The sequence below is a fragment of the Marmota monax genome, unplaced genomic scaffold, assembly GCF_021218885.2.
Source record: "Marmota monax isolate L192 unplaced genomic scaffold, Marmota_monax_Labrador192_F-V1.1 WCK01_AAM20220418_F8-fsc00151, whole genome shotgun sequence".
Taxonomy (NCBI): Eukaryota; Metazoa; Chordata; class Mammalia; order Rodentia; family Sciuridae; genus Marmota; species Marmota monax.
This window is the reverse complement of record NW_026694226.1, coordinates 2,724,930-2,988,201: the sequence shown is the minus strand read 5'-3', so window position 1 is coordinate 2,988,201 and position 263,272 is coordinate 2,724,930. Positions and strand designations below refer to the sequence as shown.

At 41.7% G+C, this 263,272-nt stretch overlaps 11 protein-coding genes, 3 non-coding genes and 1 pseudogene across 40 annotated transcripts; 4 read left to right on the top strand and 11 right to left on the bottom strand.

Annotated features, from left to right (window-relative positions):
- The first annotated feature begins 6,283 nt into the window (after positions 1-6,283).
- Positions 6,284-8,320, top strand: Il23a (interleukin 23 subunit alpha). The gene is made up of 4 exons (XM_046466726.2): positions 6,284-7,036; positions 7,354-7,455; positions 7,616-7,747; positions 7,851-8,320. Exons 1-4 carry the CDS (start codon positions 6,875-6,877, stop codon positions 8,010-8,012), a joined length of 558 nt encoding a protein of 185 aa, XP_046322682.1. The 5' UTR covers positions 6,284-6,874; the 3' UTR covers positions 8,013-8,320.
- A 1,298-nt stretch (positions 8,321-9,618) lies between these two features.
- On the bottom strand, positions 9,619-25,762 carry Stat2 (signal transducer and activator of transcription 2). Of its 2 annotated transcripts, XM_046466712.2 has the most exons (25): positions 25,608-25,762; positions 23,300-23,437; positions 22,985-23,138; positions 22,570-22,662; positions 22,291-22,380; positions 22,124-22,199; positions 21,628-21,713; positions 21,333-21,484; positions 19,710-19,865; positions 19,510-19,602; positions 19,233-19,292; positions 18,835-18,849; positions 18,515-18,608; positions 18,328-18,375; positions 18,166-18,249; positions 17,904-18,002; positions 17,675-17,810; positions 17,503-17,555; positions 17,278-17,372; positions 15,848-15,984; positions 15,473-15,655; positions 15,183-15,240; positions 11,781-11,921; positions 11,587-11,693; positions 9,619-11,306 (listed from the first exon to the last, which is right to left on the bottom strand). In XM_046466712.2, exons 2-25 carry the CDS (start codon positions 23,428-23,430, stop codon positions 11,170-11,172), a joined length of 2,478 nt encoding a protein of 825 aa, XP_046322668.1. In that variant the 5' UTR covers positions 23,431-23,437; positions 25,608-25,762; the 3' UTR covers positions 9,619-11,169. The 2 variants fall into 2 exon arrangements, with proteins under 2 accessions (XP_046322668.1, XP_046322667.1); XM_046466711.2 differs by having other exon boundaries at positions 11,587-11,921.
- Positions 25,763-26,738: 976 nt separating this feature from the next.
- Positions 26,739-35,644, bottom strand: Apof (apolipoprotein F). Of its 3 annotated transcripts, XM_046466817.2 has the most exons (3): positions 35,489-35,637; positions 28,287-28,362; positions 26,739-27,843 (listed from the first exon to the last, which is right to left on the bottom strand). In XM_046466817.2, the coding sequence occupies exon 3, from the start codon at positions 27,824-27,826 to the stop codon at positions 26,903-26,905; it is 924 nt and encodes a 307-aa protein (XP_046322773.1). In that variant the 5' UTR covers positions 27,827-27,843; positions 28,287-28,362; positions 35,489-35,637; the 3' UTR covers positions 26,739-26,902. The 3 variants fall into 3 exon arrangements, with proteins under 3 accessions (XP_046322773.1, XP_046322772.1, XP_046322774.1); XM_046466816.2 differs by lacking the exon at positions 28,287-28,362 and having other exon boundaries at positions 35,489-35,644; XM_046466818.2 differs by lacking the exons at positions 26,739-27,843; positions 28,287-28,362 and adding an exon at positions 34,195-35,322 and having other exon boundaries at positions 35,489-35,644.
- Positions 35,645-41,587: 5,943 nt separating this feature from the next.
- On the bottom strand, positions 41,588-65,825 carry Timeless (timeless circadian regulator). Of its 4 annotated transcripts, XM_058586163.1 has the most exons (31): positions 65,729-65,788; positions 56,072-56,148; positions 54,468-54,629; positions 54,160-54,313; positions 53,928-54,042; positions 53,772-53,834; positions 53,418-53,519; positions 53,100-53,255; positions 52,727-52,860; positions 52,432-52,519; positions 52,000-52,176; positions 51,413-51,630; positions 50,838-50,941; positions 50,527-50,696; positions 48,693-48,827; positions 48,441-48,592; positions 47,492-47,589; positions 47,286-47,406; positions 46,974-47,175; positions 46,573-46,718; positions 45,362-45,447; positions 45,154-45,271; positions 44,984-45,066; positions 44,590-44,732; positions 44,216-44,393; positions 44,063-44,131; positions 43,827-43,945; positions 42,595-42,808; positions 42,366-42,479; positions 42,154-42,245; positions 41,588-41,727 (listed from the first exon to the last, which is right to left on the bottom strand). In XM_058586163.1, the coding sequence occupies exons 3-30, from the start codon at positions 54,562-54,564 to the stop codon at positions 42,172-42,174; spliced, it is 3,630 nt and encodes a 1,209-aa protein (XP_058442146.1). In that variant the 5' UTR covers positions 54,565-54,629; positions 56,072-56,148; positions 65,729-65,788; the 3' UTR covers positions 41,588-41,727; positions 42,154-42,171. The 4 variants fall into 4 exon arrangements, with proteins under 4 accessions (XP_058442146.1, XP_046322749.1, XP_046322748.1 ...); XM_046466793.2 differs by having other exon boundaries at positions 41,588-42,245; XM_046466792.1 differs by lacking the exon at positions 56,072-56,148 and having other exon boundaries at positions 41,588-42,245; positions 65,729-65,825.
- A 971-nt stretch (positions 65,826-66,796) lies between these two features.
- Positions 66,797-71,245, bottom strand: Mip (major intrinsic protein of lens fiber). Its single transcript, XM_046466789.2, has 4 exons — positions 70,886-71,245; positions 70,132-70,296; positions 69,463-69,543; positions 66,797-67,669 (listed from the first exon to the last, which is right to left on the bottom strand). Exons 1-4 carry the CDS (start codon positions 71,243-71,245, stop codon positions 67,484-67,486), a joined length of 792 nt encoding a protein of 263 aa, XP_046322745.1. The 3' UTR covers positions 66,797-67,483.
- An 11,894-nt stretch (positions 71,246-83,139) lies between these two features.
- Positions 83,140-85,404, top strand: Spryd4 (SPRY domain containing 4). Its single transcript, XM_046466662.1, has 2 exons — positions 83,140-83,297; positions 83,837-85,404. The coding sequence occupies exons 1-2, from the start codon at positions 83,213-83,215 to the stop codon at positions 84,373-84,375; spliced, it is 624 nt and encodes a 207-aa protein (XP_046322618.1). The 5' UTR covers positions 83,140-83,212; the 3' UTR covers positions 84,376-85,404.
- Gls2 (glutaminase 2) lies at positions 85,373-101,423 on the bottom strand. 6 transcript variants are annotated; one of them, XM_046466660.2, is made up of 19 exons: positions 101,129-101,182; positions 100,889-100,985; positions 94,549-94,648; positions 94,050-94,171; positions 93,329-93,488; positions 92,740-92,819; positions 92,490-92,653; positions 92,129-92,187; positions 90,271-90,303; positions 89,920-89,978; positions 89,376-89,442; positions 89,181-89,231; positions 88,808-88,984; positions 87,861-87,992; positions 87,396-87,488; positions 87,175-87,236; positions 86,617-86,693; positions 86,291-86,354; positions 85,373-85,997 (listed from the first exon to the last, which is right to left on the bottom strand). In XM_046466660.2, exons 3-19 carry the CDS (start codon positions 94,627-94,629, stop codon positions 85,841-85,843), a joined length of 1,638 nt encoding a protein of 545 aa, XP_046322616.1. In that variant the 5' UTR covers positions 94,630-94,648; positions 100,889-100,985; positions 101,129-101,182; the 3' UTR covers positions 85,373-85,840. The 6 variants fall into 6 exon arrangements, with proteins under 6 accessions (XP_046322616.1, XP_046322612.1, XP_046322613.1 ...); XM_046466656.2 differs by lacking the exon at positions 100,889-100,985 and having other exon boundaries at positions 101,129-101,422; XM_046466657.2 differs by lacking the exon at positions 100,889-100,985 and having other exon boundaries at positions 93,329-93,458; positions 101,129-101,421.
- A 421-nt stretch (positions 101,424-101,844) lies between these two features.
- Rbms2 (RNA binding motif single stranded interacting protein 2) lies at positions 101,845-173,961 on the top strand. Of its 10 annotated transcripts, none has more exons than XM_058586160.1 (16): positions 101,845-101,982; positions 119,080-119,146; positions 120,288-120,374; positions 146,484-146,650; positions 153,387-153,445; positions 154,323-154,414; positions 155,737-155,894; positions 161,351-161,430; positions 161,562-161,671; positions 162,002-162,048; positions 162,209-162,302; positions 165,964-166,041; positions 166,370-166,480; positions 167,194-167,274; positions 167,713-167,799; positions 169,348-173,961. In XM_058586160.1, the coding sequence occupies exons 3-15, from the start codon at positions 120,309-120,311 to the stop codon at positions 167,791-167,793; spliced, it is 1,224 nt and encodes a 407-aa protein (XP_058442143.1). In that variant the 5' UTR covers positions 101,845-101,982; positions 119,080-119,146; positions 120,288-120,308; the 3' UTR covers positions 167,794-167,799; positions 169,348-173,961. The 10 variants fall into 10 exon arrangements, with proteins under 10 accessions (XP_058442143.1, XP_046322741.1, XP_058442142.1 ...); XM_058586159.1 differs by lacking the exon at positions 101,845-101,982 and adding an exon at positions 105,568-105,686; XM_046466777.2 differs by lacking the exon at positions 101,845-101,982 and adding an exon at positions 116,488-116,547.
- LOC124108334 (GTP-binding nuclear protein Ran-like) lies at positions 133,191-141,501 on the top strand (annotated as a pseudogene).
- A 319-nt stretch (positions 173,962-174,280) lies between the features above and the next one.
- Baz2a (bromodomain adjacent to zinc finger domain 2A) lies at positions 174,281-208,443 on the bottom strand. Of its 5 annotated transcripts, none has more exons than XM_046466771.2 (30): positions 208,245-208,443; positions 203,604-203,688; positions 193,009-193,146; positions 190,873-191,463; positions 189,819-190,004; positions 188,570-188,788; positions 187,670-188,149; positions 187,467-187,527; positions 186,583-186,691; positions 186,313-186,414; positions 185,970-186,180; positions 184,525-184,625; positions 184,163-184,228; positions 183,817-184,044; positions 183,419-183,673; positions 182,592-182,806; positions 182,220-182,294; positions 181,837-182,017; positions 181,650-181,709; positions 181,307-181,451; positions 180,066-180,718; positions 179,703-179,925; positions 179,444-179,599; positions 179,190-179,341; positions 178,704-178,993; positions 178,459-178,591; positions 178,198-178,344; positions 177,388-177,614; positions 177,147-177,290; positions 174,281-177,068 (listed from the first exon to the last, which is right to left on the bottom strand). In XM_046466771.2, the coding sequence occupies exons 3-30, from the start codon at positions 193,142-193,144 to the stop codon at positions 176,903-176,905; spliced, it is 5,712 nt and encodes a 1,903-aa protein (XP_046322727.1). In that variant the 5' UTR covers positions 193,145-193,146; positions 203,604-203,688; positions 208,245-208,443; the 3' UTR covers positions 174,281-176,902. The 5 variants fall into 5 exon arrangements, with proteins under 5 accessions (XP_046322727.1, XP_046322728.1, XP_046322726.1 ...); XM_046466772.2 differs by lacking the exon at positions 208,245-208,443 and adding an exon at positions 207,044-207,101; XM_046466770.2 differs by lacking the exon at positions 203,604-203,688.
- A 2,322-nt stretch (positions 208,444-210,765) lies between these two features.
- On the bottom strand, positions 210,766-218,367 carry Atp5f1b (ATP synthase F1 subunit beta). Its single transcript, XM_046466769.2, has 10 exons — positions 218,207-218,367; positions 217,557-217,739; positions 217,145-217,319; positions 216,301-216,422; positions 215,864-216,048; positions 214,601-214,759; positions 214,375-214,497; positions 213,193-213,405; positions 212,660-212,861; positions 210,766-211,035 (listed from the first exon to the last, which is right to left on the bottom strand). Exons 1-10 carry the CDS (start codon positions 218,331-218,333, stop codon positions 210,935-210,937), a joined length of 1,590 nt encoding a protein of 529 aa, XP_046322725.1. The 5' UTR covers positions 218,334-218,367; the 3' UTR covers positions 210,766-210,934.
- LOC124108337 (small nucleolar RNA SNORD59) lies at positions 216,141-216,211 on the bottom strand. The gene has a single exon (XR_006856650.1). It is a non-coding gene; the product is annotated as a small nucleolar RNA SNORD59 (small nucleolar RNA).
- Positions 217,416-217,490, bottom strand: LOC124108338 (small nucleolar RNA SNORD59). The gene has a single exon (XR_006856651.1). It is a non-coding gene; the product is annotated as a small nucleolar RNA SNORD59 (small nucleolar RNA).
- A 10,034-nt stretch (positions 218,368-228,401) lies between the features above and the next one.
- On the bottom strand, positions 228,402-249,568 carry Ptges3 (prostaglandin E synthase 3). Of its 3 annotated transcripts, XR_009228810.1 has the most exons (9): positions 249,151-249,568; positions 235,721-235,834; positions 235,514-235,583; positions 234,340-234,438; positions 233,661-233,750; positions 230,869-230,931; positions 230,039-230,151; positions 229,845-229,869; positions 228,402-229,559 (listed from the first exon to the last, which is right to left on the bottom strand). XR_009228810.1 is itself a non-coding variant. In XM_046466695.1 (8 exons), coding segments are annotated over exons 1-8 (483 nt in total). In that variant the 5' UTR covers positions 249,153-249,568; the 3' UTR covers positions 228,402-229,539. The 3 variants fall into 3 exon arrangements, 1 of the variants encoding a protein (XP_046322651.1); XR_009228809.1 differs by having other exon boundaries at positions 229,845-230,151; XM_046466695.1 differs by lacking the exon at positions 230,039-230,151.
- A 5,784-nt stretch (positions 249,569-255,352) lies between these two features.
- LOC124108339 (small nucleolar RNA SNORA54) lies at positions 255,353-255,474 on the bottom strand. The gene has a single exon (XR_006856652.1). It is a non-coding gene; the product is annotated as a small nucleolar RNA SNORA54 (small nucleolar RNA).
- Positions 255,475-263,272: the final 7,798 nt, after the last annotated feature.

Sequence of the window (263,272 nt, the reverse complement as noted above, 5' to 3'; positions counted from 1 at the left end):
CCGAAACTTGCTGGCATTTCCTATGATTTCTAGATATGGGAGATAGAAAAAGGAAGCGGGAGCCCGACTCCTGACTCGCCCCAAGTGGCCACATTTTCTAAGATTCTAAAAGCATCCATCTGAAATTCCCGTCTGTGGTTGTCTCCCACCTCACCCAACCCCGGGCCTCCGGTAATATTCTCGGGGAACAAGAGTCGCCCCCGCATACACATGTTCCCCGCTATCAAATTTCCCTAATTCATTTGGATGTTATCCCGCAAGGAGATGAGCACAGCAATTGAGACGTTGGCCTTCCCAAAATATGGATTTACATCAGACGGTTATTCTGAGGGATTATTGGGACCCAACTGAAAGCTTGAATTATTTTGGAATGGGTCCAGGTTGTGAGGTGTCTCATAGCACATTAGCTCAGCTGTCATTAGTGGGTATTTGTGTGTGTGAGTGTGTGTGTGTTTAATTTATTAATATCTCTTGAGGCTACAAATATGATTCCTGATATAGCAACCTGGAGGTTATCCTTTGAATCCCCCTTTTTAAAAGTCCACTCTTCGCCCTGGCAGTTAAAAATCACAACCTCTGGGAGAGGAGTTCCCTGTGTGGTGTGTGTGTGTGTGTGTCTCTCTCTCTCTCTCTCTCTTTTTTTTTTTTTTTACTATTTTTTAGTTGTTGATAGACCTTTATTTACTTATTTATATATGTGGTGCTGAGAATTGAACCCAGTGCCTCACACGTGCTAGGCAAGCGCTCTACCTCTGAGCTACAACTCCAGTCCCCTGTGTGGTCTCTTTGGCTAGCAAAGCAATAATTTTCCTCCCTTTTCTCAAAACCTTGTCTTGTTATCAGATAGTCATCAAGGACAAGGACCCAGCTTCCAGTATCACTAAAACAAGGTTGTCCCTGTACCTCCCTGTCTCCAGTCTTGCCTCCTGTTATCCACCTGGTCACTGTGGAAGTGATATGCCTAATACATACTATTCCCCTTCCTGTCCAATATCCTTGAGTTACTTCCCACTGTCCTCAGGATAAAGGGCCTCCCTTCAGCACCTGTTCCTTCTCCAGATCACTGTCCTTCCTCCTTGCACTCTGCTGCTCTCACTGAAATTTCCATTCTTCTATTTTGTTGTTGTTGTTGTTTTGTTTTATATTGAACTTTCTATTCTTCTAAACCCTGTGTCTGGTTGCTCCTTCTACCTGGAGCACTCTCCCTATCTCCTTCATGTTTGGCCAGGTCTTATCTACACTTCACTGTCAGCTCAGAAGTCCAAAGTCTCAGCTAACACATCTTCCTCTAGAGCCTTATTCTGACCCCACTACCTCCATTGTCTCTGTTCTTGCTACTTTCTTCACCACATCACTTACCAGTAACCCCCAAAGTAGGCTCTATTAGAACAAAGTTTATCTCTCACTGTGCAGTGCACACTCACAGTGAGAGTTAGCACCTATTAGAATTAGAGAAGTGACTTTTTTGAAGCCTCAAAGCCCAAAAGCGATAAAGCCATGACTGAACTCTGGACCTCTCCCTCAACCATCCCAACTTGGAGAGAGTTTGCAGCTCATCTGGGTTCTACTCTAACACACCAATTATTTAGTTCCTATCATCAAGGGTCACAATTTTTATTTTATTTTTTTGTAAATATTTATTTTTTAGTGATAGGTGGACACAATATCTTTATTTTATTTTCATGTGGTGCTGAGGAACAAACCCAGTACCCCTCGCATGCTAGATGAGCACTTTACCTCTGAGCCACAACCCCAGCCCCCAGTTTTTATGTTTGAATAAGAGACATCTTTCATTCAAAGGAAGGAAGTGGTAAAGCATATACAAGGTCTTGGGTTCAATCCCCAGCACTTCCATTTCATGGAAGAACATGAGACCCTCAGGCCTTCCTGACCCTAAGGGAAATCAGGCTTTGCCTTCTTCTCAAGGGAGCACATGAGTCAGCTTGATCTTTTCCCTAGGTCCCCACCCCATCCACCCCAGCTCAATACCCTCACCACAACCAGCCTCCTGGGAAAATACAGGATACCCCAGCAAATCCCAGTCCCAACATGGTCACACATCACACACTCGAATGTCAGCCACCCCAGCACCAGCTGTCATTAGTGTTTCTATAGACCACATAGAGGGACTCCAGTGTAAGAAATTCCTCACAGAGGATATAAGCTATTTTGCCTGTTAGAGAAGGGCAGTGCTGGGGATTGAACCTAAGACCCTGTATATGCTTTACCACTGAGCACCCCCCCACACCTCCACTCCCAGACCTGAAGGGTACAGTTTTAAAACAATTCTCTGGGCTAGGGATATAGTTTAGTGGTAGAGCATTTGCTTGACATACTAAAGGCTCTGGGTTCAAACAGCAAAAGTGTGTGGGGATCTATCTAACTTATCTGACTTCACAGGTCCTTATATTTATTTGTTTATTGGTACTGGGGATTGAATTCAGGTGCACTCTACCACTAACTATTCCCCAGTTGTCGTCGTTGTCTTCTTCTTCTCTTTTTGATTTTCAAGGCAGGGTTTCACTAAATTGCTGAGGCTAACCTTGAATCTGCAATTCTCCTGCCTCAGCCTCCCCAGTCACTGGGATTACAGGTGTGCATCATGTCCCCCAACAACAGATTTTTAGATTTAAAATCTCACAAGAAGGTAGGTGCATGGGCTGGGGATGTGGCTCAAATGGTAGCGCGCTCACCTGGCAAGCGTGCGGCCTGGGTTCGATCCTCAGCACCACATACAAACAAAGATGTTGTGATCGCCGAAAACTAGAAAATGAATATTAAAGAATTTTCTCTCTCTCTCTCTCTCAAATAAATAAATAAACAAACTCTTAAAAAAAAAGAAGGTAGGTGCTGAGAGATCTAGACAGATACTTTGAAAAATCTCCATATTGAAGTCTCAAATTGAGAAAGACTTCAAGACCCATAAAAATTTCAGAACCTGAAATAAGGTACTTCACAAGTCAAGATGCATTTATTTTTTTAAAAGACTAATTTTTTAAAATAATTTTTATTTTTTAGTTATAGATGGACATAATATCTTTATTTTGTTTATTTATTTTTATGTGGTGCTGAGGATTGAATCCAATGCCTCACATGTTCGAGGCAAGTGCTCTACCCCTGAGCCACAACACCTGCTCGAGATGCATTTCTTTTTTGTTTTTGTTGTTGTTGCTGGTTAAGTGGGAATGGTCAAGTTTTACATATGTCCTCACAGTATCCAATATAGTGGAGTGATTAAGAATGCAGGATTGGGCTGGGGCTGTAGCTCAGTGGCAGAGTGCTTGCCTAGGATGCTTGAGGAGGCATTCGGTTCGATCTGCAGCACCACATAAAAATAAACAAAATAAAGGTATTCTGTCCATCTACAATGACAAAAAAATTTAAAAAAAAAAAAAGAATGCAGGATTGTTATTGTTGAGTGTGGTAGTACATGCCTGTAATCCCAGTTACTTGGGAGGCTGAAGGAGGAGGATTGCAATTTGGGAGCCAGCCGTGGCAACTTAGTGAGATCCTGTCTCAAAATAGAGGTAAAAATTTTAAAAAGGGTTGTAGATGTAGTAAAGCACTCCTGGGTTCAACCCCTGATATCCAAACCAAAAGAATGCAGGATCTACCTGGCACTGTGGTGCACACCTGTGATTCCAGGGGTTCATGAAGCTGAGGCAGGAAGATTATAAGTTTGAGATCAGCCTCAGTAACTTTGATCCTATCTCAAAATAAAAAATAAAAGAACTGGGGATGTGGTTCAGGGGTAGAGCACCCCTGGTTCATCTCTAGTACCTCAAAAAGAAAAGAAAAAGAAAAAAAATGTATAGGATCTGAAGCCACATTGTCTATACTACAGTATTACCCACTTTGCAGCTTTGTGATCTCTGGCAAATTACTTATCACTGCACCTTAGTCTCCTCATTTGTTATAGGGGAATAATAATAATACCTACTTTATAGGGTTGTTGTAAGCATTATATGGTTTAATATAAAGTGCTTAGACCAAGTACTTGGCATTAAGTGAGAGTAGCAATGTATATTAGCTGCTGTTGCTAGCCATTGTTACTAACTCCCTGGGGGAACTTCATTTGGATTTGGAGTCAGAGCATCCAACTGGAAAGGCCTGTCTAGGAGTGTCTTGTGAATATTTGCATAACGGTTGAGTCCCTACTGACGTCAGGGACTTCTTGGAGCTCCAGGTCAGATGTAGTCTTGGAAGTAGTTCCTGCTGCACAACAGTCCCACAATCGCCCCACTAACCCTGCTTCCTACCCAACTGCTGCAGCACCAGGAAGTGAAACAAAGAGGCAGAGCCTTGTACCGCCAACTGAGCCTTATCCCTTTCATTACTTGCCTTTTTGGGGGGGTGAGGGGGGGAGCTGGGGGGAGAGTTAGTGCTAGGTATCTAATCCAGGGCCTTGAACATACTTTACCACTGAATTATACCCCTAGCCCCAAAGGGTGTAGTTTTAAAGCATTTATCTGAGTTGGAAATGTAGCTTTATGGGCTCTGGATACAGCGCATCTATCTTTTTTTTTTTTTTTTTTTTTTTTAGTACCAGGGATTGAACCCAGAGGTGCTAACCGCATTCCCACCCCTTTTCTATATTTTATTTTTAGACCAGGTCTTACTAAATTGTTCAGGTCCTCGTCAAGGCTGGCATTGAACTTGCAATCCTTCTGCCTCAGCCTCCTGAGCCACTGGGATTATAGGTATGTGCCACCATGCCTGGCCTTATCTCATATCTTTTAAGGCTCCCAGAGTGAGGACCAGAAGTGGGAAGAGCATAGGACACACTACAAAGTAACATGAATTTCTTTATGCCCCTCCTTCCAATTTCCTTATTCCATTTAGCCAACCTTTGTAGGCAAAGGTAAACCATTTCTCCCCAAACTGAGATAATTCTCTGATGCTGGAAATGTTTCATCCTATAGGTGGATTTACCCACAGAATCATAATATTTGAACCAAAAGTTTCATTGGGCAGTTTTAAATAGTTCTAAGGGAAAGAAGACCTCCATTGAGGGCAAGTTTCTCAGAGGAAAAGAGTTAACTTTCTTGGGCTGGGGTTGTAGTTCAAAAGTAGAGAGCAGTCACCTAGTATGTGTGAAGCCCTGGGTTCAATCCTCAGAACCACATAATAATAAAATAAAGGTATTGTGTCTACCTACAACTAAAAAATGAATACTTTTTTTTTTTTTAAAAAGAGTTAACTTCTTGGAGAGACTTTGAGAGCCATCTGTGTGGTCACCCATGCCCTCATTCTGACGTCCAAATTGTTCTGGGACCCTCCACCAAGTTTGGGGCAGTCCCAGCTTTAGACCACCACCCTCCTCTCCCACGCCCAAGCTCACACTCAGCTGTTTCACTGGATGTTGCATCAGGGAGGGTGATGAAATCAGTGTCAGTGGATTTTACCCAGGGATGCAACAGGCTAAAGGACCAGTCAGGGGTAATGTCACTAGGCACCTTCAACTATCCAGAACTCCTGGACTTCCTTGTCATGGACTAGGGACTGGGGACAAGAATATCTACTTTGGACTTTGAGTTCTTTCTTATGTTGGTATCTCAAAAAAAAAAAAAAAAATCATCTGAGTTCCACAAAGCCCATGAAAACTTGGGCCACTAAATGAGTTGAAAAATCAGGTGCAATGGGAGTGGTGGTGCACTCCTGTGATTCTATAATCGGGAGGTTGAGGCAGGAAGATCTAAAGTTCAAAATTAGCTTAAGCAATTTAACAAGAACCTGTCTCAAAATAAAAAGGGCTAGGGATGTGGCTTAGTGATAAAGTGCCCCTGAGTTCAATTCCCAGTACCAACAAAACAAAATAAAAAAAAACAGGTGCTTCTTAGTCAACAACCTCACCTCTACAAATGCTCTCTATAGTGAGAACTGAAATGGGGAGCAATAACACCTTGTTTTATTTTTGGTACCTGGGATTGGGATTAAACCCACGGGTGCTTAACCATGGAGGCACATCCCCAGCCATTTTTTTTATATTTTATTGAGAGACAGGGTCTTGCTAAGTTGCTTAGGGCCTTGCTAAATTGCTAAGGCTGGTTTTGAACTTGCAATCCTCCTGCCTCAGCCTCCAGAGTTGTTGAGATTACAGGCATGTGCCACCATGCCAGCCATAATAATACCTTATATTACACTCATATGGCTTCCCATTTCACAAGTACCTTAATGTTCATTCTCTCCTAAGAAACTAGGACCACCCAATGGGGGTAAGGGGTAGACTTTCCAATGGAGAAAAAGAACTCCCTTATTCTTAGATAGCAGGTCATTAGGTAGGAATCAAACTTCATTCCAAGATGAGCTCACCATCCTTTTGGGAGTTGAGTGAATGTTTCTCTGTTTTTGGTTTTTCCTCAGGCAAGAGGAAGTGAGGAAATTAGGTTTGGGGTGTGGTAGGGGTATAGTTTTGAGAGGCAAAAAGATCAGAGACAGATTAAACAGGAAGGAACTTGAGACCAGATTAATTTAAATGTTCGTTACTTCCCCTACCCCTTCTAAAGCCATTTCAATTCCTGGAGAGCATTACACATGTATCTCATCCTAGGCTTCTAGCCACAGCAACCTCACTAATCATTTCCCCTGGAACTGAGGCTACATACCTGGGCTCTCCACAGAGGGGAATGATGCAGGGAGGGGAATCCCACCTGCTGTGAGTCACCTGCTAGTGTAAAGGGCGGGCCTTACAATGCAGGGACCTTAAAAAGAGGGAGAAAAACAACGGAAGCAGCTCAGAATCTCTGTGAAAAACAGAGAGAACCAGAACCAAAGCAGATCAGACAGAATTAGTCTCAGAGCAAGGGGAAGTGGGCAGAGATTCCACAAGGACTAGTGCAGGTCACAGAAACAGATTTGAGAAGTAGGCGACATAATGCTGGGGATCAGAGCTGTGATGCTGCTATTGCTGCTGCCCTGGACAGCTCAGGGCTGGGCTGTGCCTGGGAGTAGCAGCCCTTCCTGGGCTCAGTGCCAGGAGCTCTCACAGAAGCTCTGCACACTGGTCTGGAGTGCACATCCACTAGTGGGACATATGGTGAGTGTTAGCCCGTGGGACTGAAAGGAACCTCTTCAAGCCTTCCAAGGCTGCACGACTGAATGGAAGCTGTGGCCTTGGGTGGATGCTTAAGGGTTGAAGGCGATCAGGGAATGAGAAAGGAAAGGAGACTGGGGTTCCTGAGAGAATCATGGGTGTAAGGATCCAGTAGGATTTAAAAGTACTTATCTTGGGCTGGAGTTGTTGCTCATAGAGCACTTGCCTAGCATGTGTTCAGCCCTTGGTTCAATCCCCAGCACTGCAAAGAAAACAATAAGTATGTGTTGTATTCTTCCCATTCCCTTTCTCCATTCCAGGATCTACTGAGAGAAGAGGGAGAAGAAGAGACTACAAATGATGTCCCCCATATCCAATGTGGGGATGGCTGTGATCCCCAAGGACTCAGGGACAATAGTCAGGTACCACTAAGATGAGGCTAGCCCTGAAGGGAGAGGGGACTGGGCCTATAGCTGGGCACTGTGGTGAACTAGAAGTTTTCTGAGAATGGTAAAGAACTGGGTGGATCTTCAATGAATAAGAATAGTGTATCCACCTTTTATTGCTTTCTTTTCTCTCTAGTTCTGCTTGCAAAGGATCCACCAGGGTCTGATTTTTTATGAGAAGCTTCTGGGCTCAGACATTTTCACAGGGGATGATGGTCCTGTGGGCCAGCTTCATGCCTCCCTTCTGGGCCTCAGCCAACTCCTACAGGTATGAACAAGTGGTGTGGAGGATGAGGGCTAGCTGGTGTTAAGAGACAGAGGCTATGGGATAAGGATCTAGAGTCTTTTCTGACTGCACTGTGTCCTTTCAGCCTGAGGGTCACCACTTGGAGACTCCACAGACTCCCAACCCCAGTCCCAGCCAGCCGTGGCAACGTCTCCTTCTCCGCTTCAAGATCCTTCGCAGCCTCCAGGCCTTTATAGCTGTAGCTGCCCGGGTGTTTGCCCATGGAGCAGCAACCCAGAGCCCCTGAAGGCAACAGCTTAAAGATGGCACCCAGATGGACATGGCTCAGCAATGATAAGATATATCTATTGACCCACACAACTATGAGCCAACAAGTTAATTAGCCCACTAATTTTAATAGGACTTGCATGTTGAAAAACTGCTAATACTGACTTAAGATGATGACGTGTGACAAAGTTGCATATTTATTAGCTGGAAAGAGAAATTTTGGTACTATTTATCCTCATGGGAACAGTTTGGAGAGGAGGATTATTTATTATATTTATAAGTAATTATGTATTTTTTTCAATAAAGATTTATTTATGTGGCTCTCAAGTCTAATTTCTAAGTTCAACTGTGAAAGATAAATGGATGGGAAAAGTAGGGCCAAGGGATTATAACATGTACACTTTTCTACTATTCTGAAGGTCTATGGTGGAGAGTGAGATTTTCTCACAACTCCCTGGGGGATCTTTTTTTTTTTTTTTTGTACCAGGGATTGAACCCAGGGGTGCTTAACCACTGATCCACATTATACTTTTGAGACAGAGTCTTGCTAAATTGCTGAGACTGGCCTTAAGCTGACAATTCTTCAGCCTCAGATTCTCGAGTCACTAGAATTATAGGTATGTGCCACCATACCCAGCCACTGGGATATTTTCAGTATAAATCCTTGATGGCTGAGCAAACAGCCTGGGATTATAAGGAGTTGAGATTAGGAAGTGGAGGCACACCTATAGGACACTTGCTCCCTGATCCATTGCCCGCTATCTTGGCCAAGAATATAGGAGCCAAAGATAGGAGCCCCAGTCACTACAGAATCAAAAATTAGACCACAGCCAGGCATGATGGCACATGTATGTAATCCCAGTGACTCGGGAGGCAATTTAACAGCAAGGCCCTAAGCAATTTACTGAGACTGTCTCAGAAAAAAACATGGCTGGGGGCGTTGGGGTTGTGGCTCAGCAGTACAGCACACGCCTAGCTCGTGTGAGACACTGGGTTCAATCCTCAGCACCACATAAAAATAAATAAATAAAGGTATTGTGTTCAACTACAACTAATAAATATTTTTAAGAAAGGTGGGAGTGGGCTGGGAATTAGCTTAGTGTTCCCCAATACAAAAAAAAAAAAAGTAGGGCTCAGCTGTGAGCAGGGAAGGGCATTCCAAGAAGATAAAGGTAAATCTCTTAAGCCAATGGGATTCTCCCTTAAAGGACCTCTGTTAACTCCAGAAGAGAGTTAAACTATCTGAAAAAAGGAAGGGAAGGACTTAGTGATTATTTGCTTTCCTTTTCGCTGCAGTCCCAGCATCAAGAGAATGTGTGCTTCAGAGTCAGACAGACGTGGATTTATGTTTTGGCTTTGCCACCCACTAAGTATATGATAGGATGGTCATATAACACTTATATCCCACCCCCAACACATATCACTCACCCCCATCCCAAAGAATTTGCAAAGCAGGAAGGCCGGCTCCAAATGGAGGGACAAAGAAGAAATACAACAAGAAGGGCATGCAGAGGTGAACAGAGGCCACAACTTGCTGAACTCACTCTTATATATTGGATGTCCCTGATGATGTCCCCAAGGACTTTAGTCTCTGTGAGTGGAGAAGAAGTTCCGAGATAAGACACTTCAAGGTTAGCACAAAGTTTATTAGTCATTTCTGCTCAGAAGAGACCCTTTCTGAACTGAGCTGTTTGCTTGAATACCAAGCAAGAAATAGTCACCTGTGCAGGGCTCCTCTTTCATTTATACCTTAAATTACACCAGAAGCACATCTAAGAGCAACGGCAGTTGCCTCTGGGGTTCCCTGGGAATGGCTAAGGTATGAGGATGTCCAGGGTCATATGATAAACTTTCAAGGTTCTAAGTTCCAGGAACTTTGGTGTGGTTTTTGCCTAGGTCTATACCCAAGGAATAGAGACCTTCCATTCAGGCAAACACTATATTGTACAAAAGAAGGGATGGTGTCTTAATAAAAAAAAAAAAAAAATAGCTACCAAAGCATTTCTTCCTCTGTAAAAACATCAAATTTTATCCAATACTATATAAAGCAACTCATACATTCCCAGAAACCCTACCATCCCAACCTCCAGGAGTGATTGTCTCTTAAGTGGGGAAATGGAGACTAGGCAGCCTAAATTAGTGTGCAAAGCTTCTCAATCACATTAGAGTGGCAGGATCACTTTATGGGGAAGGAGAGGATGCAGGCAACTCAGCGGGCAGAGCAGGGCAGAAGACTGGTAAGAAGAGTTCTGTTTTACATCCTTACTCAGAATGCAGCTTTACATGCTGGGCTGAGACAGAAAGCTCTCAACCCCTGCAAGAAAATAAGAAATTTAGGCCAGGCACAGTGTCACATGCCTGTAAACCCAGCAACTCAGGAGGCTGAGGCAGGAGGATTACAAATTCAAAGCTAGCTTCAGCAACTTAGTGAGGCCCTAAGCAACTTAGTGAGACTCTGTCTCAAAATTTTAAAAAATTTAAAAAAGGGTGAGGGATGTGGTTCAGTGGTTAAGTGCCCCAGGTTCAATCCCTGGTAACAACAACAATAACAACAACAAAAACAAAAACAAAAACAAAAAAAAAAAAAAGAAGAAATCAGGAATCGAGAAAAGAAGGAAAAAAAAAAAAAAAAAAACCACAACTATCTTAGACAGGAATGGATAAAAGTTGGAACCAGAAGAGAGAAATAAAGGGCTAGGTGTGCAGCTCTGTGATAGAACATTTGCCTAGCATGCATGAGGCCCTGAATTCACTAATATCCAATAGAGAAATGGAATTTAATAATAAGAGAAGTGGAATTCTATAACATGTCTGTACTCTTCACAAAGGGCCAATGCTAGTGTGTGCCAGTTTAATCTTACCAACTATTATAATGTTGAAATCCTTCCATACTGGAAAGAAGCCACTTCCCTGAGCCCTCCAATACCTGCAAACTATCAGGGCCTGCTGCAGGACCCCTAAGACTCCCAGCACAGCAGATAGCCTCCAAGACCTTATTTAGAACTATGGCCAGTACCTGTTCTGATTTGTTGGTGCCCTTCCACATTCATGTTTCTTTCACCTCTCCCCTTGAACCCCAGCTTAGAATCTCTAATTTCCCATACTTGAAGAGCAGCATCATGATGTGAAGAGTAGGAGGGGCAAAAGATTTGGAAATAACAGAGAAAATGTAGCTCCTAGAAGTCAGAAGTCAAGGGTACATCCGTGTAGAAATGGCTGGGGCAGGAGATGTAAGCCTCGTCAGTGGTGTTCTGGCCAGACAACAGCGGGTCACCATTTGGCATGATTTCTTCTATTCTACAGTTTCTGAAGACTGGATAATTCAGAAAGAAAAGTCAGACCCTGACCTTAGTTGGGAGTTCCCAACCCAACAGGAAAAGTGAGGGACAATAGCAGAAAGGCTTGAGGGGAGCTTTGGAGGATGGAGGATGAGGGTAGGGGGAGGCATGTGCATTTCCTAATAAAAGGAATCAACAGGAAATGAGCCTCTCTCTCCAATGAGGAGCATGGAGCTCAGCCTTTTCTGTGATGGGTCAGAGAGGAAGGTAGGAAAGAATGTGTTTTCTCTTCCCTAGTTCCACCTCATCACTTACTTTCCATTCCCTCAGTGTTCAAGTTTTGCAGATCACAGGGTAAATCCGGCTCTGGCATTGGCTGTAATACAGGTTTCAGGTCTGGCTCTGGCACGCTGTGTGATACCCTGCAGAGTGTAGGTTCCAGCACAGGCCTCAGTGTGGGCTCCAGTCCTGGCTTCAGAGTGGTCTCCAGCACAGGGTCCAGCACTGACCTCAGATTCAGCCCTGCATCCAGCTCTAACTCCAGGCCGAGCCCCAGGTCTGGCTCTGATGGCAGCCCCAGATCCAGGTCTAACAATGGCAGTTCTGGCTCCAGTTTAAGCTCTGGTGGTTGTTGCAACTCATCCACTTGTCTAGATATACCAAGATAACAAAGGGGCAGAACTCAGTTGTTTAGATGAAGTTGGGAATAGTAGAACAAGCAAAGGCTGTGTCTTTAGTCTAAGAAGTCAGCAGAGCAAAGGGCTAGAGAGCATGGGCTTTGAATCAGGCTTGATAGAGTTTGAATCATATCATTTATTAGCTGAGTGACCTTAGGTAAGGTATGTAACGTCTCTGAGTCTCAGATTTATCAACTGTAATAGGAGAAACAATATATAATTCTTGAGAAGCGATAAAATGGATAAAATTTGGGCTTTAGAGGCAGGCACAGTGGCACACACCTGTAATCCCAGTGGCTTGAGAGACTGAGACAGGAGGATCTCAAGTTCAAAGCCAGCCTCAGCAACAACGAGGTGCTAAGCAACTCAGTAAGATCCTGTCTCTAAATAAAATACAAAATAGGGCTGGGAATGTGGCTCAGTAGTCTAGGGTCCCTGAGTTCAATCCCTGGTTACCCACCCTCACCCGCCGATTTAAAAAAAAAAAAAGAAATTGCAGAAGAATGAAACTAGAGCCCTGTCTTCCAGCCTTTAAAAAAATCAACTCAAGAGCTGGATCTGGGGCTCAGTGGTAGCGCACTTGCCAGGCATGTGTGAAGCACTGGGTTCTATTCTCAGCGCCACATATAAATAAATAAAGATCTATCAACAACTAAAATAAATATTTAAAAAATCAACTCAAAATGAACCAGAGCCCTAAATGCAAGACTTAAAATTATTAAATGACTCAAAGAAAATACAGGGGAAACACTGTAAAACATTTGTATAGGCAATGCTTTTTGGATGAGCCTCAAAAGTGCAGGCAACTAAAGCAAAAATAGACAAGTGGGATTGTATCAAACTAAGAAGCTTCTGCACAGCAAATGAAATAATCAACAGAGTTAATAGACAATCTATAGAGTAGGAGAAAATATTTGCAAACAATATCTCCAACAAGGGAAGGAATTAAAAAGACTCAACAGGGGCTGGGGTTGTGGCTCAGTGGAAGAGCGCTTGCCTAGCATGTGTAAAGCACTGGGTTCGATCCTCAGCACCGCATAACCACTAAAAATATTAAAATGATAACTAAAAAAAATCTTTAAAAAAAGACTCAATAGCATAAAAACAAATAATCCATTTTTTAAAACAGGCCAAAGATCTCAATGTACATTTCTCAAAAGATATACAAATGGCCAATAAGTATATAATAAAATGTTCAACATCATCAATCATCTGGCAAATGTAAATCAAAACCACAACTGAGGGCAGGGTTAGTGGGTCAGTGGTAGAGTGCCCACCTAGCATGCATGAGGCACTGGGTTCAATCCTCAGCACCACATAAAAAAAGTAAAGTTAAATAAAGATATTGTGTCCCAGGGCTGGGGATGTGGCTCAAGCAGTACCGCTCTCGCCTGGCATGCGCGGGGCGCTGGGTTCCATCCTCAGCACCACATAAAATAGAATAAAGATGTTGTGTCTGCCAAAAAACTGAAAAATAAATATTAAAAAAATTCTCTCTCTCTCTTCTCTCTAAAAAAAAAGATATTGTATCCCCTTACAACTAAAATATATATATTAAAAAAAACCCACACAACTGAAGTCAGGCACGGTGGCATACACCTGTATTCTCAGCTATCAGGAGGTTGAGGCAGGAGGATAGCATGTTTGAGGCCAATCTGTGCAACTCAGCAAGACCCTGCCTCAAAATAAAATATAAAAAGTGCTAGGGATGTAGCCCAGTGGTAGAGCACTTGCTTAGCATGTGAGACCCTGGGTTCAATTCCCAGTCCTGCAAACAAAACAAAACTAACAAACAAAAACCTCCCCAAACCCCACAATGGGACACTATCTCACCTTCCAGTTAGAATAATTTAATTAAAAAGACACAAAATAACAAATATATGACAAAATATATATATGACAAAAAGGAAAAGGTCTAGGGGCAGTTCCCAGGTCTTAAGGCAAAACAGGGCAAAATAACTGGTAAGGATATATCATTTATCACACTGTTTGTGGGAATATAAATTAGTATAGTTATTACTAATGGCTTCCTATCCTTGAATAGTACTGAGGTTCCTCAAAAAACTAAAAAAAGGACTCTCATATGACCAGATATCTGACTACTTGGTATACATCCAAAGGAAATAAAATCAAGTATATCAAAAAGATACCTATACTCCCATATTTACTGAGCAGTAAATAGCCAAAATATGGATTCAATGGAGGCTTCACTGACTGATAAAAAAATATATAAGTAACATAACATTTATACTATATGTAATAAGCATATAATTTATATTCACACATATACACATACATACATACATATATACAATGGATTATTATTCATTCATAAAAAGAATGAAATCCTGTCACTTTGGGCAAAATATGTACAAAATAAATATGCATATTTATATATAGAAATATATGTATAAAATATAAACATGTATAAAATACATACAAACATATGTGTCAACTAAAAATAAAAAATTAAATTATTTTTCAAAAGCAGAACTTTGGAATCCCACAGACCTGGATCATTTATCAGGCGTGTTCCCTAGGTATGTCATTTCACCAAACTAAACCTGAGTTTCCTCAGCTGAAAACAATTGTGACTACTTCACAGAACAACTGTGAAGATCGAACAAAATGAGAAAATGAACATAAAGCATTTAGTCCAATGCCTGCCCATAATAAACTCTTGTTTGTTTGTCTGGTACTGGGGATTAAACTCAAGGGCTCTTTACCGCTGAGCTACATCCCCAGACCTTTTAAGATTTTTTTAAAAAATTTTAAGACAAGGCTTCATTAAGTTGCTAAGACTGGCCTCAAACTTGTGATCTTCCTGCCTCAGCCTCCTGAGTGACCGGGATTACAGGCGTGTGCCAACATCTCTGTCTTAAACTTTTAGTGACTATGACCATTATTGTTACCTACTCTGATGGGTCCTCATAAAAATTAAATGAACAAATGTTTTTAAAAAATCTAGTACCAAGGTTGGCACCAGGTAAGTCCTCATTTATACCAGTGATTATGATTACTGTTAACAAGGAAGCTTTGTGAAGATAACCTAAGGGTGGCAGCAAGAAAATATGAGAAAGGAGAGAGTTGAGAAGAATGGGTAGCGGGGAATAAGAGGGTTGTAGAGACTGGGTCAGTAGGCAGAGAAGGCTGGAGGGACTGGAATTTGGCAGATTAAAGTCACTATATCAGCCAAGGAAATTCTGGAGGATGGGTGAAGAATTCATATCTCACCTGTTAGAGACCACAATGAGCCTACGTTTCAGGTATTTCCTCCGCTCCTGGAGATTAACTGTGGGCACATACACAGGAGGTGGAGGAGGTCAGCATATTGGACACACAGCTCACTGGTTCCCCAAGTACAGAAGATCTTAACAATTTTATCCCCCTGACTAGCATCCCCATGGATAAATCCCTTAGCTGCTGTGGATATTAGTTTTCCTGTGTTTGAAAGGAGGGAACTGGATTTATGGATGTCTGAGAATCCTTCTAATCTAGTAATAAAATATGTTAATTATTCCCACCTTTTTCCTGGTAGTAGCGCCCAAAAGCCTCATCGCGGGGGATTCGTGGATAGAGGAAGCGCAGGGGGTTCTCAGGTATGTTCTCCTCAGCAAGCAGCTGGTAATGGCGGATGATTTCAGTCAGTGGGAGTGACTGCAACACCTCCTTGGTGTAGGGCTGCACAGAGTAGATAAGCACCCTATCTGGAAAGTGAATACAGAAGAGGCTGGCTAGAGTGAAGAGGCTCACCTAGGAGATTCTCTCCCTGGCTTCCCAGCCCCAAAGCTGCTAGAGGATTCAGGACAGAGCCCAAGAAGCCAACAGCAGGCAGAAGGGCAAAAGGCAGGCTAGGCAGAAAGGAAAAGGTATGGGAATGGCAGGGCAGAGCAGCTGACCATCATCCTGGTGTTCCACCCAGGAGCAGGTAATGCCTCCTTCCGATGTTTCACTGAAACGTAGCAGAAACGTTCCAGAGACCATCCTTTTCAGCAGCCGGCGTTCCTGGCTCCGGCTCACAAAGCCCATGATGCGTCTGGAACACAGAAAATAGCTGCAAGACCCCCAGTCCCTCGTGTGTGGGAGTGAGCATTTGGTTTTGGCCTCAGCTCTCTCACTTATAAACTTTTATATCTTGACCAAGTCACTTCTCATTGGTGATAGTGCCACCTGGCCCCAGGATTTTAAGAGGTATGAGGATTTAGTGAGATCACACAGGTGAAAAGCACAATGTAAAGGCCAAGTGATGTGCAAACAGGCAGGTAGTGTGGTGGAGAGAGCCTTGGAGTCATCTAGGCCTAGGTTTGAATCCCAACTCTGTCATCTGGGTAAATTGATTAACTTTTCTAACATTGAGTTTCCTGCTGGGTATACACCTATAATCCCAGAAACTGGGAAGTTAAAGGAAAGGATCACAAGTTCAAGGCCAGCCTCAGCAAATTGTGAGACTCTTAGCAACTTAGTGAGATCCTGTCTCAAAAAAAAAAAAAAAAAAGGAGGCCAGGGATGGCAGCTCACACTTATAATCCCAGGGGCAAAGTCCTAAGCAGCTTGGTAAGACTCTGAAGACTCTGTCTCAAAATAAATAATAAATTAAATAAAGGGCTGGGGATGTGGCTCAGTGGTAAACTGCTCCTGGGCTCAATCCTCGGTACCAAAAATACAAAACAAGTTTCCTCACTTGAAATGAGGGTGGTAATACCAACTACTCAGTATGGTTTTAAGGATTAAATGAAAGAATTCATCAGAACACCCAGTAGGTTCTGGGACACAATAGATGCTTGACAAATACAACTCTGTGATTAGAAATGTCATCTGTAGGGCTGGGGATATAGCTCAGTTGATAGAGTGTTTGCTTCACATGCACAAGGCCCTGGGTTCGATCCCCAGTACCATACACACAAAAAAAGAAAAAATATGTGTTGGGGCTGGGGTTGTGGCTCAGTGGTAGAGTGCTTACCTAGCATGTGTGAGGCACTGGGTTAGATCCCCAGAACCACATAAAAATAAATAAACAAAATAAAGGTATTAAAAAAAAAGAAGAAGAAATGTGGGCTGAGGTTGTGGCTCAGTAATAGAGTGCTTACCTAACATGTGTGAGCCTCAGAATTGGGTTAGATTCCCAGCACCACATAAAAATAAACAAATAAAGTAAAGGTATTGTGTCCATCTACAACTAAAAAAAATATTAAAAAAAAAAAAAGAAAAAGGAAAAAATGTCACCTGTAGTTTTTGCTCTCTCCCTGTTTGCCACACGAGGGCGCCAAGAGTCCAGTCCTGAGCCCAGAAAGAACAGACCTGTAATGGGAAGGCTGACCAAGGTCCTTACTCATCATTCCAGAGATCCTTCAGGTAGTCATGTACCAACTCCAGAATTTTGTCCAGCCATGTCCAGAATGGTAACTTGCCAGGGGGGCTCTCTCGCTGAAGTTGAAATGGAAAGGCAGAAAGAGATATGGAGTTTTCTCCATTGTAGGGAAGGAGTGACAGGGAAGGGCCAGTATTTGGATTGAGGGCCTAGATCTAACTGCATAGGATGCGGGGAGTTAGTTACCTTACTGAAGTCAGCCCAGGACAACAATGCATCCTCTCCTCCAGAATTCTGCCCTGTGGGAAAGAACCATAAATCTCTTCAGATGACAGAGGAGCCAAGGCCAGGTCAGGGGACAGGGGGCTTGCCAGACTAAGGCTGGGGAAAGGTTGAGAGAAAAGAAAAAGAATTATACCGAATAGCTTGTTCTTCAGCATGCCCAGCTGCTGTGGATTGAGGCCTCGGCCAACATAGGAGGAGAACTGCCAACTGAGAGCAGGACCCAACAAGCTCCAGGGAGCCTGAGGGGGACTGGTGAAGAACTGCTGATTCTATAGCGATGAGAGGAAAGCAGGATGGCTCAAAAGCAGCCCCTCACCCCAAGATTCCAGCCCCACCTCCCACCTGCCGGCTCCATCTCCTACCTGGGGGTTTGGGCTGAGCAGATTGAACCAGAGAATTGAGGCCCAGGCAATTGAGAGTTGGTTCATGTTAGAAATAATCACCACAGGGAGGGTGTCTGTCTGTGGAGAAGACCCGAGTCACGCAGGAGGGATGTGATGTTTCTAGCTAAAGACATCTGGTAAGGTAAGCGGGTGAAAGCCCACCCCATGGACCTTAGTTTATCCCTTTCTTATGCCTTTTTCCAATCTGCTTCGTCTCTCTGGCTGTCCCTCAGTCACTCACTTTCAGCTGCAGCTTCAGACCCTGGTAGACGTATTTGACTGTGAAGCTAATGATGTGTAATTCCTCTGTCACAGCCAGCAGCCCCTGCAATAGCCAAAGACACAGTGATCAGAAGGCCCTTTGACAAGTTCCTTCTGCACCTCAATCCTGTCCCAACCTTACTTTATTGCCGCCCTTTCCTGAACCACTTGAACGTTGCTCCACCAGCATCTGCGAATTGAGGAAAAAGAGAGAGTGCTAGAATAGGGATCCTGAAGTCCCTGGAACCCCTGTTTTGCCTCAAGACCTGGGAACTGCCCCCAGACCTTTTTCCTTTGGACTAGAAGCTTAAGTTATTGACACTTCTTACCAAGAAGCCAAAGTCCCAAATCAAACCATCACTCTGCCCTTTCTCTGGGGTCAAAGTTTTCTGGTTTGAGGTTAGAATGTTGAACTTCCGGAAGCTGTTCCAGGAGGAAGAATACATATGAAGGAAAAGAGCAGACTTTTTTTAAAAATTCAGGAGGAAAATAAAAGTTTCACTTCATTTCAGACATACCCTTTTCCTTTTGTCCATGTACCACCCAAGTCTCCCTCCTCATTTGTGCTCCCACCAGGGCTGCCAAATGTGGTTGTGCAGGTCATGCATACAGTGCACAGATGTTTGCAGTGTCCTTGTGAGGCACTTACCCTTCAGGAGAATTGCTGAAAAGAAATTAAAAAAAAATCATTGAGAAGTAAGCGTACAGAAGATAGGAATTTGCTCTGTGGGACCAGACAGATCTGGGTACAAACATACCTCTGTAGATTACTAGCTATGTGGCCTTGCAGAACAGACATAATCTCTCTGAACCTGTTTCCTTGTTCGTATGGTACACTGATAATACCTATCTCATGGGGTTGCTATGTAAATGGGGTTGCTGCATGTAAATGCTCAACCAAAGATGAGTTATTTCTGTGAGGTTGAATGAAAGGGGGAAGAAGAGAGTCCTAAGATGTTATTGTAAAGAATGAGTACTTTCTTCACCCCACCAGCCCCCATCCTGGCCACCACTCCTTGATCCTACCCTTCACCTGTCTCAACTTACCTGTCGATGGAGACTTCCACTGTCAGTGACTCACTGCCTTCCTGGAGTCTCACCAGCAGCCTAGGGTGGGGAAGGAGATGGATGGGATAAAATGGTCAATCTCAACCTCCCGGACAGGCAGATGTTTGAAAAAAGATAAAGGAAAAGAGTAGAAGAGGTAGATGAGTCAGAGAGAAATGAAGAAGAAAAGGTCAAGAGTGAAAAGATCTGTAAAACCAGAAAATATATAGTGTTAGGGCTAGAAAAAGGAAGCAGGAGCGAGTTCTGAAATGCCAACCTTGTTCGGACAGTAAACTTGCTCCCAGTCTTGAGGATGAGGGGTCGATGGGGAGTCTGGGGCATACAGGGCTGGGTTTCCACAATAAAGGCTCTGGGGAAAGAATTGTGGAGAGAATACATGGTTCAGTATCTGTAAGAATATCTTCCCTTGTTCCTTTTCTCCTTTTCTCCCTAGAGACCCTTCCATGGACTCCAGACCTGTGGAGCAGACTCTGAAGCAACTCTGTGACCTGGGCATTCTGCACATTCACCCCCTTGATCAGGGGGTCACCGTCATAGCTAATGTGTCTCAATTCATCCAGCTGCTTCAGCAGCTGCCTCAGATGAAACAGCAGCTTTGCTCCAGCTGTGAACCTGGTGATAGAATCCAGAGAGAAGGAATCCATGAGTTTCTTGGAGCTCCCACTCAGGGTCTGGGATCTCTTTAATGCAGAGTCAGAAACTACCTGGGACCAAAAAAAAAAAAAAAAAATCCAGGAGGTATATGCCAGATTACTCAACATGATTCATAATCTAAGACATAAAAATGAAAATCATTTTCACTTAAAAAACTGATTGAAAGCCAAGTGCCATGGCACAGGCCTGTAATCCCAGCAGTTCAGGAGGCTGAAGTGGGATGATCACAAGTTTAAGCCAGTCTCAGCAACTTAGCAAGGCCATAAGAAACTTAGTGAGGCCCTAAGAAATTTAGCGAGACTATATCTCAAAATAAAATATTATAAAAAGGGTTGGGGATGTGGCTCAGTGGTTAAATGCCCCTGAGTTCAAGCCCTGATAACAAAAAATCAAACAAACAACAACAACAACAACAAAAAAAAACTAATGAAACGTCTATTAACATAATAACAATTAACCTTCATATGATGCTTGCTATGTTTGATTTATATGAAGATCTTTATACACACTAATGCATTTAATCTTTATGACCACTCCATGATACTACTATTCCATTCCATGAGGTAGGTACTATTATTATCCCCATCTTATAATGATAAAACTGAAGCACAGAAAGGTTAAGTGACTTGCTCAAGATTCTACAGCTGTAAGAGATAAAGGTTATATGTGATCCCAGGCAGTCTCACTTCTCACTGAAGAACCTATATATATATATATATTTTTTTTTTTTTTTTTTTTTTTTTTTTTTGGCCATGCTGGGGATCCAACTCAGACCTTATACATCCTAAGCAAGTTCTTTACTACTGAGTTACACCTCCAGCTCTCAATTTTTGTCTAATAAGCTCATCAGGGTAGTAAAGATAATAGGTCACTTTCCTTCCTTCCTATATTTGTTGAGTAATTAAAAAGGAAGGAGGGTTGTGGCTTAGTGGTAGAGCATTGCCTAGCACACATGAGGCACTGGGTTCAATCCTCAGCACCACATAAAAATTAAACAAACAAAATAAAGGTATCCTGTCCATTTATAACTACATATATATAGGAAGGAGAGGGCTGGGGTTGTGACTCAGTGGTAGAGTGCTTGCCTAGCATGTGTGAGTCACTAGGTTCAATTCTCAGCACTGCATATAAATAAACAAAATAAAGTTCATTGACAACTAAAAAAATATTTTTTTTAAAAAAAGGAAGGAGAAACCAGGTTGTGGATTAACCCAAGTCTGGGCTCTGGGTTCCCTGGATAGTGAGGACAAAGAATAGAGTATAGTTATAGTCTGACAAGGGAGCTGAGATCATTTTGGGGAGCAGAGACTAGTAAGAAGAATACCTTTTGCTGTATACAGGGCATTACAACTTAGAAAACAAGAAATGGCCAGGACTAGGGTTAAGGTGTATAAGATAATTAGGAGAAAATATATTTTCTCTCACCAGTTCTCCAGACGTTCCAACCCAACCTGGTCCAGCGGGGCTCCAATGCAGGCTTTTTGCTGTTGGGCTTTCCACTCATCCAACTTTGGCAGCAGTAGTTCAATTAGGGTAGTTAATCGGCCTACCACTGCTTTGGAGGTATCTAGCACCTCCTGGCAAAGAGATAATGTGAGTATGCAGCACATCTAACTTAGGATGAGGAGAAAAAAAGCCAAGGCTAAGGGTCTAGGGCTCCCCAAATCCCTTTATTTTCCCAGTTCCTTGCCACCCACTCCCTCTATCCCCTGCCTCCCACCTTTCTCCTTTTGTCCAGGTCATTGAGAGTTTCCTGAAGAAGCTGTAGCTCTTTGTTCTGATGGGGATCCGAAGAGGACGTCTTCCCTAAAGGGCCAGAGCAGAAGTCAGATCAGGAGCTCCTTCCTCTCTCTTTCCCAGCCCAGATCTCAGAGTCAGAGAGGGGAAATTCTGGAGGAAAAAGGGGAAACGGAAAAAAAAAAAAAAAAAAAAAAAGGACAGGCACAGGGGGGCCTTTGAGCAAATTCTGAAGGGACCAAAGTCCATTCAATCTGCTAATGGAGTTTTCCATGCATTTCCTCCATTCCGTCCCTGCATTTCCACCTCAACTTTCATAGCACACCCTAGCATTTATAGCTTTGCAAGGCAACAGGACTGCAGTTAGTGGAATTGGCCAAAAGTGACTTGCTCACTGGAACTTTCCAATTCTGTGCTCCATCACCCTTTCCCTCCGAGCAGCCACCAGTCTTTCTCCCATCCCTCTAAGTGCTTTCTACCTTTTTTGTAAATATTAAACCGGAAGTTGAAGATATCCTGCAGTTCTTTCAGTTGGTTGAGGGATTTCACCAGCTTCTACAGAGGAGATGGGACCTCGATGAGGCTGCTTCTGAGGAAGGAATAAGGCTAAGCCCTGCCCACCCCAACTCATGCCACAATGACCAACCTCCATCATAACCCTTAAATCCTGGATGCGAGATTCAATCTCAGGCTGCTGGCTATCCACAGATGCTTCAAGGGCTGGCTTTCCTTGCTCCTGTAATAAAGAGGCTCTGATCAAATTTTAACCCTGATTTTTATCTCTTAAATCCTTTCATCCCTAAAATAATTCCATAGGATGGGTGAGGTGGGGGGATCCTATTCTGAGACAAATCCCAGGAGTCCTTTCCATGGACCCCTTTCTACTCCACGACTTCCAAAATCATCATAAAATTGTTTTCCCCACCTGAGCCCTCTGGGCTTGATTCAGAATTCTTTTTTCTTCCAGAAGTAGATTAAAGATCATCTCAGCCAATTGGGTGGAGCCCTGTGGAAAGTCCTAGAGTAGGAAAAGAGGGAGAATTGTTCATATTCAATCATCTTCAATGACCAGCCACCCTAGATCCTCCCACTAACGTTCCTAGTATTTTTGCCTTCTTCAAAGTCCCCAGCCCTTTCTCTTTTCCACCCCAAACTCTAGCATTTTCCCAACACTATCAGCTATACTTTGCTCATCTCTCTGCTAATGATCCCCAAGGTCCAGACTCTTTCCCCAGATCTGTTCTTCTCCATTTGCATCTTCAGGTTTGTACCCCAAACCTTACTCTACACTTCACTTGGATGCCAGTTCTATCCTTTTTATTCCCAACTCATCCAGGTACCATAATGTCCCTGTAGAATTTTCGCAAGTTGTGCTGTAGCAACAAGCACTCAGGGTCCTGACTGCAGCGGCCAATCTCATAGTTCAGTTGCTCCAAGAAGTGTAAGTAGAGCAGGCTGGCCTTAGAATTATCATTGTCTAGTGCAGCTTCCTTCCTGGGGACCAGGAATGAAAAGGGTTAGAATCTCTGCAAGGTAGCTGCTGTCCTGAGGCCCTCCAATCCCTTCCAGGTTGTTTCCGGGATCCCCAGGGATCAGGAGAAAGGAATCACCTATCTTCTTCATCCACTCCACTCCCCTACTGCAGAAGCCCTCACCAGTTCTGGTCTTCAATCCAGACAGCCAAGTGCTGTCGAATGTCCACTGGCAGGAGGCTCTGTGAGTACAGCTCATGCAGCTGGTCCTGAAATGGGCTATCAAGATTCTGCAGCATCTCCCACTGCGCCATTTGGGCTCTAAGTTGAAAGGATGAAGGTTCTCAATTGAATATTTTGCTGGTCTAAATTACCCATAGTCTTGTGATTGTTTATTACTACTAGCTTAAAATGTTAAAATACATAAGTAAATTTAAAAAAAAAACACAGAAATATTAAGGCCTACATTGACCCCACTCTGAAATTGACCCCACTCTGAATCTTGTTTCCTTCCCTTCATCTCCAGAAATGATCTCTGGGGGCTGGGATTGTGGCTCAGCGGTAGAGCGCTCGCTCGCCTCACAAGTGCAAGACCTTGAGTTTGATCCTCAGCACCACATACAAAAATAAACAAGTCAAATAAAGGTGTTGTGTCCAACTACAACTAAAAAATAAACATTAAAAAAACATTTAAAAAAAAGAAATGATCTCTATTATAGTTCAGTGAATATTCTTCCAGGGAATATAATTCAATAGTTCCAATATGTGAGGTCTTTTTGTTATAATGGTAATTTTCAAACACACACATAAATACAATGACAGGATCATTCATGTATCCATCACCCAACTTTAACAAATAATAATATTTCTGCTATTTCATCTATCTTCCTAGATTAATTTATTTTAAACATATTTGTTTGTGTCTATATTCATTTAGGCTGGAGTAAATATCAGTGTTGGTCTTAAATATTTATGATCTCTGCTGGCCATGAAGCTTTTTTAGGAACTGAAACCTTCTTAGAGGTAAGGTAAGTACACCCTACAAACTGTTCACCATCTAAGAAGGAGGAGTTCCATGCTAGAAGATGTCTAAATACTGTGCAAAGGGTCATTCAATTCCTAAGATTGTGATTTCTTTTTTTTTTTTTTTTTTTTTTTTGGAGTGCTGGGGATTGAACCCAGGGCTCATAGATGCTAGGCAAGTGCTCTATCACAGCGATCTACATCTCCAACCCAGACTGTGACATTTTTAGGATCTCTTTCAATCTCTGATTCTCCATGTGGATTATCAGCTCTAAGATCCAGAAATTTCTCACAAAACTGTTTTTTGCAGGAGCTGTGATGTATACCTGTAACCCTAAAAACTCAGAAGGCTTCTGAAGCAGGAGGATTCCAAGTCAGCTTCAGCAACTTGGCAAGGCCCTAGGCAACTTAGCAAGACCCTGTCTCAAAATAAAAAAATAAAAAAGGGCTGGGAATGTGGCTCAGTGGTTAAGTACCCCTGGCTTCAATCTTTGGTACCAAAACAAAACAAAACAAAAAAACATATATAGTTTAAAAGGATCAAGCACTAAGCTAGGATGTAGCTTAGTGGTAGAGCCCTTACCAAGCATATCTGAGGCCCTAGGTCCTGGGTTCCATCCCCAGCAACAGCAAATAAAAGGAAGATGAAGAAATCCAGCATTATAAAAAGGGTTAAAATTAAAAACAGGAGTTCCTGCCCAATCCTTCGCCTCCTCTGTTCCTATTTTCAGAGGGACAGCTCATGTTAATTCATCCTAGAAGAAAAATTTTTTTCTTTGCTCTGTATAAAGTCATGTGACCTTTTTAGAACACAAATGTGCATGTTTGTTCTGTTCAGTTAGACTCAGGATGCAACAAGAATATGTTTTAATTTCCTTAACAGACATCAGATGGCAGTGGGGAGAAGCATGCCCAGTACAGCCCGCTTGGTGACAGGCAAAAGACAGTTTTGTTTTATTTGATACCACACAGGGCAACTTACACATTTTTACTTAACAAAGAGGATGATACATCATGTCTATCTTTAGACATTGCTTTTTGGTAAGGACAAAAAGTAATGCAGGACAGAGACAAAAGCTTTGATTAAGACATCGAATCCGGGCTGGGGATGTGGCTCAAGCGGTAGCTTGCTCGCCTGGCATGCGTGCGGCCTGGGTTCGATCCTCAGCACCACATACAAACAAAGATACAAACTAAAAAAAAAAAATAAATATAAAGACATCAAATCCATGTAACAAAACCAGGTTCCGGGTCTCCGAGGCTGCAGGGGAGTTCTGGGAGGGGGAGGTAGAATTGGGGAGCTAGACTGGACAGGAGGGTTAAGATCCAGGACACAGCAGAAAGCTCCTATTTACCACTAGAAGACAGAAGTTGCCTCGTCTAGCCCGTAACCCTGGGACCAGCAGCCCTTCCCAGGCAAGAATTTGCCCCTTCACTCCAATCCCCCACACTCTCTCAGGGGCGGTACCTCGTTAGGGTCCCAGTAACCGGTCCCTCCAGTGGCTGTGATCGAGACTTCCAATCCTCAAACGTAGCTGAGGTACCAAGGCTTCCTGCCCCGCCCACAACTTCGTCCCGCCCTTCGGACTCTAAGCCTAGAGGGCTTGAGTCGCAAATGAACCCATAAGCTCAGCCCTGGCACTACTGCCACTCACCAAGCCCTTCCCCGGGTTGGTGCCATCACATCTCCGCCCTCTGCAATGGGCGGGACAAACTTTGCCCAAGCCACACCTCCAGCTCCAGTGATTGGTGAGGAATCCTGCGAGGGGAGGAGTCCAATTGTTGGACTAGCCCAGCTCTGAAACAGCTGACTTTCGAGAACCCGAATCTCCCTCCACCCGGAATCGAAACTGACTTAACCGTGGAAGCGCTCGGGGCTTGAGGGGAAGAGGTGGGACTAGAACTTCGATACTTTAGGATAGAAAGGAGAGGCTTGCGGTAAGGAGAAATAGTTGTTATTATTTATTGAGGGTAGAGAGATAAACACTTTAGGTTCTTGGTATCGTTTTTAATTTCCACAACAACGCTTTCAGGTGAAAATCATTATCCCCACTTTAGAAATTTTTAAAACGAACTTCGAGAAAGAGACTACTTATTCAGTGATCAGCAGGCAATAACAAATGGAGCTTGGATTCAAGACTATCTTCTAATTCCAAACCCCAAACTTTTTTTTTTAATATTTATTTTTTAGTTGTAGTTGGACACAATATCTTTTTTTTTTAAGAGAGAGAGAGAGAGAAATTTTTTTTTAAATATTTATATCTTAGTTTTTTCCACGGACACAACATCTTTGTTTGTATGTGGTGCTGAGGATGGAACCCGGGTCCTACGCATGCCAGGCGAGCGCGCTACCGCTTGAGCCACATCCCCAGCCCAATATCTTTATTTTATTTATTTTTATGTGGTGCTGAGGATCAAACCCAGGGCCTCGCATGTGCTAGGAGAGCACTCTACCCCTAAGCCACAATCCCAGCCCTCAAACCCCAAACTTTTAAGTTCCTTGTATTTGATAGAGTTACTTCCTCCTGAATAAAAAATCAGGAGATTTGGATCCCTTGCCCCTCCTCAGGGATTTTTAAGCACACGCAGATACAGTATGTCAGAATCTTCAATTTATTCATTCTGTGGTTAACAACTTTTCTATCCTAAAACTTCCAACACCAAGATCTAAGCGCATCTCTTGAATAAGTTCCACCCCCAGTGGGGAGCTGGATTTACTACTTTCTCTTTCTTATTTTGGTACTGGGGATTGAATCCAAAGCCTCACCCATACCAGAAAAGCACTTTACCACTGTGCCACATCCCCAGCCCTGGACTTACTACTTCTGACACCAAAGGAGACATGGTAGTTGTTTCTTCCAAGTCACTCACATCTGAGGTGCTCCACAAGCCCTCCTTGCTGGTCTCTGGCTGAGGGATGTTTGTCTCTTTCTCTTCATAATAATACTGGATCAGTTGCTGTACACCAGCCTTTAATGCTGGTTTAAGTGCAGCACTGATCACTAGACCTGTGGGCCCTCCTGACAGTCCTGCCATGGTCATCAGAAGGTCATAACCCAGATCTAGGGCTCCATCTTGACCTCGTTCCTTGGCCTTGTCAGAGCAATTCTGAATGGCATAGTAGAGAGCTGTGCCCAGGTTATAGTAGGTTCCCACTCCTGGCAATAGACGGATGACATTATGCACACCTTGTTCCTGCTCATTCTCACAGTCCTTAGTGGAGAAGGAGCGCCTCACCCTCTTTTGCCCTGGCTGCTCCCTGGCTAACAGTTGCAGAACAGAGGAGAGGGCTTCCACTGACACTCTGCTGTCTGTACTTCTGCCTTTCTGGAGCCCTTGAAGATGGTGAATGAGGCCCTCTGTCGCATTCACACCACCCCAGTGGTAGAGCTGAAGCTGCAGGGCCCAGGCATCAGGTTGGCAGCCAGCTTCCTCCAAGGCGTTCCTTAGAGCCAGGCCTACTAGGAACTTGGATAGAGGGGCCATGTGGGCAAAACCAGGTAGAGACTTTGGATGTAGATTCTGGCAAGACAAGGAGCCTGAGAAGAGTGGAGGGGATCCCAAGGATGAGGAAAGGTGCATGGAGACATTTGTCTGCTTTCTATATGAAATGGCATCCACAGAATGCAGCAGGTGGTAGCAAAGAAGAAGCTCAACTGGAATCATGATGAATCTGAAGCTATACATGTCTGAAGCAGAGTACCCTGGAAAAGGGAGAAATCCAAAACATAATAAACCATTTCTCTAAGGGCTATAGTCTGAAAGGAGCCCAAGACTCAAAGGACACATGCATCATCTATCACCTACCTCCATACTTCTGTTCCTTTTTAAAAAAATGTTCTCCTGAGATACCAGGGGATTGAACTTAGTGGAGGTCTGCAACTGAGCTGCATCCCCAGTCCTTTTTATTTTGTGATACAATCTTACCAATACTGGCTTAGGAACATGCAATCCTCCTTCCTCAGTCTCAGATAGTTAGAATTACAGTCTTGTGCCACCTTGCCAGGCTAAAGCCTCTATTCTTTTCAATTCAGGGCTTAGGAAATGGAAAATGCAGCCCAGTTGCTCCCACCTGGTTTCTCCCATTTTCAGGTCACAGGGAATTCCTTTGTTTTATTTCCACCCACTTTTAGAGGCCCCAAATTACCACACAATCCAGCTATTGAGAAGTGACACTGCCTTGGAAGGTTTGGTTGCTTCTCAGTCCTGCTCTGCCCAGTTCTCTGTCCCAGGAGGAAAGGAGATATTTGTTTTACCCTGTGATCAGTAAGGGGTGTAATATCTGCAAATATTTGTCCATTTGTACTGGGTGTTCAGACCTTTCCACTTGTCACACATTCAACCTCAATTCCTAAGACCTTGTCCTTTGACATTCCCTATATGTCCTGCCAAATTGCCACTCAGTTCATGATAGAAACCAGGAAGATTCAGAATCAGGAGAGATTAGATGTTCATAAGTCTTTCATTTTATTTCTCTTTTCAGTTTTAAAATAAATCAGCAAGCTCTAGCATCTAGTTGGGGTTTTAGAAAGAATGAGGGAGCCAGGTGGGGTAGTAAGCCACTTTGATCTCAGCTCCTTGGGAGACTGAGGCAGGAGGACTCCAAGTTCAAGGCCAGATTGGGCAACCTAGCAAAACCCTGTCTCAAAATAAAAAGTAAAAAGGTCTGGGGATGTAGCTTAGTGGTAGAGTGCCCCTGGGTTCAGTCAAGAAAGGATGGAAGGAAGGAAGGAAAGGGGAGATGAATTTATTAATAAAGATTAAAATATCTCTTATTCCTTGTATGTATTAAATGCATAATATTTGATGATTGAAAGAAAGCAGAGGGGCAAAATGGGATGAGAAATAAGGGCTGAGAAGTCTGTTGTGGTAGCACACACCTGTAATCGCAGCGACTTGGGAGGCTGAGGCAGAAGGAGCATAAGTTCAAGACCAGTCTCACAACTTAATAAAATCCTGTCTCAAAAACAACTTTTTTTTTTTTTTGGAACTGGGGACTGAACTCAGGAGTATTCAACCACTGACCCACATCCCTAGCCCTATTTTGTATTTTATTTAGAGATAGGGCCTCACTGAATTGCTCAGCACCTAGCCATTGTTGAGGTTGGCTTTGAACTCACGATCCTCCTGCCTCAGCCTTCCAAGCAGCTGCAATTACAGGCATGCGCCACCATGCCCAGCTCAAAAACAACAATTTTTAAAAAAGTGTTGGTCATTGATGTAGCTCAGTGGTAAGGCACTCCTGGGTTCAATACTCAGTACTGAAAAAATAAATAAATAAAAAGATAAATAAATAAATAAGGGCTGAGACCTAGTAAGTGGGGAGGGGCAAGAATAATGCGAGTCATATGTATGTTTGCACAGGGATGAAATAAAGAAAATGCATCTGTCCTAAACAATCTCCAACACGTCTAATGACCTACTGAATCCCATGAACATAGTCGTGGGTAAAACTTCTCCACTATATGGTATAGAATATCTGAAGTAAGCTTACATGATTCCTGAATCACTTTCCTCATACAGCACTTCAGAATAGTTACGGAATATTTGGTACATTATATTATCATTGTTTATGAACATGAAAGTTTCTTTAAAATTTTTTTTAGTGGTAGATCAACACAATACCTTTATTTATGTTTTTATGTAGTGCTGAGGATGGAACTTGATGCAATCTACCACTGAGCTACACCCCCATCCCTGAAAGATTCTTAATTGATAGGGAATTCTTCAGGGTGTTTTTTTTTTTTTTTTTTTGTGTGTGTGTGTGTGTGTGTATGTGATGCTGGGGATTAAACTCAGGGCCTTATGCATGCAAGGCAAGCACTCTACTAAATAAGCTATATCCTCAGTCTGATTCTTCAGCTTTTTGTCTAACTATTCAATATGCTCCCAAGACTCACACTTGCAGTTCTAGCAAAAGCTTTGAACTGTGATGCTAACCATATGGGAGAAGGCTTCCCAGCAGATTCAATCACCATCTGAGCATACTGGTAGACGGACCAACCCAAAATATTTACCATTATCAATACTTTCCTCAGAGTGAGTAGATGAGTGCTGAGTTTATTCCAGCTTCCCTGAGGGACCACTACATCATTAAGATTAACAAATATATTAGTATTAGTTCAACTAGTTCTTAGTACTATCTGTCAATCCCTTCCTCCTCTTTATGCTTCTGACTCTCAAGGTTGAGGGTTTCAGTGAGGTCCTTTTCTCCCACCCTAATAAGCTGAAGCTGCAGATAGTGGGTCTCAGTTGGGCAATCAACCTCCTCCAGGCCACCCTTAGAGCTAAATTGGACAGGTACTCAGGCAGAGGGGCTAAGAAGGGGGCTGTGTGCAAGAGATCTGTGTGCAAGAGGTGCTGGGATCTGGGACAGGAAGCTGGCTGGAGAGCTCCTGTGTTGGGTGCTCAGTCTCTGTGAAAGATGCCTGGAGCTTCAGGACCTCATTCTGGGTACTTCTTGGAAAGCCAGCCACTGGGGACAGGAAGACACAGCAAAGGAATAGCATGGCTTAGGTCATAGTGGCTCAGTGGATCAGCCCTGTTGTAAAGAAGCAGTGCTCAGGTGGGGATGTGGGGAGAGGGCCATGTTGAAGAGATATCAAGACTGGTCAGAGCTGGGAAGTATCTTAGCTCTTACAAACTTCAGTTACCCTGGACATAAGCTTCCTCTTCACTCTTACAAGTTGTGGGAGACCCTCACTGGTTTGAGGAAGAAAAGTGCTAGAGGAAGAAGGTGGTCCAAACATTTCATTTGCTTTGATATCTTCATAATCTGAATCACTGTTGTTTTTAATTCCTTCTCCTCCCTTACTCCAGCCAGAATCATAAGGAAGCCGGAGAGCAGATGACTTCCAAAAGAGTGAAAGATACAGCATTTGCAAATATTTATGCATCTTTTCCTGGCCCAGACTTTGCTCTTCTCATCTTTGCTCCATATTGACAAACTGACCTTTCCCCTTTTGGCTTTGCTGGTCCAGGCCTGTATTTTTGTTTTTCTAAGGTTTTACATTAGACCTATAATTGAGTAGGAAAGGTCCTCTGTATCTTCTGGAGGGTCAGAAAGGTAGGACAGAATAGCTGGTGATCATTTTTTTTTTTTTTTGTACTAAGGATTGAACCCAGGGGTGCTTAATCACTGAGCCACATCCTCAGTCTTTTTCATATTTCATTTTGAGATAGAGTTTTGCTAAATTGCTGAGGACTTTGCTAAATTGCTGAGGCTGACTTTGAACTTGCAATCCTCCTGCTTCAACTTCAAAAGGGTCCTATTGGTTTAGGGTCCCCCACTTATGACCTCACTTAACTTTATGATCTGAATTCATGATCTGAATATATAGAGTTATATACAGATACATAGCTTAAAGGCTATATATCCAAATACAGTCATATTGGGTGTTAAAGCTTCAACTTACGAATTTGGGGGTGGGGAGGCAAAATTCAGTTTGAAACACTTAGAGACATTATTATGTATTACCAAGAATACAAAGTAATAATAATTATAGGGGGCTGGGGTTGTGGCTCAGCGGTAGATCGGTGGAGCCACCGCTCCAGATGTGAGGGAAAAGGCACCAACCAACTCTTGGGCTGGGGTTGTGGCTCAGCGGTAGAGAGGTGTTGGGTTTGATCCTCAGCACCACATAAAAATAAATAAATAAAATAAAGGTATCTTGTCCAACTACAACTAAATAGATAGATAGATAGATATTTAAATAATAAACTTTAAAAGGAAAATAAAAATAAATAAAATCAAAGTCCTCAGTCACATTAGTAATATTTAAAGGGTTCAGAAGATATGTGTTCAGAAGATACTGAACAGTGCCGACACAGAATATTTCCATTGCATTCTAAAATTCTGTTGGGGGCTGGGGATGTGGCTCAAGCGGTAGCGCGCTCGCCTGGCATGCGTGCAGCCCGAGTTCGATCCCCGGCACCACATACAAATAAAGATGTTGTGTCCGCCGAAAACTAAAAAAAAATTATTAAAAAAAAATAAAAAATAAAATTCTGTTGGACAGTAGAGGTCTGATAATCATATAGTCCCTAAGATTGTAACTGATCCTATTATGATATACCCCCAGATTCCTCCTCTTTTCTTCAATCAGAAGATCACTGTCATTCTGGAATTTCCACAAGGACTGTTATGATTTGTCACCTCTGATTTTCATATTTATGCATTATCGTATCTCAAAAGACTTGCAGGACTGTGTGGCTTTCTCCACATCTCTCCCTTTTAGCATCTAGGGCATCTGATTTTTGTTTGGTAAATTTAAACTTGTTGTAGTGCCCAGAGCCTAGCAGAATAAGGTAAGCATATATGTGATTTAAGGAGTCACACAATTTTATCAAATTTTTTTTTGTGTGTCTGTTATTAGGTAAAAAGAATTCCCGCCACCAGTATGGGTAATTCAGGCTGCCAAAATCATAGTTGAATATATTCTATTTTGTATTATATCTGGAGAAGGGAATTGATGATTCTTTTTGTAGTGCTGTGGGATTATTATTATTTGGGGGGTTACTAGAGATTGAACCTAGAGGCACTTAACTGATGAGACATATCCCCAGTCCTTTTTTATTTTTTATTTTGAAACAGGGTCTTGCTAAGTTGCTTAGGTCCTTGCTAAATTGCTAAGGCCCTTTGATTTGGCAATCCTCCTGTCTCAGCCTCCAAAACCATTGGGATTACAGGCATATGTAATCCTCCCCCTACATTTTTTAAAAAAGAAATAAGTTCTCCCTGAGTTACTCAGACTGGTTTTAAATTCCTGGGCTCACTTGATCCTCTTGTCTCAGCCTCCTAAATAGCTGGGACTATAGGCATGCACCACTGTATCTGGATATTGGTAATAATTGTTAATTATTCAGTTTTTTAAGAATTGCCTGTTTTATAGCTATTAAACTAGCTGGTTCATTGATTATAACACCACACCTACAGCTTGTCAAAAATTATTACATGTCCCTTCTGTGCCTAGTCTTTTTGTATAAAGCATAGGACTCTCAGGAACAATAATTAAGTCATGGATTTATGCTTTTGTCCTAGTGGTGACTTGTATTTGGTTGAAGAAAATTGTAAGAGCCTTAGATGAAGCTATCGGGTCCAGAAGTTGGGCTGGTAGTCAACCTGCTCCAGGATCAGTGGCAAGTCTATCAGGATCCCTGATAGAAGGATTAAGTGACTGAAGCTTTGAAGCTAGATAAGGCCTTTGAGAACAGGATCCAGCATAATCAAGCAGCCTCCCTGCCACCGCTCCAGATGTGAGGGAAAAGGCACCAACCAACTCTTGGGCTGAAATGACAGATCACCAGATCACCACATGAAATGACACCTACAGAGTATAGGAGGAGACAGGAGCAGGACATGTTTGGTCTTAAATGATGTCTCGCTGGATCAGACTATGCTAGAATGGGAATTATTTTCCTGCTGTGCTCTGAAAAGAATCCAGGGCTCCGTTAAAGGACATCTCACCCTTTGACCCTCAGCTCCTATTCCTTTTTATTTTTTTAAGATGATTTTTATTTTTTTTAATATTTATCTTTTAGTTTTCGGTGGACACAACATCTTTTTTTTTTAAATTTTTATGTGGTGCTGAGGATTGAACCCAGCGTCCTGGGCATGCCAGGTGAGCACGCTACCACTTGAGCCACATCCCCAGCCCTTCAGCTCCTATTCCTTTTTAAGTTGGGTCAAAGAAATGACAATAGGACTTAGTTGTTCTCCTTGGTCTCTGCATTCCAGATCACCAAAGATTTCCTCTGTTTCACTTCCACATAATTATGGGGTCCCAAATTACCATATGTTCCAGTTAGAAGTGAGAAAGCTTTTGGAGTTGCTGATACTGCCCAGTTCCCTGTCCCATGAAGAGGGAAGAGAGGTGCTTTCGGTGATGAAAGATCAGTAAGGGACACAATCTCTACAAATATTTGCCCATTTGAACTGACTGCTCAAGCATTCAGCCTCAAAGGACACTGGCATTTCCTACATGACCTTGCCATATTCCATCTCCAGGTCACAAAAGGAATCATAGTGGCCTAGTCAAGAAAGATCCCAAAACTGATTCTGATATGGCAGCAGCTTTTTATTTGTCTTTTCAGTTTAAAAAATTAACATAAGCAAGCCACAGCATTCAGTTCAGGAATTAGAAAGAACAAGGCAGATCAATGGAAGAAATTACAATAGTCACAGTATTTGACAACTGAAAGAGAAATTGAAAGAAGAAATGAGCTAGTACCTACTGAGAAGTAAAGCTGCTCATGGTCACAAGTGTTTCAGCGCTTGGATCAAAAGAAGACATACATAAGCTGTCCCCAACATTTCGAACTACCTACTGTGCACAATCCTTTTATGCAGGTCTATGAGAGACATTAGAAAAAGTAAATGTGATGACTTGAAGGGCTTCCCTACCCAGAGTGAGCCTGAAAAAAATTCTGGAGCAAGCCTAAAATAATACGTTTCAGAAGGATTGTCATTTGAACAAAAAAGTATATCTCATCTTCTATAGGAAGTATGACATCCTTAATGTCTGGGCTTTTTATCAGCCTTTTGCCTATTTCCTCTAAATACTCCCAGGACTCATCCGTGCACTTCTCGGTAACAGTGATGGCAGCAGACTTGAACTCTCTTACCAACTCAGTGGAAGGGAGTTTCTCAGCAAATTTAATCATCAGTGCTGCTGTCTCATACATCACCCACCCATGGCCAGAGGCACATACCTCAGGCAGGGTAACTGAGCGTTGGACCCTCCTCAGCTCCCCTGACACTCCCCCCAAATCCCTCAGAATGGCCTCATTATTGCCAGTTCTTTCTTCCTGAGTATGCTTTTGGCTCACATGGATGAGGGTTTCAGTGAGGTCCTTTCCTCCCACCCTAATAAGCTGAAGCTGCAGATAGTGAGCCTCAGCTGGGCAGCCAACGTCCTCCAGGACCACGCTCAGAGCTAAATTAGACAGGTGCTCAGGCAGAGGGGCTAAGGACGGGACTGTGTGCAAGAGATCCTGGCAGGTGCTGGGATCTGGGACAGGAAGCTGGCTAGAGAGCTCTTGTGTTGGGTGCTCAGTCTCTGTGAAAGATGGCTGGAGCTTCAGGGCCTCATTCTGGGTTCTTCTTGGAAAGCCAGCCACTGAGGACAGGAAGACACAGCAAAGGAATAGCATGGTTTGGGTCATAGTGGCTCAGTGGATCAGCCCTGTTGGAAAGATGCAGTGCTCAGGTAGGGATGTGGAGAGAGGCCCAGGAGGAAGAGATATCAAGACTTAGACAACAAGCTAAGGAAGTGTCTTAGCCTTACAAATTTCAGTTACCCTAGATATAGCTTCACCTCCCACTTCTACAAGTTATAGGAGACCCTTTACCTGTTCTGGAAAGAAATAGCCAGAGAAATGAGTTGGTCCAAACACGTCCGGCACCTTAGGGTTTCTCTAGTCTGAACAGTTCTTTGTAGACTTTACCCTCTTTTCCCCTAACCAAATAATGGACGCCTTCTGAAAACAGTGAACATTCACAAACATTTACCACCTTTTCCTGGGCCAGACTTTGTCCTTCTCACCTTTGCTCCAGTCCTGACAAACAGGTCTTCTTCCTTTGTGGTTCCTGCTTTTCCAGGCCTATATCAATGTCATCTAATGTAACATACCCTAGACCTAAACTTGGACCACTTCAAAGCAGGTGGGGAGGGAAAAAGTAGGGATTTATGTGATATCTGTGTAGGAAATCCTAAGTCATATTCTATTATCTTTTTTTTTTCTTTTTTTGGTATTCGGGATTAAACTCAGTGGTGCTTAACCACTGAGAAACATTTCCAGCCCTTTTTATATTTTATTAAGAGACAAGATCTTGCTGAGTTGCTTAGGACCTCACTAAATTGCTGAGGCTGGCTTTGAATTCACAATCTTCCTGCCTCAGTGTCCCTAGCCACTGGGATTACAGGTATATTGGGATCTTTATTATTTTTTTCTGATGCTGGGGATTGAAGCGAGGGGTGCTTTACTGCTCAGATATACTCCGGCCCTTGTTTATTTTGTGAGATGGGTCTCACAAGTTGCTTAGGCTGGCCTTGAACTTGTGATCCTCCTGCCTCAGTTTCCCAAGGAACTGGGATCAGAGGGATGTGCCACTGTGTCTGAGTTATGGCTTTATTCACCTGTGTACACCTCGTTTTTGGGTAATCACTGTGGCTTACTATATAGGAGGAACTAAATACAAATACAGGGTTTGGGTTGTGGATAAGTAGTACAGCACTTGCCTAGCATGTGTGAGGCACTGGGTGCCATTCTCAGCACCACATAAAAAATAATAAATAAAATAAAGATATTGTGTCCAACTACAAATATCCAAAAACTACAAATACAATTGGTAACCAATTTTTTTTTTTAAATTGAAAGTGTTTATTAGCTATTGCCTCTAATAGATTTATTACATTAAAGGAAAAAAACAGCAGAGTGTAGTGGCACATGCCTGTATTCCTAGCAGCTTGGGAGTTTGAGGCAGGAGGATTGAGAGTTCAAAGGCAGCCTGAGCAACTCAGTGAGACCCTGTCTCTAAATAAAACACAAAAAAGGACTGAGGATTTCACTCAGTGTTTAAGTGCGCCCCCTAGCAAAAAAGGGGAAAGAAACGTATTTTGTAATGTGCTAATAAGAAAAATATTCAGGAAACTGAGCAATGTTGAACAGAATTTTCAGTATTTTGGACATAAATAAAATTTATAACTTTATACAGACTCTGGACTATTTACTGAAAATACTTCAACAATGGGGCTTCACATTGAACAAGAAATATGAACACATAAACAAGTATAAAACAATATATTTCAAGACAATTAGATCCTTCAGAACAGAAACTCTATTCTCCATAAGTATCCCTTTCCATTCATGGAGGAAGAGTTAGACCAGTAGAAAGAATATAAGATGGGATCCCAACACATAAAAATACAAGAACCATGTAACTAGGAACAGTATTCAGGAATGCTCATTAAATTTTGAAAACAAGCAAAACATAAGAAGGTAAAGCAAATGCATTTGTTACTCCTACCAAAAAATAATCTTTTTCATTTTGTTATTGTTATTTTATAAAAATGCACGTTATTTGCATTTTATATAAAATTGGCAAACATAGAAAAGCACAAAATAAAAATTACTTTTTGGGGCTAGGATTGTGGCTCAGGGGTACAGCGCTCGCCTCACTCGTCTGAGGCCCTGGGTTCGATCCTTAGCACCACATAAAAATAAATAAATAAAATAAGGGCACTGTGTCCAAATATAACTTAAAAAAATTACTTGCCATACTACAAACAAAAATGCCACTTATTTGAAAAAAGGAAAACAAAATCATACAATCAGAGAAGACCTAGGAAGGACACTCCCCAACCTCAGGTTCTGCTGATGCCAATTCACCAACCACTTCAAACTGTTTTTTAAAATTTTAAATGTCTACGCTATTGCCTATCTCATAGTGCTTCTGTATTGTTTATCAGGTCAATAGTGATTAATAAACAAAGATGACAAGCATGGCTAGGACTGTAATTGAAAATTTTCTGTTTCTCAAGAAAAAAAAATGTCGGGCTGGGGATGTGGCTCAAGCGGTAGCGCGCTCGCCTGGCATGTGTGCGGCCCGGGTTCGATCCTCAGCACCACATACAAACAAAGATGTTGTATCCGCCAAGAACTAAAAAATAAAAAAAAAATATTAAAAAAAAAAAAAAAAAAAAAAAAAAAAAAAAAAAAAAAAAAAAAAAAAAAATGTTTTGTCTTCTTTTTTGTGGCACTGGGGATTGAACATAGGGCCTCATGCATGCTAGGTAAATGCTCTACCCCTGAGGTGCCTCCCCAGCCCTTTTTAAATTTTTGAGACAGGGGTAACCAATTTATGATGGTTAAGTTTACGATTTTTTAAAATCTTTATTTATTTATTTAATGTGGTGCTGAGGATCAAACCCAGGGCCTCATGTGTGCTGGGTGAGCACTTTACTGCTGAGCCACAACCCCAGCCTGTAACGTATCCTCTTAACATGTTGGCAACAGCAAATCCCAGTCAGTCAAGTAATCACAAGTGTAAAAAAATAACTAATGGTCTAGTGTTCTATATTGTCAGTGTTTTTGGGTTATTGTTCTGCTTCCAGATCCCATCCTGCACAAAATATTAACATGTGCGTACATGAGATATTCAACACTTTATAAACAGGGTTTTTGTTGTAAGTATTCTGAGCATATTTAAAGTAGGATAGGTGTTTTTTTATTTTTATTTTTTTTTAATTTTTTTTAACATTTATTAATTTATTTTTTTAGTTTCGGCGGACACAACATCTTTGTTTGTATGTGGTGCTGAGAATCGAACCCGGGCCACACGCATGCTAGGCGAGCATGCTACCGCTTGAGCCATATCCCCAGCCCTGGGATAGGTGTTTTAATAAAGATATGGAGTTTTTCTTTCTGCATTTCTTCTTCTTCTTTTTTTTTAGTGCTGGAGATTGAAATCAGGGTCTTGCAAATGCTAGGCAAAAGCTCTACCACTGAGCTGTACCCTAGCCCCCAAAAGATTGTCAGATTGGGTTAGAGAAAACCCAACTATATTCTTCCTATAAGAAATCTATTTTTTGCAGGAGTGGGAATTGACCTAGGGCTCTGGCAACTAAGCTACATCCATGGCCCTAGAAATCCATTTTAATCCATGGTGGCATATGCCTGTAATCCCAGCAACTTAGAAGTCTGAGACAGGAAGATCACAAATTTAAAGCAATTTAGTAAGATCCTGTCTCAAAAAAATAAAAATTATAAAAAGGGCTGGAGGTGTAGCTGTCATAGAGCTTCCCTGATTTAAATCACCAGTACTGACCTCCCCAACAAACAAGAAACCTAGTTTGAAAGGATGGAAAAAGCTGGGCACAGTAGCACACGCCAGTAATTCCAGTGATTTGGGAGGCTACAGCAAGAGAATCACAAGTATGAAGCCATCCTCAGCAACTTAGTGAGACCCTGTCTGAAAATAGAAAATGGCTGGGGATGTAATCCAGTGGTGAAGTGCCCCTGGGTTAAATTCGCAGTACCATTAAAAAAAAAAAAAAAAAAAAAGGGTTGAAAAAGTTTTGTCGTAATAGCATTAATCAAGAAAAAGCTGCAATGAGGGTTGGGATATAGCTCAGTGCTACAGCACTTGACTAGCATGGGTGACACCCTGGGTTCAATCTCCAGTTAAAACACACACACACACACATAATGTATGTGTGTGTGGAGGGAGGCGGGGGAGGGGGGCAGAATGGAGGAACTTTGATTGGGCAAAGGGGAGGGAGGGATAGGGAGGGGACATGGGGGCAGGAAAGATGGTGGAATGAGATGGACATCATTATTCTAGGTACATGTATGACTGCACATATGGTGCCATGCTACATTATGCACAACCAGAGAAATGAAGTTGTGCTGCAATTGTGTACAATGAATCAAAATGCATTCTGTCATATATACCTAATTAAATAATTAAAAATGTTTTAAAAAACCATACATATTTTCAGTGGCTATATTTAAATCAGTAGACTTCAGAGCAAAATATATTATTGTGAAAAATAACATCATTTGACACTAAGGAAGGGGTTAAAATAATATGAAATATTATTTGGTTTCCTCCCCTCTTTTTTTGGTACTGGGGATTGAACCGGGGGAATTCTACTACTGAGCTGCATCCCCAGCCTTTTTTTTTTTTCCATTTTGTGATAGGGTCTCACAAAATTGTCAAGGCTGGCCTCAAACCTGCAATCCTCCTGCCTTGTCTCCCATGTCATTGAGATTACAGGTGTGCTACACCGTGCCCAGCTGTTTTCATCCAATTTACTGATATGTACCTCTGAAAATCCTAGGTATTTCTGGAGTGATGAATGCTAATGAAGGGGCTGGTTGCCAACCCTATGAACAAAAATTTGGAAATTTCAGTCCCACCTCTACCCTTGACTTTTCAGGAGGGGAGAGAAGCTGAAAATCTAGTTGATAAAATTAATGGCCAATGATTTTAGTCAGTCATGCTTACATAATAAAGCTTCCATAAATACCTAAAAGGATCAAGTTCTGAGGGCAAAACAACAAAGGGGCAGCACAGCCAAATCATGATGGGACAGTAGAACAGCTTTGCTGGAGAAAAGCAGCAGCACTCACGCTGGGAAGTGAGGAAAGTTCACAATGAAGAGACACAAAGAGTGGTCAGAGGGGCTGGGGATGTGGCTCAAGCGGTAGCGCGCTCGCCTGGCATGCGTGCGGCCCGGGTTCGATCCTCAGCACCACATACAAAGATGTTGTGTCCGCCGAGAACTAAAACAAAAATAAATAAATATTAAAAAAAAAAAAAAAAAAAAGAGTGGTCAGAGCCAGCATGCATCTCAGCCCTTAGAAACTTCAGTTACTCTGGACATAGTTTCATCCCCAGCTTTAGAGGATGTAGGAGTCCCTCATTTGTTTAGGGGAAATAAAAAACAAAAACAAAACACAAGTTCAAGAAATGATAGTTCAAACATATCCTTTGCTAGTCATGGTGGTGCACACCTGTATTCCCAGTAACTTGGGAGGCTGAGACAGGATAGCTAGTTCAAGGTTAGCTTTAGCAAACCCTGTTTCAAAGTAAAAAATAAAAAGGATCAGGTGTAGTGGCTCTTGCCTGTAATCCCAGTGACTTAGAAGGCTGAGGCAGAAGGATCACAAGTTCAAGGCCAGCCTCAAGCAACTTAGCAAGGCCCCAAAGAAACTGAGCAAGACTCCATCTCAAAATAAAAAAATAGAAAGGGTTGGGGATGTGATTCAGTGGTTAAGCATCCCTGGGTTCAATTTCTGGTATCATAAATAAAAATAAAAAATAAAAAGGGCTGGAAATGTATCTCAGTGGCAAATCATCCCTGGGCTCAATCCCTAACACTACAAGAAACAAACAAAAACGTTAAAAGATATATCCTTTACCTTGAACACTCTGTGATCTGAATGGACATTTTCTGAATCTCACCTTCCCCCTAGCTCAGTTGGAAACAGACCATTTCTAAGACTAGTTAAGGACATGACATTGGCTCATCCATCTTTTTCTTGCTTAGTCACTGTCCTCTCCACTGCTTCATGCTGAAGAATTGGCTTTTTCTGTGTGGCTCTTGCTTATTTCTACTGCACACATTGTCACCCTAAAATCTACCCTAAATGAAGAATTTTTTTTTTTTTTAAGACAGGGGTCAAAATTGCCTTGGTTGGCCTCAAACTCCTGGATTAAATCAATCCTCCTGTCTCAGCCTCCAGAACAGATAGGAATATAGGCACATGCTACTGAATCCAGAAGGATCATGAGGTGCAAACATTCTCTGTGTCTTATATAGAGGAAGAGGGGAAGAAGGAGAAAGGGAAGGCAGATGGTGTCTTAATTCTACCATTTTAAAGTTCTTCCAAAAACACAGAAAGTGGATGGCTGGGAAACTCAGACAGATTGACAAGTCAGACTAAGATCAACAATTTTTAATTCTACATGTTTAATTTAATACCAAACATAAATCAAGTATATTCATTATCTTCAAAGCACTGCATCCAATTCTACCTCAATGGCAGGAATTAGGCTCAATCTGGTGTTCAGGGAATAATCTCTGGAAAGAAAATGAGAACAAGGGAATCCAATGCCTTCTAAAAAGGATGTGAAACCCCCAGACACTGTCCTAAAGCTTCCTATCTGGAAGTTGTGGTCCACTTCCAGCGGAAAAGGAACAGACCAACGAGAGGGTCCAAGGTGCCTTCTATAATTCACTTACTCCTCCGATTTGCTAAGGGGCTCTAGTCACCAAAGGATATGGTTCCCAGAACAGTAAGTCTTCAGAGAGCTGTTGGGCTACACTGAATAAAGCTGACAGAAGCAAGGACTGACTACAGAATGGTCCATCCAACATTGCTGCCTAAAAATGCCTGGGCCCTAAATCTGTGGAAGGGTCCGTGACCCTGCTGCGTCCATAAGAGGAGATTCTGGGACCTCCAAATTATGACTTGAATTCACCATATAAAACCAAATCTATCTCTACCCCTAGGCTTCTGGCTCTTCAGTCACTCTCATCTTCATCTTCAATCAGAAACCGTTTCTTCTTTTGGAGTATTGGCGCTCCCATCTCTGGTGCTATGGGAATGACAGGGAGGAGGGAGGACATATGTTAAAGGATCAGGCAGGTGTTACAGTTTGTCTTCAGGCTGAAGTTAGGTATTTGAAGAAAAAGCAGGTCCCAGTCAGACTCCCTACCTTTGCTTCTACCCTCGTCTTCCTCCTGTTCCTCATCACTGTCCAGCAGGTGTCGCTTCTTGGTTGCTATCTTTAGCTGCTCTTTCCCACCAGGAGTTCCTTCCTCTGAAGTTACTGTAAGAGGCACAAAATTAGGGAACTGGACCTGTTCAAAATATCTTATCAGCCTTCTAGCCCAACATGGCTGGCATGAAGTAAGTGCTTAGTAGAAGAGCTGTTGTACTACTACCCTCTGAGGGCGCAAGGTCTACTTTCTTTTTGCGGGCCAACAAGAGGGCTCTCAGGGCTTCTGCTTGGTGCTCCTCACTGGAGCCTTGCTCTCCAAGGTCTCTTGGTTCTAGTTCTGGCTGCAGCTTCTCCTCCTTCTCTGGTTGACCCAAAGCAGATGCCGCTCTCCGGAGCTGAGTAGGGCTCAGTTTGGCTGGGATTCGCCAGAAAGTTTCCTACAGGGCACCAGAGGTCAAACATGACTGCAAAGTAAAAGGACTAGACTCCATTCAACAGATTATTGTTATTCATTGAATAAATATGACAGTACATTGGTAAAGATTCAGAAAAGTTGTGAACTCTACTTATCATATATATATATAGTGTCTAGCATAGTGCCTGCTATATTATGACATTCCCAGTAAATACAGTTGTTAACTGAATTAATGAATGGCTCCTGATGACTGAAAGGTGAACCAGGTATGGTCCTTGCTCTCAAGGAACTCACAACCTAATGGGAGAAAGAATGAATGTGCTATAATACCATTGGATTGGGCTCTATGAGGGAATGAACAAATTTCAGTGGCCAAAGTGATTATTTTTGCTTCAGGGATTGAAAGGATTGAATGACTTCACATTGTAGTCATCCTGGATTACTTTCCATCCTTAAATGGTAGGTTTTTCTATACTAAGGACTGATAAGGACTGCTTTTCTGAGGAAGTGAAAATTGAGCTTTTTCCTGGGGGTGGGGGTGATACTAAGGATTGAACCCAAGTGTACTTTACTACTGAGTTATACCCCTAGTCTTTATCATTTTTTATTTTTTAGATAGGGTCTTGCTAAGTTGCAGAGCCTAGCCTTCAACTCATGATCCTCTTGCCTCAGCTCCTGCTTTGAGCTGACTCTTGAAGAAAGGGTTGAGATTCAACAGGAAGATGGGTTGTGTGTGTATGTGTGCACGTGTGTATATATCTTTGTGTGTGGTTGGACTTTCAACAGAGGGACTGGCATTGTCAACTGTTTAGAGAAGTATAGAAAAACCTACCATGTAAGGATGAAAAGTAATCCAGGATGACTACAATGTGAAGTAACTGTGTGGGTGGAATGGTCACGGGGGCCTGCAAAGGTTGGTGTGCCATTTGGAAGTTGTGGATCAACAGAAATAGCTGCTACAGGAATCTTGTTCCGAAATGACAAGGGCAATGAGAAACACAGAGAGGATAACTGGCTGACACTGTGACTGGTGTACTTGCCTGACCAGAGACAGGTGGCCGGATCCCTAGCTTGTACAGTAACTGCTGAAACTGTTCATTTTCCATTGCTTCCTCATTTTCTTCTGTCAGTGGTACCAGTGGAGCTGCCTGGGAGCAGCCTAGAACAGAGCCAATAGTCACATGGTAAAGATGCTAGGAAAAAACTGCCTCCATCCCACATGCAGGTCCAGTGGCTTCCAGTGCTCTAGTCCTAAAATCGTCATCTGTTCACTCACCATCTTCTTCCCGATCATCTGCTGCTCGAATCAGGCAGTTGTGGAGCCATAGGAGGGGAGCAGAAAAGCCTAAGAGCGAAAGGGAAACATATTTGGTCCCTACCCCCATCCCAACCCTCCATTTGAGACATTTCTCCCAACTAAGCTCCTTACCTTCTTGATGTAGGCCTTGACCAAGGTTTTCAGTTGAAAGAAATGAGCCACCTTGGTCTTGTTCTGCATCCAAGCTTTCCTCTTTCTCTTCATCCTCCTCATTCTCTTCCTCTGGCAAGGGTTCCTCATCTTGAAGATCTTCCTGACAAAAATCTTGCAGGGACCCCTCATCTTTGGGCTGAAATTCATCAAGGGGATAGGAGATTGTGAAAAAAGAAACACCACATTTCAGTGGCATTTTCTGGTTCCTGACCACCCTGTTGGAAGGACCTAGTCAAAATAGCTTGAGGCTGGAAGAATCTTGGTGGGTAACTTCCAGGGAGCACTTCAAAGGGAGTGGGCTTGGGATGGGAGAGCCAGGGTAAGACTGTTACCATGTTGGAGGGCACCAATTTCTTCCTCCGTTTCTTGTACAACTCCCGCCTCTCAGCTACCAGCCCCAGAGCCAGAAGTTTATCCACTATTCGAGCCCGTGAGCGTTTGGCTGTTATATTCTTCATGATATGACCAAGGACATCTACAGAGAGGGAATGTGTGAATACTCTAGAACAAATGGGGGAAAGGATTAGTTAAGGATATCTGAGGTCTTAGTAAAGGAAATCAGAGGTCTCTAGAAAGAGACTAAATCAATTCACCTTAAAATGACACTTAGAGGAAGTCAACATAAGGAATCTGATAAACTTCCCTTGGGATTAGGAGGCAGGGAATAAATAAGTGGACAGATTAGTTCTCATCTCATAAGGTTCCCTGAGCATCCACCTCTCTCACCATCTGAATCCTGGAACTCCTCAAAAAGCCGTTGCAGCTCCAGCTCCTGATCTTCTGTCCACAATACAATATTGGTTCCTTTTCTGTTTAGGGAGGTTGTCATTGGAAGAGGAGGCCAGGGAATGAACTGAGGAATTTCCATCCCAGTTCCCTCCAGAGCATATGCCTACCTTTGGAAATCTTTGACACTATCAGCTAGTCCCAGCCGTACCAGGTGGTGGATGACCTGCTTTCGTGTTCTTGGAACAGTATTCAGGTGTGCCAAGATGGCTTCTACCACATCCTGACCTGAAGTGAAGAAGGTATGAGGCAGTAAAGAGGGTTCCTCATGCTCAGACTTCTATCCTCATAAACACTTCAGATCTTAAGGCCTCATACCTTCCACATCCTTATGGGCAAGGTATAATTCTCGAAGCTGAGCTTCTTCCTCAGGACTCCACACAGGGCCTCTGCGACTGGAAGACCTGAATGGGGAAAGAGGAGAGAGAGCGAAATAGATCGTTGGCCCCCAAAAAGGAGACCAAAGATCCTCCCTATCAGTTCTGAAAGGGTGAGGCAGGTAGCATGAAGTGTTCCACCTAGCAGAGGACTAATATGTGCTTCCTTCTCCTCATTTTCCTTCCACTTAAGAATCCAAAGAGGCTAGGTACAGTGGTGCATGCCTGTAATTCCAACTACTCAGGAGGCTGAGGCAGGATAAAAATTTTAAGGCCAATCTTGGCCACTTAGCAAGACCCTGTCTCAAAATTTTAAAAAAGGTCAAGGTATCAAAGATCAGTGGTAAAGTACCCTTGGCTTCAATCCCCAAGTACCAAAAACAACAATAACAACAGCTGTGTGTGGTGGCATATGTCTATGATCTCAGTGACTTGGGAGGCTGAGGCAGGAGGTTTGCAAGTTTGAGGCCAGCCTCAGCAACTTAGCAAGACCCATCTCAAAGTGAAATAATTAAAAGGGATAGAGATATAGTTCAGTGGTCAAGCACCCCTGGGTTCAATCTCCAGTGCTAATACAACAACAAAAAACAAAAGTCAAACTCAGATTTTCCCTTGGAATCTGACATTACAAGTACTAATAGTAGTATGGGAAAATGAGCAGCGTGAAAGCAGAGGGGTAATATACTAAAGAAAAGGGAACAAACATTTATGTGAATTCTTATCTCAGCACTTTTCTTTCTTTTTTGGCAGTATAGGGGACTGAACTCAGAACTTCACGTATGAGAGGCAAGTGCCCTACCACTGAGCTATGTCTATAGCCTTTCCCAGCACATTTTGGGAGAGGGCTCCTGGTGGGCCACCTTACTTCCTTCAGCAACCACCTTTATAAAGTCTGATGATGGAGCAGAAAACTAGAGCAGACAGAAGTCAGGCTCCAGCCCCTGGTCCTAGGTAAAGCATTTCATCTTCTGATCTTTACCTCTGGAAGGTAAAGAAACAGACCAAATGGCCTGCAAGTTCTTTTTTTTTTTTTTTAATTAATTAATTAATTAATTAATTTTTTAATTATTTGCCTGCAAGTTCTTCCAGCTCTGAACTTCTGTGATTCTGCACCCTCCCCTACTGCCCATCCTTCCCAATCCCTAAGCTCACCTGTCATCCAGGGAACCATAGCCCTCAGTCATCTCTCGAACCACAGCTGTGTTCTTCCAGAACAGAAGCTCCACAAAGGCTTTCTGGTTGACTGCAGCCAGTGCAAAGAACTTGCCCAGAATGTACTTGGCAAAAGTTACTAGCTCCTATAGGAGAGTAAAGCTGCTATGATGCTTCAGCCCAAATGGATACATAGACCTGGCCCCCTGGGTGTTTTCTTTCCAGTTCCCAGCTGCCCCTTCTCACTCAGACTCTTCTATCCTTCCCCGTACAGCCCCCTCAATCTGCCTGCTGGCTTCTTTACTGTGTTCTCATCTCCCAGCTATTGACACCTCAGCTTCCTTATCTCCTGAAGATCATTTATATATGATCAAGAACTCCAGTTCTTGGCAGTCCCTCACTTTGTAGGCTCCAGCAGCAGGGTCACTAAGCAGACGATTAAAGAGGCAAAAGACTGAGAGCTGGAAAAGCAGGGCTTCCATCTTGAGATCATGGGCCAGCCGGTGCAGCATCTTGACCACACAGTGATTAGTGTGGGCACTATTCTGCTGGTAGCTCTGAAGCAGCATTACATAGGCTCGCACAACAGTTGAACATGCAAAGCTGCACCAAAACAATGAGGGAAAGGAAGTCAGAATTAGAAAGACACTGCTCATTCTAACAGCTGTACAATCACACCATCCTGGGACCAACTCAGCCCTCTGGGCCCAGACCGTTTCAGGTAGTCCAGGAAGTTAAACTCTTTCTCTGACACCTGGACGACTTGCAACTCCTCCTCCTCCTCCTCCTCTTCCTCCTCTTCCTCTATTCCTCTTTCCTCTGGCCCCTGCTGTCCTATATAGTGAGGATTACAGGTCTCTGTTATGCTAGTGCTGGAGCACAGGTAGAAAAAGAGGGTTGTGAAGGAATGGAGACTCACGGGGCAGTGGAGCAGAGAGGATTTGTTTCAGCAACTGCATCTCTTCCTCAGGGGAAATGTTTTGAGAGCCAAATACATCTCCTTCTGGCCACACTTCTCTGGAGCACAGACAGAAAAAGGCCTTAATTATAGGAAATCTGAGTTGTAATTAGAAGCAGAAGAATTTAGTCTTACCTTATTTATAAGCCAGAAAGATAATGCAAACTGTTACCTAAGAGTAACAGACTTTATGGAAATTTTCCTTGTAAGTTGCATTGCAAGAAAATCATGTAAGAACAAATGCAAACAATCTAAATGCTGACACTTAGTTGAGCAAATGTACATATTACACGATGGTGTTTGAAAGTCATTGACAATTACAGAAACATATCTGATGAGAATTAATGTTCAAAATATATTAAGAAGTTAAAAAGGCAGGTGTAGTAGTAGTACTTGGGAGGCTGAGGCAGGAGATTGCAAATTCAAGAATATAAATCAAAAGTAAAAAAGAAATAAAAAGGGTTGGGGATGAAGTTCAGTGGTATAGAATCCCTGAGTTCAATTCCCAGTACAGGGGGAAAAAAAAGATGTAAATCAGAACATATAATATTTCATTATTTTTGTAGAAGAAGATATATATGTATATGATATAGATAATGTCTAACATAATGAACTCCAGAAAGTTGGTCATGAAAATATTGATGGCTCCAGCACCACCAAAAAAAAAAAAAAAGTTAATGACAGTTATTTTTGGATAAAATTATCTTTATTTTTTCCCCCAATTAACTATGCTTTTTGTTATTTCTCAACAAATAATATACTCAAATAAGCCCATCAAAGTTCCCCAGTCACTGTTCAATACAGAGACACAGACAGAATTTCTCTTTTCTGAAGACCAAGAACCCTGTACTATAGTGAAGGCCTCCTCATGCCCCTAAAGTCCAGGAGGATGGGTGGGCAGGGCTCTTACCGGGCAGATCTCAATAGAGCCAGGGCCTGTGGGGCCCGACCAGAAAGGAGACAGTCTTGTATCCGCACCATGGCTTCTGCTCGCTGCTCTTCCACTGGCACTTCTGAGGCCGCATCAAAGGGAACCATGGATTCTACATTGAGTTCAGGATCCTATAGATAGATAATGTGTGGGAACAAAGGGGGAAGAAAACCCAGACTGTCTACCCAGAGCACTAGTCTTTAAAAAGATAGAGCTTCTGCAACCACCTACCTGGGTACAACACTGCAGCTGCTCAGCCAGGATCAGCCACATAGTCTCCAGCTCCTCTGGGCTATGTGGAACATTCCCAGAAGCAACAGCCTGGTCTAGAACCTTCTTTTTCTTCTTTCTCTTCTTTCGTTTGTTCTATGGGGAAAGAACTGCATGAAAATAGCAGGAGCACTAAGAAAGTCTTTTTCCCATGAATGTCTTCTCTATTACAAAACTAAGTGAATGTTCAAAGTGCCTAGTGCCTATTATGTGCTGCTCATAGGCAATGGAAGCCATAGTAAACAATACGTGTCCTCCCCCAAGGAGCTCATACTCTAGAGAAAGGCAAGTAAACAAGAAATACCTTACGGAATGGATAAGAGCTATAATGTGGATGAGCATAAAATGCCTATTTCTTGGAGTAGGAGAGTTTGCCAAAAGCAGTGATATCCTAAGGAAAAATCTAAAGGATGAATAGATTTGTTATGAGGATTAAGCAAGATACATAAAAATAAAGCCCATCATTTTTTTCTCTTAGAAAGAGAGTGAGTCAACCCCCAAATTCTGTTCCCTCAGGTCACAACTGTGAACCAGTCTTTTGTGTGAGCTCTCAGAAGTCAAATAGGATGAATGGATTGGAGGGCCCTTGAGGCTCCCACTCCATTCAAGAAACTTATAGGGCTGGGGATGTGGCTCAAGCGGTAGCGCGCTCGCCTGGCCTGCGTGCGGCCCGGGTTCGATCCTCAGCACCACGTGCAAATAAAGATGCTGTGTCCGCCGAAAACGAAAAAATAAATATTAAAAAAAATTCTTTCTCTCTCTCCCTCCCTCTCTCACTCTATCTTTAAAAAAAAAAAAAAAAAAAAAAGAAACTTATAATCAGCCGTGTGAGTTGGTGCATGCCTGTAATCCCAGTGGCTCAGGGGACTGAGGTAGGAGGATTGTGAGTTCAATGCCAGACTCAGCAATTTAGTGAGGCCCTAAGCAACTTAACAAGACCCTATCTCAAAATAAATAAAAAGGGCTGGGAATGTGGCTTAGTGGTTAAGTGTCTCTGGGTTCAATTCCTGGTACCAAACAAGAAAAAAGAAAAGAAACTTATAATCAAACACACTAAAGGTAGGAACATGAGCTCTAGAGTCTAGCCATCTACATTTGGGTATCAATAACAGTTCTTTACTCACACAATCTTGGACCACTGTGTACATGTATTCTAACGCTGTTGTGGGGATTACATGAAAACCTTAGCAGTGTTTAACATACAGTAAATGCTGGATAAATTATAGCACCATTATTACTGATAATACCACAGAGCCCTAAGTGTAAAAATACCTTTTAGCAAAGTCTCATTGGTATTGCTACCCCTTTCAAGTCCAGTTCTGATAGAATTTTAAACTGTAGCAACTAGAATTATAGGAAGGTTCTGTACAAAACATGTTGTTTTGTTTTCCAATATAGTTTTTAGTTGTAGGTGGACACAATATCTTTATTTTATTTTTATGTGGCACTGAGGATTGAACCAAGTACCTCACATGTACTAGGTGAGAGCTCTACTGCTGAGTCACAACCCCAGTCCCATAATCATTAAACTCTTATAAGTTTATGTGCCTAGCACTTAGTAGGTGTTCACAAAAAGTTTCCTGAATGAACTAAGATATTTATGGTAAACCAGGAAAAAAATCTAATGGGAAAAGGAAACCATGGTAGATTCACATGGGCAACACAAGCCTCCTGCCTTCTTATTTCAGAGTAGCTCTAACAGACCAGCTTAAGCTACATAAAATGCAAGGAGAAAGCCCCCTCTGTCCTTCACCCTCCCACACAGCTCTTTACACATCCTGCCACTGCCCAGTACCTGCACCATCAGGTTCCCACGGTTCCGACAAAACCGTTCCAACATCTTGAGGAAGAGGTGGGTGGTTTCCACCAAGTCACGAAGGAAGGAGCGGGGCTGGCATCTCTCATCAAACTTTCGAAAGAGTGCCAGGAATAGTTCTCGATACTCCATCACATAGAAAATGTTGTCTAGGAGTGGGGAAGAGAAAGGAATGGAAGGACTGGTCTGGAAACTTAGAAAAGAAAAGATGGATAAAGTTGGAACAGTGAGGAATAAGATTCTAGTCAAAGATGGGAAGGCTGGGATTAGGGATTGGGCCAGGGCCTCACTCTTGATGATGCGGCTGCTCTCTTTCACAGCCTCTTCTGGAGACATGTCCATCTCATTCACTGTGGCCAGAAGTTCCTGATAGGCTTTGAGAGCCAGGTGCATCCTATGAGTTAAAGACAAAGAAAAATGGAGGACAACTTAGGGCACTGTCTCATGAAAACATCAACCTGCCTAAAGTGCCACCCAAAACATGACCTCACTAGTGCTTGCTTCCCAGCCTGACCACCTCACCCTGTATTAGGAAAAGGTGCCATCCACAATCTAGGTGTTCACTGGGCATGGTAGCACATGCCTATGATACTATAGACTTGGGAGGCTGAGGCAGGAGGATGGCAAATTCAAAGCCAGCCTGAGGAACTTAGTGAGGCCCTATTTCTAAATAAAACAGAAAACAAAACAAAACAAAAACAAAAACAAAAGTCTGGAGATATGGCTCAGTAGTTAATTAACCCTGGTTTCAATTCTGGATACCAAAAGAAAAAATGTGTGTGTGTGTGTGTATGTGCATGTGTGTGTATTCGGACTCTCACCCAGACCTAGATGTTCACTGTGATCCCAATATTATCCCTCTCACCGTCGTGCCCAGGAGGAGGCTTCCTTGCGGTCAGTCAGCATCATCTCATAGTAGTTGGTGAGGTTCTGCTCAATGAAATGGAAGGTACGGACACTGAGGGTCTCTGAAACCAACCCTGGCTGAAAGGAGGCAGCTCGATTGAAGGCCATAAAGAAAGCCAAGGCCCACATATAGTAGGTCTCATCATGTTGCTGAGCTTTCTCTCGAAGCAGGTGATCCTAACATAAAAAAAAAAAAAAAAGATCACCATTATCCCAGGGCTTCCACCTTCTTCCTGGCCTGATGATGGGGTAGATCGTGGACACCACTATAATATTTCTCTAGGATCCACAAATTCCAATTCTCTCTTCTCCCCATGTCCTCCTCCCCTTCCTCTGGGTCAATTCTACAAGCCCTTCTTGTCATGCTAATAACCCACTCCCTCTGCATCGTCACCATCTCTCAGGTGCACACTATCTCCTTCCCACTATAAACTCCAGGGACAGCCTCCCACAGGTGCCTACCTGGGTTGCCCTTCTTACCCTCACTGGCACCATCACCTCTCTATTCCATCCCTGATGGCCTCCATATCTTTCCCAGACTCTCACCTTTACCAAACCCATAAGCCGGTTATAACAGTTCTCCAGGAACTCAGAGCAGAAGTCTCTGAGGAAGAGTCTCACATTGAGGGCAGAGCGGCGCTGAATGGACAGCTCCTGGGCAGCCCGGCGACGTCTGGGCACCCTTCGGGGCTGCTTTCCCAAATCTGAACTGTAGTTTCGAAGCTGGGGGTGTGGGGCAGGGATTAGATGTATCACAGCTCTTTCCATATCCCTGGTACTGCAATTTCCTCAGAAGAAACTCTTATTAGAAAGTTTTCTGTGAAGACTTCAGTAAAGACAATGTGGCTAATGCCAGAGGCTCTACTTCTGCTGTCACCAACTTTCTAAGGCTAAGAATGGAGATGCTTTAAATCCACAGATGGTCATTCTTAGGCCCTGCAACTCCAGTGTTCCCATTCCAAATGTGCAAATACTTACATTGTGAAGGCCTTTGTGAAAGATGAGGTCCCTCTCCCCAATGGATTTCAACCCTTGGACAATGTAGGAGCCCCCAAATCGAGAATGCCTACAGGGGAACAGCAGCAACAAGGGAGGCCAGAGAGATTTTTCAATTCTCTGGAAGCTTTGTTTCACTCTCTTTCATCAGCAGCTCAAAATGAGTTAAAGCTGTAAAATGTTATTCAGTCTCCAGTGTCTTAGATCTGGCCCCCAAGTGCTCAGCATTCCTTGCCACAGGACAGGAACACAGATAGAGCAGCTCTCAGTCACCTACCTGTTGCCTCGTTGGAGGGCTCGAGTCTTTTTCTCCGCCATCTCTCGTTGGCGCAACACCTCCAGTTCTGCCACATCTATGCTCCGCTCCTGAGCTAAGCGTCCCTGCCCTACTCCTGCCAGCTGCTCAGGGTTCTACATTTGGAAGAAGCAGGAAAAGAGTCAGAAGGACAGTCATTTCTTATCCTGAGTTCACTCCTGATAAGGATGGAAAGAATGATCAAAACAGGACTGGTGATGGGACTCTATATTGAAGACACAGCTACTCTATCCATTGCTAATTTCCCTAGATAATTCAGCCATTACTATAAAAGCAATGCTGACCATGTAGCAGAAAAGTGCCTGTGCAAAAGGACAATAGGCCTGGGTCTTACCTGATCACGAAACATAAGGGAGACAATCTCTAGTACATGCAGGCTCCACTGTTGCTCGGCAGGTGAGCTGGCCAAAAAGAGGAGAAGGTCATCCAGGCCACTAAGGTGAATAGCCCAGAGAAGCTGGTCATGGACACTGGCATCATCATCGATCCTCTGAGCAATGAGAGATGAGAGGAAGAAAGGGCATTCAGTTCCACAGCTCTTCCTGGAAGCTCTGCACCTGATTTCTTTGCCAAGGTTCTTCCCGTAGACTTGTCAGATGCAGAAAAGCCCAAAAAGGGCAGTTCAATCTAACTTAGACCACCTGACCCTCACCTTCTCTTGGTCAAAGTCAGCTGGAACATGGAGAATATTTCTGACCAGCAGTAGGATCCGCTCAATCAGCAAGTTGTCTTCCTCCTGTCGTTCCTCCCAGCCCTAGTCAGAAGGAGGAGAGTTAGAAGAAGAGACTCCATGTGGAAGGCAGGTGGTATCCACCAGGGCTGGAGGACCAAGGTACAGAAGAGAATCAGAATAAAAAAGAAAGAAAAGAAAGATTAAAACAGTCCTGAGGCAGTCAGAGACTATGGAGTAGACGATCATATCCCCAACAACTAGGATCACACCTCCAGTTTCAGCATCTTCACCTCTGATAATGGTCCCAGGGGCTCCTACAGAGCAAACACTCACCAGTTGCAGCAGCTCATACAAGGTTTCACTGAGGATTCCAAAAGTCTTCTCATTGGCGAAGGCCTGTGGAACAGTGAACAGATCTCACATAGTGTCTGTACCTTCTTCCCCTACTGCACCACAATCTGCCCCAGGGACTCTGAAGGACTATCTCACCTCTTTGTAGGCCTGTAGATAAGTGAGCACCTGTATAAAGTGGTGGCGCATGCTGGGCTCCTTAGGCACACTGCTAAAACAGAGCAAGGCTGGTTGTGTCAAGTTTACCATCAGTCTGGGGAGACAATGAAGGAAGAAGTCATTAGGCTTCCTTGCCAGGAACAAGCACCAAAACCTATCAGCTTAAATACAAATGCTGGCATGTGATTAAAAAAAAAGCTAGGGAATGAACCTGATAACAGCATCAAAGAGAGGCTTATCCTTGTGGTGCTGGGTAAGAATGGGTAAGAGGTCACTCTGCATTATCTGGAATGCTCCTAGCTGCTGCCGCACATCTCTCGTCTCATCTTCATGCCTCAAGTACCGGATCAAATCCTTCACACTCTCTTCAGAGACAGAATAAACACATACCTCAAAAACTGGACAAAGTTCCACCCAGGCCCATATGCTTTTCATACTTATAGCTTGAGAAATTCAACAGACCACCTCAATTCAAGCAATTTTTTTTAAAAAAATCTGACTCCTCAAAAAGGTACTCACCTAAACAATCTGGTTCTTTGTGATAAATGTCTCCCTCCAAGTACCCAAGGGCACTACACGTGGCTAGAAGTTCACAGTTCATCATGTACAAGTCCATACATCAGAAGACCACCAAAGGAGAAGTAAGGATAATAGAGACAGAGGAGACAAAAATGGAGAGACCTGCAGAGACAAGAAAAAAATGAATGCAGCATCCTCTCTGTGAAGAACAGAGAGGAACAGGACAGGGCAATAATGGTCAGAATATTTGAGCAAGATCCCCAAATGCCTCATTTTGGTCAGAACCAAATGTACTTCTCCCAGTCTCAGGCTTTTTTTTTTTTTTTGGTGCCAGGGATTGAACCCAGGGCCTGGCACATGCTAAGCAAATGTGGTGCCACTGAGTTACAGAGCAACCCTTCAGGGAAAGCTTTAAATTAAGGCTATTATTTGATAAAGACAAAGAGGCTGGAGCCTATGAATTAAGCACCTGCCCCATACTCTAACCTGGATCTAAAACTGTAGAAACAGTCTAAGAGTTTAAACAACTTCACAGGAAAAAATGACTAGAGAAGGACATCGGCTCTGAAATTTTTACCCTTAGAGAGCTCAAATGGTCAGACTGGACCCTCATCTTTCTTAACTCTTCTGTACATAGTCACAGCTTTGACATGTACAAGAATTAAGAAAACCCAGCTCTGACTACACAGTGAGCCTACTTGGTATATGATACATCCTAGAAGCCCTTGGCCGTCTCAGGCACTGGGAATGTGGAAATCAAAGTTCCTTCACTCTCCTCCCAAAGTTACTCACTTGGTAATCTTAGTTGAAGTCAGAGCCTAACAGAATGGGAAGGAAAAGGAGTGAATAGGAACCAGCACACTCCCTAGAATATCTCCAGAGCCTGGGACAGTGGTGCATACCTGTAACCGAAGCAATTCAGGAGGCTGAAGCAGGAGGATCAAAAGTTCAAGGCCAGCCTCAGTAACTAAGTGAGGACCTAAGCTACTTAGTGAGGACCTAAACTACTTAGTGAAATCGTCTTAAAATAAAAAATAGAAAGATCTGGGGATGCAGCTCAATGGCAAAACATCCCTGGGTTAAATCCCCAATTAAAAAAAAAAAAAAAAGAAAGAAAGAAAAAAGAAGAAAAATCACTTCCTTTTTTCTGAAGCTTATTCCTTTTTATTCAGATTTTTAAACCCTCAGATAGTTAAATAGGCACAGATCCAGAATACTTGGCACTCGGAACTGGACATTAATAAGACAGATGCACACGAACACATAATATTCTTTACCCTGCTCCTGTGGAAAATCAGGAATACTAATCAATCCAGTCCTCTAGGGCACCTTCAGCTGCACTGCTCTCTGCCCTTAATGGCAACCTCTAGAAAGACCTTTCCTGGCTCCCATACCTACCTCTAGACACCGACTTCACTTCTGTTCCTTGGCAGGAAATGGGTAGTGAATTTCCAAAGCACTAAGGTTTAATGTCTGATGTTATCTCTCTGCATTTATGTAATTGGTCTACTTCAGGTTGCCTACTATCCTTCCACCCCCACCCAGTGGTAACCTACTTTCTGACTGCTCAGTCTAGCAATATAAGAAACCATTAAAATACTCACTGAGTGACCAGGAGGACGGAAAGGAGACTTCTCTTTCCCATTTAGTCTCAGAGACTAAAAACTCTGAGGCCTGGGCCCTGAAGAAGAGGTTCAATATATAAGATCCCTGACTCTATGTGCATACCCATACATGCATGCATGCACACACACATGCACCCAGATGGAAGGGCTTCCCTGTCTGCTCTCTTCAATCCATAGCCTAGGAAGCTGACAAAGAGAGAACAGAACTGGGGGTGCAGCTCAATGGTACAGCACTTGCATAGCATGCATAAGGCCCTGGATTAGATTCCCAGCATGCGCGCGCGCGCGCACACACACACACACACACACACACAAACCCAAACAAACCAGGTGCAGTGGCACATACTTGTAAGCCCAGTAGCTTGGGAGGCTGAGACAGAGGATCACAAGTTCAAGGCCAGCAAGGCCCTAAGCAACTTAGTAAGAGCCTGTCTCAAAATAAGAACAAAAAGGTATGGAATGTAGCTCAGTGGTAAAACACCTCTGGGTTAAATCTCCAGAATCCAAAAAACCAAAACCAAAAAAAACAGACATTAGAGCTATAAAGAGGCAAGTCAACACGTTCTCCTCATGAAAGGGCATCACAAAATCTGGCTCTGAAAGGTGTGAAATGATAGTCTTCTAACAATAAAGACAAAGCCATGTCTGGGCTTTGTTTTACACAGTCCTCCCAGCTACCCTCCCGCTTTTTTTTTTTTTTTTTGCGGTGCTGGGGATTGAACCCAAAGCTTTGTGCATGCGAGGCAAGCACTCTATCAACTGAGACCTATAGCCGCAGCCCACTACCCTCCCTCTTTATCTTGGTTCCTCCACTGTAGACCAATTCTAAATAAGGATTCAATATTTGCAAAATACAGCCCCAGCAGAGCACTCAAACCTCTGCTTCCCATATATCACTTTACCTGAAAGGCAAAAACAACAGAGGTGGTAACAACCACCATTTCTGGGAGAAAAAAAAGGACATAGGGACAAAGCAATCTTGGCAGATAGAAAGCAAGAGGGTATATAAGAAAGCTAGGACTTCTGGTTCTAATCCCCTGCAGTTCTGAGTGTAATAGGCAAAGTACAAGAAATGGGTCAGAGGACCTATTGTAAAGCTCCCAAGCCAGGGGCTCCCAATTTGGGCCATTCTTTAGAACTGGGATAAAAGAGCTTTCAACAGGAGTTTTAGTCCTCTCTGGTACAAATAGTATTTAAAAAATTAGCAACTGACAGAAAACTTAGGGGTTCATACCCTTTCTTTCCTTCCTTCCTTCCTCCCTCCCTCCCTTCCTTCCTCCCTTCCTTCTCAGAAGGAAAAGTAAGTTTGTTCTCTCTTTTGTACCGGGGATTGAAGCCAAGGGTACTTTAACACTGAGCTGTATCTCCAGCCCTTTTTAATTTTTTTACTTTGAGACAGGGTCTCACTAAGTTGCTTAGGGCCTCACTAAATTGCTGAGGCTGGTCTCTAAATTGCAATCCTTGGGCCTCTGCCTCCCGAGTCACTGGAATTATGGGTGTATGTTATTGTACCCAGCATTCTCTTGCTACTCACTCAATCTGTCTGGCTTCACCTTCCTCTCCTGAATTATGAATAATCTGACTATTGACATTATACCAATATCACACATACCCAGCCAAAACAATTCTACTCAGATCCATGGCTTCATTGTCTCCTCTAGCTATCGGGAACGCCACAAACATACATGTTCCAAGACATACAATCCTGCTCAGGGCTTATTCCCTATCCTGGAGGTCTCTTCTCCTTTCTTCCTTATCTCCAAAAGTTATGAGCCTATGTGACCCTTGAGATCCAGCTCAAATGTCACTCCTCCAATGGGTGCAGTAATGCACACCTATAATTCCAGTGGTTCAGGAGGCTGAGGCAGCAGGATCTCAGGTTCAAAGCCAGCTTCAGCAACTTAGCAAGGCCCGAATAAACTCAATGAAACCCTATCTCAAAATGAAAAGGGCTGGAAATGCCAGGCGCAGTGGCACACACCTGTAATCCCAGCAGCTCAGGAGGCTGAGGCAGGAGGATCAAGAGTTCAAAGCCACCCTCAGCAAAAGTGAGGCACTAAGCAACTCAGTAAGACCCTGTCTCTAAGTAAAATACAAAATAGGGTTGGGTATATGGCTCAGTAGTCGAATGCCCCTTGGTTCAATTCCTGGTACCAAAAAAAAAAAAAAAAAAAAAAGAGTCAAACACAAAAGGTTACGTTGTTTTTTTTAAGTGCAGACTTAAATCTTTTTTTAAATTTATTTTTATTTTTTAGTTGTAGATAGACACAATATCTTTATTTTATTTTTATGTGGTGCTGAGGATCAAACCCAGGGCCTCCCACTCTACCACTGAGCCACAACCCCAGCCCCCAAAAGGTTACATTTTATATGAATCCATTTATATTAATGTCCAGAATGAGAAAAACTATAAAAATAGAAATAGATTATTGGTTGCCAGGGACAAAAGGGAATGAAGAATAACTACTAATAAGCATAGGGTTTGTTTTAGGCATGATGAAAATGTTCTGATGTTAAATAGTAAAGATTGTACAACTATGAATATATTAAAAACAAGGTTAAAACAATGAATTTTAGGGCTGTGGTTGTAGCTCAGTAGTGAGCACTTGCCTAGCATGTGTGAGGAACCGAGTTTGATTTTCAGCACCACATAAGAAACTAAATAAATAAAACAAAGGTATTCTTTCCATCTACAACTAAATAAATAAATAAATTTTATAGTATGCTAATTATATTTCAATATAGCTATTATAAACAACTCTCCACACAATTATTCTGTTTTCAGTGTTTTAATACCAAAAAGCTAAGGACAAAGTCTCAGGATAAATTCAAGCCCTTTGAATTTAACTAATTTGACTTTATGAAAAACCTCATTTATATTGTCTTTACTTTCATATTTCATCATAGATGAGATGGGAACTTTATCAAACACCTTAGACCCAATGGATCTGGATATTTAAAAAAATGTTAGTTACTTTCCCCACTCAACTAAGTATCAAGCAATTCAGATAAAGCATTATTGATCTGAAATTAATAGTTCTAGGCCTCAGAATGCAAAAAATAAAAGGAAAAACGGATAAATATTAAATACATTTACAATTCAAAGAGAAAATTAAATTACTTTTTAAAATATTTATTTTTTAGTTGTAGTTGCACACAATATGTTTATTTTATTTTTTTATGTGATGCTAAGGATAGAACCCAGGGCCTCCCACATGCCAGGCGAGTGCTCTACCACTGAGCCACAACCCCAGCCCCAAGAAAATTAACTTACTTTTTGAAAACAAAATAAAACAAAGTACTCTGTCCCAAACCAACCCTGTTCCAAGCACTCACTGAGAATTAATACGCTTGGGAAGGCAGTTAGCATTTCTGACTTAACCCAAACCTTACTTTCCTTCTCAGTAAAATGAAAAAACAATAAAAATACCCACCCTCATAAATTTTAAATATGGTCATGTAAAACAGTGCAGTTCACACTACTCCCCATCCACAACTGCTGGTAGTCTTCATCAAGACACTTTAAGAACAAATCACTCGCCCGGCGCACACCTATAATCCCAGTAAATCAGAAGACTGAGAAGGGTGGATTCTGAATTCAGCCAGCCTCAGCAATTTAGCAAGGCCCTATCTCAAAAAGTAAAAGAGCTCAGTGGTTAAACACCTCCGGCTTCAACCCCAGGTATCAAAAAAAAAAAAAAAAAAAAAAGAAAAAGAAAAGAAAAGAAAGAAAGCACTAGCATTTAGGGTTTCTAAGAACAATTTGACTGACTTAGTTTTATGTTCAAATAAATTAAATTAATAATCTAAAAAGCCTGTATTCTACATATCTTTTTTTCCATTTTATTTTTCTAGTAATTGTATTCTATAGAAGTGTTTTTATGTATTTATTGGTACTAGGGATTGAGTGCCACCGAGCCACTTCTCTAGCCCCTAAAAGAACTTTAGAGTATTGATCTGCAACAGCTTGAAGGAAAAATCTGCCTAGCGCCTTACCAAGATAGTTTTGAGAAGCAGTGATATTAACCATACTACCCAGTGATAAGTATCAAGTGAGTACCCCAGCGAGTACTGGGAATTGAACCCAGGGAGGCTTTATCACTGAGCTACATCCCCAGCCCTTTTCTTTTTTTTTTTTTTTTTAATATTTACGTTTTTCTTTTAGGTGGACACAATATCTTTATTTATTTTTATGTGGTGCTAAGGATCGAACCCAGCCTCTCACGCATGCCAGGCCAGCGCACTACCACTTAAGCCACATCCCCAGCCCCTCATTTTTTGAGACAGAATCTCACTAAGTTGCTTAAGGCCTTGATAAATTACCAAAACTGGCCTCAAACTTGCAATCCTCCTACCTTAGCCTCCCTGGCTGCTGGGATTACAGGTGTATGCCACTGCACCTGGTGTGACAACCCCAAAATATTAATTTCCTCTCCTTCTGTAAGATTCTAAATGAAGTGCCTTCTAGGCAAAAGATAATGCCATGCAGGTGGAGAGACACTGCTCAAGAAATTTATTTACAGAATGGAAAACTACACAATATAGAAGAAACAAAGTAAGAAAAAAGGTTGCTAAGGGTAGTGGCACAACCCAGCAGTCTGGCAGACTGAGGCAGGAGTATCACAAGTTCAAGGCCAGCCTTGGCAACTTAGCAAGACTTTATCTCAAAATTTAAAAATTAAAAAAAAAAAAAGGGTTAGAAGTGTAGCTCAGTGGTAAAGCATCCCTGGGTTCAATACTACTGGGGTGGGGGGAAAGTAAGAGATAAGGCAGTATAGGCTCTAAATAAGTGATACGGGGGGAAAAAAATGGAAAACTAGGACTCTTTCAAGGTAAAGTGACCACGGAGATTGTCACTGGAAGTGTGATTAAAACTGAGATTTTGAAGGTTGCAGCACAAGGATTCAGGAAGCCAAGAAGAGGAGATGGAGAACTGCCAGAGCAAAAACAAAGGAACCAGGCTAGGGCTGTGGTAGAGTGCTTGCCTGGCATGTGTGAGGCCCTGAGCTCGGGTCCTCGGCACCACATAAAAAAATATTAAACAAACAAACAACAATAACAACAACAACAATAAAACCCAAAGGAACCACTGTGGATAGATAAGTCTCAGGAAAGCATTGGAAGGGGGTTAGAATTGGCTTTTGGGAAAATCTTGCCTTGTTCATCAATTCAAAAATTTAGAATAAACAAATAAGGGAGCCACTGAAGATTTCTTTCTTTCTTTCTTTGTACTGGGCATTGAATGCAGAAGAACTTATCACTGGGCTACATCCCTGGTTCTTTTTATTTTGAGACAGGATAGAAGTTGCGAAGTGTCTCAATAAGTTGTTGAGGTTGGCCTGGACTATGCAATCTTCCTGCCTCAACCTCCTGAATTGCTGGGATTATAGGCGTGTACCACCATAACTGGCACTGCTGAAGATTTCCGAGTTGGAAAACAAAATGATTAAAACAGAGAAACATATATCCTACAATCACTGCATGTCAAACAGTTCAGCCACTCTCCTGTGTGGCCTTAATCTCTTCCTTTCACTGCACACTCTCTGCAAAAATCACAAACTCAAAGCAACAACTGTTTTCTACTACATTCTTTTGAGTCAAATCTAGACTCAGATTTGCTGGAGAAAACCACACCACCCTGTACAATACGTGACAAATGTACAGCATCCAACCTGAGCAGGACTCAGTCCGGTCACTTTCTCACTTCTTTCCCAGGGGACAGCTATTTCTAATTTTCACCATCATTCTTAAGCACTTTACCCCACTGCTCCCCATGCCTCTCAGCTGGTGTCTCTGTCCCTTTCCTCTTAGGAACAATTAAGGCCATCAGACAAGAACTCTCAACTCCCCCTACCACGCCTAAAAACATATTTCACTTACCTACCCTAACATCTTTGCTTCTAATCTAAGCCCTTCATTTGTTATCTTGATCAATTATCTCCTGTCCCTTATTTGATTCTCATTTCTCAATTATTTCCAACTTTTCCTTTATATCAGCCCCACGCCCACATATTATGAGTTGCTCAAAATTCTTCTAATTTAAGCAAGGAGGAGGGAATCCAACATAAAACATACCTTCCTTTGGCCCCCTCCCATCCTGAAGAGTTCATGCTCCATTGGCCTACATCTTCAGTCTTCTTTTTTCTCTCTACATAGCTTCCTTGGGCAAACTTATCCATGCCCCCTGCTTCAACTACTATACAAGTCAGTAGCCAGCCAATCTGTATCCCTGGCCCTTCTAAGTTCCCAAGGCACTAATCTCAAATGTTAAACGGACTCAAAAATAGCATCCTCTACTTTTATGTCTCAAGGACATCTTAAATTCAACATGTCCAAAACTAAACTCATTTTCCCCATAAGTCATCTTCACTTCTGTTTTGGATCTAGGTATCACCTGGCTTCTCCATATAAAAGGAACCTCTTTTCTCTTTTGTGCCATATACAGAATTCCATCATGGCACTTACACCTAGGTATCACCTTGGATACTTCCATCTCTCCTTAATTTCCTTAAGCTCCTCTATATACCCTGCCTTTCCACACTGCTACTAACTCAAGTCTGTATGTCTCTTGCTTAGATTACTCAACTGCTTCCTAATCTCTTTCTGTCTGATCCTTTCCCTTAAATCTAGCCACAAGATTGTTACTTGATTTGGCCATATGACCCACCCTACTTAAAACCCTTCAAATAAAAAAAAATTAAAAAATATTTTTAAAAAAACCCTTCAAATAGGGTTAGGGGTGTAGCTCAATAGTACAGCATGTATGTGGTTAGCAAGCATGAGGTCAACCCTAGCACAAAAACAAAATAAAACCTTCAGTGGATACATAAGAAACTTCAGGTAGTTGTGGTGGTGCTCGCCTGTAATTCTAGCTGTTCAAGAGGCTGAGGCAGGAGGATTTTGTGAGTCCAAGAATTTAAGGCCAGCCTGGTTAACATGGAGTGATCCCAAGAAAAGAAGAGACGATAAGTAAGTAAGTAAATAAATAAATAAGAAAAACAAAGAAAGAAAAGGATAGAAAAAAACAAAAAGGATTTAAAAAAAAAAAAAAAAACAGAAAGAAACAAAAGAGAAGAGCTGGGTAAAGTGACTATGCCAGAATTCCAGCTCCCTGGGAAGCCAAGGCAGGGCCATAAATTCAAGGACAGTCTCTGCAATTTATCAAGAACCTATCTCAAAAAAAAAAAAAAAAAAAAAAAAGACCCCACATGCCTGTAATCCCAGTGGCTCTGGAGGATGAGGCAGGAGGATCGAAAGTTCAAAGCCAGCCTCAGCAATTCAGCAAGGCCCTGGCCAACTCAGCAAGACTCTGTCTCTAAATAAAATATAAAAAAGGGCTGGGGAGCTCAGTGGCTAAGCGCCCCTGGGTTCAATCCCCAGTACCAAAAAAGAAAATTTAAAAAAGGAAAAGAAAAGGGGAAGAAACTTCATAGCAACACCTCTGGGAATAAATGGGAGATCTAGAGTTAGAAAAAAATTTCTTTCATGTTGATACTATTGGAATTGTTTACCATTAACATGCACTACTATAAAAAAACTAAAGTTTTGATGACCCTCAACACAAAGTTCTTCATGTCCACAACACAAAGTTCTTCATGATATCCCAGCAGTTATCTTTCAAGCTTCTTGCTCAAGTTATTCGTATATCCAGAACACCCTTCCATCAACCTAGAGTCTGTCAAATTCTCTCTTTTTTCTAAGACCAAGTCTGGCTAAATTGCCCAGGCTGGCCTGGAACTTGTAATCCCTCCCACTTCAGCGTGCCCAGTAGTGGAATAATCAGAGTATACTATCACACCCTCAACTTATTGAATTCTCTTTTGAAATGGCCCAAATGGCAATTCTTCCTGGCTTCTCCATATAAAAGGAACCTCTTTTCTCTTTTGTGCCATATATAGAATTCCATCATGGCACTTGCACCTCTGTTAGTCTCTCATATAATAGTTTATATTCGTTTAAAATGTCTGTGTCTGTCTCCTTCCACTAGCCTCAGATTCCCTGAGGACAGGAATTGTTTCTTATTCATCTTTGAATTTTCAGAGCCTGGTTATGAGATCAAAATTTCCAGGTGTGGCTTGGGCAAAAATATTTCGAAAATGCTCCTCAGGTGATTTTAATTTAATCTGCTGTTAACAACTGCACTAAATGTAAACTTTTGGGAGTTGTATCCAGAGGCTCTTTACCACTGGGCTACACATCCCTAGCCCTTTTTAAAAATTTTTTTATTTTAGGACAGAGCCTTGCTACATTGCCCAGGCTGGTTTTGAACTTGTGATCTTCATGCCTTAATGTAGGAATGCATCACCAAGCCCCACTAAAATGTTAACTCCTTGATCTCAGGAATCATCATGACTAGCACAATGTAGGTGCTCAATAAATGCTTTACTAAACTTAAGTAGACAAGTCTAAAGTTGAGGATGCAACTGGAGATTTGGAGGCATTAGGATATATAGGATAGTATTTGAGTGAGGAGTGAGAGGAGTAAGGAAATAAGGAACTCTGTCACTGTAATGCAGAAGACTCTCACTTCTATGTTTTTGCTACCAAAATGAATTCCTCAAGGGCAGGAATTCTGTCCTATGCATCTCTACATACTTGACGCTGAGTACACTGCATAGTACAGATGAGGGGCTCAGTAACATTTTATTGAGTTCAGAGCCACTGATAGTAAAGGGAGATACAATATTTCATGGACACAAGGGAGAAAGTGATCAGCTTGGTGTGGGAAGGCTGGATAAACTGAATTTCAGAGGGACAAGACAAGTTATGTGGCCGAAAAACAACAATAACTTCCAAGAAGAGGTCACAGGAGGATCATAGATACTAGGTATGAAAGTGTATAATGCAGATACACCCTTTCCCTGTGACTGTGAGTCAAGTGCAAGACATAAATGTCATGTTTTTAGAAAATGAGGCTGAGAAGGTTAGAAACAGATTATGAAAGGCCCCTTATGCCACCTAAGAATTTACTCCTGTGAATGGCCAAAACGGAGCCTTAAAGTTAACGTTAAACAACAAGTTTAACTTTTTTTTTTTTTAAAGGTACTGGTGTCAGTATGAAAGGCAGAATAAACAATTGGGAGAGAGAGAGAGAGACTCAAGAGATGGAGCTTAATTAGTGACAAAAGGTCTGGTTGACAAACCCGAGTAGAGGCCGTATCTTACTTAAACTTTCCACCCAGGATAAAAGGGAGAGGGAACGTAATTCATTCTTTTTAAAAAATTCGAGATTTAAATCAAGCGGCCTGTGAACTCCGACCCCTGATGACCATCAGGCCTCTCACGTTTCTTCGAGTCTGAACCGGATGTGGAGTTCCGAAGTGAAAACCCAAAAGAACCTTCTGCTCTACTTTCAGGGCTCCAAGCCCCTACTCATCACAGTCCCATCCACTGGGACCCCAAGGTGTGCAAAGCAGCGTGGGAGGGGTGCAGTGAGAGTTCAACACCGCGCCTGGAACCGCGGAGGCGAGCCCGAGAAGGCGCAGGGTAGGAATGCGCGTGCGCGGTTAGAGACGCGTCCAGCCCTCGGCCTTTAAACCCGATGGCGGGAACTGGGACTCGGCGCCTCCCAAGCCTGTCCCCGCGATTTCGAGAGGACCTCAGTCCACCCAGAACCCTTTTGCCACACACACTCACCCGCTCTCGCGGGTCCTCCGGAGCCTCTCAGACCCAGCTGCCCTCAGGCGCTGGACTACAACATTTCCCGCCACCAGGCACAGGAGACCGGTCCCCGCCTGCTTGGGGCGCGGGGCGGGGCGAGGCGGGCTGGTCCACTGACTCCGAGCGAATGGGGGAGAAGGGAATGGTTGGTGACGAAGTAAGGAAAAGGGAAGCGAATAAAAGGACTGTTTTATCCGAATATGTTCCCTACATTGACCTAAAAGTCACAACGCTATGAATAGTCTGCTGAATTATAATAATAACCAAGTTCAGATTAGAGATAAATTCACATTTTCCCCTTCGGTCAAGTGGACTATTCCAAAGTCATCAGGGTTAGTTGGAAAAGTTACATTTTATTTGGGAGGAAGTGGAGGTACCCGCCGAAATTAAAGTTGTCTGTCATACTGTAGGCATAAGTCTAACAAGTATACAAGAGGCTTATAAAAGGAAGAAATCAACAATAAATATTCATTATTCAGTTGAGGATCTCTTCCAGCCTCTGCTGATACAGTGTATTTTGCCAATGAATTGAAAGAAGATGGGGCTGAAAAGAAAGGTTATCTCCTGAAGTATTACTCATTTGAATACAAGGAATGAGTTTCTGGGTTATGAGGGAGGGTTAGCTATGAGATGAAAGGACAGATGAGAGAAAATTGAAAAGATACATACAAAAAGAAAAAAAGACTATGGAGCTAGTAGTGATAAAAGCAGAAAGATTCCATTTGGAGAGTGTTTTGATTTGTTTTGAATAAGCTAAATCTCCGAAAGTCAAAGCCTCTCTCTTCTTGTCAGACTCCTTCCCCTATGTTTCTCAAGGCAAAAAATTTCCTGTTTTGCCTTTAAGAAATAATTTTGGGGCTTAAGTTCCATCTGCCAGGGCATGTCAAATGGACTCCTTAAGCTGCCTAATTTTTCTAGATTCTAGGCTCGCCCACCTGCTATTTAGGTTGGGAGCTCCCTGGCCCAGGACCTCCAAGGAGATCCATTATGCCAGAATGAACACACAACCCAGCCAGTGGATGTAGACAGGTTTATGTGGTTTTACAGAACAGTCCAAGTCCCAGTGTTCACTTTTCTCAGAGCTACTTCCCCACCCAAGTCCCTGGGGCAGCATCCCTGAGATAAGTAAGCTACATTCTCCTATTATCTTCATTAAAACTTTTAGGTAAACTTGCATAGTGATCTGGGGCTAATACCTCCATTTCCTCTCCTACCCACCTACCTTGAGTCCTTTCTCCCAACCCTTGGAATACCCTGTCTACTTTCTCCATCTGTCTCTGGGAGGAGTAATCTCTCTGCTTACCTGTTCCCTCAGAAATCAAGAGCCATACATTTGACTGCAAGCAGGGTAAAGGCCAGAAATTAAGGTCGGTTCCCTGTACTCATCACACCAGGCTGGGGGGAAGGACATATACGTTGACACCTTTTCCCTTACCTAGCTCTCATGCCCCAAAACTCAGACACAGTCACACTCACCTACATTCATACACACAATCATGCACACACACGGCGAAGGGAAGTGGGATGGGGAGGAAGGGAAGTTTGCACCAACCAGCTCATGAATGCAACTTGAAAGATTTCACACAGCAAAAGAAAAAAAAAAAACACACATAAGTTAAAAAATAAAGAAGTACATGCCCCTCCCCACAGTTTTTTTCTTCAACTAGGGGCTGTCTCAGCCCCTCCACAGAAACCCAGAAGCTTTCTACTCCCTCACTCCATCTGGAGCTTTTACAGAGCCTGGGTCTTCAGTTCAACAGGTTCCCCTGTGCCCTCTGGTTGTCCATTGGAGTCACTGGGTCTGACACCCTTGAGGATAGACAGTCTCTCAGAAACACTCTTGAGCCGGGGGAAGAGAAGAAAGTCGTAGAGAAGGCTGCCCAGACCCCCTCCAATGATCGGGCCCACCCAGTATACCTGTAGGGAAACAAAAGGAAGTCTTAAGTTTGAGGAGGGGACTCAGCAGCAAGGATGCTCTTTTTCTAACCCTCTTAGTTAAAAAGAAGATATCTTGAACTTGTCACATGCAATTGGGCAGGTATTGTCTAAATAAAAATCAGTGTGGGTTTTTGTTGTTGTTGTTTGTTTGTCTGTATGCTTGCAGTGCTAGGGATTAGAAATCATGACTCCACTTTTTGTGACAGGCTGACTTCACACTGTACACTGAGCTATATTCCCATCCCTGATGTAAACTATAGACCCTACTCCCCACTGTCTCTATTTCAAAACGTATCATTTCTTTTTTTTTTTGATCATTTTTAAAATTATTTTTTATTTTTATTTTTTGTGGTACAGGGGATTGAACTCAGGGTGATCTACCACTGAGCTACGACCCCAGGCCTTTTTTAAAATTTTATTTTGAGACAGGGTCTTACTAAATTGCCCAGACTAACCTTACAATCCTACTGCCTTCTCCAAGTTGTGGGGATTACCAGCATGTGCCTCTGTGCCTTGCTATCCCATACCTTCTTAGCACATGTATATTTTATTTGTTATCAATTTTTACATTTCTTTCAAGAAAGTTTTGTAGATTGTAGTAAAATATACTTCATAACATAAATTTACCTTTATTACAAACTTTTAAACATGCAGTTCAGTAGTGTTAACTGTTTTCATTCCCAGAGTTGTTCAACCCATTTCCAGAATATTTCATTTTGTAAAATTGAAACTCTATAGCCATTGAACAACAACTACTATTCCCCTACCCTATACCCTGGCAAACAACTACCCTTCTACTTTCTGTTTCTATAAATTTGAGTTTCTACCTCATGTAAGTGGAACTACTTAGGACTAGTCTTTTTGTGACAGACTGACTTCACTTTCACATAATGTCCTCAAGGTTCATCCATGTTGTAGCATGTGTCAGAATTTCCTTTCTTTTTAAGGCTGAATAATGTTCCATGTATGTAAGTCCACATAGGGTTGCTTCCATCTCTTGGCTATTGTGAATAATGTTGCCATGAAATGAAAAAACAACTTTGAAGTTTTTAAAAACTATTTTCATATGTTTGGCTTGCATATGGCCAAAACAACATAAACAACCAATATTTATTAGAGACTTACTCCATTTTCAGATTCTGTGCTAATGTTTCATGCATATAACTTTCACACTTATTGATCATATAATCTCATTTTACAGTTATAGAAACTAAGGTACAGATGATTATTTGCCCAGGGTCACACACAAGACTAGTAAAGTATTAGAAATGGAAATAGGCCCACAGCCATTTGTGCTCACACACATACTGATATCTGAGAGCAGAATTTATTGTCTTCATATTTAGTTGTTTATCCTATTTTCTCTAGTTTGGGCATCTGATGGATACTAAGTAAAAAAAAAAAACAAGTCTATCCAGAGAAAGAACAATGAGCAAGAGCTTTTTTTTTTTTTTTTTGGCAAGAGCTTTTTATGAGATATGATCTCACTATTTTGTCCAGGCTGGTCTCAAACTTCTGGGCTCAGGATCCTCCTATCTCAGCCTCCTGAGTGCTGGGACTATAGGTGTATGTCACCATGTCCATTAGCCTCTCTTTCTAGCAAAATAATGCAACCTGTTCACATGTACATGCCATGCTCTCAGATAGCTCCTTAATTGAGTGTTGGTAGAGAAGCCAACACAACCAGATGGAAAGCAGAAACCAAATCTGGAATCTGCAATCCAGTCCCATCCAGGAGGGCTCTAGGATCTTGTCCTTCTCCCCTCACTCACCCAGTGGTTGGTGAAGTTCCTGGTGAGAATGGCAGGAGCAAAGGAACGGGCAGGATTCATGCCTGCACCAGTATAATACATCTGCAAAAGACACAGTTGTAACTGAGACACACCCCCTTCCACCCAGCTTTTCTCCTCATAGCCCATATTGCCCCTCAGAGCTGGTAATCTCGTGTCCAGCCAGCAGCAAGTGGGGAAGGACAAACTACATAACTCTTCAGGGGGTTCCACAGTGGGTGAGGGCACTGATACCCTATCTGGGATATACTATAGACCAATAAACAAAGCCCAAGTTGAACTATGATGCGTGCATGCATTTCTTTTTTTTTTTTTAATTTATTTATTTTTTAGTTGTAGTTGCACACAATACCTTTATTTATATGTGGTGCTGAGGATCAAACCCAGGGCCTTGCACATGCTAGGCGAGTGCTCTGCCACTGAGCTACAACCCCAGCCCATGCATGCATTTCTTACCAAGGGTCAAGAAGAACTAGGTATAGCAATCACAAGACAGAGGGATAGGGCAGGGTTAATTCCTGTGCGCCAAATGATATAGAGTAAGATGAATAACGTTCCTATTTGAGTGGGCAGGAAGAACACCTAAAAGTTGGGAAAGGTTTGGGGGCCCTGGTATCCTTGAATGAGAAGTTGTTCCCCTTTCCTGCTTACCCCAAAGAGGTGCCCCAGAGTGAGGGAGAAGCCAACGGCCAGGGCCACGGAGCCCAGGCGGCCATTTCGCCTCTCGTCGTATGTGGCAAAGATGCAGAGCACGAACTGGAGCGTCAGGAAGATCTCCACTGTGGTGGCCTGGCTCACACTCACCCCAGGGTGCAGCTGGGCAAAGGAAGAAGAAGGGAGGCAGCTCATTAGGGCTGCCACAGCATTACCTCCTCACGGCTTTCAGGTAGCGATCCCCTCTGGCATCAGTTTCCTGGAGAGGAAGGATATACAACCCCCTTCACAGCAATTGTATCTGTAAATTCTCCTGACAATACACCTTTATGGTAGAAATGATTGTACCCACTTACATGGATGAGGAAATTGAGGCCCCACAATGTAAAATAAGTTTCCTTAAGACCTTGACAGAAGATGGAAGGAAAGATGGAATTTGAACTCAGCTTGTTCTCTTTCTTTTGTTCTTTTTTCTTTTTTGTGATTATGGGGATCAAGTCCAGGGCCTCACACCTCACACATGCTAAGTAAGCATTCTACCACTAAATTGTATCCTCTGCCCTCAGGTTTTTTGATTCTCAGTCCAGGGCTCTATACCTTTCTTACCCCTCCAAGCCACCTGTTGATCTTCCCTGCCCTGAAACACACACACATACAAACGTGCACACACCTACACATTGTACCATGCAGGGAGTCAGGGAAACAGAGTCAGGACACGAGATGCCCCCAACCCTTCCCAGTCAACCATTACCGTGTTGAGTGCTAGGTTTCCTCGGACAGCAGGCGGGGTGACACTATACAGCACAGCGGCCCCAGCCACGGCTCCCAGGAGTTGGGCTGCCATATAGCAGAAGGCGCGGAGCAGGGACATCTGGGAGCCCACAAGGAAGGCAAAAGTGACTGCAGGATTGACATGGGCTCCACTAATGTGGCCCACTGCTTGCACCAGTGTAGCCAGGGCCAGACCAAAAGCCAGGGCCACCTGCAGGACATGCAGGGGTCCAGGGGTCCAACGTAGTGAGGCCCCCAGCCCAAAGAAGACGTAGAAGAGGGTAGCAAAGAACTCGGCAAATATGGCCCTCCAGAAGGAGGCAGACCGCAGTTCCCACATGGCAGGGGGGATGGGCAAAGCACCTGGGTCCTGGACACCCCCCTGATCTTGTCTGGGTGGATAGTCCCCTTTATAGAGGACTCTTAATCCCTGGGAGGGGCAGACTGAGGCAGCTGGCCCTGCCTCTTAACCCCTTCACAGCTGTAGAGGGTTGAATCCATTCCCATACATCTGATAGAGCTGCTGGATTTTTCCTTCCCTTCTCAACTGGAGATGAGCGGAGAGAACCACAGGGATGAGGCTCATGGATGGGGGACTAGAAGAGTCTGTCCTTCTATCTGCGTCAAAGTTGGGGTTCACAGACATGATTAACATCTATATTAGAACATTCCTCCAATCCCCTTGGAAGGTTTGTCAAGCTGAGTTCACTTTGTGTGGGTTATGGGGCTGTGCTCTTGGGGACCTCAGATTCCTCTTAGACTACTGGGGGTAAGGGTGGGGGTGGGGGTAAGGAGTGGGGTTCAGCAGGGAAGTTGGATAACTGAAGAGAATTCTTTAGTTCCCTGGGATTACAGGGCCTTCTCCCATTGGCTGGTTTGGGCTGGAATCTGTGGACCCTGCAGCTCTGGGACAGAATAGTTCTGCTGTGTCTGGCTTTCTCCGAGCCCAGGTTCCCTACCCCCAACCCATGCCAGCACCTTCTTTCCCAAACCCTCAGCCTGGTCTTTTAAACCATAGAGACAGATGAGGAAAGAAGCTGTCCTTTGAGCATAGGCTGGGAGTGGGGTTGGGGGGTCTAGGATGAGGAAAGGGGTTAATAGTAAAACCTCACAATCAGCTTGTACAAGGCAGAGTAGGAAGTTGTGAAAGGAAGGAACCCAAATCATGGCTATGAAACCATGTGAGGGTCTAATGTTTTCTAATATAGCCATGATCGGGATACTGGGGTCCTAAACCTTGGTCCCCTGGGAAAGATATAGGGATGAGGAAACAGAATCTGAGGAAAGAGGCTGGTCAAGGACAACATGGGGAAGGAAAGTTTGGGGAGACAAGTCAAACTGTGCTCAAACTTAGTGAGGGATTTGGGACCTAGGGGAGGGGCCGTGTAGTTGGAGAAGGTGAAATAAGATACTCCAATAGGCTCATCACCTTTACTTAGTGGTGAGTTATGCAGGTCACTAGCTTTTCCTGTGAAGTACCAGAGAACAGAACTTTGAAGGTGAGGCCTGCAAAGATGATACCAGGTGTAAGTCCCATGCAATGTACCTGTGGGGAGAGAAGAGGAACATATATCAGGACCTGTGCTTCTCTCCTCCAGTATCCAGCTTGTGGGTAGATAAGATAGTTACAGGAAAGTCCAAAGGTCCCTCTAACCATCCACTGGAAGGAAAAGTTGCCAAGATCAGAGGGCACCCAAAGACTGGCCCTCCTGATTTCATGGAAAAGGAGTCTATCAGCAGTCCTTAGAGTCTATTGCATTTTAGAAGCCCCACCAATCTTCTGACTTCAAGCCCCATATTCTTTGCTGCACCTTACCCAGTTTCCCAGTCACCACTGCTGTCTGCAGGGAGTGCACAGGGTTTGGAATGTCTCCAGAAAAGGTACCAAACAGAAAAGTGGGTAGCACATCATGGCCTTAAGAGTAGAGACTTCAGCTGGGTGCAGTGGCAAAGCCTGTAATCCTGGTGACTCAAGAGGCTGAGGCAGGAGGATTGTGAGTTCAAAGCTAGCCTCAGCAACTTAGCAAGGCCCTAAGTAACTTAAGGAGACCTGTCTCAAATAAAATAAAATAAAAGGCTGAGGATGTGGCTCAATTAAAATACAAATATATCCCTTGGTTCCAATGCCTAGTACCAAAATATAACAAGAATAGAAACTTGGGGCTGGGGTTGTGCCTCAGTGGTAGATCACTTGCACTGAGTTTGATCCTCAGCACCACATAAAAACAAATAAATAAACAAATATATTGTGTCTATCTATAACTAAAATTTTATTTAAAAGAAAAAAAGAGTAGAGACTTTGGTGACAGCTATTTTGGTGCAGATGTAGGTAAGAATCCAAAATGATGGAACCAGTTATGACTACTAGTGGGAGTGTATATTGGGGTAATCACTTTGGATAGATAGCACCACTGAATAAATTCAAGCAAACACATATTTACTGACTCAGGAATGTCACTTATATACCCAGGAGAAGATTTTCTATAAATACTCCAAAAGATACATACAAAAATGTTTACAATAGCAATATTCACAATGGCAAAAAACTAAAAGCAACCCAAATCAATGGAGAATGAAGAGATAAACAATGGTATAGTCACATGAAGGGATATTACTCATCAACATGAATGAATCACCATAGTGACACTTAATAATAGTGATGAATTTTATCAATAAAATAAATTTTAAATTTTTCAGAAAATTATACTTGCCATGATAACCTTTTTTTTTAAAATTTTGATTGTAGATGGACACAATACCTTTAATTTATTTATTTATTTTTATGTGGTGCTGAAGATCAAACTCAGTGCCTCACACTGCTAGCCAAGTGCTCTACCACTGAGCTATAACTCCAACTGCATGATAACCTTTTTTTTTTGGGGGGGGGGTTAAAAACAACTAAAATACAAATATGTTCCTCAGGATACGGATGAGATAAAACTATACAAAAATGATGTAAGTGTGAGGACAGGATTCAGGATGATGCTTACCTTGGTTTAGAGGAAAGATATGGGAACCCAGGGGTGCTTAATCATTGAGCCACATTGCCAGCCCTTTTAAAAAAGATTTTATTTAGAGGCAAGGTGTTGCTTGAGTTGCTGACCTTGAACTTATGATCCTCCTGCCTCAGCCTCCTGAGCCGCTGCGATTATAGGCATGCACTACTATGCCTGACCTAAACATTATTAAAAATAAATAAGGCTGCCAGGCACGTTAGCACACACACCTGTAATCCCAGCAATTTGGGTGGCTGAGACAGGAGGATCACAAGTTTCAGGTCCACCTCAGCAACTTCATGAGGCCTGCCTCAAAATAAAAAGGGATAGGGATGTAGCTCAGGGGTAAAGTACTGCTGAGTTCAATTCCCAGTATCACAAAAACAAAACAAAACTAAACCAAAAGAAATGGGGCTGGGGTAGCTCAGTGGTAGTGCGCCTGGCTGGCATGCACAAGGTTCAAACCTAAGTACTGCAAAAATAACTAACTATGACCCTAAAAAAATATATAGGTAAGTCGGGCCACATATGGGCTAATGAGAAGGGATATCATAAACAAAGAAATATTCTGTTTACCCAAAATTTATAAAGAAGAGCAGTGCTAACAACAATCCTTGCTTTATCACTTTCTAGTTAGGCAAGTTATCCCAACTTGATATAAACTTCAGGACAGCAGAGACCGTACCGGATCTCTTCACCACTGCAAACCTGGTGCTTGACATACTAGAAAGCAGAAAATAAAAATCTGTTGAATCAAGCTGGAGGACTCAGCACCTGGGGAGGCTGAGGCAGGAGGATCACAAGTTCAAGACCAGCCTCAGCAATTTAGTGAGACCCTGTCTCAAAATACAAAAATTAAAAGGACTGGGAATATAGTTCAGTGGTAAAGTTCTCCTGGGTTCAATCCCAGAACAAGAAAAAAAATTGTTGAATCAATTTAATGTAAACTATCAGCCTCAGTTTCCTCTGGATCAAATAAGATAAAGTAGGTAAAGAGTCTAGTATTGTCCCTGGCTAAAGTACTTAGGGAATCATTTAACAAGGGTTTAATTAATAGGAAGGGGTGATCTCACCAACCTTGTAGCCTCTTTTTTTTCACCCTTGGTACTGGGGATTGAACTGAGGGGTGCTTTATCACTGAGCCATATCCCTAAATCCTTTTTATTTTGAGACAGGGTCTCTCTAAGTTGCCAAGGCTAATCTCCAACTTGGGATCCAAATGCCTCAGCCTGTCAATTCCCAGCTTCCACAGGTTCTCATGAAAAGGAACAGGCTAAAAAAGAAAAAAAAAAAAAAAAAAAGAACAGGTTGGGTGCAGTGGGAACACACCTGTAATCCCAGTGACTGAGGAGGCTGAGGCAGAAGAATTGCAAATTCAAGGCCAACCTCAGCAATTTAGTGAAACCCTGTCTCAAAATAAAAACAAAAAATAAAAGTGGTGGGAAGGGCTGGGGATGTAACTCAGTGGTAAAGCATCCCTAGGTATGATCCCCAGTACTATAAAAAAAAAAAAAAAGAGGACAAAGGGCAGCTAGTTCCTCACCTTGTAGACACCAACTTAAATGACTAGATTTCTTTATTTGGAGCTATGAAACTTTCTACTTTATCCTTAATACATGCTGAAAAGAAGCCCATGGAGAACTAAGCCTCAGCCCACTTCCTTTCACATTCATCTCCCCATTTAGCTGAATACAAGTCTCTTTCAAACCTAACTGAAGATGAAAATCAAAAGCTTACTTGAGGGACTGGGTCTGTAGCTCAGTGGCAGAGCACTTGCCTAGCATGTGTGAGGCACTGGGATTGATCCTCAGCACCACATTTAAAAAAATAAATAAATAAAGGCATGCTGTCCGTCTACAACTATATGTAAAAAAATCAATAAATAAAAATAAAGCTTACTTGAGTTTTGCATAGATTTACATATAATTACTGGGATCATTATTTTCTATTAACATAACCTTTCTAAAAACAGCAAAACAAAACAAACAAACAAAACAGGTTGTATATCTTTTGAGAAGTAGAATCCAGCTTTGCCCAAGCCCCTGCTTGGTATGGTTGGGGTTTTTTACCAATGCCATTGCTCCTCCAGTCACAGAGAAACCCACCATCATGCTGCCTGGCCCATCTGATTCCCATCGCTGCTGGAAGCCACAGTAAACATGATGAGTATCAGCTGGAAAGTGGAGAAAAACTCAATGCTGGAGTCTGGTCTGAATGACTCTTTCTGCTCACCTGTGAGACCAGAGATGCTAGGGCTAGGGGTAAGAGGACACATAACCCTTTCACTGCCCATTGGGCACCGCAGTTCAGGGTGTTGCTATTGGGAGTACTTGGAGTAGTGGTGAGGCCTTGTGAGAGATCTTTATTTAGGTAATTGGGGGGTGTCCTCAGAGGGGATTATGTGGCCCAGTCTCTTCCACTTATTTTGCTCTACTTGCTCTTCTTGGTTTGTGAAGTGAGCAATTTTCTCTACCACATGTTTCTGTTATGATGTGCTGCCCTCTCCAGAGTCTCAAAGCAATGGGGTCGTTTGATCTTGAACTAGAACTTTTATAACCATAAGCCAAAATACATTTCTCTTTATAAGTGAATTTCCTCAGGCATTTTGTTATAGTGATGGCTAGCTAATACAACCTACCTAGGAAGCTTTGAGCAAAGGATCTGCAGTAAATTATCCAAATTCCTGAGTTGCTGAGTCTAATACATTATTTTCTATTTTCTTCATAATAAATGTATCGTGGGAAGAGGATTCATAGAACACAGATACTCCCTGTTTTGTTCATTCCTTAAAGTCCTATTAGTTGACTACCCTTATTACCTGCCCAAAGTTGCCCTACTCACCTAGTTGTTCACCTGGGTGACTAGCTGGGCAGCAGCCACCTAGAGTAGTATCAGGTAGAAGATGACCAAGGCCAGGATGGCTCCTGTGCTCCAGGTCAGGACAGAAGTCAGCTTGATGGAGAGAATCAAGCCAGTGGACACAGAGCAGTACTAGAGTCAGAATGGATTTGTCTGTTCCCCCACTGGATTCACTTAACACCTGTGCCAGGTTCACCACCACCAAACTTTCAACCAGGGTAGGTGGCATGAAGGGACTATGCCTGACACAGGGTTCCCACTGGGGTATGAGGTCCCAAAGATCACCCTCCCTACAAGTTCAGAGTGAGAATGGCCAGGTCTTTAGCCAGCACCTCTCTTCTAGTTTGCTGGCTAAGCTCTACAGGAAGAGGGAGAAAGAAAGGAGTGAAGGCAAAATCAGGCTATCTGTGCAGGCAGGCAGCATCTGCCGCACTCTTCTTCCCACTGGTCTCCTGCTGCTTTCCTCCTTTTCCTGTCTCACTCCCTGTCCCATTTTAAAAGCCCAACCAGGACAGTGCAATGGTGGAGGTGCACACCTGTAATTCCAGTGACTAGGCAGGAGGATTGTAAGTTTTAGACCAAACTCAGAACTTAGTAAGACTCTCAGCAATGTAGCAAGATCCTGTCTCAAAATTTAAAAAAATAAAGGCTGAGGGGTTGGAGATGTGGCTCAGAGATAGAATAGCATACTTGTTTAACATGCAGGAGGCCCTGGGTTCAATCTCCAGAACCGAAAGAAAAACAAACAGCATCAAGAAACAAATAACAAAAAACAAACACAACCAGGACTCAGCCTTTTGATTTTTTTTCCCCCAGAGTCTTAATTCTGCCATCTATTTGACCCTCAAGTATCTGATCTGGGAGGAAGGTAGACCTGGAGGAGAAAATAAAAGGGGGGGGGGTCAGAGAACAAGCCCTGGGAATTAGCAGTGGAGAAGGGGACACATCTTGGTTTTCAATATGAGAAAGATGAAGTCAGCAGAGAGACTTGGTAATTTTTCCTCTCTTCAGGAATCTTACTTCCCAGGTAACCATGTTTTTCCAGCTGATCCAGAGACTCTGGTGGATATCCTATTCAAGTCTGGAAACTGCTTTTCTAGGTCTTAGGTGAGTGAAATTGGGAGGTGTGGGACAGATATTTCAGATGCTTCCCTGCAAAAAGAGGCAGCAGAGAGAAAAGAGCTGTAGTCCTGTGATCAGGGAATACCTATTGCCTCCTTTCTGTAGCCTCTTCCACTACCTCCACTCCAGCCCAAATCAGGCCCTTCCAGGGAGCCTTAAACACTTGTACTTGCCTATCCTTATACCCAGGCATTCACTCTCTCCAGCCTTGGCGCTTCTCTCTCCTATCAAGCTTTCTTCCTCTTGAGACCTTTGACTGCAGGCTCAAAGAGCAAAGGACATGATCTGATGATTGCTTCTGTCAAACAGAGACACCCAGGGTCAAGGCAGAGGCCATATCTACTTAGCTGATCTTGCAGGGTTGTATGAGGATTAAATGAGATATGCCCAAGCAATCTATACGTTGATAGAAGCCTTAAATAAAGTATAGATGAATCGATTTGTGAATTAATCACATACAAACATAATTTCTCATTATCATATACTGAATATCCTCTCTAGTGATTTCATATTTGTGAATAATGATATGGTCCTCAGGGACCAGGTGACCACTCATCTCTGCTTCCACCATGTAGAATCTCTATCCCAGCCCTATATTCAGAATGCCAGGTCAGCATGTAACCCAGCTCCATTGTGTGGACATTTTCAGTAGGACAAAGGCCCCAACATAGCACAAGCCAGCCCAGCAGCCCCTTTGGCTAGCTCCTGAGCCCCCCCCCCCCTTCTCTCTCTTTCTCTGGTTATGCTTTGCTGACTGCTGACTCCTGGCAAAGTCTAGAACAATCACCAAGCTCTGAGTGCATCATCCCTCTCCCATTTAGTTAAGAGCTCTAATTAGCTCTTGAATCAGGTCAGGGTCCCCACATGTTGGAAATGGGGCAGTATGGGAAGTAGAGTAATCAAGGGGTTGTCCATTCTATTCTTCCCTCCTCCTTCCTTTCCTTTCTAGAGAGTTGGATACAGCCTCAAGCCAGGCACATCAATGCTCAGTATGGGTCAGGTCTTGCTCTAAGTACTTTATATGTGCTATATCATGTATTGGTATTCCTAGGGTTGCACTTTCTGTTTGTCTCCTACTTGTTGTAGTCTGTAACCTTCCCTTGGATGACCTCATCTACATCTGCCCCTCTCTTGAAATTTATATCCATATAACTACAGAACATTTTCGCTTGGTTGCCCCAAAACACCTCAAATTCAGCCTATCCAAAGCTTAACTAATTATTTTTTTTTCCATTTCAACATGGTTCTCCTTCTGTATTCCACATTATGTCAGAAACCTATGAATTAACTTTGACCCATTCCTGAAACTCTCACTCTCATCCAATCAGTCACTAAAGCTCTACTAATTCTTCCTCTTAGATAACTGGGCCATAGCATATCTCATCTGAAAACTCTAGTAGCCTCATACTGTTTGTCTGTTTCTACTCTTATCTACATCAATTCATTCTTCATGTTGTTGCCAGCATTTCCTTTTTATAAGGGCCTGGCATTTGTCATTTCCTTGCGTTCCCTTCACCAGCTCTTAGATGTCTGAAAGTTTAAATTCCTCATCATATCATACACAGACCTTCATAATCCAGCCTCAACTTTTCCAACTGCCTTTTCATCCCCCGACTGTGGAGACTCTGGTAATATTATGCTTCTTGTGGTTCCTCAAACACTATTCTATTCCATAACCTAGTACTATAACCTAAACTGTTCCTTCTACCTCCAGTGTTCTTCCCCTTTTGTCTGTAGTTCTATAACTTCCTAATTGGGATGGATGGAAATGTTAAGAATTAATTATTTGTTAACAAGGCAGGCAAATTATCTGAATGATGAGACTAAGTTTATTGGATAAATGGTCAGTAAAAATGAAATAATGACAGGTAAAGCAATTTCCTGAATAGGGAATAAAGTAATATGTCCTTTTTTTTTTCTTTTTTTGAGGTAGGGGTACTGAGTGCTTTATCCCTAAGCTGCATCCCAGTCCTTTAAAAAAATTTTTTAGACGTTTATGGACCTTTATTTTATTCATTTATTTATATGTGGTGCTGAGAATTGAATCCAGTGCCTCACACATACTAGGCAAGCGCTCTACCATGGAGCCACAACTCCAGCCCCTGCATTCCTTTTTATTTTTTAGTTTGAGACAGTGTCTTGCTAAATTGCTTAGAACTTGCATCCTCCTGCCTCAGCCTCTGCTGAGTTGCTGGGATTACAGGCATGAGCCACCTGGAGCTGAGTCTCAAGTGATGATGTGAGGGATGTGTAGCTATTGCTTCTGCAATAGCTCCAGGATGGCACAGAAAGAAAAACTAAAAACTACAGAAAGAATACTGTAACCTCTCTCTTGTTAGTACCCAAATGCAAAAAAAAAAAAAAAAAAAAAAAGACAAAGCAGAACTTTTCTGAAGGACATTTCTCTTCCCACCGTTTTTTTTTTCTCCTAGGCTTAAAAGACAACAAATGTAACTGGGCGTGATGGCGCATGCCTGTAATCCCAGCGGCTCAGAAGGCTGAGACAGGAGGATCGCGATTCAAAGCAAGCGGCAGAGGGCGCTATACAACTCAGTGAGACCCTGTCTTTAAATAAAATACAAAATAGGGCTGGGGGTGTGGTTCAGTGATGGAGTGCCCCTGAGTTCAATCCCTGGTACATAAATAAATAAATAAGACAACAAAGCGGGGGTGAGGGGTGGAGGGTGGTTGGGTGATGGATGTGGGGTGGAGGGAGGGATGAAGGGGAAGGGCAACAAATGAACCTCTTCTGTCATTGAAGTGGTTGAAAAGGCTGGGCCAGCCTGTCCCCTGGTGGAGATAATGTGTCACTACACTCCTCAGATATGGACACAAAACCCTCTCCCTTTATACTTAGTAGTCATTTATTCATCCATAAACAATGAGCATATATTCTGTGCCAAGGGGAATGCTGAAGCCCTAAGGCTCCGAGAACAAAAGATGTAATTTCCATTCTTAAAAATTCACAGCCTAAAAGGTATGGTCACACACACCTGTAATCCCAGCTACTTGGGAGGTGCAAGTAGGATGATTCCAAGTTCTAGGCCAGTCTGGGCAATTTAGCAAGACTCTGCTTAAAATTTTCTAAAAAATTCAAAGGAATGGGGATATAGCTTGGTGGTAGAATGCCCCTGGGATCAATTCTCAGTACTGGGGGAGTGAGGGTGGGGGAAGGCAACAGAAGAATTCATAGCCTAATGGTTGAGATAGTAGCTGCCTGTTTCTATGTTCCCTTGCAAACTGATGCAGTAGTCCAGGAAAAAATAATGTGATAGAGACTCAATGACAGTATGAGATGAGAGACACAAAGTCAAGGTCTCCCAGGTTTCCAGGCAACTGGTAATTCAGAGTCATGGCATGGAGGAGGTTGAGGTGACTGGATATCGGGTATACATGTCCAATAGGCTACTGAATGTGCAGATCTGAAACTCAGAAAATAAATATGAGGTAGATGTTTTGAGAATCTATCTCCAATACGTGACAAAAGACTACATTGGCTATACTCAACAGTATGTTTCTTGGAAAGAATATGTTAGCTGAGATTTTGAACAGGTGGAGCTTTCATTCCTTATTTCTGCCTTTCAAGCCATAGCTATGATTTTGGGAAACTCTCCCGAACAATCCCCCATATACTCATTCAGAGGTTTCTCTTTTGTTTCCTGAGCATCTTGTCATCATTTAATTATGGCACTTTCTGCATCAAATTGCAACAATCAACATTCTCATCCATCCCCAGTTAGACTGTAGGCCTTTGAAAGAAGGAACTGTGTTTTATGAAACAGAACAAACACAAAGTGGTAGAGTGCTGCCTAACATGTGCAAGACCTGGGGTTCCACCTCCAGAACTGGGGCAAAAATAAATAAATAAATAAAAAGTGAACAAATACACAAAGAAGGTAGGACAAAGCAGTTATATCATGTAAAAAGTCTTATGACCATGAAAGGGAATTTGTTGCAGGCACATCAAAGTATTTAAATAGGGGAACTGCAGGATGGGATTTGGGATTTAGAAATAGCACTCTGAATATAGTGTGGATTTTGGAATACCAGACAGAGAGAAGCTAGTAGACTAGAAGGTACATAACTACATTATAATGAGAAAACTCTAGGCCCGGCAGGGTCCCACACGTCTATTAATCCCAGTAGCTGGGGAGGCTGAGACAGGGGATTACAAATTCCAGGCCCACCTCAGCAATTTACCCAGACCCTACCTCCAAATAAAAAATAGATCAATGGAGCAGAGCTCCTTGGCGCAGGCCTGTAATACCAGCGGCTAGGGAGGCTGAGGGGGGAGGATTTGAGTTCAAAGCCAGCCTCAGCAATTTAGCAAGGCCCTACACAACTTAGTGAGACCCTGCCTTTAAATAAAATATAAAAAATAGGTTGGGGATGTGGCTCAGTGGTTAAGCACCCCCTGGGTTCAATCCCCAGTACAAAAAAAAAGGGGGGTGGGGTGGGGTGGGGAGAGAGAACTCTAATTTAAATTAAGGATACAAGTGACCTGAACTAAGATACACATGACCTGAACTAGGACTGCGTCCAGTAGAATGGTGGTTAAAACTGGGGAAGGGGAGTAGTTTGGTTAGTTTTTTAGTCTTTCAAAGATCTAAAGTTATTTTTTTGAGGGGTGGGAAGAGGGAGGTGGGATGTTCATATCAGGTTGACCAATAGAACCTTGAGAAGTAGAGGGATTGAAACACTTTAGAAAGCAGCAACACAGAACCTCAAGCAGATCAAAATGTTAAATGTAGACTGTTCATAATCACCTACCTAATACCTACTCCACCCTGAACCAATATACTTCTGGTCATGCTGGGAAAACTGAATAGTTTAAAATCTTCTCAACCTTGAAAATACAAACCCACCGTACAGTATTATGTATTTAACATTTATTTGTCAAGCTGTATTCTAAATTGTTTATTTTTCCGGTGCTGGGGATGGTGCTACTTAAGGTTTATGGGTTGCATTATTTCAGCTTTGCTAAGATTCTGGGAAGCTAAGAAGTTAAAAAAATGTGCCCAAAGTGAAACTGGGGGTTGAATAAAATTAGTTTAATTCTAAAATACATGCTTCTAAGCATCTGGCTACACCTTCTCTCCAAAGGTTTTACTCAGTTCAAACGAGCGCCGTTTTTCTCCACGAAAAAACCGATCAACTGCACCAGAACTGGAGAGAAGTCACCGAAATGGTGGTTCCGCGCAGGGCGTCTGTTCCTTTACGTCATCACGCTGCGCGGCCGCCTCGCGCATCACATGCTCTGGGAATTGGTCGGCAGATGGCGGGGTATGTAGGGTAGCAGGGATACGTGCCCTGCGTTTCTGTGGCGTAAGATGGCGCTGCACTTTGCACGTTCTTGGCGCTTGTACAGCTGGGGAGCCAAACGATGTGGGGCTGCCGCAGGGGAAGCCCGGAGAGGTAGGATTATTACTTTTTACTCACGTTTGCCTCCTAAAGTTTCTGGCTGTTATTCCCGGAAGCTGCTCAGACAACTTCAACCCTGTCTAGCCATCTCCCCTCCCCCTCTGCCTTGGTTTTTCGATTCTAACCCTCAGACCCTATCTACTGACCCAGTCCGAGTTTTTCGGCTCTCGGGACTGTCTATACTAAAATGATGACCCCCAGTCTTACCAGCTTGTTTTTCTTTTTTTTCGTGGGGCTGGGGATTAAACTCACCGGCGTCTACTGTTGGGCTATATCCCCACAACTCCTTTTATTTTATGAGACAGAGTTTCACTAAGTTGCCCAGGCTGGCTCAGAACTTGCAGACTTCCTGTCTCAGCCTTCTGATTAGCTGGTATTACAGGCGTGCTTAACTTCTCCTGGCTTCCAGCTTGCCTTTCAACTCTTCCTTGCTTCCTTGTGATCTCCTGAGTTGCCTGCTTCAGATCAGAATATAGCACCAGCCCTAAGGTTTTAACCACTGTCATCATCCAGTCTTTTTGCTCCGCCCGCAGGCATCAGTTTCAAACTGGAAGAAAACACTGCCCACAGCAGTCTGGCACTCTTCAGAGGTGACACAGGTGTCAAATATGGCTTGGTAGGATTGGAACCCACCAAGGTGGCCCTGAATGTGGAGCGCTTCCGGGAGTGGGCAGTGGTGCTGGCAGACACAGCGGTCACCAGTGGCAGACATTACTGGGAGGTGACAGTGAAGCGCTCCCAGCAATTCCGCATAGGAGTGGCAGACATGGACATGTCCCGGGATAGCTGCATCGGTATTGATGATCGTTCCTGGGTGTTCTCCTATGCTCAGCGCAAGTGGCACACCATGTTGGCCAACGAGAAAGCCCCAATTGAGGGTATTGGGCAACCCGAGAAAGTGGGGCTGCTGTTGGACTATGAGGCCAAGAAGCTGAGCCTGGTGGATGTGAACAAGGTCTCTGTGGTCCACACGCTACAGACAGATTTCCGGGGTCCGGTGGTGCCTGCTTTTGCTCTTTGGGATGGAGAGCTGCTGACCCACTCTGGGCTTGAGGTGCCAGAGGGTCTCTAGTATGTCCATTATTAGAGTCCCTAATCATACTCTTGGCCAGTTTCCAACTGAAAGTATATGAAGACCTCTATCTCCCACAATTCATTGTTGGGTCCTCTGTGCAATATCTTAGTCATTTTCTGTTTCCTACCCCATGAAAGCTAGGCATACGGTCAAGGTTTCATTCAAACTATCGTGGGTTTCCTGGGCACCACAGGTATAGTTTCCCATACTTTGTTCCTTTAGTCGCTGTGCCTCCCATACCTCAAAACTATTCAGTCTTAGGGTCTTGTCTTTTAGCTTGGTTGAATTTATTCACTATGCTACCTCTCTCTCCCTTTATCTGTATGTTATTTGTTTGTTTTGGGGTTTCTATCAAATCTCTCCAGAGTAAATCCTTTCTACCTCTGGCTGGAGGAGTGGTGCAGTCAGTGACTTGGTCCTTCCTCTGCAGCACCTACAGAGTCTGGTCTCTGGTCCCTCAGTCTTTATTGACTCAGTGGGTCAGAGTGAAAACAGAACCCCCAAGTACCTCAGCGCCAAAGACCCGCAGCTCCACACAGATGGCAGCTATCCTTACCCTGAGTCCATTTAACTTCATTTGTACACCTCCTGTACCCAGCCAATCCATCATAATCATTGTGCCAGTTATAACTGTGACAAAGGGAAAAGAACTAGGGAGAAATCTAGGGGATTAGTGTCAAAAATATTATTATTAAGAAGTTCCATCTTCATTTCTGACACAGTTAAAACTCCAGAGGAAGGAAGGCACCTAATGTTTTGCATAGTCCATTTTTGGGTCTATTGAGACTCAAACACTCATTCCCATTAGCAACATAATACACTGATCCTAAAACCGTACTTGGGGTTGAGGGTGAAGTAAGTGAATATGTACATGAAATGTGTATTGTTTGGGCTCTGTCTGACCCTGTGTTCTATCTTATTCTACCTTCTATGATGGTGATAAAGCTGGAATACCCTGAGGGAAAAAGAGAATGACTGAGTTTAACAAAAGTAATTTGTGTAATTAAAGTTTATTTGAGCACAAAATACTTTCTCTGTCTATAAAATTGCTGTAGCAGCAGCAGGTTCTGGCCAAGGGGGACTGATCTCTCCAGACTACTAAAGCTGGGTACATAGGCTCCCTCTTTCTCTCACTCTGATTTATACATGTGCATGGTAGCTAGAGTCCTTCCGTCGAAGTATGGTTTCTTCAAGAGAGGACTTGGCTGAAGACCTGTGATGGTTTTGAGTGGACCAAGCCATTAGACCATAATGCAAACTGTCCATGGATAGCTCTACAAGTGGTATCCCTTGGGGAAAGGGGTATTTTAACTCTCATAGAAAGCACTGGCCTATGTCACAAATGGCTTTCTTGGTCCCCACTGAAGAAACTCTCCATAATACTTTTTTGGTAGTTATGGATTAAGTGTGTGGCCAGCACATGCTTTTTTCTTGAGCAGGGACTGTCCATGATCTGTTATTCTCAAACCATGCTCTCTAAGTTCTCTTTGGACAGGGCCTCAGCTGCTGCTTCAGCCTGAGTCTCAGAGAGTGTGTAGGAGTCTTGGTAATCTTGAAGCAGTTTGACCACCTCCAGGTGGTTGAATTGCACAGCATCATCCAGGGGAATGTTGCCCCACCTGAGGAACAATGAGCAAGATCAGGCAAAGGAGACATGAAGAGTGATGTAGTTGTATATCTGTGCATGGTGGGTAGTGGGCAGTGTTGGAGAAGCTGTGCCACCCTCCCTTCCATGCCCCCCCGCACACTTTTTTTTTTTAATATGTATTTAGTTGGTGATGGACCTTTATTCATTTATTTATATGTGGTACTGAGAATCAAACCCAATGCCTCACACATGCTAGGCAAGTGCTCTATCACAGAGCCCCAACCCAGCCCCAACCCTCCCCCTTTTTAGCCTAATTTTTCTTACCTATCCTTAACAAAAGGGTTCACTTTGCAAGCCTCGATCAGAAATTTAACAACTTCTGTGTGTCCTAGGAATAGGGGCAGAAGGAAAATGATAGGCTACAGATCCTAAACCCATTTGTACAGACCCTTGGCAGCCAGAGACTGTTTTGAGAGGAGAAAAGGCCTCTTTCCATTTTGCTCCCTGTAAACACCCAATAATAGTTTGGCTGCCAGCTGAATTGTCAGAACTAGTTGTTGGCCCTGGAACCTTGAAGACACATAAAACAGGGTATCTTAGTAGAAAATAAGGGGCTTATGCTCTGCCACCCACTTAAATCCTTCAGATACCTTCAGCTGCAGCAACATGTAGAGCTGTGCGGGAGTCATAGTCTTTCTGTTCCATATCCATGGCTGACAAGGCAAACCTGAGGTAGTAGAAAGTGGCTAGGATTACCCAGATCAGTCTGTAATCACTAATGTCCTTTCTAATGTGGAGTCAGACTGGATGGGCTCCAGAAAAAGTGAAACAGTTAATGCTACAATCTGAAGGCTATATAATTTGTTCTAGATGAGACTATAATTCCCACTTCAGAGAAATGAGATTGTGATGCTTCCAAAAGCATTACTGCCTACTTGTAGTACATGTTTGTTGATGTTGGTAATCCACTGAGGCAAGTTAACTATGCCCTTAACACTCAAGTTAATAACACTGTCATTTATTAAGTTCTTATGTGGTAGATACTTTGTTTAAAAAACAACAACAACAACAACAAAAAACACTTAAATCTGCATCTATTCACTCTAGGCCTCAAGCTGAAGCACTTAACTGTTTTGCTATGTGGCCCCCTAATAAGATCTCTGACCAGCAGTATTTTTGCTGTGAATATCTGATTATGGTAAAATTACCTTCGAAGAGCTGAGACATCTCCACTATAGGCAGCAAACAACAGATTTACCACAGTCTTGTTCTGGAAGGCAAATCATAGCCATCTGAGATTAATTGTGGCTTTGACTCTGCCCTTGCCTAGTTCTGCCTTGTGATGGCCTCCATGGATGCTTAGGCAATGAAGCATTACATCATAGTCTGTTTTGAAATAATCTTATAAGGAACCTGGGGTTTTCCTTACCCGAACTTCTCCCCCTTCACGTCGTGGGTCTAATTTCCGAGCACAGTGCCTCAGGTTGTCATAGTTGTGGAAGTTAAAGAGAGACACCAACTTCTAGAATTGCAAGCCAAAGATATTGTTTACTTATTCCTTGCACTTGGTAGGAGCTCAAAATTGCTTTATTTACTTAAAGTAGCTACCACTAAATAAACATATTGCTTAATTCAAAAATATTAAGTGGGCTGGGGATGTGGCTCAAGCAGTAGCGCGCTCGCCTGGCATGCGTGCGGCCTGGGTTCGATCCTCAGCACCACATACAAACAAAGATGTTGTGTCCGCCAAAAACTAAAAAAAAAAAAAGTTAAAAAATTCTCTCTGTCTCTCTCCCTCTCCCTCTCTCTTAAAAAAAAAAAAAAAAATATATATATATATATATATATATATATATATATATATATATTAAGTACTACGTGCAGAATAACTCACCTGGCAAAAGTTGATGCCTCTATGACTGTTCCCCAGCTTGTCCAGTGGAGGTGACAGACACATCATTCCCATGACATTGGGTACCACCAGGAGGATGGCTCCTGACACAGCTGATTTGGCTGGCAGGCCCACCTGGGGAACAAATTTGAAGCTGAGGATGAGCTTGGGGTCCCCCAAATCTAGGAAAACAAACAAGGTAGGCTATTCTAAGTGACTGCATGGGCAAAGCCACAACCACCTCAACCTTTCAGACTTTTCTTATTCCTTGCGCTTGGTAGGAGCTCAAAATTGCTTTATTTACTTAAAGTGGCTATCATTAAGTAAACTTATTGTTTAATTAAAAAATATTAATTACTATGTACTTAATATTTATTTAATTAATTCATTGATAAAGTTAGGAAATGTTAATTGAAATATTAGCACTCTGCTAGCTAGAACTAGGGTAAAGTCACATTCTGGTGGTAGATGGTAGGCAATAAACAGGCAACAATAAATAATTACTACAAACTGAGAAGAAAAGGAAAGTGCTGTGACCAGTGGTGTAGGTGGACCCATCTGAGATAGGGAAGTTAGAAAAGCCTCCTGGCTGGGGATGTAGTTCACTGGTAGAGCTTGCTTGCATGGGGGAGGTCTTGGGTTCAGTCTCTAGCACTGAAGGAAAAAAAAAAAAAAGGGCCTCTCCTGAGAAGTGACACGGAAGCTGAGACCCAGAAGAGACAGCCATAGGAAGGGTTGCACAAGAGTGATTCAGAAGGTGCACCTTCATGTGTTTGTATTTGAGGAACTGTGTCTGACAACATCCTGTGAGGATTCTCAGCCTAACAGCCTAGCTGGAGATTTCTGAATAAGAAGCAGGAACAAAATTCCATCTCTCTATTTTCAGAGACCAGTGTCCTGTTTTGGCACAGGGCTCACCACTGATAGATGGCAGGGCCCAAAACACTCACATGGAAGGCAAACTGGCCCGAGAAGTCATACATGCCACAGGAATGCATGAGGCTGAGGGTGTTGCGCACTGCTTCAGCACTCAGAACGCTCTCGCCTGTGATGGGACAGATCCCACCATTGGCAAGGGTGGCTGCCATGACACTGCCTGATTCACAGGTGACCTCCACGGAGCACAGCTGTGGAGACAAGGGAGAAGTGAAGATGTAATGTGGATGTGAACATGGTGCTTTTGGGAGTAGAGCAGTGTTCTTAGCATCTAGATCTTTCAACAAATTGATTGATATTCCTGACAGAACCATGTGAGGAGTGCCCATGTGAGTAAGAGAAGGAAGGCAGTCTGTCCTGTTTCCTTGGCCCTCAGGGTTTGCTTACCTGAAAGTAGAGATCAAGGGCAGCCATCATGTCCACCCCCTTAGGAAAGCACTGCAAGGAAGAAGAGGGAAAACATTCTCTTCAGGCCATTGAAAGCCCCTTTCTCACTCCAGGGTCTCAGCCAAATTTCCCAACCCCTACTATCCTTCCACCAGCAGCAGAATTCCCAGAAACTCTACTGGCCTTCCCAGTTACCTTCTTTTCCTTGAGATAATAGCCGATGGCATAATTCCGATCCCCTGTTTCCTTCTCTGACTGGAATCTGAAGCAAACACCCAATTTAGTGCTTAATATTTGAGAGGTAGGTATGGGGAGAAGGGGAAAAATTGCCTTCCCTGAGAGACACAGAACTACATCAGTGCCTTTATAACTTTTCACAGTAATATTAGAGGACATATCTGAACCTAAGCAAATACTCAGCATAGCTTTGTTGTAAAAAAACAAAAAACAACCCCTAAAGCTGTCTATTCATCTAGTCTTAAGAACACTGGTGAGACTCTGGCTTTGAGGTCTTGGCAAGGCCTTAGACACAAACCATCGTGCTACCTCTCCTTACATATTAACTAGAAATTGAACAAATTATTTCACAAAGTAAACAAATGTCAATGAAGGGGCTCAGAGGAAGCTAGGAGGCCAAAGTTCCTATGGAATTCCTCCCTAAGATCCTCTCATCCCTCCCCCAATCCCATGTGTACACACACCACCCAGTGTGTTCAGATAGTTCTGAACAAGGCCTTACGTGGCATTGCTGAAACCCATGAATTCATTTCCAGCCATTTTGTTCAGATATTGCAACACCTGGAAGAAAAGAAGGGCAAGGGAGGCTCACCTGACCGAGAACTCCTACTAAACACATCCCAGGCTGAACAGCTCTTCTGAACCACTCAGCCCTTATCCCAGCTTTGCCTGAGAGGACAGGGACTTCAAGAGGATTTCCTCCCTGAAGCAGCAGATGCCCACTCCTCTGGAAATAAGCCTTCTAGTATGGGTGCACATGATACTGGGTCTAGAGCCAAGTACTTGGGGCAGCTGGAGGGGTCAGCATGACATGGTGAAAGGCAGCTAGGAGCTGAGTAGCAAGGGAACTTACAAAATCAAACTTCTCTGCTTTGTTACAGTCCATCTACAGAAAAAGAGAGAGATGTCAGTGTCTCAAGCCAAGGAGGATGACAAAGGAAAAGTTCAAGCACTTAGTAGAGTTAAACTTGCTACTGGGGATATATTTTACAATGACCTTTTTCTTTGTGTCTCAAAGACAGGGTTTCACTGTGTTACCCAAGCTGGTCTCAAACTTATAGGCTCAAATGATCCTCCTACCTTAGCTTCCCGAATAACTGAGTCTGTGGGCACATGTCACCATGCCCTGGCAAACTTCTTTCCTTTTTAAACAACTGAGACCTTTTTTGGCGTGTGTGTGTACTGATTTTTTTTTTTTGTGTGTGTGTGTGTGTGGGGAGATTGAACCCTGGGCCTTGTGCATGCAAGGCACTATCAGCTGAGCTATATCCCCAACCCCTATATATTGATCTTAAAAAACAAACAATTTAGATTTTTTTTATTAAGGCACAAAGGTACAGATAGCTTCACACCCTCAGTGAGCCTGAGTCCCCCCACTTTCATTCTCTCTCTGAACCCTTATCTCTGACTCCCTATTATTTATTTTCTTGCCTCCAGTCCTGTCTCCAAGTTCTACTCCTCTCATTCTCATCTTTTTTTTTTTTTATACCAGGGATTGAACCCAGGGGGCACTTAGCTACTGAGCCATATCCCCATCCCTTTTTGTATTTTATTTAGAGACAGGGTCACACTAACTTGCTTAGGGCCTTGTTGAATTGCTGAGGCTAGCTTTGAACTTGTAATTCTTCTGCCTCAGCCTCCTGAGCTGCTGGGGTTTCAGGTGTGTGCCACTGCACCCAGCCCTGATTCCCATCCCTTAACATACCATGCTAGAACCTTAATTTAGCTCATTCTGACTCCCATGCCAATCCCAAGACTGAACGGAGTGATAGAAATCGGATGAGTATATCTGTTGCATATATTATAATATCCAACTATATTGACAGCTGACAATGAAGCTAAAGATTTTTTTTCCCCTTTTGGTGGTGCTAGGATCAAATTCAGGGTCTTTGCAAGTGCTCTGCCATGGGGCTACATTCCTAACCCTGAAGCTAAAGATTTTAGTTGAGTCAAGACCAATATGGCCAACTTAGATGGGAATGGGATGAAGCAGGTCCCAGAGACAGGGCTGTAGATAGAACCATCACAGAATAGTGATAGAGACTTGGCTTGGTTTCCTACCCCCAGACTCACTGCTTCATGCACAGGTCAGCTAGAGTCAACACCACAGGGACTCTGACACCTGAATTGCTGGGGGAAGGGTTATTAACACCACCTTCCCCAGGAGGGACTGTGATTGGCTTCAGAATGTTTCTGCCCACGCTGCTCCCAAGTTCTTGCTTAAGCCCTGGGAGACCTACAGCTGATGGGCTTGCCTGACACCCTTGCTCAAGGCCAACTCACAGTTCTAGGTGACGTGAATAACTGCCCTGGCCTGGCCATTCACCCTTCTTTGCATGTTTCCCTCACCCAGAAGTGGCCAATCGGTGCTTAATAATGCTGTCCTCCCCCTGTCTCTGGCATTTGGCCCTTTATCCTAGGCAGGGGTCAGGATCTGCTCACTCCTCCAAGGGCCTGGAAGCTCTAGATTCTACTCATGGGTGGGGGCAGGGAATAATATAGGATGAAGGTGGAGGAGGTGATGCAGCCTCTCTTACTGGCATCCTCAGCATAACACACGGATCCCTGTTATGCTCATACAAAGCCTCCTGGGAACCCTTAAAGGAATCAGTATCCCACTGGTCTCCCTAGAGACCTTAACAGATAGGAGGGATATAGGAATAAGGGGGCTTAGAGAAGAGTACCTTTCAGAAAGTTAGTGTGTCACTGACCTTGATCAGGGAGCTGACAACAATGGCACCAGCATTGACCATGGGATTATGAGGAATTCCTGGGGAAATACAAATTGTGCAGGGTATTATCTGTCACTGAACAAAGACTCCTTTACAGCCTGCCCTCTCTGTAGGTTAAATAAGAAAGATTTCTTTGCTGGGGTAAAAGGAATATCAGTGCTAATCAGGAAAAGCAGTGTTTACAGCCGTACCACTCTGATCATGCTTGATCGTCTCTGATCTCAGAAGCTAAGCAGGGTTAGGCCTGGTTAGTAGTTGGATGGGAGGAAAGGCAAAGAAACAAATGAAAAAGGCTTGGGGGAGGGAGCATGAATTTGGTCTGAGCTCTGGGGGTGCTCACCTTCCTCATTGAGGGAGAGTTTGTTGTAGCGCAGGCCGCTGGGCTCCTTGCCCACAAACTTATGCACGTAGTCAGTGCCTAGGGTGCTTATGGAGATGGCATAGGTGAGGGGCTTCACGCAAGACTGCAGGCAGAAGGGGATCTTTGTGTGGCCCACAGAGTGCCTGGAGGCAGACAGGTGCAATGAAAGGGGTTGGCCTTTGTTCTGTACCTGTGCCCTTCCTCCCCTTCCTCTCACCTAGCATCTCACCGTTGTCCATCCACAGTACATAGGGAGACACCCCACAGGTCTGGGTTTGACTTGGCCAGGTGAGGGATGTAGGCCGCCACCTGGGCAGGAGTGGGTAGAGAAAAAGGAGAAAGATGGATGTGGAGAAGAGTATGGAGTTCAGGATCAGGAGAGTTTTTTTGATAAAAAGCTAAATTCTGACTCCAGCATGGCAAATGGATTCCCTTCTGTTTGTTGTTTCCAGAAACTCCAAGCCTTAAGTCCTAGGGGATCTTATCTATCTGTAGCCTCTGTCCTGTAGTGATGGCAATAAAGCTCATGGAAGGTTAAAAAGGAGAATTCTGGGGTCAGCTTCCTGTTTTGATTTTTAGACTCAATTACTATAAGTCTCTGACAATTCACTTGACTATGCTACTATCTCCACAGAAACCTAGGATTCCCTCACTTGCTCTAGGAACGTGTTTAGAAACACATGGAGCTATTTCCCCATTTTTAGAGGTTCTGCTTCTCATTTCGCATCCTTTGGATTCCCAACCCCGGGAAGTCTCTAAGAATTAAGGTATATCTGGCCCAGAGACCTTGCCCCTCCCTTATTCCCCCCAGCCCTCACTTTGCCTCCAGTGAGCTCTTTGGCATCCTCAAAGATGCGATCCACATGGCCCGTGAACTCCTCAAAATCAGGAATGACAAACTTCTTTCGGAATGCCTGGGTCAGGAGCACAATGTTGCTGCTCACACACCTGGATCCCAGACACGATTGCATTAGGGGGCTGCAGACATACAGCAGGGACTCACTCTGGAGCCATGGAGGTTGGGAATAAAGAAGGTTGTAAGTGGTCATGTGGTTTGAGACCAACAGCTTTGGCAAGTCACTTTATCATTTTGGTTTTGAGTTTCTTCACCCCTAAAATGAACAATAGTAATAACATGGAAAGATACCTCAAGACCTAATGTCTTGGGATATAAGAAAAAAATAATTACTAGAATAAGTATAGTATATCATTTTTATATTTTAGAAATCCTAAGTCCTATATTTATGTATATTCATATATATGTGTGACTACATAGGATATTATCTAAAAGATATCCACTAATCTGTTAACAATGTTTACTTCCAGGAAAAGGGGCTAGGACTGGGAGGAGAGGGAAATGAGAACATATATTTCTATATTGTTCAGACTTCATAATGAGTATTCATATATTACTTGTGTGATAAATAATAAAACAAAATGAAGTGTTGAATTATACAATCCCCAAGATTTCTATATGCTCTGATATCTGTGTCCACAGAACAGTTTTGAAAATAATGCCCTCATTTCTGGGGCCCTCACTTTTGGAAGAGATTTCGGTCCAAGAGGCCACCACTGCTAGACTCTTGGACCATGTGGTGCATCTGACTCATGCAGTCCCGGAGCCGGGGATCTGATGTCTGCAGTCCGGTGGCCTTCAGTGCCTTTAGGGGAAAGAAGAGGCCTGGTAAATTTAGCTCAAAGAATAGTATTTTAATCCTAATAGTCTTTCCCAATAGATACTCAGTTACCTCAATCCCAATTACTACAAAAGATAGAACAAATGGATTTGGAAACTAAAAGGGAATGAAGCAGCTTTGAAGGTTAACAAGGGATTCCTGCCCCTTTTCAGCTAGTTGTGTTTAATCTGGCCGTGGGGCAGAGATGGGATTGTCTCCTTAGCCTAGGCATCTGTTATTACCCATCTGTATTCTCTGCTCATGCAGTAACCCATTAGGTGTCCTGCATCTGTCCTACCCTCCTTTTCCCACTTTCCATAGATCTAAGGATTAGGGTTCAGAACAGGTAGAGGGCAACTTACACTAGTGAACTTGTGGATGGGGATTCGTTCCTGTCCCTCAGCAATAGTGTAGAAGAGCAGATCACCGAGGCGGGACAGCATGCCACACTCTGATGCATCACTGTTTGGGGGCAGAGATAGGAGAGGAGGGCAGGAGCCTGAGAATCACTCCTTGCTCCTCCTCCTTGAACATGGGCTGATCATTAGATGAGTGTCCTCATTCTGTGTCTCCTCCCTAAACCATCTGATCTGTCCTGAGAAGTTGTACTTCTCACTTTCTAGCTTTTGCTCATAACTAAGATCTTTATTTCTACCTGCCTACTTGACACTTCTAGACCATAGGCACTGAAAACTCAGCATGTCCAAACCTAAGTCATCTTACCTTCCCATCTCTTTTCTTCTTGTGTTTCCCATCTGGGTCAAATAAAATTACTACCACCTGGGTACTAGGCTGGAAATGCAGAACGATTTTGGTAGTTCCCATACCTTAAGTCCATGTTTGGTTGGCCACTAAAACTGGATGAATCTACCTCCATAATACCTCTCAAATCTGCCCTCTTCTTTCCCCCCAAGCAATATGGTATAGTAGAAAGGATCGAAAGTTGCTCCTTAATAGCTGTGTGATGTTGGGCAGATCACGTAATATTGTTGAACCTGCTTCCTAGTCTATAAAATAAGAGTGGTAATGTCTACTTCACATGGGTAATATGAGGCTAAATTAAGATCAAATTCCATGAAAAACTGTCTTAACACAAAGAGATGCTCAGTAAATCAGACCTCAGTAGCTCCTTGTTGTCTGTTACCTAATTGCCTCTATACACTCTTGACTCCCCAACAATCTTCTGCAATGTGCTAGCTATTTTCTTAAACTCAGAATAAATAAAAAACTTTGTGATGGCTCCCTAGTGCTTACAGAAGAAGTTATTTCTTGGTTTGGCATTCAAGGCTCCTTAGAACCTGCCAACTTGCTGGGTGCAGATAGTGTATGCCTGTAATCCCAGCCACTCAGGAGGCCGAGGCAGGAGGGCTGCAAGTTGGAAGCCAGCCTAAGCAAATTAGTGAGACATGGGGCTGGGAATGTGGCTCAGGCGGTAGCGTGCTTGCTTGGCATGCGCGGAGCGCTGGGTTCGATCCTCGGCACCACATAAAAATAAAATAAAGATGTTGTGTCCACCAAAAATAAAAAAATTCTCTCTCTCTTTTAAAAAAAAATTAGTGAGACACTGTCTTAAAATAAATAAAAAGGACTGGGGATGTAGCTCAGTGGTAAAGTACCCCTAGGTTCAATCCCCAGCACCAAAAAACCTGCCACCTTTCTTTTGCTATTCCACACCATTCTCCACACTTATTATGAGAGGTTATAGAATTATGAGAGGTTAATAGATGGATCCCCAAATGGGCCAGGACTGTGAGGTTTCCTGGACTTTACATATGCTGTGATTTCTGCATGGAATGACCTTCTTCTCCTTCAATTAGCATAGTCCTGTTCATCCTTCAAGGTCGAGTTCAAATGCCACCAACTCTGTAATATCTCCCCAACCCTCCAGATTTTACTTATGTTGTTGCTGGGGTGGCACATAAACCATTTTACTGTCAGAGGACTCTTCCCTTGTTCAACTAGGTTTTTGTCTTCCTATCTTTGAGCAAAGTGGATCTTGGATGAGAATTATCATGTTACATTGTTAGGAAGGTCCCTGTACCCCCCAAATCTCTCTCTCAATGGCTATGGCACCAAAAATTCTTTAGGCACCAAAGACTTCTTAATCTTCAAGAGTTCCTCTATTAACAGATTTAGAGGAATGATATCAGATCAAATATGACAGTTGAGATTTAGACCCTTCAAAGCCCTTTGGCCCAATAACTTGGTTTCCAGGAATATATTCACTTATCTATAAAGTTACATATTCATTGCATAATTAAAAAGATTTAAAATAACTGTGCATTCATAGGGAAATAGGTAAATTATGAGTTTATTCATATAATGGAATGTTATGCCCTGTAAATAAAATGAAATTAGGGACTGCTTTGAGTACTGATCTCTAAGATGTAATATTAACTAAAGAAGCATGTTTCAGAACAGTGTATGCAGAATGAAACTATTGATGTTTAAAAATATTCCAGTACAAAATATTTCTGGCAGGACACATAAGAAACAGGTAAAATTCATCTCTAGGAGAAGTAGTTGGGGCTGAGCAAAAAGGGTGGGAGGGATATTTTTCACTATAATATCTTCTATACTTTTGAATTTTGAACCATATAACTATATTGTCCATGAAACAAGACACTAAAAAACTAAAGATTCTCAAGAAGCTTGGCATAGAGTAGGCATGTGTGCTTTTTGGACCAGGAGGAACACCAGAAGGGGAAGGGTTCCAATTTTGGAGGAAACTGTCAAAATGCTAGTATCTGTAGGAAAGGGCGGGGCGGGGGGAGCCATATGAGGGATAATTAAAAGAGGAAAGTTTGTAGGGATGTTTGGTTATTTTGTTTTATGTTTTGCCGTATGGGAGATTGAACCCAAGGCCTCAGGCATGCTACAAAAGTGCTCTACCACTGAGCTACATTCCCAGCCTTTGTAGGAACACTTTGAAAGCAGGTCTCTGTGCCTGAATGCTGATAGATAGGAAATAATGCCACACCATTTCTGAATGTCTCGAAATTCTTTTAAAAACTGCATATTTTGGGGGGGGAAGTATTGGGGGTTGAACTCGGGGGCACTCAGCCACTAAGCCACATCCTCAGGCCTGTTTTTTTTTTAGTTGTAGATGGACACAATAGCTTCATTTTATTTGTTCATTTTTTTTTTTTTTTTTTAATGTGGTACCGGGGATTGAACCCAGTACCTCAGGCATGCTAGGCAAGCGCTCTATCACTGAGCCACATCCCCAGACCACTCAGGCCTGTTTTGTATTTTATTTAGAGACAGGGTCTCACTGAGTTGCTTAGCACCTCACTTTTGCTGAGGCTGGCTTTGAACTCGAGATCCTCCTGTCTCAGCCTCCTGAGCCGCTGGGATTACAGGCGTGTACCACCATACTACACTAAAAAATTGCATGCCTTTTGATTTAGATATAGACTGATCACCAATATAATGTTGAAGGGCAAAAAGGTATAGAATAATGTGTACAGTATAATATCATTTATTAAAAAGACAATATTAACATGTATTATATGCATTAAAATATCTCTAAAAGACTATAGAAGATATTAATGTCAACAGATGTCTCGGGAACAAAATTTCCTAGGAATTTACTCTTAGGAAATAATTGTGGGCTGGGATTGTGGCTCAGCAGTACGCCTAGCACGGGTGGGACCCGGGTTTGATTCTCAGCACCACATAAAAATAAAGGCATTGTGTTGTGTCCATCTATACCTAAAAAATAAATAAATATTATTATTTTTTATTTATTTTTAAATATGTATTTTTTAATATTTTAAAATATTATTTAAATATTTATTTTTTAATATTATTTATTTATTTTTAAATATTATTATTTTTAAAAAAGAAATAATTGTGGCTCAGTGGTAGAGTGCTTGCCTCACACGTGTGAGGCACTGAGTTCAATTCTCAGCACCACATATAAATAAATGAATAAAATAAAGGTCCATCAACACTAAAAAATATTTAAAAAAAAAAGAAATAATTGTGAGGTGCTGGGGTTGTGGCTCAGTGGTAAAGCTCTTGCCTAGCATGTGTGAGGCCCTGGGTTCGATTCTCAGCATCGCATATAAATAAATAAAATAAAGGTCCATCAACAATTAATAAAATATTTAAAAAAGAAATAATTGTGAACCAGGCATGGTGCATACACCTGTAATCCCAGTGACTTAGGAGGCTGAGGCAAGAAGATCATGAGTTCAAAGTAAACCTCAGCGACTTAGCAAGACTCTGTCTCAAAATATCTTAAAAAAAGGGCTGGGGATGTGGCTCAGTGGTAGAATGCCCCTGGGTTCAACCCCTGTACCAAAAGAAGAAAAGAAAAAAAGAAAAATATAGTGAAATTATTGTTGAAAGTACACAAAAGAGTCTATAGTAACCAAACTGAAGATTGATTAAGTAAGTTGTGGTAATGGTCCTGGGAATGTGGTTCAGTGATACAGTGCATGCCTAGAATGTTTAAGGCCTTGGATTTGATTCTTAGCAATACAAAAAAAAAAAAAAGTTGTGGCAACTCATACCATGGAATCTTTTAAAATGGTAAAATGGCAGCTATTAAAATTGATATCATATATACATATTGAAAGCCGTTCAAAAATAGAAAAGTAGGTTACCAAAGGATATGAGTATGATCTCATTTTTGTTATATATTAGATATATACGGAAATATCACAATATTTTTTTGGTGGTAGGGATTGAACCCAGGGCCTAGTCATGCTAGCAAGAGCTCTACCAACTGAGCTATATCCCCAACCACCCCTTTTTTTCTCTCTTTCTTTTTTTTTAATATTTATTTTTAGTTGTAGTTGGACACAATACCTTTATTTATAGTAAAACATTTTATTTATTTTTATGTGGTGCTGAGGATTGAACCTACGGCCTCGCATGTGCTAGGCGAGCACTCTACCACTGAGCCACAATCCCAGCCCAAATCCACTTCTCAGCTTGCTTTTCTTTCCTTTTTGGTGGTGCTGGGGATTGAACCCAGGGCCTTGTGCATGCGAGCCTTTTTTTCTTGATACTATTTTTATCTTTCTTTTCTTTTCTTTTTGAGATGGAGTCTTACTATGTTGCCCAGGCCAGCCTTGCATTTTCATTCTTTCTACCTCAGCTTACTAAGTAAGTAGCTGGGATTACAGAAGCACATCACACACTTGGCTTCTTGTTTTTCTTTTAAAAATCAGAAATACAATAAAGCTACATGTTTTTAAAAATAAACAATAACCCGAATAACAAGACTTCCTTCACCCCCCAAGTCAAAATCCTATTCTTCATGGTGCAACACTCTCAGCGGCCATCACCCTCCAGTGCTGCCAACCCTTCTGCCCAGGGAGCAGCAGTCCAAGGCCATTACCAAGAGGTTTCCTGGAGATGGAGCAGCCACAGGCAGGAGAAACTAGTCCCCTAAAAACACTCTGTTACCCTATTCACTAGATGCTGGTGTGTGTGTAGGGGAACCAGGGATGCTTCTAGCTCCCACTCTAAAGGAGAAGGATAATAGGCTTTGCTCTATCCTACCACTCTTCTCCAATAGTTATCTGGCAGGAGGGGAGGTTGGAGATTGAACAGGAAGGAGTGGTCTTATCCTTTAAATGTTCTATGTCTCTTTGAGAAAAGTAGTGGAAAAGTAGTGCATAATAATGATTATTAATAGTAAAGAATTGCCAAGCGTCATAGCACATGCCTGTAATCCCAGCGGCTGGGGAGACTGACACGGGAGAATTACAAGTTTGAAGCCAGCCTCAGCAATGGTGAGACACTAAGGAACTCAGTGAGACCCGTCTCTAGATAAAATGAATAAAAGGGCTGAGGATGTGGCTCAGTGGTCGAGTGCCTCGGAGTTCAATCCCCGGTACCCCTTCCCCCCAAAAAAAATTAAAAAAAAATAAAAAATAGTAAACAATAGTTATTGGTCTCCCAGTACCCTTCAAATACTTATTGATTTATTACCTCTCAGGACTGGAACTTCAGTGGTGGTGAGGCAGTGCTATTTTTATGGCTATTTTAACTACGTATACATATGTTTCTGAGTATCATCAGATGTCAATGATAAAACAGAGAGTCCATTTCCTGTTACAGCTATAATAGGGTAGGGGTTACTTGGACTGGGTCTAGCTCACCCTCTGAAGAGGGCAAAAATTTCTTATTCAGCATTATTTGTGTCTCAGAGAGAGGAAAAAAAGGAAAAGGTTCAGCAACCAAGTATTTCTGGGTGACCGGGAAGAGAAGTTCCACCTGGGAGTGGGAAGCAGAAGTACCCAAAGGAGAAGAATCCTTCAAATTAGGGAGCCTGAGCAGCATAAATAACAGCTCTGACTAGCTCTGATTTCTGCATCTCATGATTCCCCTCACCATTATAAATATTCTCCTCATTCAATAGTTTGGAAAGATATCCTTATTCTACAGATAGGGGACCCTGCTATGCACACACCCAATACATACGCATGTATTTGCGCACCAATAATAAGCGCCCATCACACTTTGCCTGCCGAGTACGCGCAGAAATAAGACACACCACGTAGACCCAAGTACACTTGGACCTAAAACAGGAGGCTGTTTATACCCACACATCCCCTAAAATACCTAGGAGAACCCGAGAGGAAAAGAAGGGGAGGATGGGCGGGCCTGCACACGGCCCCACACTGTGACACGTGCACCAAGCAACACTCTGCGCCCATTTTGCATTCCCATTTAAGTACGCACCTTGGACAGGCACCATCTCGAAGACCGACCTGCCCAAACGCCCTCCCGGGCGGACGGCACGTTACCGCCCGAGCTCGGCGGACCCAAATCCCCAAATCTAAAGGAAAAGGCATCGCAGGCTAGTGAGCGAGAAGAGAGGAGATGTGATGCGCTCCCTGGGGACCGGGATTCGGGCGCTAGCGAGAACAACAGTGGGAGTGGGAGCAAGCCTGTCCCCTGCCCCTGTCCCGCGAGCCTTACTGATCCTGGTGCTGTGGCTGGTGGCTGTGCGGCGTCTCCCTGCCCTGTGCCGCTGCCTCACTGAGGTGGTGTCGGACGCCCCAGCCAAGGAAGGGGCTCCGGCTCAGGTGACCCCAGCCTCCCCGCTGGCAGCGACTGCCAGCTCGGCTCAGTGCATTCTGCAGAGCTCTCATGTAGCGCATGCCCCCGGCGCGCTGCCGGCTCTGCCCGAGCGCCCAGGACGTCTGAGCGTTGGCTGGTAGGGAGGGGGTGGAGACGTTGCGAGCTAGACAAGGTGTGGGGGAGCTGAGTGAGGGAGTGCTGAGCCTGGGAGGTGAAGAGGGGCCGGGTGGGTGGGGCTGGAGCTGGAGGAGGGGCCAGTCCCTTCTTGGCTCCGGTCGGCGCCAGATTCACTTTCTTCCTAGACAGGGGATGGATGGGCTAGGAATGCCAGTGACTGGGAAGAAGTGGGGCTGGGGTCTAGGGGGTGGCGAAGAGAGGGCGGTGCCCGGGAGTCGAGATAGACCGTGCACAAGTCCAATAATTGAGGGAGAAGAAGAAGAAAGAAAGAAAAAAAAAGATGGTGGGGCTGGTGGGCGGGGAGAGGATGAGGTTACCCAATGAAAGCAAGGAGGTGGGCTGTCCGCGAGAGCCTGCAGATTCTTCTGCTCACTGGCTACTGCAGCGAGCATTGAGTGCAGGTGTAGTGGGCGGGAAAGCTAGGCAGAACGTCTGCAAAACCCTGGGACTCCACCTGATCGCGGCGGGGTTAGGAACTATGGAATTCTCTGGTAGAGACGAGAGCGGTGCCTTGAGAGAGAAGGATGAGAGTGAGCCCTATTTAGGAATGACTTAATGACCTTCGACGTTCAGAGGTCAGAACCGACCCTCAGTAATGCGCTTCACAGTGCGGCCTGCAGGCCAAAAGAGTCGTAGTCACTGACGCGCGGTGGTGGTGGTGAGTGGAGTCGGTGGCCACAAAATACCTCATCTGGAAACAGCCGCTGGGCTGGGGATGTAGCTCAGAGCGCTTGCCTAGCATGTGTGAGGTCCTGGGTTCAGTTCCCAGCAAAACACACAGGCGCGCCCCCAACACTAACTAAGGAGACAGTGGGGCGGAGGAAAAGCCTCCTTGGTGGTGGTTAGGATGCTTGGGTTATAGTTTTACCTCTCATTTATTTTAGCTTCTCATTTATTTTGTTTTCTTATCTGTAAAGTTCAGACATTGAAATAAGGAAGTGCACATGAAAATGTTTTATAAACTCTTATGCGCATCTAGAATTTTGGCTGTTTTAATCGCTTGTCCTTGTTTTCCTCATTGAGAAGAGGTGAGGTACAAAAATAATTTTGAAAACCAAGAACGCTCAGAAATTTTAGCATCTGCAACTTTCATCTTGTATCTCAACAGCGCCTAAAAACATCTATATTTTGTAGGATTTCGGTAAAGAGCTATTATGGAGTGCCAACCACTTAATTTATCTCTCCTTAACAGAGACCTGCTAAGCAGTTTTTAGTCTGATTTTGAAGATGAGGAAACTAAGATTTAGAAATTATGACTTCTTGCATAAGGTAACCCAGGGCATAAGAACCACAGAGCCAGAAATTAGAACAAAGCCTCTGGCTACAAGACTCTTTCTCCTTCATGCAGCCCTTCCCCCAAACTAACAATTTGAATTGAATTACTCTAGCAGAAATAACCCTGTCCTTAAAACAGGAATTTTCTGTATGGTATAGTACTGAAGGCCATTTCTTGAGGTACCTCTGTCTATACCATAAAATACTATTTTTTTTTTCATTTTTGGATTGAAATGACCACCAAGACGCAACCATGGGGCCAAGCGCGGTGGCACATGCCTAATACCAGCGGCTCCGAAAGCTGAGGCAGAGGATGGAGGGTTCAAAGCCAACCTCCTCAGCGTGGTGAGGCGCTAAGACCCTGTCTCTAAATAGGTCTGGGGATGTGGCTCAGTGGTCCAGTGCCCCTGAATTCAATCTCTAGTTCCAAAAAAAAAAAAAAAAAAGGTGTACGTGGGAAACTGAATATCAAAACGATGCTCTTTTGTAGAGCATGTTGTGTGGAAAGGCAGTTCTCCTTTTCCTTGGATAGGGTTGGAGGGGGTTTATTTGGTTTGAAACCAGATGGAGTGACCTCTTTTTTTTTTTTCCCCTGTTTATTTTTCCCTTTTGTAACCATTCCCTATATGCCCTATCTGTTCTCCTATCAGTAGAACTCCCTCTAATTTAGGACTCCAGCTTGCTGCCTTATGCTTGGCTTTGCGTGAGAGGCAAACTTCTGTGTCTTAATACTAAATGTAGATTCAATTTAGTATTAGTTTATATATATATATATATATATATATATATATATATATCTGGCTAATCTTATCTTTGTTTCATAGTAATATTATTTCTCTGAAGGTTTTTGATCTGTTCAAGAGAAAAATAGCATACCTTGGGGAATTTCTAAATATTACCAGAAGTTATTTGCTTCCTTTTTTCCTATCACTGCTTCTTTAAATTAACTTTAATTATAATTAGTAATGAGTTTCTCCTTCTCTACACTTATATTAATAGAAACTGATTGGGCAGTGAAAAAATATCTGGTGGTAGATTGGTGGTTCTTTGCATAGAGAACTAGCCCCTGCTTACTTTAACCTTTGAACTGATTTTGCCTCCACTACAAAATGGCTGCCTAGGCATGAAGATGGAGCATGAACTGGTGAGTTGGAAGGCCCCATAGGGTTGAGTCAAGTATAAGATACTCAAGAACAAATTTGTGCCAGGTGTGGTGGCCCATGCCTGTAATCCCAATGATTTGGGAGTTTGAGGCTGGAGGATCACAAGTTCAAGGCCAGCCTGGGTAACTGAGCAAGACTCTCAAAAAGTAAAAAGGGCTGGGTGGTAGAGCACCCCTGGGTTCAATCATCAGTACCATAAATAAATATTTTTTAAAATGAAGACATCTCAGGTGGTTAAAACTTGGCAGCATCATGTTCTTTTTTTGTTTCTAATTTGAAAAGGACACATCTAGTTTCTGTATTAAAGAATTATCCAACTCTGACCTGGGCAACTACACATGAGGGTTTTCATAGGTAAAATAAAACTTTCCTGTGTATCTCCTTTAATAGTGGACTATTTTTTTAAAGATTTTTTTTAAAGATGGACACAATATCTTTATTTATTTTGTTTATTTTTTATGTGGTGCTAAGGATCGAACCCAGTATCTCGAAAGTGGGAGGCAAGCACACTACTGCTGAGCTATAACCCCAGCCCCTGGATTCTTTTATTTATTTATTTATTTATTTTTTAGTTGTAGTTGGATACAATACCTTTATTTTATTTATTTATCTTTATGTGGTGCTGAGGATTGAACCCAGGACCTCGAAGGGAAACTGAATATCAAAACCATGCTCTACTGCTGAGCCACAATCCCAGTCCAATAGTGGATTCTTTAAGTCAGTCTTTGGCTGTGCCAGAATTTCATGGTATATGAAGGAGGATTGGTCTTAATGGTTTTGAATCCTTAAATTAAAAAAAGCTAAATTATCTGAGGTACAAAATAGGAAACTTGATGTTTGTGTTTGAAGACTTTATTTTTTATGATTTAGATGCTCTCATTTGTTCTACTCTATAGAATATAGCTGGGAAGTTAGTCCAATTGAAGGATTTCACATTTTTTTCACTATTAGTCTTTGTTAATGGTGCTATTGGGCAAACTCCTTACTGCCTTAGTTTCTCTATTTGTAAAAGATAAACTTGAATTTTACTGGGTGATTGTACATTCTGAAATAATCGGCTTCCATTAACTCAATGAGTATCTATTTGTTGGACTATAGTGTGCTAGACCATGTGCTGGAAAATCCAAAAATTTAAAAATTAGGGCTGAGGCTGTGGCTCAGCAGTAGCGCATTTGCCTGGCATATATTAAATGAAGGTCTAAAAAAAAGAAGGTCTATCAACAACTAAAAAATATTAAAAATTAATTAATTAAAAACCATTTTAATTAACCATAATTTTGGACTGGTCTTTAATTTCTGGTTTTGGGAGAAATGAGAAATGAGAAAGCTAATGTGTAAAATTTCTAATGAAAGATTCTGTGATGCAGATATTCAGAAGGAAGTATAAAGAAGAAACACCTAACTGGGCTAGGATGAAGGGCCATTGAGTTAAAAGGGGAGAGAACCAATTCTTGGGTATTCTAGACCGAGAGCTGTGCAAGAACAACCAGTGTGAAAGATACATTTGAGAGACTCTTAATTTCTTTGGAGTAAAAAGTGGATATAAGAAAGTGTGAACCACCAAAGCTGAGATGTAGGTGGGAGCTACATGTTTTAACATAATGTTAGACTCTCATGGAGAAAATGAAATTTCATATCAGTTCAAAAGTATTTGTGAATTATTCCACTGTGCTTTCTTAGTTCCTCTTTAGTTTAACAATTACAAAACCAAATTTTATAGGACTGAAATAATATCATAAAGAATTGCTGTTTGAATCTACAAGGCTGTGAGTGGCTCGTGATTTTGTGCCCAGCCAGACTGCGGCATTTGGTGGCCTGTACGGGGAACATCTGAAGAGAAGGTAAGTGAAATTGCTCGCCCCTGAAGAAGAGCGAAAGAATGGGTGACCATTTCAAAAAACAATATGTTCTTGTTTTGATTTATTTTGTTTTTATTTCAAGTTGCCTGTTCCTAGAACTTTCTCAGGCAAACTGGAGAAAATGGTTCACTCAAGGTTTGAAGTTGTTCGCCTCCGAGGAAGAGAAATTGTTAGAGAAAGGAGGCACCCCAGTAAGACCAAATTACAAAACCAAATTTTATAGGACTGAAATAATATCATAAGCACGTTTAAAAAGAAACTGTATCACATTGGTCCACTTACAATGACTATTCATGCTGTCTTTCTTTTGCCAAATAATGCCTTTTTTTTTTTTTTGGTACCTAGGATTGAACTCAGGGGTACTCACTAAGCCATATCCCAGCCCTATTTTGTGTTTTATTTAGAGACACTAAGTTGCTTAGTGCCTCACTAAGGCACTAACTCAGGGGTACTCACTAAGCCATATCCCAGCCCTATTTTGTATTTTATTTAGAGACACTGAGTTGCTTAGTGCCTCACAGTTGCTGAGGCTGGCTTTGAACTTGTGATTCTCCTGTCTCAGCCTCCAAGCCTCTGGGATTACAGGTGTGTGCCACTCTGCCAGGCCAAATAATGCCTCTTGTAATCTAGTTTTTCTGATGGCCATTAAAACCAACTATAGCAAGTCTGAATCATTAAAATATGCCAAGAAAATGTGGATTTCTATAAGTATTCCTAAAATATATATTTTTTAGTAATAGGTGGACGCAATACATTTATTTTGTTTATTTTTATGTGGAGCTAAGGATTAAACCCAGTGCCCCACACGTGCTGGGCAAATGATCCACCACTAAGCTACAACCCCAGCCCCTAAAAAATATTTAAAAAAACTCTTTGTAGGCTAAATCTAATTTGAAAGCCTTTGTTGAGATTACTTTTTTTTTTTTTTTGCTGGGGATTGAATCCAGGGCCTTGCGCATGTGAGGCAAGCACTCTACCAACTAAGCTATATACCCAGCCCTAAAAAGCCTTTGTTGAAAAGGCAAAAAGAAAACACATTTGTTGCAGTAATTCACTTGCAGGTCAGCATGGGAAAAGAAAGAAGAAGCAGAGCAAGCAAAGCAGCAGCAGAAAAAAAAGTCCTTTATTGTGTACAAGCAATCTTTTTATAGTATTGTGAACAAAGAAGGCAGCCTTCCAACATCAATAAATCAGGTCTTTCAGCTAATTAAACATAGCATATAGAAGTTTTACTTTCACTTTCTAATCAGAAGTGACCCGCTTCTCATGGCTAATCTACTTTCGGCCCGGAGTATGTTGAGCTCTGCTCTTTGTTAAGAACAGATAATAAAATTTTTCTCAGTGCCCTCCTAGCCCACTTGGCAGAACATCCCGTTTGAAGGCTAGTCCTCCCAAGGACAGCAGACACCTCGTTTTCAAGCATGTCCGTTGTTACCTTATCTAAACCTTGAAGGAGCCTCTCGTTTGCGAGCAGGCCCTCCCAAGGACAGTAGACACCTTGTTTTCAAGCATGTCCGTTGTTACCTATCTATACCTTGACAGAATATCCCTGTAGGCAGACTCCATCAAGGACAGTAATAGTAACACAGTCACATCTGATTCTCTACACACATTCAAGGGTTGATTGATAATATTTAAATACTTGTTTCTTTAGCCAGGAGGTGGGATGAGGCAGGCCTATAATACCAACTTCTCTGGAGTCTGTGGCAGGAGCATCTTAAGTCCAAGGCCAAACTGGACAATTTAGTGAGCATGTGTCTCAAAATAAAAAATAAAAAGGCTAGAGGTATAGCTTAGTGGTAGAACACCCCTGGATTTAAAGCCCTGAACCATACAATCAAACAAAAATCTTGTTTTTTTTTAATATTTATTTTTTAGTTTTCCACGGACATAACATCTTTGTTTTTGTATGTGGTGCTGAGGATCGAACCTGGGCCACACACATGCCAGGCGAGCACACTACCTCTTGAGCCACATCCCCAGCCCCCCAAATCTTGTTTTTTTAACCTAAAGAATATAGATGGGTCTGGGGTAGCTCAGTGGTAGAGCATTTGCTTAGTATGTGTGAGGCACTGGGTTTGATTTGTGAAGCACTGCATATAAATAAATGAATAAAATAAAGGTCCATCAACATCTAAAAAAATTTAGGAAGAAAAAAATAATATAAATGATGTTAGAATTCTACATTACAATATAGTGAATAAATAAAATTATTATTTAAAAGACTAGGTAGAATTTTTTTTTTTTTAGTAGTGACCACCCTTTCTTCAGACATTCTTCTCTCTTTTTTTTTTTTAAGAGAGAGAGAGAGATAATTTTTTTTAATATTTATTTTTTAGTTTTCGGCAGACACAACATCTTTGTTTGTATGTGGTGCTGAGGATCGAACCCAGGCGCATGCATGCCAGGAAAGCGCACTACCGCTTGAGCCACATCCCCAGCCCCTAGGTAGAATTTTTAACCATGGTTATCTAATTGAAATAATCCCTAGGCCATAAGTTTTAATGTTCTAATCAATAATCTAATTTGAAATATTTTAGCTGGGCAAAGTTGTAATGTGGCCTGTAATCCCAGTGGTTTGGGAGGCTGAGACAGGAGGATCGTGAATTCAAAGCCAGCCTCAGTAAAAGTGAGGCACTAGCAATGCAGTGAGACCCTGTCTCTAAATAAAATACAAAATAGGGCTGGGGATGTAGCTCAGTGGTTGAGTGCCCCTGAGTTCAATCCTGATAGCAAAAAAAAAAAAAAAAAAGTGGGGGGGTGTTGGTGCTGAGAATTGGACCCAGGTCATTAGGAATTTCTACCTCTGAAGTACACCCTCAGCCCCTACATCATCTGTTTTGACCTGTCATTTTGCAAAAGTGTGGTGTTTATAGCTCTCTGAACTTCGAGGAAATTTTCCATAAAACAGTTCTAGATCCTTAGGTAATTTATGTAGTAACTACTACTCAGAAAAGTGATTTTTCAAGGCTAAGGATATTTGCTCAGTTGTGTGTATTTCTTACTCCAATCTATTTAATCTATTTAAATTAGTTAATTTAAATAGATTAAAAAATACAGTAAAACTGGGCATGGTGGGGCACACCTGTAATCCCAGTAGCTCTGGAGGCTGAGGCAGGAGGATCTTGAATTCAAAGCCAGCTTTAGCAATTTAGTGAGGCCCTAAGCAACTCATTGAGACCCTGTCTCTAAATAAAATATTTAAAAAGGGCTGGGGATGTGGCTTGGTGGTTAAGCGCCCCTGGGTTCAATCCCTGGTACCAAAAAAAAAAAAAAAAGAAAGAAAGAAAAAGAAAAGAAAAAAGTACAGAAGGTGCTAAATGAAAAAAATTAATATTAAGTATCAAATTTCTTTTTGCAGTGGCTATTAGCAATACTGGTGGATTTTAAGTGTCTCTGAATTATCTCAGTTTTGTTTTGGGCAATTCTCATTCCTATTTATAACAGAATTAAAGGATTCAAAAATTGTTTAAAGGGGCTGGGGTTATAGCTCAGTGGTATAGCACTTGCCTAGCCTGTGTGAGGGTTTGATTTTCAGCACCACATAATAAATAAATAAATGAAGTAAAAAAAAATAAATCAGATAACCTTTAAAAATTGTTTAAGGCATTCTGTAGGATCACAATCTCTAATAAAATAACTATTCAGCATAGACACATAAGCAGGGGAAAAATATAGTCATAAAACTTATCAGTTAGCCAAAACATTACTAAGGGCTGCTTTTTTTTTTTTTTTAAGAGACAGGATCTCACTGAGTTCTTAGCAGCTTGCCATTGCTGAGTCTGGCTTTGAACTAGTGATCCTCCTATCTCAGCCCCCTGTGCTGCTAGGATTACAGGTGTGTGCCACCACGCCTTGTTTAGGGCTGTTTTCTTTTATGATTTTGTTTATTCAATTCAATACTGAAAAGTTTTGAAAGGGCATATAGTGGAGTTGCCCTCCTGCTCCTGCTTCTCATTTATCCAGTTTCCTTCCCCAGATATATAATATATATATATATAATATATATATATATATATATATATGATGCATATTTTATATTATATATTTAATATTCAATTAGATAACCATGATATATATAACTGTATATATAACCATTTTATATATATTATGTATACTTAAGTTATGTATAATATATAAGTATATATACATTTAAACTATATATATTATATATAAATATAACCATATAAAATATAAATAAAACATAGATCATTGAACTATGTTCCCAGCCCTTTTATAAAATTTTATCTTCAAGATAGAGTCTTGCTAAATTGCCCATGCTGGCCTCAAACTTGAGATGCTCTTACCTCAGCCTCCCGAGTACTGGGATTACAAGCATAACTCAGCACACCTGGCCTGGCTATTTGATAATGACTTGTAAGAACTTTTTGTATATTTTAGAAATTGGCTCTTTGTGATAGAGTTGAATATATTCCCTTTCTTCCTTCTGGTTTATCATTTGACTTTTGGTTTTCCTTTTGTGGTTTTTGCTACATAGAATTTTTTTATCTTTATATGATTGGATTTCTTAATTTGTGTTTCCTTTTTCAATGAATAACATTAAAATCTGGCATTCAGTGGAACCACCATTTGACCCAGCTATTCCCCTTCTTAGACTATACCCAAAAGACCTAAAAAGAGCATACTACAGGGACACAGCCACATCAATGTTTATAGCAGCACAATTCACAATAGCTAGAATGTGGAACCAACCTAGATGCCCTTCAATAGATGAATGGATTTTAAAAAGTGGCATTTATACACAATGGAATATTACTCAGCACTAAAAAATACAAGATCATGGCATTTGCAGGCAAATGGATGGCATTAGAGCAGATTATGCTAAATGACATTAGCCAATCCCTAAAAAACAAATGCTGAATGTCTTCTCTGATATAAAGGGGGTGACTCAAAATGGGATAGGGAGGAAGAGCATGAGAAGAAGACTACCACTAAATAGGGAAGAGAGGTGGGAGGGGAAAAGAGGGAGAAGGGGAGTTGTACGGAAAATGGAAGGAGAACCTCATTGTTATACAGAACACATATATGATGTTGTGATGAGAAAAAGAAAAAAAAAGTGTGTCACATTAGATTGGATAGAGAGAAAGGACGGAAGAGGAGGGGAGGAGTAGGGAGGATAGGAAGGACAGCAGAATAGAATAGACAATATGATTGATGTATGTACATTCCATGTATGTATTATATGTCAAAATACATTCTGCTGTCATGTATGACAAAAAATAAAAATAAATCATATGGTTAAAAAAAGAAAAAAAAATTTAAAATAAAATAAAATCTGGCATTCAGCTAAAAGCTTACATATAATCTCATGTATCTCCTGCTTCCTCATCGTTTTACATCCTTGTAATAGGTCTCAATTCCATCTACTTTTCCCATTCTAATTGCTACTGTCCTAATTAAGCTTCTTTTCCCACCTCCATTTTTTGAGACAGGGTTTTGCTATGTTGCCTGGGCTGCCATCAAACTCCTGAACTCAAGTTATCCTCCTGCCTCAACCTCCTCAGCAGCTGGGGCTACAGGCATGCATCCTTGTTTAAGGATTTATTTTTTTTGATGCTGTTATTAATAGAATTAATAGAATTTTTCATAATTTCATATTTTAAAAATATTTTTTAGTTGTAGATGGACACAATGCCTTTATTTTATTTTTTTTATTTTTATGTGATGCAGGGGATTGAACCTAGTGCCTCACACATGCTAGGCAAGCGCTCTACCACTGAGCCACAACCTCAGCCCCTCACATTGTTTATTGATAATTTTAGCAATGCAATGGATTTCTATGTATGGATTTTTGTATTCTGTGACCTCATTGAATATATTAATTCTAGTAGTGTTTTTTTTTTTTTTCCCTTTCATTGCTGAGGATTGAACCAGGGGCACTTTATCACTGAGCTTCATCCCTGTCCTTTTTTTTTTTTTTTAATTATTTTTAAAAATTTTTATTTACTTCAAAATCCTTTTTAATTTTTTATTGAGACAGAATCTTGCTAACTAGCTGAGAGTGTCCTTGAACGTGAAATTCTCCTGCCTTGGCCTCCGAAGTCACTGGGATTACAGGTGTGTGCCACCACACCTGGCTGTACCCAGGCTCTTGTGACCACTGAAGTATACCCCAGCCTGCTACTGGGTCTTTATCTAGATTTATAGCAAGGAATAAAATGGATATGTCATACTCAAACATATCATGTTTAGGTGAAAAAATACATCAAAACTTATAAAATGCTTTATAATCCACAAAGTAATTTTATAGTCATTGTCTGATTTGAATGTTCTGATAATCACTGAGAAATAAGCAGAACCAATACTACATGGATTTTGTAGAAAGAAAACTGATTGTGATTTTCTAGTTTAGCACAGCAAATGGTAAAGCTGGTTGTAAATTCCAAACTTTTGATCTGGCTACTACAAATCCTATACTTGGTTTTTCCATATTTGCCAAATATAACCTATTTTACCCAGAAGGTGGCAGTGTTCCTACCTAACCCCAGAACTGGGGATTGAATTGAGGGCCTCATGCATGCCAGGAAAGTCCCCTGCTACAAGTGTTTCTCTTAATATTCATTGAAAGTTCATTTTCCTATTTGAGGTACTTAAAAAGAGGTGAAAATTACATTATTTTGACAGAACTTTTTTTTTTCTAACACGGTACTGGGGATTGAACCTAGGGCTCTTGCACATGCTAGGCAATCACTTTACCACTGAGCTACACTCCAGCCCTTTTCATTTTATTTTGAGATAGGGTCTTGAAAAGTTGTCCAGGCTGTCCCTGAACTTGAGAACCTCCCGCTTCAGCCTTCCCAGTAGCTGGGATTGCAGATGTGTAACACCACACCGCAGCAAAACAGTTTGCCTCAGAGAACATTACTTCATCATATGTTTTGATGTTAAAGATAAAGATATTAATAAAATCGGTGCCTATATTATAGGAGTTCACAATTTGGGAGGAAGATGTGGAGGTGGGCACTGGAGATTTAGCTCAGTGGTACACCACTTGCCTAGCATGGAAGATGCCTTCGTACAATAAAATGAAGAGCTAGTGCAGTGAAGAGGCTGAGGCAGAGATCATAAGTTTATAGCCAATCTGAGCAATGTAGGGAGATCCTGTCTCAAAATAAAAAGGGCTCGGGGTATAGGTCAATAGTAGAACATCTTTGGGTTCAATCCCAGTACTGCCAAAAAAAAAAGGTAGATGAACTATCAAGCAAAGTTAAAATACTTCAAAAATTTCAAACAAAAAAAATTTTTTTTTCTTGTGGTACTAGAGATTAAACTGGGGTTGCTCTACCACTAAGCTACACCTCATCCCTTTTTATTTTGAGACAGGTTCTTGCTAAATTGCCCCAGGCTGGCCTCAAACTTGTGATCCTCCTGCTGCATCCTTTTGAATATCAGGGATTATATATGTTACAGGAATACAAATTTATAATGAACCTCTTGAGATGGTGCCTTTTTTTTCTTTTCTTTTTCTTTTTCTTGTGTTGGAATATCAGGCCTAAGGCTTAGTGCAAGCTAGGCAAGCACTCTGCCACTTAGCTACACCTCTAGACCCTTGAGGTAGTGTCTTGTGCACGTGCATGTGTGTGTACAGTGTGTGTGTGTGTGTGTGTGTGTGTGTCCCTGTAGATTGAACCCAGGAGTACTCTACCCCTAATTTGTATTTTATTTAGAGACAGGTCTTGCTATTGCTGAAGCTGGCTTTGAACTCTTGATCCTCTTGTCTCAGCCTTCCGAGATGCTGGAATTATAAGTGTGCGCCACCACACCCAGCTCTTATATTCAACTTTTACATTTAGTTTAAGATTTCAGGATAACAGTAGCACTTATCCCAGAAGGAAAACAAAATTCAAGAATATAACCTCCTAAATTTACAGTGAATCAAAACTCAGATAAAATCTTGAATACCTGGTTAGTAGCACCTTCTAGCAACCGTGGTTTTCTACAAACTCTTTTGCTGTTTATGCTAGTTTATCCCAATGTACAAATTAAGAATAGGTGGCTCAAGTGTGAAGGAAGCAGGTATCTACTGAATAAAAAGAATATCACCATATGATTGATCAATGTAGACCATTTTAAAGAACGCATAGAATCTAGTTTCTACATTAGGCTAACTTTCTGTCCCAATGATTCTACATGATTTGATTTCTGTATTCATTCCTTAAGTGTTTAGAAAAGAAAAAGTTCATTTGAAAAAGTTGTTGAGATATTCTCTGTAGTAATTTTTGGCCAGAAATATTTGTTGCTATAGGAGATGAGAGCATACTATTGGCACTGATATACAGGGTGTGAGATAAATTATTCTTTGGAGTCTTGCCTGTTTTCCAGTGAAATAAATTGAGGAGAATTGAGGCCAGGCTTTCCCAATTTCTAGTTTTAGACTGATTTTGTCATTCCAGCCTATATCAGAAGGGGTCAGAGCTAGGTTTTGCTTTGTGTTTGATACAGCTCCTTAAGTTTCCTGCCTAAGGAAGCAAAGGTGTTAAATACCCCTCCACCACCACTTTTCCTAAGGCTTAACTTCATCCCTTTAACAGGAAATAAATTCAACTTTTTGGATTATTTTCATTACATAATATTTGAGGAGCACTTCTGCACTTGGGACAGGCAGCACTCCTGCACTTGAGGCAGAAAGTTAATCAGTGGAAGGAAAGATAATGAATAAGGAGTATTTATATTGGGGTGGGGTATGAAGGGTGTGTATGTGGGGAGATATCCATGACTGTGTTATGCCTTGTTCAGATCTCTGAGCTACATTCTGAGCTTCACTAGCAAAACAGCCTGTCTTAACTTCTTTCAGCCACATGTGCCACATCAGATTGGCTCTCGTGAAATGGCTGGCTGGAGTCCAGCACATCTGCAGGTGATGCATTCTTCTGAGTTTTCCATCCTGATGTGAAGGGGCCTATAGTGGCAAAAAAAACATTTTTTAACATACAGATCAAGGATGATCCAGCCCCAGTTCCTTTACTTGGAATACAAGTTTAAAAAGGTTGCTTTTCTGAAGAAATCACAAATCAGTCTATACTGAAAAGAGACATTAAAGAGAAGCTAAAGAATAACTTTTTTAAAAAATTTATTTATTTAGTGGTGCTTTACCACTGAATTATATTCCCAGACCTCCATTTTTTTTTTTTAATTGAAACAGGGTTTTGCAAAGTTGCTGAGACTAGTCTTGAATTTGTGATCTTCCTGCTCACCCTCCAGAGTTGAGTTGTGGGATTATAGGTGTGTACCACCAAGCCCAGAAAACAACTCTTACTTTACTTTTTCTTCCCCTCTCAAAATACTTCTAGTGCTGGGACCACGAAAACTAAAAATTAAAGAGACATTGACCAAATCTAGAAAAAGGTGGGCAATATAATGGGCAAAACAGAAGGGAGTCAAAGTAAACACTGGAGGAAATAGGATTCTTCCTCCTTCCATACACTTCCTGAATCTAACCATAGAACACTGTGCCTTCCTCATCTCTTCCACACACACACACCATATCCACTTACTGGCTGGATGTGGTGTAGTATGCTTGTAATCCCCACTACCCTGGAGGCTGAGGCAGAAGGATCACAAATTCAAGGCCACCAGGGGGCAAAACCTCATCTCAAAAAATGAAAATGGCTTGAGATATAGCTCAGTAATAGAGCCTCTCTGAGTCTCAATAACGCTAGGAACAGTGGTGCTTGCCTATAATCCCAGCAATTTAGGAACCCGAGGCAGGAGGATTGCAAGGTCTTCAAGGCAGTCAAGATGACATAGTGAGACCTTGTCTCAAAATAAAAAATCAAAAGGGCCAGGGATATAGCTCGTGATAAAGCACATGGCTTGAGGCCTTGGGTTCAATCTTCAGCACTACACATTTACCCCACCCCAAATTTGAAAAAACTAAACATACCAGAATAAAGGATGCTGTTCCCACTTAGTTTTGTTAGTGCTCTTTGACATAATTTACCTTTGATATCAGTTTGTGTATATGGGTAATTTTACTTCTGTGGCTTCTATGTGAACTTATTTAAAAACTATAAAGATGTAGATTTTTATATTAGTTCATCTAAATAGTTTATTTAGTTGGATCCTTCTTTGTCTCCTTTCTATCTGGTACACCACTCTAGGGGAAAATGGAGTTAAGTTTTGTTTTTTTTCTTTAATATTTTTTATAGTTTTTTAAATAGTTCCGAACCCAGTCTCTGAGGTATGGCCATGCAAGCGCTCAACCACTGAGTTACATCCCCAGCCCCTGGGGTTAAGTTTGTTTTTTTTTTTTTTTAGTTGTAGATTGACACAATACCTTTATTTATTTTTATGTGGTGCTGAGGATTGAACTCAGTGCCTCACACATGCTAGGCAGGCATTCTACCACTGAGCTACAGCACAGCCCTTGGGGTTCAGTTTTAAGATGAATAAAATCCATATCTCTACCCCCAGAGATCTGCTTCGATTTCTTCGTTTAGTAGGACTCAAAGGAAAATGAGAGCTGGGGTATCTTGTACCTAGTGCTCTTTGATTCTGTGGTGTTTGTTTGTTTGTTTCTAAGAGCTTAAAGATGTTATGCCAATTTACAGGAGATAGGGAGTTATGAAAATAATTCTTTTTTAATATTTTTTTTTAGTTATAGTTGGCCACAATACCTTTATTTTATTTATTTATTTTTATGTGGTGCTGAGGATAGTACCCAGAGCCTCACACATGCCAGACGACTGCACTACCACTGAGCCACAACCCAGATCCACGAAAAGAATTTTTGAATAATCAGTTCATTTGCTAATGGGGGAAGAGAGAAAGGAAAAATTGGATTGAGTGGTCCCTGTGGAACTTCTGATATAGTATTTTCCAGGTATGTAGTTTAACCTGCTTTGTCCTAATATAATCTTTCTTCCCCCCAGTGCTGGAGTTGAACCCAGGGCTTTGTATATGCTAGGCAAGTACTCTGTCTCTGAGCTACATCTACATTCTCCCCTTTAAAAAAAAAATCTTGCTTTGAGATGGAATCTTGCTGAGTTACTCAGGTTGGCCTCAAATTTTATTTTATTTATTTATTTTTGGTACTGGGAATTGAACCCAGAGGTGCTTAATCACTGTGCCACATCCCCAGCCCTTTTTCATATTTTACATTATTTTTTATTTTGGGGGGGAGGGTGCTGGGGATTAGAACTTAGGGCCTTGTGCATGCAAGACAAGCACTCTATCAACTGAGCTATGTCCCAGCCCCTTGGCCTAAATTTTCAAACCACCTGCCTCAAATCTCCTGTAGCTAAGATTATAGGTGTGCACCATTGCACCTGGCTGAGACTCCATCTCTTTGAAAAAAGGTTAAAAGTAATGATTTTTAATGTTTTCATCATAAACAAATGAAAATGTTTGAGGGGTTAGGTATGTTTGACTTGATTTAAATATTACACAATATGTGCATATATCAAAACATTGCCTGCTACACATTAATAGATATAATTTTTATGTATCAGTTAAAAGCAAACTTAATTTATAAGATTTGAAATGTTTGTCAAAGAGATATTGTCATTTTCATATTCATAGCAACACTATTCATAATAGCCAAGTTATAGAATCAACCTAAATGTCTCTCAACAGATGAATAGATAAAGAAAATATGGCATATTTTCACAATGGAAGACTATTCAGCCTTTAAAAAGAAGGAAATTCTGTCATTTTGTAACTGCAGGATGGAACTGGAGAACATTATGCTAAGTAAAAGAATCCAGACACACAAAAACAAATACTACATGTTCTCATCACATGTGGAATCTAAAATAATCAAACTCACAGAAGCAGAGGGTAGAATGGCTGTTAGAAAGGCTGAGAGGTGGGGGAGTACAAAAGGGTATAAAATCTCAGGAGAAATGAGATTCTTTTTTTTTAAAGATCTAATTGCACACCTTGGTGAATTTTATTAATAGTGTATTACAGGAGCTGGGGTTGTGGCTCAGTGGTAGAGTGCTTGCCTAGCATGTGTGAGGTACCGGGTTTGATTTTCAGCACCACATATAAATAAATAATAAAGTTCCATCGACAACTGAAAAATATTTTAAGGAAAAAAAAATAGTGTATTGTACATTTCAAAATTACTAAGTAATTTCAAATGTCCTCACCACAACGAAATGATGGGTTATCTGAGGTGATGGATATATTAGCTTGATTCAGTTATCCCATATTATATTCATAAGTCATATCTCTTTGTACTCCATATAAGAGCTATAAATTGTTAATTTACAATTAAAAAAAAAACACCATGAATAGCCAATTACAGTGAGACACATCAGTAGGATGACAACTACAAAAGAGAAACACGGGGGAGCTGGGGTTGTGGCTCAGTGGCAGAGCGCTTGCCTAGCATGTGTGAGGCACTGGGTTTGATTCTCAGCACCACATACAAATAAATGAACAAAATAAAGGTCCATCAACATCTAAAAAAATAAATAAATATATAAAAGAAACACATAGCTCACTGGTAGAGTGCTTGCCTTTACTGCAGCCTGCAGGAACCCTGGGTTCAATCCCCAGCACACACACAAACAAAACAAACAAAAAAACTCAGCCTTCAAAAAGTGAATATTAGAATTTTAAAAAATTAAATTGATTGCCTTTATGGATCTGGTCCTCAAGAGTAAGTTTTCTGAACCACATTAAGCCAAAGGAGAAGGTATCTACCAAGGACTTCAATAGCAAGGATAAATTGGTATATAATTAATGAGTATCTGAGGGCAGGGAAGGTGCTTTTTTGAAAAATATGTCATTACTGAGAGATGCTGTTATTTATTTATTTGCTGTAATTGGCTCCTATTTCCAATCTCAGTTGCAATTCCCACATTGAGGCTGTTCCCACCCTTCCTGTGTCCCTTGAGCTGCGCAGGCACTTCCTGTCCTATTGGAAATGAAAGTTACAGACTGGGGGTGGATGTGTATGTGTGTATTTACTCTGCAGAATGCTAGTACTGTCTGTTCCATTATCATAGCAAAAAAAGTGACAGGAAAACCAGGCTGGAGACCAGAACTTCATTTTAGGAGCTTTATGTTTGTTGTGACAAAACAGACTGGATCAATTGATGTTTGGAGGGTACTTGTGATGTCGCAGGGTGGCCTTAAGAAGGGATTTGAACACTTTCATTCTAAGTCCTGTTCCACTTAGATGGGGAGGGTTCCTGGGTATCAATGTTAAGTTTTTGGCTTACTAGAATTTTCTTGTTAAGGCTTCTCCTACAAGGGATTTCTTTGAAACTATTAGATTTAAATCTTGTTACAACTGTGTTAGGTTCTTACTCTTAAGTTATGTTTTTCTCCCTAGGAAATTTTCTATTTTTCTTCTTTAAAACATATGTTCTTTAAATAGTTATGTATATATTTATTTTTACAGCTCCAAGAGGACTTAAGCAGCCCTCCCAACTCTACAAACTTCAGCGTGGACATAAATTCCAGTTTTGGTGAGTTGCTGTACTTATTTCAGCTTCATGGATCTTAAAAGACTTGGAAATAGTGGGATAAAGAGTCAAATAAGATATATTTCAGTCTGATAATGGCTTTTTTGGTGGGGAGGGTGCCAGGGATACTTAACTACTGAGCCACATCCCCAGACCTTTTTATCTTTTTATTTTGAAACAGGGCCTCACTAAGTTCCTTAGGGTCTTGCTTACTTGCTGAGGCTGACTTTGAACTTGTGATCTATCCTCTTGCTTCATCCTCCCAAGCTGCTGGGATTACAGGCATGCACCACCCGGCCTGATAATGCCTTCTTAAATATGAACTCCTTCCTGAGAGAATGTGAAATAGGAGTCCCAGGGTATTAGCGTAATCTGGGAGAAACAGAACTATCTAAGGATCTAAAATTCATTTTTCCCCATTTTTTATTTTCTCTGCTTTTTGGTGTGTTCCTCTGTTCTTTATTAGAGCATTAAGATCACTCTAAATATACTCTATCTCAGTATATATTCTTTTTTTGTTGGTAGGGGATTGAACCCAGGGGTACTTAATCACTGAGCCACATCCCCAGCCCTTTTTATATTTCATTTCTTTGCTAAGCTGCATAGGGACTTGCTAAATTACTAAGGCTGGCTCTGAACTATCCTCCTGCCTCAGCCTCTTGAGTTGCTGGGAATTTGTTTTCTTTATGTATTCACCAAGTCAATATCTCAGTGGTCCCTTTGGCATCAAGCTTAAAATCTTCTTATAGCTGAGATCTGAGGAAAGGGAAATTTCTGTTGTCTTTTTATAAGAATCAGAACTTGTTCACAGAGTAAAGGGGATGAATTTGAAAAGGGTTAGACCTACAGATTCTTCTTTCTAGCTTTAACTACTGAGCTTATGGAAAACAAAAAACTAATATCTTGGGCATTAGGACCCAGTGGAAGTGGCTCGTTCAGACTCTGGACTAACTTCTCTCAGTGACGTAGAAGCAGCCCTAACTCATTCTTACCCGCAGCCCCCCCATCTCTCTCTCCTGCTCCCTTTCTCCCCTTTCTCCTCCCCCTCCCTTCTCCCTCTCCCTCCCTCTTTTTTTTTTTCCTCCCTCTCTCTCTTTCTCCCTCTTTACCCCCTCCCTTTCCTTCTCACTCTTCTCTTTCTCAGTTCTCTAACATTAAAGAGAAAATGCTGCTATCAGTAACTTCCAGGCCTGGGATTTCAACTTTTGGCTATAACAAGAACAACAAAAAGGTAGGGAAAAGAGCTTTTTTGGAATTCAGTTACTTCCTTTTCTGGGGATCCGGGAGTGCCCTTGGCTTTAGCATTCTCCTTTAAGAGGGGAATGAGTTCCTCCCTCGGCTCAGTGCTCTCTTTTCCACTACTTCTTTTGGTGCCATTTCTCACCTGGTTCTGGTGTTAAGAGTTTACAGTCCCTGTTTATGAGGCCTGAGAAGGCATGGAAATTAAAAACAAATCAAGCTTGCAAGTTTGTATCCTTGAGAAATGAAGTTAGACTCCCAGATGATACACCTATCTCCATGGGGATAATATGTCATCTCAGACCGTGTCCCCTAGCCCTCTCCCAACAAACTCATTTTGACTTTTGGTCAACAATGTCTATTCTCCTCCACTCTGCCTTTTGTTTGTTTGTTTATTTATTTATTTATTTATTTATTTATTTATTATTTTATGTATGTATTTATATTGTGCTAGGGATCAAACCCAGGGTTTCCTGCATGCCAGACAAGCACTCTACCACTAAGCTACATCCCAAGCCCCCTACCTTCCTTACTATCACCAGACTGCTGAAATCACAGGTAGTACAATTTCACAGCTCATCAAGAACTGGGTATGTTCTTCTAGACCCTGAGACCCTATCCCACTCATTTTGTAAAGAAGGAATCTTGAGAGATGACATGCCTTGGGATTAAGGCATAAAGGTCTGTGATTCTTTGGATCTTGCTTATTATGATCTGATACTTGGAGCTCTGCAGATAACCAGGCTTAGCAGGGATCCTTAGAGTCTTTATGATTAACCATGGCTTCCAGAGAGATGTACTGTGGTTGGGCACATGGGCAGTCTGGAAAGACATGGACAATCTTGCCCACATTTGCCAGGGAATATCCTTGGGAGTTTCTTGGCATTTCAGGGCACAGTATTGATTAAGAGAAATTTTATGGGGCTGGGAATTTAGCTCAGTGGTAGAGTGCTTGTATAGCTTGCATGAGGCTCTGACTTTGATCTCTAGCACTGCCAAAAAATAAATAAATAAAAGAAAGAAAGAAACTTCATGCTGTAGCAGGAAGATTCTACTCACTGTCTGGGTATTGTAACTGTTCTTAATAAGACAGGGATTTTTGCTCATCTAATAGAATGTTGGAGGTTGCAAAGATCTCTGCTGCTTTCTCGTGTACCTATAGAGATCATTGCAGGTATATTTAAACCTAAGTGTCTAATCAGGGCGGTGGGTGAATTTATTTATTTATTTGTTGTTGTTGATATTGGGATTTAACCCAGGGCTTCATGCATGCTAAGTAAATGCTCTAACCACTTAACTGCTTTCCCAGCCCCTAGTGGGTGAACGTTTATAGACCCAAACTTAATGTTAAGTTATAGTTGTTAGTTTGTATAGTTTTATTCTGTTTATGTCTTTAAGAATGAAAGGTTCATACATATTTGTTGAATATGCATATCCTGATAACCTCCTATTAAATGTTATACAGTTTTATGTATTATACAGATATATTTGAGAGGGGAATATTTCATCTATCTTTATTCTCTTCAAATTGGTATAGTACTGTATTAAAGCTTCTTTCCAGATTTTTTTTTCTCTTCACATTTGGGGTTACTCAGAACCCACTAAAATAAAGTAAAATGAATCTCCAAAATTGACTGTTTTCCTATTTCAGGGTCTTATGTATTTGAAGATATCTAAAACCTCTCTCATCATCAGCTCTCCACTCCCTCAACCCCCTGGGAGAATAAGAAGTGTTTAACTAGCTTCTAAATCTAGTGCAGTATAGGGAGCAAAAGGTATGGTTGTAAATTTGAATTCAAATTTCATATCTCTTCCTGATAACCTGTAAGATATAGGAAGAAATTCAGGAAACATTGGGACCAGTGGGCAGGATAGGAATAACATTGTATAACATTAGTAACATTGTTACTAATATGTTTGTCAATCTTTGGGTTCTATGGGTCACTGTTATGTATGAGACATCTAAGGATGCTGTATATTTACATCCTTTTGTGTCTGTATATATGACTCTTGTGTGTTTTTGTTAGATTGTGAATGTTGAGTGTATTTAAACTAATGCTTTACCATGTTTCTAGTCTGCTGTTGACATATAGGCTTAATATGTTTGTTTCTCTGTTTTGGGACAAGTGTTATGGATGCATGAAAATGTATTCATGTAATTTGTGCTTTTTAAAAATAATCTAACATTAATTTTTAAAATAACTTAGATTTTTAGTGATAAATGTAAGGTATACCCTTTATTAAATTAAACATAAAGGGATTTATAAAATAGTCCTCCCTTTGTGTCCTATAGTTCTTTACTCAACCCAATTCCTCAAGGAAAGTAACTGGTAATAGTTTGGTGTATGTGTCATTTGAGACTTTTTTTTTTTTTTTTGTAGCAGGGATTGAACCCTGAGGCTCATTGTCACAGGCTACATCCCCAGCCCTTTTTTATTTTGAGACAGTGTCTCACTAAGTTGCTGAGGAGGCCTTGAACTTGTAATCCTCCTGACTCAGCCACCGGGATTACAGGCATGTGTCACTGTACTCGTATCCAGACTTTTTTAAAATGCCAAAACAGAGTTTTAATCTTGACAGTAGCTAATTTGCTGTTTCTATTAAGATAACCTGTAAGATATAGGAAGATATCAGGTGGAACCAATCTATGTAATAAAGTTGTTGGACCTGCTCCAAATGTTTAAAAAATGGAAATAGGGCTGGGGGTATGTAGCTCAGTGGTAGAGCATGTGCTTGGCATACTCAGGAAGCTCTGAGTTTAGTCCCCAGCACCCATCCCTTAAAAAAGCAATCAAATTATACATATCTGCTACTTTTTTTAAAAAAGACCAGAATTTTTACACCATAATTTGCTGTTGTCTATAGTCATCACCTGTGGTTTTTAGAATAACAGATTACCAGAGATATTACCATTTTGATTTTTAAATTTTTTTTAAGAGAGAGAGAGAGAATTTTTTTTTAATATTTATTTTTTAGTTTTCGGCAGACACAACATCTTTGTTTGTATGTGGTGCTGAGGATCGAACCTGGGCCGCACGCATGCCAGGCGAGCGGGCTACCGCTTGAGCCACATCCCCAGCCCGATATTACCATTTTGAAAAGTTGTTTTTTGTGTACCACTTGTGACTTGCTTATATTAAAGTGTATTATTTACTAGATTTTAAAAAGTAGGATTACTTAATTTTTTCCCCTTCTTTTCTGGGGATTGAATCCCAGGTGTTTTACATCCCCATCACCCCCACCCCATTTTTTTTATTTATTTATTTTTTTTTTTTGCAGTGCTGGGGATTGAACCCAGGGCCTTGTATAAGCCTTGTATAATTTTCTCTTCCCCAGTCCTCCCAAGCCCTTTTTATTTTCACTTTTTTATTTGGGGATAGGGTCCTGCCTAGGCTGGTCTTGAATTTATGATTCTTCTGCCTCGGGATTACAGGTGTGCGCCGCCACACCCAGCAGGATTATTTTATTTTGAAATATATACTTACTGGGGAAGTTTCTAAGAAGCTCATGATAATCATACTTTTCTTACTTTTTGGCTGGTGTTAAATATAAGAATGCAGTCAACAAAAGCATAATGCCTAATAAAGGCAATCTTTATTGGGATATAGTGTTAAATTCCCATTTATTTCTTTGGAATTAAAATAGTTACAGAAAGGGGAAATGTGGACTTCAAAAAGGGATTCTGGAAGATAATTTAATGTACTTTTTAAAAACATCAGTTTTAATGGCCTTCAATTAGTCTTTGTTATAGGGCTGAAGCAAAAAAAAAGTTATTTCTAGGGTCTTGCCACTGTATCTTCAGTGTTTGAGTGAGTTGTCTCAGTAGGGAGATTGGAGTATAGGTGAGGTTGAAGGAGGAAATATTTGGGACTAAAGGAATTTCATACTTGTACAGGGCCTAACCACACCTTCCCTGACATCATCTCCCTGGCATGTGTTATTATAATTTAACTCCTCATAGCATCAACAACCATTTCCTTTGGAAAAAAAGAAAAGGGACTGCATTTAATGTGGGATAATTTGCTTTCCCCATGTATTTCATACAGTTTCAATTTCTTCTTGATGTTAACACATTGAAGACCAATGTGGGGCTGGAGGCTGTGATGAAAATAGGACTGACTAGTGGGTGTTGCCAGATCTTTAGTCTTTGATAAGCTTCAGTAAACTGAGATGGTCAAGGTGTTTACTCAGAAGAGAGTGAGAAACACTGCTGGAATCATTTCTACTTATAAAGGGAGAGAGAATTTTCTGCATTTATATTTACTACATTTTTGTCTAATCAATTTGAAGAGAACTGAGAACTAAGAACTTGTAGGTCTAATATCTCTTGACTAGGACAGCTTTGTGTGTGTGTGTGTGTGTGTGTGTGAGAGAGAGAGAGACAAGGTCTTACTATGTTGCCTAGGCTGGCCTCAAACTCCTGGGCTCAAGCAGTCCTCTTGCCTGAACCTCCTGAGTAGCTGAGACTACAGGTACATGCTGCCATGCTTGGCTTAGGACAGCTATGAATTATGTTATTAGTATTAAGTTAACTCAGTTGGTTGAAGCTTAGCGGTGATATCTTAACATTGATCCCTCCATTCCATTTTTACGTACCACTCTAATTTGTACTATCAATTTTGACTATTTTTACTACTATAGTAAGCATTCCACATGATGTCCTTGTCTACTGTTTTCCTACCTTTTATGCTTTGCCCCCAAATATAAGAAATTTATATTTTTGGTTGTCCTGGAGATTGAATCCAGGAGTGATATACCACAGAGCCACATCCCTGGTTCTTTTTATTTTGAGATAGGTCTGGCTAAATTGCTGGGTTTATAGGCATGTGCCACTATGCCTAGCTGCCTCCAAGTAATTTTATACCTGCTTCCAGAACAATCTTCCAACACCCCAGCATTCTAGCACAGATTATTTCTTGTATAAAACACTTTCATAGCTATATATTACCTGCTGGAAAAAGCCTAATTCCCTAGCCTAATATCCACCTGTCTTGCCTTTCCTTATTTTCTCCACCTTACTGGACCCCCCATCCCACTGATTTCATTACATTCACTCTGCTTACCAGTTGTGTTAACTGCAGTTCTCTGGTTGTGTCCTTTGATTCTGGTTTGCATTTCTGAATCCATAGGAAATTTTTCAATAAAACAGAAAAGAATATGACAAACAGAACAAGGTAAAAATATAGATTAGAGTAAGAGATTAATTGGAATTAAAAGTTGAACAGGCAGTCCATAAAATTATATAATGGAAAATAAGGACTGAAAAATAGTCATTGATTTTGTTAGTATGAAGGTGATTGATGATTTTGACAAGCAATTTCAGAGTAGTAGGGAGCAAAAGTGAGACTGGAGTAGGTTGATGAGTGAAAGAAGGTAAGGAAATATGGATGGTTTGTATAAACTAATCTTTATATTTTAGTTGTAGGTGGACACAATGTTTTTATTTTATTTATTTTATGTGGTGCAGATGATCTAACCCAGTGCATCACATGTGAGAGGCATGCACTCCACCACTGAGCCACAACCCCAGTCTCATGTATAGATTAATCTTTTATGAACTTCAATTAAGGTGGAAAACAGAGCTGGGTGTCTCAGTACATTCCTGTAATCCCATTGACATAGGAGGTTGAGGCAGGAGGATTGTGAGTTCAAAGCCAGCTTCAGCAACTTAGTGAGGCACTAAGCAACTCAGTGAAACCCTGTCTCTAAATAAAATGTAAAATAGAGCTGGGGATGTGGCTCAGTAGTTGAATATCCCAGAGTTCAATTTCCAGTACCCCCCCACACCGAAAAAAAAAAAAAAAAAGGACTAGGAATGTGAGTGGTCAAGCGCCCCTAGGTTTAATTCCCAGTACCAACAAAATAAAAATTATGCTACTGAAAAAAGACGGTCATAAAAGGCTACATATCATGATTCTTTTAAAACTATTTCTGTCCAGAATAGACAGAAATCCATATAGAAAGAAAGTAGATTAGTGATTGCCCAGGGCTGGGGGGGGGACAAGGGGTGGAAGAAATAGGAAGTAAGTGTAATGAGTATTAGATTTCTTTTGGGGGTAATAAAAATCTTCTAAAATTGATTGTGGTTATGGTTGCACGACTCTTTGATTTACGCTTTACTGAATTTATGCTTTAAATGAGTGAATTGCATTGTATGACTTATATCTCAGTAAAGTTGTAATTTCTTTTTCTTTTTCTTTTTTTTCTTTGGTACTGGGTATTGAACCCAGGGTCACTAAACCACTTAACCACATCCCCAGCCCTTATTTATATTTTATTTAAAGACAGGGTCTCACTGAGTTGCTTAGAGTCTCCCTAAGTTGCTGAGGCTTGAACTCGAGATTCTCCTGCCTCAGCCTCTGGAGTTCCTGGAGTTTCAGGTGTGTGCCACTGTGCCTGACCTAGTAAAGTTGTAATTTAAAAAAAGTAAGGGAAGGGGCTGGGGTTGTGGCTCAGCGGTAGAGCGTTAGCCTTGCATGTGCGAGACCCTCAGTTCCATCCTCAGCACCACATACAAAAAATAAACAAGTGAAATAAAGGTGTTGTATCCAACTACAACTAAAAAATAAAAAATAAATATTAAAAAAAGTAAGGGAAGAGAAAATTATATAAAACCTCAAAGAGGATGGAGGTAGTATTCTGAGATTTATTTATTTATTTATTGATTACTGGGGATGAAATCCAGGACCTCCCAAATGCTGGGTAAGTACTTGGCCTATGAACAATATCTCTAGCCTACACCCCTCCTTTTTTGAGGGTCAGATACTGGGGATTGGACTCAGGGGCACTGAACCACATCCCCAGACCTATTTTGTATTTTATTTAGAGACAGGGTCTCTTTGAGTTGCTTAACACTTCACTTTTGCTGAGGCTGGCTTTGAACTCACGATCCTCCTTATTTAAAAAATAAGCCAGGTGCAGTGGCAAAAGTCTGTAATCCCAGCAGCTCAGCTCAGGCACTGAGGCAAGAGGATTGCAAGTTCAAAGCCAGTCTCAGCAATTCAGTGAGACCTTGTCTCAAAATTTTTAAAAAATGAAAATGGCTGGGATGTGGCTCAATGGTTAAGCATCCCTGAGTTCAATCCCTGCCACAAAAATAAAATAAAGTCTAAAAAATAAAAAAGGACTGGGGATTTAGCTCATTGGCAAAGCACTCAGGGGTTTAACCCTCAGAATGACCAAAAAATTTAAAAATTTAGCCGAACTGTCTTTCAATACCTTATTTAGCCCTTCAACTTCAGCTGAAATGTTCTAATACCTCTACTTCCCAGTCCCAAAGGGGACTTGCTTTCTCAACCCTAATATTTTGTCCTTCTTTGTGGTATTTTATAATTTTGCATCATATTGGAATCATTTAGGTATCTTTATTACTGAAAAGTAATTCTATAAAGGCACAGATAGTATTACTCAATTTATTACCCTCCAAAATACCTAAAATATTTTATATCTTAAGTCTGTTTAGTAGAGACTAAAAAAAAATACTTCCTAATAGATGTGATTAAGTTCACATAAGACAATAAGCAAAGGAAGTTAGCATTGTCTTCTATACAAATCCTAAAATAGGGATTAGATAGATCTCAATTTAAATGTGGCTTTTGCACTTTATTAGCTGTGTGATCTAGTGCCAAGTTTCTTAGGCTCTCTGACCTTGAATTTTTCATCTTAAAGTATTGATATACTTTTTTGGATTCTTCTAACAATTGATAGTACTTATTTGTTTATTCATTTTATGTAGTGCTAGGGATCTAATCCGGGGTCTCATGCATGATTGGCAATCACTGTACCACTGAGCAAAATCTCAGTCCTAGTATTGTTTATAATCACATATCTGCATGTAAATTGACTGTTATATCTCCAATCAAACAAAATAAAAATTCTAGGGGGAGATGGGGGTGCTGAGTATCAAATCCAGGGCTAGGCAAGAATTATCAAAACTTTTCTTTCTTTTTCTTTTTGGTACCTGGGATTTAATCCAGGGGTGTTTTACCACTAAGTCAATCCCCAGATTTTTTATTTTTTTGTTTGAGACAGGGTCTCACTAAATTGCTTAGGGCCTTGCTGAATTTCTGAAGCTGGTTTTGAACTTGTGATCCTCCTGCCTTAGCCTCCTGAGTCGCTGGGATTACAGGTGTGCACCATCATGCCTGGCCCAAAACTTTCTTTTTTTTTCCTTTTCTTTTTTTTTAAGAGAGAGAGAGAGAGAGAGAGAGAGAGAGAGAGAGAGAGAGAGAGGAGAGAATCTTTTCCAATATTCATCCCTTAGTTTTCGGTGGACACAACATCTTTGTTTGTACGTGGTGCTGAGGATCGAACCCGGGTCGCACACATGCCAGGCGAGCGCGCCACCGCTTGAGCCACATCCCCAGCCCCCCCCAAAACTTTCTTAATGTCACTTCTTCCAGCTGCTGTCCCATTTGTCTTCTTCCCTTTATAGTAAAATATCTTGAAATAGTTGTTTATTAAAAAATTATACATAATAAGTATATTTGCTATCTCCAATTTATTTCATTCTATTCTTTTATTATCCTTAATATGTTACATAGCAGTAAAAAAGAGTTTATACTTATAAAGCATGAGAGAAATACCTGTGAACTCACATTCCAACTGAAGTACTGGAATCATTCCCTATAAATTGTACAAACTTAGGAGTTTCTCATCCTCCCATCCCATCTCCCTCAAGCAGTAACCCCCATCCTAAATTTTGTATTTATCATTCTATTTGTATGCATGAGTAACACTGAACCCAGAGCTTCATATATGCTAGCTAAGTGCTTAACCTTTGAGCTACATCCCCTTTCTTTTTTTGTTTTTTTTCTTTAATTTTATTTTAAAACAAAATATTGCTAAATTTCCCAGGTTGGTCTTAAAAATTCTCTTTTCCTTTTTTTTTTTTTTTTTGTGTGTGTGTGTTGGGGGGTACTGGGCATTGAACTCACGGACCTTCTTGCACTGAGCCACATCTTAAGCCCTTTTTATTTTATTTTGAGTCAAGGTCTTACTAAGTTGCTGAGGTTGGCCTCCAACTTGAGATTCTCCTGCTTCAGCTTCCCAGGCCCACACTTAGAATAACTAACCCTCTTCCTTAATAATGACATTAATGTATTAATAAGAGCCTAGCCCTCTTTGACCTGAGCACCTCTGATTAGACCCCTACCTCCCAACACTGTTACACAGAGATTAAAGTGTCCTAATGGGTGTAAGGTGCTATCACATTGTAATTTTGTTTTGTGTTTTGCTAATGAATAGTGATGTTGAACATCATTTCATGTGCTCATTGTCTGTTTACATATATAATATTTGGAAAGATATGTCTATTCAAATATTTTGTCTTTTTTTTTTTTCAACCAGGGATTGATCTCAGGGGTTCTCAATCCTGAGCCACTCCCCAGCCCTATTTTGTATTTTATTTAGAGACAGGGTCTTACTGAGATGCTTAGGGCCTCGCTAAGCTGCTGAGGCTGGCTTTGAACTTGTGATCCTCCTGCTTCACCCTCATAAGCCGCTGGTATTATAGGCGTGAGCCACCATGCCCAGCTTTTATTCTGTCCAGTTTTTTGAATTGTGTTATTTTGTTGAGTTCTAGGAGTTTTCTAAATATTCTGGATACCAACCCCTTTTTCAGATACATGATTTGCAAATATTATCTCCTGTAGGTGGTCTTTTCACTCTGTTGATTGTGTCTTTCAATGCACATTTTAAAATTTTATGCAGTCCAATTTTTCTTATTTTTTCTTCCCTATGCTTTTGGTGCTATATTCAAGAAATTATTGCCACATCCAGTGTCATGAAGCTTTTTTCCCTATGTTTTCTTCTAAGAGTTTTATAATTTTGATTCCTACTTTTATGTCTTTGGTCCATTTTGAGTTAATTTTTATAATCATGTGGTAAGGTGCAACTACATTCCTTTGCCGTGGGTATCCAGTTCTCCCAATATCACATGTTGAAAGGATTGTCTTTTCCTCATTCAGTGGTTTTAGCACCCTTATCAAAAATCATTTAAGATGGGCATGTGGCTCATGCCTGTAATCCCAGCAGCTCGGAAGGCTAAGGCAGGAGGATTGCAAGTTCAAAACCAGCCTCAGCAATTTATCAAGGCCCTGAGCAACTAAGCTAGACCCTGTTTCAAAAAATAAAAAAAGAGCTGGTGATGTGGCTTAGTGGTAAAACATCCCAGGGTTTAATCCCCAGTGCCCCCCACCAAAAAAAGTCAAGTCATTTGACCAATATTTCTAGTCTCTGTGCTCTATTCCATTGATCTCTTAAGACATTTTCTGTTGTTATAATAAAATATCTGAGTCTGGGTAATTTGTAAAGAGTAGAAGTAAGTTGGCTTATAATTCTGGAGGCTGGGAACTCCAAGAGCCTGGTGCCGCCATCTGCTTAGCTTCTTCTTGGAGCTTGTAGCTGCATTATATCACAGTGGAAGACATTGCATGATAAGAGAGAGCAAGCTTGTAGCTTGGATCTCTCTTCCTCTTTGCCTGAAGTTATTAATGTTATCATAGAGACTTTACTCTCAAGACCTCATCTAATCTTCTTTATCTCCTGAAGGTCCAACTTCCAAATATCACTAAGATATGATGAAGATTAAGATCCCAATTCTTGGAACTTTGGGGGACACATTCAAATCATAACAGTCGATCTGTATGTCTGCTTTACGCTGGGACCACACTGTTGATTACTGTAGCTTTGAAATAAATTTTGAAATCAGGAAGTGTGAGACTTCTGACTTTATTCTTCCTTTTCAATATTATTTTGGCTATTTGGAGTCCCTTGAGATTCCAAATGAATTTTTAAAAAAATTTTTAATGTTTATTTTTTAGTTTTCGGCAGACACAACATCTTTGTTTGTATGTGGTGCTGAGGATAGAACCCGGGCCGCACGCATGTCAGGCAAGCGCGCTACCGCTTGAGCCACATCCCCAGCCCCCAAATGAATTTAAATTTCTTTTTTTTAGTTGTAGATGAACACAGTACCTTTATTTATTTATTTTTATGTGGTGCTAAGGATCAAACCCAGTGCCTCACATGTGCTAGGCAAACTTGCTAGCTTAGATTTCTCTTCCTCTTTGCCTGAAGTTATTAATGCTATCATAGAGACTTTACTCTCAAGACCTCATCTTCCTACTCTACCACTGAGCCACAACTGCAGCTCCGTAAATGGATTTTAAGATAGATTTTTCTTACTTCTATAAAAAAGTCATTGGATTTTGAAAGAGACTGCATTGAGTGTGTGGATCATTTTTTTTTTTTTTTAATTTAATATTTATTTATTTATTTTTAGTTTTCGGCAGACACAACATCTTTGTTTGTATGTGGCGCTGAGGATCGAACCCGGGCCGCACGAATGCCAGGCGAGCACGCTACCGCTTGAGCCACATCCCCAGCCCTGTGGATCATTTTTGATAGTATTAATATCTAACATTAATTTGCCCAATTCAAGAGCATGAAATGCCTTTCCTTATATTTACATCTTACATTGTCTTTAATTTCTTTTAGCACTGTTTTTCAGTTCTCAGAATACAAGTCTTTTACCTTCTTGGTTAGCATCATTATTATTGTTGCTGTTGTTGTTGTTGTTATTATTATTATTATTATTATTTTGGTTGTGGGTGGACATAATACCTTTATTTTATTTATTTATTTTTATGTGATACTGAGGATCGAACCCAGTGCCTTAAACCCGCCAGGTGAGCACTCTACCACTGAGCCACAACTGCAGCCCCAGCCTTATTCTTTAATTCATTTTGATGCTATTCCAGAGCCTTGGCTTTATTTTATTTAATAAGCAAGTAGCATTTTTACATGCCAGGTAATGTTGTAAGCCCTTTACAAAATTTAACTCATTAAAGTCTCCTAAAAACTATATGTGATAAGTATGATTTATCTCCATTTTGCACATGGGGATATTAAAGCCCAGGTAGGTAAGTGACTTTCTCAAGATCATGAAGCTAGTAAGTCAAGCAGCTAGTTTGTAAACACTGCTAGAGCTTGACTCCAGAGTTGAGCTCACCACATTAGGCTGCCTTTCTGTGTAGTTTCCACTCTACTCAAAATTTCTGACAAGTGTAAATTTCTCAGTGCATCTAAACACATTAGGAAATCTGTGCTTTATTTTTTTTATAAATTGGAGAAATTTGTCCTGGAGTTTCCTGGTCATGTGCTCCAATTTGGACTGGTTGCTCTTCTGCATAGTTGTCATTGAGTATCTCCTTCACTCATCCTGAAATTTTGCTATTTCTCTGGGTTGGATCTTGTTAGTCAAACCATACTCTTTTTTACTTGACTCTCTTGTTATTGTGGAGCATCGCAAAATGCAAGGTAAATAATTTTTTCTGATAACTGGAAAGTCTGAAAATCTTCATTCTACCCAACACTTAATTGAGAGTTGACTGGATATTTAATTATTGGTTGGAAATAATTTTTTCACAGAATTTTGAAAACATTGTTTCAGTGTCCTCTAGTATTGCTGTTAACCTGACTAATGCCATTTTGATTCCTGATCCTTTGTTAGAAACTTGCTCTTCCCTCTCTGTCTCATAATGTTGGAAAGTTTTTGTTGTTTGTTTTTCTTGTACTGGGGATTGAACTTGGGGGTACTTTACCACTGAGCTCTACCCTAAGTCCTTTTTATTGTTATTATTTTGAGATGGGTCTCATTAAATTGCTGATGGACTCCCTAAGTTGCTGGGGCTGGCCTAAAACCTGTGATCCTCCTGCTTCAGCCTCTTGAGTTGCTGGGATTATGGGCATGCACCACTGTGCTCAGCTATTGATTTCTTTTTTGGGGGGTGGCGGGTACTGGGGATTGAACTCAGGGGCATTTGACCATTGAGCCAAATTTCTAGCCCCATCTTATATTTTATTTAGAGATAGGATCTCACTGAATTGCTTAGCACCTCACTTTTGCTGAAGCTGGCTTTGAACTTGCAATCCTCCTGCCTCAGTGTTCCAAGCTGCTGGGGTTACAGGTGTGCGTCACTGCATCTGGCAGCTGTTGATATTTAAAAAAAAAATTTTTTTAGTTGTAGATGGACACAATACCTTGATTTTATTGATTTACTTTTATGTGGTTCTGAGGATTGAACCCAGTCCCTCACAGGTGCTAGGCAAGCGCTCTACCACTGAGCCACAACCCCAGCCCACTTGTTGATATTTTTGATATCTGTTATTATAGTTATTTTTTTCTCCAAGAGTCCTCTTTTTTCCCCTCTGAACTTTCATTTTTCATTGGATTTTGTTTTTGCTTCACAGATGAAATTATTTTTGTTTAGATTTCCTGAGACTATTTATTATTGTTGTTATTATGATGTTTCTTTCCCTGTGTTATTTCTTTTTCTTTTGCGTACCTTTTTTGGTTTTCTGTTTGTTTTGGTCTCTGACTTCAGAGGTTTTCTTGTTATGTTTCATGATTTGGGGCTGCTTGTTTAAGTAGAAAGCATTCAAAGACCAGAGGGAAGCCCCTGTGGGCAATAGGAAGATCTTACCAAGTAGTGGGCTTGTAGAGGAGTCAAGTTTATGTGCACATGGGGAACCCTGAATATGGTTATTTATAGGGCATTTCTGTTGGGTTGGTTAGTTTTCCAGAGAGAAATACTGCAGTCTTGCCAGGAATGATGGCCTGCACCTATAATGTCAGCAACTCTGGAAACTGAGGCTGGAGAATTACAAGTTTGAGGCCAGCCTCAGCTGTTTAGCAAGGCCCTAAGCAATTTAGTGAGACCCTGTCTCGAAATAAAAAACTAGAAGGACTGTTGCTCAATGGTTAAGCTGCCCTGGGTGCAATCCCCAGTACACCCCACCCCACCCTGCAAAAAGAAGAAATTCTACAGTCTCCTAGGGATTGTAGGAGGGATTGACCTAGAGAAATGTCTGGGAATGTTACTTAATCCCTAAGTCACCAGCTGTGCTTGGTGACTATGAATCCAGAGCCACTCTGGTGCAGCTTCCTGGAAAAATAAACTAGTTTCTTCTGGAGAGGATATAGAAAGGGGTAGTGGTAGCCTGACTGTATAGATAGTACCTCTGACTTTTAGCTTAATGTATGTGGTGCCTTCAATTTCTGAGCTTTTTTTTATTTTGGAAAAAGGCTCACCTTCTCTTTGTTTTGTATTAGCTTTTAGGTTTCTTTGCTCTTCTAAATCATATGTCATTTATTCATCTGATGTCTAGCTTTGAAAATGTTGGCATCTGTTATCTGTCCTCCCTGTTTTTGAAGGTTTATGTATTTTAAAAAAACTTTATAATAATTTGAATAGGATCTGGGAAGCTTTAAAGATTCCAAATTTCCAAATATTTTTTTAAAAAAATATTTATTTTTTAATTGTAGTTGGACACAATACCTTTATTTATTTATTTTTATGTGGTGCTGAGGATTGAACCCAGGGCCTCACATGTGCTAGGTGAGTGCTCTACCGCTGAGCTACAATCTCAGCCCCTCCTACACATTCTTCATCCCCCTCCAATCTGGCATTTGTCCTCACTACTCCACTAAAATAGAGTACTTCTAATTTGTTCAATCCATTTATCAGTTTTCATCTTATAAAACCTTCTGACATTGGCTAGAGTTGCCTGTGGCCTGTTTTTGAAATGGCCCCTTTTCTTGGCCCTGGTAACACTACTCCCTTGGATATTGCCCTTCAGCCCTTCTCTTCTGGTTTCCTTATCAGGTACTCTGCTTAAGCTCTGAGTATTTAGAGTTTTTTTTTAAAAAAAAATATGTATTTTTAGCTGTAGGTAGACACAACACCTTTATTTTATTTTTATGTGGTGCCTCATGCATGCTAGGCAAGCACTCTACCACTGAGCCACAACCCAGCCCGTATTTAGAGTTCTTTAGGCCTCCTCCTCCTCCTCCTTCTTCTTCTTCTTTTTTTTTTTTTTTTTTTTTGTACAGGGAATTGAACCCAGAGGTGCTTTACCACTGAGCTACATCCTCAGCTCTTTGTGTTTTTTTATTCTGAGACAGGGCTTTCCTAAATTGCTGAGGCAGGCTTTGTAGGCCTTGAATTTGTGATCCTCCTACCTCCACCTTCTGAGTCGCTGGGATTACTTTGTTTATATAATTGACTTGGTATTCAGGTCTCACTTTGGCAACCAGTCTTAGCCTCTAACCTCTGCCCCATTCTCAAACTTAGTTAAATTAATGAGTTTTGCTGGGTGTGGGGGTGCCTGCCTGTAATCCCAGCAGTTTAGGACACTGAAGCAGGAGGATTGCAAGTTCAACACCAATGTCAGCAATTTAGCAAGGCCCTAAGCAAGTCAGTGAGACCCTGTCTCAAAAAAAAAAAAAAAAAAAAAGGACTGGGGATGTAGCTCAGTGGTCAAGTGCCCCTACATTCATTCCCCGGAACCAAAAAATACGTTTTGATAGAGATGCTTCCGGAAGATACATCTGGATGGATACTCAAGGAGAATCTCAAGTTCATTTCAAATTTGTATTGGTTTGTGATGATGGTACTGAGAAAACTACATGCTACTTCATGGAATATCATTTGACTAGTGAATTTGAGAAGTATGGAGCCACCTTGGGTGTTAGGTCCATCCCATGCATTCCATACCAGGAGAGGAACTGTTTAGTTCAATGTATGGGATACATCTGTCCAGGAGAAATTGGTGGACTGAGAGATGGCTATTGTATTGAAGCCCAATGTGCCATTAAAAAAAAAAGAAAAAAAAATATATAAACACAATACCTTTATTTTATTTTTATGTGGTGCTGAGGATCGAATCCAGTGCCTCACATGTGAGAGGCAAGTGCTCTACTACTGAGCCACAGCCTTAGTCCCCATTATAATGTTTGATGTGGCCTGGGGTTGTGGCTCAGTGGTAGAGTGCTCGCCTGACATGCGTGAGGCACTGGGTTCTATCCTCAGCACCACATAAATGGAAAATAGAGATAATGTGTCCACCTAAAACTAAAAAATAAATATTTAAAAAAATGTTTGATGTAATGTGATAGAGTTGCTCACAAGAATGTACCGGACTTACATAGAAACTGAGTACATGAAAACTTCCCCATTATGTTGTGTGGCAACAAAGTAGACATAAGGACAGGAAAGTAAAGGCAAAATAAAATCTATTGTCTTCCACACAAAGAATCTTCAGGACTATAACCTTTCTGCCAAAAGTTACTAGTGCTTTGAAAATACCTCCCTCTGGCTCCCTAGAAAGCTCACTGGAGACTCTGATTTGGAGTTTGTATCCTGCTTGCTTTTGTGTCACCAGACCAGAGATTGTCAGGCTTCCAGCTTTGGCAGTAAAATATGAGCATAATTTAGAGGTTGCTCAGAAAACTGCTCTCCCAGATGCAGATGATGATTTGTGGGAAGATGAAGCTGGAGCCTGGTGTCGGAAGTCTAATTTTACAGGCAACTGTGCTGTGATGTCAGTGGAGCAGTGTGTATGCCACTTCATTATGTAACTGAACCCAACATGTACTTCCTCTTTGGAATGCTGAAGGAGATGAATGGGCTTTGGAGTGAGTATGCCAGTTCAAAAATTAATTACCTGCATTTTTTAGACTTGCATGTTAGCTGTTTAGCAGCACAGTTATTTCCTTCTTGAGTTTCAAATGTAAGACTGCTACATAAGGCAGGTGAATTGGTGTGTGCCTTTAGTGCCAGTTACATGGGAAGCTGAGGCAGGAAGATCACTTGAGCCCAAGAGTTTGAGGCCAGCCTGAGAAACAAGAGAACCTGAAAAAAAAAAAAAAAGCTATATATTCAATTGGGAAATCTTGTTTTCTATTGTCATTTGCATTCCTTTTTGTTTAGAATCAGAATACAGTTTTTAAATATTTTAAAAAGAAAAGAAAAAGTAATGAGTTTGATAAACTAGGTTATTATTCTCCCAAGGACTAATTCTGTTCATTTTGCTATCTTTTTTGTTTGTTTTTTGGTACTGGGTATTGAACCCAGGAGTGCTTTACCACTGAATACACTCCTAGTTCCCCCTACTTTTTTTTAAAGTTGTATATGGACACAATATCTTTATTTGTTCATTTATTTTTATGTGGTGCTGAGGATCAAACCCAGTGCCTCACACATGCAAGGCAAGCGCTCTACCACTGAGCTATAGCCCCAGCCCTCCTCGTCCTTTTTAATTTTTTATTTTGAGACAGGGTCTTACTAAATTGCTGAGGCTGGCTTCAAACTTGCAATCTTTTGACCTCAGCCTCCTGAGTTGCTGTAATTACAGGAGTGTGCCATCATGCTTGGCTTCAGATTGCTAATTTTTTTTTTTTTTTGAGATTTAAGATATATATGTTAGTGGGGGCCAGGGTTCTGGCTCAGTGATACAGTGCTTGCCTAGCACATGTGAGGCACTGGGTTTGATCCTTAGCACCACATAAAAATAAGTAAATAAAATAAAAATATTGTGTTCATCTACAATTTAAAAAAATATTTTAAAAAGATGTTAGGAGGCTGGAGTTGTAGCTCAGTGCTAGTGTGCTTGCCTAGCACATGTGAGGCCCTGGGTTTGATCCTCCACCACATTAAAATAAATAAATAAAATATTGTATTGTGTCCATCTATAACTAAAAAAGTATTTTTAAAAAAAGGTATGTTAAGAATTATTAGGAGATTATAGGTCTAAGAGTTAGGCTGTATAGACTCAAGTGTCTTACTATTCTATCCTAATTTAAAGAAATGTTTTATCAGACTTAGAAAATAATTTGTGTGGGGGGTGATGGTGGTTCTGGGTATTGAACCCCAGGAGTACTTTACCACCAAGCTACATCCCTAACACTTTTATTTTTTATTTTGAGACAGGGTCTTGCTAAGTTTCTTAGGGCCTCACTAAGATGCTGAGGCTGGCCTCGAATTTGTAATCCTCATGCCTCAGCCTCCTGTATCACTGGAATAACAGGCATGTGCCACCACCCCAGCCCTGTTTAATTTTTTTAAGACAGGCTTTCATCAAGTTTCTGAGGCTGGTCTTGAACTTGTGTTCCTTTTGCCTCAGCCTCCCTGGTAGCTGGGACTAACAGTCCTGTGCCACCATGCCTTTGACTTTTCTTCCCAGATCATATGTCCTCCTGAACATGTGGTCCACCAGCCAGGCTGAACAATGGAGGGTTAGGTAATATATTATAATACTCAGTGGGAAGTGTCCCAGCCATATTCTCCCAAAGCAACTGGCTATTGTGTTCATATTTCATCTATTTAATCTTTTTGGTGAGTGTATACATTTCCTAATATGTATGAGGTATTGCTATACTGACATATACCCATAATCTGGTTGCACTGTTCATTATTTCTGGAGCGTGGTTGCAAGCATGGGATTATACTGTCTAAAAACATGGTTCCTGTAAAGGCTATGCCCATGACACAGTTGCCTTAATATGTTATTTGGGGACTGCTACTCTAGGGTCTATGTAAACATTAGTTTGTTTGTTTGTTTTGTGGTGCTAGGGATCAAACCCAGGTCTTGTGCATACCAAACCCACATTCTTACCATTGACCTTTACCCTCAGCCCACCATCATTTTACGTAAAAGATTTTTCCTCTAATTTTCCATCTGATTCATAGTTCAGATGCCTTTGTTCTAAATGTTCTACTCTAAGCAGACATTACCTACAGGAACTTATAACTGTTCTCTTTCCAGAAAGGAGAGAAACAAAGGATGTAGGGTCATTTAAAGGGCTGCTGTATGTGTTTACTTAGCTGTTTGCCCTGATTTTGGTATTGCCAGTGTTTAGAATTTCTATCACTTAGTTCTGCTTAACAAAAAGCAGAGTTATACAATGGCAGGAGCATTGAACCTCACTTTCCAAATTTTAAAAGAGGAATAGCACATCTCCCATTCCACCTCATGGAATTGTTCGAAAGATAAATGAAATCACGTTTGTGATAGGGCTTAAGGCCCTATTAAAGTGTTAGAAAGAAAGATCTGGAACAGAATTCTGCATTAAGATGTGCTTTGAGGAGGTTCTTTATACAGGCATGAAGAAAGCAGAATTTCATTGAGAGGTTCTGGCACAAATTCTCTTTCATCCAAATCTGTAGGGTAGAATGGTTGTTTCATTATTCAGGGTCTGGAAAGGAAACAGCATAGCTCTCAATCCTTTCTCTCAGTCCTAAGTAATCTCTAGTTAGGGAATTACTAATCTACTCTTTGTCTCTATAGATCTGCCTGTTCTGGACATTTTGTATAAATAGAATCTTACAATTTTTTTTTGTTATTGGTTTATTCCTCTTATATATATGATTTTTTTTAAGAGAGAGAGAGAGAGAGAGAATTTTTTAATATTTATTTTTTAGTTTTCGGCGGACACAACATCTTTGTTTGTATGTGGTGCTGAGGATCGAACCCGGGCCGCACACATGCCAGGCGAGCGCGCTACTGCTTGAGCCACATCCCCAGCCCTATATATGATGTTTTTAAGCTTCATCCCTGTAGTAGCATGTATCAGTACTCTCTTCATTTTTATGGTTGAGTATTATTCCATTGTATAGATTTGCCACATTTAATTTATCCATTTATCAGTTGATGGATATTTCTAGTACCACTTTGGCTACCATGAATAATGCTGCTTTGAAATTTATGTACAGGATCAATAAGAGGCATATGTTTTCAATTATCCAAGATTATATACCTAGGAGTGGAATTCCTAAGTCCTATGGTAACTCTGTGTTTAACTTTTTTTTTTTTTTTGGTACTGGGGATTGAATTCAAGGGCCCTCTACCATTGAGCTATATCCCCAGCCCATTTTATCTTATTTTAGTTTTTGAGTCAGGGTCTTGCTAAATTGCCAAGGCTGACCTTGAATTTGTGATACTCTTGCCTCAGCCTCCCGAATCACTAGGATTGAAGGTATGCACCACTGTTCCCAGCCCTCTCTGTTTAACTTCTTGAGGAACTCCTAAACTGCTTTCAAAAGTGGCTGCAGCATTATTTTACAATCCCACAGCAGTTTATGAGTACTTCAATTTCTTCAGATTCTCACCAACACTTGTTATTATCTGTCTTTTTTATTATAACCATCCTAGGAATATGAAGTGATAATCTCTTTGGAATTTTGCTTTGCATTCCCCTGATGGCTCTCTATTAAAAGTTTACTGTGTGGACTGGGGTTGTGGCTCAGTGGTAGAGTACTTGCTTAGCATGTGTGAGACACTGGGTTCGATTCTCAGAACCGCATATAAATAAATGAATAAAATAAAGGTCCATCAACATCTAAAAAATTAGAAAAAAAAAAAAGTTTACTGTCCTATTGGAAAGGGTGGCACAGGCCTGTAATCCCTGTGTCTTGGAAGTCTGAAGCAAGAGGATTACAAATTTAAGACGAGCCTGTGCAATTTAGCAAAATTTAGTGAGAGCCCATCTCAAAATAATAATAATAATAGGCTGGGAATGTAGCTCAGTGGTGGAGCAGCCCTGGGTTCAATTCACAGTATTAAATTTGTAATCCTCTTGCCTCAGACTTCCAAAACACAGGGATTAGAGGCCTGTGCCACCCTTTCCAATATCACAGTAAACTTTTAATAGAGAGCCATCAGGGGAATGCAAAGCAAAATTCCAAAGAGATTATCACTTCAGATTCCAAGGATGGCTATAAAAAAAAAAAAAAGACAGAAAATAACAAGTATTGGTGAGGATCTGAAGAAATTGAAGTACTCATAAACTACTGGTGGGATTGTAAAATAATGCAGTCACTTTTGAAAGCAGTTTAGGAGTTCCTCAAGAAGTTAAACAGAGAGGGTTGGGCACAGTGATGCATGCTTATAATTCCTTTCAAGGTACAACCCAAACATTGTCTTTGAGAAACTTTTCTGTCAGAAATTAGTTGTTTCTTCTTCCATGCTCTTTTTAAAATATTGATTGATTGATGTGATACTAGGGCTTGAACCCAGAACTGCTCTACCACTGGGCTACATCCTCAGCCCTTTTTAAATTTTTAAATTTGAGATAGGATCTTGCTAAATTGCTCAAGCTAGCTTCAAACTTGAGATCCTCCTGCTTTAGCCTCCCAAGTTGCTGGGATTACAGGTGTGTGCCACCCACACCTGGCCTCTCTTTCAAGCTCTTATACCATTTTGCTTGGGTCCCCATTAACACATACATTTCATTCTATTAGTTTCTTTCTTTCTTCCTTGCCTTTCCTCTTCCCTCCCTCCCTCCCTCCAGCCTGCCCATCTGCCTCCCCCCCCCCCACTCTTGTTTGGTACTGAGGATTTAACCCAGTGTTGCTTTACCACTGAGATACATTCCTGGCCCTTTTTATTTTTAATTTTGAGATAGCATCTCATTAAGTTGCTTAGGGCCTTGCTAAATTGCTGAGGCTGGTCTCAAACTTGCAGTTCTCCTTTCTTAACTTCCAGAGCTGCTGGGATTACAGGTGTTCACCACCATACATGGCTGATCCTACTTGTTTTCTATATTGTAAACCCTCCTTAATGATTTGTTGGAGTGCTTTAAATTTATTATGAAATATTTCACCCATATTCTTATTCATCTGTGAGTCCTCACAACAAACAGTCCTTACATGTCATTGCAATTCAAATATTTATGGAATGACTAAAATAATGCAAAGGGTCTCATGAGCAATTAATTACTAGGGGGGTCTGTAAATCTGAGAAAGTGGACCTTCTCATATTAGGAGATATTATAACTTGGAACCCAAGCAAAGAGATTCATGTTATATGCCCTAGAGGCCACTGCTTCAGAAAAATATCTGTGGCTCACCCATATCCAGGTTGCAGCAGGAATCCTGATGTCAAGTCACTGGATGTATCTGTGAGACATTTTTAGGGACTTATTAATACACAATTAGCAAATTTTCTCTAAGTTTTTTTCACTCATTTTAACAAATACCTATGCCTACTATATGCTAGGCATTTACAGAAGCTAACTACCATATGTGGGATGGGTTTTCTCCTGCTCTGGTGGTTAATAGTAAAGTTAAAGGCCCAGGGTGGGGATGATTTTGATGACAAATAAATGGATACAGGGTTTATGAATGTTAATCCAACATAGGTCATTAAGAGATGATAATTGATCCATATTTTCCCCTTCTTCAGTAAGAATACCTCAATACCCTGGATGGTCACACATACTACCTCTTTCTCTTTTACATGTGTAGGTAAACATGATTGGTTTACATGGTCTTTCTCTTCAAATATTTTCTTTTGGGAAATCAGACAAGCTTTACTTAGGAACTTTCTTGACCTTTCCACCCCCCCCCCCCATTTAGATTCTCTTAATCATTCCTTCAAAGTGAATTTTTTCCTACCATATTTATTTGATGTCAAACCTATGCAAGCAATTCTGGAAGGTGCTTGGGAATAGTAAGAGATAATTTTTCCCCTTCTGAACTATATCCTAATTTCTATGAATTTTTCTTGCCTTGTAACAAGTTTATTATTGACCAAGTCATATTTTTAGATTGTAGTTAATACCATCATTAAAACAGAGTGTAACCATGGTAGCAAACCAATAGCAATCAATCTTGTTTTTCTTTTTTCTTTCTTTTGGTATTGGGGACTTAATACAGTGACACTTTACCACTGAGCTACATTCCCAGCCTTTTAAAAATTTTTATTATTGGGGATAGGGATGTGGCTCAAGTGGTAGAGCGCTCGCCTGGCATGAGCGGGGCGCTTGGTTCAATCCTCAGCACCACATAAAAATAAAATAAATAAAGATGTTGTCCACCGAAAACTAAAAAATAAATATTTAAAAAATTCTCTCTCTCTCTAAAAAAAAAAAAATATTATGAAACAGGGTGTCACTAAATTGCTGAGGCTGACCTTGATTTTATGATCCTCCTGCCTTAGCCTCCTGAATCACTGGGATTATAGCCATGTATAACCTGGCATCACCCTTATATTCTTGTTTGAACAGTCCTGACATCATTGACACTTCCTTTTAGAAATATTCTGTAACTTCTGTCACTGGCCATAGCTCAGAAGTAGAGTGTTTGCTAACATGGGCAAGGCCCTGGGTAAGATCACCAACAACACCACAAAAAAAAAAAAAAAAAGGTGGGGGGATATTCTATCACAGTGGGAAAGGGGATAGATAGACCTCGAATTGGGTGGGCTTCACATATGCTCATGCTTGGCACACAGTATGATGCTTCTAGAGTTGTTGTTTTAAATATTTTTTTAGATGTTGATGAACCTTTATTTTATTCATTTATATATATGCAGTGCTGAGAATCGAACCCAGTGCCTCATATATGCTAGGCAAGTGCTCTGCCACTGAGCCACTACCCCAGCCCTAGGGTTGATTTTGTTATCATTGCTGTTGTTAACATCTTCGCAGTCATGATCACCTTCAGGTCTAGAGTCCTTATTCAGAAGAAATAGCTTGGTTTTCTCAGTTAAGGATTAATAACAGCAACTCCTAAAAGATGAGGAAGAATATATCTGATTGAATGGTCTCCAGCTGTGATTTCCTTATTCTGAACTCAGGAACCATGATTAAAATTTAGGTCACAGGGCTGGGATTGTGGCTCAACAGTAGAGCATTTGCCTAGCATGTGTGAGGCCCTGGGTTCGATCCTCAGCACCATGTAAAAATAAATAAAATAAAGATATTGGGTCCTACTACAACTAAAAAATAAATATTTAAAAGAAAAATTTAGGTCACAGTCTTCTTGATTGTATTTTAAATGTGAGGCATACATACAATAGTAGTGAGTAGAAGGGGTACAGACCCACTAGATGTTGATTATTATTGCAAATCTAATAATTTAATGGAAATTTCAAAGTGATTTTTTTTTTAATTGGGAGTTGAACCCAGGGGCACTTTACTACTAAGCCACATCCCCAGCCCTTTTTGAGACAGGGTCTCACTAAGTTGCTTAGGACTTGCTAAATTGCTGAGGCTAGCCTTGAACTTGGGATCCTCCTGCCTCAGCCTGCAGAGTGTCTGGGATTACAGGCGTGTGCCATTGCACCCATTTTAAAGTGATTTTTTTTTTTTTTTTTTGGTATCAGGTATTGAACTCAGAAGCACTTAACCACTGAGCCACATCTGCAGCCCTTTTTATGTTTTATTTTGAGACAGGGTCTTACTAAGTTGCTTAGGGCCTTGCTAAATTCCTGAGACTGGCTTTGAATGCAATCCTCCTGTCTCAGCTTCCAGAGTCCCTATGATTACAGGCATGCGCCACTAACCTAGGAAAAGTGATTCCTAAAGTACTGCTATTTTTAGTACTGGGAATATGATGTTAAGACTTATTTGCTTTGTTTTGTCCTGTTATATTAAAGTTACTTAGGATTGAGGGTATAGTGCAATGGTAGAGCACTTGCCTAATATGAATGAGTCCTGGGTTTGGTCATCAGCACCTCAATAAATAAATAAACAAAGTTCTTTAAAAACATGCATGTGTTTACACACTGCTCTGTCCTTATTGACCACATTATGTGCCTATCATCATCATTACAGAAGAATAATATATACTCCTGGCATAGAGTGTAAACAGTGTAAATAGATGCACATTTGTGATTGTGCATAGTGGTAAAGATTGGAACTACCTGTTTCTACACATTTTAGCCTGAGCAAAGATTTTTACTTTGAAGGTTTTTAAGAATCAGAGGTATGAAATGTAAGAGGCACACTTCACATTAATTAAGATTCTATTGCAGGAAGATTCTCTCTCTTTGATATTTGTGTTTCTCTTTTTATTTTTCCTTTATTACCCCAATTCTTACCACTACCACCAGAAAAGGGAGGGAATCTGGAGATAAAATTAGTATTCATCTCCAGGATGCTAGCTACTCTAAGGAAGTAATACCAGATAGGTTTGTACTACAAAGTGCTTTAAGCCAAGGGAGAACTAGAGCATGAATGTAATGTAGTAAAATACACTATGTTATATGTAATTATACAAATTTAGGCAGAGTGTTAGCAATCAAAAATGTGAATGCTAAAAGCCTTATTAGAGCATAAGGGTATAAAATGTGCCATGACAGAAGGGACCCATGTTTCAGCTAGTAATGAATTTTTTTAAAAAAAAAAAAAGAGAGAGAGAATTTTTTAATATTTATTTTTCAGTTCTTGGCGGACACAACATCTTTGTTTGTATGTGGTGTTGAGGATCGAACCCGGGCTGCACGCATACCAGGCGAGCGGGCTACCGCCTGAGCCACATCCCCAGCCCTAGTATGGCATTTTGACTCCAACAAAAGTGCTTAGAGAATGAGCAGGTTCTGGTTGCCTGTCCTGATATCACTTGTGAAAAATTAGAGATGTTTCATCTCAAATCCCAAATTTCCTTGAACATAATATAATTGTCATTCATCTAAACTTTTAAAAAATTATAACTTTTGATTAAATCCCTGTTAGTGTTACAAATTTTATTTTACCGCCTTATATGATAATGAATTTCCTCTTACTCTCCAAGTTTAAAATAATTTTCAAGTTCCTGAGAGTACTTTGCCGTTCTCATTTTTTATTCTGTGAATAATATGTTTACTTATACCCTTTGTGATTCAATAGGTGTGTATTTCTTCATCTTTTTTTCGGAGGGGGTACCAGGGATTGAATCTAGGGGTGCTTAACCAGTTTTTTATTGTTATTTTTATTTTTTTGAAACAAGGTCTTGCTAAGTTACCCTAGGACCTCACTTCTTCATCTTTTTTTTTTAATGAAACCTAGACTTTATTAGTCTTGTCTCATTGCACAGTGTACCTAAGGTGTCAACATTACATTAATCATGTTCTGCAACGTCTGTATAATAAAAACATTCCACTATAACATAAACCTTTAGCAGGTTTCTTTTAGCTCATTATTATTCCTGGAAGATAGGTAGAACAAGTATATAGTTTCTTATTTTATGGCAAAGGAATTCCTGTAGTTTAATTTTTAATTTTTAGTAGTAGCTGGACACAATACCTTTATTTTATTTATTTTTACATGGTGCTGAGAATTGAACTCGGGGCTTTTCACCTGCTAGGCAAGAGCGCTCCATTGCTGAGCCACAACACCAGCCCATCCAGTAGTTTTTAATTTTTTAATTCTCCTGTTGAGTTCATTGCAATTAATGTTTAGAATCATTTTTCCCCCCATGGAGCCAGGGTCTTACTCGATCTCCAACATCTCAATGTACTATCTTTCTGACCTTCTATTCTTCATACCTCCCTACAGCCCTATGTGTCACTGGCTCATCAGATGGCACCACCTAGTCCAAGCAACAGCACCCCTAACAGCAGCAATGGGAGCAGTGGGAATGACCAGCTGAGCAAAACCAACCTGTACATCCGAGGATTGCAACCAGGCACTACTGACCAGGACCTTGTCAAGCTGTGTCAACCGTAAGTTGTGGTATAAGTGGGTAGGCTCAAGGGACAGTACAGATTTGGTGATACTGGCTTTTTGCCAGATTTTCTTATCCTAAAATGCAGTATTATGTTTCTACCCAATAGTCCCATGGTGTCTCAGCATCTCCTTTTTTTTTTTTTTTTTTTTTTTATTATGAGACAGGATCTCACTAAGTTGTTGAGGCTGGCCTCAAAATTGCAAACCTCTACCTTAGCCTCCCAAGTCTCTGGGAGTACAAGCTGCACCACGGTGCTTGGCTCAGCATCCCCTCTTAAAAAGTTCTCCCTGTTGGGCTGGGGTTGTGGCTCAGTGGTAGAGCACTTGCCTAGCATGTGAGGCACTGGGTTCAATTCTCAACACCACATATAAATAAAATAAAAGTACATTGATAACTAAAAAAATATTTTTAAAAAATTCTCCCTGTTGCTGGTTTATAAAATATTTATGTATTTCTCTAAGGGAAGCCAGGATGGGGCTGGCCTTTGAAGCCAACTTTGTTTCTGGTATCTTCTCTGGCTTAATGAAAATATTGCTGTCCTTATACCTTGGCCATAGAAATGCTCAACCTCTCTATAGATACTGATTAACAGGTGACAAGAGCTGGCAGCAAGGATAGAAGAAAGTGGGACTAGCTAATTTTATATACACGTTGGAGAGTTTCAGCTTCTAGGATGTTCCTAGTGAATCAGAGCCACTTTCATATTAATGAATAAAGAAGAAGGTGGAGAAAGAGGCTGTCACTCTCATCTAACCTATGAAGAACCTTCGAATCATAGGTCAACTACCTTGGAATTGCCCAATAAGGAATGCTGAAAAAACAGAAGAGTGCGGAGATACCCAGCTCAGTTTCATTTGGCAGGAAAGCATGCATTTCAGATACTATGTCTGAAGGAGTGATTAGAGGAAGAAGTCTGGGAGTGGGATGGGGAGAGCGAAAGAACGGAATTTGGGTCAATGAACGTTGGGAAGAGGTAGAAATATGAACTATGTACATTTACTATCTTTTATAACTCCTTATTGAAATACAATAAGCATAAAGAAAAGAAAAGTAAACAAATCAAACCTATAGGTAGTGAGGTGACTTTTTGCAAAGGGAACATAAACTTGGAGCAGTCTAGAAACAGATCAAAAAACAGAACAGTACCAACTCTTTAGAACTTCACCTTCCATGATATTCCTGCAAAGTGTCACTGTTGGCTTCTGCTTTGCTGGTTTGTTTGTTGTTGTTGTTTGTTTGGTTTTGGTGCTGGGAATTAAACCCAGGATCTTTCACATGCTGGGCACGCTCTCTACCATCAGTTACACCCCCAGCCATTTTTTCTTTTTATTTCCTTAAATTTTGAAAAAGGTCCTTGCTTAACTGCACGGGCTAGTCCTCAAACCTGTGATCCTCTTGCCTCAGCCTCCCAAGTAGCTGGGATTACAGTCATGCAACACTATGCAAGGTCAAAACTTAATTTTTATTGCTTATATATTTCCATCATAGGACTATAACAGTTAGTTACTTGTTCTGGACATTTGAATTGTTTCCAGTTTGTAACTATTGTCAATATAGTATGCTATGAATTTATACACATCTTTTGGTGCATGTGAATAATGCATTCATGCTGGGAGTATACACTAGGAGTAAAATTGCTGGGTTGCTGGGTGCAGTGGTGCACATCTATAATCCTAATGGCTCAGGAGGCTGAGGCAGGAGGATCACGGTGTTCACAAAGCCAGCAGCAAGACTATCTCAAAATACAAAATAGGGGTGGGGATGTGGCTCAGTGGTTAAGTGGCCTTGAGTTCAATTAACCCCTGGTACCCACCCCCCCAAAATTGCTGGGTTACAGGACATGCATCTATGCAGATTTTATAGATAACTATTAAATAATTTTCTGAAGTAATTTAACTAATCCTTGCAGTGTGTGTAAATTCCATCTGCTCCAAATCCTGGAGAGGAGTGGTAGAATATCTTGCTGTCCAAGATGTAGCAGTATGAGACATTCGAGATGCTTTATAAATCCCTTTTTCTCCTGAAGTTGTGAGTTGGTCCAGGCAGATCATGTGGATTTTTACTAGCACCAGGCCACACAAATTCTATCTCTAAAGGCTAGGTAGGGGTGTGTGTGTGTGTGTGTGTGTGTGTTTGTGTGTGTGTATTCCTTCCCTTATATCAGTTTACCTTGCTAGAAAAGTTTGTAAGTGGGATGTAGAGAACATAGTCTAGGATTAGTGCATTCTGTGGGGAGGTGGGAATGGGCAGAACTGTTGGTTATGAGTATTATATCAATCTAGGTCCTTGATTTCTCCATTCTTTATTTCTTGTACTAAATATAATGCTAACAAAAATCCTATTACAGTACAAGACAGAGAAGAAACTCAATTTTATTTCTTTATACTTTTAGAATTTGATCTGAACAATGTCTGAAGGGATGAAAAGTCAGGGTCAGCATGTAGGATAGAAGGAAGGAGCCCAGAAGAAGGAGAAGGCTGAGAAGGGCAGGTGGTGGTATTCTGGTGGGTGGGTGAGCAAAAAATCCAACCTTTTTAGGAAGGGTGTTTCTCATGCACAGAAGGACTTCCTGCCTTTGTCCCAGTGGTCTCTTCCTGGGTTGTCGAGGAAGTAAATGTTGCTGGATCCTAAACTCTGGTGGGCCGGAAAGAGAGGCGTGGTCTAGGACTGGAGCTTCTGGTTCTCTTGGAGGGGCTCCTTCTGAGGAGGAAGCAGCAGTGACCCAGCTGTTGCCAGCTGCAGTGGAAATTCTGAGCTCAGAGTCTCAGGCTGTTAGACCGCAGCAAACTCCACCCTGGGGCCTTGATAGGGATAGCAGCGTGTGTGTCCTCTGGCCTGCAGTCAGACTTGTCATGGGTCTTTCCTCTTACTTGAATTTGGGAAAGAATCCAAGAATGTAGCTCTGAAGGGCTAGGATGGCCACATCCATCCCCACCCCTCCTTTTATGTGCTCTTTTCCCAGTCTCCAGGGCCCTGCTTGGCTTATTCTGTCTGATACTTTGGGTCACAGAAACTCCACTAAAAAAGTCAATGAGAGGTCTCCAAGGAGTGAAAACAGATGGATCAATCAGATATGTTCTTTAGAGATAAGAGGAGAGATGGACAATAATGGTTGTTTGGGTATTGGTCTCAAATTCAGTCCCTGCCAACTCTTGTATTTCTAACTTTGTTAGTGGCTTTTATTCTGAATCTTTAATATTTTCACCTTCTTTTTAAAAATATCTTTTTAGTTATAGATGGACACACAATATCTTTGTTTATTTATTTTTTATGTGGTGCTGAGGCTTGAACCCAGTGCCTCACACCTGCAAGGCAAGCGCTCTGCCACCAAGGCACATCTCCAGCCCCTAATATTTTCACCTTCTTGGAGTACAATGTGGAGGCTTTTTTCTAGTGGAACACCTCTTGTACAATTTCTGATCTGTGTTCCTCTTACTACTTAAGTTTTTTTTTTTTTTCTAAAACTTCATGTGACTCTGCTGCAAAGGAAGATTTTTCAAAAAGTTGAAAAACATGACTCTTATACACATATAGAATGAAGATATGTCAAAGATTTATTTAACCCATTAGTGAGGGAACCAGCAAGATGGAAAAATGGGTTCAAAGAACATTTGAGCCAGGTACAGTGGTGCCTGCCTGTAATATCAGCTACTCAGGAGGCCAAGACAGGGGGATCCCAAGTTTGAAGCTAGCCTTGGGCAACTTAGTAAGACCCTTTGTCAAAATAAAAATTAAAATAGGTTGGGGATACAGCTCACTGGTAGAGCACCCCTTGGTTCAATCCCCAGTATGGCAAAGCATACAATCAAGAAAGAAAAAGAGCATTTGAAGAACTATTTATTAAAGGAAGAATGGGGGCTGGGATTGTGGCTCAGCGGTAGAGCGCTTGCCTAGCATGTGCGAGGCCCTGGGTTCGATCCTCAGCACCACATAAATAAACAAAATAAAGGTATTGTGTACAAAGAAATAAATATTTAAAAAAAGAAAGAATGTTGTAATAAAATTGGTAGGTTAGATTAAAAAATGTTTGGGCCAGGATTGTGGCTCAGCAGTAGAGCGCTCACCTAGCATGTGGGAGGCCCTGGGTTCAATCCTCAGCACCACATAAAAATAAATAAATAAAGATATTGTTTAAAAAAAAAAAATCCCAGGAACCTTTGGGATTATCTTTTCTCTCTCTCTTTCTGTCTTTTCATGCCGGGGAATTGAATCTGGGGCCTTGCACATGCTAGACAAATACTTTACCACTAAGCTACACCTCCTGCCCAAATTATCTTTTCTACTGAAGATAAATAATTTGCATTTGTAGTAGACAAAAATCTATAAGTGAATGTGTGAGTGAATGTGTGTCTTTACTAGGTCTGGGCCCTGATCAGAGTAAATATTAATTTAAACAAAGAAATATTCCCCTAGATAATGAAATATTCTTTGAATGGACCATTTGGACAATGTTCTCAAATGACATTAAAAGAATATGCAGTGGTGGCGAATGCCTGTAATCTCAGTGACTCCGGAGGCTGAGGCAGGAGGATCACAAGTTCAAAGCCAGCCCTCAGCAACTCAACTCAGTAAGACCCTGTCTCTCAATAAAATATAAAATAAGGCTGGGGATGTGGTTCAGTGGGTGAGTACCCCTGAGTTCAATCCCTAGTAACCCCCCCCAAAGGATATGTAGTCCTCCTTTTGCCTTATCTCCAAGTTTTAAATGACTTTTTAAAAAATATATATTTATTTTTTAGTTATAGGTGGACACAATATCTTTATCATTTTTTTTTAACGTGGTGCTGAGGGAATGAACCCAGTGCCTCGCATATGCTAGGCAAGTGCTCTATCTCTGAGCCACAACCCCAACTCCCAGATGACTTTTTTTGTATGTGTATGTTTGTGGTTGTGATACTGGGGATTGAACCCAGGGACTCCTTACCATGAACTACATTCTCAGCCCTTCTTGTTCTAATTTTGAATAAGGTCTTGTGAAGGTACCAGGCTGGCCTCAAACCTGTGATCCTCCTGCCTCAGCCTCCCAAGTCACTGAGATTACAGCCGTTTCCCATTATGGCCATCTTCACACGACTTTCTTTAATATTTATTTTTTTAGTTTTAGGTGGACACAGTATCTTTATTTTACATTTATGTGGTGCTGAGAATCGAACCCAGAGCCTTACGCATGTAGGCGAGTACACTACCACTTGAACCACATCCCCAGCCCACACGATTTTCTTTCTTTTTTCTTTTTTTAAAGAGAGAGAGAGAATTTTAATATTTATTTATTTATTTATTTTAGTTTTCGGCGGACACAACATCTTTTGTTTTTGTATGTGGTTCTGAGGATTGAACCCGGGTGCACGCATGCCAGGCGAGCGTGCTACCGCTTGAACCACATCCCCAGCCCCAACACGACTTTCTTAATACTGCTGTTACACTGGTCTTGTTCCTATTCCCTTCACTAGTATGCATAATTTTTTTCTCTTTCCCTGTTTTTTTATTGGTGCATCATAATTGTACGTATTGATGGGTACACTGAAATGTTGACAATGAAAAAAGAAAGTCTTAGAATGTGGTAAGGCAGGGGAGAGAGAGAGCCATTTGTTATAGGTTAAACTTGATGTCTCTTGAATATTACAACAATAATAATAGCACTTAAGATTTTTCAAGTGCTTTCCATGTGGTAAACATTAGTGCTTTATATTCATTAATTCATTTTATATTCCCAACAATCCTATTTCCCTTTATAGATGATGAAGCCGAGCCATTTCAGAAAAGTTTAATGACTTGTCCAAGACCAAACCTAGCTAGAAAGTGGCAGAACCAGGATTTGAACCAAAGCAGTTTGACTTAGGTTGGCCTTCATTAGGGGTCAGTAAAGGGATGAAAATGGATGTCAGAGAAAAGAAATGTCTATAGTTTGTCCAAAAGGAGACAAATAATGTGAAGGATTATTTTCAGTACTCAAGGAATAACAGCCAGAGCTCTGCACTTACTCTGCCTTGTGGGTATTGCCAAGCATCTTTCCCAAAAGACAGTCATCTCTATCCAACTAGTGTTTGAGTTTTAGTTGAGGAAAAAGAGAGAAATGTATTGGTATTATAAGGACTATAGTCAGTTCATTTCTTTGTAGGCTTCTTTGAAGTGATAGGTTTCTATTAAGGTGACATTTCTATTTTTTTTTTTTGGTACCGGGGATTGGTCAGGGGCTTTCGACCGCTGAGCCACATGCCCAGCCCTATTTTGTATTTTATTTAAAGACAGGGTCTCACTGAGTTGCTAATTGCCTCGCTTTTTGCTGAGGTTGGCTGTGAACTTGCAATCCTCCTGCCTCAGCCCCCTGAGTTGCTGGGATTACAGGTGTGCACCACACCAAATGATGGCTCTTTATCATTTTTATTAAGATAAATAGGAAAAGTAGTCCTACTGGGAGCACATGAAGGGCATGGATTAATCTAGTTGTCTTAATCTCTGTCCTATTGTTAGTCCCTGTCCCCAGATTATCACTTTTCTTTTATTTTTTTAGGGGGGACTAGGAATTGAACCCAGAGGTGCTTAGCCATTGGGCCACATCCCCAGCCCTTTTTATTTTTTTATTTTGAGACAGGGTCTCAGTAAGTTGCTCAGGGGCTCACTAAATTGCTGAGGCTGGCTTTGAACTTGTTATCCTCCTGCCTTTCTAGTTGGTAGGATTACTGGATATGCCACTGTGCTCAGCTGTCACTTTGCATTTTTCTTTCCCTTAGATACGGCAAGATTGTCTCCACGAAGGCCATACTGGACAAGACCACAAACAAATGCAAAGGTAAGAGAATACTTGTCCTTGGGGATGGAGAATAGCAGTGAGTGAAGCCATCTTTGCCTCTGAGAGAGAGAGAGGCAAGGGATGGTCTTTGTTGCTGAGAGAGCCTGAGTACCCAGTGCCCAGGAAAAGTCTCTGAGGTTTTCAGGCTCAAAAGACAAGTGGATATTTAGATTAATTGGTGCCAGATGACTAGAGCTGTTTGAGAAGCCAAAGTCAGATTGCTGCACAGAGTTCCTTGAGTCACTTGGGTCCACTTTGACCTCATGTTTCCCTGGATGAGGTGCTAAAGGTTGGCAGGAAATTTTTTTTTACTTTGTAAAGCAATGTATATGCCTTTTGATTGTGGTGGAAGGATGATTCAGTAGATGTTATTTTCCAAGAATGAGTAGTTTTATTTGGGGTTTTTAGCAGTTCTGAGTGGAGCTGGAGAATGGAAGGAGGAAAAAGGGCTGTGGGTTGGGGGGGGTGGGCTTCTTCCAGCAGGTGGCTGGGTGGCCATTTGTCCAGGAGAGGCTATATTCCCCACATGCCTAGCATTTCTGGGGTGTATCTAGGAAAGAAGGCAGGGTTTTCTTTTAGAAGTGTGGAGGAGGGCTGTGGGTTATTAGAAGGCCTAGATCCTAAAATCTCAGATTTTTTAAAGGGGAGGGCAAGGGTACCACAAAGACCTCATTTCCTTTGGCATCCTTAACCACAAAGTAGACCCAACCTCAGAGCATGAGAAGCACATGGATAGCCACCTGAAACCTGTTAATTTGTCTTTCTCCCTGCCACTTCCCTTACATGGATCATAACTCTTCTCTGTCTCCTGAAAAGCCTGAGCATCCTACCTCCCTTACACCTCCCACCTCCCCGTGATGCTGTTTCCCTGTTCCAGGCTATGGCTTTGTGGATTTTGACAGTCCTTTAGCAGCACAGAAGGCTGTAACAGCTCTGAAAGCCAGTGGTATACAGGCACAAATGGCAAAGGTAAGGCTGCCACTCCAGTCTATTCCTTCAAGGGGTGTAGTTACCACTAAAGTTCCAGTTCTAAGGCTTCCAGAGTGAAAGCCTTGAAATGCCCCATGAAATTCATAGGCAAGCACTGTCTGTCCCTGGGTCTAGTCAGTCTGGATATGGGTCCATTGAGCATTCCTGGGTATTGGAGCAAGATTGTATTCAGTCTGCGGCAGATAGCTCTGTCCACTCTGTTCCTCTCGCCAAGTTATTATAAGCCTGCAGGAGGGTCAGGAGGCCTCTTGCAATCCTGCTGCCTATCTCCACCCTGGCCCCACTTCCCTACCAGAGGGATTGTGGTCATTTTGCAACATTCTCTGAAGAAGTCTGTTGTGCAATTCAGAGGTTCTGAACAATGCTCTCCCCCTCCCAACACTATTCCTAGTAGGGGCAGGGAGTGGAGTGGGGAGCCAGAGGGAAGCCACAGCAAGGAAGGAAACTGTTTCTCCTGCTCAGATCTGTCTGGAACTGTTTTTGGTCTAGATTACTAGAAAACTAGAAGCTTGTCTTGTATCTTCTCTTTGGTGGGGTTGTCCTCTTGCCTTTCTGAAGCCATCATGAACACTATGTCTAGAATTAATGAGGCAGGACTGCCAGATGCTTCTCTCTGTAATAAAGAAAAAGGAAACCCTGAAGGCAAAGGCCAAAGAGGGGTTAAGGTTGCTGGTGATCACTGCCCAGGGCAGAGTGACTGCTTAAGTTCTTAAAAACAGCCATCAGAAGATACTGCCATTGCTTGCCTTCTGGGGGACCCTCTGGGTCTTCCTTCTGATATAAAGGGCTCTGACTGCAGCTCCAGCCTGTAGGAGCCTTCAGAAGTTTTCAGGATTTGTGGTGACCACTGAGCTACACATCTGGTCCTTTCTCTGTCCCCTTCTCCCCTCTTCCTGCTTTTCTTTCAGTCAGGGGGTGAACAAGCATTCCTACTCCAAGATTGTACTGTGACCGGAAGAGGGGGAGGGGGGCTACTCAAAACAATCCATCCTTGGTGAGAGCAGTCCAAGAAAATCCAGCCTCTGGGGCAGGCTGCTGGGGAGAGGGGGTGCTACTCAGCCTACTTCTTAAAGAGACAGCCAGGTACTATCCATGACTTGTATAGTACTAGAAATGGTAAATCTGTTTTTTGGGTTTTTTTTGTCTTATTGGACTGTGTAACAGATAGTTAAGATTCTCTTTGTTTATGTGGAACCCTTTCTACTATCTCTTTTCTGAAATGTCATTTTATAGATGATAGCTGAAAGTAGGAGGGGAATAAAGGATGTGAGCTTTATTTTCTCTCTTTTTTGTTTCCATAGCAACAGGAGCAAGACCCCACAAACTTATACATCTCAAACCTTCCACTGTCAATGGATGAGCAAGAACTGGAGGGGATGCTGAAGCCCTTTGGACAGGTTATCTCCACCCGAATTCTTCGAGACACCAGTGGAATCAGCAGAGGGGTTGGCTTTGCAAGGTGAGAGATGTGAAAGTGGAAAATGATGAGGTTAATAAAGTGTCACTTGGGAAGGCACCAACATCCCCACACACACACACACACCAAGGGACCAAACTATTGGTCAAAAATACTTGACTGTAGGAGCTGAGGTTGTGGCCCAATGGCAGAGCTATCCCCTAGCACGTGCGAGGCCCTGGCTTCAATTCTCAGCACCACATAAAAATAAATAAATAAATAAAAGGTATTGTGTCCAACTACAACTAAAAAATAAGTATTAAAAAAATACTTGACTGTGTGGCTCAAGCGGTAGGGTGCTCGCCTGGCATGTGTGCCACCCGGGTTCTATCCTCAGCACCACATACAAACAAAGATGTTGTGTCCGCCCATAACTAAAAAATAAATATTAAAAAATTCTCTCTCTCTCTCTCTCATTCTCTCTTGAAAAAAAAAAAGAAAAAAAAATACTTGACTGTAAATCAGAAGTTTATTTATTTATTTGGGTCAGGGGATTGAACCCAGAAGTGATTTACCATTGAGCTACATCCCTAGCTCTTTTTTTTTTTTTTTTTTTTTTTTTAATTTCAAGGCAGGGTCTTACTAAGTTGCTCATGACCTAACTAATTGCTGAGACTGGTCTTGAACCTGTGATCCTTCTGTCTCAGGCTCCTGAGTTGTTGGGATTATGGGCATGTACCACCACACCCAGCACTGGAGATTAATTTACATTAGTGATTTTCTTAAGCTGTTCCTTAGAGCTGCAGAACTCTCCAGGGTGCCCACTTCTGAACTCAGGTGTCATTGTTTTGAGATTTCAGTCTCTCCCAGCCTATTTAAGAAACTGTTCTGCTTTTATTTATTCTAAGATTGTGTTTGATTAGAGATTCTCTTGCCTTTTTTATTTGAAAGTTACTAGACTAAGTAATCTTTTTTATATAACACACTTTTTTATATAACAATGTCTTGCCTGACCTATGAACACTCCCTTGGTTGAACACTCCCTGATTATTGCAGATTTGGGGACTAATGAATAGGTCCTCTTCCCTACCAGGCTCAATCTGGGCAGCTCCACCTGCTGGCAATCCCAGGTAAAACCACAGTGGTTTCTAGGCTTGTCATCACTTTTTTTTTTTTCCAGCTCCCATATTTTCTTCTTTGTGGGGTGGGGGGCGGATTGAGTTCAGGGGCACTCTACTACAAAACTACATACCCAGCCTTTTAAACATTTTTTAAAATTTTGAAGACAGGGTAATGCTAAATTTCCCAGGCTGGCCTTGAACTTGCTATTGAGTTGCTTGGTGTTATAGGCATGAGCCACTGCGCCTGGCAGGAAAATACTTTTATTTCACTCATATTTACTCTACTTACTCTAGTGATATGTGCCTGTTAGACACTGTACAAATTCTCAAACCGTGGAACCAGAATGGATAACCTCACCCTCATTTCCTGTCGCACACTGGCTTTCTTATGGTACTTGCTTTTGTCATAGCGACTATTGAAAACAATTTTGCAAAATATAATTGTAGGGGAAAGTAATGTCAAAACAGTGGCCTACTTTAAGTTAGTATTTTACACAACATCCAACAGATGTTTCTCTATTTTTCTTCAAGTGTGCCTTTTTTAGTTTCTCACAGTGGCCCAGGATGCATGAAAGTACAATCTGGGAATTGTGGCTTTGAAGACTATAAAAACTATGAAGCTGGGTTCAGTGGCTCATGCCTATAATCCCAGTGGCTAATGAGGCTGAGGCAAGAGGATTGCAAGTTCAAAGCCAGCCTTAGTAACTTAGAGAGGCCCTAAGCAACTTAGTGAGACCCTGTCTCTAAATGAAATATAAAAAAGGACTGAGGATATGGCTCAATGGTTAAGTTCCCCTGGGTTCAATCCCTGGTATCACAAAAACAAAACAAAACAAAAAACAATGAAAAAAAAAAAGAAACAATTATGAATTTTCTTCTGTTTTTATGTTAACATCTATAATTTTTCTTCATACATTTAGATTCTTGCTAAGTGTAATTTCTGAATATCGACATTTTAAGTAAAACTCTTACACGATTTTTAAATGTATCCAAATGAGATCTAAATATAGTAATTTGTTACATAAAATTGTCCCTTTAAAAATGTATGTGCCAGGGGCTGGAGTGGTGGCTCAGTGGTAGAGCGCTTGCCTAACATGTGTGAAGCACTGAGTTCAATTCTCAGCACTACATATAAATAAATAAATAAACATCTATTGCCAACTAAAAAATATTAAAAAAGAAAAATGTATGTGCCAGCTGTATACAGTGGGGCACACATATAATCCCAGTGGCTCTAGAGGCTGAGGCAGGAGGGTTTCAAATTCAAAGCCAGCTTCAGAAATTTAGCAAGACCTTAAGCAACTTAGTGAGACCCTGTCTCAAAATGAAAATAAATAAAAGGGCTGGAGATATGTCTCCATAGTAAAGTGTCCTGGGTTCAATCCCCAGTATCAAAAATCAAACAAACAAACAATACTGTATGGACCAGGGCTAAGGATGTGGCTCAGTGGTAGAGTGCTTGCCTAGGATGCATGAGGCCCTGGTTTTGATCCCCAGCACTGCAAACAGCAACAAAAAATATACGGGCCATTTCTTTCTTAATAGTCATACACCTCATATTGTTCTTATAACATTCCTTTTATCTTCTTGATCTTGTGTTTGCATGTCATTTTCCTAGAGACTTATATTTGAGTCTTTCTGTGGATCATCCTTGTTTCCTTTCAACAAAATGTGTGTGTGTGTGTGTGTGTGTGTGTATAAATTAAAACTTTTTTTCCTTGTGGCCATTAGGCTGTGTGTATATTAACCCATGAGAGAATTATCTTTACAATTATTAGTCAACAGGCACACCATACATCATAAATATATTAAAATGTTCATACAAAATTATTTTATATAAAATAAACTTTGTTGAAAATTAATCTCCTATGACATGGATGAGTTTTATTTTCTTTAGATTTTTCTTATTAGGTCATGTAGCCAGCAATGAATATTGTTTGTTGCTATAACAAGTGAGGGCTTAACACCAGTTTTGTTCCTCTTTTTTGTTTTTATGCTGAGAAACCTTGTTCATATAAATGAGTAGACGAGAATGGAAGGGGCTTTGTTACAGTGAGAATTCTTTGGATTACTTCTGAATTATATGCCAAGAACCAAAGTGATCTGTCATCACAATTGATTTTTTTGTGCATTGACAAGTTTCTAAAGTCTTCCAACTTTTTGAAAGCAAATAATTTCCATCTGACTTATAAAAAGGATTTGAAATTTAGTCATTAATATCTGCTGTTGAGTTTTAGGCTGGATAAGAAGTAAATTAAGACAGTGGTTATGAGAAGGGACTTTAGCCTTGACCATTAGCAGTCATGAGTCCTCCTTCAGGCAGATCCCTGGAGGAAAGAGTTTTGAGGAAGTTGAGGTTCTAAACACTCTGCCTACTCATGCTTTGGAAGGACTGTAAGTAGAAGTTACTGAACTGAAGATCACTGCTCTAGAATATCTAACTGATTTTCTCTAAAAATGGTTTTCCCTGAAAGGTTCCACCTGAGGCCTTTTATTTGTATTTTTGGTGTTGAAGATTTAATCCAGGGGTATTTTACCACTGAACTATATCCCCAGCCCTTTTTAAATTTTGCCTCTCTAATTTTCTGAGGCTGGCCTTGAGAGGCTGGCCCTCAGATTACAAGCATGTGCCACCACACCTGGCTCCTGGCCCTTTTTACTTATTATTATTATTCCTTTTTTTTCTTTACTGGGGATTGAACCCAGGGGCACTTTACCACTAAGCTAAATCCCCAGCCCTTTTTATGTTTTTATTTTGATTCACGGTCTCACTAAGTTGCTTAGGGCCTTGCGAAATTGCTGAGGCTGGCCTCAAAATTGCAATCCTCCTTCCTTAGCTTCCTAAGTCATTGAGATGATAGGTGTGTGCCTTCGAGCCTGGTTTATTTGAGGCTTTCTTAAAGTTGCTTCCTGTAGAGGAATTATTAATGTTTTTAGTGGTTATTGTAATAGAAAGTATACTGACTTAATTTAAATGTGGTAGTAGATGAAGAAACAACATATAGGCCCTTATAATTTTTAGAACACACCTATATACTATATATTATCTCAATCAATCTATACATCACTGATTGAGTTTGATTGTCTCTAAAGCACAAATAAGGAATGGGTCCAGAGGGTTTTTTGGAATGTTCTAACAGAGTTCAGGGTGGTAAACTGGTGCTGATATCTAGATGTTCTGATCCCTTACTCAGTCCTCGTTGCCCAGAAAGAAACTTCAGCCTAGTAGTTCCCAGTATTCCTCTTCCTATTACTATGGACCATGAGCCCTTTATTAACAGATTCCTAAAATCTTAATAATGTCATCAGTAGCTAAGTGGGCCTCAATAGTTATAACCAGAAGCAAAAAATAAATATTGCAAAATCTTAGCTTGTACAGTTTCCTTAGTATAAAGAACAATGTTCATTAGGATTTTTTATTTGGGGAGGTACCAGGGATTGAACTCAGGGGCACTCAACCACTGAGCCACATCCCCAGCCCAATTTTGTGTTTTATTAGAGACAGGGTCTCCCTGAATTGCTTAGCGCCTCGCCTTTGCTAAGGCTGGCTTTGAACTTGCGATCCTCCTGCCTCAGCCTCCTGAGCCACAGGGATTACAGGCATGTGCCATTGTGCCCGGCTTCCATTAGGATTTTATGATAAAAAATAATAAAGTCTACCCAGATGTGATGGCACATGCCTTGGTGGTAATCCCAAACCCTGTGACAAAATAAAAAAACACTGTGGATATGTCTCAGAGGTAGAGTGCTCCTGAATCTCAAGGAAAAAAAAAAAAAGTTATGAACAGTGGTGCATGCCTCAGGTAGGAAGATCACAAGTTTGAGACCAGCCTGGGCAACTTAGCAAGACCCTGTCTCAAAAAGGACTGGGGCTGTAGCTCAGTAGTAAAGCACCCCTGTTTTAATCTCCAATACTGAAAAAAGGGGGGGTTGGAGATAAAGCTTAGTGATGGTAGAGCCCTGAGTTCAATCCCCAGTACTGCTAAAAATTAAAAATAGTAATTTAACAGCTACTATTTCTTATATTCTTATTTCGGTGCCAGACACAATGATAGGCTCATTTATCAGTGTCCTTTTTTTTTTTTTTAGCAGTGCTTGGGATCAAACCCAGGGCCTTGTTCATGCTAGGCAAGCACTCTATCACTGACTGAACCTCATTCCAATCCCAGTCAGAGTCTTTTTTGGATTATTAATAGCTTGAAGACCTCCATTATTTTAGGATTCCTTGCAGGAGATGGTTGAGGGGATCTTCTTTAGATGTTGCATAAGCTGCAGAAACTCTTATGTTTTTATAGTCATAACTTTTGAACTTTTGGGAAACTTAGGGCATTCTCTTTGAATGTGTAGAGAGCACAGATCTTGGAGAAGCTAGAGCCTAACCCCTCTTGTGCTTCTTAGGATGGAGTCCACAGAGAAGTGTGAAGCTATCATCACCCACTTTAATGGAAAATATATTAAGACTCCCCCTGGAGTACCAGGTGAGGCATCTGGGAATCAGGCTGAGAGCCACATGTTGTTCCTTCCAGTTAAGATTCTGGAGGAGTTTTGCATGAGTATGTCTGCTCATTGAGGTGAGACTCAGCTGCCTGTCTACTTTCTGTTTTGCCAGCCCCGTCTGATCCCTTGCTTTGTAAATTTGCTGATGGTGGGCCAAAGAAACGACAAAACCAAGGAAAATTTGTGCAAAATGGACGGGCCTGGCCAAGGAGTGGAGACATGGTAAGAGGTCCCTGAAAACAGGTTTATTAAGGACATTAAAGTGGAATGGAAATTACTATAGTTTAATTTCTGTGAGCTTAGGTGGCCAGCTTGAGAGCTCTAGGGTGTAAATGAGAAATGCTGATGGCTTAACAAAATCTCGAGTGTGGGTCTTGAGTGAGTGGGGTTCTGCAGCCTTTACAGTTGGAACAACTCAGCAGTTGTAGTGGGACTTGTCCAGAATTTAATTAGTTGAACTTTTTAAAAAACATCCCCAGCCTTGGCATTCTGGTTTTGTTCCTGTTCTTACCCAAAGGTTCACAGTATGAATTCTGTGTTCTTTCCTTATAGGGTGGAATGGCCTTGACTTTTGACCCCACCACAGCTCTTCAGAATGGGTAAGTGTCTTTTACATAATCGAGTCACCTGAAAATGACCATGGCCTGTGGATATTTCATCTTGATTTTCAAATAGCAATTAGTGGAAAGTGGCTATGCTTTCATCAGAGGACCTTGGGGTTTCCTGTGACTTTTTACTGAGTAAGGTTCCTTCCTACAGGTTTTACCCAGCCCCTTATAACATCACCCCCAACAGGATGCTGGCTCAGTCTGCACTCTCCCCATATCTTTCATCTCCTGTGTCCTCTTATCAGGTACGTTCACACCCAAAAAAAGGGAGTGGTGATTTTCCCTACCATGTGTTTTAGGTGAAGGAATGTAAGGTGAGAAATGAGAAACAACTTGGTTTTTGTTTTTTTCTTTCTATAAACTACATAAAAATAATGTTACATAAAAGTATAAACTGATGTGTGTGTGTGTGCGTGTGTGTAAACAGCATTTATGTCTGTCTGTGTGAACACATGATTTAGAGGCATCCTCTTTCTCTTTTCACCACCGCCACAAGTAAACCCTTATTGATTTCCTTTTGTATAGCATTTCCCATATTTTTCTTCATGCAAACATACACATATGTGTAGGGTTTGGGGAGTTGTGTATTTTATTAAAAATCAGACCATATTAAATATATTTTTATTTTATATTCATCTCACCTAATATGTTAGGCAAATGATTCTCAAAGTGTGGTCCCTGTCCCTGCACTTTTGGCATTACCTGGGAACTTATAAGAAATATGAATTTTTAGACTCTACTCCAGATCTACAGAATTAGAAACTCTGAGAATAAGGCCCAACAAAAATCTGGATTTTAACAAGCCTTCCAGATGATTCTACTGTAGTTGACGTTGAGATCCTTTGCTCTAATTATTTCTTTTTAAATGATTGCCTTATATTTCATCCCAGAATTCTTCTACTCTGCCCCAGTGAAGGATATTAACTTACATTCAGTTTTGCTGCTACAAATAATGCTTTGGAAGCAGTCTTGTACCTGTATTCTTATGGGTGCATTCATTCCTGGGAGCTAGAGTCCCAGGAAAGCACTTGCTAGGTTGAACAGTATATGGATTTTCAGATTTATCCAAGTTGCCAGATTGCTTTCTACAAAAGCTGTGTCAATTCAGGTTTCCATCAGCAATGTTTCCATCACCATTTTTCTCTAACCATAGCTGTCTGCTTTGGAAAAGTGTTTCTTGTCTTGATGAGTGCAGAATACATTGTTACTTTAATTTTCATTTCTTTGACTGCAAGTGAATTTTTTGCTTGTCATATTTTGATTTGCCCTTCCCTGATTGCTGTTCTTCTGATTTGCCCATTTTTCTATTTAGTTATTTGTCTTTTCCCCATCAATTTATACAAACTCTTGATTTAAGTATTCTCAGAATGTTACCTTAGTTAAAAATATTTTTTTCCGAGCTTATTCTTTCTCTGTTGATTTTGTGGCCCTGGGACTTTAACTGTGTTCTCTGGGTCATTTAGAGAACTCTCTAAAACCTAGGCACCATACTCAGAGTTTTCTGTTCTGTCAATCTAGTAGGGAAGGAAAGAACATGCATTTCTAACAAGTCCCCAGGTGATTCTCCTGCTGCTTCTACTGTTGGATGGTTCATGGACCATACTGTGGGAATCATTAGTTTTTGTCATATGAAAGTTTTAAGTTTGCCTATTATTAAACATCTCTGGCCGGGCATGGTGGTACACACATGGTAATCCCAGCGACTCAGAAGGCTGAGGCAGGAGGAGCACAAGTTCAAGACCACCTCAGCAATGTAGGCCCTAAGAAACTTGGGGCTGGGGATGTGGCTCAAGCGGTAGCGCGCTCACCTGGCATGCGTGCGCCCCGGGTTCGATCCTCAGCACCACATACAAAACAAAGATGTTGTGTCTGCCGAGAACTAAAATAAATAAATAAATAAATATTTAAAAAAAAAAAAAGAAACTTAGCAAGACCCTGTCTCAAAATTAAAAAAGGTTAGGGATTGGGCTCAGTGATTAAGCACCCCTGGGTTCAATTCCCTGAACCAAAAACCAAACAAACAAACAAAACCCTCTGTGTTATTATTATTATCGTTATTTTGGCACTGTAGATTGAACCCAGGACACTTTACCACTGAGCTACATCCCCAGCCCTTTTTATTTTAAGGCAGAGTCTTCCTAAGATGCTTAGGGCCTCACTAAGTTGCTGAGGCTGGACTTAAGCTTGTAATCCTCCTGCCTCAGCCTTCTAAATTGCTGGGATTACAGGCATGTGCCATTATGCCTGCTCTCTCTCTTTTATATCTTTTAAATTTTGTGTCTTAATTTAAAAAGTATTAGCTGGGTGCAGTGGCATGCTTTTATAGTACACTATATTGTATGTGTGATCTCTAAGATTTTATTTTATTGTTTTACACTTAAATGTGTAATCATGGGGCTGGGGTTGTGGCTCAGTGGTAGAGCACTTGCCCAGCAGGAGTTAGGCACTGGGTTCAATTCTTGGCACTACATAAAAATAAAAATAAATAAAATAAAGGTATTGTGTCCATCTACATCTAACAAAAAGAAATATTTTTTTAAAAAGTTTAATAATCAGGAACTTATTTTTGTGTATGGTACAAGATAGGAGTCCTTTTATATTTTCCTCCAGAATTTTAATTTAGTCCCAGCACCAAATTATTAAATAATGCATCCTTTTCCTGTTGAATTAAAATGCCCTGGCAACCTATAATATTCATTCTTTTTGTGTATGTGTATGTGGTACTGGGGTTGAATCCAGGAGTGCTCTACCACTGAGCTACATCCCCAGTCCTTTTTATTTTATTTTATTTTATTTTAATTTTTTTTTGAGACAAGGTTTTACTAAATTGCCAAGACTGGCCGTGAACTTGAGCTCCTCCTGCTTCAACCTCTCTAGTCACTGAGATCATAGGCATGCACCATGGCACCTGGCTATAAAACATTTTCTGTGTCTGTAGATTTGCCTGTGCTGAACACTTCATACAAATGAAGTCATATGTTGTCTTTGGTGTTTCTTTCACTTAGCATGTTTTCACGTTTCATCCATGTTTTATCAATATCTCATTAATTTTTTGGCTGAAAAATATTTCATTGCATGGATATACCACATCTTGTTTATCCATTTATCATTTATCAGTTGATGGCCATTTGAAGTATTTCTAGCTAGTATGAATAATATTGCTATGAACATTCTTAGATAGATTTTTTAGGGGATACATATGTTTTCATTTCACTTGGGCATGAACCTGGGAGTAGAATTGCTGAGCTACATAGTATCCCTATGTTTAACTTTTTTAGGAACTGCTGAAGTATTTTCCTAAGTGATTGCATCATTTTATATTTCAACATCCATGTAAAACACTTATCTTTTTAATTAGAGCCATTCTCCTGGGTTTGTGTGGTGGTACACCATTGTGTTTTTTATTTGCTTTTGCACCTCTTTCATGTGCTTACTATCATTTGTGCACCTTCTATTGCATATGTTTTTCCAAATCCTTTGCCATTTTTGTTGTTTTGTTTTTTGGTACCAGGAATTGAACTCAGGGGCACTTGACCACTGAGCCACATCCCCAGCCCTATTTTTGTATTTTATTTAGAGACAGGATCTCACTGAGTTGCTTTAGCGCCTCACCCTTGCTGAGGCTGGCTTTGAACTCTCCATCCTCCTATCTCAACTTCCTGAGCCGCTGGGATTACAGGTGTGCACCACCACATCAAGCTCTTTTGCCAGTTTTTAATCAGGCTATTTATTGAATAGTTATGAGTTAATATTTTTAAAATAACTTTTAGTAATGTTTCTATGCTCTGAGGGGGACATTTTTGGGGAACTTTGCTAAACATTATCAGATCATTGATAATTATTATCAGATCATTGAACAATAGTTTCTAGGCAGTTAACATTTCTGTTTGTTTTTGCTTACATCAGAGAGTGACTCAGACATCTCCTCTACAATTACCTAACCCATCTTGGATGCACCACCAGTCATACCTCATGCAGCCTTCAGTGAGTGTTCAGAAGTGGGCAGAAGCAAAAGAGGCAATTTGATGTAAAGAAAAACAAAGGGCTTTGATGACAGGAGATGTGGGTGTGAGTTCTGGCTCAGTACCTTGTGCAGCCCTTAAATTCTCTGAGTGTTGTTCTTAGATAAGTGTCCCTCCAGACTGATGGGCAGAGTGCCTTTTCCTGTTATATGGCTTGGTTGCCGCTCACTATGGCTTTTAATTCCCAGTATTTAAAAATATCTGTCTTCAGCAGTCCCTTCATTATTACTGCCTTGGGTAACCTCACAGGATACTGCCAACTAACTCTTTTCCTTTGTTATTGCCTCCAGGGTTCAGTTCTGACACCAGGGATGGACCACCCCATTTCTCTTCAGCCTGCCTCCATGATGGGGCCTCTTACCCAGCAACTGGGCCACCTCTCGCTCAGCACCACAGGCACGGTAAAGCCGGGTATTTCCGCTTATTAACTCCTGCAAGGAGTACCTGTGCAGTATTCTTCAGCATAGATACTTATGAATGATAGAGTCACTTCAGTGTCATTGAGGATGCACTCAGAATTGGAAATAAACTACAAAAATAATGATCCATAAGCCAGGAATGCAGTCATTTTTCTCCCCAGACTACCCCTTTTAACTGCTTCCTCGTTACAAAACTAAAATGTTTCTATGTGTGTGTTAATTTAAGAGTTAAGACACATTTCCTAGAAATCCTTATCAAAATAGTAACAGAAAGAGCAGATGAAGCACCTCGGGTTTTCTGGGACTTGATCATTCTGTTGTGCACAGCAGGGCTAAAGGGCAGGGAATGCAGTGTGCTGGGGAAATAGCCGCAGGCAGTCAGGACAGAGGAGAGGAAGAAAGAAGGTCAAATTGGAAGAAGTGTGTCTAAGCCACTACCAGAGTGCCTTCAAGAAGCCAGTGCCCAGACCAACTGAATTGACTCTTTGGAGATAGAACACAGGCCTCAATATCTTAAAAAATCCCCCGGGTGCTTTATCTTTCATTTTAAAAATATGCAGTGCTGAGGACTGAACCCAGGGCCTCACATGTGCCAGGCAAGCGCTCTACCACTGAGCCACAACTCCAGCCCTGTCCCCAGGTGCTTTAAATGAACCAAGAGTCATTGCTCTACCTGGTTGATGTTTTTCTTCTAGTATATGCCAACGGCTGCAGCTATGCAAGGAGCTTACATCTCACAGTACACCCCTGTGCCTTCTTCCAATGTTTCAGTTGAGGTAAGAGTTACTTTTTTGGAGTGAAGATAGGACAATGACAGAGGCAGATCTTCCCCTGTCAATTGTTCCTTTTACAATGATGCTGTTTCTGGTTCACAAGTAACTGGTAGCTATATGAAGAGTGCAAGAAGAAAAGACTTAGTGTGTGTTCATGAGTGAGGCCCTGGAGCCAGCTGGTAGTTAATACCAGGATGCTCCCTTGAATTGACTAGTGTGCCTTGGGAGGAAGGCAGGCTGTTTTGAACATAGAAGAACTTCTGAAGTTTTTTCCAAAGTGCCTGTGGTGTTTTACATTCCTTCCAGTGCTGAGGTGCTGTGTGTTGTGAGTGGGTGGGCTGGAGAGGCCTCTCAGCTTTGGGTGGGTTTTATCTAGGCTGCTTTGGAGGGAGCTGAGGAAAAGAACACATAAGATGACTCTCCTTCCTGGATATGGTACAGGAGAACAGCAGCCAACAGAATCAAGTGGCAGTGGATACGCCCTCAGACCATGGGGTCTATTCTTTCCAGTTCAGCAAGTAACACTGGGTAAGAACCACATGTTGGGGAAGTGGGGTGTCCTAAACTAAGAGAGAGCAGCTCAGCCCTGCCTAAAGTGAGACAGGTTCTTGTGCTTGTCTTGCTCCCTCCCTACCCTCTCCCTTGGGATTTCCCTCCCCATCTTAAATAGAAAAGAGTTCTTGGACATGCTCCCAGACTCCAGAGGGTTAGCCAGGTTATGCACCATCTGTAGCTTTGTTAAGGACTAACACTTGGCCATTGTTTTTATAGACCTGGGCCTGAGAAAAGAAATCTCTATGCTCCTGCCCTGTCCTCTTTCTCCATTGCTGATGGAACATAGGGAAATCAGCACATCTTGTGTGTGCTACATTCAAGGAGAAACACACACACACACACACACACACAGAGAGACACGCACATTTTTTTCTTTTGCAAAGAAAATTTTTTCTTTGTTTTTAATTGTAATGTACTTTTCTCCTCCCTCAAAGAGACATGTGGCTGGAGCTTTTGAAAAAAGTTTGTTGTCGTTTTGGTTTGGTTTTTTGATATTGGGAATTGAACTGAGGGGTGTTTAACCATTAAAACACATTCCCAACCCTTTTGTATTTTCCTTTTTTTTTTTTTGCTTTGTTTTTTTTTTTGAGTTGGGGTCTCACTGTGTCACCCAGGCTGGCCTCTAATTTTTTTTTTTTCCAGAGCCAGGGACTAAACTCAGGGCCTTGCAAGCGCTCAAGCTCTCTGTCACTGAGCTAACTCCCCAACCTTCTTCTTTCTTTTTTTCTTTTTTGAGACAGGGTATCCCTGTCTCAAAATTCTGAGACTTAGGGCTTTAGGCTTATTGCTAAGGCTGGCTTTGAACTTGGATCTTTCTGCCTCATCCTCTGGAGTTGCTGGGATGCTTTACCATGTACAGAATGTTTTGTTATTCTTAAAAAAAAAAAAAAAAAAAAAAAAACAAGCTGGGCACAGGACACATGCCTGTAATCCCATCCCAGCTACTTGGAAGACTGAGGGAGGAGAATTATAAGTTTGAAGCCAGCCTGAAGAACTTAGCAAGACCCTATCTCAAAATTAAAAATAAAAGGGCTGGGGATTGCAGCCCAGTGGTAGAAGAGTCTCAAGGGAGGTGCTTTTACCCCCAGAGACCATTGCAGTTATCTGATGACATTTTGATCCCTGGGTTCAATCCCCAGTACACAAAAACAAAACAAATAAAATTACCATGAAGATGCAGTGCTAGGGGCTGGGGCTGGGGCTGGGGCTCAGCTGTAGAGTGCTCACCTAGCATGCCTGAGGCACTGGGTTCCATCCTTAGCACCACATACAAATAAAGAAATAAAAACATTGTGTCCATCTACAACTAAAAAAAAAAATACAGTGCTAGAACATTGATAGAGGAAATCCTAGTTGCTGGTTCCTTTATGATCTTTTTTTGATATATGTCTATATGTTTAAGAAAATATATAGACATTAAAAATTTGGTTCTTGTAAAGCTATCAGTTCACATACCCCTCTTCACATGTTTTTTGCTTTCTTTTACTCATTCAGATTGTTCTTTTTCTCTTTTCCATACAGCTAACCCTGCCTACTTTGTCTTTTTATATTTTTAAATTTTATAAATATCCTTTTTAAATGAAATTTTATATGGAATTTTGGAGGCTGAGCAAGGAATAGACGTGGCTTTCCTCCTGGCCCTACCACATCCTGGGAGAAGAGACGAGACTTTGCCTTCAGGAAGCAGAAATGTGACCTAAATTCATTTGAGAGATGAACCACAGCTTTGGGATTTACTCGTGAAACAAATTTGGTTGAAGACTAGGTCTCACAATCTCCGGAAGGATGGACTGACTGACTTCTGACTAGCTCTTCTCACTGCAGAGTCTGTTACCCTCTGAGGAAGGTGTCTTTTCCGGTGGCTCCAGATTTTTCAGAATGCCTGCCATCCTGCCTCCTGGTAGATCTTTTCTGCCCAGGTTGCGTGGCCTCTCTTTCTGCTGCACATTGCTGTGCTCCAGGCCTTTGTAGCTGTGACCTTGCTGCAGAGCAGTGTGTCTCAAGGGAGGTGCTTTTACCCCCAGAGACCATTGCAGTTATCTGATGACATTTTTGATTGCTATGCCTGGGAGTGGGAGTGTGTGTATGCTATTTGCATCTAGTTGCTAGAGACCAAGGATGCCACTAAACATCCTACAATGTAAAGGAGAGCCCCACTATGCCCAGCAAAGAATTATCTAATTTCAAAATATCAATAGGGCCAAGACTGAGAAACCTGGATGTTGACAGTGTTCCCTGACTTCTCGGCTGAGGTAAATTCCCACCCAGCCCTGGACACACAGTGCCCTTTAACACTCATGCAACTGGTTTGGATGGATGGAATTGGTATCCTTGAATTCTCCCTGGACTCCAACCTTTGACACTTCTGCATGTAACAAGAGCTGTCCTTGTAAAGCTCATGGCTCTTGTGCACATACTAAATACACACACACACACACACACTTTGAGGGAGGAAGGTACGGATTGTTCTGTGGATGCTATGCAGGGATGGGAAAGGAGTTTTCTGTAACCATAGAGTGCTCTGCCCTTCCCTGCTGTGTTTAGACCCCTTCCTTAGGGAGTCAGAATATTGGGAATAATTTTCCTTCTTGTTGAAGGACCACAAAGAGCTAGGGTAGAAAAATGAAGTACATCCCATCTCATGATTTATAAGGTCAGATCTTTATAAATAAAGACTAGCTCTGTCAGATGCAGTGGCACAGGCCTGTTATCCCAGTGACTAGAGAGGTGGTAGCTTAGCAAGATCTTGTCTCAAAGTGAAAAATAAAAAGGACCAAAGATGTATGTAATTCAGTGGTAAAGCAACTCCAGGTTTAATCCCTGGTACCACAAAAAACAAACAAACAAAAACAACTTATTTTTCTCACATCAAGATAAACAGGAAAAAGCCTTTGCCCATCTTCTGGAAAATAAGATCCTACTTCTGACTTCTTCCAGTCACTCTCTCATGTATCAAAAGGAGAACTCTATTCCCCTTTACTCAGAGCCCAGGAGGCATCTGCACCAGACAAAGCAAATAATGGAGATGGATAAATAAGTGTTCATGGGCTGGTGTGGAGAAAAAAAGAGGATAAAAGCTGGAAGAGAAACTGAGGTGTCAGTGGCTGCACATAGAGCTAGGCCCAGCTTTTCCTCCTTTCCCTCTCACCCCATAATTGAGGTCTTCCCTGCCATCAGTCTTTGTACATCCTGGGGATAAAGGAGTTGGGGGCAGTGGGTAGGAATACAAAGTGTAAAGAACAAAATTGCCTCTGTTTTCTCATTGGTGCTTTCAGCCCCAGAAAAGTCTTATCCAGCACAAAAGCTCCAAGTCCATTAACCCTCCAGGAGGGTTTGGCTTAGCAGACGGTGCTTGCTTTGTCTCTAACCTTCAGTAAAGTGAAATATTCCAGAGCTGCTATCTCATCAGTGACCTTTCAGAAAAAGAGAAAACAGCCGGGTGTGGTGGTGCACACCTGTAATCCCAGCATCTTGGGAAGCTGAGGCAGGATGATTCCAAGTTGAAAGCCAGCCTCAGAAATTTTTCCAGGCCCCAAGCAACTTAGTGAGACCCTGTCTCAAAACATAAAAAGGGGTGGGGATATGGCTCAGTGATTAAGCACTGGGTTCAATACCTGGTACTGGGAGAAAAAATCCAGAATTCTGTTTATTTAACTGATGGTAGATTGGGGAAGTTTTGCTGTAGGTTTAATATTTGGGGCTGCCTTTCCTGCATAGGAACTGGTGTGGCTGTCTGTGCTGACCTATCTCCCCAAATCCCTGATTCTGTCTCCTTTCTCTGTATTATCTAAATTTTTTAAATGGCTATGATTTTTACTTTGTTTTAAAATATTGAAGTTACCTTTTTTGGTTCTCCTCATATGAACCTACCATTGAGAGAGCGCTTCTGGTTTGGACAGGTTTGAGGACAGGAAGTAATTGAGAGCCTGCAGTTATTTTTGTAGTGGTTAATGGCACTGAGGAATTTCTTTTTGGTGCTTTTGATTTATACTCCTACTTTCCCCACTAGTTGTTAGTTCATTTCTAACAGTGGGTAGTAATTGGAGAAAGGATAGAATAGGAATTATTTCTCCCATGAATTGGTGAAGATTGGTCAGAGTGGGCAGCAGGTAGAGGAGCCAGTCTTGGACTGCGCTCTTTAGTGTTTTCTGAATCCTGTCTTCCTGGAAGCCACATCTTATACTCTCTGTACTTTCATCTCACCCCCACTCATTACAGATGCTCATAACATTCTTAAAATATTTTAGTACTTTGTGCTTTTCTGTTTTCAGTCAAATAGAACTTACGAGTTTCTTCCTCAGATGGTGTAATCCTTTACTAGGCTCTAGGCCTGCCTATCCCATTTCATGTCAGTGTTACTATTGCTCTTTTCAGGCTCTGAGTAGATATCCTGACCCTAGACTATTTGGACTCTTTGGAGGAGGGTGCAGGTAGAGGTTAGGAAGGTGTGGGAATGATGATGGATAGGTTTGTTATTTTTAGTGTTTTCAACCAAAGCAGAGGTTAAAGCCTGGTGGCTCTGAAGAGGTCATAGCCCTTGTTAGTAACAGAGGTATTATTTGCACTAAGGATGAGGACAAGACCTGCTGCACAGGCCATTCCTAGTTGAGCCACTTCAGCCCCATTCCATTCCTCTTCCTTTTCTAATTTGCTTAACAATGAGCTCATTCATCCCCCCTAATGCCTCCAGTGTCACCAGGCTCTCCTTGCTACTCCAATATGTCAACCCACTGGGGCTGCAATCTACCTATGGGATTTTACTTTGCCATAAAGATGCTGTGAGTGATCTCAGTGGAATGTTGCAGGGATCCCTGACATTGACAATTATTGGTCTTCTGGAAAAGGAACTATTGCTGCTTAGGCACATGCCCCACCTTCTGGGAAGTAGCAGCATTGCACACATTGAGGGGCTACTTTGCCTTCTTAGCCAAAAAGTTGGGGGTATGATCAGGTCCCAACCTGCCCCTATCCTCTGCTAGACGTGGATCTGTGGACTTCAAAGAGGGTGGGGGTTATAAAAGCCAGCCTATAGATCCTAGATCTTGTGCCTTGTTATACCAGTTCTTCCTGATTTCCTTTTAAACCAACCACTCCATTTCCATGTGACCCATTTTTTAGGGCTTCCCAAGCATTAGCAGATTCCTGAAGTTTGCTCAGCTTTTACCCTTTCCTTCCATTGGACAGTCTTCCTATGTGGCTAAAACCAGCCTATAGTGCTGTCTCCCCTGATCTTTGCTGAACCTCCCTATAGGTGTTCCCCATGTTTGAAACGAGACAACTAGGTGCTCTCAACACTCCAGTTACCACTGCTTTCTCCCTGGCCTGTCCACTTGTTTTGAATAAGCATTCATTATCCAAGTAGATCCCCAAACTTCCTTGTCCTTGTTACTCATCTACCTCATAATCTCTCAATTAAACAAGGGCACAAGCACCTGACTTACATCTTTTCCTGTTGTTCTCTTCATGAGGGTTAGAAAACTGGGGACTAGAAAGGACTCATGAACAAATCCAGTCTTTGGTTTTTCTACTTCTGGAATGTCTTCTCTGGGGGTTTTAGCTCACTAACTTTTTAGGTAGGTCTCAATGTGGCACCACCTAAGGTAACAACAGATTGTTGGGAGTTACCCCAGGACCACCATTAGAACAGAGCTTAGAACTATAAAATTAATCATTGGATGCCTCATAGCAGAGAAGGTAACCAAACACCAAAGAGTTTTATAGGACTGGAAATAGATGTTCCTTTTCCACCTTAACAGTTATCTTTCTTAGAGGGTTCAGGAGAAAAAAATGCCCAAACTAAAGGGTTACCTAGTTAAGACTTTTACAGCCCGAGTAAATAAAAGTTCCTACCCCATCACTGGTGTCCCAATTTCCCCAACACATACCCTTTTTGGATGGATGAATACTTACTACACGCACTTATCACCTTGAAATAAGTTTAATTTATACTTAAAAACACATTTTGTACTACAATTTTTCCTTTATCCAGAGACTTCTAGTTTTATATTCTTCCCATGTTGTGCCAATGCCACCCTTTTAGCTTATTCTTTTCTGACCCCTGGTCTTCCCATGTTGCTTCCTTACAGTTTGGTAGAGATTCATTTTGTCAACATTTTTAATAAAACACAAAAAGTCTGTTTTGGTCTTATCCATGGGTGGGAGGGTATGCTGCTACAGGAAATAAGTGGCAGCTTAGGAAGGTAAGGCATGCATCTTAAAGTGGGAACAGGGCATGTGGAAACTCATTTACCCCAGTGCCTCAGTTAAGACTTTGAGGCAGGTCTACTGAAGCAGAAGGTATGAAACAGGATTCCTGTTGCTTAGGGGTTAGTGATAAACCTGCATCTTATATACCAAACCAGTCATGCCCATCCTAATACACATTCTATCCCCAATATATGTGTGAGAACATGATGAAGTGCCCAGACTAAAGGGAAGAGAAATACACAGAGCCTTTTGAATCTATCAAATGTGGTTTTTATTCAACTGACAAGCACTTTTCTACAGCTGCACTTGTGGAACATCACATGGCAAAAACAGATTTTTTCTCTAGACTTTTTTTTTTTTTCCTTTTTAAACCTTATTAAAAATGAGATTGGTCCTAAAAATATAGAAAGAAATAAATTTAAATTCACAAAAAACTGTACATTATCAAAAAGTCACTAAAACACCACATTTGGTTATATAAAAAGTCAGTCCCTTTTGTTGTAAAAGGAACATGGAAACTTGGTGTAGATGGTGTGGTTTCTTGCTGTTACCAGACTGATAGGGGAGGGGAAACAAAGGGGCAGGGGGGTGGGTTGTCTTTTTATTTTAATCTGCCTTCCCTACCAAATACTCTTGACCATAGAGAAAATCCACCTAGCTCAAGGGGCAGTGAAGATGAGGAAAGAAAAGTAAGAAATGGCCCCTTTGATCACCCCTATCCCCATCCCTCCTTCAGCCCCTACTTTTCAAACTACTCTCGGACCCACCCCATCTTAAGAGTGCCTGGTCCCTAGGAAAAGAGATGGAACTGGGAGAGGAACACAAGCAAGAACAAATGAGACTTCACTCCCCCTATCCACCTCACCTCCAACGAAATTAATCTAGTACATTTTATGCCAGGGGAAAACTGCCATGGGAAAAAAGAGGAGCCCCCAACTATAACAGTTCCAAATGTCTAACACAAAGTTTGTTACAGCGCAGTTATTTAGATAAAATATAAATATTTATGCATAATATAAAGTCAATTCAAATATTCTTCAATCCACCTCTTATTTAAAAGCAAAAAAAAAAAAATCTCAAATAAAATTAAGTTTTGAGGTTTATCTGACAGAAAAGGCGACTTTAGAAATAGGCTATGGGGGAGAAGGGATGTTAAAGGAATAAGAAAGGGGCTGCCCTAGGACCTACACTGCCCCCCACCCCCATCAGTGGCTCTTCAGTGCTGCCAGAAGTACAAGGAATGCTCCACCTCACCTGGCACCTTCTACCCAATGGAACATTTCTTGGATGCCTCAGCTCTCTGCTTAGGCCAGCCAGCAGCCACCTCCCCAGTGCAAGTACCCGTAATCTCTGATGGGAGGGGCTCTGCTGAGCAGGAAAGCAGGGGGCCAGAGGCCCATGGCTATAGCTTGGAGTTAGCAGCTTTCCGCTCACATGTTGGGGGCTTAACTTAGGCATAGTCACATGAAGGGCAGTGGTGGACCCAGAACCCCTCCTGTGCTCCAGGGTCTCTGCTGCTGGGGAAGGAGTCCTGGGGGATGAAGTAGATGAAGGAAAGCACAACTAAACCCACAGATGCTCATGGGATTAGAAAAGATCCAGTTCTACCACCCTTCCTGTAAAAGCTTAAGACCTGAAGCTACTGAGAGGAGAGGGAGTTCCTGCCGAAAGATTGCACAGTTTGAAAAGGCTGGAACAGAAATGACCATGAGAGAGAGAGGGAGATACAGCCATGTCCCCAGAGAAATTGTTCCTGTGGTTACCCAAGGACAAAAAGGTGATGGTATGAAACAATGGGCAAGGTGGGAATAGAAACAGATACTTGGGGAAATTGGATCCCATCAGACAAAACAGGGTCACAATCATAGCTCACATGTAAGCGTTCACTCTCTCACGCACACATTCACACAAAACACCTCTCTCCCCCTCTCTCTGAGGCCAGCCAATTGCTACCTGGCCTCCATCTTGGAGGTGCACCCAAACTCAGCAGTAGTTGTCCCTGAGGAGTTCCCAAGAGGGAGGTTTGGGAAGCAGATGGGGAAGTTGGCTGGAAGGCCCACGGTGCCTACCTGCCCTCTCCCCAGCCACTGAGTTTCAGAAAAGGCTGGAAACTCGGCATATGAGGAGCATCCAACATTTTAGAAGGGATAGCTATTGGCAGGAAGATGAGGACAGAGAAAGACAGGGACCTCTGAACTTTTTTTTTCCTTTGAGGGGGGGAAAAAAGATTTGGGACAAAAGGAGGGAGGAACCCGTACACGATAGTTTTACATTATTGGATGAGAAAAATCTGGAAAAATGTGAGGGGAAAGAAAAAGTTGAGAGAAAGCGAGAAGCAGGGAAGGGACTGAACATGGAAGCAGCATGTTCAGGGCCCGGTGTCCGGCTCGACACACTTGGGAGTTAAGTCCACTTTACTGGCCGTCACTGCGGGTCCGCACACAGTACAGAGTGTTTCTCAGTTTCACACATTCACTAGAACTATTGCTATTGTTAAATAACCCCAGAATGCTGGGGCATGTACAGGGAAGGAGAGGAAGCTCGGAGAAGGAAGTAAGGACTTCTTTCCTTCTCCCCATATTTAATTAGGAAATAAAACAGAAAGGAAAATTATTTTCTTCTTTCTTTTTTGGCTTTCAGTCCAGAAGAACCTCATCTCTGCACCTGTTATTAGAGGAGCAAGAGGAGGAAGGGAGAAAAGGACTAGGGATATGAGGATGTGGTTTGCTGCCAAGGGCAGGGTCAAAAATCAGGGTTATATCTGACTTGAGTCTGGACCCAGGGCAGCATCAGCAGGTGAGAATGGCAGGTTTTTTTTGTTTGGAAAGTGGGGGGAAATGCCACAAGGTGACTCCCAACCTCCCTTGCCTCACAGATTGGCCTGTTTGCCCTGATAAAATTCTTCCCAGCGGCTCTCGAAGAAGCGGCGCATGATGTGCCCAGCCTTGCCCACTTCAGAGTCATCCTCATTGAAGGTTTGGCAGTTGTCAAAGACCAAGAGGGCATCAGCTGCAAACTCCTCTGAGCTGGTATACCTGGCAGGGACAGAGGTGTAAGCTGAGTAAGAGTTGCAGAGTAAGGAAAAGCTAGGGGAGCTGCCAATATCTACTTACCCTCCTCTGAGCAGGCGCTCCCGCATGGTAGAAAAATCCATTGGGTTCTTGATGATGCGTCGGTACCCACTCACCAAACGTGGGTTCACAGGCTCCAGGAAAGGCCAGGCTGCATCATGGGACTCCATCTCCATCAGGATAATCCTATCAGTTCAGGGACAGTGATGGTTCTATATCCAGAAGTGGACATACACTGACCCCTTCCAGCCCTCTCCTCTGGCCCAGATATCCCTCAACTCACTCGCAAAATGTGAGATCACTGTGATGGTTCCTCATCGAGAGTCTCCGCCGCTTAGAGGGAGACAGCCCTTCTTCTGAGTACCGAGGCATTGCTGGGCTTTCTCGGCCCCTTGACAATACCCGGCGTCGGCGGCTATCACCTTCTGGGAAGTTAAGTGAATAACTACTTTTCCGCTTCTGACCTCGTTTTGGGAAACCAGGCTTCTGAGTGAATTCTTCCTCTACTTGCTGAGGACAGGAAAAGGTGAGATGATCAATGGATAGGGGTACACTCCACTTGTCCTCCATTTCATTAAGATCCCTACCTAAATGTGACTGAAGCTTCAAAATACATAAGCCAGGATACAAATTTACTCACATAACCCAGTAAGCAGGGGTGAAAGTTATAATTACTCCTATTTTATAGAGTAAGAGTCAATAGAATTTAATAAGGATTAGAACCCAGGTCTCCTAACACCCTGTCAGAGAGCTCATTTCAAGGAAAGCCTCAGGGCAAATAAGGGACATATGCAGAACTGGTAGTAAATGAGATAAATAAGAAAATCTCAGCTGGGCATGGTGGTGCACACCTGTAATCTCTGGCTCAGGAGGCTGTAAGGCAGGAGGATTGCGAGTTCAAAGCCAGCCTCAGCAATTTAGCAAGGCCCTAGCAACTCACTGAGACCCTGTCTCTAAATAAAATATAAAACAGGGTTTGGGATGTGGCTCATTGGTTGAGTGCCCCTGAGTTCAATCCCTGCCCTCCCGCCCCCAAAAGAAAATCTCCAATTTATGATGGATGGGAGTGGGAATCAGAGAGCATAAGCCTCACCTGGGCCAGACAGACAGCACAGAACCAGTCTCCTTCTGGGACAGCCTCCATCTTGGGCCGATGGCAGTAAATGTGGCAGCCACGGTCACACCCATCACAAAGCAGAAGAAACTCATCGTTGTCACCCTTCCGACAGACTAGACAGGTCTGGACCAAGGTAGTGAGGAGAGAGTGTGAGCCCTCAAGCCTCTGCATACCAGTAACCCCACCCACTCTGGGCAGCTGTTTCCTCAGCCTTTCCAGACTTTTCTAGTCTCTTACCACTTTGTTGACAGACTTCTCCCAGGCAATGGACCTTTCCAGCTGGCCCACACACAAGCACACCTGTGCTGCACTCCGGCATCGCTCAAGTGTCTGGCGCCAGACACGAACTCGAGGAGTGATTTCATAAGATCTGAAGGGAGAAAGTGATGCTCTCTGAAGGAAAAGTAGGATCCACTAAAGACGGAGGTACTTATATCCCTTTTATCCCCCAAACCAAGAAAAGTGGAGTGGGAATTACTCACATCTCTGTAGTGGTGCCTTCAGGAGCACCATTGGGTGTGCTGAGCAAGGCCTTCTCTAGAACCACTTCATGAGCTGGCCAGAGAGGCTCCCGCAGGTACCGCCGCTCCACATTCTGTTCCAGGGCAGCCAGTCGCATAACAGCCAGGTCCAGAGGGTTGGTACTCTTACGTTGAGGTGCCAGTCCTTCCCTGCCCCGACCTCTCCAGGTAATATCTTCCTGGGAGTCAGGGAGATGCTCACAGTAGGCCAAGTCTTCCCGAGTAGAGTCTGGGCTAGGACATGTCCAACCCTTCAGTAGGAAAGAGGAATAAAATTCATAATGAAGGAAGAAATTTAGGCATAGAAAGCAAAAACAAAAAACATGACCCACTTAAGCTCATGGTAGGTCATTTGTGAAGTGGGACCAGAGGGTTCTTCCTAACAGGGCACAAGGGATTGATGTCCTCCCTTAAACAACTCCCAAGCCAGTACCAATCCCAGTATACCCGAATCTGCAGATCGGACAGGATAACCCGCTGTTCCAGTTCCTCTACCCACTGAAGCACAGCTAGGTCTGTTTCATATGTCTTCTCTTTGGAGGACCAGCTCATAATCCCTTCTTGAAAGGCAGGTAGCTGAGTAGGCTCAAAGATGGGATCTAAGGAGGGAGAGGCAGAGGCCCAGGCCCATCAAGCTGTTAACCACAGCAGCGCTCAACATTTACCATTTACACTGAGTTCGGGTCAAGGTGCCTACTCACCAGTTGAGGGCCGTAAGCAAACTTCCTGCAAGAAGTCCCTGTGCTTGTTAAGGTGTTTGTGAAGTGCCTTTTCCCGGATGCCTCGGGGGTGCAGGGCCTTGAGCATGGCATCCAATGTCTCAGGATTTTGGATCCACCACCAGCCTGAGCACATCTCTGTGAGCAGAGGAGATTTACTGACAAGGATAGGACGTGAGGGAGCCCACTATGAATCACACTGGTCACCACTCTTACCCCAATTCCACCTAATATCACTCACCAGGAGGGACAGGCTGGGCTGTCAACTGGGTTAGGTAACGCTGTTCGATCTGTTTGAAAAATTTGCTGGGAGGTCTCCCTCTCCGTTTTGGCTGTCCCAGCCCCATGGGACTCTGTGGCGTTTCTCCAGGGTCTCCTGTTCGTCTCTTAGGGGCCACCCCAGGCAAGGGGGTGGAAGAGAATTGCACTGGTGAAGAAGGATTGGTAGCACTGGGTCTATTCATCTGTGAATAAGTTGAGACATAAGGCAATGAGAATATTCTCACATTTACAGATTCCCTCAATTTCAGACAACAGCCCCTCAGCCAGGCAATGAAGCCTATGGCAAGATGAAGCCAAGTATATACTAATTCTGGCTACTTACTGGCTTGGAAGAGGCAGGCAACTGAGGGGAAGGAGCAGGCTGGTCCTCAGAAACTGCAGGGGGTGGTGTAGGGGCAGCATTACAGGGCATCTGGGCTGAGAAGTTAAACCAGGGTGCTTGAGGGTCAGGGCCGGATTCAGCCTCATCAGGCTCTGGCTCCTCCAGGGGTTGAGGTGGGGCTGGGTCTAGTTTTCCTGGGCTGCTGTCAGGTGTAAGGACTGAGCTGCTCAACAGGGAACAGTGGCTCTGAGTCTGGCTCAGCCAAGACAGGAAGGCTGACTGACTGAGGTCATGCTGGCTCTGACCCAGAGACAAATGGGAGCCTTCCGGCTCCAGGAACCCATTATGGGGCTGAGGATGAGACTGAAGCTGGGGTTGGGCAGGAGACTGAAGCTGAGGATGGGGCTGAGCCTCTGGATGAAGCTGGGCCTGGGGCTGTTCTAAATCCTGTTCCTTGACAGGGGATTTAAGTTGCCTAGGTTGCATTGACCCAGGCTTAGTTTTTCGAGGTCGGCCTCGGGCCCGGGCAGGAGAACTGGCGGAGCTGTTAGAACCAGCTAACTCCCTCTTCACAAAGAAGAGAGCAGGGTGGGGTGCTGGATGGGCTGCCACCTTTAAGGAGTCAGTTTCCTGCTTCATCGTATCTTCAGGAACTGTGAAGAGAAGTAAAGAGCATAAGATATAACATTGATAACATAATGGGAAAGAAGCAGGCTTCTATATCCTATCAGCATAGGATACACACTTTTTTCCCATATTGTACTAGTCCTAGTGCCCCTTTTTTGAGATTTCACTGGCAGCAGCTTACATGCCAATGAACATAGTATCTGGGGAAGACTGTATGATCTAAGTGATCATTAACAGCATAATCATAAACTTAAATTTATTAAGAACCAACTATATGTTAAGCATTTATTTTTTTGTGCTGGGGACTGAGCTATCCCTAGACCTGTTAAGCACCTTTCCAATTAGAAACATTAACTCATTTAAATCCTTTCATTGCTTTGTGAAAAAACACATACTATTATTATCTCCAGTTTACAGATGAAGGAACTGAAGCACACAGCTGATAAGTGGCCAAGCAGGTAGGTAGGTAGTCTTACTTCAGGGCCTCTGCTCTTAACCACTACGCTATATTGACTTTCATAAAATGAAAGCAGTCCCAGACCACAAGGTAGAAAAAAAGGAACAATTTAACTTTTGTTAGGATTCAGAACTCAGGCTTCCATAGACACTCCTACCTAAGTTCCCCTCTGTTCCTTCCACGAAGATACCGGCCAAATATGGCAACACCCAATAGCGGCGTCTGTAGCGATCTTGACCCAAGGAGACTGCTCGAAGCATCTGGGATGAGTGAAGCAGCTTTTTGCGAAAGAAGAGCTGACGCTGGGTAGACAGCAGAAAATGAGGATGAATAAAAAACACATTTCCAGAGCAACAGTGGCGAATTCATTTGGTATATGGGAGAATGGCAATGGCTCTCTGTTTTCCTATAGAATTGACACCATCTGGGCCCAGCTCAGAAGATGACCAATTCTTGCCAAGCCCATGCCTCCAATTCTTGGGAGGTTAGAAGCACAGTACCTTACTGAGTTTTTCTATCTGACGCTCTAACTCTGGGATGCTAGATGCTATAGCATCAACCTGGAAGGAAATAAGTGGATATTGAGAAAAAGGAAATTAATCAGTATCAAGAAAGAAAACATCTACTTTCTATCCTCTACTTTCCTTGTCCTCTCTCTTTTTTTAAAATCATTTTCTTATCCAGTACCTCTCCATCTCTTCGGCCTCTTCGGCCATGAATAGCTGCTATAGTCTCCTCCTCTTCCTCTTCTTCCATGCCACTGGTTTCCTCCATGATTCGAGAACTACGCCGCCGTCCCAGGCCTTCCTCTGGCCCTTCCATTTCTACTTCAGGTCGCCCAGTTCGCTTGGCCAGAGCAGTTTTCAGTCTTGAAACAGATGGAGAAAATGTGTGAAATTGTGACGAAGAACAATGCCACAAAAGGAACACCCAGAATCTAAATCATCCTGAGACTTGGTTAAGATCCCAAGTCCAGGGAAGGGGCTAATGTCACCATATTCTAGGCAAAAGTCCTGGCTATCCATGACCCTTTCCCACTCTCTCTGAGCTCTACCATGTCTTATCCCTACCTCCGAAGTCGGCCTTCAACAATCCATTTGTTTTTCCTGTAGCTGGACATGCTCTCCAGAGTCTTGTCAATCTCACTGCAGGGAAATAGGGAATGTAATTTTGAGGTAGAAATGGCAGCACAGAAAAAGAGAAGGCAGACTTAAGGATAAAGGGGCTGCAAGGAGTTTCAGCCTAGAACCTAGAATGGATGAATGGCAAAGGAAGGCTTAAATTTTCCTAGGGAGGGCACTAAGATTCAGTTCAAAGTCAAAACATCTTCAGAGCTTGGCAGGGAATAGACATCACCCCAGAAACTTCTACATGACTAAACTCCTCCCCCATCCCACTCTATACAAGGTATAGGATAACCACCCCCACCGCCAGCCCCTCACTTGATGATGAGGGTGGAGCCATTGAGCTCATGCACGAGGAAGGCCAGGACAGCAGCCTTCTGTTGGGGTGGCTGGGCCTGAAACGGCTGGGTGCGCAGGCTGTCACAGAGGGCTGGCTCTACTCCATATGCCATGAGGAAGCAACGCAGAATCTCAGACACATTGTCTCTTGTCAGTGGGATCTCAGATACCTTCTCCCCCAAGATCTTTAGGGACTGTTTGGAGGAGAACATAATGGGAATGAGGAAGAAAAGGGTAACAACTCAAACTGGGTGTACCTAGAATTTGGGGTTAAGATTAAACAAGAAAGCTGGGCATGGTGATGCACATCTATAATCCCAGCAGCTTGGGAGAATGAGGCCTGAGGATCACAGTTCAAAGCCAGCCATAGTAATTTAGCAGGACCTGAAGCAATTTAGCAAGACCCTGTCTCAAAAAAATTAAAAAATTAAAGGGCTGGGGATGTGGCTCAGTGGTTAAGTGCCCCAGGTTCAGTTCTTAGCAACAAAAATACACAATAAATGAGTTGGACAAGAGGAAAAGAATGTAAGTTGAGAGACCACAAAAGAAAAGTACAAAATTCAAAAACAAAACAACAACATACAAAAGAAAGGGAATAAAATAAAGAAAATGAACAAAGTAAAGCCAGAAGCATCAGGAAAGGAAAAAAAACAAAAAAAAAAAGGGAAAACAGAAAGAGGAAGAAGCTACATCCTCTTCACTTCCCATCACTTTAGGGAGGGGCTTATAAGCATTCTGAAAGAGAAAGCAAAACTGACACAAAGCCTATCTCAAGCCCTCCCAGCATGCTTAGGAAAGAAGCTCACCTGACAGTAGGAGGGCAAGCCAGGATCATAAAGTGCAGCCTTTAGGAGCCGCACCAGCAGGTCTTGCACCTTGTCCAAGCTGTCACCTTGACACAGGAGTCCCTCTTGCAGGACTCCAAGGCTAGGCACATCTTTGGTAGGGTCAAAGCCCAGCACCTTGCCGAAGCTGTGCAGGAACTCCACGATGGTCAAGCAGTCTGAGAAGGCCCTACTGGGCAGTGTCAAGCCAGGAATGCGTGTGAAGTCAGGCAGGGGCTGGAGGGGTAAAAGTGGTAGGGCGTCCTGTTAGACTAATCAGAAGGCAACAATATGGAAGCCCATGAGGTCCTTTCTTTTAGAGAAATGTCCTCACAACTGGCCCCTCCATGACCCAGGAACTGTTACTATCCCCTCACTACCTGGTGGTCAGCCAGACACATATCCTCTGTGGGCTTCTTCATTTCCTCCAAGATCTTCTGCTGCCTCTGCCGTTCCTCTAGACGCCTTTGTGTGGCCAGGGTCTTATCTGCTTTACAGGCTGGCTTGGCTTTGGCTACCTCCTCCTTTATTTTTACCTTCTCTTTTTTTTCCCTCTTCATTTTTTCCTTCATTTTTTCTTGCTTTGTCTTTATCTTTTCCTTCTCAGCCTACCCACCCAAGGGAGAGAAGAACCAACAGTGCCGTAAAAATACCAGTCACCACCCTTCTCTGATGCCATTCTGGTGGCTTCAAAATTAGACTTGGTGATTGTGTACATGCACTTACCTTGAATTTCTTCTTAGCATCCTTCTGCTTTAAGCTCTTGGTATCTTGTTTCCGTTTGTTTCTGGCCTGTAAACCATAAGGGAAGTCATTTCTCCTCAAACTCTGAAAGCATCTCTGCTTGGGCTAGGATTCAAAAACAGATAAGGGTGCTGGGGAGGAGAGATGAGAGATGGGATGATGAGGGTTTGGCAATGGATCAACCCTGGAGATGCCCACATATTCTTGAATAAGCCGAATTCCCTAAATCAAGCCAAGGAAACTCAGGGTAACAAATGTGTTTTGCTACATAGGGGGTGACAGATGTGGAAAGGGAAAAAAAAGATGAAGGGGGTTAAGAAAAGTTAGCAACTAATGCCCCTCACCTGCCCTTGTACAGGAGTCTGACATTCTCCCCGTTGTACCTTCTGCCTCATCTTCTTTTTGCTTTTATTCATCTTTACTTTATCCTCCTCATTCAGTGTTTCTATGAAGGTAAAGAGAAAAATGAAATGAGTGAGGTGAAGAGACAGGTCCCTAGTATCCAGTGCGGCACATAATTGTTTGTCACAAACAATTCTACTGAAGAATCTTTTTTTTTTTTTTAAGGTATACATAATAATAAATATGGGGGGAGACACCTGCCATGGTGATGGCACAAAGAACTCAAATGGCATCCCCTGTGTAGAAAGAGCAGCCCCTGGCTCCAATTAGACTGTTGTGGCAACAGTCCAGTTAAGGGAGAAGAGGCCACCATAGCAGCATAGCCTTGCAACCTATCTCTCTCAGGCTACCCGACAAGGGCAGAGACACACAGACTGATTTTAGTGCAGAGAGAGCTAGAGAAAGAAAGAAAACAAAATGCCAAACTACCAGGAAAAGGTCATGGCAATTGGCAGCATTGATTAACCAAGAGTATACCAGAAAAAAAGGGCAGATAAGGGACTCTTCAATAGTCAGATCAGCACTGACACAGATATTGCTTATGTCCAGCAACCATGGGTTGCTCTGTTAAAAAAACAAAACTGAATTTATTCTTTTTTGGAAGACGGAATACTTAAGTATAATTCTGCAAACAGTGTATTTCATAATAGATATTTCTGACATAATAGTACCTATCCTTTTGTTTCTTATGTAGAAACAATCATTCATCTACATGGCAACCTTCTGAGTTAAAAGAGGTATTACAGGCGGATAACTACTTAAGGTGTCTATTTGTTTTTGTTTTTTTGCAGTGCTGGTGATTGAACCTGGGGCCTTATGCATGCCAGGCAAGTGCTCATCTACTGAGCCACATCCCTAGCCCAAGACTTCTATTTAAATATGAGAAGATGGCAGAACTCTGAATAGGAATTAAAAAACTATTTTTTCCACCTTCTTCACACTATACCAGCGTAAATGCAATATTTACTGAAAAAATTAGATATTTCCCTACTTGTTTATCTCACTAAAATAGTATCAATTATCTTTAGAATTCAGATGTAAATCCTGAACCTCCATGACAGTGGAAACAAGCAAGGTAAGAGGTGTATAACCAACATAAGAAAGGAGCTGAAAGATGGGTAAAAAACAAAGTCCTCTCCTCTAGCTTACAGAGCTACATCTGGCTAGAGCCCAAAGCTTCAGTGATTAGAATTCAAGGAAGAAGTGGCTGAAATAGATGTATCCCAAGTGCTGGGACCCTATAGCTGTCTTCTAAGGAGAAGCTGAGTCAGATTTATTCTATCCAAAAGTCAGTCATGCACCTGGGGAAACTCAGATATTAGCAATTCAACAACATTCGTATACCTCAGGGAGGGAAAAGATACCAAGGTAAGACATACCACCATACCTTGGGCCTCTGGTTTCTTTAGGAAGCGGTTGTCTGTCTTATTCAATAGCTCTGGAATTTTGACCTTGGGAGGCCGACCTCGGCCCCGTTTCACCTTGGGGACTTCCTTAGTTTTGGCTTTCTCATTGTTCCGAGGTCGACCCCTTTTGCCAGTAATTGCCTGAATCCTGGATGGAATCTCCTCTGCTGAGAGTTTTACCCACTGCAATCCCTAAGGTAGCAAGGAAGACTATGTCACAATGGGAGAGAAAGGCCCCCAGAACCTCCAAACGCCATAAGAGGAAGCCGTAGATTGTCTACTCTTTCTCAAGGACAAAACCATATTTAACCCTTGGGCCAGCACCTCTGGTGTATCTCTCTCTTCAAAGAAATCTCCAACAGGCATCCGGGGACTGAAGCTGAAGTGCTCCCGGCGGACACTGTGTACCACGTTGCGGCTCAGGTACTAAGAGGAGGAAGTAAAGCAACAGTAATTAGATTATAGCCCTACCCATGTCTTTGGCCAGCAAAGGCACAAGCAGAATAGGCCCCAAAGCAGACAATGCTCTTCTTCTGTCACAGGGCCCAAAGAAATGAGCCTCTACTTTAGAAACACTCACAAAAGCTACATTACCTTGATTACTTCCGGAAATTGTTTCATTCTCTTCCCACAGGGGCCATAATACCAGGTTTCCCCCTGCCATCGATGGCTGCCTTTCTTGATGCGCACCTCTCTCCTCCACCTGCCAGAGAAGCACATGGGCCCTGCCACCAGGTCACACCCCTACCCACTCCCATGCCACCCAGAGTCAAGCCCACTGAGCAGATGGCCCACCCGCATCTGTCTCATTAGTACTGCATGCAGATGCAAAAGCAGCATGAGACACAAGCTTAACTAGAAGACAGGCTTGAGTTCCAGGAAATACCTTAGAGCATTCAGGAAGAAAGCAATACACTAAATTGTACAAGCCCAGAAAGACCTCTATCCCTCATTTTTACAAAGTCAGTGAGATGAGCAGCCAGAAAACCCTCCCTGAAGCAATTCAGGGCAATTACTGAGTTTCCAGTAAAAGAGGACAAAGACCTAAGGAAATAAAGGCAGACTACAGAGGGTGGGGAGGCAAGCAGAAGAGTAAACTTGCAGCAGACTCCATGAAATGACTCAGTAGGCCAAGTTTTAGTTAGAACTCTCTGTTCTAAGCAAGAGTATTGTTAAGACCAAACCTTATCTTTCTCTCAAACTTTTAAGCAGTACTTATACTTAGTGACCACAAGTAGCCTTACAGGGGTTGGGTGGGGGGAGGGAGATCCAGCAAGACAGTTATTTCCACAAGGCCCTTGGTGTCAGCAGCCTTGCTCATTTGGAGATAACAATATGATAAGAGAAAAAGGTCCAATAATCCACTCCTGTCTAACTCATTCCTCCCCCACTTCAGATGAAGAGAGGAACTCCCCTCTTCCTAGAGTCATGCATTCAACTTGTCAAGGTCAATGCACATAGCAATCTAGAGCATTTACCCATGCTGGAGGGGAAGACGAACTTCTTCTGGGGTGGCAATACGTCTCCTGAGAATATCACCTTTGGAAGAAGATAGGAGATACCCGAGTTAAAGAGTTTAAGCAAAATACTGAAAACAGGCTAGAAGGGAAAGGCTGAATACATCATAGGACATAAACTTTTCTAGAAAAAGCCAGAGGTACAACAGAATCTGGACGCTCACCACTTCCAGAAGTAGTGACTCCCCCAGTAATCTCTTCCAGGTCAGCAGAAGCCTCAGGGAAGCTGCTGACATCCTTATTTGCTGGGGAAGCTGTTGGGAAGGCAGCTGCTGGGGACGTTACAGGGGAAGCTTTGGGGGAGGTCACTGAAGTTGTCAAAGAGACTTCTGAAGAGACTGCTGGGAGGGCTACTGAAGAAGTTGAAGAGACTGTTGGGAAGACTACTGGGGAGACAAGTGGAGAGGCTGGAGAAACTGCTGGAGAGACTTCTGGAGAGATATCTGGGGAGGCTGCTGGAGAAACTGCCAGGGAGATTGCTGGGGAAGCTGTTGGCAAGGCTGCTGGTGAGGCTCCTGGATGCAGCTGAATAGTGGATGACTGGTCAGGGGCTGGCTGGGAAAGGGGTGGTGGGAAGTCTGAAGCCTGAGTCTCCATTTCTTCCTGTTCAGCATCACTGCCATTATTCAGGTCAAAGCTGTTATCTAGAAACCAAAGGAAAATGGCACCAAAGCCAAAGAGGGTTACTTCAAGGGCTCTTCCCTAGGGTTGGGAAAAGAAAGTAGCTTTGGTTTTCCTCCCCAACCATTCATGAGGATTAAAGGCAAAACTGCTGCCCCTGCTGTCATTGTATGAAAAGATATCTTTTACACCTGGAGCCAGGAAGGCCTATCTAGTCTCCTTTCCCTGCAAACTCCAAGTCAAAAGTTCCTCTGAACAGAAGACACAGGTCAGAGTGTCCTGTGTCCTTTTTTAGTCCCACCACACACTATCCCATAACCTCCTCAATTCCCTACAAATTTGTTCTTACAGAATTCCTACTCCTAAGGTTCTAATTATAGAACCTATTCCCTCACTTTTTTGCAGGCCAAGAACTTTTATTTGTCCTATCTCTCCTCACTTACCTTGCAGGACAGATTCCCCTAAAACAGGTGGAGAGTTGGGGCTGGCAAAGATTGAAGTTGATGTTTGACTATCATCTGCCAGAAGACTGAAGGCAGTAGCATTGTTGAGGGAAGGGCAATCAAGGGCAGAGATCACAGGGCTATCCTCAAGAGGTAGCTTGTCTTCTGCACCCATCAGCTCTGTGTCATCTATACCATAAAGTCCTCCACTCACTGGCTCTATTTATAGGGTAAAAAAAAAAAATCAGAAAGCAGGATACTGAGGAAAAATCTGCAATCAAGATTTCATTGAGAAATACTGGCCTGAAAATATCCAATTCTAGTTTACAGTGTGAAGATTTTTTAAAAATATTTTTTTTAGATGTAGTTGACATAATACTTTCTATCTATCTATCTGTCAGATAGACAGATATCTATCTATCTGGCTGAGGATCAAGCCCAGGACCTCACATGTGCTAGGCGAGCACTCTACTGCTGAGTCACAACCCGATCCAAGATTTTTTTAAAAATATTTTTTAGTTGTAGTTGGACACAATATCTTTATTTTATTTATTTATTTTTATGTGGTACTAAGGATTGAACCCAGGGCTTCACACACACGGGGCAACGCTCTACCACTGAGCCCCGACCCCAGCTCCAGTGTGAAGATTTTAACATTAAGTCGGGGGATATTTATGGCACTCTGAAAGAGTAGTCATGAAACTATAGAGAACACAGTTTGAAGGTAAAAAATTAAGGAAGAGGTATTGATCATGTATCCACTCACAAATCCTTGCAAAATTTTAGCATTTACCATAAATTATACTACAATGGGGGTAAAAAGTTATTGTTCATTGGCAAATGTTTTCTTTCTTTTCTTTTTTTTTTTGTGGTGCTGTGCATTGAACCCAGGGCCTTTGCATGTGAGATAAGCACTCTACCAACTGAGCTATATATCCCCAGCCCAGCAAATGTTTTCTTTATAGTTATAACCAATAGCCCAAATAGCCCAAGTGTGTGGTAGTTAAGTTCCTATAATTATTAGAGCCCAGGGCTCTTGGCCAAATGGAACACTGGGAAAAAAAACATGGGAAATGAACCAAATCAGTTCAGAGTGCAATTGGTTGAGCTAGGTCAGTGTAACTGTGGTTTGCCAAAGGATTATCCAGGGGCACCACCAAACCAGATTCTCCAACACTTTCCCTGGTTTTCTATCTCTTCTAGGTAGTAGAAGCTGGCTATCCTCTGCTTAGGTGAATGCCAAGCCTACCTGATGCCAGAGAGTCAAAGGGCTCAAGAGAATCTTCACTGAGGATTGGAGTGTCTTCCAGTTGATCAGGAAGATGTGAAGGATCATCTAAACAGCTCACTGTGGGGTCAGGGACCAGGACTGAGACCTCTTGGTGTAATGACTCCACAGAAGAAACAGAGCCATTATAGCCACACATCTTTAGTTCTAGGGAATATCAGGAAAGTGCAAAAGTCAAAATCAATGCCTTCTACTGGTTCATTAAGCTACAGCAGGTAATTAGTTTTTGATAAAAGGATAGTCAATTCATTCAACATTTATTGCTGCTAGGGTGCCAGTTCTATGTTGGGAACCTATCTTATTAAGACACTCTAAATAAGCAGAGATGTGCTGGTAAAAATCAATCCTATGGCGAGCAAAGAGAGGGGAAAGGAGAGTGGGGTCTGAGATAAAAACCCCACCATGTTCTTCAATGTCTTCCCTGATGAGTGGGAACACAGAAATATTCTATGATTGTATAAGGTGGTCACCCTTGAACTGAGAATCAAAAGCAAGCTAAGCTTTTATCTATTTTGAGGGAAACAATGAAAGAGGTTGTCACATGTACCAATGCTAACAACAAAAAGGAAACTGGGTAAACAAGCAATGGTATGTTCTGCCTGCTTACTTCTCTCCTTCACATGCCAATCACTACCAGTTCTCAACTCACTTTAGCAGCCAGCCTCAACTTGCCATAGTTGAAACAGCTTCAATGCCCACTGCTAATGCCCTAACCCTTCAGTGTTTTTCGGAAGAAGCCCTTCTTGATGCAGTGTCTGTTGGGGCTGTTTCAGGCTCGCCCACCTGCCCTCTCCAGGCCAGCAGCTCTGCATGAGCTTGAAATAATTTGCACTCCCACTCGCGAGCTGGTGCTGCAGCCACAAAAACACCAGCCACTTGGCTCTGCTAATCACCAACATGCAAATCAGCCTCCACTGCAGAGAGCTGGAAAGACAAGTTTTCCTCACCTCAAAAGCCACTGTCCCCCACAGCCCCATTTTCCTTCTCCCCACCCAGTTCATGGACCCAGTTATACCTGGCTGTTCCTCTTCCAGCTCCAGGCTGCCTACCAAGCCAGTGCCATTCTCTGCCACAACTGTCAGCTCCTTTTCTGCTGCCTCATCAGGATGGATCCCACTGCCTACCTCCTGGGAGGGCGCAAAGGTCTGGATGCTAGATCCCAACATAGGAGAAGTCTGTGGGGAGGTGAAAAAACCTGGGGGTCCATTGGGCATCACCTCAAAATTCTGGTCAGGAAAGGAATCATACAGTTCCTGTGAGTCGAAGTTTAGCCCCATGGGACTCTGGGTACCGTTGGCCCAGAACTCTTGGCTCCCAGCCCGAAGGTTAGTGTTGTGACTTGGGGATGAAGGTTGTCGGCTGCCCCCAAGGATGCCGTTGAGTGGGTACTGTCCCCCCGAGAACTGGGAGAGAAGGGGTGGGTCCTTGAGGTTGCTGCCAGGATTGGCAGATGGGTACTGTGAGTAGTTCCAGAGACAGTCGTAGGCCACGTTGGGGTGATGGAGGTGTGAGGTGCTGGAGGAGTGGGGAGCAGAGTTCAAAATCCCTGAAGTAGTAGTGTGAGATACAGTAGATAAGCCATTAACATTCACATCCCCATTCAAACCTGGCAGAGAAGGAGAGAAAAGGGTTAGTTATGGATATATATGTAAGTAATTCTACCAAAGAACCCCAAAGTAACAGCACTGACTAGAAAAAGGGAAGGTGAAATGGTGGGGGAGTCCCCCTGTTATATTTAGCTTTTGAGCCTCTGGGGAACACCAAACCCAGATGCTCCTGGAAGTAAGCTTAATAACTGCCGCTGAGGCTGCTGAGTAGGGGGCTGGGGAGCTCTCCAGGTCTACCATGAGAGCCACCAGCAAAGAGCTGGCTGTTGCTGCTGCTATAGACTTTATTAAATGAAGCTGTTCGCAGACTCCCTATAGTGACTTGCATTCTTTCCCACTCTTATTCTCTAGGGGAATTCTTCCCTTGAAGGGGCATGAATAAATTCTCCAATCCCCCACTCCCATCTTTCCCTAGTGCCTATTTGGCCCCACAGTGGCACCAGAAGGGACAGCCTCCATCTCACTGGCACATGCAGATCCAGCACTTTGTGCTGGGCTAAGAATAGAATGTGCAGTCACCACAGCTACAAGATTCCAGCTCAGAAGGTTGGGCTGGGTTTTGCCCTTCCCCATAAGCCCAGAAAGGTAGTATGCAGTGGGTAAAATTCTTTGCATGATCAATGCTGCAGAATTCAGCTCAACATCAATGACAATCTCTGGGATGATGAAGGACAATGAAATAAAAGGAACCAAGACACCTAGGAAGCTGGGGTGGGGGAACCCCTATGAAATAAAGGAACATCTTTCTATAAGCAAGCCTCTTGTAGAGGATAGGAGGGCAAGTGGCAAGTATAATCCTATTATAGGAAGGAGAGAAGCATGTGGGCTTCTCTCTGCTTCTAAGCATAAAGGACTTGAAATCCAAGCAAAATTTTAAGAGGTACTTGGTACAGACATGATACAGAGTAACTGATAAGCCAAATCTAGAGAAGATCAATCCTGGCAGCAACATTTTCATCTGGAATTATAAATTTCTCTCTGGAAAAACTAGGTAAGCACTAAACCTTCCCTTATCCCTATTTTCTATCCAAGGAAAGGAGACGACACAGGCAAATTTACATCCGCCCTCTTCTCTGCTGCACAAAAAGGCAAACATCCACAAACCCTTCACTCATCTTCCCCACCACTAGTCCTAGCCCACAGTTTCTCCAACCTCTAAAGGCAGTGTTTCAGAGGGCCGGTCCTTTATTTCTCTCTGATGGGTCCAACCTGGTCATCAGCAGCAGTAGCCACCTCACTATTCTCTGGCAGTAGCCAGGGAACAGGGCTGACAGAAGAGCAGGACAAGGTGAAAAAGCTCGTGTTTTCCTAATCTCCAAACTCATCAAGACTAAAAAGTGTTGCTTCCATAAACCCCTAGAATTTAGTCTTAGAAGTCTATTTCTCTCTAGTAGCTGGAGTTCTTGGATTTACTTTCTCCTCCTCTGGGAGGAAATAAAACTGTGGAATAGCTATCCCAAAGTGGAGCCAAATCTCCTCCCATCAAACTACTCTAAAGAAATGATGCCCATTCCCACCCCAGGCCATGTGGCCCTCACACTCACTTTTCCCTTGCTGGGGGAAGTTCATGGGAGACCCGTTAGTGTAGAGGCCCTCCCCTGAGGAAGGAGAGGGTTTCAGTCCTGAGGCAGCAGGTGCAGGGGGAAGGCCAGTAAAGTTAAAATGGTCGTTTGCCTCCATTTCTGTAGGAGGGGAAAGAAAGGGGGAAAAAATACTGGCGGTTAAACAAGGTTATGTCATCTGGAATCTTCCAGAGGGAATACCCCCCTTCCCTCCCTTTTTTCTTCTCTTGAGAAAAGGAGGAAATATACCCCTAACCTGGGCAATGACCCTATAGAAACAGTCTTTTAAAGTCAGCTTTATAGTGATTTAAAAAAAAAAAAAAAAAAGTTCATGGAAACAAAACAAAAGAAAACAAGACACAAGTCTATAAAGGAGTCTGCCCTTTGTGTAAGCCCCACCCTCTTAACTCCCAGCCCAGGCTACTCTAACCCTCTGTTAGATATTTTTGGCCCTTGATTGTAACATTTAGCATTCTCTATTGTTGTTTTATACTCAAGGTAAGACCAGAGTCCCATTCCCAGGGTCCACAAAAATGTTCTCAAAACCATCTTTTTGACAGGAAGTCACAGAAATGGGGGTGTTGGCAGGAAAAGCATGTTTAATATGCATGTTTTATTATACCTGAACTAAACAGTGTCTACGTTACCCTATCAACACTTCTAGATATCCTAAGAAGTACAGTTACATGAGTAAAGGGATTTGAAAGAGAGGCTACATTTCAGAAAAAGTGACCATATGGCAAAATTCAAATCATCCAGGGATATTCTACTACCTTTTTTGGGGGGAAGTGCTAGAGATCAAACCCAGGGTCTCAAACATGCTAGGCAAGTGGTCTACCACTGAACTTCACCCGCAATCTCAATATTCTATTTCTTATTTGTGGGAAATACCATGCTCTCCAAGAATCTAGGTTAAATAAATGTCAGTGTTGAAAAATTGATTAAATGAGAGTGTTCCAAAGAATATTATTATGTCTACCGTGGTTAATTCCTAATGTTTTGGTTTCATGGCCTAAACATAAGGGTCATGAAGAGAACAAAAGATGCTTATGATTGCAGGGGTTCAATGAGGGGCAATAAGGCTAAGAAGCTATTCTCTTTTTCCTGAATATGATGTGATATAGTACTATGGAATGATACGAAGTGAAACCCTTGATCAGAATAAATTTAACTTTGAAAGAGCAAAGAGAAGAAGAAAGATAGGAGGCAGAAGCCAGAATTTTTGGCAAAGTCTGATACATCAATCAGATACTTGAGATATACTAGTACATATTAATGATATGTGAGAATCTGTCTTGATAATTATAATCCAAGGAGGTGCTTGATAAAAAGCACCTCCTTGGATTATAATATTTTTTTCTGTGTGTGTGGCACTGGAGATTGAACCTAGGGGTGTTCTACCAATGAGCTACAACTCCAGCCATTTTTTTTTTTTTTGAGACAGGGTCTAAGTTGAGGTTGGCCTCAAACTTGTGATCCTTCTGCTTAGCCTCCCCAGTCCTAAGATTATAGGTCTGCACCACTGTGCCTGGGGGATTATGTTACTATATTCTCAAGGGCAGAAGAATTCACACAGAAAAGTTTCTTTTCCAGTTCCCAAGGTGAAGCAATAAGCAGACCTACATGATGTATGAATTAACCATTTGAAAGGGAGAATAAATTGGTTAAGAACTATATGGCCACGGGCTGGGGATGTAACTCAATTTAAAAAAAACAAAAACAACAACTATATGGCCACTAGCCAACATTTGTAAGAGTTATGCTCATGAATATGCCACAAACTGCAAATGAGATCTCATTAGGTAAATTATATATACAATATATACAATTCTGAACATGAAATATAAACCCTTTCTGTATAGTACATGGCATTATAACTAAGGTTTTCCAAATTAATATCACAATTATCTCTACCTTAATTAACTAAAACAAGAAGTAAAAATAAAAGTTTGAGTTTTGTTGACTTAAGGAGAAAAACTTTAGGACTTACTTCTTTTCTTTATAGGATTTCCTATTTCTATTCCAAAATAAGTATCAGGCCTCAAATTGCTGTGCATAGATGAATAAACCAAGTGTCTAGAGAAAAGACCTCATGGTTCTTCAGAATTCCCCTATTTTATTGTTAATACTTACTACTCCTTATCTGTAGAGGGTCTGAAAAATAACCATCATAAGATTAATAACCTTCTGAAGAAAGGTCATTCCTTAATCTACAGGTTAAGCTTGCTTAACCCACAGAGCAAAGAGGAAATTTGGTAGTTCATTTCAGATATCCTGGAAATGCTATGCCTGGAGAGTCAATTTCATTTGGTTCTCTCCCCAGCTTCACCTCTCCTTTTCTCCAGTTTTATGCACAGCCACATCTCCCCTGCTCTGTGAGGTGAGGGGACAGGGACGGACGGACAGACGGACGGATGGATACATACATACACACACACACACACACACACACACACCCTTTTTCCTCCTTTGTACTCTGAACTACACCTTCTCACTCAATGATGGGCCACAGTTAATTTTTCCATTCTCTATTTGAATCCATGAGGAAACTAATGACCTCTTCGTTGCTCAGTGAAAGCATGGCATATCCTGTTTTATGAAATACATACTGTACTTCACACAATAAGTGGATGGCTCACAGAAATCAGAAAATTAAAAGGAATGGGAAGTTATCTGGTACCTGAGGTCTGCTTCCACACCTGTTCTAGTAAAGGGTCAGAAATACCACAATCATTCACTTACAAGCCTTCTAGACACACAAAATACTCTTAGTGATTTTCAGTGAGGTCAGCACAATGTAGAAGGCTCTAGGTTCAAATACTAGCTCTACTATTTACCAGCTTTTTGACTTGGATTTAAACTTGTTGAACCTCAGTTCATCATTGGCAAAAAATTCTGGCATGCACTTCCAGGACTTATAAGGACATCTACATAAACATCCTAGCACAGAATTTTTGTCACCCAGCAAACATTCAATAAATGTTAGCTATTATTATTAGACAAACAGACAAGAATGATCAGTTTTCAAAATGATAATCAGCTCTATAAGGTCTAAATTTAATTTAATTTAAAACCATCACTAACACAGAAGATACAAAACCAGGGATGACCCAGTCAGATCTCCCTATATTCAACTTGACTCCTGATTTCAGTTGTCACTTAAACATGGGATCCCAATATGTGAATACAACGAAAATGTGAACAGCTCCTTCCCACAATAAATCTAGGGTTATTTCATTCTAACCTTCCTATCCAAGATGCTTTACACAATAATGCCTTAAGATAAATTCTTTCAATCCAGAGCTAGTAAGAACAGTAAAGCAAAGATGGAAGGTATCCATCTTTCCTTAACCCTCTTTCCTTTGAACTAATAGAATTTAAGCTAAAAGAAAGAAAGAAACCAGCCAGTGCTCAACTTCCAGAAGAGCAGACAGTTCTCATGATCAGGAAGCACAATCAGACAAGCACCCAGCCCAATCCCAGATGTACATAAATGGATGTCTTAAGAGCTCTTGTGTTGGTATAGGGGTATAGCTCAGTGGTAGAGTGTTTGCCTAGCTGGGTTCAACTCCCAACACAGTAAGAAGGAAAAAAAGCTGTGTTTCATTTGTTTTTTAATTGTTGTTGCTGTCTTTTCCTTTTGCAGTACCAGGAATTGAACACATGGGTGCTCTACCACTAAGTTACATTTCATTTGAGAATTAAGTCATACTGCCTCTTAAATTTTAAGCAGTAAGACATGGCCAAGCTGGCTGCTTTTCTCAACTACAATCAGAGTTTCTACTCTGTGGGCCTATGACATGGTTTTAATAGAGAAAGGCTGACAATGCACAAAGTATTGAAATAAATATTAATGTATTTCAGCACTGTTGCAGGTATCCTATCTGACCAATTCTAACCTTTAGGCCTCTGAGGCTACTACCCACTGCCCCTCGCCCCTCCCCCAAAAAACCCCCACAGGATCACAAGATACATCAACACTCAACACCCTTGAGCTGCAGACTTAGGTAATTTAATTCCTGCAGCTCTTAAAAAAAAATCCTTCCTTGCGCATTACACCAAAATTTCACAAATGGGAGATTTCTATTAGGGTGTAGGGACTGAGACCTGATTGAAACCCTGCTTTAATACAAAAAACTTCCTAAACTCTGGGGAAGTTCTAAGCTTTCAAGTTCCTGACTACAAATAGCAATATCTTCCTTTTGTATCTAAAAACCTCCACTAATAGAGTTCTAAGTGCAGAGCTTCAAAACTGACATGCCCTCTTCTCAAGTCAGGACAGCCCATCTCAACACTAGCTAATGAGCTTCCTTTGGAATTCTGACTCAGACACACTATTATGCATCAACTGAGGCTCATTCTTTCAAAATGTCCTTTACTTAACCCTCTTTTCTAGTTAGAACTCTATGTGAGGCTAAAGGAAGATGATGAAAGGAAGATTATATTGGAGGCAGCAGGGGGACTCACAGAAAACTGCCATGTCCAGGCTGCTTAAGACAATACAAAGATAACTTGTTCTCTGTCCTTACTTCTTAACTATGTAGGTTCTACAGCATCAACTGGATAGTAAGTTCCACTATTATTATTTCTAGCATCTAATTTAGTGCTAAACACAAGAATCAAGTTTTTTTTTTAAATTTTATTATTATTTATTTATTTATTTTTTTGAGAGAGAGAGAGAGAGAGAGAGAGAGAGAGAGAGAGAGAGAGAGAGAGCGCGCGCGAGATAATTTTTTTGTAATATTTACTTTTTAGTTTTTGGCGGACACAACATCTTTGTATGTGGTGCTGAGGATCGAACCCGGGCCACACGCATGGCAGGCGAGCGTGCTACCGCTTGAGCCACATCCCCAGCCCAAGAATCAAGTTTTTGTTGAATCCATAAACCAAACAAATAGATGAGTAAGTCTACTCCCCTCCTCTGACTACCAGCTTACTATCAAAGAAAGGTTGTGGGCTTTATACCTATTTTTCAGAGAACCAAAAAAATTCAGTTTCATTCTATGTTCATAAATATAAAAATCTCTAGAGGAAAGAAAAGACTCAGATCTTGACGTGATTTTTAGATAGCTATCCCCTATAAGCCTGGGGAACAGAGAAGTAAGAATGTAAAAAGTCAATAAATTCAAGTTCTAAATTAAATATTCCAACAGGTTTAACTGAACACTCAAGGTACCACAGATTTTTTGAAATGAAAACATTTAACTAAATAAAGGAACCACATAACAACCTAGGTTAGGTTTTCTGCCATAGCTTTGGTCATTTCATTATCAGAAAACTAGAATTGTCCCTGAAATTGCAGGACACTAGAAGCAGAGTCCAGAGTTTTATAACAAGTATTTTCACTTTTAGGTCTGATTGTTTTTCAGAATTTCAACAATTAAGGGCTCCAACCCTTCCTCCAGCAAGATGGTCCCCTCCCAAAAACAAACTGAGCAAGCTGTTAAGAACCCCATGAGTGCTGGGTGTAGTGACCCCTACCTGTAACCCATCCCAGGCTGAGGCAGGAAGACTGAGGGTTCAAAGCCAGCCTCAGCAACTTAAAAGAGATCCTGTCTCAGAATATGTAAATAAAAAGGGCTGGGGATGCAGCTCAGTGGTTAAGTGTCCCTTGGTTCAATCCCTGGACCAAAAAAAAAAAAAAAAAAAACCCAAACAATCCTAAACCCATTAGTGCCAGGTGTAGTGGCACTATTTCCAGCTGACAAATTAAGTCTACCAAACAAAAAACAAAAAACACATTCAAAGAAAGGTCTCTCAGGCTACACAGTAGGCATTTTTAAGAGCTGCAGGAATTATCCCATGCAATCCCAGTAATACAGGAGGTTCAAAAATTTAAGAGCAGCTTGGGCAACTTAGCAAGATGCTATCTCAAAATTTTATAAAAGGCTGGGGATGTATCCTAATGGTAGAGCAATCTTGGGTACAAGCCCAAAAAGGGTGGGTGGGGGGAAAAGTAAGCTAGAGATAATCTAAAGTATAAAGGGGCTGGGGCCGTAGATCAGTGGTTAAGTGCCTTCCTCGCATGTGTGAGACACTGGGTCGAATCCTCAGCACCACATAAAAATAAATAAATAAAGATATTGTGTCTATCTACAACTGAAAAAAATTTAAAAAAAATATGTGTAGGTAATATGCAAATAATATATATTATATAAGGAACTTGAGCATTCTCACATTCTAATGTTCTTAGGGATCCTGGAACCAATCCCCTACAAATATGACTGTGTTCTCTTTAGTGAAGGGAAGGGACAAAACACAAGCCAATGAATGCTACTCTTGCTGCTGGTGACAAGAATTTCCAGACCCTGTTTAAAGATAGGGTTATTTATTTTCCTGTTTTGTTTTGCGTAACTTTTTTAAACTTTAAAATTATACAATCTGACAAAGCTGGTGAAAAAGTCCTCATACATAAGAGACAACTTTTAAGAAAGTGTTTACCTTAGGCTATGAGACCTCTGAAGATACCAATATCCTAAGAAACAAATCAGGAACATTATCTGGACCAGGAAATACCTCAAAAGTTGTACATTTCACTATTTCCTAGGACATAAAAACTGGTATTACTGCCTCACTTACCACAGTACACACAAGGTCAAATATCCCAGTTATTGACTACCTTTAATACTGTTTCAACAGTTTAAAAAAAATTATATATATATATTTTATATAGGCTGGGTATGGTGGTGCACATCTATAATCCCAGTGACTCAGGAGGCTGAGGTAGGAGGATTTCAAGTTCAAGACCAGCTTTAGCAACTTAGTGAGGTCCTAAGCAACTTGACATGACCCTGTTTTAAAATACAAAATAAAAAAAAGGGTTAGGGATGTGGCTTGGTGGTTAAGCACCACAGGGTTCAATTCTCTCACCCCCCAAAATAGAGAGGGGCTTGACCTCTTCAGAGGTGAAAAGGTCAACAGCCAGGAGACAGCAGCAGCAGCCCTAACAGGGTTTGCTTCTCTTGGCAACACTGCTTCCAGAAACAAGACTGCAAAATGAATCACTAAGACATTTTAGATTTCTGACAGGCTGAAGTCAGCTCACGTAGTTCTCTTTCTACCTCAGATTTTTTCTTTTAGGAAGAAATTTTAAAAAAGGACCAGTCAATATTAAGAATCTACTTCTCTGGCACAGTGTGGTGGTATACTTCTGTAAACCCAGCTGTTCTGGAGGCTGAGGCAGGAGGATTGCCAGACTTGGTAACTTAGCAAGAACCTGTCTCAAAATAGAAAATAAAAAGGGCTGGAGATGTAGCTCAGTAAAAAGTGCTCCTGGTTTCAATCCCTAGTGAGGACAGGGGTAAGAAATCTATTTCTTTGATAGAAAAACGCATTCACTTTACAAAAAGGCCAAAAAAGGTTTGCTTCAATTTTGTATCAAATGAAGTCACTGTTTTCTCAAAATCTGTTTCTATTTCTTTCAAAGACTCCAAAAAATAGAGTAATCTTTTCTTCACTCCCCGCCAACCCACCCACCCAGTTCTGGGATGAAACCCAGGGTCTCAATCATGCTGAGTAAGCATTCTACCAGCATTCCAAACCCAGTCTTTTAACTCCAACAGGCAAAATCAATCTACTTCTCAGTCAGGTCCCAATTTAGGTACGAAAGGGTTGAACAAAGGGAAACTTAAAAATCAGTGTGTGAGGCTGGGATTGTGGCTCAGCGGTAGAGCGCTTGCCTAGTGCTTGAGGCCCTGGGTTCAATCCTCAGCATCACATAAAAATAAATAAGATTATTGTGTCCAACTACAAAATAAATATTTTTTAAAAAATCAGTGTGAAATCAACTTTATCAGAAAGCAACTCAAAGAAACCAACCAGTCTAGAGGAAGGGGTAAGAAAAAGGACAGATGACATCAGATGAACTTCTTTTTACTGTTTCTGGAATATCAATAGTCCCAATATAAAAGAGCAATGATGTCATTTTACTAGTTATGATGCCACTTTTTCATACAATCATATACATCTCTGTTCTTATCCTGGATCTTCAATCTAGGAATCTACATCCAGGTAGTAGTTTTTTGACTGGAAAATAGTGAAAAGATTATTTAAATGCTAGGCTTACACTGTTTTTAGGCTATTCCAAATTATCTTAATATTTTGACTCTCAAAATCTGAACTCCTGTGGCCAACTCTTGTCCCTAACCAAACCCAGTGTGTAACAAAATGTCTGGGGACACAGCACACAGTACCATTACTTTATGCTACAGAAGAAATCAGGTGAAAAACAAAAAACAGAAAATCTGCGCACATAACTATGCACAAAACAGAAAAATCCTACCATTCTCCAAGAATAAGGAGATGTTCTTCTATGAACTGAAAAGTAATCAAATAACAGCAAACTCTCCTATTCTAATTAGTTCTGCACAAGGTAAAACCTCTAGCACCCTAATTCAACTAAACAGGCTTCCCACAGAGACTGTCCTTAGGCTAGAATCACCAGATTCAGAACAAGCTTGCCAATCAGCCCCTATCCAGATATACAAATCCTAATCATTGTTAAATCTTCTCCATCTCCTCTTCTCTCTCCAGTTCTCAGGATCTACCCTTCTTTAATTCACAAGCTTACTTTTTCAGGTGCCCTACAAAACAGAAACTGTCATACTTAAGACCAAACTAAGCAAGACCCCAAGTTTTGGCAGGTATGCTGAGGGAATCTGCATCACTAGTATTTAACATGTACTCTGTTGGTGGATAATGGAGTGTTTTTCTATGACCTCTAGCTCAAAGGTTAAAAAAAAAAAAAAATCCAGAGACAGAGACAGAGACACTCTGGAGAAAGGGATCAGGATCAGTGAGTCAACTGTAGTTGACTACTTCCAGCTGACAAATTAAGTTTACCAAAACAAACAAACAACACCAAAAAAAAACCCACATTCAAAGAAAGGTCTCTCAGGCTACACAGTAGGCAGGATCCAAGTTTGCCCAGAAGGCCTCAGAAAATGAAACCAAATCTGATTTAAATGGGCATTTCAAAACAACGAGACAGAGACGGCAGCAAACGAGACACAGAGACAGCAGCAAACGCACAGCTGCCATTTCCCGGCCACTTCCTGCAGGAGGCTGGGGGAGGGGCTGTTTGTGTACAGATGGAGGTGGAGGCTATCCCCCCTATTACCCTCCAAAGGATACAAATCCCTTACTCCAGTAAGCCTTACAAAGAATGACTGCGAATAGCATTGCCTTTCCCTGAAAATTGAGAACACAGAGAAAGAAAGGGATGATGCGAGATCACCTTTTCTGCCACGGAAACGGGGATCCCCTTACTGAGGGATTTCCTTGGAAAGGAATCCCTCTTTATTCTTCCCCCGAGCCCAGTTTAAATCCCGATGCCTAGCATCAGGCCTATCGACCCCTATCCCTGGAGAGGGGGATTCTCCCTGGGAGTGAGGGCCCCATGCCAAGCAGCACCATCCCCAGCCAGGCCCTCTCCTGCACTTCAAGCTCAAGAGATCCTGCGCCCTCCCCGAGGGAGACGCGCTCAAGCCCTTGAAAACCCCTCAACCCTTCACTCATCACAGACAAAATGCCCCATCCCCACAGTTTAACGCACCCAGGGAACCCCCTTACACACCCCTTGAACGCGGGCAATCCCCACCCCCAACGAAAGAGGTGGAGCCCCTCCCGGGGATTCCACCCCGAGTCCCCCACAGGAGTCATCTCCGCCAGCCAAGAGGCTTCTCCGCCTCCTCCATCGCGTCGCTGCGGCCCGGAGCCTACACAGCTCCGCCCGTCCTTGCGGCCCGGCGCCGGGGTCCTCAGCAGCCCCGCCATTCCCCAGGGCAGGGAGACCCCCGCCACTGTTTAAGTCCTAGCGGGAAATAAGCTGGAGTCAGCTTCCTGCCCCAGGGCAAGACTCCAGGCGACTTGGAAGCCTGGTTTCCCAAAGGAAAGCCTCGGGTAAAAGCGGGGCTCCCTCCCCTCAGGCCCCCGGCCAGACTCCACAAACCTGAGAAGGCGGCGTCCAGCCGGGCTCGGGGTTCGTCTCTCCCCGGGGGGTGGACGGTTCACATGGCCGCGCTGCGGGCGCCAGGAGGGGAGGAGACGCCCGCGGGGGAGGGGGTCTGGGGTCCCGGGCCCGGGAAGGGGGGAGGGGGACGCGGCTCAACCGCGGGGCCCGAGCGGAGCCAACATGGCCGGCGGGGGAGGAGTGAGTCGGTGCCGGAGGGGGCGGGGAAGCTGCGGCCGAGAGAGAGCCGCCCTCCGCGGCCTCCGCCTCTGGGTCCTAGTGCGCAGCGTCCTGGTTTCCAAACCCCGATATGGGTCCTAGTGCCGCTCTGAGTCCTACAACCCTAATCCCTAGATCGGCTCCTTCAGCTGCATCTCTTTGCCTATAGTCTAGCTTCACAAACTGAAAGGTGAGCCATAGTCCCAAAATTAATCCAAAAGAGTAGGTTACATTTCTAGGACCAAAGGCATGAACTACTTCCCTGGGAAGGGGGGCACCTGGAAAATAACTTCAGGAGCAGTTAATTTCTCCGGGAAGGGTTGCGGAAAAGTGGAATTGGAAAGGTTAATTAGGGCAATTCCATCCTGGTAAAGGAGTGGAGAGAGGCAAGAGTCCGATGCCCACTCACCTCTGTCCTGTCGGGGAAGCCAGGTCCTGCCTGGATCACCACTTTCCTGGCGACATCTGCAGGGCCCTGGGCTTCAGAAAGATTCCTGTGAGTGGGGAAAAGGAGGCTCGATTCTGGGACCAGACATGGGAGTCTAGCCTCAATGCAGTCGGAAGGGTAGGGAATAAGTAGAAAACTAACCAACAAATAAGATGCCTCAAAGATCTACCTATAGTTCCACTTTTTCTGACGGCTTTATAGCTGTATGAAATCTTCACACAGACCTGGAAAGTAAAATCTAGCATAAAGGATTAGATTTTGGCTGTCACCTTTAAAATGTCTATTGCAAGGTCCCAGGATGAGGAATAGTATCATGTTAGTACTTATATTTAATTTCTAATTTAACCTTTTGTTTGTCAGGCTAAGAAATTAAAGCCCAAAGAGGTTCACTTATTTGTTCAAGGTCAAACAGTGTATAAAGTATGCCTAGAAAGGAAACCAAGTTTCCTTTCCTTATAATTCAATACTTTGCAGGCTTCAAGATATTCCCATTCGATTCAAGTTCAGGCTGGATTATCTTGGAAGAGCAACGAAGTGGGGGTGGTGAAACTCTGGCAGGTTGGGGAATGTCAACAAATAGATTTTTCCTCTGGGGGTTTGAGAAGGGCAGAGATCTGAAAACCGAGGGGGAGGGGGCCAAATCCATCAGTCTAGGTTTAATGTCCTTATACCACAGAGGAGTGGGCTCTGAGTTTTGGGGAAGACACCACCCACCACTACAAACAGCTAAGAAGAGGGTAAAAAGGAAGCTTGATTTAGCAAAGCCTCACAAAGTGTGCAAGCCAGCAGAGGCTAAGGGGAGTCTCTCCCTCTTCTGAGATAAGTAGATTACCAGGGGAAGGAGCAAACAGGTAGAAATCAAAATCCTCCCCTCTTCTCTATCAAACAGATTTTATAGGTCATCAAAGGAAGGGAGAGACACTCCCCTCCCCAATAGCCTACTGATCGAAGTGTCTTAGTAGAAGCCACAATGAAGTTAGAAGAGTCCTTCCTTCTGGAAAAGGAAGAGATCCAGCAAACTTCTGCTAAGGAATGCCTTTCTGTTCCCAAAATAAAAAATTAAGGCAGGTGGAGAGGCCAGCTCAGAGCATGGAACAGGCACCAAAAGGGCAGAAAGGAGGAGAAGACAAATGGGCAGAACTGGTATCCCCTCTTTCTGCCTCTTCCTTTTACAGGGCAGATTAGGGAGAAATCTTCCTACCTATGCCCGCAATAGAGAGCTAGTCAGTCCTGGACTGGATAGGCAGGGGAGGAGCCTGCGCCAGTCAGACGGGTGTAGCCACGCCCCTCGCTCCACCACCACACACCCACACACACCCTCAGCAGGATCCACTCCGCTCCGGAAGAGCCGGTTACTCCTGTGCCCCACTGACTGCCCCCACCCCTTCCGAGCCCCAGGCCTAGTCTCCAGGGCAACCCCAACTATCCCAGGCGGAGTGTTCGGGAAGATGAGCATTGGATAGAAAAGGACCACCTGGGATTAAAAAAGAAAATGGAGCAGGATCCACTTTTCTCATATGGTACAGATCACCTTCATCCCTGAATGATACGCCGCTGCATCCTGTCTAATCAGGGATCTTCCTTACTCTCTGAAGGATGAGGGTCCGCTGCCAATATGCCCTACAGCTGGGTGTTTACTTCTTGCCAGACGCCACCCCATGCAGCAGCTGTGCTTCTCCCCATCCAGACGACAGAGGGCAGACTGACCCCATAAGTCTCCAAACATTCCTCAATCCCCTCAGATGTGACCAATCACCCACTCGCTCCCTTTAAGAAACTACTAGAAAGGGAAAGGGGCAAAATGGCTTTTTTTTTTTTTTTAAAGCAACTTGTGACTTAAAAGTATCTAGGGAATAGACTGAACCTCCCTCTAGTCAGGTCGGTGGACAAGAAATGAAGAGAAAGGGGCTGAAACATTTAATACCTGCTTCCTCCTTTCTCAACCTCCCCGTGTTCCTCTACAGCACCTCCCTGACTCTGGGGTCAGCTGCCACAGTGCCTGGCTCCATTTTGGAGCCAGATGGCTGGGTCTGGGAGGGATAAGGGAGAGAAGGGGAGTCATCGCTTCCTACCTCCTTCCTTCTCCTCCTCCAGACACTCCTGGCATCCAACCCAAGCACCACTGCTGGCCACCCTCCCCTCCCGCCAGCGCCTTCCCAGCCCCCTAGAACGTGACTCAGAATAAAATGAAGCAAATCTTGACACCCCATTCCCTAATTCTAAAGGTGAGGGATAGGAATGAGGGACAAGGATCAGAGCTGGGGCTGCAGTGAGATGGAGAGATGGGAATTCCCCATTGGAGGTAGGATAATTATAAAAGACCTTCTTTCCTTCCTTTGCTGGCATTTGAATGGATCAAACTGTTAATAGGGTCCAGTAAAGAGATGGCTTTCAGCCCCCGTTAACCATTGGAATTGCTTTCCCCACACATACACCCCACCTCCGTTGGAGAAAAACATTTTCCTCACCCTCTATATTTTAGGGAGGTTAGACTCTCCCATAATACATTAAAAGGAAACCAACCCCTCAGATGCTCCCCTCCAAGTCACCCTGTGCCCCTCAGATTTACAATCTTTCCAAACTTCCCAATGGGAGTCTCCATGGTGGCCCCACTAGATTGTGAGGGCCCAAATTTCTTTTGGGTAGGGACTCTCTCAACCTCTGAATAGAGAAGGCTGGGCTTCCCTCGCTTTAACACCTCAACTCCTTCAAGACAGACCCAGCCCCGATCCTTTCTCCCCAAACAGCCGCAAGATTTCGTCAGCGCCGGGGTCTCCCAGCTCCTAGATTCTGGGGGAAGGGCGTTCCTAGGCTGGAACAGCCAACCCCAGGCCCAAGAAGAGGGCCCTTCCCACCTGAGCTCAGTGGGCGGTGCTGAAGTCGGACCCCAAAGTCCGGAAGATATAGGGTGAAGAGGGGCTACAGAAAAGCTTTAGATGGACTTAGTTGAACTTGAAGGGCTAGCAAGGCATGACCAGATAGTGACTGTAGTCTATGCTGCGCCCCTCTCCCGCCCGACCCTCACTACAGGGAAGGAGAGGAGTTGGGGTGGCGGTTATTCCCCCTCCCACTGAGGTTAGGATGGCGTGGGAAAGCGCTTATTCCAGAGGGGAGGAGGAGAAACCTAGACCGCGGGAGATTTTTCTGGCTAGGAAGGCGCGGGGGAGGGGAGATCCTGGGCCCAGAATAGGAGGGTCACCCGGGAGAGGATGGCCGAGAGCCGTGAGAAGCCTCTGGATTCCGGTCGCAGAGGACAGGGGAGAAATGGGAGAGTAGATAGTGCGGGGGAGAGAGGAAGGGCAGTTCCCGCAGTGAAAGGGTCAGATCCTGAATCCCGGGGAAGGGAGCCGGGAGACGGCCAGCCTCGGGACGCCGGAGCCGTGGTGGGTGCCGGGCCTCACCTGGAGCAGGGCCGGGCCGCGGGCGGCGGCAGCGGCGGCGGCGCAGGTGGCCGAGCCGGGCGGCGGCGCCTCCTCCCCCAGCCTTGGGCCGGCGGCGGTGAAGGGGGGAGGTGGCGCTTAAAGGGGCAGGAGCTACTGGGGTGAGAACAAGCGCTTGGGAAGGGCTGTCGCGAAGGCTCCGCTGGGGGATGGGGAAGCGGGTGGCGTCTCCTAGGGGCCAGAACCAGGAAGGATCCCAGATGGAGGAAGACAACAGATCCCAGGAAGAGACAGAAACTTCTGTGGCGAAGTGGGGGATGGTGGTGGGTCCGAACCGAAGTACTTGGGACAGCTCTACCTGTGCTCCCAAGCCACCAAAGTACCCCTTCACAAAGGAGGCTGAGAAGGCAGAATTCCAAGAAGACCAAGGGAAGAGGGAACGGGAACTCAAGGCCGAGCATACTGGGGATCACGCACAGCTTCCTACTAGGTGAACAGGTTCCGGTGTTTCAGCTCCTCACGCGTCCATCCGCACCACCGTGGAGCCTCTGAAATCGGGAAGCCACAAGGGCAAAACTCCCAGTCCTCAACCTCTGCTCTACCTCTCGGTGTCCTCAGTGACTAGTGTGGAGGCCATCCATAACAGCCCTAGTGAGGCTGATGTGGGACTGTGAGAATGGGCTTTATTCATAGTTCAGTTTTGCCCCAACCACCAGCACTTACAGTAACCTCTGGGGCAACAGGAAGCAGCTGCTCAGTGCAGCCCCCACCTGGTAGTGGGTCAGGGTGGGGGAGGAGAGAAGACAGTGACTTAAAAGACCTGAGAGAAAGTAGGGGGAAGGAAGCACCTAAAAGACCCTCCCCAACAAGACCGAAAGCGGGCCTTTCTTTTGTGGGGGCTAGCAATAAAGTACAAAAAAAAAAAAAAAAATTACTTCAATCACCCCAGCTTAAATAATGAGCAAGGGGCAACACTCCATGGGGTTGAGGAGAAAGCCCCCGCCTAAGATATAGGCTCAGGGGCTTCCTTAAAGCTAGAGCTTGCAATGCTAGGATCCCGTGGTGGGGAGCCTCACCAGCTGAGATCTCTGACCTCTGCATAGTCCCATTTCCTCTCCTTCACCCCTCAAATGTGCAAAGGTTAGGCCCCACCCCTGCTGAGTCAGGCAGGGAGGGAGCTAGGCATCCCTCAGGCCTTCCCCAGGGCTGGCCCTGTACTTACCCATGTCAGTCTGGCTGGGCTCCAGGCTGGGACCACCGGGCTCCTCACTGTCCTTGGGCCCCCCTTCACGCAAAAGCTGGTATTGGATCCTCCCAAACTGTGAGCTGGGAACTAGCAAGAATCAAAAAGCCAATGTATGCTTCCTCCGAACCACACAGGCTGAACTGCTGTAGGGTGATGTCCCTGTGTGACAGACTGGAGTGGAGAGGGAGGAGGGAGGGGCGGGGCTTTATCTGGGTGGAGAGAGGGAGGAGGCAAGGACAGGGCAGACCAGGAGAAATATGGAGGAAGGTTAGAATTGTGTTGACACTTCAGTAGCGTGGTAAGAGGGCGGTAGGGGGAAGGAAATAAGTAGTTGCAGCGCCTAAGAAGGAGAAGGTTCTAGATAAATGCTGAAGGACATAAAGCTGTCAGGGTAAGGGGTAGAAGGATGCAAATGACCTTTAGGATTTCTTCTGCATCTGGGTGTATAGGAAAACAGAACAGAAAGGATTGACCCATACCCTGGGGCATTCTCCATCAGGTTTTTATCCATTCCAGAGTTAGGACCTAGAGGAAGTGTCCCCACCCCCATAACTCATCATTTCCCCAAATCCAGGCTTTTCTGGGAGCAAACTACCAGGCACAAGCAGCTCAGGGGCTCCACCTTCTGTCCAGATCATGACACAGGAGAGATTGGTGCCAAGAACGTCATAGGCAGATGGGAGGAAGCTTAGAGGCCCTACTCCACCCCTGGCTCCTCTCCCAGGGCCCCTCCCCAACCTTCAGCCCCCAGGGGCCTCTGAATTGGGAGATCATTCCCCGCCCAGCTCCTACCAACATGAAGGCCTCGGTGGGTGGAGCTTGCAAAAGCAAGGCTCCACCTCAGGACAAAAGCCCCAGCTGGTTTGTAAACAGTCATTAGAAGAGAAACACCTCCCAGCAAATGGCCTTTATGAATTTCAAAATGGTGAGATCAGAGTTTTTGCAGTCTTCAGTGCTACCGCCAGAGGGCAGTAGGATGGGCAGGGGCCTAGAGAACACAAAATGTGACCTTGCACTTTGCACCTAAATGGGCTAAAATGATCTATTTAGTTCAAAAACCCAAGCAGCAGCGCTGAAAATTGTTATCTCCCGGTAACAGATTAATCTCTTTTCCAAGCTTTCATAAGGGTCTTACTAAGAGGTCACACTACACCTCAGTTTTTCCCCCTGCAGAGCCTCAGGCAATCACAAACTTCAGCAAGCTTGCTCAAAATGCCTCCAACAAGTAGTTAGGAAGTTTCTGAAGAAGGCCTAGCCAAGATATAGAGGGCCATTTTAACTCAATTTTAATAAAAATAGGTATTCATCACCACTTCCTAAAAACTTAAATTCATTTAACTGCTGCCTTGTCTTAGAATATTCTAAAAGCATTTCATTTATCCCAGTGACATTCTAAAAAATATCCCTTTGCACCAAGTTGAATGGCTCATGCCAGTGATTTGGAAACCTGAGGCTCACTGCACATTCAAGGTCGACTTCAACAACTCACACCCTGCCTCAAAAAAAAAAAAAACCACTTTAATCCCAGCTACTTGAGAGGTCTGGAGGATTGCCAAATTCCAGGCCAGCCTGGGCAATTCAGCAAGACCATCTCAAAATTTAAAAACTTTAGCTCAGGTGTGGTAGTGTACACCTAAAATTCCAGCAATTTGAAAGGATCCAAAGTCCAAAGCCAGCTTCAGAAAATTTTATGACCCTGAACAATTTACCAAGACCCTGTCTCAAAAAAGATCTGGGGATATGGATCAGTGGTAAAGACAATGGATTCAATCCCCAGTACCAGGTGATAATAAAAAAAAAAATTAAAAAAAAGGGCTTGGGATGTAACTTTGGTACAGCACCCCTATGTTAACACCCTAGTACCACCAAAAATGAATATGGGGGGGGGGGTTGTATAATCCCTTTTGATTGAGACAGGGTCTTGTTAAGTTGCTCAGGGCCTCAATTAATTGCTGTGGCTGGTTTTGAACTTGCAATCCTCCTGCTTTAGTCTCTAGAGTGGCTGGGTATAGGAATGCACCAACAGACCCTGCAATCCCCTTGATTTTTAACCATAAGTAGAAATGTGCTATAAAGAATATATGACAAGGGGCTGGGGATGTGGCTCAAGCGGTAGTGCACTCGCCTGGCATGCGTGCAGCCTGGGTTCGATCCTCAGCACCACATACAAAGATGTTGTGTCTGCCGAGAATTAAAAAATAAATATTGAAAAAAATTCTCTTAAAAAAAAAAAAGACAAAAAAAAAAAAAAAAACAATTTGCTTTGGACAAATGCCATAACAATGCCAAAGTTGAGGCTCTACCCAAATTACATTATCCATAGGAACTCCTCATAAGATTCACAGCTCAGGGACTGGGGCTGTAGTTCAGTGGCAGAACGCTTGCTTAGCATGTGTGAGGCACTGGGTTTGATCCTCAGCACATTCAAAATAAATAAACATTCACAGTTTAAACTTCAGTTCAGGTTACATTATTAAAACCAAGAAAAACACTCAAATTCTGAGGGGTGTACATTTTATTGGAAACCTTAAATACTCTTCAAACAGAACATAATGTATTCAATCAGGCTCTTGTGTGGCCTACACAAAAAACTGTGGTTTTTAGGATTAAAGGAAAGGAAAGGGAAAATACACTGGATGAGTGCTTAAGTTTGGCAAGAGGACCTCTCACGATGCATGCTCTTCAGCCAGTTTATCAGCTTTTGCCACAGCTTCTTCAATGGGTCCCACCATATAGAAGGCCTGTTCTGGGAGATGGTCATATTCACCTACATGGGGAAAAAAAAAGTCCAATAAGTAAGAAGTGGAGGGATATCAAGTATGGTACACACCTCACCACTTGAGGTCAGCAGTCAGACTTTCCAATTTGTGCCATCTAAGAAAACTTTTTTGAGGGCAGGGGGAAAAGAGTCAAATTCAAAAGACATGAATATCCACTTATAGTGGCACACCCCTATAATCCCAGCTATTTAGGAGATGGAGGCAGAAGGATCACAAATTCAAGGCCAGCATTGGCAACTTAGCAAGAACTGTCTCAAAAAAAATTACAACGGCTGGGACTCAATGGTAAAGCACCCCTGAGTTCATCTCTAGTACCCCCAAAACTTATGAGGGGGCTAGGATTGTGGCTCAGTGGTAGAAAGCTTGCCTAATGTGTAAGGTACTGGATTTGATCCTCAGCATCACATAAATAAATAAGGGTATTGTTACATCTGCAACTAAAAAATTTATTAAAAAACAAAACAAGGGGCTGGGGATGTGACTCAAGCGGTAGCGCGCTCTCCTGGCATGCGTGAGGCCCAGGTTCGATCCTCAGCACCACATACAAAGATGTGTGTCTGCCGATAACTAAATAATAAATATTAAAAAATTCTCTCTCTCTTTAAAAAAAAAAAACACATGAGCAAGGGCTAGAGCACTTGCCTAGCATATGTGAGGGACTGGGTTCTATCCTCAAACCACATATAAACAATAAAAGCCCATCAACAACTATTTATTTATTAACAAACAAAAACACATAAGCCAGTTGAGATGGCACAAGCCTGTAACACCAGTGGATTGGGAGGTTAAGACAGAAAGATCATAAGTTCAAAGCCAGCCATAGCAATTTAGTGAGACCCTGCCCTGCTCAGCACCACATAAAAAAGGGTATTGTTTCAGCCATTCCAAAAGGGGGTTGGGGATGTGGCTCAGTAGTAGAGTGCCCCTGGGTTCAATCCTTGTTACCCAACAAAACAAAATCAACACCACCACAAGAGGAGGACAGGGGATGTGGCTCATAGGCAGAGCACTTGCCTAACATGGACATTAGGCCTTGAGTTTGAGCCCCAGTACTGTATAAGGAAAAAGAAAACATGGTTTGGAATCATATATCTCAAGTTCAAATTCTGGCTTTCCACTTTTCTGGCTGTGTGATATTAGGATATGATTAATTTTAATTTTTCCTGTGTGCCAGTTTCCTCATTTGTAAAACAAAGTAGTAATGCTTTCCCTCTAAAATTGTAATTCACTTAGAAGAGTAGCTAGCACTGAAAAGGGGCTAGAGAGCCAAGTAATATGTCACACTCTCAGGAGGTTAACCAGGTATGAGGGTGCATGCCTGTAAGAGGTTGAGGTAGGGGGATCAGAATTTGTGGCCAGCTTGGGCAATTCAGTTAAGACCCTGTCTCAAAATAAAAATAGCTAGGGATGTACCAGTGGTAGAACACTTACCAAGGTTCTGGGTTCAATTCTTAGTACCTGTGCCCTACCCCCCCAAACATATTTTAAATAAAATTTGTGGGAAATAGCTTATTTTCTCAGTTTAAAAAAAAAAAAAAAAAAGTATACATTGTGGAAATAGCACACACCTTTTAGGATTTTGGTTTTTCAACTTTGTACTCAAATTCTCACCTGCCAAAATCTGCTGGAATCCTTTGATGGTCTCCTTCAGGGGTACCAGCTTCCCCATATGACCCGTGAAGACCTCAGCAACTTGGAATGGCTGAGACAAGAAACGCTGTATCTTCCGTGCACGGGACACAGTCAACTTGTCTTCCTCGGAAAGCTCATCCATACCCAGGATGGCAATGATATCCTGGAGGGATTTGTAGTCCTAAGAGAAAAAAAGGCCTCAGCAAGTATTCATATTACTTTAATCTAGACAAAAATCTAAGAACAGAAACAAACTAACAGAGGGGAAATTAATGCTCAGGGATAATGAGGGTTCTCAGCCTGAAGTTCAGTGTTTTATTCCCCTTATTTTATTGAGTACTATTTTTTTAAAACAAAGGATTCCAAAGCTTAAGCACCTAGAAACTCAAGAAATCTCATTAACCCTATCAACTTTCCTTACTCCAAAGGAAATCACACTAGGAAAGATCTAGTCTTAATATACTTTCAAATTCCTTCCATCACTTTAGGGTCACTGATGACAATATAATCACCTGCAGGATCTTTTGCACTCCACGGGCAACATCATAATGTTCACTGCCAACAATATTGGGATCCATGATTCGAGAGGTGGAGTCTAGAGGATCCACAGCTGGATAGATGCCCAGCTCAGCAATCGCACGGGACAGCACGGTGGTAGCATCCAAATGGGCAAAGGTAGTAGCAGGGGCAGGGTCAGTCAGGTCATCAGCAGGCACATAGATAGCCTAAATTGAGTCAAAAAACCCATATAGAGCAGCAAAAACAAAATTAATTCCATTTAAACCATTCCTTTTATGGACCTCTCTTTATCACCTCACTCCATCTTTATAGCATTAAATATCTACCTTAAGAGTTTCAATCCTAATACCTGCCAGGTGAGTTTATAGATTATCTGGTCCTTCTAAGTCAGGGTATAAGAATTTTCACTGTTATTTTTGCATTTAATCCTACATTTTAATTCTATTGTAATAATACCAACTTTTACAAATTAAAAACAATAAAAATATACTTCTGTACCACTGCAATAGTGTTTAAAATGATTCATGATGTAGCCAAGTGTGGTGGCACATGACTATAATCCCAGCAACTAGGTGGGTGAGGGAAAAGACAGGATTATCAGTTCAAAGCTAGCCCCAACAATTTAACAAGGCACTAGGCAACTTAGTGAGACCCTGTCTCAGAAGGTGGCTCAGTGATTTAGTGACCTTGGGTTCAATCCCCAGTCCCAAGGTGGGAAAAAAATTATTCAAGAGGGTTGAGATAGCTCACTGTTAGAAGGTACTAATCCCCAGCACCAAAAGGAAATATATATATATATATATATATCATGGAATTTATTATAACTTAGCCCCATGTTTTATATAATTTTACCATACGTACCACCTATACATGTTTAAAATTTGTAGTTCATTAACTCAGTAAATATTCAGTAGTCAATTTCCATGTAGTTTAGAATTCCCTTAGGCTAGAAACCAATATTTTTGTAATCAATGTTTCATGTATACCCTCAATTACTTTAGATGTCTGTCTCCTAACCTTTCAGGATCTTTAAAATGCAAAAAAGAATTTTACACATTATCCTAGCTCATAAACCCAGACCCAACTTAAAAGCCCTTTTTGATGTAATGAAGTTTCATACCTCTCTCTACAAACCTTTACACAAATTAAACCTTCATCCACTTACTTTTTCTTACCTGTACAGAGGTGATAGATCCCTTCTTGGTAGTGGTGATTCTTTCCTGCATAGTACCCATGTCAGTGGCCAGGGTGGGCTGATAGCCTACAGCAGAAGGGATTCTGCCCAATAAGGCAGATACCTAAGGAAAAAAAAAGTGTGGTCTCGGTTGTCTAAATCTTTAGGCTGTCTATACAATCCCACAAAAAAGCTCAATGAATCTCCTCTCAAGGATGCTCTCTCACCTCTGAACCAGCTTGGGTGAAGCGAAAGATGTTATCAATAAACAGCAGTACATCTTGACCTTCCTGGTCTCTGAAGTATTCAGCTACAGTCAGTCCAGTCAGAGCTACCCGGGCACGAGCACCAGGTGGTTCATTCATTTGACCATACACCAGCGCTACCTGCAGTAATCATGCAGTCAGAAAATGTAAGTATGGAAGTCACATACCCAAGATTTCCCAATTAGAGAGGAAACCACCAAAGATTCTCCTTCTCAGGTGTCAAACACTTTTGTTTGCAAATTTCTTTTTCCTATTAGACATTCAGTTCAAAACAGAAAAATATTTTCTTGTATTAAAAAGGCAAAAATTCTCAAAGTAGGAAGAAAATACTTTGGAGACAAATCTAGCTGGGTGCAGTGGTGGGTGCCAGAAATCCAAGTAACTTAGAAAGCTGAGGGAGAAGGATTGCAAGTTTGAGGCTAGACTCAGCAACTCAGTGATAGCCTATCTCAAATTAAAATATTTATTCATTCATTCACTTGGGTACCTGGGACTCAACCCAGATAAGTTGTTCAGGGACTCGCTAAGTTGCTGAGGTTGTCTTTGAACTCGCAATCCTCCTGCCTGAGCTTCCAGAACCACTGTTTCTTTTTTTAAATTTTAGTTGCAGATGGACACAATACCTTTATTAATTTTTATGTAGTGCTGAGGATAGAACCCAATGCTTCACATGTGCTAGGCAAAGACTCTACACTGAGGTACAACCCCAGCACCCTCAAAATTTTATTAGTTTTACACCTAAATTACATCCCCAGCCCCTTTTAAAAATTTTTATTTTGAGACACTGTCTCACTAAGTTGCTCAGGGCTTTTCAAAATTGCTGAGGCTGGCCTTGGGTTTGTTATCCTTCTGCCTCTACCTCCCAAGTCACTAGGATACAGGTGTGAGCCACTGCACCTGGCTCAAAATAAAAGTTTTAAAAACAGCTGGGGAAGGGCTGGGATGGTGGCTCAGCGACAGAGTGCTCATCCAGTACATAGGAGGCCCTGTTTTGATTCTCAGCACCACATTGAAATAAATAAATAAATAGATTGATAAAGGTGTTTTTTCCAACTACTTCCAAAAAATTAAAAAAAAAAAACAAAACAAAAAAAACAGCTGGGAATGTAGCTCAATGTTTGTAAAGCACACCTGGGTTCAGTCTCCAGTACCATCTAAAACAAGGGTTTAGCTACCTAGAGTTTTCTGACACAATTACTGTGTGAACTTCAGTCAAGTGCTCACCTTGGAGGTAGCATCTTTTAAATTGATAACACCAGATTCAATCATTTCATGGTATAAGTCATTGCCTTCACGGGTCCTCTCACCAACACCAGCAAATACAGAGTAACCACCATGGGCTTTGGCAACATTGTTAATCAACTCCATGATCAGCACTGTCTTGCCAACTCCAGCACCACCAAAGAGCCCTAGAAAAGGTGTAAAAAAAAAAAAAAAATTAAGAGTTCTACATTCCCAAATTAAGCAAACCTCAAAAAAATTTGCTTCTTTCCATCCTTTCCCTTCTCAGGAATGGCATCTGGCTTCAGCAAACTCAGAAGAACGAAAGTCAGAAGCTGCTCATCAGTGAGGGAAAGATATCAATACCATCTCAGTTTGGTACTGATAAAACCCCCCCTATCCCATATAGGTTTGATAATATGTACCCACCACTAACATACCAATTTTGCCACCCTTGGCATAGGGAGCTAGCAGATCCACAACCTTGATACCAGTCACCAGAATTTCCTGCTCAACACTCATCTCAATGAACTCAGGAGCCTCAGCATGAATAGGAGCAAACCTGTTAAGAGAAAAGAGAACCATCTATATTCACTTTGTTAAGAACAACTGAAGTCTTAAATATTCCTATCAATTCTCAAGTCCAATCTTTCCCAGAGGATCTAGTCTACATTATAGCTAAGTTGTCATCTAGAATCTAGTTTCACTTTCTAAAATAAAGGAGACTTCATCTCAGGAATAATCCCATTCCCTGACAACTTTAACTATCAAAGTTTCTCCTACCTAATAACATTCCTCCACATATCAATAAGAAAACAAAGCTATACAAGTTTTTAAAAATCCTCAACCTAAGCCATAAACATAAGCCTTTTTAATAAATATGAGATCCTAAGAATCAGTTCTCAACAATCAGAACTATGTATCCTTAATTTCTTCAGGAAAAACTACACCATGTTGTTTATTTTTTGGTACTGGAGACTGAACCCAGAGGAGCTTTATCACTGAGCCACATTCTCAGTCCTTTTTATTTTGAGACAGGGTCTCACTAAGTTGCTGAGGCTGACCTTGAACTTGATACCCTTCTTCCTCAGTCTTCTTCATTGCTGGGATTACAGGCCTGTACCATGGTACTGGGTAGCATCATGTGATTTTTAACCATTGAATGCATGAGCATTTTAAGTATTCTTTTGTAAGAAAATGTTGCTTTATTAGATGTCACCTTAATGTGTAAAACTCCAAGAAAAAGCAGTTCTTTTGTGAATAGATGCAGCAAGAGGAACTTACTGTTTGGTTTTGATAGGACCTCTCTCATCAATAGGCTCTCCAATGACATTCATGATTCTGCCCAAGGTCTCAGGACCAACAGGAATTTTAATTGGTGCACCAGAATCTAAGACTTTCTGACCTCTAACCAAACCTTCTGTCCCATCCATTGCAATGGTTCTTACTGTGCTCTCACCTGTCAGATAAAGGTATTGCAAGGTTATACAACAGGTAAGTACCATAATATTTAACAAAGTGTAGCTGGTACGAAAGACCTAAGAAAATCAAGGCTCCTTCTCAGTATCTGAATTTGGCTTCAGCAAACTCAGAAGAACGAAAGTCATTTTGGTAAAATCATCACAGAAAGGAGACAGCCTGATTTCAACGGTATCTGGATTAAACAGTCTTCTCTGTTCTTAAACATTCTACTTACCCAAATGCTGGGCCACTTCCAAAACCAGCCGGGTCTCCCTGCCTTGCACTTCCAGGGCATTTAGGATAGGTGGTAATCCCTCATCAAACTGGACATCCACTACTGCACCGATGACTGCCACGATACGCCCGGTGGCTGGGCCTGCCTTTGGCGACGGAGATGTTTGGGCTGCATAGTCTCTGGCTATTAGAAAAATATATATATTGTAAGGAGAGGGACTCAGTACATCGAAAGTATTAACAACTCACAAAGAGAGGCGAATTCAACCCAGGCTGGGCCTCCTTCCGCTTGCACGGAAGGCGTGTCCAGGGACTGGGCCGCGCGGCCATTGAGAACGCGCCTGCACAGCTTTCCATGCTCATGCACAAAACCATATTATTCCTGAGTGTAGAACCATCATGCCATGAAAAGGTCAACGCATCTGCTCGCATTTTTCCATCACACAGAGCCCGTTCTCCAAAACAGGACAGTATTTAAGTTGAAGAAAGCTCCCTGGATGATCTCCTGTTTTCCCACAGTTAGAGAGCAGGACTCAACCCTTCCCATCCTTTTATCACTACAGGATTCCTTAGGCCCAAGCTACGATCGGTCTCCGGCTCAAGGTCATAAGGAGGCAGAATTGAACACGGTTCCTAGGGGAAAGCACTTACCAGGCTGGACCGCCGCCGGGGCGGCTCGCAGTAAAAGCTGGGCTTGAGGTAGCGATGCCGAAGGGCTGAGTCCCCGCAAGGCCCCGGAGGCCGACGCAGCGGCCACACGACCTACAAGACTCAACATGGCGGAGTCCGCGTAGAGACTGAATGCGGCAGCTGTCCCGGCCACCTGCAATCCTGCAGTTGGGGCGAGGCCTATTCTGCTGCAGACTCATCCATTGGGTAGATTTACTGCTCATCATTCTAAACTCTGTTTCTATAGGGTAAGAAGCTTTCACCTTCTAAACCATTGGTCAAAACTGGTGCTAATCAGAAACTGCTTCTATTATTGGAATTGGAGCCCTCCGAGCCTTGAAATCTAATTGGACCACAGAAATGTCAGTTGGAGCGAGTACTTGGCGGAACTACGTTTAGGAAAGGGGCCGAGTTCCTGTTGGAAGTGGGCGAAGCACGTGAACTGTCTTTGCCTGTCCTTGGGATCTCTCCTTAGGTAGGACTTTGAGCTGATTGATAGCCAGAGGGGTGAGATTACCTAAATCGTGCGTCGGGAAGCTTCACTTACAGGTGAACCTGGCGACGTCGAGAGCTTTTTCTATAATCAAAACACGTTTTTTCTTTCACATACTGTGATTGGAAGCTCCCAGGAGGCTCAGCAGATCAATAACCTGGACAGGATCTTTATCACTAAAATCTATACAATAAAAGAAACTAAAGTAACGAGTCATTTAATAGATGTACATTAGGCTTGAGTAGAAAACATAATTAAGATTCAGGACCTTCTTTTATGAGACAAATGAGCAAACAATACAAAGTGTTATGATTCTTGGTTATTACTGGTAAAGTGCATACACGGGAGAGAAAGGAGAAATTTGGGTTTCCTGAATCTGTAGGGAAATTCCCCTCAGCTATGAAATGTGAGTAAATTCTTAGGGTCAAGCAGAAAGCAAGGATTTGCACGCATTTCCATGAAACGGTATGATCCTTCTGTGGAACTGCAAGTGGTTTGTTTGAAAGGAAAAAGCCAAGATAGAGCAACTCAGGGTATATAATAGCTCAGTAGCACAATGTCTTCTGCACATGTGGGAAGCCCTGGGTTTAACTCCAACAAGGAGAAAAAGAAAAAAAAAAAAGGAGGATAGTAAAGAAATTAATTATAGAATGAGATAGGAGACAGGTCTTAAAGGGCTTTTGAATAGGAATGGGGGCTGGGCAAATATGTGTGTTCCTTCAGACTGGGAAATAACAAAATAAACAGTCTCTTTTCCTGAAGTATTGATTGTATTCAAAGATATTTTGGGGCTGGGGATGTGGCTCAAGTGGTGGTGCGCTCGCCTGGCATGCGTGCGGCCCGGGTTCGGTCCTCAGCACCACATGCAGACAAAGATGTTGTGTCTGCCGAGAACTAAAAAAATAAATAAATATTAAAATTCTCTCTCTCTCTCTCTCTCTCTCTCTCTCTCTCTCTCCCCTCTCCCTCTGTCTCTCTTTAAAAAAAAAAAAAAAAAGATATTTTGGGGTAGAACTGGGGCCCCTCTCCCTCTTTTTATTTTTGGTACCAGGAATTGAACCCAAGAGCAATTAACACTTAGCTACATCCCCAGGCCATTTTATTTATTTTTTTAATTTGGTAGTTGTAGATGGACAGAATGCTTTTATTTTATTTGTTAATTTTTATGTGGTGCTGAGGATCGAACCCAGTGCCTCACACATGCTAGGCAAGCGCTTTGCCACTGAGCTACAGCCCCAGCCCCCATTTTATTTTTTTGAGACACAGTCTGGCTAAGTTGCTTAAGCCTCTCTAAGATGCTGAAGCTAGTTTTGAACTTGTGATCTTCCTGCCTCAGCCTCAACCTCTGTTAGTTCTCATTTTTCTTCTTCTTTTTTTTCTTTTGTTACTTGTTACATATATTTAGATGTTGGTGAACCTTTATTTTATTCATTTATCTATATGAGGTGCTAAGAATTGAACTCAGTGCCTTTCACATGCTAGGCAAGTGCTCTACTATTGTGCCACAACTCCAATGCCAGTTCTCATATTTCTGATCACAAAAAAGTTCTACACTATTGGACTAGACAAAACAGAGAAAACAAGGAGGGAAAAAAATGTTACTTTTGAAATGCTTCTGGAATATTCATCTGGTAATCTTGCCTAGTAATAAAAAAACCAAGAGATGCCAGGTGTGGTAATGCACAACTGTAATACCAGCAGCTGGGGAAGCTGAAGCAGGAGGATTGCAAGTTCAAGCTAGTCTCAGCAATTTAGGGAGGCCCTAAGCAACTAAGCAAGAACCTGTCTTGGCTTAAGTGTTAGTGCACTCGCCTGGCATGCGGGAGGCAATGGGTTCGATCTTCAACAACATATAAAGATAAAATAAAGATATTGTGTCCACCTAAAACTTAAAAAAAAAAAGGGTTGGTGATGTGGCTGAGTGATAAGCGCCACTGGTTTCAATCCCTGATACAAAAAAAAAAAAAAAAGAAAGAAAGAAAAAGAAAAAAGATAAAGAAAATGAAACAAACCATGACAACACAAATGTGCGAGGAGCAGGTAGAAAAAGACAAACCAGCAAAGTAAGGGGCAGAAGAATAAAATGTAGATCCAAAAACACAGGATTAAAAATCAAGAATAAGGGGTAGGGGTCTGGGGATATAGCTCAGTTGGTAGAGTGCTCGATTAGCATGCACAAGGCCTGGGTTCAATCCACAACACCACCAAAAAAAAAAAAAGAATGAGGGTCAAGGTTGTAGTTCAGTGATAAAGCACTTGCCTGGCATGGGTAAGGCACTGGATTCTACCCTCAGCACCACAATATTAAAAAAAAAAAAAAATCAAGAATGAATCTGGGTGTGGTAGTGCACACCTATAATCCCAGCCACCTGGGAACCTGAGGCAGGAGGAACCACAAATTTGAGGCCAGCCTTACCAATTTAGCAAGATCCTGTCTCAAAATTATTTGTACTCTTGTCAGTTGAATCCTATCCAATTCTCATGTTGTTTGTAGCTGTACTGGGGATTGAACAAAGAAGAACTCAATACCATTGAGCTACATGCCCAGTTAATTAATTTTGAGATAGGGCCACACTAAGTTGCCCAGGCTGACCTTCAACTTGTGATCCACCTTGCCTTAGCTCCTGAGTCTGTAGGATTACAGGCATGTGTCACTGTGCTCAGCCATTTATCTTATTCATTTGGTGAGCGGAGTATATGTGTTGTAATCAAAATAAAGCTTTTGGGCACAGTGACACAGACCTGTAATCTCAGTGACATTGGAGGAGGATGCCGGAGGATGGCAAGTTTAAAGGCAGCCTCAGAGATTTAGGTCCTAAGGAACTTAATCAGACAGTCTCAAAAAGTAAAAAGGCCTGGTGTTGGAGGCCTATAATCCCACTAACTTCAGAGGCAGAGACAGGAGGATCGATCACAAGTTCAAAATCAGCCTCAGCAATTTAGTGGGGCCCTGGCACAAAAAAAAAAAAAAGAAGAACTGGGGTTGTGGCTCAGTGGTAAAAGCACTCCTGGGTCCAATCCCCAGCACCCCCACCAAATAATAATAACATAAAAATAATTAACTAAATAAAAAGGGCTTCAGATGTTGCTCAGTGGTTAAGACCCCTGGGTTCAATCCCTCATATCAAAAAAGTAATAAAGGGAAAAATACTGTTTGGGATTATTGTGTTTTTATTTTAAACAAAACCAATTACTTTTAAAAAGGCACTGAGATCAAATTATTCCTTTGTCTTTCTGCCCAGAATGGTAATGTGTGATCCACTTATTTACTACCTATGGCCTCAACTATTTCTCATGTAAAAGATACTTCTGTATCAGAGCCAAGAAGTTTCTTACTTCTCTCTTTACAGCAAGCAGCAAGACACAATCTCACTTTTTTAAAAAAAAAATTGTACAACCAGTTTTGGTTTTGGCCAAATTAAGTTTTAATAGCCATCAAATACATTTACACTGACATTTGAACTAATCCAGTTTTCCAAGAGATTTCACATAAATTTCTAGGTAACTGAACTCATAAATTTTGGAAATTTATCACACATTCTTTGTCCTCTTAGCAGATTATCAAGTAATTTAACTTTTTCTTGGGCAGTCAAGTTATTCATTAAACAAATTTTGTGTCACACTGCAAGGTCATATGCTTTCAATGTTTCTGAGGTGGGTGGAAGAGATATTTCTCCATAGAGACCATTATACTCAAACTTGAGAACTATTAACTCTTTTGCTGTAGTTTACTTTCAATGGCCCCTCTCCCTTTTTTGAAATCAGATAATCTATTAAATATATAGACTAAAATAAAGAATAAATTTGATATTGCCCGTAACAGATTTTCTGAACAAATTATATCATCTACGTTACAGTTTACCTGTTTTGGTCCAACTTTGTACTTCCTGACTGAGACCCAGATTATCCAAGTGATATTTTATATAAAATACAAATTATTTTTCTTGGGAAAATAGGCATGAAATCTGGTGTTTTCTTTTCTTTCTTTTTTTTTTCCAAGGGAGGGGTGCGCTTACCAGGGATTGAACTCCATCACTGAGCCACATCCCCAGCCCTATTTTTCTTTTATTAGAGACAGGGTATCACCGAGTTGCTTAACACCTTGCTAAATTGTGGAGGCTGGCTTTGAACTCAAGATCCTCCTGCCTCTGCCTCCTGAGCCACTGGGAATACAGGCATTTGTTCTTATCAGATATTAATTACAGGGGCTAGGGATATGGCTCAATGGTAAAGCGCTTTCCTAGCATTTTCAAAGCCCTTGGTTCAAGCTCCAGCATCACACACACGCAAGTTAATTACAAAATAATTGTGCCCTGTAGATAATAACTGGAAACCTTAAAAAATTTACATTATGGCTATATTTTCCACAAATTCCCTGTACTACTGATAATCCACAGTTGTCATATCCCCATATTATTTCAGTACTCTGGTAATACTTGACATTTTCTGATAATTGACCTCAGTGAATTAAAATTCCATAAAAATGTAATAGTCCCCCTACATCCATAGAGAATATGTTCAAAGACCCGCCCCTGACCCCAGTAGATACCTAAGCCTTGGATACTACCAGATCTTATATAGACTGTTTTTCCTATACATACATTACCTATGATAAAGCTTAATTTATAAATCAGGCACTGAGATTACAAACTAATAAACTAGGACAATCATAATATACTATTATAAGTTACATGAATGTGGTCTCAAAATATCCTATTGTACTTGGGCTGGGGATATAGCTCAGTTGGCAGAGTGCTTGCCTTGCAAGCACAATGGCCCTGAGTTCAAAACTCAGAATCAAAAAAAAAACAAAAACAAAAACAAACATTAAACAACAACAACAACAAAAATCCTACTGTACTCTACTTATCCTTCTTATGATGCAAGATGATATGGAGTGGTGTGAATGATGTGACATAGTGGTAGGCTTACAAATTACCTCATGTTGGGGATTACTGTAATCCATTCAGTATTCTAGCTTTAGAGACCCTTAATCTTTTATTCCAATTAGTTTTTCACACTCACATTTCACTTAAGCAGCCTACTCCCACAGCCATTCCCCAACTTTATCCAGAAATGTTGTACCTCAGAAGCCCAATTATTCCCTTCTTGAACCACAATTTTGGGGTGTGTTTACTACTACACAAGAATACACAAATACATTTTAGGTGCACAGGATAAGTCACACTAACTCCAAATCTCATTCCTCTCCCCCTAAATAACCACCAAACAAAAAATTATTTTACATGGTTTGGGGTATGGAGATACATACAGTTCAGTGGCAGAGCACTTTCCCAGCATGTAGGAGATGATGGCTCAACACCCAGAAGCACACAAAAAAACAAACAAAAAAAAAGTTTTATATACACCCCCTGCCCTAACCCAGGGGCACTTAACCACTGGGCATTTTCCCAGCCCTTTTCATATTTTTGAGGCTGGCCTCAAACTTGCAATCCTCCTGCCTCAACTTCCCAAATTGATGGGATTAAGGCATGTACCACCACAGGTGGCTCATCCCACTTACTTTCTATGAGATTTCTCATGTTTGTATTTTGGAGAATTTTGTTAGTATGGAAGTGTCTTTTATTGACTGTGGGACACATTATGCAATAAAAGTACATGTAATAACATTTTAAATTAATGAATGATCATTTGGGTTGTCACAAATGGTGAGTACATGCAACACTTAATGAAAAAAAAGCTTGAATGTGACATCACTTTTTATACTACTTTAATACAGATTCCTAGAAATACAATGTTGGCTTAAATATATCCATTTAAACCACATTCTGATCATCTTCTAAAATCATCTTGCTAATTTACCAGTCTCCAGCATTCTTGCTGAAACTTTCTTTTTAAATGTGGCAATAAAATTGACCTTAATTTGCATTTCCCTAATTACTAATGTGGAATAGTTTACACACACACACACACACCATTTGGCAATGCTAAGAACACCCAGTGTCTTAGCCATATCCCAGCCCCAGATGGAATATTTTCATGTTTAACCACCACTATTTCTTTTTTTTTTTTTTTGAGGAGAGAATTTTTTAATATTTATTTTTCAGTTTTCGGTGGACACAACATCTTTATTTTATGTGGTGCTGAGGGTGAACCCAGCGCCCCGCACATGCCAGGCGAGCACGTTAATGCTTGAACCACATCCCCAGCCCCCACCACTATTTCTTCAGGAAATCACCTATTCTTTTATTTTCGCTATCCCCCCACCGTGCCCCTTGTAATTCTCCTGAGTAGCTGGGACTACAGGCACATATCATCTTAAGCTCTCATATTTAACAAGGTTAAACAGTTAATTTTTAATCATCCTTTGAAAGATTTCCCCTTATCATCCTAGGAAGCTAAGAATGGAGTCATCTAAATCTTTACAATCCCATATGGGGGATTTAAATTTAGTAAAATTAAAGCTTCTCAGTCACATCAACTTTTCACATCCTCAATGTGCTAGCTGTTACCATTATCAGACATTGGAGATTAAATATTTCCTTCCAGGTGGATAAGATGGCACACACCTGTAATCTCAGTGGCTAAGGAGGCTGAAACAGGAGGATCTCAAGTTCAAGGCCAGCCTTGGCATCATACCCATGCTCTAAGCAAGTGAGACCCCATCTCATATATAAAAATAAAAAGGGCTGTGGATGTAGCTCAGTGGTAAACTGCCCCTTGGTTAAATCCCCAGTAACCCTCCCTACCCCCAAAAAGAAATTTCCTTTGTCACATAGTCATTTGTATACTACTTAGTATACTACTACATTGCTAACATACCTCAGTAGGAACAAATGAACCAGAATCTGTATATAAGATCTAAAACAGTGGTTGTCAAACTTAAGGCATACCTCAGAATCCTGAGGGGCTGGATAGATTAATGATGTCTGTTTTGGGGTCCAGAATTAGTATTTCTGGCAAATCTGGGATCACAGTTGAGAAATCATCAAATTTAATTATTTGCAATCCCAAATACACACAGACCTATGAAAACTTATCTTGGGACTGGATATACACACCCACATAATCCAAGGTAATCCATGATTTTGATAAATTCAGAACCACCAGACTGAATATGAACCACAGGACTATAGAAAAAGGGAAGAAAGATGAAGCCACTGGATTTGAGATTAAGAAATTTAAGCTGTAGAAACTGGGGATGTAGCTCAGTGATAGTGTACTGCCCTGGGTTCACCCCAGTGCTGTAAATAAATAAACCAATTTGGGCTATAGGAGCAAGGAACATAATCCTAGGTGCTTATGAGGATGAGGCAAGAGGATTACACATTTGAGGCCAGCTTGGGTCTTATCTCAAGACAAACTTAAAAAGGGGTAGGCATGTTGTTCAGTGGTACAGCATTTGTTTAGCAGTAATTCTTGTAGGGTCTTCAACTCAAGCTGACAATATGAGTTGTAAACAAATGAGATGATTTGCTTTTCACTTTAGAAATGATTACCTGGGTTGGGCATGGTGGCACATGCCAGTAATCCCAAAGGCTCAGTAGGCTGAACAAGAAGGATCACAAGTTCAAAGCCAGCCTCAGCAACTTAGCAGGGCCCTAAGCAACTTAGCAAGAACCTGTCTCAAAAACAAAAAGGGCTGGGGATGTGGCTCAGTGATTAAGCATCCCTGGGTTCCATCCCCAGAACTCTCCCAACCAAAAAAAAAAAAAAAAAAGACTACCTGGTATAAAGTGCAAAGTAAACCTGCCAGTATCCTGAGTTGTCATCAAGCCCTAATGACCAACAAATCTCTACAATCTGGACACTAATACCAGTGTCTAAGTTTAACCCTTAATCTTTATTACGTCTATAATATTTAAGTTATTTCACAAACTTGTTTCCTTACCCACAGACCCACCTGCAACACATTATCAACAGTATATTTTTGAAACATAGTCAACACGCCATTTAGATAGTCTCCACCACATCAGGCACTTTACTAAGGACCAAATATCTTGGGGGATATATAATATCCCTCAATGGTAGGAATAGATATGCAATACACAATAATCAACTGTGGGAGTTTCAGCAAGGCCCACAGATTTGAAGAACAGTTTAGTGAAACCCTGTCTCAATCACAAGCACACCCACCCCCCACTCCCTCCAAAATTGGAATCACACTAAGGTATAAATATATATTTTTAGAGTTTTGCTTAGTCATAGATGGATACAATAGCTTTCTTTTTTAATGTGGTGCTGAGGACTGAACCCAGTGCCTCACCCAGTGGCTAGTGCTCTACCAGTGAGCCACAACCCCAGGCCCAAGGTAGTTTCTTAATGCTTATAGATAAAAGGATTGCCAGTCAGCCAATGAATCCTTAACTTCTAGAACTGTCTTTCCAGGAGAATAAATAAGAGTCTAACAGTTTCCCCATTTAAGCTAAGAACTATCGTACACTTCAGTTAAGCTGATTACTTTAGCATCCTCCAGAGAAAGTTGAAACTACAATCTAGGGCTTTCCTGGGTGTAATGGCACTAGACTGAAATCCTAATAAGGAATTCTTGATGAGGCAGGAGAACCCCAATTCCAAGGCCAGCCTTGGCAATTTAGCAAGGCCCCAAACAACTTAAGAGAAACCCATCTCAGGGCTCACTATAGCTTTGAAGAAACAGCATTCCTTTAACAGGGTCAGAACCTAAGCAATACTATTCTCTCCACCCCCAAATACTAAGGGTACTATACCAGTGAGCCAAATAGCTACATCCCCAGGTATTGCTAAAAGGAACTTATCTTTGAATTTATGATCTCCCAGTCTATTTCCCAAGCCACTGTGATTGCAGGCATGTGCCTAAGGTATAACCTCTCTTTTTTTTAGGGTGGGATGGTGGGGATTAAAACCACTTAGCTATATCACCAGTACTTTGAGACAGGGTGTCTGTCACTTATGTTGCTTAGGGCCTCACTAATTTGCTACGGCTGACTTTGAACTTTTGATCCTCCTGCTTCAGCTCCTGAGCACTGATGTTATAGGTGTGTGCCTCTATACCCCTAGCTAGTACTTCTTATTTTTTAAAGGGTCTTGATAAATTACTGAGACTGACATGAAACTTGAGAGCCTCCTGCCTCAACCTTGAACACAGACTGCAGGCATGTGCAAGTGCTTAGTAAACTACACTTTTTTGGGGGGATTAAGGACTGAATCCAAGGGAGCTTAACCATTAAGCCACATCCCCAGCCTTTATTTGAGACAAGGTCTTGCTGAGATGCTGGCTTTGAACTTGCAATCCTCTTGCCTTAGCCTCCTGAGCTGATGGGAATAAAGGCCTATGCCACCATGCCCAGTGAACTATACTTCTTTAAAGGATCAGCCTGAAATACAAACTGTTCCTATGCCCAGGGCCCCTAGGATTTTCTAGTAGCATTCCAAAATGGTTTTGGATATCACTCAGTACAGTCATATACCAAATGGAAAGAAAAAGTCTTAGTTTTCCTTTGAAATCTCTATAATTCCTTATGTATATCAATTAAACCTTCCTATCTATTTTTTCCTCAAATATATTTGTTCCCATGGACTAGCCTATGAGCTGCCCACATATAGCATACCACCTGAGGGACTTATGTTTGTATCTCTAGCACTAACACTTTAAAGAAGTGCTGAAATACAAAGCATTTCTATGCTATGATAAATACAGAAGCTGTGAGGGAATGAAACTGCCAAAATGCAGAAGCCCACAGATTTAGGAGGACAACAGATTTAGTTTTATTTCAATCAAATCACAACACTTTCTTTTCCAGCCGCTGCAAAGTTCAGCTACAATTTTCTATTACAGATTAACTTTTAAAAGGTTTCCTGTGACATTACAGCAAGCCTTCTTTTTTCCCCAAACAGAAAAACAGCCCCAAATTCTTCCTCAGAAATAAAAACTCAAATTCCAGTAAATGGTAAATACATGAATTTACAGTAAACCAGACACTTAAAAGGACAGCCAAGAAGTCTTCCAACAGTTTATTAGAAAGAATGTAGACATTTAAAAAAATCCCCACTGTCATGAACATAAATTGAGGTTTTCAGCCAGATAAGCTGAATTAAAAAAAAAAATAAAAAAAATCCAATAGTGTATTAACATTTTTTCACTCATTTGCCATACTGACAGTGCAAATACAAATCTGGTCTAAATGTACAGACTCTCAAGCAACAATGTACAGCTTTCTTCGTCCTCCATGCTAAGAGATGTAAAAGCTTAAGGGCCAAACAATACCAAATGTATAGGCTTCAAAAACCATCTAAGTTAAGGGCATTCACTAGTTTTAGCTAAGATACATCTGGAACACTGACAAGTAATCACTTACATACAATAATATGCAGTAATTTTTTTGAAAAATAAACTTTAGTGTAACAATCCTGTAGGGTACACCAGAGGAAAGGCAGGTTATCAGTTTAAGATGTCAGCCAATTTGTTTCAGCCACTCTTGAGTCCATATCCTAAAACCTAAAATTTAGTTATCTTTCCCTAAGCTGAGAGCTTCCTATCGTGTCAGTAATTATATTATAAAGTAAAGGAACAGGTGAAATATTTTTACTTATCACAACTGCTGTTATCAATTGCCTAGGACCTCAACAGCTTCATGGAAGTCTGGGAAATGTTCATGCATAAGGATAGTGCCTTAGCTGACTTAAATTTGCCCCATACAATGGTATATTATCAACCCTTAGTGAAGCCTTTAAAAAAGGGGGGAAAAACAGGTTGAAAAATGGGTTAAAGGAGGCAAATACAGCATCTGCCTTTAGAGCTATAACTCAGGAATTTTCTCAATTATGAAATCTTGTGAAGAAGTAATTTTCTTTCTCAAAATCCAGGCGACGACAATATTCCTTACTCCAGATCTGGCATTTCTGAAAGGAGTTTTAAAACATTAGTATAAATCACAAGGGAACAATGTACTGATATTATTTTTATAGGAAAAGCAGCCAAAATCGAATTAAAAAGTTCAGCCTAGTGAGTAACTGCTTGTCACTAGCTCAAATTATTGACATTTCTACCTTGGCTATTTATTCAATGCCATAAAAACTTCATTTTTTCTACCAAAAACCATTACCAAGCTGACATCTCTACTTTGAAAGTTTGGCCTTTGACATGAAGCATCACTGTATAAACATACTTTTCATGAAAATACTTACTTTCATCATCACTGTCTTGTGAATCCTATAGAATGAGAAATAGAAAAAGTTACCAAGCTGATCAAATAATCCTATTATCTAAGCAGTTTAGCTGAAGAAGCCAAAGCACTTTATTTAACTAAAGTAGCAAAGATATACAGTTATATTGAATAGAGGAATTTAATCAGTGAACTTATTAAGGTATACTGGCTTACTAAGGAGAATGGATGTACAGCAGAAGATCTAACTTTCTGTAAAAATTGGTGTGTGCTTCCTGGTAAGACTTTAGCACACCCTTTGAATTCTTCCGTCAACTGTCCTCTTCTCTCTTGGCATTCGATGAAAAGAAAAATGGCTCAATACAAAGGTCAATGAAAACAAATTTTAATTCTAGATACTAAAATTAAAATATTTCCAAACTATATTGAATAATTTTCTAGATATCAACAGAATGCCACAAGTTGAGAAAATGGTCTAATTAGTATATTTTCCTCTTAATAGATTTATAATGTCCGTCTGTTTACTTTTACACCTATTTAATTTGCATTCTTAATCAAAGTAATCCCTAAACTTATTTTTTTGAGGATGCATATATTGGGGATTTAACTGAGCTACATCCCCAGCCTCTTTATTTATTTATGAGACAGGGCCTCATCGAGTTGCTAAAGGGCTCACTGAATTGTGGAGGCTGACCTTGAACTTGTGATCCTCCTGCTATAGCCTCCTAAGTCTCTGGGACTTCAGGGGTGCATAATAGCACTCTACCCTAAACTTACTCTTAATTGAATAAACTATATGATGAGGCTATGCAATAATTCTCATGAAATCCAGCCCCTTTAGGAATGGTCCACAAACACCAGTTCCCTAGTAGGTACCCATCTATCAAAAATGGGCACATTTTTAAAACCTGTTTTTTCCCTATATATTTTTTAGGAAAAACAAAAAGAAAGAAAAAAAGCAACCTTGAGTCTATATAAAACAACCTATAAATGCATTGCTTCTCACTATTAAAAGTAAACAGAAAAAAAAGCATTTATAGACTTACATCATCTGCTCCATCTACTTCTGGTAAATCTACATCCTCATCACCACCCATGTTGTTCATCATCTATTTGAAGTGTAAAAATTAGTTTTAAAAATGATGTTAAATTAAGTCCTAATTATTAGGCTGCACACTCCAGAATAAATCTTAAAGTCTTTCTCACAGGTTTTCACAAATGAAAAATGCAGAAGAATCTTAAGACCCTTGCCTTTCTGGAAAAGGTATATTTTTTAGGTAATTTCACAAAACTGTCAGAACTTGAAGAAAAATTAAGCCTAGGTTCTCCCTGAAGTGAGGTTATTAAAATTCATTCAGCAAGACACCCCATATATGAAGGAGAAATAGACCATCAAAATCTGTGTTTAGTGGTGCAGGAAAAGGATGAGATTCATTAAAATTGTAAAGCTCTGTGTATTAAGCTACTTGGCAAGTATATTGTTGTATTCTCATTACGGTGTTAACTGTTGTAAAGCACCAATAAAATGATTTAAAATCAAGCCCTTTAAGATGCTTAATTTGTACAAAAGATGAACAGTAACTATGAAGACACCACATAACTTGAGAGGTACAAATTGTGGAATATGCTCTTGAATTACAATAAACTGGGACTAACAATTGAGCATACTTACATTAAGCAGTAATTTCCCATCTTTAGTTGATAGAAAGTTAAGAAGTATATTACTTTAAGATACACAGATAGTCCAACAGTAAACAACTTATTACCACAGGGACTTTTTTCTCCCTAAATTAAGTTTTATGTAATATTTAAGTTTAAAAAATAAAATTATGTAAATAGCTATATATAACATTGTAAACAAAAATGTAAAACTTGAAACTATTCAATTATATGCTTACCCAGTTTTTACAACTGGAAGGGTGATTAAGCTTAAGTCATACATACCATTTAATGTGTTCAACCTTAACAAAGATGGAAATTCTGGCAGGGGCATAGCTCAGTGAGAATGCATGCTTGTTAGCATGCACAAGGTCCTGGATTTGATTCCTACCACCACAGACACCAAAGAGGAAACCCTGCCTCATGCAACATGGATGACCATGGAGGACATTTTATTAAACAAAGTAAGCAGTCACAGGTCAAATATTGAATGATTCTGCTTATATTAGGTATCTTTAAGTCTTCAAATGCACAGGAAGAGAATAGAATAGTATTTGCTAAGAGCTGGGGGCAGGTGTGGGGAGAAAATGATTTAAGTTTCTGTTCAATAGTTATGAAGTTCCAGCTATATAAACAAAATCAACCAAATTCCAGAGATCTACTATATACCATGTGCCTACAGTTAGCACTGTTTGGCACATAAACAAACTTGAGACAGATCCCATGTTAAATTATCTTTAACATCAATAATAAAAGGGGTAAGCAAGATCCTGACTCAAAATAAAAGATGAAAATGGATGGGGATGGGGTTCAGTGGATAAGCGTCCCTGCATTCAATCTCAGGTACAAAAGGGGGCCACAAGATAGGGGTATGATTTAGTTGTGGTACTTGCCTAGTTTGCCCAAGCCCTGGGTTCAATCCCCAGTACCACAAAAATAAATAAGTAAATAGATACAAACACAGAGAACCCCTAGTTAAATCTCAGTATAAATTTTCTCTGCAACCTAGTCATTGGTGTCTGTTTTTTTTTTAGATGGCATATTACTCAATCCTTACTACCCCAGCCTTCATTAGCTGGCATTACAAGCATGTACCAACCACATCTGGCACAATCTAGTCTTGAATGACATGAATAACTAGTAGTAAAAGTTTCCATACTGTTTGAGGGCTCTGTTGAATGTTTCTATTATATTTTTGAGCAGGAAAAATGCTCAAAATGTGCCACGACCAATGGTAAGTATTGAGGGTAGAATGGCACAAGAGATATAGTACTTAACACATGAAACCACTATCCTCCCCTCCTGTTGAAACAAGGTGCCATTGTCATGTGAGATGTTAAATTTAAGTAGTCAAATACTCAGAATCTGGAAACAACTCTTAATTTTCATAAAAGAAATGCAAATAAAATCTTGTTGATTAAAAAATTTCAAATTGCAGATGAATTTGCAAATTGATTCTCTCTTTTATGGTGCTGGGAATTGAATGTTAGGCAAGCAGTCTACCATTGAATTATATTACTAGCCCTAATATTCTCTTTTCTAATTAGAATTGTTTCAGCATGTTTGGGAAGGTCTATTCTACCAACCAGTGATTAGATTTTTTTTTTTTAATTTTGCCACGGTAATGTGTGACACCTTAGAAAACAGAAGAGCAAGGACTAGCATGGATGTGGGTATATCTCAGTGGTAGAGTGCTTGTGTAGCACACAGCCTGCATAAGGCCCTGGGTTGGATACCCAGCATTCCCCATCCCTAGCCATAAAAACAGGTTCTTTTAAGGCCCTTCTCCCTGGTCTTGAAAAGCAACAATGACCCTACACACATCTCAGAGTGAACAAGGCACCATGATTCTTGGTTTAATTATTTATATCTGTACTATGTAGCTCTAAAATACAAGCAATGGGTACTGCATTAAAAAATCCATTTTAATGCTAGTTACTCTAACTAGCTGTGCTTGATTGACTGTATAGTGTATATATTGTCTTTACACATCAACTTGAGAACCTAATCTTTAAAAAAAAATTAAATTATTATTGTTGAGATCTTATCTGGTGTTACCAAAGAATGGTCTTGAAAATGTCTATCTTGAATTCCATTAGGTGCTTAAAATCAAATTAAAATGACTATGTAAAACTTTACTGGGGGTAGGGGATTAGAGAATGCATTTAAAAGAACTTACCTCAGAGAAACGATCAAAATTAGACATGTCTTCATCTGAATCATCTTCCCAATCTTTCCAATTATTGAAGTCCACACTAAGCCAATTAAGCTATAGATCAATACAAACAACACCCTATGATTAGGTTAATTTGCACCTCAAGACATGTTTTTTGAACTTCAGGCTCATATCTACTATGGGTGCAGGCATGTGTGTGCACACATAAACCCAATCAAAAATGGAAAAATCCCCATCAAATCAATAGGGTTCAGTGGTTAAACCTAACTTTTTTAAAAAAACAAAATTAACTGGTAGAACAATTCGCACATACTTGAATAATTTATTTTTGCAGTGACCAAACCAGGTTCCCACATTATAATCAAGTAATTTACAAAGGCTTCTCCTATGCAATGTCTATTTATCTATGTGCCTTCCCACCATTTATGGTACAGGGGATTAAACTAAGGATCTTGTGCATACAAAACATACTTTCTACCACTCATGTACATGCCCAGCCCCAAAGTCTTTTCTTGAATGCAGAAGATTCTACATCAACTAGAAAATTGATTTTCTAACGACATTTGGTGTTAGAGGAAAAAAGTAAGACTATGAGCTTTTATATTTAGCTTTGAAATAAAAATAAGTGTTATCTTTCATTATTTAAAACATTAACTTTAAAAAAAGAAAATGAAAAACCTACCTTTGCCCTTTCTTTTGTTAACCTAGGCCATGATTGGCCAGACTCTCCTTTTCGTAAACAACATAAAATTGATCTGTCCGTTCTTTTATGCTTGGAATCCTAAAAACAAAAGCACCATCAAACCATTTATTACTTCAGTATCACTAAAGGAGCCTGTTTTTATTTTTATTTATTTTTTATTTTTTTGAGACAGGCCTATAGTTACTATGTTACCCAGGCTGGTCCTCAGTATCTAATGATCCTTCCTCAGTCTTAGGAGTAAGTGGGTTTATAGGCATTTACCATCACTTGGCTCTCACCTCTCCTTTTTTCATTTCTTATCCTAAATATTCTCCAGACTTGAAGAGGCAGGCCCTTGACAGCTAAAAATTTCAAAACTAGGGGCTAGGGCTGTAGCTCAGTCGCAGAGCACTTGCCTAGCATGTGTGAGGCACTGGTTCCACCCTCAATACATTAAAAAAAACAAATTAATAAACAAAGATATTGGGGGGACTATGGTTCGATGGGAGCGTTTGCCTTGCATGTGTGAAGCACTGGGTTCGATCCTCAGCACCTCATAATAAATAAATAAACAAAGGCATTGTGTCCATCTACAACCATAAAAATAAATAAATAGATAAATAAAATGAACAAAGATATTGTGTATCCCTTTATACCTTAAAAAATATTTAAAAAAGAAAAATTCAAAACTATCCAATTGGGGGTTGAGAAGAAGCCCCCCACAATTCTAGTTTAATCTGGCATTATTTTTTTCCTTGTCTGCATAAGATGATATAAAACCTTTAAGAACTGACTAAAGGGCTGAGGTTATAGCTCAGTGGTAGAGCACTTGCCTCAAATGAGTGAGGAACTGGGTTCCATCCTCAGCAACATATTAAATAAATAAATATAGATAGATAGATGAATGAATGAATAAATGAATTTAAAAAAAGGACTTGACTAAATATGGCATTACCACAGAATGGTTTAAAGATTTTATTCTTAGATAAGCCTCAAGATTGCTGCCAAGTCAAAGTACCATAGCATGATCAAAAATAAGCAGAAAAAGGAGAAAGATATTGCTATATAAAGTTAAGACTTTGAACTGTTAAAAAATTAACATCTTAGAACACTTGAAGTATATTATCCATTTCTCTACCATTTAAATCACGATAAAAACATTAAGACTACTTACATTTGGATCAATACAGTGAAAAAGATCAATTTCATTTAAATGTTTAAAATTATCACTTCCTCCAAGACAACTGTATAAAAAAAGAGAAAAAAAGAAATAAGCCTCTTCAAAGATTAGTAATAACTTAAAAAAAAAAAGAACATACAAACCAATTATTTATTTGTCTGAAATAAATTTTTAATCGGATGTTGTAAAATAGCAATTTACCTGAAAGTAAGTTTGGATTTTTCAAAATTTACATTAACATCTTTACTGTCTTCAACACAAAATTCAATGAAGACATAGTCCCTTCGATCGTACCACTTTGCAGAAGCAGGCTGCCTACAAAGAGAAAAAAATTTAAAGTTAAGCTGGAACTCCTAACAATATTTACTTAACACCCAAAGTTTAGTACATAAGTAATACATTTCTCTATTCTTTCTGATACTGACTATTTTGAGGCAATTTACTATAATTTTAAACGCCTTTTTTTTTGGTACCAGGGATTGACCCCAGGGATGCTTAACCATTTAGCCACATCTCCAGCCCTGCTCTATCTTGAGACAGGGTCTCAATAAATTACTGAAGGCCTTACTAAATTGCTGGGATTAAAGTATGTGCCATCATGCCCAGCCCTTATTTATTTTGAGACAAGATCTAAGTTCCTGAGGCTCTCAAAAATTTGCTCAGTCTAGCTTGAACTTTTGATCCTCTTGCCTCAGTGTTCCAATCACTAGAATAAGAAACATGTACCATCCAGCCTTTGTTTTAAAAATTAACAATAACAAGGGCTGGGGATGTGGCTCAAGCGGTAACGCACTCGCCTGGCATGCGTGGGGCACTGGGTTCAATCCTCAGCACCACATAAAAATAAAGATGTTGTGTCCACCGAAAACTGAAAAATAAATAAATAAAAATTAACAATAACAAAAATATTGTCCTGCATAACCATGATAGTTCATTAAAATGATTCATGAAGTTGCAGAGCATGGTGGCACACACCTGTAACCCCAGGGACTCGGAGGCGGAGGAAGGAATATCACAAATTCAAAGCCAGTCTCAGCAACTTAGTAAGACCCTGTCTCAAAGTAAAAACATACACAGGCTAGGGATGTGGCTCAGTGGTTAAGCATACCTGGGTTCAATCCCTGGTACAACAACTACTATATTCCAAGGTAAAACAGGGCTCTAACAATGTTCAGTTTCAGAAGGACAGCAACCTTCCTGGCACACACATTCTGTAATCCTGATGACTCAAGAGAGGCTGAGGCAGATATTTGAGGCCAGCCTGGGAAATTTTACTGAGACCCTGTCTCAAAATATAAAGAGCTGAGGAATGTAGATCGGTGCTAGAGCACGTCTGGGTTCCATCTATAGTACTGGGGGCACAGGAACAACTAGACTGGGGAAGTAGCTCAATGATAGAGTGCAAACAAAAGACCCTAGATTAAATCCTCAGTATTGGGGAAAGATAAAATTCTTAAAAGGCACAGAACAACATTTGAATCTAAAGAATGAGCTAAAAAGATGACAGGAGACAGAACCACATCAATCTCAACTATTTGTATTACTGAATTCTTTGTACTTTGAGAGTCCTGTCTCAAAATACAAATTAAAAAGGACTATAGGGCTGGGGATGTGGCTCAAGCGGTAGCGCGCTTGCCTGGCATGCGTGCGGCCCGGGTTCGATCCTCAGCACCACATACAAACAAAGATGTTGTGTCCGCCAAAAGCTAAAAATATATATATATCTCAAAAAGAACTGTAGATGCAGCCCAGTAGTAAAGTGCCCCTGGGTTCAGTCTTCAGTTACTCCTCCCAAAAGGTAGCAGTAATATATTCAAATCTTAGTCATAAATCAAGACAGCTGATTCCAAACTTTGAAATTCTTAACCCTTTAAATCAAGCACCTCCCTGCCTGTATGCAAGCCTGTAGTTCCAGCTACCCTGCTGGCTGAGGTAGCAGGATGAATAGAACCCAGAAAATTGAGACCAGCCTGGGCAATACAGCAAGATTGTGTGTGTGGGGGGGGGGGGTGTGCTGGGGACTGAACCCAGGGCCTTGTGCAATGTAAGGTAAGGCAAGCTCTCTACCAACAGAGATATATCCCCAGCCCTGCAAGATGCTTTTAAAAATATAAATTTATTTATTTATTTTAGTTCTAGGTAGACACAATACCTTTATTTTACTTTTATGTGGGGCCAGGGATCAAACCCAGAGCCTCACACATGCTAGGCAAGCATATTACCACTAAGCCACAACCCCAGCCCCAGGGTGCTATCTTTAAAAGATCTAACCAAACTTCTGTGGAATAGGGAATTATAACTTAGAATGTTAGTATGCTGATTCAATGATTTATTTCTTCAATAGACCACATATTATTTCTATTTTTCTTATAGACACAATGTACTTTATATATGGTAATGAGTGGTGGTTAACTGAAAATAGTTGCTACCTAGGGACTAGGGAGGAAGTGTTGGTATAGCTCAGTGGTAGAACATGCACTTAGCATGTACGAGGCCCCAAAACCACCCCCCCCTCAAAAAAAATGGTAATGCCTCATAGTCCTATTTCTTTAAATTTTTTTTTATCTATTTTTATGTGGTAATGAGGATTGAACCTGGTGTTTCATAAATGCTAGACAAGCACTATACCACTGAGCCACAACCACCGTCTAACAGTCCTATTTTTTTTCAAAGAGAACAATTTTACATTGTATAAGAATTGCTATTTTACTTTTTTTTTTTTTTTAGAGAGAGAGAGAGAATTTTAGTATTTATTTTCTAGTTTTCGGCAGACACAACATCTTTTTTTGTATGTGGTGCTGAGGATCGAACCCGGGCTGCACGCATGCCAGGTGAGCGCGCTACCTCTTGAGCCACATCCCCAGCCCTCACAGTCCTATTTTTAAGGTAGCATTAATGAACCTAGGGATGTAGCTCAGTGGTAGAATGCTTGTCAAGCATGCACAAAGCCCTGGGTTCAATCCCCTCCAAACTGGAAGGAAAACAAAACAAATAAAAACCCATGCATTAAAGATAACAACCAGAAGAAAAACTCTCCAGGTGCCAAAATAGCATTCCCAACTAAAAGGAACCAGAGTTCCTTTACATAAATGGCTGTTGCCAGATCTAAGGTGGGACATATGAACTTGGGACATTTTGCACAAATAAAACTTTTTTTTTGGGGGGTGGGTGGGGTGGGTAACTCGAGATTGAACTCAGGGGCACTAACTACTGAGCCACATCCCCAGCCCTATTTTGTATTTTATTTAGAGACAGGGTCTCACTGAGTTGCTTAGTGTCTTGCAGTTGCTGAAGCTGATTTTGAACTCTTGATCCTCTGGCCTCAGCATCGGAGCCACTGGAATTACAGGTATGCACCACTGTGCCCAGCCCAAATGAAGCTTTGAAGATCATGAGGTCATTCAAAATAGGAGACAACAGCTGGACATAGTGGTGCACACCTGTAATCCCAGCAACTCAGGAGGCTGAGTGAAGCAAGAGGCAAACTGAGGCCCCTTAGTGAGATCCTGTCTCAAAACAAAAAACAAGACCGGGCATGTAGCTCAGTGGTATAGTGCCCTAGGCTCAATCCCCCTCATGCAAAATTAAAAACAAGAAGCAACATATACCAAGAGGCCATTTGAGCACACAAAGGAATGACTACTGGAGCTGGGGATGCAGGTGAGCACAAACAAAAGAGCACTTGCCAACCCTGTGTGAACCCTGGGTTCAATCCCCAGTACCCGAAATAAATATAAGAATCAACCAACCAACCAACCTTAACTTAATTCCAGCTTAGATGAAATATGAGGCAAAGGAACATGTTAAATGATTCCATAAACCAGTTCTTTCAGGCTAGTAACAAATCCTGACCATCATGTAATAAAAAATTGATCTTGATTACAAGACAGCTAACTAAGAGATTTGTATATTAAGAGCCTGTAGATCATGCATATCCACAAGATGAGGATCCTAATTAGAATAAAGTATACTTGTATCAAAATTGACTTTATTGACACGTGTAACTAAAAATAAAAAAAATAAAATTTTAAGGGGAGGGAGATTAAAGAGGAGTGGTAGTGCATGCCTGTAATCCTGGCAGCCTGGGGGGCTGAGGCATGAGGATATCCAACTTCAAAGCCAGGTTCAGGGCTGGGGTCGTAGCTCAGTAATAGAGCTCTTGCCTAGCATGTGTGTAACACTGAGTTCAATTCTCAGCACCACATAAAAATAAACATAAAAAAAAGCAAGCAAGCAAGCAAGCAAGCTGGCTTCAGCAATTTAGTTAGATCCTAAGAAACTTAGTAAGACAGACTCTTGTCTCAAAACAAAAAATGGGCCTGGCATGGCAATGCATGCCTATAATCCCAGCAGTTTGGGAGGCTGCAGCAAGAGGATCACAAGTTCACAGCCAGCCTCAGCAATTTGGTGAGGACTTCAGCAACTCAATTGAGATCCCGTTTCAAAATAAAAAATAAAAAAGACTGGTGACTGGTTCAGTTGTTGAACATCCCTGGGTTCAATCACTAGTGCACACACACCAAAAAAAAAAAGACCTCTAGAAGGAGTAGCCTGGTTAAACTGAATTTTTCAGCTCTTCAGTTTGTTTGGATTTGTGTGTATGAATTTTTTTTTTTTTTTTTTACTTTTTTAAAATATGTAGTCCTGATAATCGAACCCAGTGCCTCACACATGCTAGGCAAGTGCTCTACCACTGAGCCACAACCCCAGCAACAACTTTATTATTTTTATGTAATTTTTAGTTACACTTGAAAATAGAATATATTCTGACATTTTATATATATACACACACACACACACACACACACACACACACAGAATATAACATCCCATTCCTGCAGCTATACATATATGGAGTTATACTGGTCCTATATTCATATATGAACATAGGAAAGTTATGTCCAATTTCTGTTCATATTCTTTAATATGAACAGAAATTGGACATAACCAGAACAAGGAAAGAGTCAATCTACTTTCCTCAGATTCACACCACGTAATCTATATATTTGTATCACTATTATGTAATGAATTGCTCTTCCCCTAAATATATATGAAGTCCAGGGCTGGGGATATAGCTTAGTTGGTAGGGTGCTTACCTCCCACACACAAGACCCTGGGTTCAATCTCCAGCACCCCCCCATATATATATATTTACATGAAGTCCTAATCCCAAGCACCTAAGAAAGTAACTATATATTTGGAGAAAAATTTTCTTCTTTTTCTTGTAAGGGGAGGTGGTACTCGGGATTGAATTTGGGGGTACTCAACCACTGAGTCACATCCCCACCTCTATTTTGTATTTTATTTAGAGACAGGGTCTCACTGAGTTGCTTAGTGCCTTGTAGTTGCTGAAGCTGGCTTTAAACTCCTGATTCTCCCGTCTTAGCCTCCTGAGTTACTGGGATTACAGGCATGAGCCACCAGGCCTGGCTTTTTTTTTTTAAGGTAATTAGGTGAAAATAAGATCTTGGAGTAGGTTCTGATCCAAAATGAAATACCCTTATAAGAAGGGATTAAGACACATGCAATTACAGAGAAAGACAAAAGATGGCAACCAGAAAGGCAAGGAGAGAGGCCTCAGAAGAAACTATCCCTGTTGACAATCTTAATCTTGGACTACCATAATAGTGAGGAAATAAATAGTTGTTTAAGTTACACAGTCTGTGATACTTTATTATGGCAGCCATATCAAACTAATACAATAATTTCCTAGGCAATAAAGAAATTTAAATTATTTAAGCCATGGGGTAAGGCCAAGACAAAAATGGCTTCTACATTTTTCAGTGGTTGCTGAAAATAAAATTGGGACAAAGATACATACAATTCAGGGAAAGGGGACTGAATGCCCTACACCTGATCTTGAGCCTTTTTAATTAGCATTGGCAAAATTCACACCAGTGCCAATCTACAAATTCACTTTAATACAGATATAAAAATTGTTTATACCTCTCCATATACTATGTAAGTCCACTACTTAGAGAAAAACAAAAAAAAAAAAGCAAACCCAATGGGACATTTCATGTTCTTCTGACCAGCATTTCTAAGCTCAGATTTAGGGCTATATAATATCAAATGAAGGAACTAAATTTTTCATAGCCTGAAATTCTTTCCTATAGGTCTTAATCGGGTAGCTTTTAATCCTAATGTGTAGAAAATTACAAGCACCACAGTTTAAAAATAGATGCCCCAAGGAAGCTAAATGCCTCTAATCTCAGCAGCTTGGGAAGCTGAGGCAGGGGGACCACCAAGTTCAAAGCCAGACTCAGCAATTCAGCAAGGTCTTAAGCAACTAAGCAAGACTGTCTCAAAAAATAAAAAGGGCTGGAGATGTGGCTCAGTAGTTAAGTGCACCTGGGTTCAACAAAACAAAACAGGGCTGAGTATGGGATGCAGCTCAGTGATAAAGCACTCAACTAGCATGTACAAAGCCCTGTGTTCCATCCTCAAGAAATACTGGATGTAACAGAATGCTACAGCATATAATTTGTCACTACCTCCAACAATAAGGACAAAACACCCCTGAGTTCAATACCCTACACAAGGCAAATATATATTTATATAATATATATTACTTTTTTTCAGAATATAAAAGGCTTATAAATCTTAGTTACTATCATAACTCAAGTAAATCTGACTCACTGAAATACATTTAGCACAACCTAATATACATATATACATGTAGATTTTTCTTCACACAGAATTCCTCATCATTTTAGTTATCCCCTCAGCTATTTTTAAAATCTTTCTTTTTACAGCAGTGTCCAGATAAGTTTCATTACAAATCAAGGGTATTTTCAGTTGTAGATGAACACAATACCTTTATTTTATTTATTTATTTTTTTAATGTGGTGCTAAGGATGGAACCCAGCACCTTGCACGTGCTGGGCAAGCACTCTACTGTTGAGTCACAGGCCCAGCCCCTTATTTATTTTTTTTTTATGTGGTGCTGTGCATTGAACTCTGTACCTCATACATACTGGGCAAGCAGTCTACCACTGAGCTACAACCTCAGCCCTCAAATCAAGGCTTCTAACCACAAGAACAGGATCCTAATTAAAATAAATTTGGGCCACTGTGCCCAAATACACTCTGTGTCAAAATACACTCTAAGGGGCTGGAGTTGTGACTCAGTGGTAGAGCTCTTGCACTGCATACAAGGAAATAAAAATAAAAGTCCATTGACAAAAAAGTTTTTTGAAAAAAAAATTCTACTATTGTGTATATCTAAAATGAATTTAAGCCAGGTGTGGTGGCACACACCTGTAATCCCAGTGGCTTGACAGGCTGAGACAGGAGGATCCCGAGTTCAAAGCCAGCCTCAACAAAGGTGAGGCACTAAGCAACTCAGTGAGATCCTATTTCTAAACAAAATACAAAAAAAGGCTGGGGACATGGCTCAGTGGTTGAGTGCCCCTGAGTTCAATCCCTAGTTCCCCAACACCACCCAAAAAAAAAAAAAAAAAAATTCGCATTGCACCCCATCAGTTAAAAACTAAAATAAAAATAAACAAATCAGGGCTGGGGTTGTGGCTCAGTGGCAGAGCACTTTGCCTAGCATGTGTGAGGCACTGTGTTCGATTCTCAGTACCACATATCAATAAATAAAATAAACGTCCACTGACAACTGAAAAAATATTTTTAAAAAGCAAAAAGGTTGAAATAAATAAACAAATCAAATTTTCTACATATACAAATATGGTACATCATTACAATACCGGAAAAATTTGATTCTTACTCAAATCACTGTGGAAAAAATTAGCAGGTTATCATCTAATTACAAAACATTAACATCTTAATCCGTAGTCAGATGCACTGGAGAAAATAGCAAAAATGGTCATTTAATAAAATTGTTCAGTTGTGCATGGTGATGCACACCAGTATCTCTATAGTGACTTGGAAGGCTGAGACAGGAGGATCAAGTTTGAGGCCAGCCTGGGCAATTTAGGAAGACACAGTCTCAAAATAAAAAGGGTAGTCAGGCATGGTGGTGCAGGCTTATAATCCCAGCGGTTTGGGAGGCTGAGGCAGGAGTATCGGAGTTCAAAGCCAGCCTCAGAAACATCGCAAGGTGCTAAGCAACTTAAGAGGGATAAGAGATATGCTTGGCTTTCTCAGAGACTTTCTTTCATGGCACTGGGGACTGAATCCACCAGTACTCTACTATTGATTTACAACCCCAACCCTTTTTAATCATTCAGTTTGAAATAGCTCTGGCTAAATTGCTGAGGCTGGCCTTAACCTTGGGATCCTCTTACATACTTTGAGAGTAGATAAGCTTGACCTCAGTAGCAAAACACCTGCCTAGCACATGTGAGGCACTCGGTTCAATCCTTAGCCCCACATAAAAATAAATAAAATAAAGGCATTCTATCCATCTACGGGGGTGGGGGGGGTCCTTATTCCTGGCTTAGTTTAGTTTATCTTTATTGATGAAAAGTAAGTGATGTATTTTAACAATCTAATTGGTTTTAAGTACTTAGATAGTAACTTCATTTTCTTGAAGAAATGCTTTTTTGTTGCTTTTAGTTGTAGATGGACACAATACCTTTTTTTTTTTAAAATGTGGCGCTGAGAATCAAATCCAGTGCCTCACAGGTTCTAGGCAAGTGCTCTACCACTGAACTACAATCCCAGCCCCAATAACTTTATTTAGATATTTAAACATATAAGACACTGGAGGCATAATACATTCATTCCCCACCAGTATACAACTTCATATACTTTATTTTTTGGTCGGAGGACTGAACCCAGGGGCAATTAACCACTGAGCCACATCCCCTGTCTTTTTGTTTATTTCATTTTTTAAATATTTTTTAAAAAATAGTAGATGAACACAATACCATTTTTAAAAAAAATGTGGTGCTGAGAATTGAACCCAGTGCCTCACGCATGCTAGGCGAGCACTCTACCAACTGAGCTATAACCCCAGCCTGTACCCAGTTTTTTAAAAATTTTATTTAGACAGGGTCTCACTGAGTTGCTTAGGGCCTCGATAAGTTGTGGAAACTGGCTCTGAACTTAGAATCCTCCGGTCTCAGCCTCCTGAGTCACTGGATTACAGGCATGTGCCACTGTGCCCAGCTACATACTTTAGTTCTATCAAGTTTGAGGCCAGTCTCAACAAAGTGAAGCCCAAAGCAATCTGGAAAAACGGTCTCAAAAAAAAAAAAAGGTTGTGTGTGTGTGTAGGAATATGGCTCAGTGGTTATGCACACCTGGAATCAATTCCCAATACCAAAATATATAAATAAATCTATAAAATCTATCACAATCTATCCACACAGTAAACAAAAAGTTTAATACAACGTATTCTGTATTTTGATAGTGAAATTACTGGATGCAACAATTCTCCATTTAAGAACTCAGATGAGGCCAGATACAGTGGGTGATGCCTGTAAGTAATCCAAGGCTGAGATAGGAGGATCACAAGTTCAAAGGCAGCTTCAAAACTTAGTGAAGCCCTAAGCAATTTAGCAAGAACCTGTCTTGAAATAAAAAGGGTTGGCTAGTAATTCCAGTAGCTCCAGAGGCCAAGGAAGGAGGATTAGGAGTTCAAAGCCAGCCTCAGGAACAGTAAGGTGCTAAGCAACTCAGTGAGACCCTGTCTCTAAATAAAATACAAAATAGGGCTGGGGGTGTAGCTCAGTAGTCAATCCCCCCAAGTTCAATTCCTGGTACCAAAAAGGCAGGGGGAGGGGGCTGGCCATGTGGCTCAACGGCTAAGTGCTCCTGGGTTCAGTCCAGGCACCAAAACAAAAACTATAAACTGTGAGCAATGGTGCACACCTTTAATTCCAGCTATTGTAAGGTGAGACAGGAGGATCCCCCAAGTTGAAGAACAGCCTGGGTAGTACTGGGATGTGGCTCAGTGGTCGAATGCCCCTGAGTTCAATCCCCAGTGCCAAAAACCAAACAAAAAAAAACTAAGTTGACTCGAAACAATTGATATTACAAAGGTATGGTTTTCCTAAAATAGGATATCACTAACTACCTAAAACCCCTAAATGATATAGGCATCTAAATTTTTAAAGTGCAAAAATTAAAAAGGTCGATCTTAATAAAACAGTCACTTTGCACACATGTGATTTTGTCATTTTTAGTTAATGTTTTCTAGTTAAAGTCTAACTGAGCAAGAAAGAAGAAAATCCAGTTACCAGGTTACAGCGGTTAGGAAATCAACACTGAACAAAGGCCAACATCATTTACTCTTTTCTACCTTAAAGAAATTAACCATATACAATATGCTATGACAATTTATTTTGAAGGCTAAAACTGATCATTTTATTTGGGGGGTTTAATCCTACTGAATGATATAGCAAAATAAGATTTTAAAATTACAGAGAATCAAGAGTATGTTTCCAGAAAATGTATTGAAACACACAGGCACAAAAGTAAGTAAAACTAGGGGGCTGGGGACATAGCTCAGTTGGTAGAGTGCTTACCTTTCATGTACAAGGCCCTGGGTTCAATCCCCAGCACCACAATTAAAAAAAAAAAAAAAACAATCAAAAGTAAGTAAAACTAGCTCATCACCCATTGTTAACTGCTCCTACAAGGTAATAATTTATAAGGAAGTGCAAAGTAGCACTCCCTACATTAGGTTGATGCAAGGTCTTTTTGTGTGGGGGACGAGGTGTGGCAGGGATTCAACCGAAGGCCTCCCCCATGCTAAATGGGCACTCTACCAGAGCTACACAACAACCCTATTTTTTAAATCTTGTGGCAGTTTCTAAGTTGCCTGGAAGCTTGTCATTCTCATGCCTCAGCCATGTTCAATGTCTGCCAAGGTTTTTTATTTGTGTGTGTGTGTGTGTGTATGTGTCTGTGGTACTGGGGATTGAACATGTGAGGGCATTGTGCATGTGAAGCAAGCACTCTACTAATTGAGCTATATCCCCAGCCCTGCAAAATCTTAAATGAAGAGATGTATTAAAACTCCAGTTTTCAGGGCTAGAGATGTAGTACAGAGATAGTGCTTGTCCAACATGGAGACTCTAAGGTTAAATCCACAGAAGAAAAAAAGGGGGGGGGGGACAACCTTCTCAAAGGTAGATATGAAATCAGGAGACTTTCACATAAAGTACTTGAAAAAACTTGTAATCTAACAATTTCAAGTAGAAAAATCAGGAAGTTTCTATATAGGGAGAAAAAAAAAATCTCCAAACCCTCAAGACTTTCAGCATAAATCTCTCCACCTCTAAAAAACTTCCTAACACCCAGGCATGGTGGCACATGTCTGTAATCCCAGTTTGGGAGGCTGAGACAGGAGGATCCTGAATTCAAAGCCAACCTCAGCAACAGGGAGGTGCTAAGCAACTCAGTGAGACCCTGTCTCTAAATAAAATACAAAATAGGCTGGGGATGTGGCTCAGTGGCTGAGTGTCCCTCAGTTCAATCCCTAGTACCCTCCACCCCCCCACACACACATGAAACCACAACTTCATAACAGACATCAACAAATTAAACTCTTATCAGATGGATTCTTTGTAGAATTTATGACCTATTACAGGTCTCTTCCAATCCAAATAACTGACTCCTAAGATTCAACTCATCTAAGCCAATAGCTGGATAAGATGGCCTTAAGAGTTTACAAGATAACACATACTGAGCACTTTTAAAGAAATACACCTGGTCTCTTCAACAGAGCAAAAATGAAGGTAAGGAGAAAATGCTTTTGGGACTATTGATTGCTACACCTTTCATATATTTACATACCTTGACATTTTACTTATTAACTGATGTCCAGAAAGTGTTTTAAATCAAGCCACTTCAAACATAATATTCTTCATGAAAAGATATCTTGACTACTATTAAATTGGTTATGCTTTATCCAAAAATTCACCTTCTCCTTACATCAATTTTCAAATTATAAAAGGCATTTTAGCCATGCACAGTGGCACCGGCCTATAATCCCAGAGGCTCAGGAGACTGAGGCAGAATGATCAAAGGAAGCTTCAGCAACTAGGAAGGACCTAAGCAACTTATGGAGTTCCTTCTCCAAAAAAAAAAAAAAAAAAAAAGAAGGGGGGTTAAGACAGAGAATCCTTGCCACATAATTTTTTTTTTTGGTATGTGGTGCTGGCAATTGAACCCAGGACCACCTTGTGCATTCAAGGCAAGAACTCTACCAAATGAGCTATATCCCCAGCCCCCTCTTCTGCTTTTCCTTTCAAAATTTAATGTATCAGGACTACATTAGCATAAGATATAAATTTATATTTTCTTAAAAAGTAAACTCTAGAGGCTGGGGATATAACTTGATTGGTAGGGTGCTTGCCTCGAATGCACAAGGCCCTGGGTTCAATCCCCAGCAGCACACACGCACACAAAAGTAAACTCTACTAGAAGTCACTCTGGAGGGAGTTGGGAATCCTGGAAAAGTTCTGATATTCACCCTTATTCATAGAAATAAAGGTTTTCTCCTGGCAGGCTCAGCCATCAACTGACTGCAGTGTATCTCAAACTTACTTATTTAGATTTCTAGCCTTATAAAATACATAATTAAATCCTGGAAAGTAATTTGCTTTCTATAGAAAAACATTGTTCTCCATAGTGACTTGAGTTAATCCTCCTCACTATAAAATCTCACATTTGAAAAACTAAAAGCTTTTCAGGAGAACGTAAGGCCTGGAAAACAGTGCCAAGAATTCTTAATTGGTTAAAATCACTGAGGTTTTCCTTTGTCATAATTAAGATCGCTATCTTTACCTGGAACTTGGAATGTGGCTCAATGGTAAAGCATTTGCCTACCATGTGCGGGCCTGGGTTTGATCCCAAGCACCGCAAAGGAAAACACACTACCAACGAACCTGCAATAAACATAAACTTAAGCACTTTATAAAGGTCATTATATTACCTGTTCCATCCTTACATTGAGAAGATAATGAAACCTCACTTAAAGTTTAACGTGGAACACAGAAAACGTCCACACATATTTTTCCAACTCGACCTGGTAACTTCTCGCTCCCAGGGAAGCGGCTGAATTTGGGCAAACTTCATTATTTTCAAGAAACTGGAGTTAGGAAACGTCCTGGAAGGACCCACATTCAAGAAACCAAGACACAGGAGAGGAAGTAACTTGTGGAGACTGCATGCCTCCCTCAAGTTGCCTAGCAGTACCTGCCGCTCACGGCGGAGGGCCGCGTGGTGCAATACCAGGAACAACATCAGCTTCAGATGGCACCCACCACGGGTACCCTTGACCCAAGGCCTGGCCGCGGCATGAAGAAGCGGCAGGACCTGAGTGCCCACGCCTCCAGAGCGCCCGCTCCGCAAAAGCTCACAGGAGCTCAGGACCCAGGGCTAAGTTAGGAGTTACGAGCGACCCGTATGGCAGGAGGTAGAAAAAGTGAGCTTTCTGCCAGGGTCGGGGCCGCCAAGGGACGGTTTAGAGGTGGGGGAAGCAGACATCTGGAGGAAAAAATGTCCTCCACCAGCCAACGGTAACCGGAACAAGGATCCCCGGACCTCCCACCCCCAGGAAGGGACGACTGCCCCCCACTGAGGAGAATGAGCCTAAGGGGCCGCAAGCGGGGGGAGGGCAGAGAGCCACTTCCCGGCAGCTCAGGAGCCACCAGAGCGGCCTCGGCCTCACTCCGGGCGACCTTCCCGCGGCGGGATGTCGCACTCACATTGTGAACGGGGCAGGGGGACGGGCGAACGGGTGGGCGGGCCTCTCCGGCGGCGGCGGCTGGGGAATCGGCTCCTCTCCGATGGCGACTCCGGCGTTTTCTCCCCAATCGCGGCCTCTAGTCGCTCTCCTTAGGCGACGGCGGCAGCGGGCTCGACCTAGATCCCCAGAATGCACCGCGCGAAGAGAGCGGCTCTTCGACCGGGGAGAAGAGGAAAGTGTAGGAAAAGGGGCGCGAGGACGGAGAAAGAACGTGCGTGCGTGCGAGCGAGGGGTGGTGAGGCCGGGCGGCGGCTGGTGACGCAGCAAAATGCCCGGGCCCTGTAGCCGCGCGTGCGCAGTCTTTGTTTTCGGGCTCCTGCGCGGCTTTCTAGAGATATCTACGGAAAGGGCGGGGCCACCCTGCTCCTTCGCGATCCTTCCCGGCGCGGGCCCCGCCCTTCGCCCTCTCACCCCCTCCGGTGGCTGACTAGTTCCCGCCTCTCCTCCCGCTCTCCCCTCTCGCGTTAGAAAACCGTTGGCTGCCTAACCGCCCGGCCACGCGCCTTTGGCGATTTCCCTGACCAAAGGGCTGCGTTTGCTCTGAGAGTAAGGTTAAAGCCCAGGGATGCAAAGTTGGGGGACTAGATGAGTCAAGCGGGGCATTGGTTACTCTTGAGTGGATAAATGAGGCCACTGAGGAAACAGTCCATCGCAAAAAGATGTGAAAAGACTGTGCTCGTGAAATTTGCGGAAAAGGGCTAACTTCAGAATCGAGGGCCTGGGCCCACCTCGCCGGTTTCTGAAGATTGGGGACACTGTCCAGGGCAGCGAAAGCGCCAGGACTTTGGCTGAGAAGGAGCGTTTGCCTTTGGGGGCGGGTTTTGGCCTCTATTTTGAGACCTGAGTGCTGTAGGTGAGACAGGAAGGCTATTTGAGGGGAGTCTCATACTAAACTCGGGGTTTCCACGCACATCTTTGCGGTGCGGCTGCCCACCTGTCCGTCTGTTTTAAACTATTGGGTCTTGGACTGTGTCTTCATGTAACGCACTGGGATAAGGTCTGGTGTGGGAGAGTAACCAAGAGAAGCAAAGCTGCCGGCTAACCGGAGTAAGGGAGTAGTCAGTACTCAAGGAGACTGGGGGAAAGCGCATTTATGGAAAACCGGGCGCTGTGGGGCAAGCCTGTAATCCCAGCGGGTCTGGAGCCTGAGGCAGGAGTATCATACGTTCAAAGACAGCCTCGGCAACTTAGCGAGACATAAAAACTGCAAAGGAACAGGGATGTCTAAAAAAACTATATGATGGAGCACCCCTAGGTTCACATTCCCCAGTACAAAAAAAAAAAGAGTTTGTAAAGGGCTAGGGATGTAGCTCAGGACTAATGTATGTTTGCCTGGCAGGCTGGAGACCCTGATTTCAGCCCCCAGCACTGCCAAAAAATTTTGAAAACAAGGTTTGGGGCGTCTTTTTAATACGGTACTTATGGTTTTAGATACTGTGCAGTTTGGTTCCTAGGCTCAAATTGACAATTTAGAAAGACCCTGTTTCAAGATAATAAAAGGGTTTTAAATATTTAAACTCTAAAGAGCCTGCTACCATTTGAGGAAGACAAAAATACAAAATCAACTGGTTGCTATAATGGAAGTACAAAAAGTAATGAGAGCATAAAGTGAAGTCTATCTTGGATGGAAGAATCAGGACAGGTCTTAAAAAAGTTATCCAGCTGGGCATGGTGGCACAGGAGGCTGAGGCCAGAGGATTCTGCTTAAAGCCAGCCTCAGCAATTTGGTTGAGATCCTATCTCTAAATCAAATATAAAAAGGGCTATGGGAGCTGGGGTTGTGGCTCAGTGGTGGAGCGCTTGCCTCGAATGCGTGAGATACTGTGTTTGATTCTGAGCACCACATATAAACAAAATAAAGGCCCATCAATGTCTAAGAAAATATTTTTAAAAAGGGCTGGGGATGTGATTCAGTGGTTACACTTCTGGGTTCAACCCCTGGTACAAAAAAAAAAATTATCCAGCTTGGAGCAGTTAGCGCCAGCCTATTCTGGAGGCTGAGGAAGGAGGATAAATTCAAAGCCAGCCTTGACAATTTAGAAAGACCCTGTTTCAAGATAATAAAAAAAAATGGGGGGGCTGGGGATGTAACTCCATGGTTGAATGCCTGCCTATTATGTGCAAGATCCTGGGTTCATCCCCAGTACCACCTAAATAAGGGCTGAGGATGTAGCTCAATGGTAAAATGGTCCTACCTTTAGTCAGGGATGGGGATGAGGGGTCTGTATCCAAGACATGGATGGAAATAAGGGTGCCTAGGAAGTTGATTAATCTTCTTGACCTCAGATTAATTCTCAAGAAGGTACCTGTTTCCACTTTGCTAATTATAATGTAGATCTTAGACATGAAATTGTAGATTTCTGTCTCATACAGAAGCTGACTATGAGGCCCCACGTTGGGGTGCATGCCTGTAATCCCAGTTGTCTGGGAGGCCGAGGCAGGAGGATTGGGAGTGCAAAACCAGCCTTAGCAATTTAGTGAGGCCCTAAGCAACTCGGTGATACCCCCTCTCTAAAGTAAAAATGCAAAATAGGGTTGGGAATGTGTGGCTCAGTGGGTGGTCGAGTGGCCCAGAGTTCAATCCCTGGTTACACCCCCCCCAAAAAAAAAAAAACTATGAAACTACCAATTTATTGTTTATTACTCTGTAGTCAATGAACCAGTTTTGTTTACAACCTTATTCTGGATTCTTTTTATTCCTGTAAATACCTTGTTCCTTAAATGTTCATAGAACAAACTTTACTATTTTACTGGTTTAGTCAATTGAATTAAATATTTGGCTTACTATTTGTGTTTGGGGGGGAGGCTTTTCATTTGTTTTTAAATTCTATTTTGACAGCCTTATATAAGGATCAACAGAATCCCCACCCAACCCCATCCACCCCCTTTCAGTATCAGGAAGAGAACCTCGGGTATTCTACTGACCTACATTATGTCCCCAGCCCTTTTTTGTTCTGAGTTTGTCTACCTAAAAGTTGTCCAGGCTGGCTTTGAACTTGTAATTCTCCTGCTTCAGCCTTATAAGTACAAACATTACATCTCTCCCTCAATTCTGCTGTGGGGACAGATATTTTATCCCCCGCCCCTTACATCAGAAATCTTGAAAGGTGAGAAGATGAAAAAGAAACAGAAGTATGTGTTAGTCAATGGTTAGCCACATTTTTTTTTATAAGGGGAAGATTAAGGCTACAAAATAATTTACAACTCTGCTACAGTGGTACGAAACCAAGACAGTATGTAAACAAATGAGGGTAGTTGTATTTAATAAAGCTATTTAATGATGTTGAAATATGAATTATTTTTCTCATGTCACAAGATATTCTTTTTTTCCCCAACTATTTAAAAATGTAAAATAAGTTAGACAAAAACAACAGGGTGGGATAGATTCGGTCATACAGTTTGCCAACCTCTGACCTAAGCAGCCCAGAGTGTAGCAAGATCATTACCAAATTAATGGTGGCACTTAATATCAGACTGATTGTGTACAACTTAAATCTTTGGCAATGGGAAGCTACTTTTTTTTTATTTTTTTAAGGTAGAGGACTAATACTCTTGTGCTCTATAAAGATTAATCTGGCAACAAATATAAAATGGATTTAAAATGGAGGAATCTAAGATATCATTTACAAGACTGAAACCCCACTGACAAATTCCTTTCTCAGAAGTGCTGAACTAGGCATGGTGGCACATACCTGTGACTCCCAGTGGCTTGGGAGGCTAAGGCAGGAAGATCCCAAGCTCAAAACCAGCCTCAGCAAGACCCTGTTTTTTGTTGTTTTTTTTTTTTAATATTTTTTAGTTGTAATTGGACACAGTACCTTTATTTTATTTATTTTATGTGGTGCTGAGGATTGAACCCAGGGTTTTGCACGTGCTAGGCGAGCACTCTACCACTCAGCCACAACCCCAGCCCCAAGACCCTCTCTTTAAATAAAATATAAACAAGGGCTCAGTGACTAAGCATCCCTGGGTTTAATCCCTGGTACAAAAAAAAAAAAGTGCTGAAGCTGGGCACAATGGTACATATCTACCCCTGTGAAATCCCAGAGACTCAGGAGGCTGAGGCAGGAGGATCACAAGGTAAACACCAGCATGGAAAATTTAGTGAGACCTTGTCTCGAAACAAAAATGGTCTGGGGATATACCTCAGTGGTAGAGCACCCCTGAGTTCAATCCCCAGTAAAGCCAAAAATTAAAAGTGTTATAGGGTTGAGGTTATGGCTCAGTGGTAGAGCTCTTTCCTTGCACATTGAGGCCCTGGGTTCGATCCTCAGCACCACATAAAAATAAATAAAATAGAGGTTTTGTGTCCAACTACAACTAAAAAAGTGTTGTAGCCAGGCACCTGTAGTCCCAACTACTGGGGATACTGAGGCAAGAGTCTCCTAGTTTGAAGCTAAGTGGGCAATTTAGGGAGATCCTGCCTGTTTAAAAAAAAATGCTGTGGGTAAAAACTGCTTTTTCACACAGCATTTTTAAAAATTCAGGACAACTGCATCCTAATCCATAATTTATTACTTCCCTGTCCCCTATTGGTTTATTTACCTCCCCAATTCAGGGGTACTGGCAGTTGAACTCGTGGGCACTCAACCACTGAGCCACATCCCCAGCCCTATTTTGTACCTTATTTAGAGACAGGGTCTCACTGAGTTGTTTAGTGCCTCACTAAGTTGCTGAAGCTGGCTTTGAACTCTCAACCCTCCTGCCTCAGCCTACCAAGCTGCTGAGATTACAGGCATGCACCACCATGCCTGATCCAATTCATACTTTGCTAAACATATTTCAAGGGATTTCAAGTTAGAATGGTTCTGGAAATGGCTTCTCTCCCCAAGTTTATAGTTCATAAGCAGGTTTATTCATGCCTTTAGATGTTTTCTCAATCCTTAGCTGGTAGAAACCAAGTTGTGCTGGGTTTCTTTTTCAAATTACTAAAAAGCTCAGTTTCTAATAGGATAAAGATCCAGATTAAAACCTCTTATGGTATCACTGCTTTTAGCAGAGAAATCTGCAATTTGGATTGCAGGACACTAGAAAATATTTGGCACAAACATTAGATGCCATTTCCAAATTTAATCCTGACAGTCTTCTGAAAGAAAAGAAACTACCTGGTCAAATTTAATTTTTTTTCATACCTATAGGAAGCTGAGGTAGTAGAAGTGCCTGAGTTCACAAGTTTTTGACCAGCCTGGGCAATATTTCAAGAACCCATCTCAAAGAAAAAAAAATTAAATGTAGAAACATTCTGTCATTTACAATTGTAGTATCCAGCCATGCAGACCTGAAATCCTGGTGACTCAGGAGGCTAAGGCAGGAGGATTGCAAATATGAAGTCAGCCTCATTAATTTAGTGAGATCTTGTCTGAAAAAAAAATTTTTAAACATAGTAGTATTCATGTTTTTTCTCTTTGATGTTTTTCTGACCTCTGAATTTATGTGTCCAAATGGATATCCTCAGCGCATACCTATAATTCTAGCTACTTGGGAGGCTGAGGCAGGGGGATCAAATTCAAGACCAGCCCAGGCGATTTACTAATACTGTCTCAAAATATGATATAAAGCGGGCAGGGGTGGGGAGGGGGTGTAGTTCCTCTAGCATATGGTATGTAGCTTGCCTAGCATATACTAGACCCTTGGTTTAACCCTCAGCATTACATTAAAATAAATAAATTATAATAAGTACTACATTACAGCTATAAACAAAGTACTAAAAGAGGGGGTAACATTTGGGCTGAGTGTCAAAGGCTGAATAAGTCTTTCCCAATGAGAAGAAAAGGGTATTTCTTTTTTTTTTAGAGAATTTTAATATTTTTTTTCTTAGTTTCCAGCGGACACAACATCTTTGTTTGTATGTGGTACTGAGGATCGAACCCAGGCTGCAGGCATGGCAGGCGAGCGTGCTACCACTTGAGCCACATCCCCATCCCAGAAAGGGGTATTTCTGGCAGTGGAGAAAGCATATGTAAAACAGAATCAATGGTATTTTAAGGAATCTGCAAAGTTCAATGTGGCTGAGTTCAGGAGATGGTGTCAATAATACAAGATGTAAAATACAAGGCTGGAGAAAGAGGTTTAGGCAAGATGATAAAGGACCCTATATGCCTACATGAGGAGTCTGAACTTAATTCTATAGACAACAAAGAGCCAGAAGTTTTTTGTTTTCCTTTTGTCTCTAAGAGCTGAAACTGAAAGCCATCAGTCTGTCATGTGTCATTGGAATGTACTGTAGCACAGGAATGGAACCCATTAGCTATTTAGCCAGGTTAACAGGTTATCAGCAGTGCTCCAGAAGTTTTTTTATTAGGATACCAGAGGGTATGTTGTTTTGTTTTGATTTTGGTACTGGTAATTGAACCCAGGGCCACTTTACCATGAGCTACATCATTAGTCCTTTTTTTTTTTTTTTTTTTTTTTAATGCTTATTTTTTAGAAGTAGTTGGACACAATACCTTTATTTTTATGTGGTGCTGAGGATCAAACTCAGGGCCTCGCACGTGGTAGAGGAGTGGAGCACTCTACTGCTGAGCCACAATCCCAGCCCACTGGTCCTTTTTTTTAAATCTTGAGATGGGGTGTAAGTTGCTGAAGTTTTTGCTAAATTGCTGAGGCTGGCCTTGAATTTGTGATATTCCTGTTTTTGCCTCCACTATCTCTGGGATTACAGATATAAGTTACCCAGCCTGTTTTCACAGGGGTTTTTGGTGGAGGTGGTAGTGATGGTGGTGATGGTGGTGATAATTTAATTTTTTTTTTTTTTTTAAATTTTAATATTTATTTTTTAGTTATCGGCGGATACAACATCTTCATTTTGTATGTGGTGCTGAGGATCGAACCCGGGCCGCACGCATGCCAGGCGAGCGCGCTACCGCTTGAGCCACATCCCCAGCCCTAATTTTTTTTTTTTTTTTAGGAAGATACTTTTTTGTTTGGTTTGGTTTTAGTATCAGTGAATAAATCCTGGGTTGCTTTGCCACTGAGCTACATCCCCAGCTTATTATTATTATTATTATTATCATTATTATTATCATCATCATCAACTGGGGATTGGGTCCTGGGGCATTTTACCACTGAGGTCTTTTTTTATTTTTTATTCTGAGACAAGGTTTCTCTAAGTTTCCTAGGGCCTTGCTAAATTGCTGAGGCTGGCCTTGAATTTATAATCCTTCTGCCTCTGCCCCTTGAGTCACTGGGATTATAGACAGTCATGTCCCCCCACACCCAGCCCTTATTTCTTTTTTCTTTTTATTTTTTGGGGGGTACCGGAGATTCATCTCAGGGGCACTCAACCACTGAGCCACATTCCTGGCCCTTTTTGGGAATTTTATTTAGAGACAGGTTGTAACTGAGTTGCTTAGTGCCTCGGTTTTGCTGAGGCTGGCTTTGAGCTCTTACTTCAGCCTCCTGAGCCACTGGGATTACAGGCATACGCTACCATGCCTGGCTATTTATTTATTTATTTTTATTTTTGAATTTTTTTTTAGAGCTGGAGTTATGGCTTAGCGGTAGAGTGCTCGCCTAGCGCATGCAAGGCTCTGGGTTCAATCCTCAGCATCACATAAAAACAAATAAATCCAGGTTTGTGTCCAACTCCAACTAAAAAATAAATATTAAAAATATTTTTTGTTGTAGATAAACACAATACCTTTACTTATTTATTTTTATGTTTCTCTGAGGATCGAACCCGTGCCTCATACATGAGAGGCAAGCACTGTGTCACTGAGCTACAATCCCAGCCCTGTTTTGTTTTTTTGTTTGTTTGTTTTAAATTTTGAGACAAGTTCTCACTTAGTTGCTGAAGGTCTTGATAAATTATGGAGACTAGTTTCGAACTTTTGATTCTCCTGCCTCAGTGTCCCCAGTCACTGAAATAACAGGCATACACCACTGGGCCTGGCTTTGTGTTGTTTTTGCAGTTCTGAGAATAGAATCCAGGTCCTCATGCATGTTAGGTAGTCCTGTACCCTAGCTGTTATTGTTTGGATTCCCCCCCACACACACTGGGGATTGAACCCAGGGCCTTGTGCACACATGCAAGCACTCTACCAAGTGAGCTATATGCCCAGCCCCAGTAAATCTTTTTTTTTTTTTTTAAATAATTTTAATATTTTTTAGTTTTTTTGGCAGACACAACATCTTTGTTTTTATGTGGTGCTGAGGATCGAACCCGGGCCGCACGCATGCCAGGCGAGCGCGCTATCACTTGAGCCACATCCCCAGCCCCCCAGTAAATCTTAAAAGTCCCATAAAAGCTCTTGTGTTGAAGATCCCTAGATGACAATGCCATTGAGAAGTAGCAGAATATTTAGGAGATTGGGCCTAGTTTAAGGAAGTTAGGTTATTGGGGGTATGCCCTTGAAGCAAATATTGGGACCTTCATGTCTTCCTCTCTTGCTTGATGGTCATGAAGTTTGGCCTCACAACAGACCAGTTTCAGGGCTTAGAGAAGGTGGACTGAAACCTCTAAAACTATGAACCAAAATCTTTCCTCAAGATTTATTTATTTTCTAATTTTTTTTTAGTTATAGATGGACACAATATTTTATTTATTTTCATGTGGTACTGAGGATTGAACCTAGTGCCTCATACTTGCAAGGCAAGCACTCTGCCACGGAGCCACAATCCCAGCCCAAGATTTATTTTTTTATTTACTTATTTTTTGTGGGTACTAGAGATTGAACTCTGGTACAATCAACCACTGAGCCATATCCCCAGCCCCATTTCGTATTTTATTTAGAGACAGGGTCTCACTGAGTTGCTTAGTGCCTCACTAAGTTGCTGAGGATGGCTTTGAACTTTAGATTCTCCTGCCTCAGCCTCCTGAGCTGCTGGAATTACAGGCAAGTGCCACCGTGCCTGGGTACAACTTATTTATTCATTTATTTATTTTTGTGGTGCTGGGGATTGAACCCAGGGCCTTGTGCATGTGAGGCAAGCACTCTGTCAACTGAGCTATATCCCCAGCCCTATTTATTTTTTTTTTAAATATTTTTTAGTTGTTGATGGGCCTTTATTTTATTTATTTGTATGTGGTGCTGATAATCAAACCCAGTGCCTCACACATGCTAGGCAAACAGATGCTCTGCCACAGAGCTACAATCCCGGCCCTAAGATTTATTTTCTAAAGCAATTTTTCTCAGGTATTTTGTCACTGACAAAAAGCTGACTTATACATCAGCCTAGGAAAATAGTTCTTATAAGGTTGGTGGATAAATTCCTTTAATGTGAGAACTGATGTTATGCTTTATATCATTATATTACTATGCCTAGCTCATAGTATGTTTTTAAAAAAATTGTTGATTATATTTTGTATTTGTGAAAAACTTTGGACAAACAGACCAGTTGTGATAATTTAGGCAAGAGAGTAGACCTAAAACTAAAGCAGTGGCAATAGAAGTAAAAAGAAAAGCTCACCCAGAATTTCACTATGCTTCTGACCTTGAAGACCAGTTAGAAAAGGGAAGAGATAACAAGGTTTCTAATGTGGGAAATTGGTTGAAATGTGACACCATTAGCTGAGACTGAAAGGGATAGATGGAGGAGTTGAAAGAGATAATTTAATATTGTATATATTTAGTAGTTGAGGGAAGGAGGACTTGTTTGGAAACCAGGAAGGTTTTATGATGTTTAAAGGGTGGGAGAAGCCATTGGAAAGTGAGGGGTGAGAAGGAATGATAACAGAATCAAGAGTCTTGCATGAGGTAGGAGACAACAAAAACTAAGAAAGAGAAGGTCTAGGGAGGAGGGGAAAAGAAGGAAAGCGTAAGCCTAACATACAAGTTCTAAATGCTTTCCCACATAGAAAAACCCAAAGCTTGTAAGGAAGATCTTTGTGTACTTTATATATTTAGATCTATTTTGTACTCTAATCCTATAATGTCATAGTTTGGGATTTGCTAAAGATGATCAGGCATATACCAAAATGATGATTTGATGGCTGGGGATGTAGACCAGTGTTGGAGCACTTGCCTAGCATGAGGTCCCGGATTCAATCCCCAGTACCACAAACACACATACAAAAAAGAAAAGATAATCTGATACAGAGCTAATCAATTTATATAAATATTAATGATAACCTGTAACAGAAATAAAGGCATTTCAGGTGTAGTCCTGATATAGACTCAAGAATACATTGTATTGACTGCGGATGTAATTCAGTGGTAGGGCATGTGCTTTGCATGTTCAAGGTCCTGAGCTTAATCCATAAATAAACAAATAGTAAGTTCCATGAAATCTGGGAATTTGTTTTGCTGTTTTGTGTATTCCTTAGGCTTTTTGTGTGTAAGGTGCATACTAGACAAATGTTCTATCACTGAGCTACATCCTCAGTCCAGAAAAACTTTTGATAAAAATTAGCATCTATGCATAATAAACAGAATATGTAATAAATAATAATAAGTAAATAAAAATTCAAGGAAACATATATAGTAAAGGCTATTATGTCAAAACAAATAACAAATAATATTCCTTTTTTTTTTTTTTTTTTTTTGTACTAGGGATTGAACCTGGGGGGAGTTTAACCACTGAGCCATATCCCTAACCCTTTTTATTTTTTATTTTGAGACATGGTCTTTCTCAGTGGCTTAGGGTCTCACTAGGTTGCTGAGACTGGCCTCAAAATTCTGATCCTCCTGCCTTAGCCTCCCAAGTCACTGGGATTACAGGCATGGACCATTGCACCTGGTTTAAATGGTAAAACCCTTAAATATTTTAGTTAAAATTGGAAACATATTGGGATGCTTACTATGTTGCCAGTTATTACTTTGTATTTAAACTTCATTTTTTTAATCAAAATTACAAGTATTGGGGATGTAGTGATAGAGCACTTGCTTAGCTTGCACAAGGCCCTGGATTCTTTCCCCAGCGCTGAAAAACAACAAAACAAAATTGCACATGCACATGTTTTAAAGAGTCAGCTAATTCTATAATACATATTTTTAACAAAAGCTGGATGCAGTGACATACACACCTGTAATCCCAGTGGCTTTGGAGGCTGAGGCAGGAGGATCATGAGTTCAAAGCCAGTCTCAGCAACTTTGTGAAATCCTGTCTCTAATTTAAAAAAAGGAGGAGAAGGAGGAGGAGGAGGAGGAGAGGGAAGAGGAGGAGGGGGAGGAGGAGGAGGAGGGGGAGGAGGAGGAGGAGAATAAAGCAGTGGCTGGGGATGTGGCTCAGTGGTTAAGCACCCCTGGGTTCAATACCAATAAAAGAAAAAGAAAAAAACAATCATCCCTAGCTCCCTAATTCCCTATCCCTATTTATTCTTTATCAGAGACATCTTTTTTTTTTTTTTAATAAATGAAAACCCAAAAATCTGTCTTTTTTCTGCTTTAACAATGGGCACCTTGGAAACCAAGTAAGAATATTCTACTTCCAGTGCCAAACACGTAAAAATATTTAGACATTAAGAAATTTTTTTTTTTAAAGAGAGAGAATTTTTAAATTTATTTTTTTTTTTTAGTTATCGGCAGACACAACATCTTTGTATGTGGTGCTGAGGATCGAACACGGGCCGCAGGCATGGCAGACGAGCGCGCTACAGCTTGAGCCACACCCCCAGCCCTGAAACATTTTTTTTTTTAAAAAGAGAGTGTGTGTGAGAGGGGCTGGGGATGTGGCTCAAGCGGTAGTGCGCTCGCCTGGCATGCGTGCGGCCCGGGTTTGATCCCCAGCACCACATACCAACAAAGATGTTGTGTCTGCCGAGAACTAAAAAAAAAAATAAATATTAAAAAAAAAAAAAAAGGTGTGTGCCACCACACCCAGCTATAAAAAGAGAGTGTGTGTGAGAGAGAGAGAGAGAGAGAGAGAAATTTTTAATATTTATTTTTTGTTTTCGGCAGACACAACAGCTTTGTTTGTATGTGGTGCTGAGGATCGAACCTTGGCCGCACGCATGCCAGGTGAGCGCACTACCGCTTGAGCCACATCCCCAGCCCCTGAAACATTTTATTTTTTTTGGTGGTGCTGGGGATTGAACCCAGGGCCTTATGCATGCTGGACAAGCGCTGTACCAACTGAGCCATATCCCCAGCATGAAACTATGTTTTTGGATGAGACAATGATTGCAGTCTTGAATGAGGAGCTAAAGAATCTGAACATTCATGAATTCAGGAGCTGGAATTATGGATTCATATTCATCCATGGATGCAACCTTGGGTGATAATGGAATGTTTGGCCTCAGGAAATATTTTCCCTTCCTGGTGTTGGGCTTTTTTCAGAGGACAATGAGATGATCCTCTTTGAGAAGATGAGTGTATCATACATTCAATCTATAGATTAAAACCCAAGTTTTAACATTGGGTTCACACATTTCTTGGATTGTTGGAGTTCTGAGTAGTTTTCCAGGTAGTTCATTACTTTACTGCTAAGGATACCACAGTATTGCCTCCAACAGGAAAAAATGTGAAGATAACCTTAAAAAATTCAATAGGGCCTAGAGCGAGCAGACACCTGTAATCTCAGTGGCTCAGGAGGCTGAGGCAAGAGGATCTCGAGTTCAAAGCCAGCCTCAGCAACTGTGAAGTACTAAGCAACTCAGTGAGACCCTGTCTCTAAATAAAATACAAAATAAGGTTGGGGATGTGGTTCAATGGTGGAGTGCCCCTGAGTTCAATCCCTAGTATCAAAATAAATAAATTCAATAGAAAATTGTTATATATTTTATAATATAGTCATGATGCCTGTTTTGAAGCTATAGTTTTCAAAAATTATTGATTTTTCTAGAACAATGCTTAATTCTTAGTGCATTCTTGTCTGATCAAATTTGCCTATAGGCAGACATGATTAAAACAAAAGCAAATTTAGGAAAAGAGTAATAAATAAATTGGCACATCCAGCCATGTGTGGTGTCATATGCCTGTAATCCTAGCTACTTGATAGGCTGAAACAGGAGGATTTTAAATTTTAGTCCAGTCTCAGTAATTTAGTAAGACCTTGTTTCAAAAAATAAGAGTAGGTTGGGAATGTAGCTCAATGGTAAAGAGCCCCTGGATTCAATCCCCAGTATCACACACACAAAAAAAGAAATACATTACCATGTTCCCAGTATTATTTTGTACTTAACAACACAAGCTTATACAAATTGTTTTTAATAGATCTTATAAAACATGATTGAATAAAAAAAGTAGAAAAGTGTATTTTTTTTTCCATTTTATAGATAATTTTTGTAAAGCAGTTACTCCAATCTCTATGTATGCTGGAAAAAAAATAATGAAAGACTTTTGTGGCCAGAAGTGGTGTATGCCTGTAATCCCAGCAACTGAGAAGACTGAAGTAAAAGGATCAAAAGTTCAAAGCCAACCTCAGCAACCTAGTGAGGTCTTGTCTCAAAAAATAAAATAGGGGATTCCACCTCTTGGGTCCCCTTCTTCCTCCAGGGAGAAGTCTTTTCTACTGTCCTTTAATAAAGCTTCAACTTTCCACTCTAAACTTGCCTTGGTGTGCTTCTCTGGTGTTATACTTCAGCACTGGGGAAGCAAGTACTCGTCACTGGTAAACAGCAAGAACAGTAACAGATTGGATATTCCCCACCAAGATCTACACGGAGACCACCCATCACTCAAATGGCCCTCCAGCCTGTTACTTCTCAATCAGTTCTATCATGGACCACTCCATAGACCTGATTTTTAAAAAAGGGGACTCCAAAACTGCTTGCTCAACACCACCCCCTTTCAGCTCAAAGAAGCCAGAAAGGTCATTGCCCCCTTTCCTTATAGCAGTAAGGAGTTCCCAAAATTAAGAGGGGGGAATGAAGCCAGATTTAAAGATAGGTAGTTAGTGTAGTTGGGTCTAATATCCAGTAAAATCAAGAATGAAGGCCATTATTGAGAATGGAGTCCAGGAAAAGGGGAATTGAAAATGTCCCCAAGGCCCAGAGCCCATCCCAAGGAAATGTTTATGAAGCAGCTCCCAGCCAAAGGTGGAGAAGCTAATCCAAAAAACCCTCCCTGCCCAGATTACTCCTTCCCACCTGTCCCCCACCCTTTGGGCCTTCCCACCTACATTCCATCACTGCAAGATAACAGAACCAAGGACAGGAATGTGAGAAAGCTGAAAGCAGACCTTAGCTATAAAAGAGGGAAGAT

Excerpts from the sequence above, each read along its gene's own strand:
- Il23a (XM_046466726.2), top strand. The coding sequence starts at position 6,875 with ATGCTGGGGATCAGAGCTGTGATGCTGCTATTGCTGCTGCCCTGGACA. Across the intron at positions 7,456-7,615 it reads GACTCAGGGACAATAGTCAG|TTCTGCTTGCAAAGGATCCA; the intron begins GTACCACTAAGA and ends TTTTCTCTCTAG. Across the intron at positions 7,748-7,850 it reads GCCTCAGCCAACTCCTACAG|CCTGAGGGTCACCACTTGGA; the intron begins GTATGAACAAGT and ends GTGTCCTTTCAG.
- Stat2 (XM_046466711.2), bottom strand. The coding sequence starts at position 23,430 with ATGGCGCAGTGGGAGATGCTGCAGAATCTTGATAGCCCATTTCAGGAC. Across the intron at positions 19,866-21,332 it reads TTGGAACGTCTGGAGAACTG|GTTCACAGCTGGAGCAAAGC; the intron begins GTGAGAGAAAAT and ends TTCTATCACCAG. Across the intron at positions 11,922-15,182 it reads CTCATTGTGGTCTCTAACAG|ACAAGTGGATGAGTTGCAAC; the intron begins GTGAGATATGAA and ends TGGTATATCTAG.
- Apof (XM_046466816.2), bottom strand. The coding sequence starts at position 27,826 with ATGTATAGCTTCAGATTCATCATGATTCCAGTTGAGCTTCTTCTTTGC.
- Timeless (XM_046466792.1), bottom strand. The coding sequence starts at position 54,564 with ATGGACTTGTACATGATGAACTGTGAACTTCTAGCCACGTGTAGTGCC. Across the intron at positions 54,043-54,159 it reads CTCTTTGATGCTGTTATCAG|ACTGATGGTAAACTTGACAC; the intron begins GTTCATTCCCTA and ends TTGTCTCCCCAG. Across the intron at positions 42,246-42,365 it reads AGACGAGGGTAGAAGCAAAG|CACCAGAGATGGGAGCGCCA; the intron begins GTAGGGAGTCTG and ends TCATTCCCATAG.
- Mip (XM_046466789.2), bottom strand. The coding sequence starts at position 71,245 with ATGTGGGAACTGCGGTCTGCCTCCTTCTGGAGGGCCATATTTGCCGAG. Across the intron at positions 70,297-70,885 it reads GAAACCTAGCACTCAACACG|CTGCACCCTGGGGTGAGTGT; the intron begins GTAATGGTTGAC and ends TCCTTTGCCCAG. Across the intron at positions 69,544-70,131 it reads CTCTGGGGCACCTCTTTGGG|ATGTATTATACTGGTGCAGG; the intron begins GTAAGCAGGAAA and ends TGTCTTTTGCAG.
- Spryd4 (XM_046466662.1), top strand. The coding sequence starts at position 83,213 with ATGGCGCTGCACTTTGCACGTTCTTGGCGCTTGTACAGCTGGGGAGCC. Across the intron at positions 83,298-83,836 it reads CGCAGGGGAAGCCCGGAGAG|GCATCAGTTTCAAACTGGAA; the intron begins GTAGGATTATTA and ends CTCCGCCCGCAG.
- Gls2 (XM_046466656.2), bottom strand. The coding sequence starts at position 101,310 with ATGCGCTACATGAGAGCTCTGCAGAATGCACTGAGCCGAGCTGGCAGT. Across the intron at positions 93,489-94,049 it reads GACCGAAATCTCTTCCAAAA|CCCCCTAATGCAATCGTGTC; the intron begins GTGAGGGCCCCA and ends GTATGTCTGCAG. Across the intron at positions 92,820-93,328 it reads AAGAGCTCACTGGAGGCAAA|GTGGCGGCCTACATCCCTCA; the intron begins GTGAGGGCTGGG and ends ACTCCTGCCCAG.
- Rbms2 (XM_058586160.1), top strand. The coding sequence starts at position 120,309 with ATGCTGCTATCAGTAACTTCCAGGCCTGGGATTTCAACTTTTGGCTAT. Across the intron at positions 146,651-153,386 it reads CTTGTCAAGCTGTGTCAACC|ATACGGCAAGATTGTCTCCA; the intron begins GTAAGTTGTGGT and ends TCTTTCCCTTAG. Across the intron at positions 166,481-167,193 it reads CGCTCAGCACCACAGGCACG|TATATGCCAACGGCTGCAGC; the intron begins GTAAAGCCGGGT and ends TTTTTCTTCTAG.
- Baz2a (XM_046466770.2), bottom strand. Across the intron at positions 186,692-187,466 it reads CGTCTTCCCCTCCAGCATGG|GTGGAGGAGAGAGGTGCGCA; the intron begins GTAAATGCTCTA and ends CTTCTCTGGCAG. Across the intron at positions 177,615-178,197 it reads GTGCTGTCTGTCTGGCCCAG|CAAGTAGAGGAAGAATTCAC; the intron begins GTGAGGCTTATG and ends TCCTGTCCTCAG.
- Atp5f1b (XM_046466769.2), bottom strand. The coding sequence starts at position 218,333 with ATGTTGAGTCTTGTAGGTCGTGTGGCCGCTGCGTCGGCCTCCGGGGCC. Across the intron at positions 217,740-218,206 it reads CCCGGCGGCGGTCCAGCCTG|CCAGAGACTATGCAGCCCAA; the intron begins GTAAGTGCTTTC and ends TTTTTCTAATAG. Across the intron at positions 214,498-214,600 it reads TCACCCAAGCTGGTTCAGAG|GTATCTGCCTTATTGGGCAG; the intron begins GTGAGAGAGCAT and ends TTTTTTCCTTAG.
- Ptges3 (XM_046466695.1), bottom strand. Across the intron at positions 234,439-235,513 it reads TTCACTGTATTGATCCAAAT|GATTCCAAGCATAAAAGAAC; the intron begins GTAAGTAGTCTT and ends TTTTGTTTTTAG. Across the intron at positions 230,932-233,660 it reads ATTTTGATCGTTTCTCTGAG|ATGATGAACAACATGGGTGG; the intron begins GTAAGTTCTTTT and ends CACTTCAAATAG.